This window comes from Chrysemys picta, chromosome 2 (genome assembly GCF_011386835.1).
Source record: "Chrysemys picta bellii isolate R12L10 chromosome 2, ASM1138683v2, whole genome shotgun sequence".
In the NCBI taxonomy this organism is placed as follows: Eukaryota; Metazoa; Chordata; order Testudines; family Emydidae; genus Chrysemys; species Chrysemys picta.
In genome coordinates this window covers 281,402,392-281,690,749 of record NC_088792.1, presented here as the reverse complement: position 1 = coordinate 281,690,749, position 288,358 = coordinate 281,402,392, and the positions used below count along the sequence as shown (strand labels likewise).

General features: G+C 44.4%; 2 protein-coding genes and 1 long non-coding RNA gene across 9 annotated transcripts; 2 read left to right on the top strand and 1 right to left on the bottom strand.

The window, feature by feature from the left end:
* The first annotated feature begins 58,859 nt into the window (after positions 1 to 58,859).
* Positions 58,860 to 187,970, top strand: SLC45A4 (solute carrier family 45 member 4). 5 transcript variants are annotated; one of them, XM_065586276.1, is made up of 9 exons: positions 87,673 to 87,826; positions 88,179 to 88,340; positions 144,089 to 144,697; positions 171,802 to 171,990; positions 175,579 to 175,758; positions 177,388 to 178,460; positions 178,548 to 178,647; positions 180,027 to 180,238; positions 181,222 to 187,970. In XM_065586276.1, the coding sequence occupies exons 3-9, from the start codon at positions 144,454 to 144,456 to the stop codon at positions 181,582 to 181,584; spliced, it is 2,361 nt and encodes a 786-aa protein (XP_065442348.1). In that variant the 5' UTR covers positions 87,673 to 87,826; positions 88,179 to 88,340; positions 144,089 to 144,453; the 3' UTR covers positions 181,585 to 187,970. The 5 variants fall into 5 exon arrangements, with proteins under 5 accessions (XP_065442349.1, XP_065442348.1, XP_008163349.2 ...); XM_042860953.2 differs by lacking the exons at positions 87,673 to 87,826; positions 88,179 to 88,340 and adding exons at positions 98,902 to 99,143; positions 137,245 to 137,340; XM_065586277.1 differs by lacking the exons at positions 87,673 to 87,826; positions 88,179 to 88,340 and adding an exon at positions 58,860 to 58,881.
* A 13,906-nt stretch (positions 187,971 to 201,876) lies between these two features.
* Positions 201,877 to 288,067, bottom strand: DENND3 (DENN domain containing 3). Of its 3 annotated transcripts, none has more exons than XM_005291054.5 (23): positions 287,835 to 288,067; positions 270,427 to 270,703; positions 269,567 to 269,682; positions 268,879 to 269,018; positions 258,589 to 258,700; positions 257,224 to 257,343; positions 254,825 to 255,043; positions 251,236 to 251,357; positions 250,010 to 250,165; positions 246,101 to 246,197; positions 242,865 to 242,968; positions 235,279 to 235,460; positions 230,631 to 231,152; positions 228,407 to 228,666; positions 227,610 to 227,780; positions 219,621 to 219,750; positions 219,189 to 219,296; positions 212,461 to 212,600; positions 208,341 to 208,501; positions 207,379 to 207,512; positions 206,030 to 206,148; positions 205,763 to 205,900; positions 201,877 to 204,188 (listed from the first exon to the last, which is right to left on the bottom strand). In XM_005291054.5, the coding sequence occupies exons 1-23, from the start codon at positions 287,916 to 287,918 to the stop codon at positions 203,988 to 203,990; spliced, it is 3,813 nt and encodes a 1,270-aa protein (XP_005291111.3). In that variant the 5' UTR covers positions 287,919 to 288,067; the 3' UTR covers positions 201,877 to 203,987. The 3 variants fall into 3 exon arrangements, with proteins under 3 accessions (XP_005291111.3, XP_008163350.3, XP_065442346.1); XM_008165128.4 differs by having other exon boundaries at positions 287,853 to 288,051; XM_065586274.1 differs by lacking the exon at positions 268,879 to 269,018 and having other exon boundaries at positions 287,853 to 288,036.
* LOC112059107 (uncharacterized) lies at positions 236,362 to 243,127 on the top strand. Its single transcript, XR_002888333.3, has 3 exons — positions 236,362 to 236,499; positions 237,071 to 237,177; positions 240,131 to 243,127. It is a non-coding gene; the product is annotated as an uncharacterized LOC112059107 (long non-coding RNA).
* Positions 288,068 to 288,358: the final 291 nt, after the last annotated feature.

Sequence of the window (288,358 nt, the reverse complement as noted above, 5' to 3'; positions counted from 1 at the left end):
CTTTGAAAATATTTCAAGCTGTGATGACCCACCCCATCTCATACCATGCCACCCTTACTTCTGCGCTGCTGCTGGCAGCGGTACTGCCTTCAGAGCTGAGCACCTTGCCAGCAGAGGCTGCTCTCAAAACCCCCCTACAATAGTCTTGTGACCCCCTTTTGGGTCAGGACCCCCTAGTTTGAGACACACTGAACTTATCTTCACATTTCTAAGAGGGAATTTCTTACTGAAAAACCTTTGGGGGTGGGCTTGAAGATCCCAGCAACCAGCCAACCCACCCTTCCCTTTTCCCAGCGCCATTTACTGCAGTTCAGATCACTGCCTGAGGCCATTAGCTGCATGTTTCTGCTAAAATGATGGTCATTTCAATAGCTAACAACATTGACTTTTAAATATTCACAGTTGGGCTTCTGAGAGGCCTCCCCTTGAAGTGTTTTCTCTCAACACTATTGTTTCAGGTCTTCTGCAGCCTCCGGCAGCCATGACAGCGTCGGGGACATTTGAAGGTGCTCTTCGTAACCGTGGTAGCCGGAAACCGTGTCTCTAAAGCTCGGGATCCACTGAACAACTCTGCAGCAAGGGATGATTTCTGTGACTGCAGATTCACAGGCTGCGGCTGGAGCTGCCTGTGACTTTTCAAGCCATGGCCAGAGACGGCAGTGTTAACCCTGAAACAAAAACCAGCCTAGCTCTTTCGCTCGCACTGGGGGAAGTTATACAAAGCTTGGGAGACTGAATTAGCAAGTTTAAGGAAAAGGAGAGATGAGGGTACATTTAAGGAGCTGCTCTGACTTCTCCTGTCCCATCTCCCACTGTGCTCTGCTCCCCAGCGCAGACCTGCCATGCAGCACGACCTCCGCTTCCACGTGTCCCCTATACAGTGCTCCTGTGTTCTCCTGCTTTTTTCCTCCCATTACTAGTCCTATTTCAGAGATAGAAGGGCCTGATTCTCCACTGTCTTGCACCCTAGGTACTCATTTAGGGCAGTTTCTGATAGCCTTACTCATGCTGAGTAGAGCCTTACTTCAGGAGTAGCATTATTGACGTCAGAAGGGTTACTTGGCGAGCTGAGTAAGGGCATATGAATCCGACGCTAAGACATGGGCCAAATGGGTGAAAACTAGGTGTAAGTGGCAACCACATCTGAATAGCAATCTCCTCCCCCCGTCTCCCATTTTGCACTCCCTGGCCCAGATCCTCTGAGGGCCAGCGTCTCCTCGCCTCCTGATTTTACACAGGCCTCCACTCAAGTCAACATAGTTCTCTTGGCGTCCCCCAACACGAATGAGATGAGTATCAGGCTGGGGGAGGGAACAGCTCAGGAGGAAGGCTGCAGACTTGGCCTCTGTGCTCCCCTCGCAGTCCTCAGGCTGCTCTGAGCGGGCCCACGCCCCAGCTGTACTTAAAGCAATTAGAAGTTACGCCAAGTGCCATCAGCCCAAGAGGCCAATATGGCAACCAGGGACTGGCAAGACATAGGCAAGACCCCGCCGTGCCCTGCTTCTCACAGCTACACTCCCAATTCCAGTAGCCAGAGGGGAGATTGCCAGAGAAGCTACCATGAGAGCTCTCAGCCAACTCAAAGTCCCCCTACTCTGAGGTGCTCCGCGTATGCTACCTTTATGGAATGGCGCAAAGCAGCCAGGATGCAAGGCCAGGGAGAACATGACTAGCCAGTGTCCCTTTAGAGGTTCTTTTTTCCAGTGTCTCTTCCCTTCCCCGGGTAATGGGATGCCCAGAAGATGGAATGCCCTTCAGTATTGCTTGCACACACGAGCAGAGCTTGTTAAATATATTGTTTGGTGCAGTTTTATAAACACGGCTAACGTGTCTCAATTTCTCTTCATTTAAACACTTGCAGTTAACTAAACACCAGGAGTATTCAAATCCAGCAGTAAATCACCCATTTTACACCATATCAGCCAATCGTAATTTGTTCCAGATGTTGGCACTTTTTATTTAAGAAGCCATTAGGGAAACATTTGTTGACGCTTTGCTGACCCAGCATAGCAGCTGTGTTGAAGCACTGCAGAGAATGAGAATATAATTGAGATTTGTGTTGTCTCCTCCTAATGCCGAATAACATAACACACTGTAGAGATTTCAGCCTACACTAAAAATAAAGAGAAAGCTTTAAGGCAAAATTTTTATGAGAAAGGAAATAGCTCACTGGCTTGGAGAAAATGGAGGTGCGGTAGGATTGAGTCAGGCATACTGATCTCCCATCTCCCTCTGCTGGACAGAATTAGAATCAGTAGTGCCCAACTTTGTGTCATAGGACAAGCTGGTCAGAAAATTTCAGCTAAAACTAAGCTGTGCTTGCAGGGTGGGGGGAACATTCCCAGACTTTCAAACTTTTTATTTCTGAGTAGGTGGAGTGATATGGCTAATAATATTCCCCTTCAGTGTAAGCGTTAGTGTCCTGTGTTCCTGGAGCAAGAGTTTCTGAGTTCTACCCTGCTGTGGGATGGATGTTATCATAGAATATCAGGGTTGGAAGAGACCTCAGGAGGTCATCTAGTCCAACCCCCTGCTCAACGCAGGACCAATCCCCAACTAAATCAATATACTATATTATAGTCCAGAGAGATTTTTTAGCAAAGAGAGTGACAGCCGTTGAGGTTTACTGCTAACAACCAACCATGCTTTATTTTCACTTGCACATCGATCTCCGTTAGGGGTTCTGCTACCATACTACAAAAGGTAATTTCCTGTACAAAGTATAATCAGAACGACCCCTAGATGGCATTCAAATAAACATGCCCCTATTCCTACATTCCAGCGGGGGAGGAGATGGAAACTGGACCAAGGCACATATATTTAACAATGAAGGGAATTAACCGTTGGAATAACTTCCTAGGCGGCTGTGGATTCTCCATCACTTGAAGTCTTTAAACTGTTGGATATCTTTGTATGCAGTGTTAGTCCCAGGATATTAGAGAGACAAGGTGAATGAATGGTCCCTTGAAATATGTGGTAACTACTTATGCTAAATGATCTGTTCCACCTTGTATTTAGCTGTGACACTCTGAGTATGTTTCCCAGACCTAAAGAAGAGCTCTGTGTAAGATTCAAAGCTTGTCTCTCACATCAAGACAAGTTGGTCCAATAAATTATGTTACCTCGCCCACCGTGGATAACTTTGTAACAGATACTCTCCAGCTAGCCCACAAGCCATGGGTGGTGTGTAGGAATCACTAGATGAACTTCTCTGGCCAGTGTTATGCAGGGGATCGGACTAGCTCACCATAATGTCCCTTTCTCGCCTTAGAATCTATTAATCTTCTGATTGACCCAGCCTGGGTTCCAGTCTTCTAACCACATGGCACAGAGCCCAGAGCAGCCGAGTGTCACCAACTCACTGAGAATCAGACTCCTTTGGTGCGAGGCTGACAAGGCCTCATGGAAACCAGTGGCCCCAGCCCCAAGTGACTCTTCTTAGAAATTCTAAAAAACATTTCTTGCTCTGAGCTCCTCAGCCAGCTGCAAGCCTAAGGTGACACTTGGCAGGTGCATGGCTCTGGGAGATGACACTTCCTCCCCGTATTCACTGCTTTGCTCAGCGTGCCCATTCTGAAGTCACGGGCGTCTGAGCTCAGGGTGCACGGCTCATTGGCAACGGCTCCACCATTGTCTTCCTGTCACAGCGCGCAGTGTTGGCTTACTTCCCTGACAGGCTTGCCACCGACCGCACTGCAGGGTGTCGCTTTGAGTGCTGTGATGCACCAGTCAGGCCCCTGAGATGGCTGGTAGTATGCTCTGTGTATCCCAATCTCAGGGGCAGGCACTACAGGCACTGCAAGCACTAGGGTCTGGAGTCCGTAGCCCTGGATGGGGTCCCATACACACTCACAGATTCCCAGGAAAGAACACAGGATTTCTTTGCTAAGGCTGCCGGAAACAAAGGGTGCAATTACCCTCAGCATGATTGGTTACAACACAGAGATCCAAACAACCGTTCCCAATCCAGCCCTTATGGTCCATTCCAGGGGCATGAAGGTAACAGAGTACCAGGGTAATCACGCCACACTATCCTCCCTTCTGCAGCCCCCATCTTCCTGCTTGTGGCTACTCCTGGCCCCCTGCCAGAAACAAGCATGTCTCTGTGCAGCTCTCAGGCCCTCCAACCCTCCCAGGCTGGCTGCTCTCCAGCCTGCTGGTCCTACGCTCTCACAGCCTCTGGCTCCCTCCAGAGCCTGGTCCTGCCTGAGCTCTGGTGGTATTTCCCTTTCCGTTAAGGAGTTCTCCGCTGGCTGGGGGTTAACACTGCCCAGGAGTGAGCCAGGCTGACGTACCCATCTGTAAAGAGTGGGCATCCCCTGGTGATCCTCATTCAAACTGGAGTAGGAACTGGGGCTTGCTCTGGCCGTAAGATTCCTCCTCGGCCCCGTGCATTTCTTTGGGCTAGGCCCTTTCTCAGCTCCATCCTCAGGCCCTTCTGAGTGGAGACATGGCTGGGGCTCTCTCCCGGCTCACCAGCCCTCTATATTGGGCAGGGGGGGATCTTCTCTCCACCTTCAGGCTCCCTCGAGGCTGAGTTGCCCTTCTAGGAATGCAGAAGCTGTCTCACGCAGCCTCGTCTCTGTGCCTTCCACTGTTGGGGGTTGGGAGGGTTTTTCTAGGGCTGTCGATTAATCACAGTTAACTCACACAATGAACTCAAAAAAATTTTATCGCTATTAAAAAAATTAATTGCGATTAATCGCACTGTTAAACGATAAAATACCAATTGAAATGTATTAAATATTTTTGGCTGTTTTTCTACATTTTCAAACATAGATTTCTATTACACACAGAATACAGTACTCACTTTATATTATTTTTATTACAAGTATTTTCACTGTAAAAATGATAAAAGAAATTGTATTTTTCAAGTCACCTTATACAAGTACCCTAGTGCAACCTCTTTATCCTGAAAGTGTAATTTACAAATGTAGATTTTTCTTTTGTTACATAACTGCACTCAAAAACAAAACAATGTAAAACTTTAGAGCCTACAAGTCCACTCAGTCCTACTTCTTGTTCAGCCAATCACTAAGATAAATAAGTTTGTTTACATTTATGGGAGATACTGCTGCCTGCTTCTTATTTACAATGTCACCTGAAAATGAGAACAGGCATTCGCATGGCACTTTTGTAGCTGGCGGTGCAAGGTATTTACGTGCCAGATATGCTAAACATTTGTATGCCCCTTCATGCTTTGGCCACCATTCCAGAAGATATGCTTCCATGCTGATGATGATCGTTAAAAAAAAATGTGTTAATTAAATTTGTGACTGAATTCCTTGGGAGAGAATTGTATGTGTTCTGTTCTGTTTTACCCACATTCTGCCATATATTTCATGTTTTAGCAGTCTCGGATGATGATCCAGCACATGTTCATTTTAAGAACACTTTCACAGCAGATTTGACAAAATGCAAAGAAGGTACCAATGTGAGATTTCCAAAAATTGCTACAGCACTCGACCCAAGGTTTAATAATCTGAAGTGCATCCAAAATCTGAGAGGAAGAAGGTGTGGAGCATGCTTTCAGAAGTCTTAAAAGAGCAACACTCAGATGCAGAAATACAGAACCGAAAACACTAAAAAAGAAAAATCAACTTTCTGCTGGTGGCATCTGACTCAGATGATGAAAATGAACATGCATCGGTGTGCACTGCTTTGGATCGTTATCAAGCAGAACCTGTCATCAGCATGGACGCATGTCCTCTGGAATCGTGTTGAAGCATGAAGGTATATATGAATCTTTAGTGCATCTGGCACATAAATATCTTGCGACACCGGCTACAACAGTGCCATGCGAATACCAGTTCTCACTTTCAAATGACATTGCAAACAAGAAGCGGGCAGCATTGTCTCCTGCAAATTGTAACCAAACTGAACAAGAAGTAGGACTGAGTGGACTTGTAGGCTCTAAAGTTTCACAATGTTTTATTTTTGAATGCAATTATTTTTTGTACATAATTCCACATTTGTAAGTTCAACTTTCATGATAAAGAGATTGCACTACAGTACTTGTATTAAGTGGATTGAAAAATACTATTTCTTTTGTTTTTTACAGTGCAAATATTTGTAATCAAAAATAAATATAAAGTGAGCACTGCAGACTTTGTATTCTATGTTGTAATTGAAATCAATATACTTGAAAATGTAGAAAACATCCAAAAATATTTAAATAAATGGTATTCTATTATTGTTTAACAGTGCGATTAATCATGATTAATTTTTTCAATCGTGCGATTAATAGCGATTAATTTTTTTAATCACTTGGCAGCCCTAGTTTTCACTTGCGGGGCTGATGCTGCCTTTAAGGATGGTGTTAGTTTCCATTTGCTTCTTCGGAGAGGCCCAGCGTGAGCTCCAGTAAACCCTTGAACAGGTAAGTGCTGTCCTGCTCTTGGGGCAAATCCAGTGTATTCTTCCTGCAAATCAAAGAGACTGAATCTCTGCTTTGAGTGCAAAACCCAACTCAGCCTTAACCATAGAGTCACGACCAACACCTCCATAGCTGCTTGTATTAACTGCCATTCAGAGGCCCCAGCTGAAATCAGGGCCCCATTGTGCTAAGCGCTGTACTTGGACATAATAAGAGAGAGTCCTGGTCCTGAAGCATTCACAGTCTAAACAAAGAGAGGAAGGAAAGATTATCCCCCATTTTACAGATGGAAAACTGAAGTACGGAGAAATTAAGACCCGTCACCTCAAAAGTATCTAGTCTTCTAGCACCCATTGATTTCAATAGGAATTCGGAGCCTTCGAGTAGCTGGGCCAAAGTGACTTGCAACAGGCAGCCCAGGAAATCTGTGCAGAGCTAGAAATTGAAGGCAAGTCTGCTGTGTCCAAGATTAGTCGTGTTAACCACTGGACCATCCTTTGTCCTAGAGCACCTCACTTCTAGGCTAGTTCCTTATCTCTACACCCATCCTGTTTCTCTGGGCTGGTTTTGTTTCTAAGAGCTAGGGTGACCAGACATCAAGTGTGAAAAATCGGGACGGGGGTGGGGGGTAATAGGCACCTATAAGAGAAAAATCCCCAAATTTCGGGACTGTCCCTATAAAATAGGGACATCTGGTCACCCTACTAAGAGCACTGATTCCATCGCACTTTGAGGAGAGGCAGACAACTCCTCCCCTCCATCTGTTGCTTAGTGAGTTCAGTCTGGTGGTTAGACAGAGGCATGGCCATTAGGGTACCTGAATTCTATTGCCAGCTCCTCCACTGTGACTCATCGTGTGACTGGCCCGAGTCCCTTACGCCCCACTTCCCCTCAGACCAGATCTCCCTTTCCACTCTGTGTAATAACACTCACCACCCGCATGAGGCTGATGGGAGGTTTAATTCAGAAATGTGTGTGAGGTGCTCTGAAATCCCTAGCTGGAAAGTGCCAGAGACGTGCGTTGGGTTGCCAACTTTCTAATCGCATAAAACTGAACACCCTTCCCCGAGGCCCCACCCCTTCTCCGAGGCTCTGTCCCCACTCACTTCATCCCCCCTCCCTCCGCCGCTCGCTCTCCCCCACCCTCACTCACTTTCACTGGGCTGGGGCAGGGGGTTGAGGTGCAGGAGGGGGAGAGGGCTCTGGCTGGCAGTGCGGGCTCTGGGGTAGGGCCAGAAATGAGGGGTTCAGGGTGCAGAAGGAGGCTCCAGGCTAGGGCAGGAGGTTGGGGTGGGGGAGGGGACGAGGGGTGCGGGCTCAGGGCTGGGACTGGGGGGGTTGGGGTGCAGACGCTGGGAGGGAGTTAGGTTGCGAGAGGGGATTCCAACCTGGGTCTGGGGGTTGGGGTGCAGGACGGCATGTCCAGCTCCTCCTAGGTGGAGAGGCCAGGGGGCTCTTCATGCTGCCCATGCACGCAGGCATTGCCCCTGCAGCTCCCATTGGCCATGGTTCCCGGCCAATGGGAGCTGCGGAGCCAGCACTGGGGAGAGCAGGGGTAGCATGCAGAGCTTCCCTGATTGCCCCTCCACCTAGGGGCCGCAGGGACATGCCGGCCATTTCCAGGAGCTGTGCAGAGCCAGGACAGGCAGGGATCCTGCCTGCCTTAGCTCCTCTGCGCCGCCACCGGACTTTTAACGGCCTCGTCAGTGGTGCTGACCAAAGCCACCAGGGTTCCTTTTCGACCGGGCGTTCCAGTCGAAAACCAGACGCCTGGCAACCCTCCGTGTGTGCTATTTATTGTCGCTGTAGGAAACGTTGGAGCCGAGCTGAAAAACAAGGCAGAGGAGCGATTGAACTGCAGAGTCTGCGGGTGGACAGACTTGCTTTCAACATGTTCTGAGCCCCGGCCTGAGATGCTTCTCGTAAATCACCTCCCAGGCGGTTTGATATGCCAGAGAAATTGGATTGGAGTTCCGTCTTGTCTGCATGTATTAAATATAATCAAAGTGAAGGCTCTCATATATTGCGCATGGGAGAGGGCTTGATATGTCCTTTTTGGAATGGGATTGAATTAGATATAGTCAAGATGGCTAAGACACAGGGCCAAATTCAGCCCTGGTTTAAATGGGTTGGGCTTCCATTGGCCCTGTTTAGGCCAGTCCCAAATTTGACACATAGGATTGGATCCCCAATTGGCATTGTCCCATTGACTGGAACGTATATACACTTATATACAGTAGCTGAAGATCTGGCCCGTTTTTTTCTTTGACGCTGGTGAGAAGCCCGTCGCGGACTGAGAGCCTCCCAATTCCTCTGCGAAATAGCAAGACTAATGTCTTTAACATCTGTTCCCCAGGCAGAGGGGTGAATATTCTGCCCCCTACTGTATGGCTGCAGAAACACTTGCTGCTGTGTTGTGACCTCCATCTAGGGTGACCAGATGTCCTGATTTTATAGGGACAGTCCTGATATTTGGGGCTTTTTCTTATATAGGCTCTTATTACCCACCACCCCCTGTCCCGGTTTTTCGCACTTGCTGTCTGGTCAGCCTACCTCCATCCCAGAACAAAGCAGCCGTCAGAAATGACAATAATAAAAGGAAGATCCTAGATTGTATCAGCTAAGCGTGTGGCGAGATAAATGATGAGCACCTGGAAAAAATGATAAGCACCTGGTTTGCCAGCTCTCCTGGCTAATTCTAGACTTTCTTACAGGACTTTTGTATCTCATTTTTAGCTAACTGCTTTTTCCGTTTACATTTTAAAAATTTTAAAAGATTCAGTCAGTGAAGGAGTTAACAGTTTACTACACCTCATCCTGGGCATCTCAGTATTCAAAGGCTTTCAACAAGCTGAAGGGCATGAAAAATAATTACATCGCATTAGAAGTGTGCTTTGGTGGTTAACGCACATGATTAGGTGCCTGGTGAACTGACTTCTGTTCCCAGCCCTGCCACCCATGTGCAGTGTAACCTTGTGTGAGTTACTTAATGCCTTTGAGCTGCAGTTTTCCCAGCTACAAGATGGTAATAAGTTTGGCTACGTTTATGTCACGGAGGTCACAGTGTCCATGACCTCGAGACCTCTGTGCCATTCTCCACTTCAGCCCCAGAAGCTGCCAGACTCTGGAGCTGACAGCCAGGGGGCCCTGGCAGGGTTCCAGCGACAGGTGATAGGGGGCCCCCTGCAAGGTTCCAGCGACAGGTGACAGACTCCCGAGGGGGCCCTCCTCAGGGTTCCAGCAACAGGCGGGAGTCTTGCAAGGGGGGAGGGAGGGGACGCCTCGGGCGAGCAGCTGGGGGTGTCCCGTTTTCTCTTTGGGAAATATGGTCACCCTGCAGTTCCCAGCCGCCATGGGCTGAGGGGGGCCCCTGCAGCTTCCAGCTGCCACGCGCAAAGGGGGAACCCCACAGCGCCCAGCTACCACGGTGACGGGGGAAACCATGAGCCGCAGCAGCAAAAGTCACAGACAGGTCACGGCTTCTGTGAATTTTTGTTTATTGCCCGTGACCTGTCCTTTTACTAAAAATAACCATGACAAAATCTTAGCCTTAGTAATAAGAGCTGTTTCACAGAAGTGGAGTGAGACTTCACTGAGTTATAACCATTAAGATCCTTGGACAGAATTAAATGTGAGAGTGTGGTAATAAACTGGCTAGTGTGCATGTGTACCACTGCCTTCTACTGGATGGAGTCAGAATTGTTCAATTCTGTGCCATAGCCTCTCCCCGCCCCCACCCCAACTGCCAATAGCTAAGTGTGCTTCTCCTGTAGCTAAAAACATGTAGAAAGTTCTGCTTTTAATAAGGATGAGCTGAATTCTACCCCTGCTGCTTCCATGAGGTCCCAAACAGCCATCGTCTGCCTTTTAACAACACCTGTAAAATCCTTGGAACCCCGAGAATGTAGGGGGAGGCCATGGCAGGAAGAAATTGGGTCTCCTTCCATGCCAGGGTCCCAACTTGTCCTGCCTCCCGACAGACACAATCCCTCCCTCACGAGTGGGTCTCAAAAACCCTTCAAATGAGCCAGTTCCTGGTGATATATGGCTGGGAATTAGTCAGTTTCCTAAGATCCTGAAAAGACTGAGTTATGAAAGGAGATTAAAAGAATTAGTGGTAACATCTGTTAGACTGTAGAATAGTCTCCCAGTGGAAGACCCCAAAACTCAAGTCATTCAAAACTGCATTGGATAAAGCCCCAGTGATGAGATTGCATGTAGGCCTAATGTCAATGAAATTCAAGTTAGAACAAATATGCAGTGTTGTGGTAGATATGTTGGTCCAACGATATTGGAGAGACAAGGTGGGTGAGGTCAGATCTTTTGTTGGCCCAGCTTCAGAAGCACGAATGCACGAAAGCTTGTCTCTCTCACCAACAGCAGTTGTTATTGGACCAACTTGTTGATGAGAGAGACAAGCTTTCGCGCTTATACAGAATCTTCTTCTGAAGTTGGTCTAATAAAAGATATGACCTCACCCACCTTGTCTCTCTAATATCGTTGGAACAACACGGCTACAACAACACTGTGTACTGTTCCAATTTGAGTATGACCTCATCCACCTTGTCTCCCTAAACTGGCACAGTGTAGCCAGCTGAACCCTTCCGGGAAACATTTCAGCTCGCTGCAAGTGTAACTTCCTCCATGAGTTCACTAGATGGAGCTCACACAAAAGGTTAGAGCACTTTCACGGGGCTTCAGCTCAGGCAGCAGCAGCCCTCGGTGTTACACTCAGTCGTTGCAACACCGATTCACTTAAACACGCTCTTCCCCCAAAGCGTTACCACTGAACTTGACCAGCACAATTCAAGCATTAGTGCATTGGCAAGCCGCAACAACTGCATTCCGAACGGCGAATTAATCAATGTTGTGCACTCTCCTCATATTACAGTAAAGCCAGCAGCTTGGGGCATGACATGTGCCTCAACTGGTTTTATAAGAACCCTATATCCGGGACTACGTGGTTACGCACGGGTTATTGTTGTGGAGTGCATTGGGAAATGAGTTCTGATGTAACTAAGATAATGGGCCAGATCCTCTGCCCAGCTTTGCCCTCTGAGTGTCACTCCAATGGCAGAAAGGGGAGGGAAAATACCCTGAACTGAGAACTGACAGTAATCCTGTAACATTCTCTCTAGTTCACATTCACGTGTACTGGACATGTAGCCTGTCTGTGACTCTCTTAGGGCAAATTGCCACAAATCCTCCCCCAAGGAAGAGCTTTTGAAACTGGACTGTCATGACTTTCTACTGGGAGTGGTTGGGTCATTCCAAAACCTAAACTTAATTTCCCCAATACTAATTTCTCTCCCTACTGTTACTCACACCTTCTTGTCAATTGTCTGTAACGGACACTCTTTTACCACTTCAAAAGTTATTTTTCCTCCCTTGGTATCCTGCTGTTAATTGATTTATCTCATTAGACTGACCTAACACCCCCATCCTTTCATGTATTTATACCTGCTCCTGTATTTTTTACTTCATACATCTGATGAAGTGGGTTCTAGCCCACGAAAGCTTATGCCCAAATAAATTTGTTAGTCTCTAAGGTGCCACAAGGACTCCTCTTTTTTTTTTTTCCACTGCAGAGAAAGCAACAGCAGCTGCGTAACACATTGTGAGCAAATGGTGCCATAGGGATTCATGCAAACCCGAAATGGGGCAAACCCACTGGCCCTCTGACATAACCGGCCTCTTTTGTAACCCAGTCTACGGGGGGCTGGGATTTTCTGTCTCAGCGTGTCTGAAGTCTGTTTTGGTATGTAGAGTCTTGGAATTTTTCCTCTTGAGCGTCAGCACTGTTGTTCTCTAAACTCCACCCAATTTGTCAGATTCTGGTTGGTAAACTCTTGAGATTGGGAGGTAGGAGCCTGGGATCCTGAGAGCAGGCTAGGCCATAATTGCCTATTGCAGGGCTCTTTGCACCTTCTTCTGAAGCATCTGGTGCTGGCCAATGACAGAGACAGGCCACTGGACTAGATGGATGCTATTCTGATCCAGTCTGGCAATTCCTGTGTTTTTATTCCTGTACCACAGCTTAGTACAATACTACCAAGGTGAGCTCACCAGAGCAGAACGGACTGCTCCCTTTCTGCTCCATGCTGCGATGCCACCACATGGGCAGCTCTGCACTGCTCTCTTGGCTTCTCTTTTGCTGATGTACTGTAGCAATGAACACGCATGTTTTATTTGTGCTCCTGCATATCACGTTTCACCTTTACTAGCAAACCCTAGAAAATGAGTACGCCTAATTTCCCCTCCCCCTCCTCAAGCCCCAGTTCTCAGACAAGACGTTCCAGTTCCTCAAAGGCAGGGCCGGCTCCAGGCACCAGCTTGGAAAGCAGATGCTTGGGGCGGCCACTTCGGAGAGGGGCGGCAGGTCCAGCTATTCAGCGGCAATTCGGCGGACGGTCCCTCACTCCCGCTCGGAGAAGGACCTTCCGACGAATTGCCGCCGCAGATCGCGGCTTTTGTTTGGGCGGGGGGCTGCTTGGGGCGGCCAAAACCCTGGAGCTGGCCCTGCTCAAAGGTATTTAGGATCCTAACTTTCATTGAAAGCATCGAGGATCTGGGCCATGGCAAATCCCAAAAGGATTTGGCCTCTGCATATCATGTGCCACCTGGATTGATCTCTGGCAAGGTGTTGAACGTGAACTGGTTATATTTTCAGTTTATGTCCATCCCTGAAGATCTTGTCACACCCCCAAAGCTTCTGACACCCACGTGATCGCCAGTTGCGTAGCAGCATTCCTTGGTGCAGACCTTTTAGAATTAGTTGGTTTTCCAGCACACGGAAGACATGTCAGCCCCAAAAGATACTATCAGATCACTAGCAAACAGATGCTCACTTACTTAGATATCAGCACTTGGATGGCCTTCAGTTCAGCAAGGGAACAACATAGAGATCGGTTGTCTTCAAATATTTCTGGTCTCCCTCTCTCTATCCTGGCTACACAAAGACCTTGCCTCCTCCCACTTCTTTGAGCACAATTTGCTGCTAGGACCTGGGGCCTCTGTCTCCAGGGAGCCTTCTTTCGCATTCCTTTTCTAATCCTTTTGAACTCTAACAATTTGACAGGTCAGGCAAACCTAACAGGTTTTGCCACCAGCTGGCTCAGCGGAGCTGGCCTTGAGCACATGCTGGCTCACCCATCTTTAATTAGCACCTGAAAGAGCAAAAGGCCCTCACAGAGAGCCTCTCTGAGCCTGTGAAATATACAAGCAGTTCAGGGAGGCCAGGATTAATTGGTTAATGTCTGTGCGGTGCTATCAAGGTGCTAAGTAGACCTGGTCCCCAGCATGTCCATTACGCAAATTTAGACTCCTTCTAGGCGTCCTTAATCTCACCTGCGTTTACCAACATGTAACCTACTAACCCCTCTTGCACATCACCCTGCATTCGGCACACAAGTGTAAATTGGTGGCAGTCACGCTGGCCAAAAGGAGTGTAAGAAAAGCACCAGGATGTGGTCAGGGTGTGTTAAGGTAGGAAACAGCCTACTCAAAGGTATACCCTCTTCTGGTCCCTTACCATGTCAGTGATGCATGTGCATAGATAGAAGTGGAAGGGTAAGGGGTCCCTTTATTAAAGAGTTCTACCTCACCCTGTGCATGTGGAGGATAAAACAAGAGTCCAGCTTACGGCCCAGAGGATGAACCTCAGCCAAAGGTTGTTTTAGTTCCCCCCCACAGCCAAAGCAATAGTTGTTTAACCAGCAAGGGTGTCTAAGGCTGTCACTACTGTATCTTTTGCTCTTTACACACCAGTTCACCCTGTGAAGAAACCAGACTAGCACAGCAGGGTGTCAAATGACTGTGTTTAGTAACCAACACAAACACACAATGCCTAGCTATACCCCTACTTCTGCTTTAACTTGTTTCTGGCAGCTGCCAAAGCACAGAATACTGTGAGCACCAGTAGAGGGCTCACAGACTATTTAAAGCAGATGTGGGCAAACTACGGCCCGCAGGCCACATCCGGCCCATGGGACCATCCTGCCTGGCCCTTGAGCTCCCAGCCGGGGAGGCTAGCCCCCCGGCCCCACCCCTGCTGTCCCTCCTTCCCTGCAGCTACGCCGCCACACGGGCAGCGCTCTGGGCAGCGCAGTGGCGTGTCTGGCTCCGGCCGAGCGGCACGGCTGCCAGACATGCTGCTCTGAGCGGCATGGTTAGGGGGCCGGGGCCACAGGGTTGGATAAGGGGCAGGAGGTCCCGGGGGGCAGTCAGGGGACAGGGAATGGGGGGGTTGGATGGGGCAGAGGTTCTGGGGGGGGCGGTCAGGGGATGGAGAACGGGGGGGTTGGGTAGACGTGGGAGTCCCTGGGGGCCTGTCAGGGAGCGGGGGTGTGGATAGGGGTTGGGTTAGTCAGGGGACAGGGAGCAGTGGGGAGTTGGATAAGGGGCGGGCTCCTGGGGGGATGGTTAGGGTCGGGGGTCCCGGGAGGGGGCAGTCAGGGGACAAGGAGCAGGCGGGTTGGATGGGTTAGGGGTTTTGAGGGGGACAGTCAGGAGATGGGAAGTGGGAAGGGGCAGGGGCCAGGCTGTTTGGGGAGGCACAGCCTTCCCTACCCAGCCCTCCATACAGTTTTGCAACCCCGATGTAGCCCTCAGGCCAAAAAGTTTGCCCACCGCTCATTTAAAGGGAAACTACCCTGTTACTATGCTCTCACAAACTATGATTGGGCATTTAGACAAGATTTCTTGTCTATGCCTATGCTTGGAAAGTCAGATGGATTTTTATTCTCCAAAGGCTCAAGGCTAATCTACATTCTTGTAAACGTTTTGTCTTCAGCAGAGACTTTGTTGCATTACATCTCACACGGGTCATGTTATTTCCGAGAAGCCTTTGTGTGTGTGTGTGTCTGACTTCCATGCATTCGCCTCATCGGCGAGCATTATTCCCTCCATGAATCTCTCCTTATATAGCAATACATTATGTTATTGGGCCTCGGCGGCTATAGCTCAGTTGACGTTCTGGTTCTGGGATGCAGTTCAAATGCACCCCAGGCTGTAACTGATCAATGCAGTCAGTGTGATGGCCTCTGCTAAGTTAACTTCAAAGTGCTTTAGGAGAGGCCAGTTCCATCTATACATAATGTAGTGTGACTGGCAGTTCTGTTCAGGGCTGAGCATAGAAAGTGAGTAGCATTTCACCTTTGGAGAGCTTTTGCCCCTCTGCCCATGGCTGATTGAGAACAAACTACGGTTCCACAGACAGATGGGAAGGGCTATGAATAAACAATTCCTGCTCAGTGCTGCAGAGGAAGGAGAGCCATCTGAAATATACTGGCCAATGGCGTGAGATCAGGGCTCCCTCTAATGCAGTGGTTCCCAAACTTTAAACAGCCCGCGAACCCCTTTCATTAACTGTGAAATCTCGTGAACCCCCTCCTAAAAATGAATATTTTCAGGGATTTAAATTTAAATTTCCTCAGTGTGATGGATCCCCCAACTGCCCGGCCCCTCTCTTCCTGGGGCTCGGGCTGCCAGTCCCGCGCCAAGCGCTGGGGTTCATGCTACCGGCTCCCCCGCTGACGGGGGCAGGGCTCAGGCTGCCGGCCCCAACTGCCCAGCCCCGCTCTCCCTGGGGCTTGGGCGGTCTACCCCGCACTGGGGTTTGGGCTGCCAGCTTCCCTGCTGACGGGGGCAGGGCTCAGGCTGCCAGCACTGCATGTCAGCCCCAGGTGGAGCACTGGGGTTAGGGTGACCAGATGTCCCGATTTTATAGGGACAGTCCCGATATTTGAGGCTTTTTCTTATATAGAAGCCTATTACCCCCCACCCCCGTCCCGATTTTTCACAGTTGCTGTCTGGTCACCCTAACTGGGGTTCGGGCTGCCAGCTTCCCTGCTGACCGCCGGGATTTGGGCTGCCAGCCCCAACTGCCCGGCCCCGTTCTCCCTGGGGCTCGGGGTGTCTGGCCTGCAACCGGGTCCCACCTGCTGTCTCCAATGCCCAGGATCCTCTGTCCGCATTAGTGAAATTTTTCTGGCGAACCCCCTGTAACGTTCTGCGAACCCCCAGGGGTTCGCAAACCCCAGTTTGGGAACCACTGCTCTAATGAATTGTCAGTCGCTACACAGCCTATCAACAGCTAAAGGAGCTCTCCCTTTAGTTCCAGTGGCAGAGACCTGTGTTTCTGCTGCTGAAGTCTCTGGGTTCAAACCCTGCATGACTACCATGTTACCTGTATATATGTGGCCATAGTTTGTTATACGGGCACAGCTGCTACCGATATGCCCTGGGGAAAATCCCTTCCTGTCTCCAAACCTGGCAACCAGGTAATCTTTGTGCCTGCTATATTAAGAAGCCTTACTTTTTTTCTCTCAAACCATTAAACACTCTGGCTACAGCAATCCATAAACCATCTTGATAAAGCTTAATTTTATCAGCAAAGGAAAACCACAGCTCTAATATGATGTCCCGTGACTGGGGGTGTTTTGTGTGTGAGCACTAATCGGTTAACCTCCCGCTTGTTATGTGTGTAGCAAATGGCTGTCATCACAACAAATGTATCCTGGTAGAAGCAACTAGGAAGGCATTTGTTTTCCAGTTTCTCCTAATCCTTTTAGGCCAGATTAGCTATGCCAGAAAATGCAAGATTCTATTTCTTATTATGAAACTTTGCAGAAGGGCAGTGCTGGCAGCTCTACCAACATTGATAAGTTATGAAAGCTGTAAAAGCAACATGACACTAAGGTCCTTGTGCTTTATGGCCAGCAGGATGATTTGAATGCAGAATCAAAACCCACAAGGCACATAATGCTAAGTGACACTAGCCCCAATTACCCTCTTTAGAGGCATAACTCATCTAAACTGACACTTGAATTGGGCAAATTTGAGATAATGCTCCCTTAAAAGTGATACTAGGCAAATGTATAAGATGGGTGGACTGTACAACAGAAGGATGGCCTTGAGGTTCTGACAAAGGGATAGTTCTGTGTATTCATAGCCCAGTTGCAAACATCCTCCAGGGCTTTGGCCCAGGGGGTCTCTCCTCTCTGTTTGTCAGTGTCTCCCTCTGTAAAACAGGAGTGGTAGGATCTTAATGCTTTACTCATGGCTGTTTCTAAAAAGCTTTGGGGTCTTTAGATAAAAGGCACTAGAGAAATGCCACTTTCTAATCATTAACCAATGCACAATGTCCCTCTGGAATTACAGGCACGTGTTGTTTGGAATTTCCTCTCCCTCCTGTGGGATAACTCCACCATCTGCACTGTCTCACAAGGTTGCATGATGCTGACATGGTTCTCTGTCTCCTTCCCCTCCCACACTCATACCGTCATCAGTTCCTGCCACTTCTTTCTCTACAGCAACTTCCAAATCCATCCTGGCTGCTAACCCTGGGGCCATACCCTAGTCATCTCTGATTTTACTTGTGACTATATAACACATATTGTGGTAGCTCTGATAAGCCTCAACCAAGTCAAGTTTCATTGTGCTAGGTGCTGTACAAACACATAGCAAGTGACAGTCCCCTGCTCCAAAGAAGATACAGTCTAAAAGACAAGACATAGCAGATAGATGAAACAAATACGCAGGGTCAGAGAGGACGACAGGGTAACAGAAATAATAGGATGTTTTAGCACACACTAGCTGTGTGTACAGTTCTTAGCCAATCTGTAGCAGCAATCACAGCTCACCACCTGCCTAGCCACTTTCAGGTGGCCATTATTCACCAAAAGAGGTGAATTTTAAGGACAGACCTGAAGGAAGAGAATGAACTAGTATAAACGTCTTGTCTAGACTCACCCACTCACTCATCACTCCCCTCAAGTCACTAAAACATGCTGCAGCTAAAATCTTCCCAGCCCATAACTCTGAGCACTAGGGACTCAATTTGGACAGGATACCTGTTCCAAAAATTCTAAGCCCTAATTTCTCCATACAAGCCAAGCGGAGGCATCTGGGTTGTCGAAATAAAGGCATTCAGAACCTTTCGTAAACATCGCCACCTGGCCAACCTCAGTGTCATCATCTTGGAATGTATCTATTATATGTATCATAATTATTGGGTCTCTACCATGTAGCACGAGAATAAAACATCTGGTTCATATTGGGTGAGCAACCACTACATCACTCTTCTAGGGTCTCCCTACTTCAGGAGGTTATCTTAATGGTAGCCATTAAGTTGGCATTGTATCTAGATGCTTTCTTGATCAATTACTTAGCTACATTACTATGGGGTTAAGTCGATCTAAGTTACGCAACTCCAGCTACGTGACTAATTGCAGTCTCTACACCATGCTGGGTCAACAGGAGAAACTCTCTTGTCAACTTACCTTATGCTTCTCGTTCCAGTGGAGTACTGGAGTTGACAGGAGAGCAATCTGCAGTTGATTTAGCGGGTCTTCACTAGACCTGCTAAATCGACCCCCGGTGGATCAATCACCATAGCATCAATCCACAGTAAGTGTAGACATGCCATTGGATCAGTGCATGCTAGCAATTTATTAGCCAAGCTTTCCATGTGTAAAACTGGAATGATATACCTAGATGAAGTTTAATCAACTAGTATTTGTAAAGCAATCTGATGTCCTCAAATGAAAGATGCTATATGCCATTGTGACAAAGTTCCTCCTCTATCTTGGTGGGTCCTGCGCTTATTGGTGGATTTTCTTGCCTCAGAAATTCACCATGGGGGTTAGGGAACAGTCCAGAGACCTTCCCCTCTTGAAGAACCCACAGTCCAGGTCAATTGGGAGGTTTGGGGGGAACCCGGGCCCACCCTCTACTCCAGGTTCCAACCCAGGGCCCTGTGGACTGCAGCTGTCTATAGTGCCTCCTGTAACAGCTGCATGACAGCTACAACTCCCTGGGCTGCTTCCCCATGGCCTCCTCCAAACACCTTCCTTATTCTCACCACAGGACCTTCCTCCTGGTGTCTGATAACGCTTGTGCTCCTCAGTCCTCCAGCAGCATACCCTCTCAGCTCCTTGCACCTCTTGCTCCTAGCTCCTCGCACTCACACCACAAACTGAAGTGAGCTCCTTTTAAAACCCAGGTGCCCTGATTAGCCAGCCTTAATTGATTCTAGCAGCTTCTTCTTAATTGGCTCCAGGTATCCTAATTAGCCTGCCAGCCTTAACTGGTTCTAGCAGGTTCCTGATTACTCTAATACAGCCCCTGCTCTGGTCACTTCGGGAACAGAAAACTACTCATCCAGTGACCAGTATATTTGCCCTCTACCAGACTCCTGTACCCCACTGGTCTGGGTCTGTCACACCATTTAGACTGTAAGGGAAGATCCTCAGCTAGGGTAAATTGGCATCGTTTCACCAATGTCAATGAAGCTATGGGTGATTTAAAGCCATCAAGATCAGGCCCTTTTGGGTCTTGTACATATTGTCAGAACTTAACAAATGATATCCAATAATAATAATAATATCTAACTGCATGAGGCTGTTATCCTACCTGCATGGTTGTGCAGTCATGTATTTCAGTAATGACACAATAACAATATGATTTTCTTTGTGCTTTTTATCCATAAAAGACACTCTGAAGTCCCCTCCCATCCAAAAACAAATGTGGTAGGATTAAACCTTTAGTCCCACAAATTATACTGAGGTCAACAGAGACAGCAAACAAAGTGTTCGTTTTGCCTGCTGTGTCATTTGAAAAGGAGTAACATGAAAGACTCTGTCATGGCAACTCACCGTCCCTAGCAGACGAGCTGTCTCCAAGTCTCCCCAATTACATCCTTGGAGCTATGATTCACATCCTGCACCTATCAATGGTAAGGTCAATAGGAACAAAAACAATGGGGAGCAACTAAGAACTTCCTTCTTGTTCACATGCTACAAACCACACTTGGTGTGCTGCAGTGACCAAAAATAACATCCCGATTGCCCAGAAAGGCCTGGAAAATATTGCACCGCATTTCAAATGGGCTCTGGATTATGGATGACTTCCTTTCCTGAGGTTTAAGGGGGTATTCCTTCCCAACCAGTACTGTTCTACCAGGAATAGCCTACAGATTCATTCCTCTTTTGAACCCTACAAAAATAACATCTCTATAGCCTCTGATCCCTTCCCTAGGAAGTCAAGAGATGTCTCTCCCCCATGGATTAATTTCTGCTTTAACTTGATAACTCTCCCATCCCTTTCTTTTTTCTTTCCACCATCCTCAGATTAAGCTTCTTATTACATAAACTCCGGCTAATACTGGTTAAACTGAATAAACTCTAGCTAATCCTCAGTGGCTGCCCTTAAAGGTGAACTGCAAAGTTGCTTGTGCCCTCTGTTGCGCCTTTAAGATAAATATAGGCGACCTCATAAAGCCTAAGGGGTTGTTTCCTGTTTACTTTTACATTAGAGGAATGAGAAGATGTGACAAGAGTTTTAGCTCTTACAAGATTGTACCATGTGGCACAAATGCTCATCAACTCAATCTCTAGAAGGCGCTCAGATGCCACAGTGATGGGTGCTGCATAAGGACCCGGATGGAAGAGGGATTTCCCATCCTGACATCCTTCTGAGGACTTTGGCAACTGGAAAATTGGATTTACCCCCAATTCCAGCAACTGGTAGCCAGCTCCTGATGCAGCTACCATTTTACAAATCCCAAATGTGGACAAGGGAAGCCACCATTTGGTTTCAGTAGGGAAAACTCCACTGTGGCAAACTGTGGCTTTGCTTGTTGTGCTTAGCGTTTACACTGGTTCAGCTACATCAGGCGCTACCCATCCGCTGCTGGGATCAGGGTAAACCCTCAGCGTAAACAAGACCATACACAAGACAACCCTGGGACAAAAAAGTCCTATTCCCTGCCCACTCCACTGGGCTAGGAGAGCCTCAGCCTGCACTGATGTAATGATCTCAGTCCTGTAAAAACTGCCAGAGTCCTGCAAGATCAAAGAATGCAGCAAGGCCCTGAGATTTCTAACGGACAAAAAGAAAACATTTCTTAAAGCCCCCAACTTCTAAATCCACTTCTGGAACACTGGGCAGGGGAAAAGTTCTTCCTCCTTGCACACAAAAAGCATTAGAAAAGTTATTTCTCCTCAGAAGCCCCAAATTTACTGGTCTTTCCACCCAGTTTGACTATTTCTCCTTCCTCAGTGTCTCTCTCTTGGTGCAAACTGTGGTGATTAATAACAGGTTATCTGCATGAGACAGGAATGGTGTACAAAGATGTATATTACCCTGATGCTCTGCTAATACATTTTTTCAGCGTAGACCAAAAAAGCAGAGGTGGTGGTGGATGCCACATGGGACTAGAAATGGGATGTGGAGCCTTTCACCTCTGTCTCACCAGCTCAGTTCAAATCCAGCCTAGGCCAGAAATGATTCCAGGTCTTTAGCTTCAGAAGTCTGTTCAGTAAGCTACGGGAAGGTGGTTTCTGGCCAGTTCCTTGTGAATGAATAGCCACATCACAAAAGCCATCACCAGGGCTGCCACTAGCTCATGCCCTGTTGGTAATCTCAGCAAAGAGGCCGAAAACAAGCCATCACTTGCTATGTGTTCAGAAAGCTCACTGTGTTTGGAAAGTGGACCCATTGTAACTAGTACAGTAAATTCCAGAGACCCCAACCAAAATCAGGGCCTGCTTGTGCCAAGCTCTGTACAAACACATGCTGAGAGACAGTCCCTGCCCTGCAGGGATTACAATCTAAATAGGCAGCTGAGAGTGAATAGGGAGGAAAAGTGATTTTCCCAGAGTCACAAATTAGGGCCAAGGATGAAACCCAGGGTTCATTCATAGAACCATTGAATATCAGGTTGGAAGGGACCTCAGGAGGTCATCTAGTCCAACCCCCTGCTCAAAGCAGGACTAATCCCCAGACAGATTTTTGCCCCAGATCTCTAAGTAGCCCCCTCAAGGGTTGAACTCACAACCCTGGGTTTAGCAGGCCAATATTCAAACCACTGAGTTATCCCTCCCCCCCAGAAAGGGAGATCTGGTCTGAGGGGAAGTGGGGGGTAAGGAACTCGGGCCAGTCACACGATGCGTCACAGCGGAGGAGCTGGCAATAGAATTCAGGTACCCTAATGGCCATGCCTCTGCTCTAACCACTAGACTGAACTCCCTAAGCAACAGGTGGAGGGGAGGCGTTGTCTGTCTCTCCTCACAGTGCGATGGAATCAGTGCTCTTAGAAACAAAACCAGCCCAGAGAAACAGGATGGGTGTACAGATAAGGTACTGCAAGAGGTACTGATAGCAAACAGCTTCTTCCCACTGTCCTGAGCTTGTGTTACAGGCACCAAGGCAGAGAGAGGGAAATAAACCAAAGGGTCGGCAATGAGCAGAAATGACCCCTGCACCTTTAGACTGAACAAGGCTTCTATGGCCAGTGTACAACAGGAATAAAGGGTTCTCAGCCAGTGTACATGGGTGTAGGCCCCCTTGGCTTCAGTGGAACTATGCCGATGTACAGCCGCTGAGAAGCAGGCTCAGAAACTGCCCTGACTCCAGGCAAACACTCTTGGCCTGAAAGGCAGAAGCTCTCTGGTTGCCGTGCTTGACTTTATATTTGGTGCTGAGCACTCACGGCTTTCACGCGCTGGAGCGCTGCCGTTCCGTTGTGGTTTGTCCTCTTTCCTGACACGCTCATGCTGATACGGGTTGAGCAACCAAGCACAGTGGTCTCCAAAATGGCTTCGAATGGATGCAAGGACTGAGGGCGTTGTCTCTAAAAGGAAAGTGGCCAGAGTTTATGTCTGCTGCACCAAGGAGTTATAAATTGTGCAGCGTGCTCAGTGCCAGGGCCGGCTTTAGGCCGATTCAGCCGATTCGGCTGAATTGGGCCCCGCGCCAAGAGGGCCCCGCGCTGCAGCTCTCCACCCCGTTCCCGCAGGCCCCAGCGGCTCTGGCCCGGCTTGGCTTCCCCGCGGCGCGGCTCGGGTCTCCCCCGTGTCCCCCGGCGCGGCTCGGGTCTCCCCCGTGTCCCCCGGCGCGGCATGGCTCGGGTCTCCCCCGTGTCCCCCATCCCGGCGCGGCTCGGGTCTCCCCCCCCCCCCCCCGGCGCGGCCCCCGCGACGCGGCTCCGGGTTGGACCGAAGCCCGGCAACCCCGGCCCGAGCGCGGCTCGATTCCTGGGGGCGGGGCTTGCAGCAAGCCCCGCCCCCAGGAATCGGGCCCCGCTCTTGCTAAAGCCGGCCCTGCTCAGTGCAGCCTCGAACGGCAAATCAAAAAGCTCCAAAGGCTGCCTTCTGTCTCCGAGAGGGATAGCTCAGTGGTTTGCACATTGGCCTGCTAAACCCAGGGTTGTGAGTTCAATCCTTGAGGGGGCCATTTAGGGATTGCAGGCAAAAAATCTGTCTGGGGATTGGTCCTGCTTTGAGCAGGGGGTTGGACTAGATGACCTCCTGAGGTCCCTTCCAACCCTGATATTCTATGAATACCTTCTATGCAGATACCCAGCCAAGCCGTGGAGTTTGGGTTCAATCAGGAGGTTGAACCTCTTGGCCCAGATTTGATCAAACTGAGAGCCCAAAGCGAGGCTCCTCGATACACTAGGCTCCCACAGGGATTAGCGTGGTATAAAAGCCATAGCTAGATAGGTGCAACCCAGGAGGCTGGATTTCGGGCCTCGTGACGATGAAGCATTTCACATGCTAATATTTCGCTCTCTTCTTTCCCAAGTCAAATGGAAGTCTCAATCTCTTTAGCCCTACTATTTCCATGAGCAATAGTGGAAAGAAACCAATCTCTTTCTGTTAGAAGTTATGTCAAGGAGCAGGACAAGATGATCTATGTAGGCAGGAATTTTTAGTTAGGCTCCCACGGGGCTCAAGAGCTGTGTTCTTTTTCAAACCTGATTAATTCTGCCTCACTCGGGCAAATTTCATCTACCATTTTCCTGAGCCCCACAGCGTATTCCCTGGGCCACAGCTGCTGCTGCTGCTTGCTAGTTCTGGGATGATAACATCTGACAGGCACAGCATCACGGCGGAGGAAATTTCACAAACGACTCCAAGGCAATTTTATACACAGCTAAGGGAGCGAAACAGGAGATCCTCACAGATGCAAATGAATGAGGCACTCGCCTACAAAGGATTTCTGCGGGTTTCGCATCCTTCCAGTTCTACAGGCACTTCATTCTATGGCACCACTTTTCAGCTACAAACACATAGGTCGTAGGCACCAACTCCGTGGGTGCTCCGGGGCTGGAGCAGCCACAGGGAAAAAATGCTGAGCACCCACCGGCAACCCCCTTATCCGCCCCACCCCCTCCCCCAGCACCTCCCACCCGCCGGCGGGCTTTGCCGATCAGCACCTCCCTCTCCCTCCCCATGCCTCCTGCCCGCCATGATCAGCTGTTTTGCAGTGTGCAGGAGGCTCTGGGGCGGAGAGGGGAGGAGCAAGGACGTGGCGTGCTCGGGAGAGAGGCAGAATGGGGCGGGAAGAGGCAGGGCAAGGGTGGGGCAGGGGTAGGAAGAGGCAGAGTAGGATGGGGACTTGGGGAAAGGGGAGGAGTGGGGGCAGGGCCTGGGGATCGAGCACCCCCCAGCACCTTGGAAAGTCGGCATCTGTGACATAAGTGATGACACATTTGCCAGTGTGAGCAACGTGGCCTTCTTGTGTGAATGCATCATGGGGCCGTAACAGACTCTTAATGACAGGAGGAAAAGTGCTGGTATAAAGGACCCACACACACACACACACACAAAGAGAGATCATAGGCCATTAGCAGGGATTGAACTCTGGCCTTCCACCACTACAGCTAAAGAATTAAGGCTCCTAACATCCACTGATTTCAATGCTAGGAGCCAGCATACCTTTGAGGCTCTGGGCCTAACTAACTCCATTAGCTAGTAGCAGCAATAGGCTTTTATCCTCTTATGCTGCTCCACCACTGACTGGAGGTAATACACCCTGAATCAGTGGGCTACACTGCTACGGAGCTTCAGCCAAGTGAAAAATACAGGTACCTACTGTGGTGCCCAGTCAACATTTGTCAGTCACATTGGTGTGAATCCATAATAATTCCACTGGAGTCAAACCTATTCATTTTGTTTTCCCTTTAAATCAAAATGCCTTCTCTTAACCCAGGAGATAGGCAGCCCAACTGGCAAACAAACGTATGCTAAGTGCACCGACTGGGATGTTGACGTTTTGTTCTTGGGCGATCTATTGCACATATGGGTAGTATAGCCTGTAGTTCACCGTGTGCAATTTGAGAAGACCTGTGTGCGTGAAATCACTGGAGGGTGTGTGCACGGGATTAGTGATCCGGAGAAGCCAAGCTTGCCGGGGTTAATTTTAAAACACAAAGTAGGTGTGTTGGGCTTATGTGCTCCCCACAGGTAATGAAAGAGTTAACAGGAGACAGAGAGAAATTAGTGCTCTGGTTGCACCTGGAGGGTGGGCCAGACCCAACTGAAGATGAAGTCCAGCTGGGAGAGGAGCTGGGTTATGAGCATAAAAGGAGGAAGCCCAGAGTAGGAGGAGGCTTCAGAGAGAGTGAGGAAGAACTTTCTAGTTGCCTTCAGCTTGCCTAAGGGTGGGGCAAAGACCTAGGAGAGGCAGATGTACAGCCCAGGTAAGGGGGACGAGTAGGGTTACCAACTTTCTACTCACACAAAACTGAACACCCTTGCCCTACTCCCAGCCCCACCCTTCCTCTGAGGCCCTGCCCATGCCTTGCCCCTTTTCCAAGGCTCTGCCCCCCACTCACTTCATTCCCCCCCCCCGTTGCTCGCTCTCCCCACCCTCAGTCACTTGCTCATTTTCACCGGGTTGGCTCAGGGGCTGGGGTGTGGACTCTGAGGTGGGGCCAGAAGTGAGGACTTCAGAGTGTGGGAGGGGGCTCCAGGCTGAGGCAGGGGGTTGGGGTGTGGGAGGAGGTATGGGTTCTGGGCTGGGGGTGTGGACTCTGAGGTGGGGCCAGAAGTGAGGACTTCAGAGTGTGGGAGGGGTCTCCAGGCTGAGGCAGGGGGTTGAGGTGTGGGAGGAGGTATGGGTTCTGGGCTGGGGGTGTGGGCTCTGATGTGGGGCAAAGGATGAGGGATTTGAGGCCTGAAATGAGGGGTTCAGGGTGAGGGAGGGGGCACTGGGCTGGGGCTGAGGGGTTGGAGGGTTGGGGTGTGGGAGGGCTCTGGCTGTGGGTGCAGACTCTGGGTGAGGCTGCAGATGAGCGGTTTGGGGTGCAGGAGGGGGCTCTGGGCTGGGACTGAGGGGTTTGGAGGGCAGGAGGGAGATTGGGGATGGGGCAGGGGGTTGGGGCTTGGAGGGGTGCAGGCTTCAGGTGGCACTTACCTCAAGCAGCTTCCAAAACCAGCAGCATAGCCCCTCTCCGGCTCCTATGTGGAGGTGCAGCCAGGCGACTCTGCACGCTGCCCTGTTCACAGGTGCCATCCCCGCAGCTCCCATTGGCAGTGGTTCCCAGCCAATGGGAGCTGTGGGGGGGGGGCGCGCTTGGGGCGGGGGGCAGCGTGCGAAGTCCCTGGCTGCTCCTACACGTAGAAGCCGGAGAGGGGACATGCCGGCTGCTTCCTGGGAGCTGTGCGACACGGAGGCTAGCAGGGAGCCTGCCAGCCCCAATGCGCGGCACTGCCAACCAGACAGTCAACGGCCCAGTCAGCAGTGGACTGGAAATAAGACTGGAAATAGGCATAAATCTTTAATGGTAAGAGCAATTAACCATTGCAGCTATTTACCATGGGTCATGGTGGATTCTCCGTCGATACTTTTTTTTTTAAATCAAGAATGAATTTTTTTTTTCTAAAAGATCTTCTGTAGGAATTGTGGGGAAGCTCTCTGGCCTGTGTTACACAGGAGATCAGACTAGATTATGATGATGGTGCCTTGTGGCCTTGAAATCTAGGAAAAATTTAAGCAGCCCTGCAGACAGCTAGGTACCAGTCCAGTCCCATCAGTGTGCACTGGGGTATGTAACCACTCCAAGAAGGGTCCCTAAATTCTGCCCAGCAAAGGTCACATGGACAGCCTGCACACGATTTGCATGAGATGGAACAGATTGTTGCTGAAACCTTGGATTGAATGCAGACTAAAAGTCCCCTTGCTGATCTGACCTGCCTCTGGTCCCAGCAGTGATCCACTAGACTCCTCCCACCAGCATAGCACTTCGCCGTTTATCATTAGCCGTTGTTTACGCTGCTGTAGTCAGCGCTCGCTCCCTGCAACAATGTTCATATCCCAGCCGGGCTGAACTAATTCTGAGAGACACGAATCAATCTGTCATTATCTTCTAGTTCTGTGACAATTCCCTGCCTGGTCTCGTGTGCTACAATCCTTAGCATGGTGGGGATGAGTTTGTTGCTAGCAAATTGTATCACGTTGCGTCTGGTCTGCTGAAAAAACTACAAGATCAAATCCAAGAACAGTTGTGTGGCTTCAAAGCCGATAGTATTCTGAGGCGCTTCTCCTCTCTGAACCCCAGAGAGCAGGAAATTAGATGTTACATTGGATACAAGCTTCAGGGCTTGATGTTGTGGAGGTTAATGAATTTAGTGCTGGCGTAAAATACCAGACGAACTAATGTCCTTTCTTCTGCACAACACAGACAGTGTGATCTCACCCCACGCCACATCCAGGCAATCCCCTCAGCCTGTCTTGGAAGCAGGGCCGGCTCCAGGCACCAGCTGACCAAGCACATGCTTGGGGCGGCACCTTGGAGCGGGGCGGCGCTAGGATTTTTTTTATTTATTTATTTAATTATTTTGGTTCGGCGGCGGGGCGCTTGGGGGGGTGGGGGCTTGGCGCGGCGCTCAGAGGGGGGGTAGGGGCTTGGCACGGTGCGTCGCTCGGAGGGGGCGGGGGCGCGGCGCTTGGAGGGGGGGCTTTGGGCAGTGCGGGGGGGCTTGGCACGGTGCTCGGGGGGTGGGGGCTTGGCGTGGCGCTGGGGGCTTGGCACAGTGCTCGGAGGGGGGCAGGGGCTTGGCATGGCACGTTGCTCAGAGGGGGCGGGGGCTTGCGCGGCGCTCGGGGGCGGGGCTTCGGGCGGCGTGGTGCTGGGGGGGGCGGGATTTCGGCAGCGCTGGTGGGGGCGGGTTCAGTTGTGCGTCGCTCGCGGGGAAGAGGGGTACGTCGGGGCGGCGCTCTTCTTTTTTACCTGGGGCGGCAAAAAAGTTAGAGCCGGCCCTGCTTGGAAGCCAGGACAATACTATAGCTGAACTGGCTTTCAATTGCCTACTCATGGCTTGGCCTCTCAGCTGAAAGTGTGCACAAGGGCCCCAGCTCATGCTAACTGCAATGCAGCATTTGTCAGCTAGGAACCAAACAAAGTCCACACTCCTCTCCCGTGGGATCCCCTCTGGTCTCCTGATGGTAACAACTTTTACCGACCTGGGCTGAATTTTGATGATCAACAGTTGCAAGGTTTTCTCACATACTTAAAAGTCCCCTGAGCCATCCTGTTCCTGCAGCTGTGGGATTTCATTAGAACGGGAGAAGCAGTCTGATTTTTCCACAGGAAGTTTCCTTCTCCACAACACCTCTGTTTGGTGAAAGTCTCCCCAAAAGGCTCTATGTGAAAGTAAGCTGTGTTCTGCTGCTGCAAAGCCAGCTGCCTTCATGCTGTGCGAATCTGGATTAACATCTTGTGCTATTAAGTGGATCCGATTCTTCTCAGGGAGAAATTGAACCCACTAGCTCAAAATGTGTTCATTTCTCAGGGCTGGGGTGTACGTTCTACTAATGAAAGCTGCTTCGGAGAAGACCTGCACTGAAATGCCCCATTCACCTAAGCAGCTGCAGGCACCAACAGAGATTTTGTGGGTAATCTAGCAAGCCATCTTGCTCGGTACCTAGCAAAGGGCAGAGTAGGTGTGTGGGGCCTGACACTATTATTCGAAGATCCCTGTTTAGTTACTTACACTGGGGTTTTTCCTCCTTCACGTTCATCAGGCACCGCTGTTATGGCATAAAAGGCAACTCTGCAAAAACACAGGGAGCATTTGAGAGCCAGCTTCTTAATTCTAAGAGGGACATAGAGTATTTCCATTATTGGTATTGCGGCAACAGTTAGAGGCTCCAGCTGAGATCTGGGTGTGCTGCGCTAGGTGCTGCACAAACACACCGTAAAAGACAATCCCTGCCCTCAACAGGGTACAGTCTAAAGTGATAAAACGCAATAAGGATATGAGAGAGGAATTATTCTCCTTCTGTTACAAATGGGGAACTGACCCTCCAAGATTGTCACTTTCCCAAGGTGAAAGGTACAGCTGGGAAGAGAACCCAGAGCACATTTGCTCACTCTCTACTCTCATGCTCCTGCCTGAAGGCCCAATGCGCTCTCTCCTAATGCCCCAGGCCTGGGAGAATGGGGTTTGAGGAGGGATTGCACTTGGTGCATGGGAAGAGGGAAGCTGTTGCTTGTGCATTTCAGTGCTGAGGGGGTGAGACCCCAGTGAAGTCTGTAAAGCACTGCAGGATCCCTAGGTAGTGGTGGTAGATAGAACAACAACATCCTACCTGCCTACTATCCGTAAATAATGTAAGAACAGCTAATAGCAACGCTGAATGTCACATCTGTCACTTTGTTATACAGACCATGTCTCAAAGCCACCAAATCTAACAAGTGGTTCCCAAAGTTTTTGGGAACTTTAATAGAGAGTTTTATGTTGTGTTCCATTGACAGTGATGTGTTTAACGCGGATTGCCCCTCCTCACACCTCCTACTTTGGCACTTTGTTTGAAATACCAGATTGTTTAAAGGCTTAGCTCTAACCAGCAAGCCCAGACAAGCCGGAAGAGGCCTTTCAGGTGAAAAGCTTAGCATATCTGGCGGGTCAGAGCCAGGCAACATCTTAATCCTGTACAAGGAGGGAGAATGCATGCACCCAACACACCAGACCTGTAACCTTAGTGTTCTCTTTGGGCCCTCTCCATACTACAATTTCTATCCAACTTGATAGCCAGTTATCGGCCTGGCTGGCTCTAAACATGGTTTGTGTCTACACATTAAGTTTGTTTCTTTTTTTTTTTAAGTAATCAAGCCAGCTCACAGCATTTCACCCCTGCCAGTCAATGGTATAGGGTGACACAATGGCTGTCTTCCTTTAACTGGTTTGACACCATGAATTCTGAGCTCCTAACCATGGATGGAACCACACTGGTGGCTGTCCTTCCTCCTAGCGCTCTGTGGGTGTGTTTTTAGTTGGGTCCTGCAGGGGTCAGTTCTAGCCCCTTTGCTACTTCACATTTTTATCAATAACCCAAAGAAAACAAAATCATCACTAATAAAGTTTGCAGATGACGCCCAAATTGGGGGAGTGGTAAATAATGAAGAGGACAAGTCACTAATACAGGGGGGGAGTGGTAAATAATGAAGAGGACAAGTCACTAATACAGAGCAATCTGGATCACTCGGTAAGCTGGACACCACCAAACAATATGCATTTTAATGTGGCTAAATGTATACATCTAGCAACAAAGAATGTAGGTCATATTTACAAAATTGGGGACTCTCTGCTGGGAAGCAGTGATTCTGAAAAAGATCTTGGGGTTGTGGTGGATAATCGGCGGCACCTGAGCTCCCAGTGTGACAGTGTGGTCAAAAGGGCTAATGTATTCCTTGGAGGCATAAACAGGAGAATCTCGAATAGGAGTAGAGGTTATTTTACATCTGTATTTAGCACTGGTGAGACTCCTGCTGGATTACTGTGTCCAGTTCTGATGTCCACAATTCAGGAAAGATGTTGATAAATTGGAGAGGTTCAGATAAGAACAGTGATTAAAGATTAAAAAAACCATGCCTTTATAGTCATAGACTCAAAGAGCTTGATCTCTTTAGCTTAACACAGAAAAGGTTAAGAGGTGACTTCGGAACATAAGAATGGCCATACTGGGTCAAATCATTGGTCCATCTAGCCCAGTATTCTGTGTTCCAACAGTGACCAGTGCAAGGTGCCTCAGAGGGAATGAACAAGGCAATTATTGAGTGATCCATCTCTTGCTCAGTCCCAGCTTCTGACAGCCAGAGCTTTGGGGACAGAGCATGGGTATGCATCCCTGACCATCTTGGCTAATGGTTATTGATGGACCTATCCTCCATGAACTTATCTAATTCTTTTGAACCGAGTTATACTTCTGGCCTGCACAACATCCCCTGGCAACAAGTTCCACAGGTTGTGCATTGTGTGAAGTACTTCCTTATGTTTGTTTTAAACCTGCTGCCTATTAATTTCATTGGGTGACCTTGGTTCTTGTGTTATGGGAAAGGGTAAATAAAACTTCCCTATTCATGTATGCAGTGTTGTTGTAGCCATGGTCATCCCAGGATATTAGAGAGACAAGGTGGGTGTGATATCTTTTATTAGACCAACTTCTGTGGGTGAGAGAGGCAAGCTTTTGAGCTACACAGAGCTTTTCTTCAGGTCTGGGAATTGTATTCAGAGGGTCACAGTTAAATACAAGATCAAACAGATAGTTAGCATAAGTAGCTAGCACATATTGCAAGGGACCGTTCAAGACCAAGCAGCCCATTAACACCCCTGTAGTCATAGGACAAAAAGGAGGGTTAGTGGGTTACAGATTGTTGTAATAAGCCATAAAGCCACTGGTCCCTTGTGACTAAATCAAGAATTGCCTCTCCCCTTGTGGGTTCTAGGAGTAGCTGCCTCAAGAAGCAGTCATTAATGGTGTCTCAAAATTTTATCTCTGCATCCTGTCCTGAGGTGACCTGTACCCAGTCAATATGGGAATAGTTGAAATCCCCCATTTTTATTGACATTCCTATTTTTGGAGCCTCTCTAATCTCCCTGAGCATTTCAGTCATTGTCACCATCCTGGTCAGGTGGTCGTTAGTATATTCCTATTGTTGTGTTCTTATTAATCAAGCATGGAATTGCTATCCATAGATTGTATGGTACTGTTTGATTCATTTCAGATTTTTACTATATTTGATCCTATGCTTTCTTTGACGTACAGTGCCACCCCACCCACAGCACAACCTACTATGTCATTCCTATATATTTTATATCCTGGTATTACCATATCCCATTGATTATCATAATTTCACCAATTTTCTGAGACCCCTATTGTATCACTAGCCTCATTTAATACAAGGCACTTAAGTTCACCCATCTTAGTATTTAGACTTCTAGACTTGACTGCAGTCTATGTAAGCAGAGACTGAATGAGCTCTCACGTGACATCTAGTGGTGAGCTGTGGAAAAGGACTTCAGGAGCTGATCCTGTTTGCATGGGCACACCCACCCGGCCTAGGTGCTCAGCATGATGGGAGTGCTTGCCCAAATGGTCACTTTTGGCTGGTGTGGAATCCCTAGTCTCCTTGTTATTGGGGCAGGAGTAATAAAGGGTTGTTATCCTTGTTGTGTGAACCAAGGGCAGCAGAACTGTACTTGGCATTTCCTGATTGAGGACTCACCCTCAACTAAGTGACACTCACCAGGCAGGGGACATGGGTTCCAAAGTCCAGGGAGTTGAGAGAGGGTGGGCCTTGCCTAAGGACCCCAGACACCACTGGACCCTTCTGCTCTCTACTGTGTACTAACAAGTCTAGTTTAGACTTAACTGAGAGTCTTGTTACATGCTGTAGAGCTAAAATCACTGATACCTAGGTCTAAGTATTTGACCTGCTTTGGGATAGTGTCTCTGATGCAAGAGACTGCCCAGTGTGCGCCTGCAGTGAGGCTCCCCCTCTAACAACTGAAATCACTGAGAGCTGTGTTAAGTGGGGGGCTCTGAAGATATCTTGGCATGGCTCATGGAGAGGTGCAGCAAGCGGCCAGTGGGATGGCTGGTGGAGAGGCGTGGCCAGAAGGGTGGCTGGTGGAGACTGCCAGAGCAGAGCCCTGCAGAGAGGGGTGGTGAGTGAGTGCCTGAGCAGTGGAGCGAGTAAGGTGCCTCCTTACCACCCCCATCCCCTCCATCCACACATGGTGGGAGGTGAATTCTGCAGATGCACCTCTGAACTCTGGGTCTGCACTGTTCAAGGACAGCAACTGTGAGTGGGGTACAGAGAAGGGATGGGTACATTAAAGGGACTTTTGGGTTGCTGGATTTAAGGGGAAAAGGACACTGCCCAACTTACGTGGTGGTGGGTCTTTTGATCATGGTTTACGATTATAAACCCTGTTTGCGGTGTTTCCCCAAATGAATGCTGCATTATTTTCCTCCTTTTATTAAAAGTTTTTTGCTCCACTCAGACTCTGTGCTTGCAAGAGGGGAAGTATTGCCTCTGAGAGGCGCCCAGGGGGTGGTGTGTAATTGTTCCAGATCACTGGGAGGGGGAATTGAGCTGGTTTGTGGTGTTGAAAAGGAACCCCTAGATACTGAGCCCCGCCCTTCTTGCTGCTGGCTCCACCTGGCACAAGGGTTACATCTATCAGTACCTATATGGACAACAATTGGCTCTTCAGTCTATCAGAGAAAGATATAACCTGATCCAGTGGCTGGAAGCTGAGGCTAGACAAATTCAGACTGGAAATAAGACATAAATTAATAATGAGAGCAATTAAACACTGGAAGAACTTACCAAGAGTCACAATAGATTCTCAATCACTGACAATTTTTAAATCCAGATTGTTTGTTTTTCTAAAAGATCTGTTTTAGGCATGATTCTGGGGCCATTCTAGGGCCTGTATTATACAGGAGGTCAAACTAAATGATCACAGTGGTCCCTTCTGGCTGTGAAATCTGTTCCGCTTTAAAATCTGGCTCCTTTGTGAATGAAGATGAAGGATCAGGCTTCTAAAATATAGGCCACTGTCCCCTTTACCTAGCACCTGTCCCATAGCTTGAGCCTGGGCTAAACCATTAGCAGGCACCAGCACTCACTTGCGAGCTTGTTACAGCTTCATAACCTTTATATGCCCAGACACACTATTGTACAAAACAGCAATGGATAAAACCAAACCATTTTCTTTTGGAGAGATTTTTCCCCTTTAAAGATCCCCCACTTTCACCTTATCCCTCCATCCCACCAATCACGCTCATCTCAATACCCTTGGTGTTACTTAGTCAGCGCTCTCCCCACCCACAGCTCTCGGTGAGCATGCTCCAACTGTCTAACTTTCAACACAGGCTCTTCAGGTGGCCTGGTTTCTACAGGAAATCCTGTAGGCTGAATCTGTAAATGGAGGATACCACCCTTGCGGATCATCCAAGAAATTCCAAGTTAAACCTTTGCAGTGGGGTAAGAAAATTCTTCCTGCTGTTGGATTCTGCTGGCCTCTTTTGGGGGACACTGCTGATCTTTTTTCCCCCACAGGGAAGGAAACTATTGTCTTGTGAATTAATGTAGGGAAAATGAGGAGTTAAGGCCTTGTATTTTTCCCCAGAACAGGATGCAGACTGGGAATCCTAGATGCGGAATGAGCATGACCATTCTCATTCCTTTTAGTAAAAATACAAGGAAATCCTCCAAGATGTGCTTTGTCCTGGAAATCTCACATAGACATATGTGAACATGTTTCCAGTTCTTTCCAATGTTTGCCCTTTGCAAAGAATCCAGTCAGAGACATGAGCACGGTAGAGCCCACACAGACAAGTGCATTAGCAATAGAGATAGGCAGGGTAGAAGAAATGGCTGTATCCTAATGGAGAGGTATTTCACCTTGAGATTAGTTTAGCATAACTTTGAATTCCTGATTCTTGCTATCTTCCCAGCTCTACTCACGTGTTGCCAGGGCCGGCTCCAGGCACCAGCTGAGCAAACTGGTGCTTGGGGCGGCAGACTGTTCAAGGTGGCATTCTGCCCAATCCTAGGGCGGCACAGCCGCTTTTTTGCTTGGGGCGGCCAAAAAGCCAGAGCCGGCCCTGCGTGTTGCCCCTCCCATTTTCCCTCCTGTAAAATGGGGGTGAATAATAGCTTGCTACCTCACCGCACTGTTGGGGAGGAGATTCATTATTTGATACTCTGTGTTCTGCAAGTATTGGATGAAAGATGAAGGAGAAGTGCAGAGGATGATATGTGTAGTGATAGCTGCTGAAGTGGGTTTGATCAGGCTGCAAAGCACCCTTAATAATCTTTAGATACAAAATACTATTTTGCAGATGTAATGAAGAGGGCATTGTCTTCTGGGTGCTGCAGATTGTGTGTACGTCACATACTACATGCCCATCAAAGCATAATCCTTCACTTGTCTAGAACTAGAGTTCCTAATCTGGGATTATGAACTAGCTTTCAAGGAGCTGCAAAAACCTTCCTTTTTATAACTATGCATCTGAAGAAGTGGGCTGTAGTCCACGAAAGCTTATGCTCTAATAAATTTGTTAGTCTCTAAGATGCCACAAGTACTCCTGTTCGTTTTTTTTTTTTTTTTTTTTATAACTAGTTGGTAGTCCCCAAACTTAGGAGATGGAGGACCTGAACCTAATTTCTATTATACCCTGATCCAAAGGTATGGAAAAGGTTGAGGGCCACTGCATTAAAGGTTTTTTTAAAAAGAAGAAGGAAAAAAAACCCAGCATGCTATGAACTAGCATAGCTTCCCAATTTAATAAAAAAAAAAAAGCAAACATTTCTCTGTTCTGAATATTTTCGGATGACCGAGCTAGTGCGGGACTGAAAATACACTGAACAGTTTGGGGCGGAGAGGCGTAAGAAGACAAGAAGTTTTAATTAGAAAAACACAATCCTAGTGAGATTCAGGCTCTATTCCCTTGAAATATAAAGTCTCAGATTGATTCGCCAGTGCCCTGCACCTTGAATAACACTGGTCTACAATTTTTTAGAAGTCGTCTGCTTCAGAGATAAAATATGCTATTATGTATTTTGATGTGCTGAATTCAAATATGACAATTAAAACAACTGGCTACTGTTTCTAAGATATTTTAAGTTTTTATATTTTATGTCTATGTATATTGTGTAGATACAATTTGTGATTAAAACTCTAAACCTAGATCTTTTCATGTGTTTATGGTTGCTTTACATGATAATATTTCACCTGTCCTGTTTATGTAACACTTTAAAAATCAGCAAAAGGGTTATATAAAAATAGTTTAGTACTATTCACAGTCCACTTTTTCTTCTTTGACACACCTTTCCCAACTGAAGGCACCATGCAGAAGTAACAATTGCTGGTATGATCTGTTGGCTCTCTCCAAATCATTGGCACTGCAAAAGGCATAGATTTCCTTTTCCTGTTCAACCATTGGCGAAGATTTGTTGCACAAGTGTTCCAGTATATGTGTGGGGTCCACCTCTTGTCCTGATCTCCAATTTTGCAGCCAAAATAAAGGTGATAGGCTTTCTTAACTATAGAGGTTACACTGCGCTTTTGTGATGCAAAAGTCACTTCACCACAAACATAGCAGAAGTTATCTGCATTGTTCACACAAGTACGAGGCATCTCTGCTCACTTTGGCTAAACAGAAATGTGTCCCTTTGCAAAATCAAACACTGACAAATAAGAGAGCAGGACACTGTATGATTTCTAGAGCGGATATAGGGCAATTTGTTCAGCAGAGTGATGTAAGCTTCGTTATGATTGCATTATCCATGACTTCTAGGAATAACATGATGCAATTCATATCATGTATGATGCAATACCAGCTTCAGATTGCATCATTCATATGTTAGATGGAATATACGGTTTCACTTAGCTATCAATAAGATGTTTTTAAAATACTGAAGTGAATCATGTGTAGAAGCTCAGCAATGGTTGATAACGGTAGCCAAGGCTATCATCAGAGATGGTTTTAACCAGCAGCTACCTTTGGAAATAAAGAAAATCATCTACGAGGACGCCAATGATTTTGAGAAAATACATCACCAATGGTGGCAATTATTGACGTTCACTTACTTCCAGCACAACGATACGATCATGGCCTTGATTCTTACTTTAAAATCAGCTAATCAAGAAACCATATATCCTCTTGTTGCTTTGGGGATATATGCTAACTAGTCCCTACAGAAGAACATAAATGGGTACATGTTAACGCTAATAATTCGTATGTCCCTATAAATCTGCAAGCATGCGTCTATCAACCCAACTTGGGATATACCTGCACTACCCAAGTGTGGGAGGAGGATTCCACGTGCCTAGACCCTGTAGAGGGAACGTGCTCTTATGAAGTGTTTCACCATTCCCTCAGTAAAGCCTCTGCCATAGTACAAGTGAATTCTGGTTGTTTTTGTATCCGAAGTTTATGTCCATATTTCTTAGTTAATAATTTGTATAAAGTTAATAATTCAGGAATAGGAAATTTATGTATCTGTAAGGTCATACAGTTAACGGGTTGTGATATCAATGTATCCGTACATAATGTATATATCAAAGATGTGTTCGATGAATATAAATTGTACAATACGTTAACACCCATCCATGTTGGAGCAAATCTGGAGGTTATTCGAAAGTTGTTACACCATGAAAAATTGGCTCAGTATTTAAATAATTTAATTTAAAATTGGAAGGAAGTAAAACTATTCTCACTGTGCAACATTCTATCTCCAAGATTAGACAAATTAGAAAAAAGATTAAGGATGAAACCACCTCTGCCCATTGGTGGGAATCTATCCTGTATACCGACATGGGAAGTATAAGATCAATGTGGTATATTCTTCTACATCCAGTTGTGGTTGTTTTAATTATTCAATTTATTCTGATTGTGTACATGGTTATGTTAACTGTGTTAATATGTAAACATAAGAAAGCAAGGAGAAAGTATAAACAAGTTCCTTTCAATATTTCTGGTTGGAATGCTCTGTAAATATTTATCATATGCATTGTTGTAATTAATGTTTGATGTTGTATTAAATTGTTTGGAACCTTTTGTCCATAGTTAAGGAAAAAGGTCCCAAGGAGGGGATATGTTAGATGGAATATACTGTTTCACTTAGCTATCAATAAGATGTTTTTAAAATACTGAAGTAAATCACTGACTTTAAAACTGAAATTCAAAATGGAGTACATGAACTCTAACTTTGAACTCCATCTTTGAGGGGACTTATTTTGCTACACAGACTCTAGCTTAAACCAGTCAGAACCGGTTTTTCCCGCCAAGTCCAACCCTCAGTGTTCCATCACCTCAGAAGCGTTCCATCACCTCAGAACTCTTCCCGCCAAAAAGGCTGTATAAGGTCTTGTTCAGCGCCTGCGCGGGGCTGTTCATTCCAGCGACAGTTTGTACACGGTCGGGTCTTCGCAGAGCTCCAGAGCTGAGTTCGAAGAACAACATCTATCCCGTAGTGTGTTTGAGGAAGAGGAGTCCTGTCATCGTCATTCCTATATCCTGCATCTCCTGGTGTCCATCATCCCAGAGGGTCTCCTCGCCAGCGACGAGAACCATCAGTCGTCTGGACTCCCCAGTGTTCCTCCTCAAGGACTCTAAATCAGTCCAAGAGTTGTAGGTCCTGGGCATCACGCCTGTACATGACATCTGCTGCATCAGAGCAATAGGAGAGAGGTTTCCGTGTTGGGGTATTGTTTATTGTTTTGTAAAATCCCACGGGAGGGTGTATGGGCCTGAGCTCCAAGCTCTCAGAGTCAGTCACTGATCCACTATTTTACTGACTTATGGTTTTGCTGTTTCACTGTGTTATTCTTGTATTTCTCCCCCCATTTTCCCTAGTTTTTCTGTACCTTTTATCCCTAATACACTTACCTTTATTTGCACCATATTATCTTGTCTTTTCTTAATTTTATTATATTTTATGGGTAGCTAAATCCACCGGTGACAGACACGGAAGGGAGCCGAGTCTGCAGCTTCTGAGAAAAGGGGCTTTCCCTGTTATATCTTCCCTCTACCATCTCTCTAGTATTTCCTTTGAAGCGTTACCTTCTTCCCCTTGAGGTAACACATTGTTTTGCCTAAAAAGCAAGTACTGTCCAAACCCAGTCATAGATTTAGTCATAGATCCAGTCAAAGATGTATTTTAGTCATTTCTGGTTTAAATTGAGATCCCTTCCCTTTATAACTCACTTATCCTCCGCCATTCCCAAGTCAAGGGTCCTATATACTGACCCAATAGCATATCTTGAAAACTAGAGCCAATCAACAATTTTAAGCATCATTTTCATTCTCAGTGACCCAGAATTAGTAAAGTTTGACTACATTTATTTCAGAAGCATTTTGGCTGTAGAGCAGTGCAATCAGTTACACCTGTGCAAAGTGAGTGTGATGTGGATGTCTAATGGTACTGCTTCAGTATGGTAGCATTTTAAACCCACTGTGTACAGCGTAAATAACTACACCAAGTGCAGGGCAATAGACATGCTGGGCCAGGCACTTCAATCAGTGGGATCAATAGACTTCATCTCCAAGGTAATTTAAAGATGGCCACCAGAGGGAGTGCACATTGGTCAGTGACAACATTAGACGTAACTAAAAATGACAAGGAAACTACTTTGAAAAATTGAGGGAGTAAGTACTATAGAGTTTAAACCAAGATCTTTCATAGCAAGACCTCCCTTATGCAAATTTAAATGACAGTTCTAGCAGGGCTGCTGTGTTTTTCTTGTTGAAGGGGGGAAAGGAAACCGCCGTAGGATTTTCCTAAACTTGGACAACAGCCTTCTCTATCTCTGTGAGACAGTAAAGAAGTTACACCTGTACAAAATACACGTGCAAAATACAGTTTGTGTTTGGGATTATGTGGGAAATAGCAGCAATTTCTTACGTGCTAGAGATAGTCACATTCTGGTTCTAATTTGGCTTTGAGTTTGCTGCCCCAACACTTTAACCCTGTAACATTAATTTCTCAACTTTTAAGGGAGGACAAGATAGCCATCCCTTGGTACTGTGTAAATTTGCCCTATTTAAATCCTTTCACCCAAGAAAACACATGCAGATCATTGATCAGTAACATAATTTGGCATGTTAATGATAGAAGTATAACCCTGCCTTCCCACTGATTGATTACTACAAACTCAGCTCTCATGATTAATCAAAGGCTTTTAATAAATCAGTATCCACCATCACTGTGGTGGGGAAACAAACCTAAATATTAAACCTGCCTTGAAAAGTTCTGAGGCTGGCCAATGCAATTCAATTGGAGTAACTTTCTTACAGATGATAGTGCACTGATCCTGGCTTAATCCAATGTTTCATAAATGTCTTAAAAGATTAAGGCATCAATTGCTGCCCAAATGGGAAGGGAGATTCACGTCTCCTGCCAGAGTTTCTACTGTGCAATCTTGCATAAGATCCAATGATATTGCTAAAACTTTCCTCCCCACCTCCTTACAAGGGCAATTACATAATCATAGGGCTTCATTTATCAGAAGCAATCCTTTTTCATTAAATGAGATGCCCTGATGTAAATGAACAAACATACATCAGATGGGGAGATAGGGAAGAGAGCTGAGATTGCATTGCCTAACTGGCCTGCAAAGGTGGACGTTAACCTTTCATGTAACTTTACTGCTCGCTTATTTCTGTTTACTTTTTTTGGCTGTAGTTTGAGGAGCATGTCACTTCAGCTTAGGTTGTACCCAAAATACAATAAGATGGCTAATTAACTTTAGACTTATTATCATATGCATTATAGTAGCACCCGGGGCCTTATTGTGCAAGGCGCTATCTATACAGTGTAGGAGACAGATGTAGCTGAAAGATTGTACCTTTATATGGACTAAAGCTATTTCACTGCCTTTCTAGAGGAATTGTCTATTCTTTTTTGGCTAAGACTTTCTTCCTGTGTGTCCATTCACACAGCTGGAGCACTTACCTGGGCTGTGGGTTCAAGTCCCCGCTCCAAATCAGACAGAGCAGGGATCTGAACTTTTGGGTATTACATCCTGAGTGTTCTGACCAGTGGGGTATTGGCTATCCTGGGAGTACCCTGGCTTTCCACAAGAACAGGCTGACCTGGCTTAGACACCGAATTCCAGGGATACCATATTTTAACATTCAAAAAATAGGACACTCCACAGGGAGGGAGGGTGGCCCCACCCTGCCACCATCCACTCCCTCCGACTGCCCCCCACAGAAACCCCAACCCATCCAACCCCCCCCCTGCTCCCTGATCACCCCCTCCTGGGACCCCTGCCCCTAACTGCCCCCCCAGGTCCCCACCCCCTATCTAAGCCCCACTGGTCCTTGTCCCCTGATTGCCCCCTCCCAGGACCCCACCCTCTAGCTAAGCCTCTCTTCTCCTTGTCCGCAACTGCCCCCTCCTGAGACCCTCCCAACTTCCCCCATAGGACCCCACCCCCTACCTGTCCCCTGACAAACCCCCAGCACTCCCATGCCTATCCAAACACTGCCTGTCCCCTGACTGCCCCCCCCCCGAACTCCGCCTCATCCAACCCCCCAACCTCCTTACCGTGCCACTCAGACCAGCGTGTCTGGCTCCGTGCAGTGCCAGAAACACTACTGCATACATGCTGTTGTGCTCCCCCGCGGAGCCACAGCCCCCCCAGCACCTGCCTTCCAGATTTGAACACCTCAAAATTCAGGAGTGCTCAAGCTCAGTTTGGGCGGCTGTTACTTCATTTCTCCCAAATCAAATATACTGATCCACTGTAACTTGCTGTAGAAAAAGTAGGATAAAATTGAGCAAGAAATGCTTCCCGGTGGTTATTAGGACTGGAATTGCTATTGTCAACAGCCATTGCCTTTTTTTGTTTGTTTGTTTAAAAGGAAGACAGTGATATTGCATTGGCAAATTCCCCATAGAAAGAAAGAGTGGAACAAAAGAATAATAAAGGCACCTCAACTTTTCCTCATTTATGTAGGACAGTCTTATAACATGCATCCAGATATCCTCCAATCACACAAGCTAAAAATTGTTCCACTTTACTGCAGTTCTGTAACCATATGGGAACCAATCCTGTCTGTGTTCTGTGCACACCCAAAATTCCTGCTGAATGACCTGCCGTGGGATTGAGTTACCAGTGACCCAGGGCTGCGGCGGAAGGAGGGTGCAGGTGAGGGGGAGAAGAGAGCCCAGGGCTGGGTGGAAGGAGGTGTCGGGGAGGGGGGGAATGAGAGAGCCCAGAACTGGGGTGGCAGGGGGTGTGGGTGGGGGGAGAGAGCCCAGGACTGGGGCAGCAGGGGGTGCGGCGAGGAGCCCAGGACTGGGACGGGGGGGGTGGGCAAAAATTTTTTTGCTTGGGGCGGCAAAAAACCTAGAGCCAGCCCTGGGTGCCAGGCCCCCCACTAACCTTCCAGGCCACCCTGGACCCCGTGTCCCAAAGCACGGGGGCCCCCAAAGCGCAGGGCCCAGGGCAGTTGCCCCGGTCCTTCCTATGGACTAATTCTGATTCTAGGCTGTATTTCATCAGGCCCCGATGACTTGAAAACATCTAACTTGTCTAAGTAATTTTTACCTTGTTCTTTCCCTGTTTTACCTCTGATCCTACCTCCTTTTCACTAGCATTCACTGTGTTAGATGTCCAAATGCTACTACACTTTGTGGTGAAAACTGAAACAAAAAAAAGTCATTTAGCACTTCCGCCATTTCCACATTTTCTGTTAAAGTTGTGTTTCCCCCCCCCACACACACACACACGAGTAAGAGGCCTACCCTGTCCTTGGTCTTCCTCTTCCTTGTGCTAGCTCTCTAAAAATAGCTGTCTAGGGCAGCACTTTGAAGTTGAAGCTCGGGCTCTGAAGCCCACCCCCTTCCCTACGCTTCAGAGCCTCAACTGCAACTTCATATCTCTGCCGCTATATTTAGAGCACTGGCACAAGTCCCACTAGCCCGAGTCTGTCGACCCAAGCGGAGAGGCTTGCTTCTGCTTGCTCCAGAACCCTGTGTAGACATATGTGCCCATGTCCCCATTGTGAAATGAGGCTATTTAACCACTTTTGTAAAACCCTCTGCTATCCTCAGAGAGGAGGTGCTATCGAAAAGCATTGCATTGGTCATCCCCATCCATACTTGTTATGCGGATAGAATGAATGGCTTCCTCTGAGGCCAGCTATTAGTGAGGCTACACTAGGGTGACCAGATGTCCCGATTTTATAGGGACAGTCCCGATTTTGGGGGCTTTTTCTTATATAGGCTCCTATTAACCCCCCTCCCCCGTCCTGATTTTTTACACTTGCTATCTGGTCACCTTAGGCTGCACAAATCAGCTGTGGTAGGGTTGTGAAAGCATATTGTGGCCCTCATGCTTCCCATCCCTCCTGCCCTCATTTCCAAAACAAAGAGCTTCCCTTCAGTTATACGATCCCTCGCTCTTTACCACTCTAGAAAGCAGAACAGGTGATGCTCCTGGCCAATCAGATCCCCAGCCCATCCAATGTCTGTCACTTCTTGCTGCTGTTTGCTGAATTCAGAATACACCGTACCAGGCACTGCCATGGGGATGCCCTGGGAGATGTTTGTGCCACGCTCCATTGCAGCACTATTTCCCATTCATTTCAGTGATGCAGGATTCTAAGTGATCGCAGAGAGGAGCCCCTGTGCTGGTGGCGATAGGTAGCCTGCTGTCCGTCCATCTTTCTCTGCTAGCAAGATCTATTCTGAGAATAGGCCTCCTGCCTCCTTTCACTGACCGCCAGATATCTCGCTGCACAAGCGGCAACAACGCTCTGTTTTGTTTTGCGGAGGTTTTAATCAGTCACAGAAATTTGGATTTGTGGTGTGAACTAAAAGTTCATCGTTCCACTCTGATTTCATTGGTTACTTAGCTGTGCCCAGATGAATAGATTCCCTTGTCTCTGTTCTACGTCTGCCAAGCAAAACTGGTTAGGAGCAAAACTAGGGGAAATAAACAACAAATGATGTATTGCGGTTTGGGGGATAAATTAACCATTAAATCATTAAGGACATTTTTTTTCTTGCCCCCTAGCAGCAGTCAGTGTCAATTTTTAATTACTCCCTTGCTCCCACAACCTCCTTTGGCAAGTGGGTCCATTGTCTGTTTGAACTCGCTGTGAAAAGGGCTTCCTCTTATTTATCTAGTAGCAAGAACGGTGGGCTGTGAGCCAGGACTCCTGGCTTCTGTTCCTAAGTCTGCCACTGACTTTCTCAGGGACTCTGGACAACTCACTTTGGCCCTGATCCTGCAAAGTGCTTTTTGCCGTTAGCATCCCTGGACTTGGACAGCCGAGTCTGTATGACTGCCTGGTTTCTGCCTTGCTTATCACTGTGGCAGTGGTTTATAGAGCGCTTGTCACTGTGGCAGTATAATGCTTACTTGCTTTATCGACATGCCATGCAGATTAGCTGATGTTTGCTCAGTGTGAAGTGGTCCTGAGAGGACAGATGCTAGAGATGTGCAAAATCCTATCACTAACCTGTCCTTCCTGTACAAATTCACTTCTCTCCATAGACTTGTTTTCTATTTCTTGTGGACTATAAGGTAGATAGAAAGCTGGCTAGATCATTGGGCTCAACGGGTAGTGATCAACGGCTCCATGTCTAGTTGGCAGCCGGTTTCAAGTGGAGTGCCCCAGGGGTCGGTCCTGGGGCCGGTTTTGTTCAATATCTTAATTAATGATCTGGAGGTGGCGTGGACTGCACTCTCAGCAAGTTTGCAGATGACACTAAACTGGGAGGAGTGGTAGATACGCTGGAGGGTAGGGACAGGATAATTAGAGGATTGGGCCAAAAGAAACCTGATGAGGTTCAACAAGGACAAGTGCAGAGTCCTGCACTTAGGACAGAAGAATCCCATGCACTGTTACAGACTAGGGACCGAATGGCTAGGAAGCAGTTCTGCAGAAAAGGACCTAGGGGTTACAGTGGACGAGAAACTGGATATGAGTCAACAGTGTGCCCTTATTGCCAAGAAGGCTAACAGCATTTTGGGCTGTATAAGTAGGGGCATTGCCAACAGATAGAGGAATGTGATCATTCCCCTCTATTCAACATTGGTGAGGCCTCATCTGGAGTACTGTGTCCAGTTTTGGGCCCCACACCACAAGAAGGATGAGGAAAAATTGGAAAGAGTCCAGCAGAGGGCAACAAAAATGATTAGGGGGCTGGAGCACATGACTTATGAGGAGAGGCTGAGGGAACTAGGATTGTTTAGTCTGCAGAAGAGAAGAATGAGGGGGCATTTGATAGCTGCTTTCAACTACCTGAAAGGGGGTTCCAAAGAGGATGGATCTAGACTGTTCTCAGTGGTACCTGATGACAGAACAAGGAGTAATGGTCTCAAGTTGCAGTGGGGGAGGTTTAGGTTGGATATTAGGAAAAACTTTTTCACTAGGAGGGTGGTGAAGCACTGGAATGGGTTACCTAGGGAGGTGGTGGAATCTCCTTCCTTAGAGGATTTTAAGGTCAGGCTTGACAAAGCCCTGGCTGGGATGATTTTGTTGGGAATTGGTCCTGCTTTGAGCAGGGGGTTGGACTAGATGACCTCCTGAGGTCCCTACCAACCCTGATATTCTATGATTCAAGCCCTTCTAGCATTTCCATCGCTCTCCCTTGAATTCTCTCCGATTTATTCCATACTACTTCTGAGAAATTGAGGCCTACCCACCAAATATGGTTTTTCCAGCCCAGCATAGAGGGGAAGCTGGGTGGAAACTGATCATTTTGATTCACATGGGCTCTTACCAGTTCTGGCCCCCTTATGTTCACACCCATGGAGTTTACCTTTCAGATTAAGTTCAAAGAAACTAAAAATCTACCTTGCTTCCATCTTGTCCCTAGCCTGCCTTGATTCTCAGCCCTGGGATTTGGATATGTAAAGAGTTTCCTACAACTCTAAGAATTACTTTCCGCCAGGTGCTACGCTCATGGGTTAAAGCAGGGAGGACGGTGCTTCGCTTGGCTTGGGGCCTAGGGAATGTGTTGCAAAAGCAAAGGTCATGACATTGAAACATAGCTGTCACCCTGCAAACCCCACAAATGAGTGTGCTTCATTTCCTAATAATCTAACTTCATGCCTACATGTATTATCTCTCTGCATACATTGCAATCAGGGGTGCTGGAAAAATCTGCATAGTGGAGGTGCTGAGAGCCATTGTGCCAAACTGTAAATCCTGCATATGATGGAAACCCTAACCCCAGCACCCCTCGTTCCAGTACCTATGATTGCAATACCTGTGCCCTTTGCATACACCATCACATTGCAGGCTCGTCACATTTCCATGTATTGTCTCCCACTCACATTCCTTCCTTCTTGTATTTTGTCGTGTATTCTTCTCCCCAATAAACCACCTCTGCATTTCTCCTTGTTAACGCTCTTTTTGTAGCACATTGCCTAGTTAGATTACGCACTGTTAAAGTCAACTTTCATTATGCCAGATAGCCACAATAACAGTGGCATCTTTCTGCGTTCCCTCAGGGTCACAATCGCTGGAGTGGCAAATGCTGAGTCTTTAATGAGACCCACAGTGTGTGTGGGGGAAAGAGAGAATGCGAAGCACAACAATGGAGACCTCCAAAATAAGTCAGGTTACAGCTGTCAAAAGTTCCCTCCCGTTTCCAGCTCAGAAAGCTAACCACTATCAACAATATTTGGTTTAATGCAAGTCTTAAAATACATACACCTTTAAAAAGAATCCCTCCGTTTATATCTAGAGAAATTTCACAAGCAAGTAGGCCCAAATCATTTAGCATTTTTTAATTTTATTCTCTAAAAAAAAAAAACAGAAGTATTCCACTAATATGGACATTATAGCGATATATAAAAACTTCATTCCCTTGTTAAGAACTAACATAAGGTAGTGAGACTAATGTTCATAACCACTTTCAGGCATTAGATCACAGTAGAATCCCTATTTTATGAACTATTGGGAATTAAGAAATAATAACAGCAAAAAATTCATAAAATTGAACATTTAAAAATGACAGTGGGTACGGTGTTTAAGTTGCAGTATGGTGCACGGCATTGCTTTCTTCTTGTCCTTCAAATCACTGTAAGTGATTTCCAATGCACTAAGGGCATCAGACTGTGAAGGGATGTTGAGCTTGTCCTTCATCAACATCACTTTCATTATGCTTTTTGGTTTCTTTCCCAGTCAACAAAAATGGTATGTATAATTGGTTGTTCATAAGATTGGTGTTCATAACAATTGAGAATCTACTGTTCTGGGCAAACAATCTGTGTAGCGATCTGCAGGGATGAGCATAGGTTGCAGGAGGGAAGAGTTTGAAGATGGCACAAGGAGGTCAGTCAATATGCACATGGCTTGCTGCTACTTCGGCTTCTCTGAGGCTTGGTCTACACTAAACCCCCAAATCGAAGTAAGGTACGCAACTTCAGGTACGTGAATAACGTAGCTGAAGTCGACGTACCTTACTTCGAACTTACCGCGGTCCACACCCGGCAGGCAGGCTCCCCCGTCGACTCCGTGTACTCCTCGCGACGAGCAGGATTACCGGAGTCGACGGGGAGCACTTCTGAGTTCGATTTATCGCGTCCAGACAAGACGCGATAAATCGAACCCAGAAGTTCGATTGCCTGCCGCCGAACCAGCGCGGTAAGTATAGACAAGCCCTGAGAAGCTCTGAATGAAGAACAATGTTCGTTTTACAAGCATGGATTCCTCTCATGTTATTACCAAGCGTGCAGTTCACGAAACAATCTGTATGGTGAAAAGCTTGACCCTTCAGTCTTTTCTCAGGCAAGGTTACTATTGATACCAACGGTAGCCTGGCTGTGAGTAAGGACTTTAGTGTTGGACTCCAAGGAGGATATATGCAACGGGCCAAGTGCCTCCAAATCTTGCACATGTTACTAACACACTTCCTTTTTTTCCTTTGAAACCACCGTGAAGAAGAAAACCCCGCTCATTGTTTCAGATGATCCACCAATCACAACAGCGTGACTTTGACACGTCAGAAAAACTCGCTACGGCTCATGTGCTGGTTTTAGGAAGAAAAGAATTTTAGAAATGCAGCACAGTGTACAGATGAGTATTGTTAACTAGCGTTTGGAGCGGTTGCCATGGTGGCACAAAGTATGAACATTCCTCAACTGATTAGGATTAAACATTGTTTCCTAAAGAGTAACTCATTTGTGCTTCATGGCTCCATCTGCACTTGGACTGGGCTTGTGCAACAGGCAGGGAGCTTTCTGGAGAAGTGGAGAAAGGAAATGTTCAGGGCATGGCTGCTGTAGCCAGTACTGAAAGTGGCAGCCATTGCTGATGAGCGTCTCACGGAGGAATAGACAGGAAACCCAGCGGAAAATAGGCAGACGTTATTAGGATTTAGACATTCTAGAAACCAGTCTCACTTACATCACCAGTGATCTCCACCTGGACAAATAGAATAGTCTGTTCTATCATCCTCCCTATTTACCTGCCACTTTTGGCAGAGTGGATCATGTCTTGGCCTCTTTCTTTTTCTTTTTTTTTTTTTTCCTCCACTTACCTTATAGATTCACTGATTTTTAGGGCGAAAAGGACCACTGTTAGCGGTGACTCTGCCAAAGATTTGTGGGTCGTAGTGGATAATCAGCTGAACATGAGCTCCCATTGTAATGCTGTGGCCAAAATGTAGACAGTAGTAGAGAGGTTATTTTATCTCTGTATTTGGCACTGGTGCAACTGTAACGCCGACAGACTCTGGTCGTCAGTGGGCAGGATTGAACCAGGGACCTCAGTGCATGGGCCTCTACCACATGAGCTAAAAAACCAACTGGCTGTTAGCTAAGGCTGTAGAGCAGAGAGAGAGAGCGCTCTCTCTCTCTCTCTCTCTCTCTTCCCTCTCCCCCCCCCCCCCCCCCATGGGACAGAACATCACACCCAGGAGGTGTATGTGTTACACAACCACTGCTGAGCTATTGTGTCCAGTTCTGGTGTCCACAATTCAAGAAGGATGTTGATAAATTGGAGAGGTTTCAGAGAAGAGCCACAAGAACTATTAAAAGATTAGAAAACCTGCCTTATTGTGACAGACTCAAAGAGCTCAATCTATTTAGCTTAACAAAGAGAAGGTTCAGCATGACTTGAATACAGTCTGAGAATCTGCACGAGGAACAAATATTTGATACTTGGCTCTTCAATCTAGCTGATAAAGATCTAAGATGATCCAATGGCTGGAAGTTGAAGCTAGACAAATTCAGACTGGAAATCGGGCATGAATTTTTAACAGTGAGATAATTAACCACTGAAACAATTTACCAAAGAGCATGGTGGAGTCTCCCTCACTGACAATTTTTAAATCAAGACTGGAGCTTTTGCTAAAAGATCTGATCTAGGAATTATTTTGGGGAAGTTCTATGGCCTGTGTGATACAGGAATCTAGTCTAGATGATCACGATGGTCCCTGGTGGCCTTGGAATCTATGAATCTTTGCTGGCCTTTGTGTTATGCAGAGGCTACAGGAGTACACCCCAAAGCCAGAGAGATTCACCTCACTGAATGCCCTGATGGTATTTTTTTCTGTCGGTCTGCGAGGGTTCCAATGTGCTCCGTCTGAGCTCATGTGTATTTTAGTTCCAGCCTGCAAACTGACAGAGGTCAGTGCTGCTCAGTGCAAAATCTCTCCCCGTGTAAATGCAGTGTTCGGGCAGAGGTGAATGCAGAGGGGCCTGAACTGCAACTCCCGTGAAGCACTGCAGTGGCATCTCCAAATCGGCATTTGTTTGTTTTATCTGTGTTCGGGCAAAAAATTGGAGACTATTCCTTTTTGTGTATTCATGAACAGAACTGTCTACTAAATTCCAGTTACACCTCTGCAAACTCACGGAAGGCAAGGGGGTGCATGGATGTCCCAGAAGGCATCATCTGATGACTTTCTCTCTCTCAGGGGCTTGACTGGCTGGTTCTTGCTCACATGTTGCACATGGGGCTAACTGATCACCATATGTGGGGTTGGGAAGGAACTCTTCCCCCCCCCCCCCCCCCGATCAGATTGGCAGTTACCTTGGGGGAGGAGGGGCTTCACCCTCCTCTGCAGCATGTGGGTGTCGGTCCCTTGCCAGAATTATCTGAGTATATCTCACTTAATCATTACCCTGCCAGTGCAGGGGCCTCTTGCATTGGGGCACCTAAATCCCTCCTAATCTCTGCCTGTAGCACGTCATAATCTAGTCTCCTGTGGGCTGTAACACTTTGGTCTCCTTTTGGTGTTGGGTTTAGTGTGTGGGTGCCGGGTGGTGTTGGTGGCCTGTGATACGCAGGAGGTCAGACTAAATAATCGGGTGGTCCCTTCTGCTCATAAACTCTGACTCTGAGTGTGGGGTTGTACAGGTGCTCCTGAGACCCTGTGGCTGGCAGTCTGAATTGCTGGTGAGAGTGATGTGAGAAGGAAATAATCCAATCCAGTCCAACTCTGGGATCACTGCTTGAGTTTGCAGGGCCAGCAGCTTGCAATGTAAAACTAAGCACATCTGATCTGGAAAACACAGAGAATAAACATAGGACCCCACAATTTCATCTTAACTGTCAGCTTTCCAAGCAGAATTGCACTTTCAGGCCAAATACACAGCTTTTTGCTGGGGGGAGGAGGAAGAACCCTGTGGCTATGTTATATAAGCAGCCATGCCTGCTCCAACTAATAGTCTCCCTCTTCAAGCACTTCACTATCTCAGCAGTCTGTGGGCAGCTCAAAGCCAGCTTTCTGCAGAGGTAAGGACAGCTCTGTCATCTTCTGTTTTAAATTCACTGCACATTTATTCAAGCTAGAAACACAGATTCTGTTAAGTGATACATGGCAGCACCTGGATCATAATGGAATTATCAGCACTGACTTCTCAAGTGACTCTCAGATAAACAGAGAATGGTAACCAGCTGCAGTTATTTTAAGGCCAGAAGGAACCACTGCGATTGTCTAATCTGACCTCCTGTATAACACAGGCCAGAAAACCTCACCCTATAACTCCTGCATTAAACCCATAACTTCTGTTTGAGCTGTAGCATATCTTTTAGATATCTAGTCTTGATTTATCAGACTTCAAGTGGTGGAGAATCCACCAGACCCTGAGGGCTTGTCTACACTGCGACGTTGTCAACAAAACTTTTGTCTTTCACGGGGACTTAAAAAAGCCCCTCCCATGAAAGACAAAAGTTTTGCTGATGCAAGTGGCAGTGTAAGGAGCACTCTCCTGCCAACAAAGCTAACACCGCTTGCGGGGCTGGAAGTATTTTGTCAGCAAAAGTGCAGACAAAATACTGACCGAGCGTTCACACACGCTGACGTTTGGCGACAAGGCAGTGTTGACAGGGCAGTGTAGACAAGCCCTGAGAGAAATTGTTCCAATTGTTAATTACTCTCACTGTTAAAATCTTGTGCTTGATTTCTAGTCTGAATTTGTCTGGCTTCAGTTCCTAATCATTCTATCTTGTTATGCCTTTTTCTGCTAGATTAAAGAACCATGTTCTACCAGAAATCTCTATTCCATGTAGGTACTTGTAGACCACAATCAAGTCACTCCTCAACCCTCTTTTGTGTTTCCTAGCTAACGATAGTTGGAGGGAACAGCTGTCTTTGTCTCTGTATTTTCTATTTCCTGATATACTGGCCTTATTGAGAGTAATTCTGCTCTTTCACTTTGGTGTAATAGATCTGGGTGAAATTTTTATGGTGAACAGTAAATTGGCCCCCAAAAAAGCATTTTGGGGGCACCAAAACTATTCACGAATTCAGGTCGAATTTGTCAAATAGTTTCCACCAAAAAAAAAAAAACCCTGGAAAAAAAAGACAGTGTCAAAATATTTTGTCTCAATATTTTCTAAATGAACCATTTTGGCATTTCATGTCAAAACAACATTTTTGTTTTCATTTGAAAAAAAAAAAGTGAGCAACCAATTTTTTCTGGCAACCAAAACCTGAGCACTTTTCAGTTTTTCAATGGAGGCCTGAATATTTTCATCAAAACCAAAACTTTTCACGGTGTCATTTTCGACGACACCTTGTTTTTCAACAAAAATTGTCAAAAACCTGTTGAGCAGCTCTAGTCACAGTATGTCTAGAAAATCCAAGGAATACAGACATCTGCTCTGACACTCAGTATAACACATCACCAGGGAATTGTATCTACTGCATGGTAGAGACAACAAAGATCATCGGACCCGGGGTGAACTGGAAAGATGGTAACCTCAGCCTTTTGCAGCAGGGTAAGTGCCATTTGATCTTTCTCATATATTGGCATCACCGGGGGTGGGGAGGTGTTTGGCCCTTTGCCTGCTCTTGGGTGCCTCAGTCGGCTTGCACTATAATATACAGGAGGCAGTTTGCCACCATGTTAAATACTTGCTAGGAGCTGGAGGAGCAGAAGTTCACCCTTCTTTTTGACAATGTGTTTGGTTCAGTTTCATATGGACCCACTGTATTTGCCAAAACTCTTTATCTATGGACTGAAGAGAGTTTCAAGACACTCGGGTTTGATAGCCGGCGTGACTCTCCCTATGTGGGAGTACTGCAAACATTGGCACATTTCCCCAGCCGGGGGTCTCTACTGAAGACACTCCAATAATCTGGGGCATTAGCGTACTCACTCTGTATTGAAGAAGCCACTAAATTCCAGCCAATTCAAGGGACCTGGTAAGAACCCTGTCGTCTCCTGACTTAGTTACAATGTAATTATAAGGCGTTCGCTCAGTGATGGACCCATCTGTGTGCAAATTGTAATCATCTTGGAAACAGGTGTTCTAACTTGGCTTGCCCAGCATCGCACAGGAAGGCTGTGTCAGAACACATCAGATAAGTCCAGTTCCCTGGGCTCATAGTCATCTGCCACAAAACCATCCCCTGCCTCGCTCATTACACATCTTCCAACTTACACATCTTCCTACAGACAACAGCCTCCTTTACTACATAACCTTGGTTAATTCTCTGAGCACCATCCATTCTGTGGAGGGGAAATAATGTGTGATCGTGTAATTAAAGATTGTCTCACAATATGTACACACAGGGGCCGAATTAAGGTTGCATTAGATAGGAAATACTAGAATTTAAGATTAATTTCTGATTCACTTGACTTTGGAGTCTTAATAACCTTCTTGTAATGTCATTTTTTGACTGTAACAGCTGATACAGCTAAGGTCAATGTAACAGTGCCCCGCCTTTATTTTCACCCCATGAAACATGCTAACCTGTTTTATTATTTGTCAACACTGCGGTTAGCACTGTACATGACACAAAACAAAGGCAGTCCTACCCCCAGAGAACTTGCCCTTTAAGACTTTCCATTGGAGTTGGGTGCTACACTCCCTTGGGCACTTTTGAACACCCTACCGGAAGAGACTTAATGAGGCTGAGGCACAGTGGGAAATCCAGATCAAGAACTGACTTTGAAAATGTCAATTTTTGCTGCTTTTTTTTTTTTTTTTAAATGCCTTTCTTGTGGGCATCCTAGAAGAGAGTTTGTGGGAGGGACTTGACTGCAGACAGACAACTTGGCAAACTGGAAAGGGGAGGACATTCCATGCAAAGACTCATTGCTTGGCTAACTGACGGACTGTTAGTGGACATGCCATTTAGTGTGCTCTAGTTCTAGAGTGAAGCACTATAACTAAGCTAGCTGGCTGGCACGTACATCAACCCTAAAGAAATACCCAGAGGCACCCCTGTCCTCACGATACCCTTACACCCCCCTGCATTTTAATTTAAAAAGGATTAGAGCAGCGTGGTAGTGACAGGATTAGTTATGGCTGGGATCAGGAGGTGCTTTAATAATGTGTGCGGTGTCCTGTGGGTGGTGCTAAGTAACAATCGGTCGTTTGCTTGTAGTGCTACATTTGCTAACGCTATGGCAGGCATAATCCGTGACCTAATAAACACTTTCATCTGCTTTTACCATTGCAATGCTGCCTCTTTGTTAAAAGCTGCAGAAAAAGGATAACCCAGGGCAGGCTTAGGAAAGGTATTTAACCAGGGCAGTGCTACGTAATTTTATCATCACAACGACTGTAACAAATCTGGCTGCCTGAGCATCTCCCCATTGCTTCTACGCTCCACGTGATAGGTAATGGAACTTCCTGTTGACAGGAGCTCTGATCCTGTGGTCCAAAAGCACAGGCCCTACCACTTGAGCTGAGAGAAAATCTTCCTTCAGTGTTAGCAGCATGGGGTCTATGATGCAGTTCTCATTCTATCCGCTAGATGGTGGTCCTACATATAAACAGCCAGTTCATGACAATAATGCATATGGATGTGTGTTGAACAAGGAGCTCTTCCTTGCCTGGAAGAATTAATCTGACTGTGGGTCGGGATCCAATGGGGTCACCAAGGCTGACTTAGACTTGCTGGGACCCGGGCGAGAGCCGAAGCCTGAGCCCCCCTGCTAAGGGCCGAAGCCTGAGGGCTTCAGCCCTGGGCAACGAGGCTCAGGTTACAGGCCCACTGCCTGGGGTTGAAGCCCTTGGCCTTCGGTGTTGACCTACTCACCCAGGGTGGTGGAGCTCGGGCTTTGGCTTTGCTCCCACCCCCACACACACACCTGTGGGACTCAGGCAGGCTCAGATTTCGGTCCCCACTCCTGGGGTCGTGTAGTAATTTTTGTTGTCAGAAGGGGGTTGCGGTGCAATGAAGTTTAAGAACTCCTGAGAAAGGTCTGAATGAGTAGAGGGCAGAATAGATGCAGGTGTAGTATGGTGGTCATAAGGGAATAGGTGAGGGGTTTTTTTCCCTGATGTAATTACCACAGTCTCTTAAGTGAGGTTCTTTCCTGCAGAGCAATTCTGTTGCAATAGCAGTGTGGGGTTCCAGCCTTATCTCAACTCTCCTGCCTCAGTTTGCCAGCAGAAAGAGAAGGTTTTGTCAGCCTTGCAGACTCACCCTGGGATCTGAAACGTAAGCTGTGTTCTTTCTGGCTCATGCACCTGTAACCGTGCAGAGCTGGCAGTGGAATTCTGGTAACTAGTCTGTCGGTGATGCACGAGGCAGCCAAGTTTCCCAGCTTGTTCCACCAGAGCCGTGGTTGGCTCTGCAAGGAAAAGAGGGGTAAAAACTAACTGTAGTCAGTTAAATCCTCCTAATAGGAAGAATCTCACCCTAAGTGAACAGATCTGATTCTGCATATGCACAGAGAGCAGATTGGCTGGCTAAGAAAGTGCCATTTCTATGCAGTCGCTCCTCAGAGCAACACTAAGTTCCAGGTGTCTCTGCCCAAGGGCCTCTGGGAGCCTAAACAAACATAAACAACACCCGTGATTTAGAATGAACAGGCAACGTGCCTGGATAAACCTCACCCAGAGAGCGATGTTGAGGGGGAGGGAAAGGGGGAAATGAAACCTCTGAATTATAGAACCACAAAACAAACAACTGGCACCAACAGCAAAAGAAACAGTCATGTGCCTGGCTGCCCAGGACGCCGCTGCTGACCTAACGTGGTGGGAAAGAGGATTATACCATCACAGGCTGCATAGGAGAAGACACTGCCCCACTCTCTCAGCACTATAACGGAGTATTCAGTCCTTTGGACCACATTGCAATCAACTGCCATAATGGGAAGAGCCCCTCAAGTAAAGAGGGCCTGTATTTATGGCTTTAAATACTAAGGACCTGATCCTCCGCCCACTGACCTCACTGTCATCCCAGAGTAACTCCACTGCCTTCAATGGGGTTCCAAGAGTGGAAAAACCCACGTCCGGGGGATCTGACTCCTGGTTGTTATAATTTATTTGCATTGCAATGCTGCCTCGAGGCCCCGGTCATGGAGCAAGGCCCCATTGTGGTGGGCACTGTACAAACATAACAAAGAGACGGCCCCTGCCTTGAATTGTGTGCAACGCACGACGCGTAGCACCATGTAACAAGCAGCCAGTGCAACTAGCCCTAAGCACCACCAGTCTCAACAACCCTCCCCCTTCCTAAGGGTCTGTGGGGTGTTTTGCTTTCAGTGTCAGCCCTAGTCTCAACCTCGACAATCCAGACGAGAGAGTGGTATTCATCAGGTAACATGCCGGCATTCTTGGAAATCTCCGATGAATACCCCTTGGGCTTCTGACTATTTATTTGAAATCTTGTTTTCTGCCCACCCCCATTGATCGCGCTTTCCTGGAGGAGTTAAATGGCTCCTCCTATTATGATCTGTGTGCAGCACGTCTCCCAGGAGCAGGGAAATCCTATTCAGTTACTCAGAGTGGCTTATGCCCTGGCACCCGTTTCTTTGGTCACATGTGAGATAGTTCAAACCCTTCGGATAAGGTAACTTGGTGGATCTGAATAATTGCTAGTGTTTCCGAATAAACCAATCCCTTTTTCCACATGAACTCAGGAATTTCTCTCCATCTGTTGCCCTACGTTCTCATCTATCTACCTGCCAGTAAGAGACTGATTCATCTTAGTGTGCCTCCATTCAACCCACCCAGCCTGCTGGTGAACTGACAGTCATATGACTTAGCAATTACACAGCATCTTAAATCTTCAAAGCGCTTTACAAATATTAGCTTATTAATCCATGCAACACCTCTCTGAGGAAGGTAAGTGTTATCACCAGCTTGCCAATGGTTAAGAGACTCACCCAGGGCCACACTGTGAGTCAGTGTCAGAGAAGGGACTAAAATCAGAATTCAAAGGAGACTGACTATTCCCCCTTATGGTAGTTGTAGGAGCTGTGGGACCCACTGCATGGAGGACCTGTATGGCACCATCCCTCCCCACAACAATACCTACAGAGAACCCCCATGTGAGACGCACAGAGTGTGGGTTTGGAGGGGCTGGTTCAGAGTAGGAAGGGAGAACTGGTGTCTAAGTTGGGATGGGGGACAGTTGCGTTGTCCACTCAGATACCAGGGCAAATGCTGATAGGAATTTAATGAAGCCCTAGCTACAAATCCAAGGGAGCTCTTGTTCTCAGGAAGGCAGGAGCAGAGGACCCTACATCTGGCATGGGGAGACTCTGTGCTGATGGCTTTGGTGTCATAAGCAGAGTGGGCCCTGGCCAATAGCAAACCCATTTTGTAGGTCTTTCCCCGAGCCTGTACTAACCCAGGGCTCTAGCTGGCAAGAGGGGGCACTATGCTGCTGGAGGGGCCATTTTCATAGATGCTGCAAGTGAAAACTATCAAGCCTTTTTGTGTGCCATTGATAACAGGTCCATGCTTCACACCCATAGAGCAATGTCATGAGGAGAACAGTATTATAGACTTGCTTTGTTTCTGTAAATAGATTCCATGTTGCTTCCAGATTTGGTGATGGAGGCGACTATATGCAGCGCTGGCTTTCTGAATTTTTGCATCCACTTCGTGGAAGATTGAAAACTTTGGGTGTGTTTAGTCTGGAGAAGAGAAGACTGAGGGGGGACATGATAACAGTTTTCAAGTAAGTAAATAAAAGTTGTTACAAGGAGGAGGGAGAAAAATTGTTCCCCTTAACTTCTGAAGACTGGACGAGAAGCAATGGGCTTAAATTGCAGCAAGGGAGGTTTAGGGTAGTTAAGCACTGGAACAAATTGCCTAGGGAGGTTGTGGAATCTCTGTCATTGGAGATTTTTAAGAGCAGGTTTGACAAACACCTGTCAGGGATGATCTAAATAATACTTAATCCTGCCTTGAGTGCAGAGGACTGGACTAGATGACCTCTCAAGGTCCCTTCCAGTCCTATGATTCTATGACTGACGAATCTCTCTGTGCCTTGATAAAGGGGTTCGCTCTTTTATTATCAAGTCATGGAGGGGATTAACTTTACTAGCCACTGACCTTGCACTGTACAGCGCGAAGAGAAGAACCAGATCCTTGTTCCCAGCCACTGTGTGCTCCTGAGAATTGCTACAAGATGAAACCCAAGGAAGAGATTAAACTTTGCAACCTTAGTTTGTCAGTGTTGCACCAACTAGTATGTGATGGCATATTCCTCCTTGCCTTTTCTCTGCTTGCCTGTGACCAGGGACAGAGAGACCCAGCCCCCTGTGATGTTCCTCCCAGCATGCAGCAATACTGTTTGATCCCTTAGCTACCCTGAGCTATTGTATTTACAGAAAGTGTTTTTTAACAATTTCCCCCCCTAGAAGACAGACATCACAGATAAGGCAATCTTTAGGCTTTAAATATCCTGGTCATCAAAGGGGTGCAGCTGCCACATCTGGGTGCCAAAATAAGGACCTCTAGGGCCGGTAATGCTTCCTCAGCTTACCAGTCACCCAGTGCTTCAGTGCTCCTAGGTGTAATGGCTACCCTGGAGGACTGAGCCAAGGCAGGCAACGTGGCCTTGGGAGCACTTTACAGGAAGGACGTGGCAGTCAGAAGAAAGGCACCTCACAAGCCCAAGGGCTCAACAAAGGGATCCTATGCAAGAGTGAATCAGAGCAATGTCCCGCACAGGACAGCGGAGTCCTAGTACCTCCGTGTAAAGCATGCAGGATCAACAGCAACTAAGCGCTGGCTTGAGTCACCGGCACACACTTCCAGCACCAGACATCAGCTCGCGGGTTGTAAAAACATATCAGTCATCTCTTATGGCGCCCTTCACATGTCCTCCATCCTAAGACGCCTGAGGACAAGGCTTCTACTTCTTCTCGGGGATATACCATTAGCTTTACTTCTTAATATACACCTCAGGACACCAAGGAAAGCAGAGAGATACAGGCATGGTCTCCTCTTTTGAAATCTGTGTTAATTAAGACCACAGAAAAGACAGAATTGTAAAATACGTAGCATTTTGGTCCTAAACCATCATGTACATTACCAGGCCATTTTTATCCTAATATGTGCTGATCTCATTCATCTGGGGGAAAGCACAGGGTGTTCTCATCCATGCTTATACCTGGCAAGCTGCATACAATGTGACAGTCGGAGAGAACTTCTGAGCTCTGCAGTGGCTGCTTGGGTTTTGTGGTTTATTTCACAGGAAAGAGACTGACTTTTCCCCCTGGAATTCTTGAGAGAGATGAAAGGTAAGTCAGCAAATCAGCTTGATGCATTGTAAACATTCTCGACTTCCAGCCATGGGAGGAGCAGAACTAGCTCAGTTCTGAGTCTGCTTTTAGCTGAGATGGAAACATCTGCAGGGGCCTTTTTTGTTTCTTCCCCAGGAAAAAAAAAATGTGTAAGGAGAAAGCAGGCAAATGCTTTTAACACACGGTAGCAAGTCAGGTTACAGGAAATCCAGCTATTCTGCCTGGCTGGCACTGTTGGGTAAATCAACGGAGAACATTCTTGATTATATTTTTATAACACCTACAGAAAACGCTGGCTAGCAACAGTGAAATGAATTAGATGAGAGAGCATGTGATTTGTCTGCATAAAACATAGCAATGAGAGATGCATCATCTGTGTACATATATTCCGGAGATCCTACACACACACAGCGGGAAGGACTGTTTACACTGATGTGTAGGTTTGTTTGCCTTTTTTTTTTTTTCTTTTTCCAAATTTACTTACTAAATAAAAGGTAGCTTTGATATGTCAGCTGGCAAGCCAGGCTCTGGATACGCTCTGCCACACATGATGCATGTCAATTTCAGCAAGGTGGAAAAATTCTCTGATCCTCTTGCAAGAGGTTAAAACCCCCATCATGGTTAAGCCATTCTAAGGGACGCATTCTGCTGCCAGAGTGAGTGCTCTGCTCTTTTTAATGCTAGGGGAAGTTGCATGTATGCCTCAAGGGGAGAAAGCACCCCAAGCTGTGTAACTGATGATAAACACCCCTTGTCTGCCAGGACTACCCTGTATTGCTTGTGTGGGCTGGAATGTAAATAAGGCATTTTGTCGCTCTGCTGTATACAGTGGGTGCTATTAAAATCTGCACATCTCCCAACCCCTGAGGCTAAAGATCATGAATACTGCAGATTTTGGTACAGCAGAAGCTGTCCAATGTTTTAAATGTCTGTTGTTTTGAATGGAAACAACAATCGGGTGGATGCAGTTGTATCTCATTTTGGTCGGGTTGAATTAGGGTTAGGATATTTGCTGTGATTAGCTAAATCTTGGGGGGGAGGGGAAGATGATGCTGAATGGTGCCCTTAAACTATATAACTCTCCCAAAGCAGGGGAGCATATATCTACGTGACTTACTTTGTAAAATACTTTTTAAAGGGCTAGTCCTGTTTTGTTAAACAAAGACTTGCATAAACCCCTCTATGTAGAGCCTAGATAATGTTTTCACCCCTCAACTCATAGAGTGCTTCAGAAATATTTAGGGACAGGATGGAACACCATGCATAGATGGAAGATCTCATCCATGCAAGTCTGCTTCCTCTTGGAGAAAATGTATATTCATTGGAGTTTTCTTGCTCTGTGCGTGTGCACGTGTGTATGGGGGGGCGGGGGGAGAGTGGAGAAAGATGTGGACAAAAGATATCGAGTCTCATTCTGCAACCAGTCTAACAAAGCATTTTTCATTATGGTTTCAGTAAAGCTATGCCGATAACATAGAGGGCCGTATTTTGAAAGCCCAGCCCTGTCTGGTTTTAATACGGATTTCTGATTTTTTCCAGCATCAGTGTTTTACACCCGTCATAAAAGTGACTGGTCCCTTTCCAAAGAGCTTACAGTCAAAGGGCCCAATACCCTTACACAGTTGTGCAGCAAAGTCTAACCCAATGGATATGATGGACAAGTGAGGTGGTTACATCCACCAGGAAGGGGAAGCCAAGGGAGAGCTCCGGTTAGGGATACATGAGCGTATTGTCTCAGTTTGTATGTTTTTATGTCTTGGTGGTCCAGGTTCTCTTTGCCTGCATGCAAACATCCCCCGTTTTGGTAAGTGAGGCTGCAGGGGGAAGTTTTCAGGTTTGTCCTGAAGGAGGTGAAGGAGGGGCCTTGCCAAATAGATTGTGTATGGTTATCCCACGCCCAAGGTGTGGCATGGAAGAAGATACAGAGATGCCTGTGAGAACAGGAGACAAAGGAAATATCGAGACTGGTGTCTGGGGTGGTGCTGGAAGGGCAGAAGGATGTGAAAGGAGGGTAGGTCAGAGAAGAAGGCAGGTGCTGGATGATATAGGGCCATGTAGGCAAGAACAAGAAGTTTGACGTTGATGCACATAGCAATGGGGAGCCAGGCAAGTGATTCGGAATAAGGTGATGGGGTGGAGGGGCCAGACAGGACAGATGATTTTGGGAACAGCATTTTTGGATGGATTGGAGAAGGGAAAGGAAGGTTACGATCAGTGAGACACCAGAGAAAATGATTAGGGAGCACAGGAGTGACTTGGCATCTGGATTGGAAAGGAAAAGGCAGATTGATTTTTTGTTTGTTTGTTTGTTTGTTTGTTTGTTTGTTTGTTTTTTTAATGGTGTGGACAAGGAAGCAAGAGGATTTGGCCATGTGTGGGGGTGGGGGGATATTACGCACACTGACACACATAGGTACGTGCCTATTGGGTAATGGTTCCCCATGTTACCTCATCAATCTGTGCTTGGAAAGGCAAAGTACATACTTGCAAACCAGTGCATATCCTAATGTCGTATATATTCACAAAAAGGGATCCTCACATTGTTCTCATTTGTCTATTTAAAACGCCGGGATTGCCTTATCTGTCATGTCTGTCTTCTAGGAGGGAAAATTTTAACAAACTTACTCTAAATACAGTAGCACAAGAAACTTAAAACAAGTTTTCCGTGGTTGGATCTCTGGAGGAATTTTAATCTCCTCCAAATTCCCGGTGACTGATTAGTAAACTATTGTAACACAAAATTACTCTAGCAGTCTAACTGCATCTCCAGTGAAACAGTAACACTATTTCTCCGTATTCCCATTTAGATTCCTTTTCATTTTTCTTGCTAAATTTATGGGCTGGATTATGTTTCAATTACTGTGCTGCACAAAGGACCCTGTGTACTGAGTACACACATTTTAATATAGTTATTAAACCTAACCCCACAAAACCTAGGAGAATGAATACTATAGGCTTTTCATAGTAGTGATTCTGATATTTCTACTCTTTAAGACTGTAGGTATACTAGGTAGGGCAAGGCTGTTATTGTCAAAAACTTTTGAGCTTTGATGGGAGGAGAACAAGAACTTTATGTGCAGGAAGACGGTTACAGACAACAAGCTTGCTGTTAACTTGTTCTGGAACTTTTTGTTTTATTTTGTTGAGAGGGGGTGTTAGCTTTTACCTCGGGGCTTCATTTGAAATGGATGAGGGCATTTCAAAAAAATGTAGGGCTTGAAAATAATACATGGGGCAAATGGAATCATCCAATTCTGTGGTGGTTTGGCAAGCCCTGGATGCAGTGGGAGGCTGGTAGATAACAATCTTACATTCCTACAATTCCTTTCATTTAAGGAGGTTCCTGGAGCACTTAACAGATTCACAAATTAGATTGACAGGAATCATTTCACGCATCACTAAAATGTAGCCACTTCCACGGGTGGGGGGAGGGAACCAATGCTGCATGGCACTGAGGCTGGTGTGACATTTTAACCCTGAACACCAGGAAAACCTCCCCACAACCACTGTTATTTTATATAGGAGTAATGTAGCACCTAGAGGCCTCAGCTGAGACCAGGGCCCCTTGTCCTCTGCAGACACATTGCAGGAGGCAGTCCCTGCCCTGGAGAGTTTGCAATCTAACAAGATAAGACAGTAAAAGGGCAGGGGACGGGAAGGATCATTGTCCCCATGGAAACCTGAGCCATGAAGATTCAGGCCGAGATCCCCTAAATACTGTAACTTTGAGAATGTGGGCCTCATCAGTGACTTGCCTAAGGTCACACTGCAAGTCTGCAGCAGAGCTGAGAACAGAGCCCAGGTCTCCCAACTCCCACCCCAGCACCTTTGCCTCAAGACCATCCTTTCTGCACCCCACCCACAACCAGTGTGCATGATACTCCATTTAACTTCTTCATAAGAGTTGCTACCAGAACTTGAAGCTCTGGTTTGCCGAGTGCATTCAAAATATGGCACTTAGACCACAGGCCACCAAGACGATATGAATTACCTGGTTGCCAGTAGGACACTCTCCATATATGACACGAATAAAGGGGATGGTACTATGACGGGTTGGATTACAGAAACCCCCCGGGGAGCTGCCACCCGATGTGCAAAGACTACCCTTGCTTCTGTTTTCCCTGCCAGCTCAGGACTCCAGCACCCTGTCTTGCTGAGCCAGACACTCCTGTCTGGCTCTAACACAGATCCAGGGTCTGAATCACTTGTCCCAAAGCTGCAGGTTTACCTGAAAACAGCTCACAGAAGTGTGCTTGTCTTTAGCACTCAGATGCCCAACTCCCAATGGGGTCTAAACCCAGATAAATCCGTTTTACCCTGCATAAAGCTTATGCAGGGCAAACTCATAAATTGTTCGCCCTCCATAACACTGATAGAGAGATATGCGCAGTTGTTTGCTCCCTCAGGTATTAATACATACTCTGAGTAAATTACTAAATAGAAAGTGATTTTATTAAATACAGACAGTAGGATTTAAGTGGTTTAAAGTAGTAACAGACAGAACAAAGTAAGTCACCAAGCAAAATAAAATAAAATGCGCAAATCTATGCCTAATCAAACTAAATACAGATAATCTCATCCTCAGAGATGCTTTAGTAAGTTTTTTCTCAGACTGGACACCTTCCAGGCTCAGGCACAATTCTTTCCCCTGGTACAGCTCTTGTTGCAGCTCAGGTGATAGCTAGGGGATTCTTCATGATGGCTCCTCTCTCTCTCTGTTCTCTTTCACCCCTTTATATATTTTTTGCATAAGGCGGGAACCCTTTGTCCCTCTGGGTTTCCACCCCCCCTCACTGGAAAAGCACCAGGTTAAAGATGGATTTCAGTTTAGGTGACATGATCACATGTCACTGCAAGACTTCATTACTCACTTGCCAGCACACACATATACAGGAGAACTCACAGGTAAATACGGCCATCTGCAGACAATGGGAGTCATCAAGATTCCAAACCATCCTTAATGGCCCACACTTAACATAATTACAATAGGCCCTTAGAGTTATATTTCATATTTTTAGTTTTAGATACAAGAGTGGTACATATATACAAATAGCATGATCACACTCAGTAGATTATAAACTTTGTAATGATACCTAACAAGAGACCTTTTGCATGAAGCATATTCCAGTTACATTATATTTACTTATCATATTTTTATAAAACCATATAAACTGCACAACGTCACAGGTAAAATGCTGGACTGAGGTAGGGTGAGTACTCCACTCCAGAAGGGGACAGAGACTGACCGTAAAGGAAGAATCTCATAAGCTCTAGGACACTGCGGTAGCTGGGGCATGTATTGCATATGAAACAAACACATTCCCACCAGTTGCACATATACATCAAAGCAGCCATGTACGCAACAGCTAAGATATGAAAACAGTGACCTGAATTCCAGCCAGAGACTATTTTATGAGAATGAACTGTTCTTGAGCAATTTCTCCAGTACTTCCCACACAGACAGGCTTCCCTTGAACACCACACCAGGAATGCTTGCCATCTCATGCCAGATGTTTGATTTGTTTTATTCGATTCGATTTTATATTTAAGGGGGAGGTGGGAGGGCTTTCATCTACCGTGTGGCTTCCTCATCACAGCCTAATGCAACTGCTGCTTGGCTATGACTCTGTGACTCATCTCCTATAGGAGGGACTGTTCTGGGCCTGAAACCCAGAGCCCGAACTCTATGGGATCCAAAGGCCTGATTCTGACCATGTTTAACATGAGTGATTCAAATGAAGCCCACAGAGCTCCCACTAGTCCAGGGGTTCTCAAACTGGGGGTTGGGACCCCTCAGGGGGTCGCGAGCTGTCAACCTCCACCCCAAACCCCGCTTTGCCTCCAGCATTTATAATGGTGTTAAATATATAAAAAAGTGTTTTTAAATTATAAGGGGGAGGCTTGCTATGTGAAAGGGGTCACCACTAAAACAGTTTGAGAGCCATTGCACTAGTCGAAGGGAAATCACAATCCAGCCTCACATCTTGAATCTTGCAGGCACAACTTGTTCTTCCTTTTTCATCGCTCTCCTTACTGCAAGGGCTACTCCGGCCGGGCCGGGCATTACAGTTGGCCCTCTGGCAGGAGTGGCCATCAGCTTTCATACAGGAGCCAGCACTGCAGAAACATTCTTCATGGCTAGATTTCTTCCCGATCAGTAGCGATCAGCAGAGGGTACTAAAATAGCAATATGAAGCTAAGGGTCATACAGTGCCCACAAGCCGTGCATGTGACTTCTGTTCTTGTCAGCGGGAACTGCATGTGCAAACTGAGGGCAATCTATGGCTGTAGTATTTGTTGAAAGAAAGGGAGGTTGGTAGTTCCTGCTGTCTTAGTTTCCCCGTCTGTAAAATGGGAACATGTGCCTACCTCACTGGGGATTTGTAAGGATAAATGTCTGGAGTGCTTTGAAGAATAGGGCTAAGAACTTACTGTGAGAACAAAGTATCAAAGGGGTAGCCGTGTTAGTCTGGATCTGTAAAAGCAGCAAAGAGTCCTGTGGCACCTTATAGACTAACAGACATATAGGAGTATGAGCTTTCATGGGTGAATACCCACTTCTTCGGATGCATGTAGTGGCACTCATGCCACTACATGACTATTCACTCACGAAAGCTCATGCTCCTATATGTCTGTTAGTCTATAAGGTGCCACAGGACTCCTTGCTGTGAGAACAAAGTCACTCCAGCGATGCCAGATGTCAGAGCTCATGGCATGTACTGTTTTACAAAGACATATTAAGCGTGGAAAGCTATTAGGAACCTAAATACATACAGTGATTTCTGATTAACTGTCAGTGACGGACACATGTCAGTTGTGGCTAATTTCTTCACATTTCATAAGAGGTAAGTGCTGGCTAGATTTCAACAGTAACACATCCCCAGCAAGGCAGTCATTTCACTTTGAGTGCAGTTTGAAATCACATGGGCCCAGGTTCTCCTGTCTGCTGGAGGGGTAGCAAACCCACGATCAAAGCTGGGGAGGCTGCAAAGAAGGGGAATACTCCTGCCCATGATGTCCCCTCCCAGGACCTGCATAGCAGCCTCACTCTTATGCAAAATATTTTTAACTGCATGGAAACATTTGGGCTCGGACAAGAAACCCACATAAAGATTGTATGGAAATTGGAAACACACTTAAACAAAAGTCAGGTTTTCAGCTGCCCAGCTTTGCCAATGTCTCTCTCTTTTTTTTTTTTTTTTTTTTTTTTAATGTTCATGATTAAGGAGGCCTGATATTTATTGATATGATGGCTGCATTCCATGTCACTTTCACTGTTCTTATCATTGACAGATTGTTCTGATCTGCAGAGCAGAGGACCGGTATTTTGGGTGATTTATTTACATAGGAGCTCAAGGAAACTTCCCTTGAGTTGTCTCACTCGCTAGAAATGTGACATTCAGATTATCCTTGGATCTAATTCAATCATTCTGAAGATTCCTTTAATTTCAAACCTACCAACGGGGCTGTTTTGTTTGAAGCTTACTTTGCCTGGGAGTCCTTTACTATCTGTATTAGATCTTTAGTTTCTTTGGCCATGACTAAGTCTTTGGCTTTTGGCCATTCCTAATTAATCTAAAAGCCTGAGAGTGACTCTAAAATGTATCTGTGAAGATGTAATTTTATTTACAAGTGCAACATTAGATAATGCTCAGAAATGTAATTTAAGGTGGAAACTATGAGAAGGAAAAACTTAAACCAATAGGAAAAATGTCCTAATAGTGAGGCTTTCCTAGATTATCGAGTATAGTCTTTGAAGAGAAATGGTGGTTCACGCAAAGCGGGCCTGGACAATATTTCTCCAATACAATAGTATGGAAAACAGTTCTTCAGTGCTGGGGACAGACTAGGTAGCCTAATGGGTCTTTGTCCTCTCTTATTTCAGGCCTTGGTTCAGCAAGGGATTTAAGCACGTGCTTAACTTTAAGCACAGGAGTACACCAATTGCTGAGATTGGAGCCTCAGTTATTGGAGGATCTCCTGGGGATTTACATGAACGTAAAATACCTAATTATTTTAAAATCACAACCTGAGCAGGTTTTATGGTCACTTTCCATCTCTAACTTCTGGGGGAACGGATCGTCTTTGCCTTGCCAGGCAGGACTGGTCCCTGCAGTGCATTGCTAGCATTTTATCCAGTCTTGTCCGAAATGTCCCAAGCAATGGCATTTCCATCTTTTTCCTTAGGAAGCCTAATACATCTTCCTGATAGGAGACTATTCTACAGACTTTTTCCCCATATCCAACCTAATAGTTTCTAGAAAGCAGTAACTTTTGAGTGCCGGGCTGCTGCTGGCATTAGACAGGTTTATCATGCAGATAATTCTGCGGTCCTTCATAGGATCCTGTGCTCCCTCCAGCCCTGCTGAGTACAGCTGAGCAGGCAATGTCCTTAACTGGGGCTGTGCAACAGAGAAATGTGGTTCTCCCCACTCCATGCACCCACCCAGTGTCACTGCCTCAGTCCTTGCTGTGCAGAAAAAGGGGGCAAGGACAAGGAATGACAGGGCAGCCAATCTGCATGTTGTCCCACACAACCCAGGGCAGAATAAAGTCTGTGAAGACAAATCCAGATGAACTATTGCTGCCGACATTCAGATGCCTGCAATTTTTTTTCTAGTTCATCAGTCGAAAGCTGCCTTTATTCAGAAGCAACTCTTACTACTATGGCAGCCGCTCTCCCCGCCACCCAGTGCGTGCTTCGTTCCTGGCCACAAGTAACTCTGACTATCTTCCCAGTCATTGGCAAAGAGCAGCGCTGTCAAATACTGAGACAGTGCAGATGGAAACCCTGCTTGGGGCCCATCATTTAACTGCCCTTGTTTTTAGTGTTCAGGTGTCCCGCTCCTCAGCAGCTAGGGAGACCAGCAGGGTAGTTCTGGGAAGTGGCTGAAGTAGATTGAAACAGGATGGGGCATTCTCACTGCACCTGGTGGTGGAGTGGGGGGTGCATTGTTTACCCATGCCAGGGAGAGAAGAAGAGAGGGAGCTGCATTTCCCCACCACACTGCACACCACAGCTGCTCTCCCTTCCCCTTGGACAAACAGGAACAGAGAGAGGAGCCCAGGAGTGCTCAGACCAGCCATGATGAGTAATAATATACTACACTCCTAGCCAGCCACGTATGTCCATGCTCCGACCGTAGAACCACTCAGTGCTCCAGTAGCTGTTGCTGGGTATTACTGTGCTAAGAGGGGTTGGCTTTTTCTCTTATTTTGACTACTTTTTTACTAAAACAAAACAAACCACGTCTTCTTGAGTTTCCCCTTTTTCTGCAGCTTGGCCAAGCGCACCCCACTTCCTCGCTCTCTCCCAAGTCATTTTTAGGTCATTCCAAACCACATACTTTAAAAAAGAGGAAAAACTGCTTGATAGCCATGTCTTCCCGGCCTCCTCGTCCTTTGTTTGCAAAGCCAGCTGGCTATTACACAAAGACTTTCACTGAGAGAGATAACCTGAAGTGCTGGATCAGCCAAAAGGGACTATCCTTCTCCAGACAACCTGATACTCTCTGCCTCGTCTGAGAGACCAGAAATTTCACTTTCCTTGTTTCTACATGACTGCTCGATTGAAACACATCAACGGAACGCCATGCCTTTGTATGGTAGGTTTGTGCCTCCTTCTAGCAGGCACAGCCCATTTCACGTGGCACATCTCGAAAAAGCATTAGTAATCATGGATACCTTCAAAACAGTGACCTAATCTAGGGCAGCTTCTGTTACATCAACAAGTTTGCAAGCTCTCAGACTAGTTTGTTTGGCTCCTAAAAAAGGCACAATCTTTTGGATTTCAAAAGTTAATTACAAAAATCCTATTTACCTAACTTCCTCTTTTCTAGTGCAGCCCATCACCTTAGTATCTAGGATTCACTAGCTATCCCTTCTCCACTCTAGTGTTTTATTTCCCTATATGAGAAGCAAGGGGGCAGGGAAACCGTGGCACGGTTAAAAATAAACTCAAGCCCCAACCATTTTTGCCCTCTATGAACTCAAAACCAGATCTGCACTAGAGGCTTTGGAATGTTAGGTTAAGTTCTGTACCTCTCCTTTTTAATGTATGGGAACAGGATCTAGGCCACAGGAGTGCATTGGTAAATGCAGAGGGGCTCTCGACTTGAGTTGTGTGAAAGGATAAGGCAAGGGGGTGTCTGGAGCCAGGTCAGGCAGGAGGGAGCAGATGATTTTGGGGGGCAGGAGGAGGGAAATTGATCTCTCTGGAGCCAGCAGTACAGGCCTGGTGCTGGTCCTGCAATACAGTTAGGTACCAGAATGCCATTCCTGACCACTCCAGCAGCTCTGCAGGTGCTCATCTCATCTGGTGCTTCCCTAATCGACACTCAACAAAGACATCAGCTCTCCTGGAGGGAAGTCAAAGCGTGTAAAAATGTCTGGAACACTTTAAAACATCCAAGATTTTTAAGAACTCCTGGGTTTTTGATTAGGCTGGTTTTAGCCATCTGTGCTTTCTGCGTGCTGATGCCTGCCAGGGGTTCCCTGCTTTCCTATATCAAGCAGAGGAGACCCAAGAGAAGGCAGGCAGAGGATCTATAGATGGTTTAAGATAGGCCATGTAGTAAACTCCACCAGCTGAATGTTTGGCTCCTCCATCTCCAGTACTGTCTGCAGCTCCTTGTAATCTCTGGAGCTGATCTAGGTTAATTTTCAAACTCTGCTGCAACGAAAGTGGTGATTCTGGTTGTGCTGGCCTCTAGCAAACTAGGGGCGGAATTTAGTAGCTGTCTATGAAATGTACTAGGGTCAGAAGAATTTTCAACTGTGTTAAAACTTGTTGCTTCACCCAGGAAGCAGTTTATATGTAAACTAAGAGAGAAAATTAATCCCCTATAGTAAGAAGCTTTGCAAAGTCTTTATATCGGGGTGGCCAATCTGTGGCTCCGGAGCCCCATGCGGCCCTTCAGAAGTTAATATGCGGCTCCTTGTATAGGCACCGACTCCAGGGCTGGAGCTACAGGTGCCAACTTTCCAATGTGCCGGGGATGCTCACTGCTCAACCCCTGGCTCTGCTACAGGCCCTGCCCCCACTCCACCCCTTCCCGCCCCCTCCCCTGAGCCTGCAGTGCCCTTGCTCCTCCCCACAGAGCCTCCTGCACACCATGAAACAGCTGATTGGGAGGTGCGGGGAGGGAGGGGGAGGCGCTGATCGGCGGGGCTGCCGGTGGGTGGGAGGCGCTGGGAGCGACGGGGTGGGAGAGCTGATGGGGGTCTGCTGACTTATTACTGTGGCTCTTTGGCAATGTACATTGGTAAATTCTGGCTCCTTCTCAGGCTCACGTTGGCCACCCTGATCTATATTATAAGCAGAGCTGGTAGCACCACTTAGAATTCAAGTTGCCCAACACTTCCCCCTATAAGACCCTCGACTTTTAACCACTCAGCTGGAAATTTTCCATGCTGAGTGTCTGTCTCAGCATGAATTGTTCTGGAAAGTTTGAACCAAAATGGTTTCGCCACTTCCAAGATCGCAATGAATGTTGCCCCTGTTTAAAATAAAAAACAAAAACAAACTTACAGCCATTTCATTGAGACCCTTGAGTGATGCTTTGGAACAAGGACTTGACATTTGGCAAGGAGAGTCCTGGTGTCAGTGATGTCCCTACTACTGTTCCCTTGGGGAAAAAACCAACTCCCAAATCTGGCCAAATTATGAGCCTTGGAAAAATCTCAGTTCACACATGCTCAGTAGAAACTCGTGTAGAGTTTGGAAGCTAAATTCTCCAAAGATTCCGTCCACACTGAGCATGCTCCAGCCCAAGGCTGCAAGGCTTTCCCTACTGTGGGCCGGTGTAGCACAGGGCATCAGGAAGCTGTCTCTCCTGTGCTCTTAGTGTCTCTGTGCTGGCATCCAGGGAGCATAGGGGAGAAGGCAGTCTGACTAGGCTGCAGGGGACAAGCACCAGAGCTGGGGGGGTCACAGAAGGGGCACACTGGAACAAGGTTACTACAAGTGGGAGAGCCTGGGACTGGGAACTGGTGGGTAGATGAAGGAGACTATGACTGACTGGATAAGGAGACCGGAACAAAAAGCCCATGGGACTGGAAGTAGTAAAGGGAGAGGGAATCTGGTAGACAGGGACAAGGAGCCAGAGAAGAGGAAGAGACAGGACTGGGACAGAAACTGGCCGGGAAGAGAGACAAGGGCAAAAGGGGTCAGGCGAGTGGGGAATTGGGCATTCAGGCCTTTGCTAGACCACTGCTATTTTGTAAATCTCACAGCGATACGAGGCTGCGTTCGCCTTACACCGTTCTTCTTCCTGTTTCTAAAGCCTTGTTTGCACTAGGACCTCTTGGACAACTCTTTTCAAAAGAGTTCAGCACTCAGCAACCTCCACTGAGACAAGGAGATATTTGGATATTGAGCCTTTTTGAAAACCTGTCTCCAATTCCCAGTGGGTGCTGCTGTATTGGTGGAAGCTGAGGGGTAGGCAAGACCTCAGCTGAGCTCAGGGATTTTTACCCTCATGTTGTGCAACCTGGCCAATAGTTCTCTGACGTATTATGACCCCAGACAGACTTAAGGTATGTCCACACTGCATTTTAAAACCCGTGGCAGTGAGTCTCCGATCCCTTGTTGACAGGCTCTGGGTTGTGGCGCTCATGCTCCAGCACAAAATCTAGCTGTGTAGGAGGGGGCTCACTAAGGGAACATCTACAGAGCTGGTTTTAGCACTGTAGTGCAAGCCCGATTCTGTCAGCCTGGACTCTGAGACTCGCTGCCGAGGGTTTCAAAACACAGTGCAGATGGTCCCTTACTGAGACCCACGCCTTCCTTTTCCTAATGAATACAATAACAGTGGGGCCTGGCTACATATATTTGATCAAAAAGGTGACTAAACAGGGGAAATGCTTTTTGGGAAAGACTGATTTGCCCTTTACATGTTCCTTTTGATGCAAATGTGTGAAATTATACCTGAATTGTGAGACTCAAGTGTTGTCATGGTAACATGTTGATCGAACAGTTACATAAGGATGTGAAAAGCCATGTAACTTTCTGGCTAGTGAGACTGAGTTGCCTAGGGACAGAACTAAATGTACTGCCTGCCCACGTCCCACCACATTCAATTTCCATTTTTGTGCACAAAATAATTTCAGATTTTTGCATTAGAATTGTCTCGACAGGGCTGAATCAACAATTAGAGGCTTTTAACAGATCACTCAGCATTAACTTGAATTAAAAGCCTGTGTAACAGTCAGTGCAGTGTTTGGAACATCAAGGACACCCCTCGACCATGGCATACTGTGGAGTCCGGTGACATGTGAAAGTGGATAGGCAATGCTGACATATAAATATGCTGTGAGTCTGAAAACACTGAATAGGTTTCACTGCCCACAAATAGGCTATTCTGTTCTTAAACTTTTTTTTTTTTTTTTTTTGCATGGACTAATTCTATATTGAGCCATAGATTTTAAGGCAGAAGGTATCAGTGTGATCATCTAGTTTGACCTCCTGCATAACCAGGCTACAGAACTTCATGCAGTAATTCCTACATCAAGTCCAAAAGCTTGTAGTTGAACTTTCTTTTTCTCTAGCAATAGGGACTAGGAAGAGGAGACAATGATGTTTACTGAGGCTGCACAAGAAGTGACCCAAGGAGGAGAGGAGGAAAGAAGATGGTCAGATGCAGAAGCTGCGGGATGTACATCATTCTTGAGAGGGTATCTGATGTAAGCTACTTATGCATGAAATGTTGCCTGATAGAGATCATGGCAGAGAAGATCTAAGGATTGGAGATAATGCTAGAATTCAAATGGGGATTTCAGGGTATAATTCAGGAGAGAAAAGAGGAGGTGGTACAGACAACTTAAGATTTGCAGACACCTGCTGAACAAAAGGACCTGGAGGGCAGACTGCCAGAAGGGGAAGGTGATTCATGGAAGAACATGACCATGAGGACAAGTCAGAGGAAGAGACTGGCTAGTGGTGGTGAAATTAAGTTGAGTAACAGGTTTGCTACACTGGGGAATGAGGAGAAGAAACATGTAAGATGGAGTGATGAAGAAGAAAAGCAGGGAAGATAGTCCATACAGAAGAGAGGATGACAATGGAGATAGCCAGGCACTGGAGCCCAAGCAAAAATGAGGATGATATACAGGGGACTATGACAGAGAACATAAGACCGATTCATATCAACACCAGGAAGAGATAGGTTTATGTGATCAGGGACTCGATACTTGGAAGAATCAACAGGCCTGTCATCTGAACAGAATAGTGTGCTGTCTGCCAAGAGCAAGGATATGAGATGTGGATGTGGGGCTGAAAAGGATTTTGATGGGAGCAGGGAAAAATCCACTGATCGTGCTGCATCTCAGGATAAATGACCCTGCTGGATTCCCACTGGAATGGAGCAAAGACAACTACACTCGGATGAGTAAGATGCTTGAAGTGGAAGCTCAGGTGATCTTCAGCAAAATACTTCCAGTCCCTAGAGAAGGAGGGTGAAGGTGTGACAAGATAATGAAGATCCACAGGTGGCTCAAAGATTGGTGCTACAAGGAAGGTTAGGGATGATTGACTATTGGGAGGCATTCACAGAAAGTAGAATCTTCTTGACTGATGGACTCCACTTGAATACCTGGGGTATTAACCTTCTCGGATTAAAGCTGGCATGAACGGTAAGGGCTTTAAACTAGGAGATGTTGGGAAATGGTTGGGAGAGACTCCTGAAATTTCCACACCTGGATTCAATACAGAGGAGGAGAAAAATCAGCTAAATGAAGATATAGTAAGGGGCAGTGGTACAAAGTACAAGAAAGTACTGTACAAATATTGATTGGAGTAGTATGTAATAGTTAGTGAAAGGACTATCCCCGGTCTGGCTAGGAAACTGGGTGAAGTCTGAGGGAAACAACTGAGATGCTGGAACACAAATGCAAGGAGTCTGGGCAATAAAAGGGAGAAACTAGAACTGTTGGTGCAGGAGGTCAAAGCAGACATTTTAGGGATTACAGAAACATGGTGGAATAGTATTCATGGGTGGAATACAAGTATTGAAGGGTATGTGCTGTTTGAGAGAAATAAAGGCAAAGGTGGTGGGGTAGCATTGTACATCCATGATGCGGTAAACTGTAGAGAAATATGAAGTGATAGTATGGTCAAAACAGAATCTGTTCGGGTCAAAATCACTTTGGGGAAGGATTATAAAAGAGGTTCTATTGGAATAGTGTTAGGGGTCCATTATTGAGTCCCCAGGGCCAACTCTGATATGGCTACTCTTTAAATCCTACTGGGAACTGTCATAACTTCTCAGATACAGACTGGAGAATGAATGCTAGTAATACTGGTAGGGCCCAGTTATTCCCATGTGTGCCAGATGACAGTTTTCTTCATCAAATTATCACCGAACCAACAAGAGGTGATGCAATGTTTAGACTTGGGGAGGGGGGGGGGCGTGTGTTAAGTTGTGAGGACATTTTAGAAGAGCTAGTCATAGGAAATTACCTTGGGTCGAGTGATCATTCATGAGTTGATTCAATTCAAATTAAATGAAAGGATAATCAAAACGAGGTCATCAGCTATGGTTTATTATTGTAAAAGGGCAGTCTTCAGGAAATTAAAGATATTGGTTAAAGAAATCAACTGAACTGAAGAGCTCACAGACTTAAATGTGGAGGAGGCTTGGAATTTCTTTAAAACAACTATACAAAAACTATCTGAAATTTGCATCCCAAGCAAAAGGAAAAAATTCATAGGGAAAGGCTCCAGACCCAAATGACCTCAAAAATGTTGTTAGGAGTAAACAGAGAGCCTATAAGGAATGGAAAAGGGGATTGATAAGCAAAGAATGCTACATCTTAGAGGTTAGGAAATGTAGGAATAAACTGAGAATAGCTAAAACTCAAGCTGAATTAGCTCTCGTCAAGGATGAGATGTCTTTTAATGATATAAATAAAAAGAGAATAAGGATGGATGAGGTTGAACAGTGCAGATAGGGAGGAGGTTAAAGATACTATAGGTGTGGCCCAAAAACTAAATGAATACTTTGCCTCAGTTTTCAGTGAGGTTGATAATGTGGACCATCAGCATGAAGGCAGGACGGCTGAGGGAAATTAGTGTATAGAAATGGAAGTTAACACATCTGAGATGGAACAAAAATTTAACTAACTTAATGCACTCAAATCGGTTGGATCAGATAATTTCCATACTATGATACTGAAAGAACTGTTATATGATATTGTTAGTCTGGTAGCAAGGATTTTCAATAAACTATCTATTTGGGAGCAATACTATATGACTAGAGAATAGTTAATATTGTACCTATATTTAAGAAAGGGAAAAAAATTATCTGGGCAATTACAGACTTACTGCTTGTCTGATCTCTGTAGTATGCAGGGCTTTAGCACCAATTGTGAAGAAAAGAGTAATTAAATTCATAAAGGAAAGCAGAAAAGGGGATGTAATGCAACATGGGTTTACAAAGGTAGATTGTCAGACTCTCCTGATTTCCTTCTTTGAGAAAATAACTAATATTTTAGATAAAGGAACTCTGTAGATCTCATATACTTGGACTTCGATAAAGCATGTGACACAGCATCACATGGGAAATTATTAGTTAAATTAGGAAAGTTGGGGATCAGTACAAGAATTTACAGTGGATAAGCAACTAGTTAAACAGGAGAAAGCCATAGGTTGTGCTGAAAGGTGAGCTATCAGACCGGAAAAAGGTTATGAGTGCTGTTCCTCAAGGATCTGTCTTGGGAACTGTTGTATTAATTTAGATGGAATAAATGGGCCAACATGACCCAGTCACTATCCAACATTAAACAGTGTTAAAAAAGATTCAGGGTTTGGTATACAGAGACCTCTGCCTGCTTAGCACCAAGGCTAGTCATTTTAACCTTTTATTAAAGATACAGAAAAGAAAGGAAAACAGTTAGAGCATTTGAAATGTAAAGTATTAAGTAAGGCTTCTATTTTAACAACAACAAAGAGTCCTGTGGCACGTCCCTTGTTCCCTTTCCCTTTAGCTGGAGAGAGCTTTTAGAAGGAAAAACCCCTGTCTGATTTTTTAGATGAAAAACCCCTCTCTTGGCTGGATCAAAGATGGTAATAACCATCCTTTTAAGGAAAACAGAAGAAGTTAGTTGAAATGGGCTGGAGATCTTATTGCTGTTGTTGTTAAAAATCCAAACCCATTTAATCCCAAGTGTGTTTGGGATTCAGCTGAACCCAGCAGAGATAGTGATGTTATCTGGGCCCCTCACTCAGTCAGGACCTGGTTTTAGGATTAGGACAAAGACGGTCCCGGGTCCCAGGAGACTTGGGGTGGCAGCTATGATGGTGAAGCTTGCTTCAGTAGCCTCCATCTCTTCTTCTATATTCTCCCCCAAAAGTCTCTTTGTTTAAGGACCCACAAAGGGAGTGATGGGTGGAATAGCCCATCCCCTTATTATTCTGTCCATCAATTAGACCTAATATCTGACCCCCCCAATTTTGGTTCATTAATTGCCAGTTTCACATCTTCTGTTTTTACCACTAAGCATGATTTCAGCATTGTCCTTGAATTATAGCAATGTGACCTTTTTTTTTTTTTTTTTTACTGGACTAATTTAGTCTCTCTGTCTGGTTCTCTTACACCTGTCTATAACATTCATTATTGAAAGCAACTTGACCTATTTTCCATCAACATTTGTGATTATAGGTTATTGTAGCATCTTATTAACTTTTTACAATTGACCTCAATATTAGTGTAAATTTGTAGGCTCAATTATCACAACATGACCACTCTTATTCAATAAATTTGCAGATGATACAAAACTACTCAAGATAGTTAAATCCAAAGCAGAGTGTGAAGAGTTACAAAGGGATCTCACAAAACTGGGTGACTGGGCAACAAAATGGCAGATGAAATTTAATGTTGATAAATGCAAAGTAATGGACATTGGAAAACATAATCCTGACTATATATATACAATGATGGGGTCTAAAATAGCTGTTACCATTCAAGAAAGAGCTCTTGGAGTCATTGCGGATAGTTCTCTGAAATCATCCACTCAATATGCAGTGGCAGTCAAAAAAGCAAACAGAATGTTGGGAATCATCAAGAAAGGGATAAATAATAGGACAGAAAATATCATATTGCCTCTATATAAATCCATGGTATGCCCACACCTTGAATACTGCGTACAGACGTGGTCGCCCCATCTCAAAAAAGATATATTGGAATTGGAAAAGGTTCAGAAAAGGGCAACAAAAATGATTAGTGGTATAGAACGGCTTCCATATGAGGAGAGATTAATAAGACTGGGACTTTTCACCTTGGAAAAGAGGTGACTAAGGGGGAATATGATAGAGGTCTATAAAATCATGAGTGGTGTGGAGAAAGTAAATAAGGAAGTTTTATTTACTCCTTCTCATAATACAAGAACAAGGGGCCACCAAATGAAATTAATAGGTAGCAGGTTGAAAACAAACACAAGAAAGTATTTTTTCACACAACGCACTGTCAACCTCTGGAACTCCTTGCCAGAGGGTGTTGTGAAGGCCAATACTATAACGGGGTTCAAAAGGGAGCTAGATAGATTCATGGAAGATAGGTCCATCAATGGCTATTAGCCAAGATGGGCAGGAATGGTGTCCCTAGCCTCTGTTTGCCAGAAGCTGGGATTGGGTGACAGGGCATGGATCACTTGATGATAACCTGTCTGTTCATTCCCTTTGGGGCACCTGCCATTGGCCACTGTCAGAGGACAGGATACTGGGCTTGATGGACCTTTGGTCTTACCCAGTATGGCCGTTCTTATGTAATATTTTTATTCATGACCTTGGCATAAAAAATGGGAGGGTGCTAATGAAATTTGCTGATGCTACAAAGCTAGAAGGCATTGTCAATACAGAGGAGGAGCGGAATATTATACAGGAAGATCTGGATGACCTTGAAGACGGGAGTGACAGAAATGGAATGAAATTCAATAGGACAAAGTATCAGGCCATTCACTTAAAGTCTAATCATAAGAATTTCTGCTACAAGATGGGGGCCGTAAAAGGTGGAAGTGACAGAGGGGGCATAGACTTGAGTGTGGGGGTCATTCACAGGTTGACTGTGAGCCACGAATGTGATGTGGCTGCAAAAAAAGCAAATGCAATCCTAGGATGTATCAAGTGAGGCATCTCCAATAGACATAGAGAAGTATTAATGTCATTGTACAAAGCATTAACAAGACCTTATTTGGAATACTGTGTACAGTTCTGGTCACCCATGTTCAAGCAAGGTTCATTCAAACTTTAAATGGTGCAGAAAAGAGCTACTCAGATGGTCAGGGGAATGGAGGGACTGTCTTATGAGAGGAGACTGAAAGTGCTTGGCTTGCTTAGCATAGCAAAAAGAAGGCTGAGAGGGGATGTGATTGGTCTCTATAAATACACCAGGGGGGTAAACACCAGGGAGAGTGAAGAGCTATTTAAGCTAAAAGACAATGTTTGCACAAGAGCAAATGGGTGTAAACTGGCTGCGAATAAATTCAGGCTGGAAACTAGAAGGTTTCTAACCACCAGAGGTGGGATGTTCTGGAACAGCCTCCAAATAGGAGTTGTGGGGGCAAATAACTTAATTAGTTTTTAAAAAGAGCTGGACAAATTTATTAGTGAGATTGAATGACATGTTGTTTGTGATGGTGGGGGCAGGGCTCAGCCGCCATGAGGGTCCTTTCCAGTTTAAGTCTTATGTTCCTGAAAGCTCATGCTTCAGGACTTGAGGCTGTCACCTGCAGGGGTCAGGAAGGGATATTTTTGTTTATTTGTTTGGTTTTGTTTATTTGTTTGGGGGGGGGGGTTGTTTGGTTTTTAGTCCTCTTTCTCTGAAGCATCGGGGTGGCCATGACTGGAGATGGGACATTAGGTGGGTGGACTGTTGCTCTAAGGTGGCACTGAGCACTCTCTCTCTGCTATGCTTAGTTGGCTGGTTTTTGCTCATATGTTACTCAGGGTCTACCTTATCTTCATAGGTGGGGTCACAGGAATTTCCCCTCAGGTTAGATTAGCAGTGATGTTGGGGGAGGTTGCTTTCCTCTGCAGCATGAAGTGTGGGCCACTAGCCAGGATTATCTGCTGTGTCTTACTTAATCATTTCTCTGCCATTGTGGGGCAGCAGGTATTGGTGCATCTTGGTCCCTCCTAATCTTTGCCTGTGGCACACAATAGTTTAGTCTCCTGAGCAGGGCTGCCCAGACGGGGGGGCAAGTCAGGCAATTTGCCTGAGGCCCCAGGCCTCACAGGGGCCCCCACGAGTATGTCGGAGGCTCCCCCCGTCTCCGTCTTCTCCCATCCCCCGGCATCTAAGCTGATAAGGGGGAAGGGCTGCGAGCTGCGGCCGAGCGGCGGGAACTCAGGCCCCACTGGAGACACCAAGCCGCTGCAGCGCTGTCCGGGGCCGCTCCTGGATGCGGCGCGCTGAGGCTCCGGGAGAGGGGGTAAGCGGTATAGTAAGGGGCCGGGGCCAGGCACTTCCCGGACCCCATCCCGCCCACAGCCCTGACCCCAAGCTCTGAGCTCAGCTCCTCTGAGCCGGACACCCCCCTGACCCCATCCCCCCCCCCAGCCCTGACCCCCAGCTCCGAGCCCAGCCCCTCTGAGACAGGGTGAGACCTGTGAGCCGGGTACTCCCCAACCCAGAGCCCAGCTCCCCACCCAGCCCTGGGTAACAGCAGCACCATTCCCAGGCAGCGACAGCCCATTGGCACCAACCATCGCCATCACCCAGCAACAGCCCATTATGTAATTGCAAATGCATAGATACCATTAAAGCATTTAATGTTTTTAAATAATGTATTTAGTGTAATTTCAAATTATTACCAATTAATTTTTGAATGTATTTCACTGGTTATTTTTTACATTTCCAAATACATGTTACTATAGTATTGCAACTTTTTTTTGTGGAAGGGGCCCCCGAAATTGCTTTGCCCCAGGCCCCCTGAATCCTCTGGGCGGCCCTGCTCCTGAGGGCTGCAATTCTTTGGCCAAATTTCAGTTGATGGGTTAAGTGTGTGGGTGCTGGGTGGTGTTGGTGGCCTGTGATACATAGGAGGTCAAACTAGAGTATCTGATGGTCCCTTCTGGCCTTAAACTCTATGGAGCGAAAAAACCCACTAGTGCATAGCTCTGAAAAAGACACCGAACCTTGAATAAAAGATTTCAAGTGATGACTTCCCTGAATAAGTTGTTCCAGTGGTTAATTGCCTTTTGCCCCTTATTTCCAGTTTGAACGTCTCTATCTTCAGCTTCTAGCCACTGAACCTTACTATGCTTTTCTGCTAGGTTAAAGAGTGCTCTAGTATCAAATATCTTCTTTCTGTGTAGGTATTTATACAGTGTGAACATCTCACATCTTAACTTTCTCTTCAGTAAGTTAAACGTATTTAGCTCATTAAATATTTCATTGTAAGGTGCGTTTTCCAGACCATGAATCATACTTATAGTTCTTCTTCGAACCCCCTCCAGTGTTTGAGTATCCTTCCCACAAAGTGTGGACACCAGAACTGGATCTTATTCCAGTAGCAATTTCACTACAGCTGTATACAGAGATCTATAGACACGCACTTACTCTCCTCTGAGCTCTCGAGCAAGATACTTAACTTCTCTGCCTTGTTTCCGCCACCTGTAACATGGGTATATAGTAAAAATGGTTAAAATTTTTTGCTGCAACATTTTTGATGAAAAATGGCTTTTCAACCCAAAAAAAAAATCATTTTGGTCAAAATATTCCAACTTTTCTCTAAAAAAAGAACAGGAGTACTTGTGGCACCTTAGAGACTAACAAATGTATTAGAGCATAAGCTTTCGTGGACTACAGCCCACTTCTTCGGATGCATACAGTGGGCTGTAGTCCACGAAAGCTTATGCTCTAATAAATTTGTTAGTCTCTAAGGTGCCACAAGTACTCCTGTTCTTTTTGCGGATACAGACTAACACGGCTGCTACTCTGAAACCAACTTTTCTCTGACATCATAAATCTATAATTGTTCAATACACATTTTTGGCGTTTTTTAATGAAAAATTGCAATTTCTCATTAAAAAAGCTGATGTTTTCACAGGAAAATTTTTAAACATTCAAAATTTCTCTTAAATAAATGTGTTGTTTTTCAAACACCTCGAATGTATATGTATGTGTGCATGCATGTACACACAGAAACTTATCTTGCATGGCTGTTGAAGAGAAAATAGATAATTGTTATATAACTTTAGGAATATGAAAAGCAGTGCTTAACTGCTAAATATTATTAAAATACAAATTATTCTCTCAGAGAAAAGCTGTTCTTTGCTTGAGAAAACAGAACAGGCCCTATAAAGTGGAGAGATTGGATAAGGCAAAGCTAATAGCTGAATCTTTGAGGCAGACGCCTTATTCTCGATATTACATTATCCCTTTGTAGTCCTTTGAATTCTGAAACTGGAGCACCGTGGAAATGCTAACAGGCGTGTTAGAAGGAGCAGCATCGCATCGATTTTTATTGCTGAGTTAATACTGGGGGTAGGGGATCACACACACACACACACACACACACACACACACACACGCTCTCGCTCTCTCTCCAGAAGAGTTGGCAAGAAAATTTCCTGTTCCCTAAAGAAATGACATGTTAACCACAGTATATTACATGTTTTCAAGCCTGCCTAGATCTGACCACTTGAAAGGCAAGGGGATGGGCAGAATAATAAATGTTTGAAAGCAGATTCTGTATCCAACTAGAGGAGAGCGTGTTCTCTTAGACTAATACATTTATCTATGTTTATTTCTGGTGAAGTACGGGTCTCATCTCATGGGAGACTCCCTGACTCATGGAGTGTCAGAATAAGACTCAACCTTCCAAAATAGATTTTTTTTTTGTGGGGGAGGGGTTGATGCATAAGTAACTGGTTTATTTAGTTTGGGTTTTGCCTTTTAATGATCCACCCTGAATGCTTTATGCACAGGGACTGACATCCTGCTTGCTACTGTGATTCTACCCGATCTCACAAGCGATGCATTGTCACATTGGATGAGAATCCTTCTTGCCTCTGTCCTGTCCAGATATTGTGGTCTGTGTGGCTGCTTTGCTGGGGCGGGAGACCATGCACACCACAGTGGACATGTGCAAAAAATTAAGGCACAACCATCCAATAAAATCAAATAGTGTTTTAGCAGCGGTTTATAATTTGGACCGATCCAAATGGATTTTCACCAGGACAGCAAAATGCACCTCCCTGGCCCAGGTCTATCCTTCTGCGAAATGTCACATTTCTGTTCCAAACTCCTGAGATTCTAGAGCTCTTCCATTGAAAGTGCTCAGACAATTTTAACATTGGCAAAACTGCTTCTCTTTCCTTTTGAAAAATGGCTGCACTGTGTTTGCTGTAACTTTCCAAAACAAGTAGTCAATCAACGTGCGGCAGACAGCAATTATGGAAAATTACAGCCTGAATGGTTAACATTTGGCCAAACTGTAAGCAATTGGAAATATGACGATATAAAGGGAAAGTGTTTGGCAAGCTCAGTCTAATGCTTGGGGACTGAAGGTGCTGTATAAATGTCAGATTATTTTTATGAAGAGAGCTATCCTTTCTGAAATGTTACTTGTATTTGGTGCCACCAGACTTCTCGTTGTTTTTACTTGTATTTAGTATTATCCCTTGAAAATGCAATAAAAATCCCTCTTTTTTTCAACTGCCGTCAGCTGAATGCAGATAAAGTGTAATACATTCTCGGCGTACCCTAGGATTTTGTATAGAAAGTTAACTAAAAGGAAACTTGCTATTTCCTGTATCATCCTTCTAGGGATCTTGAAAGAGTTCATAAAAACCACTTCAGCTGACTTTGTAGCTGGATAGCGGAAGGAAAGGAAACTGTGAACAAGCACAAACACTCAATTCCAAGAGACAAGAGAGACACATATAGGTCATTAAAGAGTAAGCAAAGCCAATGAATGCAATGTGAAAAAAATCACCTAGTTCTAGTCCAAAAATAATGCAAGGCTCCCTATTCTGCATCATCATAATACTCTGTATTTACCTAGCACCTTTCATCCCAGGATGTCCATACTTTCTAGAAAGATTAAATCCCATAAAGCCCCTGTGGGGAAGGTGGTGATATATTTATTTAGGAAAATGAGACACACATAGGATAAGTGACTTGACAAAGTTCACACAGTAAGTCAGTGGCAGAGTTGGGAATAGGTATGGATCACCTGCCTGCCTTGTGCTCCAGCCACTAAACAGCACTTCCTCTCATTAACAGCACCGTCAGTTGTCAAGAGTCTGTCAGATTAATGTCCATTGTAAGCTTTTGATTAGAGCTAAATCTAAGACACAGCCAGAGATCTGAGCACCTGTAAACTTTCCTGAACCTGGGTCATCTGGAATTCACAAATGGCTTTGAGCAAACCAAACCCTGCAATCCAAACACTTCCCCTCCCTCCCTAAACTTTGGGGATGATTGGAATCTAGATCCAAATTCTCCAGCTTGAACCCATCTCTATTTTTAGTTGTATGAGTTCACACACTAGCCTCTTACTGCTGGAGAGTGAAGTTCAAACAACAACTTAGGACAAAAGTGAACACGGGTTTGATCTTCTCCTTGTTCCCACTTCTGCATAGAACACACATCCACCACAAAATGCAGTCATCCCTGTCAGAAGACCCAGGAGATGAACACCAGGGTGACTGCAGGTCAATACGCACCGAAACACTGGTCACAGAGCTCCTGGGGCTAGCCAGTCTGACTCTGGTAATTCTCAGGACTATCCACCAGTGAGACAAAACCAAAAAGCTTTAACTCAGATTAGTACCTCAAAGCTCCTCTGAACTACTCCAAACACCTTTGGTCAAGTAATCAGGCTGGGAATCTTGTGAGGAACAGGCTCTCTTGACAGATGGACAATAACACAAAAATTCACAAAGGCCAACCCCATACATTTGCACCCTTGTTAGGAGTCTCAGCAGTGAGGCCAAGGGCTAAATGAGCTATGGAGACTGAACTACCCTTTCTCCAGCTCAGGACTGAATCATGAGGGGAGAGCCTAGAGAAAAGTGCTGTTGTCATTGCCTATGCTGTACCTGTTACGTTGCTACTAGGGCTGTAAAGCAATTTTAAAAATTAATCGCAATTAAAATAATTAATCGCTGTTAAACAATAATAGAATATTTTTGGATGTTTTCTACATTTTCAAATATATTGATTTCAATTACAGCACGGAATACAAAGTGTACAGTGCTCACTTTATATTTATTTTTATTACAAATATTTGCACTGTAAAAATGATAAACAAAAGAAATTGTATTTTTCAAATCACCTCATAAAAGTACTGTAGTGCATGAAAGTGCAAGTTACAAATGTAGAATTATGTAAAAAAAAACTTACAATCAAAAATAAAACAATGTAAAACTTTAGAGCCTACAAGTCCAATCAGTCCTACTTCTTGTTCAGCCAATCGCTCAGACAAACAAGTTTGTTTACATTTACAGAAGATAATGCTGCCTGCTTCTTGTTTACAATGTCACCTGAAAGTGAGAACAGGCGTTTGCATGGCACTGTTGTAGCCAGCGTTGCAAGATATTTACATGCCAGATGCACTAAAGATTCATATGTTGCTTGATGCTTCAACCACCATTCCAGAGGACATGCATCCATGCTAATGATGGGTTCTGATCGATAACGTTCCAAAGCAATGCGGACCGACGCATGTTCATTTTCATCATCTGAGTCAGATGCCACCAGCAGAAGGTTGATTTTCTTCTTTGGTGGTTTTGGTTCTATAGGTTTCAGAGTAGCAGCCGTGTTAGTCTGTATCCGCAAAAAGAAGAACAGGAGTACTTGTGGCTGAGCCATTACAAACATTGAATCTATCTCCCCTTGTAAGTATTCTCACACTTCTTATCAAACTGTCTGTACTGGGCTAGCTTGATTATCACTTCAAAAGTTTTTTTTCTCTTAATTAATTGGCCTCTCAGAGTTGGTAAGAAAACTCCCACCTGTTTATGCTCTCTGTATGTGTGTATATATATCTCCTCAATATATGTTCCATTCTATATGCATCCGAAGAAGTGGGCTGTAGTCCACGAAAGCTTATGCTCTAATAAATTTGTTAGTCTCTAAGGTGCCACAAGTACTCCTGTTCTTCTTTTTTTGGTTCTATAGTTTCCGCATCAGGGTGTTGCTTTTTTTAAGACTTCTGAAAGCATGCTCCATACCTCATACCTCTGAGATTTTGGAAGGCACTTCAGATTCTTAAATCTTGGGTTGAGTGCTGTAGCTAACTTTAGAAATTTCACATTGGTATCTTCTTTGCATTTTGTCAAATTTGCAGTGAAAGTGTTCTTAAAACGAACATGTGTTGTATCATCATCTGAGACTGTTATAACATGAAATATATGTCAGAATGTGGGTAAAACACAGCAGGTGACATACAGTTCTCCCCCAAGGAGTTCATTCACAAATTTAATTAATGCATTATTTTTTTAACGAGCATCATCAGCATGGAAGCATGTCCTCTGGAACAATGGCCAAAGCATGAAGAGGCATATGAATCTTTAGTGCATCTGGCACGTAAATATCTTGCGACGCCAGCTACAACTGTGCCATGCGAACACCTGTTCTTACTTTCTGGTGACATTGTAAATAAGTGGGCAGCATTATCTCCCGTAAATGTAAACAAACTTGTTTCTCTGAGGATTGGCTGAACAAGAAGTAAGACTGAGTGGACTTGTAGGCTCTAAAGTTTTACATTGTTTTGTTTTTGAGTGCATATATGTAACAAAAAAATTTACAATTGTAAGTTGCACTTGCATGATAAAGAGATTGCACTACAGTACTTGTATGAGGTGACTTGAAAAATACTATTTCTTTTGTTTATCATTTTTACAGTGCAAATATTTGTATTCAAAAATAATATAACATGAGCACTGTAGACTTTGTATTCTGGGTTGCAATTTAAACTGATATATCTGAAAATGTAGAAAAACATGCAAAATATTTAATACATTTCAATTAGTATTCTATTGTTTAATAGTGCATTTAATCATGATTAGTTTTTTAAATCACAATTAATTTTTTTGAGTTAAATGCATGAGTTAACTGAGATTAATTGAGAACCCTAGTTGCTACATAAAAGGGTGTCAACTGGAAAATTTTCAAGCACACTTGAGGAAAATATCTATTGAGAAAATAACATTTCTGGCAGGCTTTTGTGTCTTCTGTTTTTGGTCTGACCAAAACCAGTAACTGAAAAAGAGGGAGGAAAGTGCATGAAACTTTCTTCAACTATAAAAAACAAAGATTGAGTGTTCCGTCTGGTAAATTCCTGTGTCAATGGGACCAGTTTTTGCTCCCCTGCAACCCACTCTGTAATTATCAGGGAGAAAAAGCCTTAAATCTCTTAAAAACAGTTAATCTAATCTGTTGCTGACTCTTTACAGTGATGGTGTTTCCAACACCTCCCCAGGGAACTTATTAAACTTCCCAAAGAATCTTATTGATAAGAACCTTCTCTAGCCTAAGCTTTCCCTTTCTTTTTCGAGGCCATTAGTGTCTTACCAGCTTCTGAGACTGAATAATTCCCTTCCTGCTTTAAAATTTGATACCTTTTGATCTGCTGTCCCTCCCGCATCGCTACTCCCCAAATTTTCTCTCGGGAGCTGGGAGAGCAGTCAACTGCATGTGTCGGAGCTTTCATAGTCTGTCTGCGCTGTGGCTCGGAGTAATGCTAGAAGCTACTTGTTTTCATAAGCAGCAAGCTACGTCCAAAGAAAATAATATAAAAGCCCAAAAATAATGGCTTGAAACCCAACCAGGGAAAGGGGCCTTAAATTTCCAGTATGAAGTGCCCCTGAATGCAATCCTATTAGCTTTAATTTCTGCTTCATTAACTATGGGCAACAAAATCAGAATTATGAAGAATTTTAGTGACCTAAAACTCCCTTTATAATACCAAGGGCCTGATTTTTCAAAACTGTGCACATGCAGTTGGTGCTATTGTGCATGTTGATTGCATATCTAAATGAGTAACTGGCCTGCCTGCGTGTATATGGCAATACCTAATATGCATATGCAATTGCAATAACTGCACAAACAATTGCATGCACACACAGCTTTGACAGGCAGGCATGAAAGGTCTGTATGCACTAGAAAACTGTACCGGAGCTAATTGAACCAGTGGGACCGCACAGCTGTTAATAGGAACACAGTACTCAGTGGTTTGATCACAATCACAACCACAACCACACACTCGCAAGGCAGAGCATACTGGAGTCTTGAGTTACCGAAGTTGTTAGATATATTTAAGATTCAGAGATGAGACAGGAGCCAAGAATTTCACAACTGGAAGCTCCGGGGCTGCAAAACTTGGCCAAATTTATGATTCTAACACCACTATATTATCTTAATTCCTGGATTCTTTAAATACTAATTTTTCATTCTCTTGCCAATAAATGTCAATCCAGTTTGCTTTTCAGTTACTCAGCTGAGTGTTACTCATCTACTCAGGGGAGTATAAAAAAGCACCTGAAACTTGTCAACACAACAGCTTCCACCATTACTGTGGTAACCCACATGCTTTATACAGCAGCATTTGACTTTGCATTTCCCTGGGCTGGGGAGAGAACAGTGAAGAGGAGACAGGATTTTAGTTGGATATTCTGTGTTTCTGCACACATGCAGAAAGCAATGCACCTCAGCTAGAAAGACCCAGAAATTTCCAGAACAGGGTGTGGCAGTAACCTGATATGCTAAGAAGCTGTTTCTGAAGCTGTAAAAGAAGTTTTCATTGTGTGAGCAACCTGCCTGGCTGGTCAGACACTTGTCACCCTCTGAGAAATGAGCCAATCAGAGCACAAGGGGAAAAGATTATAATTACAGGAATGACAGAAAGACCTGTGGATTCAGTGACTGATCTACCCAGGACCAAGAGATGTTTGTGCTGTGAGGGCTAGGTCCCAATCCCTGTATTACTTTGGCTACAGGTCAGTGCTATTCCATCTTTACTAGGGAAGCCCTCCGTTAGGATGTTTGGTCCATCCCAGTGTGTTTTATGGACCTATAGGGAGAACTGGGGGAGCTTTTATTATCCCTAGAGGCTACAAAGGCTGTGTAATTTACATTGAGCTATCAGCTAAGTGCTTTAGACTGGCATGCTGTCTCCATTAAAGAGAACAAATGGGGCAGCATTTAGTGAGGCGAGGGTTTGTGAACTCTTGCCTGACTTCACTGGGTGTATGGGGAGAAGTTGGTGCCTTTATAGAGCAAGAACCTGATAGAGGGCTGGAAAATGGATATTTTATATGCTGATCCCAGTCCCTGTACCACTCTGTACAGGCTCCAGACTTGTGTCACGAGCAACTGAGAGGACCAGTCAGTTATCAACCCACGGGCTGGAATGCTGCTAGCTGTGGAGATCCCCGGACAGTTTGCTGACCAGGTTCTGAAGTGTTTGAAAGGACTGAGGTGCTGCCATTTCTCAAGATCTTAAGAGTCCAGGTGACCCACATGACATACTATGGTCCCCCTATAAAGAGTGAGGAAATCATCTCTGAGAGAAGATCAGAGGTGATGTGTTTAGATGTATGTGTACTAAAGTATAGATAATGTTATGCTGAAACCTTCTATCTGAAGGTTTGTAACAGAAACAAAAGGGGGAAAGGCTGAATAAGGAGCACTGCTAGCTTTACTGTCTAACAGTGTGATGTTTCCTGGGGGTACCCAGGTTTGTGAGGCACCTTGCTACCACCTGTCCCTGTCTGGGCCTTCCAGTAGTCTGTTCCCTAGCTCTGCCAGCCATAGGCTCTACCAGCCCGCCCCTCTCAGCCTATGCAGACTCCGCTGTCTCTCTGCATGTTAGTGATGTGAACACATCAACCCCCAAGCTCTCTGTGTTCAGCCCCTGGTTGGCTGGACACACCCAGTATTCACAGAGAAGTTGTTCCCAAAGGAAGAGTAAACCTCAGCTTACCAGCTACTCCTTGAAACACAGACCGCTCTGCTTAATACACAGCACTTAGATTTGTTTATAGTGGACAAAAAAGAATGTTTAGTTAACGAAGAACAGAGATTCAGGTAATAGCAAGTAGATAGAAGTATTAGAAACAGCTGGATACATGTAAATTAAACCATAACGTGTTTTCTAGAATCTAGCCTTGCTTAACTGGTTATTGTCGTCTCCTAATAGAGCAAAAGGTCACCCAAAATCCTTCCAGCATATCCCAGCTTTCATGAGACAAGACACATTGTCCTCTTGCCTTCTCAGTGGAAAGATCTAGTGGAAAGATCTTTTTACTTCCAGTTATAGTTCAAACATTCAATTGTCTGTTTGCAAATAGGACACTCCCTGCTGTTTGTGTGTGTGTGCGGGGGGGAAGAGGGTGTCTGCAGAAAATCAGCCTTTGCAAACTTTTGATTATTTACAGGCTGAGCAAATGCTAGACAGCCATTGTGAAGCACATGGTTTCAGAGTAGCAGCCTTGTTAGTCTGTATCCACAAAAAGAACAAGAGTACTTGTGGCACCTTAGAGACTAACGAATATATTTGAGCATAAGCTTCCGTAGGCTACAGCCCACTTCATTGGATGCATAGACTGGAACATACAGCAAGAAGATATTTATACATACAGAGAACGTGATTTTTTTTCTCCTGCTGATTATAGCTCATCTCAATTGATTGGCCTCTTACAGTTGATATGGCTACTTCCACCTTTTCATGTTCTCTGTATGTATAAATATCTTCTTGCTGTGTGTTCCAGTCTATGCATCCGATGAAGCGGGCTGTAGCCCATGAAAGCTTTATGTGCAAATAAATTTTAGTCTCTAAGGTGCCACAAGTACTCCTGTTCTTATTGTGAAGCACATAATACTCAATGTACATATAGCCAGCCAGCCAGATAAAAACAACTCTTGCCTGAAAGGGATTGCTTTATCAGCTTCTGGTGACTAGTCCCAACTCACAGACCTTAAGAACACAATGTATGTATACATGTAATGCCAACAAACCCCAGTTGTTGGCAGGCAGGATTGAACCTGGGATTTCTGAAGCTTAGGATATGAGTTAACAGTGCTTAGTCAAGGCTGTAGCAGACTCATCAATCTGTAGTTTGGCTAGGTGCCACTATAGGAGGGCAGAGCACCATGCCAAGCAGGCATGGGTTACATACTTCCCCTAGCTGAGGAAGCATGTCCCAAGATTCAGAGACTTCCCAGTTGATATCCTGGACGAGCCCCCACTTGTAGCACCAACAGATCCCCGGTTGTCGGCAGGCAGGATCAAATTTGGGACCTCTGAAGCTTAGTATATGAGCCTCTACTGCATGAGCTAAATGCCACTTGGCTAAGGCCCTGCCTAATTCACAGCCATGACAAACAAGTCACAGACCATGAAATCTGGTGTGTTGTGTGCTTTTACCCTATACTATACAGATTCCACAGGGGAGACTAGTGTTTCTCAAATTGGGGGCCTAATGCAAAAGGCAGTCGCAGGGGAGTCACAAGGTTATTTTAAGGAGGGGGGGTCGCAGTATTGCCACCCTTACTTCTGCACTGCCTTCAGGTCTGGGTGGCTGGAGAGCGGCGGCTGTTAGCTGGTCACCGAGCTCTGAAGGCAGGACCCCGCCTGCAGCAGCACAGAAGTAAGGGTGACAATACCATACCAGGCCATCCTTACTTTTGCACTGCTGCTGGCGGCGGTTCTGCCTTCAGAGCTGGGCTCCTGGCCAGCAGCTGCCACTCTCCAGCTGCCCAGCTCTGAAGGCAGGGCCGACGCCAGCAGCAGCGCAGAAGTAAGGGTAGCAGTACCGCAACCTCCCCTACAATAACCTGGTGACCCCCTCACAACTCCTTTCTGGTCAGGACCCCTAAAATGACAACGCCATGAAATTTCAGATTTAAATAGCTGAAATCATGAAATTTACAATTTTTAAAATCCTGTGACCGTGAAACTGACTAACATGGACTGTGAATTTGGTAGGGCCCTACACATGGCTCTTAGCCAAGGCTGTAGCAGACTCATCAATCTCTAGTTGGGCTAAGTGCCATTAGAGGGGGACAGAGCTCTACACCAAGCAGGCATGAGTTACATACATAATTCCTTATGTATTAGCTGTACATACGTCTTGCAATGATTACGATGACCAGTGTGACACAGGCTTTCAGTAAAGATGTTACATTTGCACCCTTTGGCAAAGCAGTATGTAGACCTAGTAACCCTTCTGCATCCCTGTGCCCTCTGCTTGTCAGCACCAAAAGGATCCTGGGCCACAAACCGCTTTTGTTGAAAAGTTATTCATAGTATTCCAAAGACTGTTTATAATATTTATACTACTTACAATGGGCTCTGCCTGCATTAAATCTTTGTTTTACTCAGAAAGTGAATGGTGCTAACTCTTTGAAATTTCCTGTGGACTATTACCATCCATTTTATGAGATGGTAATAGTTGAGTTGTTTTACCATACAATTGCCCTGATGTTTAACCCTGTGTAATGTTTTCTGAAACGTCCTGAAAAGATAGAACTCTGGCCTGTGCTTTAGCAAAGAGTTACCTGAGGTGCAGGACAGGGAATGTGTAGTAGTTATACAGGGTATTGCCCGAGATCCCCATCCCCAATTTCCACACACACACACACACACCTCTGCCCGGTAGACTGTCATCAGTGGAGTAGCGCTGGTGGTGAATTACAGCTACGACCGCTAGCTGAGATGCAGCTTCAAACTCTACACACCAAGCAGTTTTCCAGGCCTTGTCTAAACTAGAGACTGTTACACCGGTTTTCCAGCTGCAGGATTTCATGACTGTGCTAAAAATGCCTGAGCCCTGTCTGTGTTAGCTCCTATAATGTTACCAGTAGTGATGCAACTACACCATTGATGGAAAACAGACCGTTTTCTACTGTAGACTTGGCACTGTTTAGGCAAGGGGATACAGATCAGTTAAGGCTTGATGCGTGGTAGTAACGCAATGTCAGAACAAAGAAGAAAGCACTTCCTCCAAGAAAGACACTATAATAATCTAAATGATCAAAACAACTATGTCTAATAATACTGAGACCTGGTCTACATTGGAGAGGGTGATCAATCTAAGTTACGCCACTTCAGCTATGCGAATAACTGTCTAATTTGAATTCATAAATAATGTTAGGCCCCGAAAAATGCATTTTTTTCAATTAAAAAATAAATTAGTCAAAAAAATTTACCGAGCTCTACTCAGGATTTCATGTGGGAACAGAATTAATATTCAGAAGTTCTGGGGCCTGATTGTCTTCTCCCTTTCACAAATGCAAATCAGGTGTAATTCCAGTGAAGTTGCACCAGTTTAAAACTTCTACAAATGAGATCAGTGCTAGCAATCTTGTAGACACTGGCTAGTAGTTTAGGCTTAAAATTTAGATTTTTTTTTTCAGTGTTTTACAAAACCCAATATGAATAGAATGTTTTTATTTTTATGTTGCTTTCAATAAACCTTAATGATCAGAGTTTAAATATACCTGTTCAATACAGCAAATGCAAACAGCAGCCAAGAGCAACCATGTGACCACCAGCAAGTGAAATCAACTAATCTAGTTGCATTGTACAGGCTGAGAGAAATCAAAGTAAACAAACAGCATAAATGGAGGGGGAAAGCAGACTTTTAGAAATTCGGATCCTCTTGACAATGTTCTTTGAAGAGCAGAATGACTATATTAAACATTGACTTCAGTTCTCCTAGTGTGTGTTTTAGTATTTTAATTGCTGGGAATTGGTCCTGCTTTGAGCAGGGGGTTGGACTAGATGACCTCTTGAGGTCCCTTCCAACTCTGATATTCTATGATTCTATGAATTGCTCTTAGCACATAGCTATCCATTGAGTTACTTTCAGGTCTACCAAATCATCCCTTGTTAACTGTAAACTGCATATTAACTTAATTCCTTGATGTTTTACAGTGAAGTTAATCATATAGTGAGACTGTAATTTAAAAGGGCAGGATAATTTTATGATGGCTAACATAATTTTTAACAGTGCAAACCAGGAAAATAATTATAGGCAAATCTCATTCTTCAGGGCATAAACTCATGGATGGCAGTGACAGCAGCATATGTCCATTACATCACCTCATGGACTATGTCAGCAGCTGGCAGACCTGCCCAGTTGGAGCTAAAGAATTTGCCCCTTGGCCTTCGGTGATTCTTGAGGGAATCCTTTAAGTTCCATCTCATAATTTGGCCCCTAAGTGGGAAACAGAGGGAGACACACACTCATTCTCGCTCTCTCCTGCTGTACAAGGTCTTGTTATGACTTGTCTATCTAAACAAAACATCTTTTGTTGGTTTACCCTGAGACTATATCCTGTATCTCAATTAAGAAAAATCTAGAATTTTCCCAAATGCTCTTTAGGAAAAATACTGTGACATAAAGAGCTATAGGCCTTTTTACACAGATAACCATTAGGTTCAGTAATTGAAGTGCTAATCTAATGACTGCATATTGGCAGCAAAAACACTAGAGTAAAAAAACCATTTTCAGTCTCCAGCCCAGGATGTTGTGTTCCCTCCAATAACAAGAATCTGAAGCTTTTTACAAGAGATTCCTGTGGAAGAAGGGCCACATTTTCAAAAGTGGCCACTAATTGTGGATGTTCCCATTTTTTGGGTGCCCAATTTGAGACACCTGAATTGGAGTTGTGGGTGCTCAGCTCTTAAACTTCTTAAAATCAAGCTCCAGTTGTTTTTAAAATGGCGTCATCTAAATTACAAGCCACTTTGAAAAGTGATCCGTGTCAGAAGACAATACTTTAAAAAAAAAAAAAAACTGCCATGATACTTTCCTCCCTAGTGTTTGCCAGACAAAACAATCCATGGGATTTAGCCCATTCTGTTGATTAATTAGTCTTTTAAAAGCCAGGGCTTTTAAGGGACTGAGCAGTGGAGGCAAGTAAGGTTAAAATAATCTAGGTATGCCATCATCTCATGCAAGCGATTCACACCAGATCTGAACACTGGAGAATAATCATCTAAATAATCCATTATCTCATGATAATGGTAAAACTTTTAATTAATTACTAACCAACTGTCTCCTCTTTTCTGTCCCTTTCCTCATACAACATTTATTTAACTGTTTGGGGGTGGGGTTCATAAGCAGCCTTGCAAAACCCTGTCACCCCACTAGCCTGGGGCGAGTTATTTCTTTTGATGTGCAAGTAAAATTGCATTATGCTTTTTGTTTTACCTCCTAATAATCGTGGAAAAGGGTAGGCAAGTAGATGTTGGGTCCTGGCTAGTAAATTTTCATGACCGTTTTACAAGTTACAGTGAAAATACCCATGTAGTGGAGCATGGTAACTGGTGGCTGTTTGACAACAGACCTACATTCAGCTTAATTAAAGCATTCCTGAACAAGGAGACAGCAGTTCCATTTTGTGTGTCTAGATGGAAGATGTCACATAGACAGCTGACAGCATCCTGGACCAGGCTAGAGATCTCCTGGTTTCTGGTGTGTATACAGACTTGCCATTTTCCCCACACTGTGATCCATGAAATGCATAATACCACAGTGGCTTTTTTTTTGGTCAGAGTTTAATATGTTTCCTCCCCTTTGCATGACTGCAACTCTTTGAACTTGTATACACTTAATTTGATTTCAAGCTGGTAATCACTGAGCAAGAGGAGATTTGACCAATTAGATTACAATTTACTTTAACTTGCACAGTGCTGCTAGGAACAAATTTTGTCCCCTCCCTATTCCCTTCCTCCATGGGCATGTGGAGGATCCCTCCCCACCCCCCAAAACTGATTCCATTGCATGATGGGAAGAGGAGAGGGATTTCAGGAGGCTGCACAGGTAGGGTTACCATATCTAATAAATAAAAAAAGAGGACCCTCCATGGGCCCTGGCCCTGCCCATTTCCCCACCCCTAGCCCCGCCCCAACTCCGTCCCTTCCCCGCCCTAACTCCGCCGCCTCCTCCTCCCTCCCACTCCCAGCCACGGGGAAAGGGCTGCCCCAGCACTACTGGCTTCACGGTTTGCCGGGCAGCCCCCAGACCCTGCGCCCCCAGCCGGCGCTTCCCCAGCGCAGCTGGAGCCCGGAAGGGGAAGCGCCCAGCCGGGAGCACAGGGTCTGGAGGCTGCCCGGCAAACCGTGAAGCTGGTAGCGCTCGGGCTTTGGGCAGCCCCTATGGTTACCATACGTCCTCTTTTTCCCGGACATGTCCGGCTTTTCGGCAGTCAAACCCCCGTCCGGGGGGAATTGCCAAAAAGCCGAACATGTCCGGGAAAATGGCGGCTCTGCTCCTCCCCGACTCTTCGGCTCTGTTTAAGAGCCGGGCTGCCTGAGCGCTACCGGCTTCGGGCAGTCCCCGTGCCTCCAGACCCTGCGCCCCCCGCCGGGCACTTCCCCTCCAGGGCTCCCGCGGCGCAGGGTCTGGAGGCACGGGGACTGCCCGAAGCCGGTAGCGCTCGGGCAGCCCGGCTCTTAAACAGAGCCGAAGAGTCGGGGAGGAGCAGAGCCGCCATTTTCCCGGACATGTTCGGCTTTTTGGCAATTCCCTCCGGACGGGGGTTTGACTGCCGAAAAGCCGGACATGTCCGGGAAAAAGAGGACGTATGGTAACCCTAGCACTGGGAGTGTGCATCTAGGAATGCAACTCCATTGCAGCTCGCTGTGCAGAAGCTGTTTTGGAGCAAGACAGATAAGCAGTGGAATCAATGCATTTGCTGTTGCACAGATCCGTGTACTATGGACCACATGGAACAGGGTCACAAGAGCTACAGAGGTTACTGCAGTCATGAAGCTGGAGTAACAACCATGGAAGAGTTCCTCGGCTGCACTATAGGTTGAGAGAAGGGAGGATTCTTTACTTCTTCCATGTAGAGACCCCAGCAGCAGCTCAGTTACTAAAGACTACAAATTTGGGGCTGGATTGGGGTCTCCCTGTCTAGGGTGGGGATTTTTTTTAATGTCACTTCATAACACTGTGAATGCTTGAAACTAAAATGTTTTCTTTATGGAAGTGTCTTCCCTGGCATTTGGCTTATCCACTGGTCATAAAATACATGAGGAGGCCGCAACAAAGGTTATGCAAACTAATAGGGAAAGAACGTTTAGCTATCTTAGATATATTTAAGGCATCTGTCTCCATGGTGACTAGGTGCCAGAACCTCTTGATAGCCTAATCTAAATCAAAAAGGAAAAATAAATGTGTTACGGTGAAGTTTGCTAAATGAATTTCAAGAGCACGGATGAATATATAAACTTGATCCTTTCATTTGTATTAGGGTCTCATCCAGCTTCCACTGATGTCAATGGGTGTGTCTTTCCTTAACCTCCAACCCAAGGGCCTAAAGTCCAATAGGAGCTGGAACCTAAATCCTTATCTCTCTTTAACATTATACATTTGGATACTCTAATACCAGTATATATTACTTTATCTGTAGTGTCATATTTGCTGTCTCATTAAGACATGAACAGTTCCTGTTGTAATAAAATGGATGTTGTTTTATTATTTAGGACAATTGTTTATATCTATAATTTGCATGGTAGCTTTGCCTCTCTCTTGTGATATTTCTCCATAGAGGTATATAAAATTGTTTCGCTCAGTTTAAAAACAAAAACAAAAAAACAAATCAAAACAAAAAAAAACCTAATAATTTGGATGTTTTTAAAGTATGGCAATAGGTGCTATAAAACTGTTAGAATAAATATACTTTAAATCAAGGCTACCTGAGTCTATTTGATTTTTGTGGATTGTGCATGGTTGAGTTAGATATTAAAATTCTTATATACAGTTTTGAGAGAAAGATATATGACAAAATATTTTGTTCCTTTAGATTTTGTAGTTTTTGTGTTAGAGGCAGTATGAAGATTGTTTGGATTCTTGTAACTACAGATTTTTTTTTTTTGTTTAATAGTATGTACACGTGTAATTGTTTAATTTTACTTCTGCAGTTTTCAATTTAAAAAAAAATATGTTCAATGGTCTGTCTATTCTTGAATATACTGAGCAATCTTCAGAGTAACTTAACAAAGATTTTGATTTGGAATATATATTAATAGCATGTATAGTCATAGGAATAATAATACAATGGTGCAACATACTCTTAAAATAAGCAAATACCATATACAGTATATTTTGCCCATCCCTAGTTTAATTGATTAAAGAAAATTAAATTTCATGCTAACCTGCCCAATGCTGTAAGCACACTGTTTGGATCTAGGAAATATGGCTAATTGGCCACACTTTTAGTTCCACACATAGGGAAAATATTTGTGTAACAATAGATATCCACTTTACAGTATATGTGCATGATGTAGCAGACTTCTGGTTGCTGTCAGAACCTAAGTTTCTGAATTTCCTGAGGGTTTTTGTGCATTATATAATTTATATAATTTAGTTAACATTTGTACGGCAGTATTTACAACCCACCCTGTTAAAATATGTTGATCTTGCTGAGAAAGGGGTAAGTGGGTTTTACTGACTCACTGAGGCAGGCACCTCCACCTGGATGTAAAGAAGTGAGAGTGGCTTTGTAGGGTGTTGGTGGAGCAGACCTAAGCAAGGAACCTTAAGAGCAGCCAACTCTGGGGAGAAGGTTTGGGTTGAGCTTTAAGGTATTGTTGTTTTCTCAGTTAGTAAAACCAAACATCAGGAAGGGAGTGAGTTTGGACTTGCAATGTGTGGACTGTGTTTGTAGATCAGCAGGTTGGGAAAGGTGCCTGCTCATCAAGTCTGTAAAGGATGATGATATAAACGCTAAATATACAATATGTAAGAGTCATTTATAGTTACTCTTCAGGTGGTATTATTTTCACGTAGTACATTAAATGTGGAAGGCTTGTATTTAACTTGGGTTACAGCACTCTTTCCTTCTCGAAACAGTTAAATCATGTCTCTTCTATAAATACTGGATATATTTCTAAAAGATATGCCGTAGCTAAAACAGAAGTTAGGAGCTTGAAGCCAATTTCTGGGTGAGGTTCAGTGGTCTGTTATGCAGGAGGTCAGGTTAGATAATCATAATTGTCCCTTCCTGCCTTAAAACGTGCCTGTCATTTACCCCAAGTTCTGTGGGATTCTCCTGATCATACCAGGGTTGGAAAACTGAAAACTATGCCCTGCTGTCCCAAAGGCAGCAGTCTCCATGGTTGTATCCGTATTTCTTTCTTATCTCTGTTAAGACAATACCTTCAGTGGCAGCACTGCCCTGCGCTGATGCTGCACTGTGAAGCAGATGAGTTTGTTCACCGAGAGGTGGCAACGCTGCCACTAAATCTGACTTTGGCTTCTCAGCATTTGTTTTTCAAGGATTCTAGTGATGATCTTGTTATAAATAGCTCCTATCATTACTAAACTGGGCCCTTATTGATACCCTTGTACGAATTAGGGTGAGATATTAAAATTATTGTATAGAGTTTTGAGAGAAAGCTATATGACAAAATATTTGGTTCCTTTAGATTTTGTAGTTGTTGCGTTTTTGTTAGAGGCAGAATTGGCATGTGGTGCCTCGGCCACCATTCGCCCCGCTCAGTCTGGGACATCCTCCTCCCCCCAAATACCCAGGCTAGGATCCCCTGTCATCTAGTGTTTAATCTGACTCTCCCACCAGTCCTCGTGCCCAGGAGGGACCCCCTTCCCCATTAATGTTGCCCAAAATGGGACCCCCTTCTCCTTATAGGTGCCCCTCCCTCCTGCTTCATCTCCCCTTTATCGTGGGGCCTCCTCCTTTTCCCTTCTCCTTCCCCTCCCTTGAGTGATGCCCAGGCGGGGACCCGCCTTCCTTTTTGTGCTACCCCCTATGGCAGCCCCTTCCTGCTTGCCAAGCTGGGCCCCCTCTGTCCCTACCCCCACTCGCTAGGGCCCCTAGCCTAGGGGTACCCAGGTTACCATAACAACCCCATCCCAGTGACCCAGCCTTGGCCTCCCGCTCTTCCCTCAGTGATGCCCTGGCTGGCGCGCCCCCCCGCCCCGCCGGAGAGCGGGGTAGCCAATGAGGCGGGCAGGATCCCTCCGGGCGCCCCCTCCCGCATTGGCTGCGCGCCTGCTCTCGAGCCCCGCCCCTCTCTGCATATTAATGAGCCCAGAGGAGGGGGCGGAAGCGGAAGCGTTGCAGGGAGACGGTTTCCGAGGAGCCCGGTATAAAGCGGCCGCTGCTGCCCGCACCCGTCCGCTCAGCCCGCGCCGGCCCGATCCGACTCGCGCTGACCCGCCCCCGGGGAGCAGCCGGGCCCCAGCCGCCCCGTCCTGACCGACCCAGCGGCCGGAGCCAGCCACCCCCTCCGCGGCCACAGGGGCCAGGTACCGGGCAGAGGGGGAGACCCGGCGGCAGGTAAAGGAGGCACAAGGGGAGCTGGGGACCGGGGCGGGGAGGGGAGGGTATTGGGGCCGGTGAGGGGGACGGGACCGGGACCGGGTGAGGCGCCGGGGGTATTGGGACAGGTGGCGGGGGCGGCTGGGTGAGGGACCGGGACAGGTGTGGGGGCGGGATTGGAAGAGGGGGACGGCACCGGGGGCGGCTGGGTGAGAGACTGGGACAGGTAGGGGTGGGACGGGACGGCACCGGGTGAGGCACTGAGGAGGGGAGTTTGGATTGGGACAGGTGGCTGGGGTGAGGGGGGATGGGACTGGCAGCATTGGGGTGGCTGGGTGAGGGGATGTGATCGGGCGAGGTACTAGGGGCTTTGGGACTGGGGTGAGGTGCTGGGGGGAGATTGGAAGAGGGGGACAGGACTGGGTGAGGTGCTGCAGGGGGGATTGGATTGGGACAGGTGGCTGGGGTGAGGGGGGATGGGACTGGCGGCATTGGAGTGGCTGGGTGAGGGGATGTGATTGGGTGAGGTACTAGGGGCTTTGGGACAGGTGCTGGGGGGAGATTGGAAGAGGGGGACAGGACTGGGTGAGGTGCTGCAGGGGGGATTGGATGGGGACAGGTGGCTGGGGTGAGGGGGGATGGGACTGGCGGCATTGGAGTGGCTGGGTGAGGGGATGTGATCGGGTGAGGTACTAGGGGCTTTGGGACAGGTGCTGGGGGGAGATTAGAAGAGGGGGACAGGACTGGGTGAGGTGCTGCAGGGGGGATTGGATGGGGACAGGTGGCTGGGGTGAGGGGCTGGGACAGGTGGGGGGGATGGAATGGGACTGGATGAGATGCAGGGGGGTGTGTGGATTGGGACAGGACTGGGTGAGGGAATGGGGCATTGGGACGGGGGTGGTGGCTGGGTGACGGGATGGATCAGGTGAGGCATCGGGGGCATTGGGACTGGGTGAGGTGCTGGAGGGGGGTTGGAAGAGGGGGACAGGACCGGGTGAGGTGCTGCAGGGGGGATTGGATTGGGACAGGTGGCTGGGGTGAGGGGCTGGGGACATTGGGATGGGGTGGTGGCTGGGTGAGGGGATGGGATCAAGTGAGGCACCATGGGCATTGGGACAGGTGGCTGGGTGAGGGACTGGAACAGGTAGGGGGGTGGGATGGGACCGGATGAGGTGCTGGGGGGTGGATTGGGATGGGGCGTGGAGGGTGATGGATAGTTGGCAGGTGGAGGTGGGCTGGGGAAGTGTGGACAGAACAGGTGGAGGGAGGAAGGTAAATGGATGAGGGGGGCTGGCTGACAGGTGGGGGGGTGGCTGGATGAGGGGCTTGGGAGGAAGGTGAGGGAGTTTTGCTGGATTAGGACACACACTGGGAAAGCCAAGCAGGTGAGGTGCTGGGTGGAGGGGATAAATGGGGGGTGAGGTGCTGGGGGTATGGGACACGTAAAAGCGAATGGGGGCTCTTGGTAGAGGGGCAACAAGGGAGGGGAAAAGGGCTGAGGAATGACAGGTGGAAGGGGAGGTCTTACCCTATACTAGGCCCCTGTGGGGGTAAGGCTTGTAGTTTTGGGGATGATAATGGGTAAAATGAGGAGGTGGAAGGTGAGTTGGACATGCGGCTGAGTGGTGAGAGGGTCAAGGAGATGGGGCTGACTATTGAGGAGGACGATAACAGTTGAACAGCAAGTTGTCAAGGGCTGGATGACAGGGAGGGTGAGGAGTAGGAAACAAGTGGTGGTTACTGGGGTAAGGCAGATAGAATAAAGTGTGGGTGTGGAGGGGGGGGGGGGTGAATAGCAGCAGCAGGAGGGAGATGGAAAGGGGAAGATGAACAGGAGCCAGAAGAGACAAGTACTGTAGATGGGAGGCCCCAGTGCTGTTTTTGGTTGGTATGGGAGATGAGTTGCTTTGCAGGGTTCTGAGGGTGTGGATTTGTTCTTGAGCAGCCAGGCTATGAGACCTGGAGTTGCTCTCTTTTTCCTGTTAAATGTTTGCATGCTTTAACTATAACCAGATTTAATCCTCTTATTTTCATGAGAGCAGATTTCTGCTTAACTTATCACCATTCTGGTGGAGGGTAAAGGGAACTGCTAGTTGCTGAATCCAGTAAGAGGTTACAGTAATAGAATATTTTCCCTTCACTTCCACTTGATAGGTTGAAATTTGAACTGAGTTGTATCAATTTGTAAAAAGAAGTTCTTAAGGTGGCTAATGATGGGTGTGGTGCTTTTGGAGAAACATCTTAATGGAAGGTGAAAAATGTGCTGCTGACCTTGAGATTGTCCCAGAAGAGGCAGAGTGTGCTCTTTGTTGCAATAGAAACAAAATAGAAAGCTACAGGACTTACTGAATTATCTGTTGGGAGAGTGCCTCTGCTAGTGTCTTTCATTAGTGGGTTGAGAGAATGAAGATTTGGCTGTGACTCAAGTCTGGAGGCAGAGAGGGGGAAGTCTAGTGTTGCTGCTAGTGACTAGTAGGAGGGGTCAGGAAAGAAACTTAATAAAGATATTTCAAGTTGTCTGTCATGCAAGTTAGACAATATTGAATAGTTTGATTCTGCCCACAAAGAAGGGATGTGCCCAGCTCAGAAGTGGACCTGACATGAAATGGATTGTAGGGAGTAGGGTAGAAAAACAATCTAGAATTGAAAATATCCATTAGGAGTACTAGTGGCTGAAGAGAGCTCACTGTTACAAGTGTGTATGGTCACAGTAACTTGTCTAAATGTTATCTGCTCCACATTCATTGCCTGGCTCAGACAGTGCTGCTAAAATATTTAATGTTTGCAGTGTTGTAGCCATTATGATCCTGGGGTATGAGATGAGGTGAGTGAGGTAATATCTTCTAGCTTTTGAGCTACACAGAGATCTTCAGGTCATCTGTGTAGCTCAAAAGCTTGTCTATTACAACAGAAGTTAGTCTAATAGAACAATTTAGTGATCGCTTCTTTTAAAGTGTGAATTGGTGGATTATTTACCTTTTTTTTTTTTTTTTTTTTTTTGCTTTGCAACCTGCAAAATATCTTAAATAAACATACCTGATTGAAATGTGAGGGAAAGAGTCACTTTAAGCTGTAGTATGTGTTCTCTAGCATCTGCAGTGGACCTTAAGGTAGTACTGCATAGTGCAGTATTTTTGCAGGGGGCAGTACCTACAAAAGACAAGGTCTGCTTGTTCTGGTTTAATTATTGTACTAGAAATCAATGAACACACCATCTCCTGGGATCTGTTTTAAATTGCACTGGTAAAGTATGAACAGAAAGTTTTGAAACTACTTGTTTAAATATGTTTACATTTAATAAGACCATTTTTAACAATCTTTTTTTATAGAAAAAAAGATACTGTTGGCTTATAGTCTTGAGATTGACTCATCAACCTTCACAACAAAGGAACCTACCTTGTTCAAGCTTAAAAAAAGCAAATCCAGGGATCTTTACATTAAGTAGGCTGCCAAAAGACAAATGAGGGAATAGATATGAAAATTACTATAATGGTACTGTCTGCTGTTGTCTTAAAAATAATACACTGGAACCCTCAAATCCATATCTTTAATCTATAGTGTATCGGTTTTAGTAAGTTGGTGGGTTTTTTTAAATGTAATTATTCAAGGGAGACTTCATTACAGTAATGAGTAATTGCATGACCTAATGGATAGTTGCATTAATTTGGTAATTGATATTTCTTAGTTAGGTACTTGGATTATTGGAGGCGAATCTACATTCAGGTCAGTTCAGGTGTCCTTGAATAAAGAGGCTACAATTTTCTTGTCTACGTATAGGTGGAAGACAGTATGTAGACAATTAAAGGGCCTTAAGTCAGGTGAAAGAGTTTGCTGTTTTGTGTACAGCCTTTTCCTGAGTTGTGTGAAGTGTGCATTCTCTATTTTCTATTAAACTCCTGTAGGGACACTTTGTATGTTTGCAGGTGTTTACATTTGTTTAAACACTGAACTCTGGTGATATGAGCTAGAGCTGCGAATTGTTTATTTGGTGAATGAGTCTTCAATTGTCGCACTGATCATAATTAAAATAATTTAATGGGTTATCTTTTGAAGCTGAAATTTGTTTTCATTAGCAGTTGGCTGACTTATAACTGAATTAGATCATCTTGTGTATATACTTGCTTTAGCTTGATAGAAAATCTAACACATGAAACAGGCTTTAAGGCTAAATATGCAAGTATAGCATTTTAAAGACTGTTTGCCTTGTGTTATAGCACCATAAATGATGGAAACAGAAATTTTTAATCCAGGTCTATGTAGCTTCTGATCCTTGGTTTATTTCTCTTATCTTGATTAATGAAAATAAACCACCCAGTTTCACTTCCACTTCCTAGTTCTCATGTATCAACACAATGATGCAACACGTGGGTTACTAACAGTGGAAAAGAACACTTGCTTCCCATTGGAATTTATGTAAATTATGGTAATGATATTGATTTTTGAGGCTTTTTGTGTGGCTAGGAAAAATATGCAAGCTTCCTGGCATATACAATTTTCTTTAACATTTTTGATCTTAATGTTTTGCTTGCCCTCTTGTATTTTGTTTATACCCTTATTCCAAAAGGCAAATGTCACATACCCATGTCTAGGAGTGGGAATTGTTTAGTTGTAGGGTTGCTGTTGAGTACATGGTAGCTGTGACTCTTTAAAATAAATCTACTTTTTTTTGGGTGCTCACCCCCCAGACAATTGGAATTTACATGACCTTTGTAAGAGATTAGACTAAAAAAAGCTTGAACATGGACTTAGACTTGATGACACTACCATGATTATTAGCTTACTAGTTGTGACCTTGGAAAATGTAAAATTACTTTTTGGGTAGACTTCACTGTCTTAAACTTGCTAACACTTATGGGAAATATTCAACTTACAATGTCATTAAATATCAACTACAGTATTTCTTACTGAAAATGCATATGGATCAGCTGACACTACAAAAGGTAAAAATGTATATAACCTTGATGCCAGGGTACTTCTGAATATTGACTATAAATAGATGTTTCCAGAAAGTTCTGATACAGAATTTTACATTGAAGGTTAATGCAAATCTACACAGATTTTTTTATTTTCTATTTTTTTAGAAAGTAAAAGATGGAAACTTCTCAAGTTTCCACTTCCTCAGTGTCCAAGTTCCCATGACTCTAAAGAGACTGACTTTTAATACAGGCTTTCTAATATCTAGTTAGCCACTTGCTCTATTTTAACTTGGAACATCTGTATTGTACTCAAAACACTGCCTTTCACAAACTTGCATCATTGACTGAATTAAATGGCAAATTTTTTATCAGCGGTATGAATAAATGCCTGTGGGCAGTACAAGAATAAGATTTTGTTCCATGTTCCAAAAAGGCAATTGAGATCTTAGGTACCACCATCTCTAAACTGATTCTGTACTACCAGGCATCTTAACAGTCACATTGATGTAAACAACTACTCCAAATGGTTGAAGACTTCACAACCATTTATCTTCCATGATCACTGAGGCAGAGGCAACTAGAAGCTGTCCCCTGCAATATACTTGCAACCATGGTTTAGAGCAGGGGTTCTCAAACTGGGGGTTGGGACCCCTCAGGGGGTTGCAAGATTACTATCAGCCTCCACCCCAAAGCCTGCTTTGCCCCCAGCGTTTATAAAGGTGTTAAATACATTAAGTGTTTTTAATTTATAAGGGGGGTTGTTGCACTCAGAGGCCTGCTATGTGAAAGGGGTCACCAGTATAAAAGTTTGCGAACCATTCGTTTAGAGGCAGAGAGACTAATAGTTTAAATGGTCAAGGGGGAGTTAGTCTGAGCATGCTTGCTTTGCATCAAAGAATTTTTGCGTGCCTGTGTTGTGCTTGTGGCCTTGCTGAATGGAACGGTCTTCTTCTTGTTCATAACACCTCTAAAATCCAGGCCTGTGAAAACTCAACCAAATGATAGGCAGTTTGATTAATCCATACTACTTTGTCTTAGTTACAGTTCAGTGTGCCTGGCTGTGTGAGATTGTCCTTTATTTTGCAGACAAGATCAATCAAATCTGAACCGACTTGACAACATTCCTTTGGGGTTCTCCATCCTTCAATACCCAGCATATTCTGCAAGTCCTTACATATTGCAACTGAAATTCCACTCCACACTCAAGCATGCAAGTGCAATTCAGGAGAATAGTTAAAATTTATTTAGTGGAGATTGTGAACATAAACATAACTTGAGAATGGCCCTATTGGGTCAAACCAAAGGTCCATCTAGCACAGTAGTCTATCCTCTGACAGTGGCCAGTACCAGGTGCCCCAGAGGGAATGAACAGAACAGGTAATCACCAATTGATCCATCCCCTGTCACCCATGCCCAGCTTCTGGCAAACAGAGGCTAGGGACACCATTCATGCCCGTCCTGGCGAATAGCCATTGATGGACCTATCCTCCATGAAGGTATCTAGTTATTTTTTTGAACCCTGTTATGGTCTTGGCCTTCACAACATCCTCTGGCAAGGAGTTCCACAGGCTGACTGTGTGTTTGTATTAAACCTGCTGCCTATTAATTTCATTTGGTGACCCCTAGCTCTTGTGTTATGAGAAGTAGTAAACAACACTTTCTCTACATCAGTTATGATTTTATAGACTTCAATCATATCTCTTCTTAGCCATCTCTTTTCTAAGCTGAAAACTTGTGCACATACAAGTGGAGTGACAGTGTCAGTGAAGCATCTGCCAGTGTTTCATTTCTTGGTATAACTTCATACATGAAGTATCTGGTTTTGTTTGTGGGTTTTTGGGACCCCCTATCAAATATAACTCACTGGTCCTGTAAAGAGTTTGATAGACTAATTAACTATATACCTTCCAATTTGATGACACATGCTGAGGTACCATAGCTGTGTCAATTTGTAAAGAGCTTTGTGATTTTTTTTTTCCCCACTACAATATATTTTCAGATAATCACTTCTGCTCAAACTCTTCTGAGTCACACTGACAAACATGCCAAATTTTAGTCTGAAAGCTAAGTCTGATAAAGTTGACCCTCCTAGGATGAAAACACTGAAGTAACCTAAATTGGTATTGCTGTGCACTCTGTCTATAATAAAACTTTGCTCTAAGCAGTGTCTTTGCACTATGAGATCTACTTAGATTTTAAAATCAACCCTGGACAGCTGCTGCAGCTGCTTCTCTTCACTTTAGAGCTTGTAAGTTAACCACACATCTGTAGGTTCCAGTTGTACTGCTAGAATTGTGCTGTGGTTAGGAGTGTGCGCAAGGACCACCCAGAGACTTCAGCTGATGAAGCATATGGCTTCCTACTTCCTGTATAGAGTGGACTTCTGAGTACTAATACTAGTGCTCAAGTCTCTGCAATAGCGCTCTTTCCAGGGGTTGGTGAGTCTCTGAAATCATGAATTGTCTGGGACTTAGGGAGGAACTAATTTTCAATGTACATTGAAATATATATGTGTACAACACTTCCAGGACCAGCTGCAGAGACTTGTTATCTGAGGATCTCTGCATCTGAAACTGGCTGTATTGGCATATTGCCAGTTTGGCGGCTTCAGGGCATAACTTAAGGCTCTCTTTAGTTTTAACAATGATTTGGTTTAGCTTAATGTGCAGTTCCAATTTATTTGTTTTGGTTTGTGGGTTGGCTTTTTGTATTAACATGCCCTGCTAGGGAATGATGCTGTCCTATGGTAATGGCACTAAGACTATTAACTTAGGCCCTTAAAATGTAGTTTTATTATGTGCACTTGTGATAGGTGATGGAAAATTAAATACCACTTAAATATGGGTAGGTTCACTTTCCCAGACCTTATCCACTTGTCTTGTCAATGGGCACTAGCCATTAAACACAGCAGTGTTAATTGCATGATAAGTGGTATGAATTAAGTTAAATAGCTGCATTAACATCATTTACTAGCCTTTAGCTGCACACTAACACTTTATATTGTGGTAGAGCCTAGAGGTCAACCAGGTTGGAGTCCCATTGTGCTAGGTGCTGTACAAACATAGGAAAATCATAGTCCCTGCTCTGAAGAGCTTGCAATCTAAAAGACCTAACAGGTAGACGAGACGACAAACACGTGAATTGGGGTGGAATGGGGAGGTAAGGAGGCAGAACAGGTAACAAAAATAGGATATGGGAAGTTCTTAGCCAAGAAGAAACAGAATGGAAGATCATCTGATCAAATAAGGATTGGTAGTAATGTGTTTTTTGTTTTTGTTTTTTTTTAAAGTAGAACTGTAAATAAGTACATAAATGCTAATTGTGTTAAGATTTTATAAATAGCAGAACCTTTTAATAACTTATTTTATTAACTAAGCTTTTAAGTTAATGTTGCTGGGAAATTGACTGGAGTCCTTAGCTGGGTTTTCTTCTTTAACTCAGTTTCTTCGTTTTGTTTTAAATAAGGGCTCTGTTTTTGTAGCTGAATATGAAACCAGTGTTTTGCTGACACTGCATATTCTTTCTCCTCCGTTGGCCAGCCTGGGTTACTTCTGCATGCAGTACTAGCTCATTTATTTTGAGAAGCTCAAAAACAAATCCATTATCACCCTTGAGTGCCAAATAAATGACCTAGCTGGGGGCTGAACCCAGAGTGCTGTTTGGTTTTTTACAAAACGTTACTGCTATGCTCACACTTGAGTTATTTTTCTTGTTCTTTGTCCTTGAATAGGTGATCAGATTGTCTGGACCATATCCAGAAAGCAGTGGTTGGGTCACTTGATGTCTTACTGCAGAACAGTAAAACAGACTTCTGTGCCAGTTAACTTCCTATTCCTTCTAATAGTATTTTTATACACAAGCAGCATTATTGTGAAAAATACTTCATCTTTAAGCCTGTTTAACACCTGCTTTTTTCCTTGGTGACTTACAGAAGGAATTAATAGTCTCAAAGTGCTGGATCTTCATTTTCAGACCATAATGGCCTTTGTAGATTCTCAGGCCAGAAGGAACCATTCTGATCTAGTCTGTCCTCTTGTATGACACAAGCCGTACAACTTCCCCAAAATAATTCCTAGAGCATCTCTTAGAAAACCCACCCAATCTTGACATTAAAATCATCAGTGATGGAGAATCAACAACCACCTTTGGCAAGTTGTGCCCTTTATTAAATATTTTCCCCCATGTAGAACTCAGACTAATCAAATCACCCTTTAACCTTTATTACTAATGTTCAACCTAAACCGCCATGGCTGCAATTAAAGCCCATTGCTGCTTATCTTCTCAGAGGTTGAGAACAATTTTTCTCCTTCCTCCTTGTAACAACCTTTTATGTGCTTTAAAACTCTTATCATATCCCCCTTCAGTCTAGTCTTCTCGAGACAAAACAAACCCAATTTTTTCAATCTTTCCTCATAGGTCATGTTTTCTAGACCTTTATCATTTTGTATCAACATAGTTTTTGAATTATGGACACCAGAACAGGACACCAGATTCCAGCAGCTATCGCACTAGTGCTAAATAAAGAGGTAAAGTAATCTCTACTCCTTATCAAGATTCTCCTCTTTATGCATCCAAGAATCGTATAGCTCAGGTTCACACTGAGCACACTGGGAGCTCAGGTTCAGCCTACTGTCCCCACAACCCCCAGATCTTTTTCAGAGTCACTGCTTCCCAGGATAGAATTCCCTATCCTGTCTGTAAAGCCTGCATTCTTTGTTCCTAGGTGTATACATTTAGCCATATTAAAACACATGGTTTGCTTCTGAGGACAAAGTACTACATAACCCCGGATGGGGGGAACCTGAGCCCTGCCGTCCCAGGTAGTGGGGCCAAAGTCCAACCCCTGCTGTCCCGGGGGGGGGAGGGGGGAGAGAGGGTGTCAAAGCCCCTGGTCTTCATCCTGAGGTGGGGGGTCTGTAACCTGAGCCTTGCTGCCCAGGGCTGAAGCCCTTGGACTTCAACTCCAGGTGGTGAAGCTAGGGCTTTGGCCCTGGGCCCCAGCAAGTCTCAGCCAACCCTGGTGACGCCCATTAAAATGGGATTGTGACCCACTTTGGGGTCCTGACCCACAGTTTGAGAACATCTGGTGTAGACCAAACCTTGGCTTTCAGTATAAAGCAAGAATATCTAAGTATTTCTTCTAGATTCCAGGCGTGACTGTTTGGTAGCATTGCAGATAACTTAACAGCAATGCTCCCTTTTTGATAGGGGAGGACTGGTGTAATTTTGAGGGTAATAAGTAGGGGCACCTGAAGGGAAGTGAGCACGAGGCTGTCCGAAAACAACATGGCGAAGAGCTGTGGAAGTTGATCTGAAAAACCTGGGGCACAGCTGGGGAACCATTGAAAGACTTGCCAGAAATGGACAGGAAGGGAGGAGCTTCGTTGCTGCTGTAAATGCCAGTGGCATAATGGGAACATGATGAAGTAGGGGCAGTCAACCTGTGGATAGAATAAAATGTTAATGCCTTTTCAGTAGCCTAAAGGGATAAGGGTGTGGTCTGATTCACTACTTGTAGTCTGTGAATTTATGGAAAGGTCTTTGCTACTTGGATGCTTTCAATCTGCAGAACAAAAGCCCAAGTAAGAGTCTACCTCTGTCTTTCAGTACTCCTTTCTCTTAAGAACTGACTAGGTAGCCTTGCTCCTTCCATCAAAAACAAGGAAAGATTCCCTTTCTTTTGTTAAAATGTGAAATGACTGAAAACTAAATCCACTCCCCTTCTTAGTCTCCTCTGAAGTAAAAGGCATTGGGGAGAAAGACTACTTGTCTGTCAATCCAATGTAAACATGGCAATGCTGGCCTCGTTTTCTGAATATGCCTTCAAGGCACACTTGCCTCATCCAGGAGAAAGTAGTTCAGATATTAACAGACAGTAACATAGTGATGTGTTAAGAGGCACTTCCACTGTGAAAGTGATGTGAGCATCACATATGTTGCTGTTCACCTACTGGGGAAAGTAGTATTCTTTTGGCCAAATTAGACAAACTTAGTTCTACACACGCACTTATTCCAATAGCACTTATGTAAAGTGTTAAACTTGTGACTTCATAAAATGGACATTCAGTTTAAAATGTAGGGCTGGATGTTTTAGAACTTCCATTAGATAATCTGATTCTAATACCAGTTTTCAATACATTAAAATAATCCATATGTCTTGGTTTCCATCCTATGCTGTCACAGGCCCAGCGGGTGAGCTTGCCTCTAACACTTTCTCTGGGAAACTACAAAAGTTTAACTTTTAATTTTAGTGCCCTTTTGGGGGAGCGGGGGAGGAGTGCTTCACCGTTCTCTCTTGCTGTTGCTCCTTCAACAGGAGTTCAAGTTCTTTTGGACTTACTGGGCACTTTACCCCTTTAGACTCTATGCAATCAGTGTATATTCGTACCAACACAGGACAGCCTTTTTGAAACAAACCAGCATTTATTAGTCACTGGCATGCAATATTTTAGGGTTCTTTGCTTAGAATGGAAAAGCAAAGCTTATATGTCCATTCCAGCAGCATAACCTGCCTCTGTCCAAAACGTTCAAGATTCAATCTTTTCCACCAGCACAGGGCAGCAGAGGGTTTTTTATTATTATTCCAATGTCCTGACACCTCAGTTCTGTTTTCAGGCTCTAGGCACCATTCTCTCTCATGTTCTGCCTCCTTCCACCTGCAGTCGCTAAAAGTTAGTGTCCTGGTTCTTCCATTGTATCTCCAAGGTAATTGTAGTCATATGTTGACAGGTCTTGATAGCTCATTTATATCCGCCTAGGCATACCTGTGTGACCACACCCATCTTATTCCTCGTCCCTGGACAGAAATAACAATACAGAAGTGGGGTGGAGGGCGGTGTCATACATATTTTTCATAAATTTAGAAATGTCCCATATTCTCAGCATATGCTATTTTACAGCTATTGAAGCTAATTACAATAGAGTTGGAGCAGAGGGCACAGGGTTGCTATATAATGTAGTTCACATGAGTTCTTAATACTTGTTCTTGGTATGAAACCAGTCATACAAAATTGCAATATCCTGAAATAATATGTATGTTTACTTATCAGAATAGTCTGGAAGGGTTTGTAGGTTATCAAGACAACTGCACCATTCACTTCATTTCCCACTTAAAAACTGCAGCTTTAGCAGTCTTCACTTCCTAACTAGCTATACTGCCAAACAAATGTTTATCCTGTAAAATATCTTGAAATCTACAGTCCTGGCTTAATTCAAACAGTTTATTAATCTTTTGAATGAAAGTCATTGTTACATTGATAAACTGGGGCATTATTTACAGCAATAGTTGCATTGTGTTCTGAACTCCCAACCTTTCATTCAGCTTTTTTGTGTGTGTGTGTGTCAGCAGATCAATTGTTTGGGTCCTTTTAAAGATTTTATCCACGTGAGTTTTTAAATCATGTTTTGTTGGCAGGAGCTTAGAGTGGAGTGAGAATGAGGCCCGGTGACCAGGCAGATGTTGTATATGTAGCTCATTAAATATCTACAGCGTAATCTACTTGGTTAGCAGGTGTAGATGTATGTACATGTTGGCAAAGTACTCTGACATTAAAACCCAGCTAAAATAGTCAGTTTATTAGTTGAGTGACTCACTTGAATTTTTAAATAAAAGCTAGAGTATTTATACTACATAAAATTGGAAGTAGAGGAAGGGGAAGGATATTGAAATGGCTTTTTGAAAGAGAAAAAAAAAGCTGGTTCAATTTCTTAGTGACTAGATTTTTGCTTAATCCGTGAATTTATCCATCTCTTGCTAAAACCCACTGCGGCCTGTCCATCAACTGTAGGAGCATTTACCTCCCTTCTCCTTTCCTGGCCCTTCTCACCTTACTCGAAACCAGAAATCTGCTGCTAGTTTTCCTTTTATGCCAGTCTTCAAATTCCTTTGCCTTCTACACCACCACCACCGCCTTTTAGGAACTCTTAAAATTCTGCTCCATCTATATATATCTATCTATATCTATATATAATTTTTTGCTCTCCTCTTCCTGCTCATCTCCTAACAATCCCCCTTTATTTTTCCCAATCTTCATACCCTTTACAACTTCATCTCATTACAACTTCATCTCATTACCATCTTCTAGTCCATCTTTCAAACACTATTTTCATCAGGCCTTTTAATTATCTCCAAATACTGGATGCCATACAGTTTAAAAAGAAAAGAGGCTGTATTACTTGCTGAATTAATTGTAAACTCAGGATAGAGACTTTGTCCATGTATATCATGCTGAATGCAGTATTGGCACTCCTATATAGTGCTGGTTTTTGACCCTTATATTCTGCCCTAGTTCTGGTTAGTACGAGCATTGGGCTGATATGGCTTAAAGTAGTTTCAGAAGTCTTCAGACTTACTGCTGAAATACTCATGTCTATGTAGATTTCTCAGATGTTTTCTGTCAAACTGTAACAAGGACAAAACTCTCAAATATACATGACAGATCTCTGTACTGCTCCACATATGTAGGCATAAGCTGTAGCTTTATTTGAGGTCCAGTACACAGATGAGAACAGATTAGTTCCCAATATAAACAACCCATTCCATATAGTTCTCATTTACTTGCTCTAATAAAATGACTTGATACACCTCTTTTCTAACACTTTTTTAAATACAGATGACAAGCATGTCCTATTAAATAAAATTTCCTTTGCAGAACAGTTGTAAATCATAACCAGTTTTTCTAAATACACTAGCATCCTATTGCTTAGGTCAGTTTAAATAGCACGCTAGCTGTCAACACTTCCTTCTGACATGATGGTACTTTGAAACATTCAGGCAGAACTTATTCTCCTCAGCGGCAGCCAAGTATTTCAGGTTTGAATACTGTCAGAGTAGAGGTGCCTTGTAATAAAAATGTAACCAATATCAGTTTATCTTTGGGGCTTGTGCATTCAAGCTTGTTAGTATTGCATCCGTTTCTAAGTGGAATGTAGTGTAGTTGGCAATCTGAAAAATAACCAGCAAGGTGGTTCCTTAATACTTGAGGGAGAGCGACACTTCTAATTTGGTCTTCCAACAATGCCAGTGCCAGATGCTTCAGAAAGAATGAACAGAACAGGGCAATTGTTGAGTGAGCCATTCCTCACTTCTGGCAGTTGGAGATTCAGGGACACCCAGAGCATGAGGTTGTATCCCCGACTGTCTTGCCTAATAGCCATTGATGGACCCATCTAATTCTTTTGAAACCAGTTATACTTTTTTGGCCTTCACAACATCCCTCTGGCAATGAGTTCCACAGGTGGACTATTCTGTGAAGTAGTTTTTTGACTTGTCTTAAACCTGCCTATTTCCTGGGGTGGTCCCTGGTTCTTGTGTTTATGTAAAAGGGAAGTATTTACCCCATTCATTTTCACACCACCATTCATTATCTTAAACTTCTATCATATCCCCATTTAGTCATCTTTTCTAAAGGCAAATCTACACTACAAAATTAAGTGGACTTAAGTTATGTCAGCATATAGCCACTGCAGTAATTAAATCGATTTCTTATGTCCACATTACCCTCCTTCTGTCAGCAGCGCACATCCTCACCAGGAGTGCTTCTGCCACTTTTAACTGACATTGTGGGGCACTGACTGCATTTTGTCTGTATAGCTGGGATTGTTTTCCAATGTGCATTACATTGAATTTCATCTGCCATTTTGTTGCCCAGTCATCCAGTTTAGAGAGATCCCTTTGTAACTCTTCAGTCAGTTTTGGCCTTAACTATCTTGAGTAATTGCCTGCAAACTTGCCAACTCACTGTTGACCTCCGTTTCTAGATAACTTCTGAATGCTGAACAGCACTAGTGCCAGTACAGATCCTTGGGGAACCCTGCTATTTACCACTCTCCGCTGTGAAAACTGACCCTTTATTCCTACCCTTTAGTTTCCTATATTTTGACCAGTTACTGTTCCATGAGAGGATCTTCCCTGTTATCTCATTACTGCTTATTTTGCCTAAGAGCCTTTGGTATGGAACCTTGTCAAAGCCTTTCAGAAAGTCAAAGTACGTTGGATCTACTGGATCAACCATGTCCACATGCTTGTTGATACTGTCACAGAATTCTAATAGACTGAGGCATGATTTCCATTTACAAAAGCTTTGTCTCTTCCCAATATGTTGTGTTAATCTGCGTCTAATAATTCTGTTCTTTACTATAGTCAACCAATTTGATTGGTACTGAAGTTATGCTTACTGGTTTGTAATGACCAGGATTGCCTCTGGAACCTTTTTTTAAAAATCCAGTATTAAATTAGCTATTCTCCAGTCATCTGGTACAGAGGCTGATTTTAAGCAATAGGTTACATGTTCCAGTTTGTAATTCTGCTATTTCTTTGAGTTCCTTCAGAACTCTGGAGTGAGCACTATCTGGTCCTGGTAACAACTCTTTAATCATTCTGTACCAGAACCTCCTTTTCCAGCACTGATATATCAAAACACTTATCATAAAGCTTCATACTTCTAACTTTTTTTGTTTTTGAAGATTGCTCTGAACTGGCCACGGCTAGAGGATTTTTCGAGCCCAATCCCACCTTCTTGGTGAATCTGTTAAAGGGAAAACAGCAAAATTCAAATTTGGCTTGTGCACAATTTCATGTGGACTCTTGGCACCATTAGCGAAAGTTCCTTTTTTTTTTTTTTTTTTAAAGTGGATCCATAGGGCAAGGACTAAAATTGCAGTATAGCTTCTCAAGAGTTGGTCTCAAAATAAGGAAGACTGATAGTTCTAGTGATAAAGGAAACATCAAAATGTTTTTCCCCAAAAACTAGAGGCATTAACACACAATGGTATTAATATGGAGTTATGGCAGCAATCGTCAACCTTTTGGCACACAGCCTGTCAGGGAAATCTGCTGGCAGGCCAGAAAGGTTTGTTTACCTGCAGCGTCCGCAGGTTTGGCAAATCGCAGCTCCTACTGGCCGCAGTCAGCCATTCCAGGCCAATGGGGGCTGCGGGAAGTGGCAGCCAGCATGTCCCTCGGGCCATGCTGCTTCCCGCAGCCCTTGTTGGCCTGGAATTAAATGTAAACATGGAATTTAAATGTTAAACTCTGTCGTCTTCGGCACAGGTTTTGTGAATTCCTGCCGCTGCCTTTGATTGTGGTTGTTCAATTTTAACAAGTAACTGTTTTATGCATATGGATAAGGTTTCTTGATTGTCTGAATCAAGGGTGCCATTTACAATTTACTATGAGCACCAAAACTTGTAGGAAAAAATGTTTAACTGGCTATTAATACATAGACATGCTGCTGTACTGAGCTCTGACAAGGTAGATGCTTGTTTCCATTTTACTTTGTGGTTTAAAGTTACTGTAGTCTAATTGTCTTGTATTAACTCCTGGCTAAAACAGTTATAGTAACTCTTTTTTGCAGTCTCTGCAAAAGGCAACTTCTTAACTAGGAAGATGTGAGGCTAGATTTACTGACTCACTTTGCTTCTATTTTGGAGAATGTAATTAGAGACTTGGTGTTTCCATGGTAGTGTCACCTTCATTCTGACTTAAGTTATGCTAATTATCCGTCTTGCAACACTTTAAAACACCATTTCACTATGTAAAAATACACTACTCCTTAATCCTACCAATAACTACCATTAGAGAAAACATCAAGGACAAAGATTGACTTTCCCTTGCCTGTTGTCACAACATTTCTATATCTTCCCTGACAAGTATCCGTTCAGATTAGGTATTGTAGTTTTTCTTTTTAAGTTCAGAATGGCCTAGTTGAAATTTTTTGCTCTGAGTTTTCCTGTCTCTAATTCAAGACCCAAGATCATTGTAAGTATGATTTCCTGTGCCTTAATTTTTTACAAGTTTTATCATATTTATTGGTTGAACTATTAAGTGCTACGTAATGCAGATAATTGTGGGCCAGGATATTGTGCTCAGTGCTTTACAAATACATAATAAAAAGATGGTTCCTGCCCAAAGTGAGTCCTTCCCATTTAACTTTATTTCCCTGCTTCATTAACCTTCCCGCCCCTCCTTCCAGAAAAGATTTGGTGTGGATCAAAGTATTGCCTTCCAACATGACCTTTGCATATTTATCAAGTAGTATTTATGTATGCCAAAACACATTACATATAGGAAATGCTTCAGCCACCAGTAAGATTCAGATAGCTGTGGTGAAAGCAAAGCAGCATGATTTAGGACAAGATATGAAGAGGGAGAAATAACATTGTTTCTATTTTATTTCAATAGACCAATTGAGAGGATGGTGGAAGAAAATAAAAAGTGACCTGATGCTCCCCACTTGAGCTTATGACCGAAGAAAAGGAATAATGGTTAAAATATAGCTACAGCAGTATTTACATACACATTTTGTTCCTGTATGTATACATTCTACAGGCTTCCTGCCTGTGTAATGTATACAAGTAAGCATATATTGCATCCGTATGGTTGTTTGAATGCACGCTCAGTTCGGATTACATTTATTGCCATCTATTTTGGCAGTTGCTATACAAGTCCTATAACATGTTTATCACAGTAAAGTAGTGCTGTCACTGAAATGAATGCGAGGATGACTGTTCTTCCTGAACAGGCTTGCCAAAATAAAACTTAGTCCAGAAGGATAGACTTTTTTCATTAAAAATGAGCTTTTCCATCATCTGTCAAAACGTCTCTCATAAGTGTTTCCTCCCATTCTTTCTCTGGCTTATGACAACAAAACTGAAGTTTAGAATGCGCATAATCCTTATGTGCATTTCTCTTCCCCAGTGGTTATAGTATTAATAGTTTTTACACTTCAGCTGGGGTTAAGGAATCTTGCAAACATTTTTCTAGTGTAAACTTTTCAACAGTTAAGACTCAATTCCTAAAGAGTGAAACATTTATAATCCAGAACCTCAGCAATATTTTCAATTCTATGGGTACTAAGTAAAGTGTAATGCTACAGCCAGGGGCGGCTCTAGGCACCAGCGCAGCAAGCGCGTGCCTGGGGCGGCAAGCCGCAGGGGGCGGCCTGCTGGTCCCTGTGAGGGCGGCAGGCGGGCAGCTTTTGGCAACGTCCCTGCGGGAGGTCCGTCGGTCCTGCGGCTTCGGCGGCAATTCGGTGGCGGGGACGCTGATGGCTCGGCACCGGCAGATCTCCCGCAGGCATGCCGCCAAATCCGCATGACCAGCAGACCCCCCGCAGGCGCACCGCCAAAAGCCGCCTGCCTGCCATGCTTGGCGCGGCAAAAAACATAGTCGCCCCTGGCTACAGCATCTTTAGGCATACACTGTTGGTGCTTACATATGTATTTTAGTGTTGTGCAAGGCAGCCCTACCCTAGGGATTTCACAATTCAGAAGATGCATTGTGGGGAGAGGAAGGAGTTGCCTTAGACTTTCGACTTATTCATTCAAGCCCTTACTACTCTCAAGATCTTAAGGTTCTGACAAACTAGGAAATTTTCTGTGCATAAGGGGAAAAATGAAAGAAGACACGAGTGTGAGAAGGGACAAAGTGGGTGATGAGGCTGATTCCAAATGGAGGGAATAACAGGTAGCTGGAGGTCAGGTCAGCGCCAAAGGCAATACTGCAGACAAGTGGCAGCCAGCAGAACAACCCAAAGATGGGATGGATGTGGCCTGAGCAGGCGAGGAAGCTCACTTTGGTTGTGGTGATTTGGTTAGATTGGAAGGGATTGGTGTGCGGATTGAGAAGCTAGATGAGAGGAGGTTGCAGTAATGCAAGGCAAGAGGTAACAAGGATATGAACAAGTTAATCTAGCCATCAGGATATCATTTTTGTGTTTTGTTTTGTTTTTGTTTTTAATCTTGTGGAGAAAGAAACACCAAGAACCTACAAGCAGTCTGGATGTGCATTAAATAGTAAAATAACACTGATCTTGCAAGCCTAAGAGATTAATAGAATGGGAGAGAGCTCAAAAACAAGAGGTAATAGGATACCGTGGGAGTGGGAGGGAGTAAATAAATCATCCTGTCCTGGCTGTGTTGATTTCTAAGAAGCAAGAGATTTCAAAACCTGAGACTGAATAAAGGGGATGGTGCAGGAGTGAACCAATAATGAGGCAGCATAAACGCTTTGGAAACTAGTGGAGCCGAGGAGGTTGTCTAGAGACTCAGGAAAATGAAGAAAAAAACCAATCCTGTGGGCCTATTCACACAGAAGAGGAAAAGAATAGGAACTTGGTTCTACCGCTCCAACAGCATTTTCAAAGTCTCTGATGCGACCAGAAGAATCATATGGTGTCATAGCTAACATAGTTCAGGGAAGGTGAGGTTCCTATGCGGCAGAACTCTGCCTTCTGTCATCTTATGCTGCATCTATACTGGGAGCTATGCTGGCCATAGGTTCAGTAGATACTCCTGGGGGAATTCTGGCTTACTGTGAAGCTTAACTACAGAGCAAAACACTGATGCAATTGTGCCTGCAATGTGACTGGCAAACCTCATAATAACAATATGACACTTTAGCCTTAGCATATTTAAAAGTATGGTTCACTGAGTGGTTGACTGTTTTAAGCTATGCTAAGGCTTGCATATATGTAGAATCTTTACGAGAGACTAAACCGGATTCACCTGTTAGCATTCTTCTGTTGTCAGAGATCATACATCAGGCTAAAAGCAGCTAAATATAAGCAAGGAGTGAAAACCTTGAGCTTGAAGCCATTTAAATGAATGTTGGCATTTGTACTGTGTACAGTACCTGCACATGGCATGCTAGGGTCACTGACAAATGACTGCACTGTGGAAGAGTAAAATTTCTCTGCACATCCATAAAGATCTAGGTGTATCCCTAAGTATTTGACAGTGGAGAATAATAATGGCAGCTTGATGTACTGGTTGGTTGGTTGGTTGTTAGTTCCAGAAGGCAAGCAAGAGAACTTTATTTCCATTTTATATTAGGAAGCTAGGAATAGTTCAAGCTCTATCCAAATGTCACAAGACGGAAAATTCCCTTTAGCCAAACTTATGTAGAATTTGGGCTTGATCTGGTTTTGGATAGCTGAGGTTAGACAGTTGGGTTAAATTGTAAGAATCTTTGCAATGTTTCCATTAAATCTAATCTTCCAAGCCTAATTATAGTACTGTATGCATAAAACACCAATTTCACTGTGTGCGCGCACGCACACAGACAAATATTTGCAGTGATTTAAAATTTACAGATAAAGTAAGAGAGGCTGCTTGAGAACTTGCCAGTTTGATTTAAGGATATTTATCAACACCGCGTGTCAAAATATACAATGTTTTGACAGTTAAAGATTTATAACTTTTTAAAATCTGCATCTACTGTAAATAATTCTGATCCCCATAGCTTTCCACAAGGTTTTAAACTATGATGAGATGCATTGTTATGGGAAAATTTTACATGAGTAAGTCAACTTTAAAAATTGACAATACTAACCGCCTCAAAGAGAAACTGACTTAATCTACTTGAATTGTACAAGCAGAGATCACTATTTATAAGACTGATTACAGTACTTTTAAATACCTGTATGTAAAGGTGAAGAGAAAATTAGTATACAATTTAAGGAATAGCATGTATTCATTAAAGTGTTGTAATACATGCAAGGGAACAACTAAGGCTATGCATCCTTGACTAGTCAATTTTTGACTTGATTTTTTTTATGGTATGTATTTTAATCTATGCAAAACCTAAAATTCTCCATGACTTGAAAGCATAGTTCATACTGGAGAGCAATTAACCAGCTATTGCAATGTTGGTATAAACTCTTCTCCCATACCGTGCAACCCTTTGAAAGCTCTTGGCGAAATACTTAGCAAGTATGGAGCCAGAGTAGCACTGATTTTATATGGATTCACTTGAATAGCTATTGTCAATTGACCTTTGGTGGCTTATTCTTTGCCTCTTCCCAGTAGCAAGGATGATGAGGTTGCTCCAGTGCATCCAGGTGGCAATATCCTTAAGTGATCATGAAGGTTCTCTTCTTTTGTGTCCCTGTTTATTGAAGGATCCCGTTCAGAGACAGAGTTTTTTAGTAATATGGTTTACCTGCGCTGTGTCCTTATCACCTGCTGAACTCCCAAGAGCACCCCATAACTAAATTAGTTGAATTCCATTTTAGCAGAAATCTTGTCAGTTGCAGCTTATTCACAATGCAGCAGCACATTTTTGCTCACTGACTTGAGCATCCTCAGTCCTATTACTTTCTAAATTTTCAGGTTGCTCCTACAAATGGTGGATGGGTTTTAAACAGTCGCTGGGTATTTTTTGTTTTTAAAGCCCTTAACAGTTTATACCTGGCTATGCAAAATGACACTCATGCACCTCATCCTGATATTGGACAGCACCTGCTATTTGGAGACCCCAGTGCCATAAGTCAACAGGAGCTTATGCCTTTCTGTTGGTTTATAGAAGAGAATTAATTAATTTCACTCAATGTCCATACTTCTCCACTTCACTTACTTTTTTTTTTTTATTCCAAAGGACTTATCTAGTTATGACCAGCAATGGTCATTTCTATTGTAATCTCCTTTTCACGTTCCCATTCCTCCCCCCTCCCCTCCCCCGATCAATGACACACATTTAAAGTGGTAGTGTGTACAAATATCGTTGGATTTTGTTAATTAACATTAATACAGTGCAAACTAGTGTTGTGTTGTGGAGTGTAGTCAAAATGAAGACTGCTGTGGGTGGCAGTAGCTAATCAATCAGCCAAATTTTTTACATTACTTATTTCCAAAACAGTCGTACTTCAAACTATATGTGGTCATATATCTGGTACTTAGGCCCATTTAGCCACAAATCTGCTTTTAAGAAACCAGAAGTTGTGTTTAGCAATAAACCAAAGTAGTTTAATCAGGGTTTGCTATCTCATCGTCTTTGTTCCCCTCCCCCCCCCTTTTTTTAAGGAAAAAATGTGATCGACTGTTAGTGACCGCCATTGCAGAGCATCTTTTACATTGTAGAATTTTTTTTAAAAAAAAGAAGTCTTCCCAGTAGTGTTTCAGAACTCTATCAAGGATGATAAAAGAACCCACTTACCTACCTATTAACTCCTAATGGGCTGGCTTGCAGAGGAGAGTGAGGAGGTAGTGCTTCTTAAATGACACTTCTGTCCAGTGACCCCATGGAAGCCTTCCATGCCTATTGTGTACAGTTGGGTTCTGTCTTTAGGGGATGAAGAAATATGTGTGTGGGCAGAAAATGGGCCAACCAGAGAAACAGTTGCTGTACATAGCAGGCTGCTGTCAGTTACCAGCAGGATTCCCTTTGGTAAATCTGCATAATTTAATACTGTTTGCATCAGCAATTGTAAGTTAATGAACTGTCCTTTCCTAGTAGAATAAGATGAGGGAGAGAACAGTGGCAGCATGACTCATGGGGAGGTTACTGCTTTCCACAACAGCACAGCCAGGATACCTCATGGAGGATCTGATAGTCACCACCAAGTAGCCTACATTTCATGTAGTTAAAACCTTGTGCTCTGGTGGGGGATTAATATCTTTTCCTATGGAGGTTGGAGTAGATTCCTCAAGGTGACAGTTTCCTTCATAGCTTCCTCTATTCCTGGGGTAAACCCACAGGAGAACATGACCCAGACTTTGGGCCAGCCTGGTCACCTGGTTGTAGTGCTCCACGTTGTTTTGGAAGGGATCATGGTTTTCCATATTTTTCACTCCAAGCCTGCACTGTCAGGAAAATAGCAGAAGCAGCATGTCTGCCTCCGGGGGTAGGAGTACAAGCCTTGGGTTATTTAACAGCCATGCCTCTGACCTTAAGGAGTAGTGTGGATGACTTGTACAAGAGACCTTGCTGACCTCAAGAATTGGGCATGTGATGCAGAGGATATAAAAAGTCACCCATAGATTAGTGGATGAAGACTCCTGGAGGTAGATGTCTTCAATTTCTTTCCTCCTGGAAGGGGAGGAAACAACTAACATTTTACAAACTGACATGAGTACACCAGTCATCCTGGCAAAAATGAGTGTCTTGATGAAGAACCATTTTCATAAAGACATAAACTAGTTTCTGGATGCACTGTAAAATTATGCATTTTGCTCTTTTAATCTTATTTCTTTGGACTCTGTTACTTAGACATTGTACATCGACTTCTATTTTGAAATTGGGTCAGTTATGTGGTACTGCAGTGTTTTTACGCACTGCAGTTGTCAGTGAAACTGACACTGGAACACTCATTTTCCTTTACAGACTTTTTCTTTAAAGAAATATCAACTATTGGCTACAAACCGTCTTGTGTAGAAATGTTATTTATGACTTAGTGTCAAACGTTTAGGAGCCACTAGCCATCTAATACTCAGAACAAAACATTTTTATGATTTTTTTTTATCACCTGAGGACTACAGATTAAATGTTAGGACCTGATGTTTTAGAACGTAGTCTTGTTATGCAAGCATATTAAATACAGTTCTCATTGTACCCTTCTACCAGTGATCAAGTATCAGGGGGTAGCCGTGTTAGTCTGTATCTATAAAAACAACAAGGAGTCTGGTGGCACCTTAAAGACTAACAGATTTATTTGGGCATAAGCTTTCGTGAGTAAAAACCTCACTTCTTTGGATGAAACTTGTTGTTTCTACCAGTGATGGTTTTCATATGCCTTATTAACAAATAAGTGGGACAGCATTTTAACCTGTTTTGTATCTGCAGTCAGATTAAATGTAACTGGATTTTGTTTTTTTTTTGATTGCAGAGCTGGACCACAAACTAAATATTCCCATTTCCTTTTCTCTGAGATTATATGGAACAGTGCCACTCAGATGAGACCCTCGCTAAGTGGTGATAGGAGAGAATGACCTCTCATTTTAATAAGAAACCCTGGACCAGCAATAGCTTCCCCCTTATATGGGGAGTGGGGGGGGGGGAGAAGAGGGAGTATTGGGGGGGGGGGGGGAAAATGAGAGCAAGCTAAAAGTCCTCTATTCATACTGCTGGGGCAAATGTGGGCTGGGGGGTGGCATGGGCTTTAGTTTTGTAAGACTAAGGGTGGTGTTTTTTTAAGCTGACTTCATCACTGTAGTAAATAGTAGGCAGTAATTGTGCCTGGGCTATAAATAGGGCCCTACCAAATTCACTGCCATGAAAAACACATCACAGACCGTGAAATCTGGTCTCTTGTATGCTTTTACTGTGCAAATTTCATGGGGGGAGACCAGCATTTCTCAAATTGGAGGTCCTGACCCAAAATGCAATTGAAGGAGGTCACAAAAGGTTATTTTAGGGGGGTTGTGGTATTGCCACCCTTACTTCTGCACTGCCTTCAGAGTTGGGGGAGGAGAGGGGGAGGCTGGAGAGCGGTGACTGTTGGCTGGGCACCCAGCTCTGAAGGCAGCGTCCTGCCAGCAGCAGTGCAGAAGTAAGGGTGGCAATACCATACCATGCCATCCATACTTCTGTTTAGCTCCTGGTGGCGGCTCTGCCTTCAGAGCTGGGCTCCCAGCCAGCAGCTGCCATTCTCCAGCTACCCTGCTCCAAAGGCAGCGCTGCTACCAGCAGCAGCACAGAAGTAAGAGTAGCCGTACCACGACACCCCCTTGCACCCACAATACCTTGCGGACCCCTCAACTTTTTTCAGTCAGGAACCCCTACAATTACACAACCATGACATTTCAGATTTAAATAGCTGAAATCATGAAATTTACTATTTTAAAAAATCCTATGCCTGTGAAATTGACCAAAATGGACCGTGAATTTGGAAGGGCCTGAGCTATAAATTTCTCACAACACACTTGTAAGAGTGACTTTGAATTCAGTCTAGAGGCTGGGAGGGTACAAGTGGTTTTGCTCTCAGACTGTGGTGGAGATTGGGGATGCTACTAGAAGGAGTATTTGTGTGGATAGGGGTAAATTGTGCTGCGGCCAGAAAATCCTGGAGACTTAACATTCAGCAGCTGTAGCAGATTTTTTAGAAAGCTTTGGTGCAGTGAATTCCGCAAGAACTTGAAGGGTTTAACATGTCCCTTAGGCTATGAAAATGATGTACAGTAGAGGCTTAACGTTGTAGTTGTGTTCCTGAAAAATGCGACTTCAAGCGAAACTGTGTTAAGCGAATCCAATTTCCCCATAAGAATTAATGTAAATGAGGGGGTTAGGATCCAGGGAAATTTTTTTCACCAGACAAGACTCTCTCTATATAGATATAAATATATCTATATAAAGTTTTAAACAAACTATTTAATACTGGTACACAGTGATGATTGTGAAGCTTGGTTGAGGTGGAGGAGTCAGGTGGGATATTTCCTTTACTGCTAAATGATGAACTAGCAATTGGCTGAGCCCTCAAGGGTTAACTCTCTCACTCTACAAGGCAACAGGAATGGAGGGAGATATGCGCATTTCCCCTTTAAGTACACAGCCTTGTTAATTAGATCAGCTTGCTGAGACCACAGCTGCTGCAAGCTCTCTCTGTCCTGAGCCCTGGTGTGTCCCCCCCCGCTCTATGGAAGATGGGGTAAGCAGGGTGCAGGAGCAGGGGGGACAGGGACACCCTGACATTAGCCCCCCTCTTCCTTCCCTCCCCCTGCACAGCAAGCACGAGGCTCCTGGGAGCAGCTCCAAGGCAGAGGGCAGGAGCAGCACATGGCAGTGAGGGGAGGGACAGCTGCAATTGCTAGCCTGCTGGGCGGCTGCTGGTCCACCCTGGTTCCAAGCTCCCACCAGCTAGCTGCAACAGGCTGCTCTTCCTGCAAGCAGTAGACCAAGCAGGCAGCTGCCAAACAGCATTAGAAGGGAGCATTACACAACTTTAAACGAGCATGTTCCCTAATTGATCAGCAACGTAACAACGTTAACCGGGACGACTTTAAGTGAGGAGTTACTGTACTGTTACTTAGAAATTTCTGTCCTCTAATACAGTTTCTCAAACTGGGGTGTGCGGACCCCGGAGGGGTCCACGAGGGTACTCCAGGGGGTGTCTGAGCCCCACTGATCAACTCAGGGCTGGTGCTACCATTTAGGCCAAGTAGGCGGTTGCCTAGGGCACCAAGATTTGGGGGTGCCAAAAAGTGGCGCCCCAATTTTTTTTTTTTTTTTTTTTACAGCGGCCAATGTGCTGGGAGGGAGAAGGAATCTGAGCCACCGGCAGGCAGCCCAGGGGTCTCCCGGGTCAGAGCTGCCGCATGGCTCCCTGGGTTGGGGGGGATGGGAGATGCCATGGGGGGGCGTGCCTCAGGGTGGGGGGGGGGGCGGGGAGCTGCCACAGGGCTGGGGGGGGGGGGCGCAAGGTGCACTGGCCTTGGATCAACTCTTCCCCCTCCCTCCTAGAGCCACCTCCATGCCAGGGAACAGTTAGGAGGGGGAGGAGCAGGGAGGGGGCAGAAAGAGGAGGGGTGGGGGTGGGACCTTGGGGGAAGGGGTGGAGTGGGGGCTGAGTAGGGGTCTTGGCGGCCCATGAAAATTTTTAAATCGGGTCCTCCGCTTGCTAAAATTTGAGACCTGCTGCTCTAATGCATGCAGCCATCTGCTGGGGGGTGGCGGGAAGAGAAGCAATGCATGTCTGTTCTGTTTGTTATCCAAGTTACTTTAGCTAAGGTGACCTGTAATATCCCATACTTAACTGACAGACTCCGTTAAATGGAAGAGGAGACCCATCCTTCTGCTGGGTAGTCTCCTGAATCTGATGGTTACAAACCAATAAAACCCACCAGCCTGGTTGAACTAGGAGGCTCAAGTACATACGTTGAAAATGCAAATATCTAGTAAACAGCATTACTTTGCAGTACCTTTTTAATTAGATTGGCATAACGGCACCTGGTGCTGTATTGTTGGCTCTGTATTTTTAAAAAGTTTCCTACAAAAAGACTTTACCTACCTAACTCAAAATTCTCAGGTGAGGTATAGGAAGAAATGGAGGCCTGGACACAGTTGTCGTCATCACTTATAGTGGGGGGAGAGGACTTGAATGAAGAGTCTTTAATCTTCTAATCCTTCAGCTCCTGTACTTCCTACCACATCCTTCTTTAGACCCTCCCCCTTAAATTTACAACACTTACTTTGTGTACTGAGTGACTTTCCTGAGAATTTACAAGTAAATCTATTAGAATTAAAATTAAAAACTGCATCCCTTTTATAAATTTAGCATGCCAGCCTTTGCACCAAATGATTTTAGTAGCAGAATAATCTCTTCAAACTTTCCTTATAAAGAACATTAATTGAAATCTTGTTTGGCTATGTTTTGAATAAATTAGGTCGCAGCTAACCTGTTTTATCCCTATCCCTGACAGGCTCAAGTAAACAGCTCAGATTACTCTTGAGTGGGGTCATTGCGACTTCAAAAATAACTCAAGGGATCACCATCCTTTTAAAGCTAATTTGTATGCGAAAGTTCTGTTGGTAGTAATGTGCCCTATGAGATCTCTTGGTAGATTACATGGCCTAGCTCTCACTACTCTTCAAAGGTTTCATGGTCACAATTTGAGCATCAGTGCTTCACCGGCCCTGTGGCATTACTGTCTTGCCTCCATTGTACACTGAGGGCATCTCTACACTGCAAAGTTGTCAATTCAAGTTGACCTCCAACCACTGCATTGATTAAGTCAGTCAGTGCGATCTCACTATCAATACTTGCATGGATGCACAGAGAAGTGCACTCTGGGTAGCTAGCCCACAGTGCAACTAGCTGCAGGGGGTTTTGAGATGGGCTTGCAATGCCTCATGGGACCAAAACATTGTTGCAGCGGGGAATGGGAACATGGCTTCGACCTCCAATGATGTAGTTTCCTCCCTCCCTTGAGATCAATGGCAAACACCAAAAAAAATTTTTCCCCACCTTTTTTTTTTTGACACCCTGGCTTACCCATGCATATGCTATAGCCCAGGAAGCATGGACCCTGCTCAGCTGTGCACTATTGTGAGCTGGGATGGTGCCTCTAACCTCTGTTTGCCAGAAGCTGGGAATGGGCGACAGAGGATGGTTCACTTGATTACCTGTTCTGTTCATTCTTTCTGGGGCACCTGGCATTGGCCACTATCAGAGGACAGGATACTGGGCTAGATGGACCTTTGGTCTGACACAATATGGCTGTTCTTACTACAAACGCTTCGTGCCTTATCCTGCAGTATTTCCAGACCTGAGACAGGAGCCACCATGCAGAACATTGCAATGTCACTCAAGCAGTCCTGCTGTAAGCCATGGAATGAAACAATTCCCAGTTGCTGCTGGCAGTTGTGCAGCAACTGGAGATGGTGGAGCCCTGTTTCTGGTCCTGGGAAACCAGCACTGAGTGGTGGGATCGCATCATTATGCAATTATGAGATGACGAGCAGTGGCTGCAGAACTTCTGAATGTGGAAGGCCAATTTCCAGGAACTTTGTGCACAGCTTTCCCCAGGCCTGAAGCACAGCAACAGTAAAATGAGTCCTGCTCTGATAGTGGAGAAGCAAGCGGCGATCACGCTCTGGAAGCTTGCAATGCCAGACTGCTACCAGTCTGTGGGGAATCAATTTGGAGTTTGTAAATGCACCATAGGAGCTGTTGTTGTGATCCAAGTGTGGAGGGCCATTAATCAACTTCCCCTAAGAAGGGTAGTGACTCTGGGCAACACGCAGGACATAGTGGATGATTTTTGTCACGCTGCGGTTCCCTAACTTCCGCGGGGCGATAGATGGCATGCATATCCCTATCTTGGTACCAGACCACCTTGCCAAAGTGTACATAAATAGTGACTGATACTTTTCAATGGTGTTGCAGGAGCTGGTAGATCACAGGGCATCAACGTAGGATGGTCAAGAAAGGTGCATGACGCGCACATCTTTAGGAACACAGGTCTGTTCAGAAAGCAGAATCGGGGACTTTCTTTCCAGATGGTAAAATAACCATTGATGTTGAAATGCCAGTAGTGATCCTGGGAGACCCAGCCAACCCCTGTCTCCCATGGCTCAGGAAGCTATACACCAGCCACCTGAACAGCAGTAGGGAGCAGTTCAACAGTAGGCTGAGCAAGTGCAGAATGGTGGTGAAATGCCCCTTTGGACATTTCAAGGGTTGCTGGTGCAGGTTGCTTACTAGGTTAGACCTCAGTGAAAGCAATCTTCATTGTTCTCACTGCCTGCTGCATGTGCCATAATATCTGAGACAAAGGGAAAAGTTTCTGCAGGCATGGGGCAAGAAAGCAGATAGGTTGGCAGTTAGTTTTGAGCGGCTAGATACCAGGGCAATAAGAAGAGCCCAGCAAGGAGCTCTGCATTTCTGGGAGGCTTCAGTAATGAGCTGCAGTAATGTGTGCCACTTATCTGCATTGTGCCTTCCCATACCATCCCCTCTGTTACCTCAGTTTCCTTGTACCTCCCCTTCCCGCAAGCCCTCATGCTTGGAATAAATAGAACATTTCATTCTCACAATGTTGACTTTTATTACACAAACATAAAGAACAGGAAAATAATTGAATTTAACCTTGGGCCAACAGTGTGAGAGAACTGGGAGGGGAGAAACAGTCAGCTTGTCTATGAAAGCATAGAAGTCTTGTCCATCAAAGGTTTTTGAATAGCTGCCTTTTGTTTTGTACCCGCCTCCTGGAACATCTGGGGAAGGGAAATTGGGAACAGGGTGATTTGCAGGCCGTTATGTAGGGACTGCAGAGGGAGACTAGCCTCAAGCTGTTTTTCTTGAAGTTCAACCAGATGCTTCAATGTGTCTGGTCCATCATGATCCCACAGCATCTCATCCTTCGTGGCCCGCTCAAGCTCCTGAGAGCAGGAGAGCATCACCATGTCCAGTTTTTCTGAAAACAAAATCCTCCAGTCATCTGTCCCGGAGGCATTCATGATCTCATTGAAGATGTCATCACGTGTTCTATTTCTGCCTTCTAATCTGCTGTAGCCTCTCTGCCGGTGCAGAGGATGTGCTGACGGCCAAGCTTTCCACTGTAAGGCATGCAAAGCACAAGGCGATCTTTGTCAGTGCATACCCTGGGTCTAGTGCAAGGTTGCTATTTAACGCAAGTGCAGGCCAGAACATAATCAGAATCCTTAGCTAGTCAACTAACTGGTTTGCTGTTCCAGCCATGGTGAGTATGGCCTAGCAGCATGGGCAACAGGCCCTGTGCTGCAACTTGTGGGGAAACCTGCGTCAGGAGCACAAGTGAGCAGGTGGACAATGCCCCCTCCCCTTAGCAACATGGATGTTGCTTTGAGACCAGTGACCAGTGTTAAACCTCCCAAATTACAGTCTTTGTCCGAGGCAGTTCGGGGGGGGGGGGGGGGGAGTGTGGTGTTGCGGCCATGAAAGAACACAGGAAGCCCACCCACCCCTTCCCTTAATGGTGCTGGTAGCAGTCACCCTGGGCATGCAGATTCTGAGGTCCACGCCAACCCCTGTCACCCAAATCATCAGCATGTTGGGGAAAGTGTAGTTGAGGTACCCAAAAATCACCTTAATTCTGATCTCTAGTGTTCTCACAGGGGGAAAATGAAGGTGGGAGGGGAGATCCTTTCAAAGTCAGTTTTCAGTAATGCTGAACACACATTTTAATGTGCTCTTAATATGGTTATTGCATGGCATTGCTACAGTGCAGAATTAAGGTTGTTTGGGTGCCTAACTGTATTTCCATATTTTAACATGTTTTGAGTTTTTCAGGTTTAAACTTAGCTCTGAATTTCCTGTGTTTGTAGTGCTTGGTTTTGGGATAACCTGGCTGTGAAAAATATTTTTACCTTTTTAGGTTATTGATCTGTGCTCACCATTAATTTTAGTTTAATGTGTGTCTCGAATTTACTTTGGAGAATCATGTGCTGGAGTCTTGGTGAAATTTTTCTTTTATAAAGTGGTTTTCCCAATGAACTACCTAGAGAACCACTGCCTAAGAAAGAGCTTTGAGTTTTTGATGGAGTTAACATAAGACGGCCATACTGGGTCAGACCAATGGTCCGTCTAGCCCAGTATCCAGTCTTCTGACAATGGCCAATGCCACATGCTTCAGAGGGAACAAACACAACAGGCAATCATCAATCCATCCCGTCGTCCACTATCCGCTTCTGGCAAACAGTGACCAAGGACACTTAAAGCATGGTGTTGTATCCCTGACCCTTCTGCCTCATAGCCATTGATGGACCAATTCTCCATTAACTTATCTTCTTTTTTTTTTTAATCCTTTTTATGGTTTTGGCCTTCAGTGAGTTAAGAACAGAACACTACCTCCTCTCTATTGTTCCTTATAATAAAAGGAAGGAAGAGGCTGCTCTGAAAAATGTACCTTCTTGGCCTTAAAGGCCGTGAAAGAGGAGGTCCTTTCAAATAGTGCTCTATATGCAGTAATAGTTTTCTGGTGCCCTCCTTCAAGAGCCACAGAAGTCTACTGATCTGATATCTGAGCAAAGCTTTGATCCCAAGAGTGCTTCCCATGCTCGCAGACTCCAGCTAGGCTTTGGGAGTATTGAACAAAAATTCTTGAGTCCCTAGGCTTTCTCCTAGAGATTTTTGGATAGCTGTCTTTTTTTGGAGAAGGGAACTCATAGACTTTAAGGTCAGAAGGGACCATTATGATCTTCTAGTCTGACCTCCCGCATGATGCAGGCCACAAAGCCGTCCCAACCCTTTCCCTTGACTCTGCTGTTGAAGTCCCCAAATCCTGTGGTTTAGAGACTTCAAGTAGCAGAGAATCCTCCAGCTAGCGACCCCTGCCCCATGCTGCGGAGGAAGGTGAAAAACCTCCAACATAGCACCTCCCACCGAGAACATGGGAAAGAGGAGTAGAGAAATACTGTTGAACAAATTCAGAGTCACAAAACTGCATCAGGATGTCCTAATAGTGCTTTCTTCTCACTGGGATTTTTCATTGCATGATGCATGGAAACATTAAGTCAAGAAGATAGAATGTCACAACAAGCAGACGATGTCAGCCTTGGAATGATATTGTGGCTCTGTGATGTCATTGGTTGAAATAGATCTTCAGTTTTGAGGTGTCACTGACATACAGTACGCCAATGCTTAAAGATAAACTTCTTCAGCACCACAATTCGGTCTGTGCTAATTTGCACAATAAGGAACTTCGCACTTTCAGTTCATTATTCAAAACGTAACCAAGGTTATGAATGGCTAACTGGAAAGCGCATACTTTCACCTTAAAATATAAGCCCAAAGAGTCTCCTGTAAGACACTTTAGTCTTTTTTTTCTGCCCATGCAGTGGGAAAAGTAGACAATACAGTAATACAAATGTATTTGGTATATCTAGGAGTCTAGTCATCGATCAAGAACCTATTATGCCAGGTGCTGTACAAATGCAGAATAAAGACCGCCCTTGGTGGAGTATGAAAGATGTGACCCCAGAGAAATGATTACAAAGTCCTGGAAAGGTTCTTCACTAATCACTCATTCTATGTGCAGCTAGAACAATCAAAACAGACAGACCAGCCCCTCAGCAGAACTAATGTCACTAATACACAAGTTCCCGGTCGTTAAACTTTAAAATGGATGTGAACTCCTGTGCTGATGTAGCCATTTTGTTACTCTTTTCTGTCTGTCAAATCTCTTAAGAAATGTTTGTGCCACTTAATGTGAGGCTTTTCAAAGTGGTGGGGCGGGAGAAGCGTTGTCATAATTAGATCATCTGAAAATCTTCATTAAAATCAAGCGAGTGTGGATTTGTTCACTGCAGTGGCATTCCACCAACTTAACAATGGAAGAGCCACTTCAAAAATCCAATAGAGTGCAGAGCCACAAAACTTAACAAATCTAAAATAGAAAAATGCATGCACTAAGAAATTAATCTTTTTACCTCTCCGTACTGCTGTTCCTGCATTGTAAAATGGGGATGATGATCCTGAACTTCTTTTTAAAGCATTTCGAGATTGGCAGATGAAAAGCACTAGATAAGAGTTAGGTATTGCTGGTATTTATTACTTTTTATCTACAACCTTATTACTTTAATAGCTTACTGAGTATCAGGAAATGCATAAGTTCTCATAATAACACTAACCCACACTTGCGTTGCCTATCAAAGTTAAGTTGTTGCTAGTGGCCGGTTTACATTTAAAAACAAGTAGTATGGTATAGAGTACTGGGAAGTTCTGAGATCCTGACTCCCTGCAGCTGATGCGTTTACATTATGGCCTCAGAACATCACAGTAACAGTCTGGTGGTGGGGAAGGAAGAGAGCGTAATGATCCAGCCCACCATGTGTGCATGCCAAGATTCTCTTCAAGCTGTCTCATCTACCTTATGGGGAACATCCAAATTCCTCCTTTCTTAGATTGCCTGTTCATCCTAGCTATCCTGCTTCACACTGCAGGATATCTCTGTTCCTACTCCCAGGTTGGCTACCTCCCTTCCCTTTTAGACAGCATGCCTCTGCCTAATATACAAGCACCAACCTCGTTGGAAGCTACATGCATGATTTAATCAGCGCTAAGAACCATGAGTATTTTTTAACTATATAAGGAGCGAAAGGATATTGGTCCATTACTAAATGATAGGATTAGCAATAATGCAGACAAGGCAGATGTGTTTAATAAATACTTTTTGTTCTATATTTGGGAGGAGAAGCTAGATGAGGTGTTGATGAAACACTTTCCATCCATAATATCTTAGGATGTTGAACAGTAGCTACGAAAGCTAGACATTATTAAAGCAGCAAGTCTGGTTAACTTGCATTCCAAGAGTTTTAAAAGATGGAAGAGGAGCTTGCTGGGCCAGTAATGTTAGGATTTTTAGCAAGACTTGGAACACTGGAAGAAAGCTAATGTTGTGCCGCTATTTAAAAAGGGTAAATGGGACAACCTAGGTACTTTAAGCCTGTGAGCCTCGCATCAGTCCTGGACAAAAAACTAACAATTGATATGGTACTCAGTTAAATATAGAATTAAGGGGGAGTAATATATCCAGTTAGTTTGACAAGATCTAGTTTCCATAAACCCATGTTGGTTAGCAATTATCTTGTTTTGAGATTACAGGTCTGATAAAGGTAAACCTCCTATATTACCTTCAAGGCATTTGACTTGGTACCACATGACATTAAAAACAAAACAAAACAACACTAGAATGGTCTCAGTATACCATGTTGACTTGGTATGTCAGCCAGTTTTTAAGCCATTTAATAGGTAACTATAAACAGGGAACCATCATCAAGCAGGTGTTTTCCAGTGTGGTTCTGTAGCATAGTGCCAGGAATTGATTCTTGGCCCTATTTGATAAAAATGTTAATGACCTAGAAGAAAATATAAAATCATCACTGCTAATGTTTGCAGATGACCCAACGATCCGAGTGTGGTAAATAATGAAGAGGACAGGTCAGTGGTGCAGTGTTCTGGATTGCTTGGTAAACTGGGTGCAAATAAACTCTATAGTCTTCAATATGACCAAATCTAAAGTATGCATCTAGAAACTAAAAATGCAGGCCATACTTACAGGATGGAAATCAGTGACTTAAAAGGACACAAGGTCATGGCAGATAATTGGCTTAATATAAACTCCCAGCATGAAGCTGTTCTTGGATGTATAATGAGAGGAATCTTCAGTCAAAGTAAGTAGGCTATATTACCTCTGTATTTGGTGCTGGTGCCACCGCTGCTGGAATACTGTCCAGTTCTGCTGTCAACAATTAAAGAAGGATGTTAATAAATTGGAGAATCTTCAGAGAAGAGCCACACAAATGATTATTGGGCTGGAAAACATGCCTTATAGTGATTTGAGCTCCTTGAGTCTATCTGTTTAGTTTGTCAAAGAAAAAGTCGAGGGGTGGCTTGATCACAGTTCATAAATACCTACATAGGGAATAATAGAAATTGGTTAACCGGACTCTACAGTGACAAAGGTATAACAAGACCCAATGTCTGGAACTAAAGCTAGACAAATTCAGATGGGGAGATGAGGTAAATTTTTAACTGGTGAGGATAATGAACCATTGGAACAATTTATCAAGGGGCTGTGATTGGTAATCCATCACTGGAAACTTTTTTTTTTTTTAATCAAGGCTAGATATTTGGGGGGGGGGGCGGGGAGGAAGATGCTTTAGTTCAAATAATTCAAGGAAGTCCTATGGCCTATGTTACACAGATACATCAGGCTTGATGATCACAATCGTGCCTTCTGATCTTATCTAAGAATCCGGAATCTGGGATGCCCAAATCTGCCTTTTGGGGCTACAGAGAATATTGACTGATGGAAAAGGGTAGGATAACTCCCCCTGCCCCAGCAGAAGTTCCTCTTCCCTCCACCCAAAGAATTAAACCTGTCAAGAGTAACCAGCCTAGTTGAGAGAACTGGAGGAAGTTCTTAATATCATGATTGTTGCAGAGGAGTCATGGTTAAGTGTCTGTCTTCGCTCCCTAACACAACCGTAGAACTGTCGTGCTGCTGTTCCACTTGTATTCTAATGGCCCCGTTTTTCTGTTTTATATTGAATATTTGGTTTTGGAAATCAGGGTGGGTGAGGAATTCACAAATAGACCAGTGAGCTTAAAGGCTCTTTAGGAAAGTTATTGAGCTAACTATAGCATCACATTAGATCTCAGGGAATATTTTGGGGTGATCCTATTTTTCCTATGGCTAGAACTTGTATCTTTCGGAGAGCCTCTTCCTTGCAACTAGGTATACTTGTTTATATTCTCTAGGTATCTGTTACTATACAGGATTCTTTTTGTGAGTTTCCATATTTTTAACCTTAAGTGTTGCTTTTAAAATAGAGAATAACAAATCTCTAATAGAGGAAGGAATTGGCACTTGAATAGTCCTAATAATTGTATCCACAGCATTGATCTGTAGTACTATTCGTGCTTAGCAAATATATGATAAACATGTTTTCATTAGCTGGGGTTTACTGTATTAGCAAAGTCACATGTTTTGGCATCCCTTACCCTTAAATTTCAAACAGGACAATAGAGGAAGTTGTTGACTTCAACAATTGTATTTTGCTTCTCCCCTTGTGTTTGCAAATCATAACAATATTGTCCCTGAATGGTCAGAAACACCCAGCAATATATCCCGAAAGCACAACACCTCTCTGGCTAAGGAGTTCAGGCATGCAGTTTAGCGAACATGTCACTTTATAAAATAAGTTACTTTGGGTACCATTGGATGAGGGGTTATTTAAAACATTTTATTAAACTTCTGCAGAATTTCTGCATTGCATTTAAGCAATGAACTTTAAGTTAGACCATTTACCAGTTCACTTGTGTACTTAAGTAGTCTGGAAGTTTAAATACTCAGAATTGTGGAAGGAAGTCCAGATTATCTCCATTTTTTCCCCTCTTAAATGGAGAGAAGCAATAGATATTCTATGACTTCCTTTTACAAAGGAGCACTTGTCAAGCTATCCAATGTCCTTACTTATTATAATCTACAATGTTAGTTAATCTTTAAAATACTCAGTTTGAATAGTTTACTTACCCTCTCACTTAATTTGGCTAATGAAAACATACTAGCAGTCTCACTCTTGCACAGAATAATGCAGCAATGTTGGACTGTAAACAGTCCAAGCAAATACTTAATCCAATCGGGAAAATAATTTGAAAATAAGTTTTTATTAGATTTTGTAAGACTGCTTTTTAAAAAATGCAGTCTGAATTTTTAGACTGTGCTAAAGTTTAGCCTCTTTGGAAGCCAACTATACAAAGCATCAATGGAGAGAGTTTCCTGCATTACAAGGAAAGGACAGTTCCTCAGCAGACTGTGGCTGGATCTGCAAAGCCCAGTTACTTTATTTAATAAATAAAATTAAAAAAAAAAAAGTTGGAATCTCCTCAACTCTGGAGGATGACTATTAGCCCTAATCATGGGGATGATTGTTAGTATTCTCTGAGACTGTTTGTTTGTAGAACAATCAATTTTCTACATCCCATCATTGTTTTTTGCTTACAGAGAACAAATTCTAACTATTTATGCTCCCCTAAATTCACCAATTTGGGGTTGATGTGATGCACTCTGGTCTCTTTAATGAGAGCGTCACAGATGCAGAAGTGTAATATTTGGCTACCTCTCTCAAAAAGCATAATATAGGAGTGGCCAACCTGTGGCTCCAGAGCCACGTGCGGCTCTTCAGAAGTTAATATGCGGCTTCTTGTGTAGGCACCGACTCCAGGGCTGGAGCTACAGGCACCAACTTTCCAATGTGCCAGGGCGTGCTCACTGCTCAACCCCTGGCTGTGCCACAGGCCCTGCCCCCCACTCACCTCTTCCTGCCCTCTCCCCTGAGCCTGCTGTATCCTTGCTCATCTCCCTTCCCTCCCCCCACAGAGCCTCCTGCACACCAGGAAACAGCTGATAGGGAGGGGGAGGCGCTGATTGGCAGAGCTGCTGGTGGGTGGGGGAGCTGATGGGGGTGGGGGGGGGAGGGGGAGGCCTGCTGATGTATTACTGTGGCTCTTTGGCAATGTACATTGGTAAATTCTGGCTCCTTCTCAGGCTCAGGTTGGCCACCCCTGGCATAATGCATGCTGTGAAGCATGAGGGTTCATAGGCAATTGCCTGATTCATACTCATGTGTCATTGTTTGAGCATTTTACACTTCTCTAACATCTAATACTAGCCATTGGAGAAAATCCACCAGATTGGCTGGACCTTCAGTCTGATCCAATATAACTATTCCTCTTCCTTGCCACCTCCCTCAACTTCCAGTTATTTTCCCTACTGCTTATAGACCTTCACCATCTCCCTAATCATTCATTGGGCAGCATCAAAAGATATGGTAAATGCTTGACCAGAAAGCTGTGAAAGATAGAAAAAAATTTTCACAAATAATGGTTCACTTTTTTTTTTTTTTTGTCTACCCAAAACCTTGACACTAAATTATAAGATTACCACCCTTCTAGAGTTCTTGTGTTTCTCAGGATATCTGTGAAAAAACTTAGCACAGATGAACTTGCACTAGAATGTTATAAAATAATGCTCACTTAATATTCCTGTTGAAATATTAACTAAACTTATAGTTGTCACTGTCTTTATTTGGCTAAAGGTCAAGGTAAAATACTAGTATGCATAGAAATCCGTGTTGGAGAAGAACTGTTATGTAAGCAGTCCATCCTCCCCAGTACACATCTTACCACTTTAGATTTGTTCGTATCTAAATTATCTTGTATAAAGGTTGAGTAAAAAGCCACATGCTTATTAAGATTATCTCTAGGTAGGCAGTAGATAAATGTAGAGAACTGTTCATACTATTTTATGGAACACGCTGAGATACTACAGTGCTGGGTCTGATACAAAAACAGTGATAGAAAGCTTAGTGAACTTGTATGGCCGGGTGGAGGAATAGTTTAGTTTTCATGAGTCAGATGTTTTACAAAGTTAGCATAATGTGCTGACTCTGTCCTCCTTTACGTTTAAGATGCCATGTGGCTTGTTTATAACATTATAGTTTTCCACAGGGACCTTCACTGCCATCTATTTACTATGCCTCTCTGCTTGCACTGCTTGAGGAAGGGAAGCCAGCTGTTTTAATGCCTAAACTGCTTGAATGCCAGGTAAAATGTAAACCAAACTCATTGGTTCTAAAAGTATAACTGAGATTTAATATTGAACCGAACTGGAACAAAGTAATTCTAACATTGAAATTTGACCTGTGCTACTTATTGGTATATTTAAAATAAAATGAATAGACTGCTTTGTTAAATGGAAGCTGCATGAAATGTAAGAGTTTTGGAGCCCTAGACACTAGTAAAAGGATTTTCATAATACAGTAGAAGCTCCGTTACAAAACTCAGTTTCATAATACAGTAGAAGCTCGGGAATGGAAGTTCATAACTGTGAACAAAATGTTATGGTTGTTTCAAAAGTTTACAATTGACCATTGACTTACTACAACTTTGCAACTTTACAGTGCAGAAGAAAAATGTTGCCTTTAGCCATCTTAATTTAAATGAAACAAGCACAAACAGTTTCCTTACCTTGTCAAATCTTTTTTAAACTTTCCCTTTTTTCAGTAGTTTACGGTAAACACAGTACTGAATTTGCTTTTTTGTTTCTGCTGCCTGATTGCATATGTCCAGTTCCAAATGAGGTATGTGTAATTGACCAGTCAGTTAATAACTCTGATGTTTTGTAACTGAGGCTTTACTGTATTAAAAATGGCCACAAACGCTCTCTTTCAAATAACTAACTAATTCTGAAGTGATACCACTATAGTAACTCTTCTCAGCTATGAAGTTTTATGATGATTCTAGATAATTTTGCTACTTTCCCCATTGTTTGCTGGCCCTAGAGTTGCCAGGCATCCGGTTTTTGACCAGAACACCCGGTCAAAAAGGGACTCTGGTGGCCTGCCCTGGTTCCGCACAGTTCCCGGAAGCGGCTGGCATGTTCGGCTCCTAGGCGCAGGGGCTAGGGAGCCTCCCTTTGGTGCCCCCATCCTGAGCACTGACTCCGCAGCACCCATTGTCTGGGAACCACAGCCAGTGGGAGCTGCGGAGCGGCGCCTGCCACCCTGGGCAGCACGCAGAGCCCATTGGACCCGGCACGTCTGTGCTGGCCACTTCTGGGAGCCTGCCTTAGCCCCACTGTGCTGCTGACTGGGAGCCACCTGAGGTAAGTGCTGCCTGGCCAGAGCACACACCCTGAACCCCCTCTCCTGGACTCCTGTCCCTGGTCGGAACCCCCTCCTGCACCCCAAACCCCTCATCCCTAGCCCCAGCTCTGAGCCCCCTCCTGCACCCAGAGTCCACACCCCCAGCCTGAGCCCTCACTCCCTTCTGCACCCCAGCCTACTGCCCCAGCCCAAAAGTGACTGAGGGTGGGGGAGAGCGAGTGAGGCGGGATGGAGGGAGTCAGGAGTGGGGTCTCAGGGCAGGGGACATGGCAAGGGTGTTCAGTTTGGTTTCGATTGGAAAGTTGGCAACCCTAGCTGGCCCCAAAGCCAAGAAACTAACTTACTTGGTATTCCTGTTTTCTGATTTCCACATGCCATGGGGCGGGGAGAAGAGCAGAGCGTGATGCAGAGGAATTGATCTCTCCCTACAGCCTTCAGATCCAGTAAAATGAAACCAGTGATTCTCTAAGACCTGTTATAACCTGGAATCTTTGTAAGGAAGAACCCACTGCTCCTGAAATTCCCCCATGGTTCTGTAAATGAGCATTAACCTCTTGTCCTGGCAAACTTTATTCCTGTATTAATCTTTGTGTCACTGCAAAGTTAATTGTGGGGGAGAGGAGGAAGCAGGATTATTATAAAATAAACTAGTTGTGTTTATACATCTTAAATCTTGCAAAAGACCTCACTATGAAGATAGTATTTTTGCGTTAGATTTGCATTTGGAGTTGAATTGCTGTAGTGAGGGAAGGCTATTGTAATCCTTCACCATCAAGCAGATGTTGTTGGGTTTTTAGTCATCCTTTCTTGTTCCAGTGGATAAAACCTGTCCATGCCCAGGTCACTTGTCTGGATTACCGTAACTACTTTCTCTGTGGCCTCAAACTCTGATACCCAGATTGGACTGGAAAGAGACAAGGAAAAATGCAGCTGTTAACATTTTCTTTGTTGCTCAACAGAGATCCTAGAAATCTATTTGCTGTGGAAAAACATGGAATTTACATTTTGACAGAAAACCACTTAGTTTTTACACTTTGTGAAAAAATAGAAACATACAGTAAAATCCAGTTTATCCAGCTCTCCATATTAAACAACCCGGTGCTGAGCCTAGTACATAGAAGTATTTGGTATATGTAAGAAATACAAACTGCAATTGTATTTAATTTTATTATGATTGATGGCACTGGTAGGCTTTGAGCTTGCTTAAAAATTGTAAATCTATCAATAAAACATTGTGTTCCAGTGATATAATCTAGAGAGCGCACGCTTTAGGGAAACTCAAGTTCTGCATTTCATTTTAATCGCAGAAAAACACGGATTTTTCTGGGGAGGGGGGTTATTGGATAATTTGGGGGCGGAAGAGGGATTATCACAGAAAGCCAGGATCCCTTATCAATCATAGCCTGTCACTCCACTCTTTGAATCTGACTCCCCCTTGCCATCCATATCAAGTTGAATCATCTTAGTTTCACCTTCAGGGTCTTGCTCAACTGTATCTTGGCCTAACTCTCTGATCTCATCTTCTCATCCCTTTCACTCTGCCAATGATACCAGCCCCCACCCTCATCCTTCTCCCTAATCCTGCCCAATGCATGGGAAAACGTTCTAATCTGATAAACTAAGCACCACTCGGGTTTCATTCAGATACTTTCTAAATATCTTCAGAGAGAATCCCATGACTATTACAAAGGTGTGTCTATGCTGCAAAGAAAAACCCATGGTACAGAGTCTGCACCCAGATCAATTGATTTGCATTTACGGGGCTTGGACTGCAGGGCTAAAAAGAGCAGTGTTGACATTTGGCCTTGGGCTGGAGCCTGGGCTTTGAAACCCAGTGATGGGGAGCATCTTGGAGCCCCAAGAGCCCAAGTCAATTTTCCTGGGCTTGGAGATTCACTATCATGAGGTTTTTTGCAGTGTAGGCATATTAAAACCCAAGTCAAATCCCCCTTCCAACTCAACATTACATTATTGAAGAGTAAAATGAGAGGAAACAAAGCAGAAACTCAAGTCTGCACTTTCCTATAGTGGTGAGTCTTAAACTATAAGTTCCTTGGAGCAGAGAATATCTTCATATTTGTTTCCTCCACAGTGCCAAACAACACAATGTTGGTATTTTAGCAAATACTGGTGTTTTAATACTATTTACTCAGGCTGCTGAGTGACCGGTCCTAAAACACATTTCAAACTATTTTTAGTAGTGTTTTAAATTGATATTTGGATGTATTTAAAGGGTATTTGTCTATTCTAGCATCTGTTACGAGTTTGCAGCTGGTTTTTTTTGTTCATAAAAATATAATGTCCCTCTTAATATTTGCATTTACCATAAATATGCAAGTACAAATAACACTGCTCCTTATCCGGTTGAATAGTCAACAGGTGCACACATCGAATACTAAAACCATAATAACAATTACACCCCTCACCTGACCTCAGCCCGCCGCTTACCCTCCCCCACAAAGGAAGTAATGTCTACAGACTATGCAGGCAGATCAAGGTTGGAAACCAATTCCAAAACTGAGGGGTCTTTGTGGAGGATTTCCAGCCAGCAGCTCCCTGTGCTTTATAAATCCTAATCCCAAGCTAAGCATCTCTGCTGCAGTAGTACTGCTGTGCGGGAGAGATGATCTCTCAGGTAGGGTTGCCAACTTTCTAATCCCACAAAACTGAACACCCTAGCCCCGCCCCTTCCCCAAGGCCCTGCTCACTACATTTCCCCCTCCCTCGGTGGCTCACTCTTTCCCCCACCCTCACTTACTTTCACTGGGCTGGGGCAGGGGATGGGATGTGGGAGGGGGTGAGGGCTCTGAGGTGGGGCCAGAAATGAGGGGTTCAGGGTGTGGAAGGGGGCTCTGGGCTGGGGATGAGGGGTTTGGGGTGCAGGCTTACTTGCAGCAGCTCCCAGTCAGCGGCACAGTAGGGGGACTAAGACATGCTTCCTGCCTGTCCTGGCACCGCGAACTGCGCTACACCCCAGAAGCGGCCAGCAGGTTCGGGTCCTAGGCGGAGGCGCGGTAGGCAGCTTCACGCTGTGCTGCTCTCGCCCGCAGGCACGGCCCACCCCTCGCTCCCATTGGCCACGGTTCCTGGCTAATGGGAGTGTGGAGCCAGTGCTCAGGGTGGGGGCAGCGCACAGATACACATTCCACCCCCACCACCATCTAGAAGCCAGACCTGCTGGCAGCTTCCGGGACGCAATGTAGTCCACAGTGCCAGGACAGGTAGGGGCTGGTCTGCCTTAGCTCCACAACACTGCTGACCAGACTCTTTAACAACCTGGTCGGCGGTGCTGTCCAGAGCTGCTAGGGTCCTTTTTCGACCGGGTGTTCCAGTAAAAAAAAACACACACCTGGTCACCCTACTCTCCAGTAACCCTGTTCAAAACTGTTTAGGGCTCTCTAGGTTAAACAGACACTTGGCACTCCTAAAGCACAAGTGCTCTCAGCATGATAAACAAGCTGCTGCATTCTAGCACAGGCTTAATATCTCCAAGTGATCAAGAGCTAGCCACATATGGAGCACATTATAGTAGTTAAGGTTTGTTATCAAATGATTACATTAAAGAGCTCCTGTAATTTTAATAGTTTAGAAGAAAAAGTCACTTTGTGGGGTTTCTAGTGCAGTTGTTAAAACCCTGGGATGTTAGTCTGACCAAAATACTCAGCTGCCTTGCAGTCTGGATGAACTTGGTAACCTTTGTGCCATGGAAAAATACTTCCTATGAGGGCTCATTGCCTCCTTTTATCTGGCTGTGACAACATATACTGGGTAAGGCAATACAAATAGCGCTATAGTTTTATAGTGCTGTAAAGCAATGGCAGACAGTATGCTGGAGCAGCAGGACCAAAAGACTGGTAAAAGACCGGACTAAAATGCCAGTCTCCTAGGGTGAAACTCGTCCTGGGGCAGAGGGCAGACAGGGCCCTGTGCATCTCATAAACTGTGTTAAGGTTTTCTGCATCACTCACTCTTTTGTGGGGCCCTTTGTGCTGGGGTGAAAATTCAGTTGCAGGGTGAGTGTGGTGGGGTTTTTGTTTTATTAAAAAAATAAAATAAAATAAACCTCAACATATTGCAACTTTGATCTTGAATTTTGAGATTAACTCTTCAATATGATACCACTATAATTTTTTTAACAAGATTGAGCTAATCTCCATGGTTTTCCTTAAATCGGCCCCCTTGTCAGAATTATGCTTTTGGGAGATAATGCTTGTCCAGATGAGAAACCTATAGGAGTAGATGATCTAGAGTCGATGATAAACAGGAAGGGAATGTGCCTTGGTTATGGGTCAAGAGACTGCTCAGACCTTTCTCAAAGAGAACCTAGCATGGGGGTAACTTACAAAATAACATTGTGGACCTGAAGAAAGACTCTGAGCTTGAAAGCTTCTGACCAGTGGAAGTTGGTCCAACAAAAGACATTACCTCACCCACGTTGTTTCTTTCAGTAGAATCAAATACATTTTGTGCTTGGGTTAGACTTTCATACACATCTCTCTGAAACAAACATGGAAATTAATATGTCAAATCTGACTCCTTGGAAATTAACAGTTGCATTTACTGCAAAATGCTTATCCTTCTCGCTAAAAATATAGCGTTATGGCTAGTTCTACGTAAGGTTTCCTGTGGCTCAGTGATGCTTCTCTCTGCCCTGCTGTATGGGAGACATGAGAAGTCCCTAGGCAGAACGTAGTCTCGGAATACTGTGCAGGCCGGAGAGCATTGCATCACTCCACTGTGATCAACTTTAGAATCAGCAGTATTGACCGGCTTTGAAAGATAGGGGCTGTGATTGGATGTCTTGGTGTTGCAGGGAGAAGAGGTAAGCATTAGGGACATGACCTATTCAGAAGTTCAATATTGAAGTATTGGACTTCAAAAGTTTCTTCCCAGCTGTGTGACTTTTTTACACTTCTGCTTAAATTTGTTACAGGAAAGACCATGATAATCAAGTTTTTCCTATCAGAATGCTCCACACTTAAAAAAAACAACTCTTGGGTATTCAGGTTTTTAAAGTAAACCACGGAAGTCAACCTCTACCAACCTGTACAATAGGTCATGCATTCAAGTATTATGGAGATCTGGGGAGGAAACCGTGGGATAATGGGTATTACTGTGTGCTTAATGTAAATGACAATTGTGGAGCTCTCAGGTATTTAAAGTATAGTACTTTCTATCCTTGAGATCTCGGAGGGCTATTGTAGGTGTTTCAGAAAGTGGTATTTGGTGAGTCAGTACATGGTGGTCTCACCTGTCAGCACTGAACCTGTGTCCTGGAGAGCAGTGTTGGCGTATGCTGTGACATCTCTTAAATGGAACCTAAAGCTGAGTTCACGAAAGAACTTGTGAATTACTGAGTCTTCTACGTAGTACTCTGGCCAAAGCCTAAATATAGTAATTACACTTTGCTTAGATTTTTCTCCTGCAAATCATCTAACTTAAATAACCTTCACCTCATGCCCTAAACTGTAGAGTAGTGTTTCAGTACAGTTAAACAGCTGCATTTTAATATGTGATGTGAAGCTTGTTCACTCTTTTTAAGTGCTTTGGGATAAAGGCCCTATATTGGGCAGGGGTGCTGATAGTGAAGAAAACGTTTGTTTAGTGTATACATTCAGAAGGGTGATTGCAGTTTGCAATCTATTGCTTGGATATCTAATGGTTTGCACTTTATTGCTTTGTTGCAGATTAATCAGCCACTCGATGGGGATTAACAGTGGAGCACCTTTTTGTGTCGCCTTTCCACCTCTGTGTAGCAAGAATAACAACTTCAGCACCTTGTCAATAATAATTATGAAACTGGTATTAACTGAATGGCAATTATGGATTTTTAACTCTAATTCACAGTAAACATAGCAAGCCATATGTTGAAATTCCTACTAAGTAGCTTCCTGTTCTTTGTTTCATACCTACCTGAGAAGTTGTGAAATACCTATCTGTACAAGAGGAATATAAGCATTACTTGCACCAGGAACACAACAGAAGCTGAAAGAGAAGACATCTTAGAGATATGATAGTATTATTTATAGAGCTATAATAAATATATATTTTTATGGTAATGAAAATGGCTCCCCAGAATGCTGACTCGGAATCTATGCAAGTTCAAGAGCTCCCTGTGACAGATCTTCAGAAACCAGCAAACAAAGAGAATGAGAGCAGGGAGGAGACTATTAGCGAAGGATCCATAAACCGGATACCAGTACGCCTGTGGGTGATGCATGGTGCCGTGATGTTTGGCAGGGAATTCTGTTATGCCATGGAGACAGCATTGGTAACCCCAGTATTGTTGCAAATTGGTAAGTACACTTTTTTTTCCATGTCTAATATACTGCTTTAAACATAAAGCCATTGCTTGTTCTTAATGTTTTGTTTTTTTGGCTAATGCCATGGGAAGAAGTGGTTTTGTTACAGCTAGAGCAGTGGGCTGCAAATTGGAACATCTGAGTTCTATTCTTGACTCTGCTACTGACTAATTGTGTGATCTTTTACAAAATGTTAAACACCTTGAACTTGCATATACCATCTGTATAATGGTTTTGCTTGTTATTTCATAGGGTTAGCTCTTATAGGAGATTTGAGGAAAAAGCACCAAGTATTTTTTGCTAATATTCTAAGTTGTCAGTACAAATATATAAAACCTATGTATTTTCAAATGTGTTAAGTTTTTAAAAATGCATTGAAAACAAATCATGTCCAATTATATCCATTTTAACATATTGGACAAATATTTAGTCCAGCAGACTTCAGGTACAAACTTGTTTTCACTAGTCTTGACACAAGAACTGGGAAATTTAATCAGGTTAATTTGCCCAAGAAAATGCTGAGAATATTGTATGGTTTGGCTTTGACAATAACTGTTGATCTATATAATATTGTATGTTCTATTTTGAGCTTCTAGCGAATCTTATCTTGTGTGTAATTCAGTAAAGCTCTTGCTTGGTATCTCTTTTTATATGTTTAACGATACAAAGAGATATTGTGCCAAGAACTTGCCCATATTATGCAATAGGCAACTGGCACATGAGGAAAAGGAGAGAGTACTTATACCCAGTTAAACCTCTCACTTACATAGTTTAACATTCAGCATGACCTACAATATTTCAACTTTTTATGCTTAAGGGTCTGAAAAATCTCAAATGAAGATAGCATGGATTCATGGTCAACTTGAAGCTGTGTAGCTCTGAAGTAATATGCCACGGCTAAACATCTAAAAGTTTTTGTTTGCTCAAATAAAGTTGCCCGTCTAAACTATTGGCATGTTTTAAAACTAGATTGCAATTTAGCTGCCAACAACTCTATCTCTTAATTAGGTCAGGGTTATTGGTACAGGATGTCTATAAGATTACCTGTTGGCCATCTTGGTAACAAGAAATCCATTAATGGAGAGAACAACTTTGGGCATCCTTGCTGCAGTACACAGTGCATTGTGTAATAGAAATAAAATGAGGATTAAAATGAGTGTAGACTGTTCTGCTTCTTGCATATTCAGGAAGTGCCTTTGCCAGTTTCCCAAATAATTGCTGGGCTCATTAAAGGACATGACACTCCAGACTTTCTAACTAAAGGTGAGGGCCAGGTATTAAGTGTGTTCCGTATCACTTGCTGCAGCAAGTGGTGAATGGGAAGAGGGCAGAATTTGAGCAGGTTTAGTGGTCTCTGAATTATTGTATGTACTATCTATGCTTTAAAATACAGCTTAAAACAGTATTGCTTCATTACCTGATACTGCCAAATTTGATCAAGTCCTACTTTGACCTTTCTATGTGGTTTGGAAACTTGAAGATTGGTTTGTGGAATCGATGTCAGGCTAATGAGGTTATAATTTTGTGGATCATAGCATATACTCTCTTTAAATATTGGCACACTAGTTTTTTTTTCCCCAGTCCTGCATGAATGTATTAGATGTTTAATTCCCCCTCCCTCACAACTTCAAACCATCTTTTTTTTCCTAGGCTTGCCCCAACAGGTAATCTATATGGTAATCTGATATGGTTGTACAATAATAGAAGATGTGAGTCAGTAACACTCAGTGTGTTTTTTTCATGTATCTTAATTTTATATATTTCAACATTTTATGATTAAAAGATACAACTGAACTATTGAGGTATGTGCACATGCCGAAACTGAGTGACCATGTTATATCAACAGTAAACAATCCGTCGCTGAAGGAGAACCATGGCCTTGTATGGGCGGGGGAGGAGTAGGGTGTAGCTTGCATTCAGTTGACACTTGCTGTTTGCACTATACAGAAGCCATACCGTTAGCATGCACACAGGACGGCTCTGGCCTCTTTCAGTTTGCATCATGTACATGCAGCATACTAAGCGCATGGCAATCTGGGAAGGTAGTCCACAATCCTTTGCGTCCCTGCTGAGCATTGTGTACTCTGGGATTTTTCTCACACATTGTCAGATGCATAGCAGAAACCTGTGGAATTCTGGGACTTGAGGCCAAACTCTCAAAAAATCTGATTCCATTCTCTCCATTCCATGCTTCCTCTTTTTCTGGGCAGGCTAGTAACATTTTTAATGGTTGGCTGCATTGCTATGCTCGCGACCACAAATGTTGTAGTTATGTTCCTGAAAAATGCGACTTTAAGCACAACGATGTTACAAAAATCCAATTTCCCCATAAGAATTAATGTAAATGAGGGGGTTAAGTTCCAGGGAATTTTTTTCACCAGACAAGACTATATATGTATTTTGTGTGTGTGTGTGTGCGCGCGCACACACACTATAAGTTTTTAAACAAACAATTTAATACTGGTACACAGTAATGATTGTGATGCTTAGTTGAGGTGGAGGAGTCAGAGGGTGGGATATTTCCCAGGGAATGTCTTACTGCTAAATGATGAACTAGCAATTGGCTGAGCCCTCAGGGGTTAACTCCCTCCATTCCTGCTGCCTTGCAGAGTGAGAGAGATGCACATTTCCCTTAAGTACACAGCCTTGTTAATTAGATCAGCTTGCTGAGACCCCAGCTGCTGCAAGTTCCCTCCATCCTGAGCCCTGCTCTGTGGAAGATGGGGGTAAGTGGGGTGCAGGAGCAGGGGGGGAAGGGGGACACCCTGACAGCCCCCCCTCTTCCTTCCTTCCCCCCGCCACAGCAAGCAGGAGTCTCAGGGGAGCAGCTCCAAGGCAGAGGGCAGGAGCAGCACATGGCAGTGGGGGGAGGGACACAGCTGAACTGCTGCACAGGGAACTCTAGAGGAGCGGGGAGCTGATAGGGGGGCTGCCGGTCCACCCTGGATCCAGGCCCCCACCAGCTAGCTGCAAGGGGCTGCTCTTCCTGCAAGCAGTAGACCAAGCAGGCGGCTGCCAAACGACGTTAGAAGGGAACATTACACAACTTTAAACGAGCATGTTCCTTACGTTAACCAGGATGACTTTAAGTGAGGAGTTACTACTGTACAGAGGCTGCTTGGGCTTTATTTGACCTCTTTAAGCTGAGTAGCTTCAGTTTGGACTTTGCCTGCTGCACCACCAAGCCGATGGCGTAGCAGCAGCAGCTCCTGCAGCAGTGACAAGAAGGGTGATGAGGAAGAAGAGGATGACACCAAGCAACTGCTACAACAGAGCTGTTCCTGGAACAGCTTCATGTGGTGCCATTGCAGGACTTGGGAAGCCAGCATCTATGGGTGGAAAATGATCATTCTATACATCTGGGATGACCAAGTAAGTGGTGAGAGAATATCAGCATGGTGAAAGCAACCTTTCTTGGATATCTGTACTGAACTAGCTCCAGAGCTGCAACAGCAGCAGACCAACAGAGTGCCCCACTCACCACTGCCATCTAGAAGCGAGCCACCCCTGAATGCTACCAGTCCATAGCCAACTAATTCAGCATAAGGGAGATCAACTGCTGGAGCTATTGTCATGCAGGTGTTTGATGCTATCCATAAAGTACTGCTGCAGTAGGTTATAAAGCTTGGTAATGCTCAGGAGATTGATGGCTTTGCACACATGGGGTTCCCAAACTGTATTGGGGCAATTGATGGAACCTACGTGCCTACAGTCTGCCCCGCACAAGGCCTCAGTTTCTAAACAAAGGGGTATTTCTCCATGGTGCTTAATGATTTGGTTGACCACCATGGTAGATCTACAAACACAAATGCAGGATGGTCTGTAAAGGCCATGATGCTAGGATCTTTTGGAACTCAGCCCTATTTACCTTAATGAACAGTTTGCCCCTAGGCTCACTATGGGCATTAACGGTGTGGAGATGGCTCAGATTATCCAGGGAGACCTGGCTTATCCTCTGCTTCCCTGGCTAGTGAAGTCATTCACAGGCTGCTTGGATAGAAGGAAGGAACTATTTAACTGTCACATCCCTAGTTGTAGAATGACCGTGGAGTGTGCATTTGGCCATCTGAAAGGAAGGTGGCACTGTTAATGGGCTAGGTTGGAAGTGGCAGGGGAAAAAAGCCTGAGATGATAGCTGCATGTTGTATTTTGCACAATATTGGTGAAAGCTGGGGTGGGGGGGAGCCTTGCCAGTGGGTGGGTAGCTGAGGTGCAGAGACTTGCTCAGCAGTTTAAGCAGCCAGCCAGGCACCCACTAGAAAATGGCAAGACCCAGGTCAGTACTGTCAGAGATATGGATTGCGGTTACATTGAATTTCAGGCCTGAAAATGTACAGCTGTACATCCATCTGTTTCCTCTGCTGCCTCTTGTTCTTCTGTCTCCCTGTGAGGAATGTCAGGGCTCAGTCACCAGGGATGTTAGATGACTTGTAAGAGCTGGGCTCCCAGGTACAATTGTTCTCCCTGCCCTGACCTTGGCCCAGGAGGGAATAGTATTTGGAAGCACTACTGTAGGGGCATAGCAGGGAACATGTGCCAGTGTTCCTAGTACCCTTTGTCCAGAGGCTACAGAACATGGCTGTGTCCTGGTTGAGGACACTGAATTGTCTGGGCATACTCTACCAGCAAATGCTGTACCAGAGCATTCTGCTTCTGTATTGCCTCAATGTGTTGTCTCTGCATGTCCCTGTCTCTCACTACAGTGTCTCTTGCCATGACAGTGTGGTCTCTGGCCACTTAATCTCTCACTCGCACTCTCTTGATAGTTCCTTGTCTTTCCTCTCTGATCTCCAACAAGTGGTTTGCACATTGGCCTGCTAAACCCAAGGTTGTGAGTTCAGTCCTTGAGGGAGCCATTTAGGGATCTGGGGCAAAAATCTGCCCAGGGATTAGTCCTACTTTGAGCAGGGGGTTGGATTAGATGACTTCTGGAGGTCCCTTCCAACCCTGATATTCTATGAAACCAGCTCTCCCTTATTTTTTCAGGTTTTTGGGAGCGTATGCAGTGAGTTCTTCTAACACTTCATCTCCAGTTTTTCATTTCTCCCCTCTCAGTTTAGCCAGCCACTCAACCATTGATAAAGGCCCTGTCCTTGAGGGTCAGGTAGGGTGACCAGATCACCCAAGTCAAATATCGGGACGCGGGGGGGTGGCGGGTGGCGGGGCCAAAAAAAAAAAAAACCTTCCTCCGCAAGCGCTGGAGGGAGGCCCGGGAGACTCAGGGGAAGCGAGACTCAGGGGAAGCGCGGGGCCGGGGTGAGTAAGAGTCCGGCCTGGTCCCGAGCAGGCAGGACTCAGTCGGGTGGTAGGGAGAGGAGGGGGGTGGCCCACGGGGCCAGGCAGTGGCTGTTCTCACCCCCAGGCAGCGGGACTCGGGAGCAGCCGCTGCTGCAGCTCCCACTGCCGCGAGGGGAGGAAGCGGCCATGGCGCTTGGCGGCTGCGGCTCTGGCGCCCCCAAACCCCCCGAGCCGGGGCCTGCTGCGGGGATCCAGTAGCGCGCACGGTGCGCCCAGCCCAGCCCCTGGCCAGTCGCGTCTGGGCTGCTGCCCAGCTGGTGCTATCGCGCGGCGGCCCCGGAGTGGGGGCAGCAGGCCCCAGCACCCCTGTCCCGCTCGGGTCCCTCAGGGGAACGAACGGGGCTGGGCTGCCGATGCCTCCACCCCGGGGCTGCCGCGCGATAGCACCAGCTGGGCAGCAGCCCAGACGCTGGCCAGGGGCTGGGCGCAGCGTACGCGCTGCTGGGTCCCTGCAGCAGGCCCGGGGGGTTCGGGGGCGCCAGAGCCGCAGCCACTGAGCGCCATGGCCGCTTCCTCCCCCCGCGGCAGTGGGAGCTGCAGCAGCGGCTGCTCCCGAGTCCCGCTGCCTGGGGGTGAGAACAGCCGCCGCCTGGCCCCGCGGGCCGCCCCCCTCCTCTCCCAACCACCCAACTGGGTCCTGCCTGCTCGGGACCAGGCCGGACTCTCATTCACCCCGGCCCTGCGCCTCCCGGGCCTCCCTCCAGCGCTTGCGGAGGGAGGAGGAATGGTGAGCCCGGGGAAGAGGTGGGGATTCGGAGAGGGAGCCAATCGGGGGAGGAGAGGGCGGGGCGCGAGCACTTCCGGGCTCCAGGTTCCGGCGCATTTCCTTGTTTGTCCAGTGTCCCGACCGCACGTTGGTCGGGACCCGGGACAAACAAGGAAATATCGGGACAGTCCCGATAAAATCGGGACGTCTGGTCACACCTAGGGTCAGGCAGCTACAGGTGCTGTGGTTAGGGAAGTAGGAATCACTTGTGGGTTTTTGACAATCTTTTTTTAATATGTATTTACCCCTTTCTGAGATTGTTTCCCCCCCAAAATGGAAACAATCAGTTGATAAGTGGGGGTGAATGAGGAGGGCTAGGTGGGGATTTTTGGATAGCATTATGTTCCCCCTTCAATACTGCAGTCTATGCTGTGCCTTGGAGGCACTTGTATGGTGTCCAGAGGGTTTAGCACAGAGGTGGGCAAACTACGGCCTGTGGGCCGCATCTGGCCCACAGGAGCGTCTTGCCCGCCCTCTGAGCTCCTGGCCAGGGAGACTAGCCCCCGGCCCCTCCCCCGCTGTCCTTCCCCCCCCCTCCCCCCCTTCCACGCAGGCCGCACTCTGGCCTGCCACTCCTGCTGGGCAGCGTAACTGGCTCTGGCCTGGTGTCGTGGCTGCAAGCTCCTGCTGCTGGTAAGGGGGCGGGGAGCGGGGGGGTTGGGTAAGGGCGAGGGGAGTCCTGGGGGGCAGTTAGGGAGGAGGGGGCGGTTGGATGGGGCGACGGTTCTGGGGGGGGCGGTCAGTGGATGGGGAACAGGGGGGGTTGGGAGTGCAAGTCCTGGGGGGCCTGTCAGGGGGTGGGTATGTGGGTTGGGTGGGGAGGGCAGTCAGGGCACTGGGAGCAGGGGGGCTGGGTAAGGAGGTGGGATCTTGGATGGCAGTTAGGGGCAGGGGGTCCTGGGAGGGGGTGGTCAGGGGATGAAGAGCAGAGGGCGGTTGGATATGGGGTGGGAGTCCCGGGGGGGCTGTCAGGAGGTGGGGGTGTGGATAGGGGTCGGGAGGGCAGTCAGGGGACAGTGAGCATGGGAGTTGGGGGTGGGGGTCCTGGGAGGGGGCAGGCAGGGGACAAGGATGGCTTTTGCTGCTTGTCCTTGTGTAGAGTGCCCAGGGTCCCCAGCTTGCTTAGGGGAGAGGGTGGTGGTGTAAATGCTCAAAGCTGTCAGTGCCTCAAAAAATTGACAGGTTACATTTCCACAGCTTGATTGTTCCTGGCTTTAATGCAAGTTCTTCTAAGCGGTTTTCTCTTTATCCATTACTGGGCGGCATCCCACCTGCGACCCTCCCACCCCCATGGGAATCTGAATAGCGATGTCCATAAACACTCCTTTATCCTGGTGGGTGGCCCCAAGAGCTTGCTGCGCTGATGCTTCTCTCCATATGGCAAGGAGATCTTGGATCTTAGCGTGGTGCCAAGCAGCTGCTCAAGTCAAGTTGTAAAGACTCTTGGAGTAATATCACTGTAATGCCATTATATTATAATCCAGGAGCAAATGGGCTGATCCTGGCACCGTGCCAGATTTTACAGAGTGGAGCGGGTCACTTGATTCCAAGTAGTGGAGGGCACAAAAGTCAACAGATAGTTTGGTCACAGAGGCCCCCAAAGCAGTTGGGATAGCAGTGGAAAGACGACCAAAGGAGCGTGTGGCAGCATTGCATGTATGAGAATACTAGACCGCACTAACTAGGGTGACCAGACAGCAAGGGTGAAAAATCGGGACGGGGGTGGGGGGTAATAGGAGCCTATATAAGAAAAAGACCCAAAAATCGGGACTGTCCCTATAAAATCGGGACATCTGGTCACCCTAGCACTAACTAAACTAGCGTTGAATTTAGTACACTTCAAAAGAAGACTGCAGAAGTAAATGCAGAGTTGGTGGATTTCCATGAAGTGTGTGTGTGTGTGTGTGTGTGTGTACACAAGTATTTTTCAGACTATGCTAACTACGAGTGGGTCCAGACAAAATGCCCCATCTAGACAAGCCCTAAGGTTCTCTACCATTGTTTACAAATGATGTCGTTTCATTATTAACGCTCTTCCAACATTTAACCCTATATGGTATAAATTTTCCTTCAGTTGAAACAGTTCCTACCGTGTATCTACCACACCACTGAAATGATTTGAAAGGAATAAAACAGGGTTAGCAGTTTTGATGTTGCTTTGCTATAACTTACTAAGTTTTTGATGTTTTTTTTAAAACGAGAAAGTAATTGGTTCATAATACCAGAAAAAAGATAAATCATTAGACTGTTAGTGTGCATGACCTCTGTTACCAACACTTTTCACATCCTTAGAAAATAGGGAAATGTATGCATAATGTGGCCAACAGACATAAATGCTTGCTGGGTTTGTTAATTCATGTAAATCTACTCACCATTTTCTTAAAAGGTAAAACTTTTGTATGCCCAGGAAATCAGGAAGATTCCAAAGGCCTTCCAGTATAAGAAATCTCTCTTGTAACTGTTACTGTATTATATTTTTAATGTGAAAAGTTTATAACCTTGCAATTGAGTAATGGTGTTTCAGCAGTGTCTATAAAATTTGAAGTTTATAACAGTCACAACTGTACCATAGTTTTTTATAGTTAATATGGTAAATGATTCACTAAGCCTTTATTGTATTTCAAAGGCTTTTCCCCATGTCATTGAGTATTCTATGAATAGTTAATAAGCACAGAACTGATTGTCAGCAACAGAAATGTTCCACTCTCCCTCTTTCTAAAACAGCATACGTGATTAAATGTATTACTCTTCACTTATTTCCCTTTTCTAAAAGGAACTCTTACTTAAGGTTCAAGTGAACATTTTTAACACTATCCCATCTACCCTTTGTGTGACTTAGAAATGTAAGAATGTTTCCCAATAAAAGAGAGAAGGCTCTAGGCCCTCTTTCTCTAATGTGATGAATAAGGGGTATCCATTTCAGGTGACGCTGCCCCATTGGTCTTTGATATATTTCAAGTTTTGAAATTCATGCTTTATTACAACAGTACCGCTAACTTTTTTTTAATGTATCGTTTCATATTCAAGTGGATGTCTGATGGCATTACATTGTAATGTGGGAATAAATGGCCACTTATTGTAAACATTCGCCATTTGCACATTAAATATTCATTGTTTCAGGCTTACCTCTGAATATAATGTTTTTTCAGGCAGTGACGCTAAGCAATAGTATTTCAGGAAACGAATACTTTGATTCTAATAGGCTCTAATGAAAAGGTGGAACCAACTCAAGCAGAATACAATAGATTATTTTTGTCTGAATTTTCTCATCATATACTATAGAATCAAGAAAGCACTTCACTTATTTCACTGATTTTACATGTAGAGTAGCCTTTTTGTCCTCTGGTCAGTCTGTCTGTCAACTTAGGCATGATGAGATAGTGCTAATAGCATGCTGGGTACTTCACAAACCTAAGGATCTGTGATCCATGCTCAAATGATCTTTAGCCCACGTGCAGGCAAAACTGTTCAAATTAAAATGATGCACTGGGCAATAGTACAAGCTTGTGGTTGGAGAAATGGTGCAGTCATCCTGCATGAAAAGGCCATCCCTGTCCCAAATCTAACATTGAAACAATCAAAGTGATAATGACAAAATAGTAAGGAAAGATGAAGGGAAAACCAAGAGCCATTTGAAGTTCTTGGGCCTGAGCCAAAGCCCATTGAAATCAATGGGCATCTTTCTATTGCCTTTAGTGTGGTTTAGATAATAGGTGCACAGACTTGAGAAAGATGTCTTCAAGTTATGGCTCTGGCCTGCTCCCCACCTCTCCAGTCCATCAGCTGCTCATGGTAACCTGGGCTCCTTAATGCGTTGTTTTTTCTTCTTCTTCTTCAAATACAGATGGTGAATTAGGCTCTTATTACTGTCCTGAGTAAAAATTCTTCATGCAAAATAGAGATTTGGGAGCTAGCAAAAAAAATTTGTATTTAAAAAATTTAAGATCTTTGGTAAGATGGGCAGTCCAGAATGGAAAGACTTCTTTTAACTGAATAAAACCTCTAAAATAGATTTAGGCATATAGCCATATCCCAAGAACCTAAAGGATGTGGTGATTTATTCCATTAATACGTGCCTCAGGTGGTGAACCTATAATACCGTAAACAGTGCACCTGAGGCAAATGTTAATAACATCTTAAAACATCCCCACCCATCACTTTTTTTTAATAATTGACTAATTCATGCCCCCTGAGGTGTCTCACAATTAATAGATGTTGCTGTGCATTCTGCCAAGGATCAAATTAGTTGTGTTCTTACTGTGAATGTAACTTTCAAGTCAAGGTAATAAGAGGACTTGAGCTGGCTTCATGTTCTTGAAGCTGTATAACTTGAATTAATCCTTTAAAATATTTTTTTAAATGGAGGCTGAATTTCAAGCAGTCAGGGATGTAGGCATATTTTTCACTACGATTAATGAAACTTACCTGAATCCCCTAGACGGATTTGAAAATCTCAATCAGGAAACAGATGAATTATTTTCCTTGTTCTAATTTGTCAGTATATATGCACATGAGAATGCACTCTGCTCTCCAGTGAGAGATGAAGAGTTTAGTTGGGGAGCTAAATCTCATGGGCTATATAAGAAGCCTGGTCAGATCTAGGACATGCATGTGACATGACCTTTTACTTGGACATAAGATCTTAAAGAGCAAATTGCTAAAGCATGTCTATTCCATGCACACGTCTATGCCAAATGCAATTAGTTAACAGTTAAGAAGCTGACTTGAGGAAAATTATTGCCCAACCACTGTTTCTTCATCTCTCTTTGTGGATGAAGAGGAAGACGTTCAAGCAAGTTTCATTTTGTTTGTGGTGATTTCTGTTGTTCTGTCAGTGGTAGTATGAAACCAGACCAGCAGTGAGGGCTGGGTTAGAGAGGTGTAGCTTCAGAAGTAGACATAGACATGCTAGGCCTGGACAGCCTGCCCAATTTAGGATTGCCAATTTTGGTTGGACATATTCCTGGAGGTTTCATCACATGACATAATCTTTAATTCCTGGAGACTCCGGGACAATCCTGCAGGGTTGGCAACCCTAATGCCCATGCCCAAATATGCATTGGTCTTGGACAGATAAGAGTGTGTGTGTGTGTGTGTGTGTGTGAGAGAGAGAGAGAGAGAGAGAGAGAGAGAGAGGTTTGGCTACTGGGTATGAGCTTGGAGCAGGAGAAAGGAGGAACAGCTTCTGGGTTAATCTCTGCAGGGTAGAGGAGAAAACTCAGTTTTGCATCTGCCACATGGCTGAGCCAATCAAAAGTGCCTAGTTCACAGGGGGTAAGGGAGAGAAAACACTGGCCAGGGAGAGAAGTCAATCACTGGCTCATGCAATTACCAGCCACAAGCAGTGTCCAGCACAGAGCGACGGAGACCCAGACTCTGTATCCGGAGGAAGACGATCCACTTCTAGTCTCACCTGTTAGGTCTCCTTGCTTCAGAAGCTAAAGAAAGGGAAATGTTTGGTGTAATCCTGGGACCTGGTCCACCCAGACAGAGATCTGTCCGTGTCACAGTGCAATGCCACAGTAGTGTGCACAACTATCACGTGAAAGCTGCAGATGAACTCTGGAGTTCCCTCTATTTGCTCTGTGTATCATGTGAGATTTTGTGTAATGCTTAGTTACTAGAAGGTGGAAAAAATATAAAGAAATCTGGTTTGGGGTTTTTTTTTTTTGGGGGGGGGGGGGGGATTGTATGAATACTTTATGTACCTCTGTTTACCTGCATGAAATATTCTGCTCCACTGCTTGGAGTTAAAACAAAGGAGACTGGTAGGGAGAAGCAAACAGGAAAGGAGACACCAGCAAAGAGAAGATATCTCCAGGAACAATACTGAGGGTCTTTAAGAGAACAATGAGTGAGCTATAAATTGGAACATGCCTACCTGCCTGTCTCCAGTCAGTTTAACAGGCTTATTTTTCCAAGGCCAGCGCTTAATATCAAAAGAACACTACATCTTTAACCCCTGCCTGGGGTGGGGGAGGGTGAGAGGGCAGCAGCTGGTTGGACAGGTGGGGCAGAGAACTGCAGGAGGGTGGTCTCTGTTGCAGCCCAGAGATGGAGGTAGCTGGGCTAAATGGAGTTTACCAAAACTTGCAAGTTTTGGTAAAGTTTAGGTGAGACCATCTGCATAGAAACTTCTATTGCGTTCATCCTTTCTTCTGCTTCCTATGTACACCTCTACCTCGATATAACGCTGTCCTCGGGAGCCAAAAAATCCTACCGCATTATATTGAACTTACTTTGATCCATCGGAGTGTGCAGCCCCCCCCCCCCCCCCCGTCCCGGAACACTGCTTTACCGCGTTATATCAGAATTCGTGTTTATATCGGGTTGCGTTATATCAAGGTAGCGGTGTACCTTTTGGAATCCTAAACAATGTTTGTTTTGAAAAAACTGGCTTGAGGTCACTTTAATGAACAGCTCTCAGGCTCCCAGAGGGCTGTTTTCTTGCAGATGCTCAATATGGTTGGAAAAATGGGACTGCAACCCATTTTCAGTTTCTGATACCAGCAGCGTGTTTGCTGCCAAAATGCCAGATCCCCCCTATTTGTTTTAATGTTACAGAAGAATTGTCAAGGTTGATTTCACTTGCATCTCCTTTTAGCCTGTTCACTTCTGTGTCCCTTAAATGGCTCCTATGTTTTTCAGTTTGAGCCTTTTCTGAGGCAGTTATATATAATATAAAATTGTACTTCCACTTACTAATTGGAGGTGCAGAAAACCGTTTTCCCCCTTTTTTTACTTTAGAGTTCTAATTATATTTATAACACAGCTCTAGGCTTTAAGATGGGGGGGGGGTGGTTCTCAAACTGAGGGTCGGGACCCCTCGGAGGGGGGGTCGCGAGGTTATTACGGGGGGGGGGAGGTCGCGAGCTGCCAACCTCCACCCAACCCCGCTTTGCTCCAGCATTTATAATAGTGTTAAATATATTAAGTGGTTTTAATTGATAAGGGGGGGGTCACACTCAGAGGCTTGCTATGTAAAAGGGGTCACCAGTAAAAAAGTTTGAGAGCCATTGCTTTAAGATGAACAGTACAAAATGCCTTTGCTATGCAGAAATCAGATTGTTTATGATGGGCAAAAGTTAGTTGCACTGGATAGATTGTGGAGTTCGCTCTGTTTTGTTTCCTCATTTGGAAAGTCATGCATAGCGGTTCCTCATTTGGAAAGTCATGCATAGCAGTCATGCACAGCCAGACATTTTTGGCAAAGAATAGTAATGACAAGCATACCTGCTCTGTCTTACATGGGTCTCATGGTGTGACTAAAATATAGTTACTTATATTGCACTCTGCAGATTGGACAACATTTAAGAATACGCCATTTAAAGTGCCTGAATCTGAGTCTCAAATACAGATTTCCTTTTGTTTTGCGTTGAACTTTGGTACAGAACAGAATTGTACAGTACGAAGTCCAGTAGACCATTTAGTTGTCTTGATTCCTGCAGTGCTTGTTTTCTTTGACTCCATCCAGTAGCCGAAGAGTTAAGATTTCTTTGGTCACTAAAGTTCAGTTGCAGAGTCAGTTTATTCTCCCAAGTGTTGGCTGTTCTTTCCTTTTTTGTTCAGAATAAGCACACTTAGTAAAATGCAGTTTGAACAAAGTTTTCTGCAGTTCTGTTGCCACCAAGCAGAGAATTGATGACTTAATGCCGAGGCGTCCCAGCATGAAGGTATGCATAGCTTGCTTGACTTATACTGACTTTGAAATTAGAGAGATTAGGTGCCCTGCTACTGTTCAGTATAAAACCTAAATGCAAAAAAAGTTCAATGGCAAATAGCGTACACTACAATAAACACACCTGCTAACACCCCCAGTTTGGCTGGGACCGTCCTGAGTTTTAATACATTTTTAAAACTGCGGTACTTTTTAATGCACTTCTAAGTTTAGGAAACTAGCTCCCCTCTTGATTTCCTTACTAAGGGCTGGTCCACACTAAGCCCCCAGTTCGAACTAAGATACACAACTTCAGCTACGTGAATAACGTAGCTGACGTCGAAGTATCTTCGTTCAAACTTAAAGGTACTTACCGCGGGTCCACACGCGGCAGGCAGGCTCCCCCCGTCGACTCCGCCTACGCCTCTCGCGGAGCAGGATTACTGGCGTCGACAGCGAGCACTTATGGGATCGATTTATCACATCTAGACAAGACGCGATAAATCGATTCCAGAAGATTGATTGCTTGCTGCCGAACCAGCAGGTAAGTATAGACGTACCCTTAGGTGAGTAGGCTTAGTGACTAAATAAGATGGGACTCATGCAGATAAGGATTACTCATTTAAGAGTTGCAGAATTAGGCATTTTGCCACATTTATGCCTTGTGCCAAATTGTAGATCTTAATTATTGGCACAATCTGGCCAAAAAAGTTACTTTCAAGATGTATACTTCACTAAGATAACATCCAAGTTAACTAACACACAATATTGCTTAACTTTCTCCATTGATAACCAAAAACAGATTAATGGGGAAAACTGACTTTTTTTCCTAGTAAATTGCACCACTTCTGAAAATAAGGTACCACAGGACTCTTTGTCGCGTATAGACTAACAGACGTATTGGAGCATACGCTTTCGTGGGTGAATACCCACTTCATCACACACATCTTCGTCTAACGAAGTGGGTATTCCCCCACGAAAGCGTATGCTCCAATACATCGGTTAGCCTATAAGGTGCCACAGGACTCTTTGTTGCTTTTTCCAGATCCAGACTAACATGGCTATCCCTCTGATACTTCTGAAATGTTTGTTTTAGAACCTCTTAGTTCTATCTATATTCTTCTTCGGAAAGACCATTCTTGGAATATATTTCAGTTGACTTAGTGTTGCTCTCACACCGCCTGTCACATGCTCCTTCAAACTTTCCAAAAAACTGCCTTACAAGACCTTCATTTTTTGGTTTGAACTCTGCCTCTTTAATCAGCCTCCTTACTATGCTTTAACATGGATTCTACCTCCCAAGGGCAAGAAGGCAGCTGAGGGACTGTTGCTGAATATGCTTGGTAGCTTTAGAGAGGAAGAACTGTTTGCAAAAGACAGACAAAACAAAAGCTATTTATCTGTTGAATTTAAATGCTACACATGATGGCCCTTTTACCACCATTAGTGCATATAGCAGTCCATTCATATGACATTTCAATTAACAACCAATGTACTGTAGTGCTTTCCTGGAGCGATTGTCTAAGTATTAAACCATGCATCCAAACTAAAACTCACAGTTCATTTGCCTAAGATAATAGGAAAAGCAATAATAGAATTTGTGCACCCCTCAATGTAGCTATATGGGGTGTTAACTGCAATAAAGGCAACGACATAGAAAGATGTACTTCCTTTTTAGGAGCTTAGTATACATTATTTTAGAATTTTCTTTCTTTTTTTTTTTTTTTTTTTTTTTTTTTTAAATCCACATTGAATAGTGGGCTAAAAGGATTAATGCATCTGTTGGAATGTCTAAATCAGCCCCCACCCCCAAATAGCAAATTTAGAAACGAGTTTTTTGTTTGGTGCTTTTCGTCAGTAGAACATCCTGACAGCACAATTGGGACAGAAAATGATTGGGCCAATGGCAGTGTTTATCCCTATTATAAACAGCTCAATAGTCCGTGCTAAAGCCTTTAGAAAAGAGAGGAGGTTGTTGCTGCAGCATGATGACAATTCACAATAAAGTCCTCAAATGTATATTACGGTAGCAATTGCTGTTTGGGAGGTTGAGGTTTTGAATCCATGCAGAATCAACTCAGCCTTTAATCCTTCTAAGGTCACTCTTTGTATCAAGCTAAGGAAAAAGGTGGGATGATTCTAGTCTAAGATCTCTGGAATGGATTTAAAAATGATGCCCTTGAAACACAAGGGGGAGGAGACAGGGAGCACACTGAACCCCAGTTCTCAGAAGTGGGGGTGCCTAGGAGAAGCTAGGCTTATTTAAGCTTTAGGTAAAGATGTCTGTGTAAACATTATTTTAAAAAAAAAAACTTTTTGTTGTGCTTTGTTCCTACTATAGGATGTATAGTGTACTTTGTTTTAAAAGTCAGGTTTGGTTCACTCTGTTCACCTGCTGGTCACCGTTCCCAAAAGTGTTTTCTGGCTGTGGAACCCAGTTGGGACTGCTGAGCAACACAGCTGGTTGGTAGCCTCAGGGGCTACTGGATTTGAGTGGGAGAATTGTGGGATCCCACTCCAGGACAGGAGCAGATGAGAGGGGCCTGACATTTGAAAGGGTTTACTTGGTGAAACTGGAAACCAGCTCATAGGTGCAGCTAATCCTGAACTGTGTCACTGAAGTTCCCCATGAATTTCACTGATTCCATATCAAACTTGCTCATCTTGCAGATGAAAATATTTTCTAGCTGCCAGCCTTTCAGATTTGTTCTGGGCTGAGTCTCCAGCTGGGTTCTTCCTTCTCATGTGTCTTCACCAATAACAAAAATGCCTAAATTAGGCCGTTAGCTACACCTGTGAAACTCATAATGGCTTTTATAATACCTGTGCACTGCCATGGCCTTCAGTGAGATTGCACAAGTGTGACCAATTTGAATTTAGTAAACAATTCTGGTAATACCTAAGAAAAACCCATCTCACTCCTTCTTAGCTATGTTGGCTCTAAAACAAACAGTACTCTAAATACACAGAGGAAAAAGATACTCAGTAAAAAGGTCAGAGACAAGTTGGGTGAGGTAATATCTTTTATTGGACCAACTGCTGTTGGTATATGAGAGAGAGAAGCTTTCGAGTTTATGCAGAACTAGAGAGAGTACCTCTCCCACCTTGTCTTTCTCTAGTATCCTGGGCTAAAACAACACTACATTCAGTAAGAAAGTGGCATTTTACAATTGTTCAACCAGGATTCTAAATATGATTTCCAACTCCAGAAAAAAGTGTGGGTACGTTTTTGTATGTCCTTCCTTCAAAAACTGGCTGCTGATGTGATCTGGCATTTTTGTATCCTAGATGCCTAGTCTCACCAACGCATACAACCTGAGGTTGAAAATAAAAATTGGTCTTTTTGTTTCCTTTTAAATATGAAGTAAGAAAAGGAATAAATAACATGCCTACCTGTGCCTTTGCTAAACTGTTGCCTTAGGCTCCACGCAGGCCAGGTCTATGCTACAAAATACTGGTATAACTATCACTTGGGGGGTGTGGATTTTTCACACCCCTGAGCGACGTAATTATACTGACCTAACCCCTGGTGTAGGTAGAGCTAGGTCAATGGGAAAGTGTCTCCCATCAACACAGCTACCACCTAACTATGGTGCCCCGCGGAAGAAGCTCGCCCATCTGCCTAGTAGCATCTTCAATAAAGCAATGCAGCAGCACCGATGCAGCTTTTTAAATGTAGACCTGCCCTCAGTCTGCTCTACCTCTTCAGCCTTGGGCAATGTATATTGTTTGGTCAGTGTATCCAAGACAAAGTGCAGGCGAGTAGCTTGCTTGGCAGGCAGTAAGTGGTTGTATGTCATGTTGAGATTGGAATCTTGTTTGTCCTAACCCTCCTGGCTTTGTGCATGGGTCTGTCAGATGAGATCTGGCGGGGGGGGGGAAGGAGGTCATAATTGCCCTGTAGTGAGATATCTTCATAGGATTAGTTTTCCCCTGGTGTCCTTGGCCAAAATATCCCCTTCACTCTACCCCCACTTCCTTCTATGCTGGGTTGTTGCCATCCATTCAAACAGTGTCTGCGTTAGTGTTAGTTATTCCGTTGTGTGTGCAGTTTACAAATTTGGGGATCCTTTGGAAAGGAAGACCGTCTGTAAATGTGAGAGAATGTTATACCTAACTAATAAATTAACACTTCATGTAACTGAAGATCCAGATGTTGCCTACTCGTATTCTTAAGACCAGTCAGAATCAAACTGCAGAGGCTTTGACAAACCTAAAAGCTGCAAGCAGTGTCCTCATTGGTCTGCGCTAGGTTCCTAAACCTTCTAACCTGATGAGCAATCATTGGCTTTCATTCTTCACGATGATCTAATTTGACCTCTCAAGCAAATTTAGTATTTCTAGTTGTGTACAGTTTAAAGTCCTTAATGCAAAAAGGTAGCTATATTGCAGAGATGAGTTGGCTTTAAAATTTTCTCCAATGAAAAGTGTATAATCCTATTCAGGGACAATAATATGTTAATCAATGCAGCAAAAAAGATATCTTGTAAATAAGAGTTCATGTTATTGGGCAGTAGTGTAAGCTTTTAAATTATAAATAAGATTTCCTTGTGTTGGTCCAGTTTATTAAATTAACTGAAACACTCCTGTTTCTAAATGCAATTGTGACGAAAAACACTATTGAGCTTTGGGTAAACTGGGATGCTGCATATCTGCAGGCAACACATGTCATTGTAATTGTCTAATCTTGCAGTGAGAGAGAGTGGCTAAATACTGCAGTCTTACATAAGGCATGTGGAGTATAAGTGGGGCATCATGCGCAGCTTATGCATTTTAATTCCATCCCTTACAAGAGAGAGAGATTACAGTGCAGAAAAGTAACTGACTGACTGCTGCATTCCCCTAAACATAGGTGCAGCCTAGCAGTTATAAACCAATGTGCACTGCATACTCCTTGTACTGTTTGTGACCTTAAAGTCCTTGGGTATCTGTAGCTTTTCTGAACTGCCCGTAACAGGCAGTTTCCTGTGCCTAGGTTATGCACTTAATCTTGAGGGGCTGGTTAGGTGTAACTTTTATTTTCATAAAAAGAACAGGAGTACTTGTGGCACCTTAGAGACTAACAAATTTATTAGAGCATAAGCTTTCGTGGACTACAGCCCACTTCTTCGGATGCATATGCATCCGAAGAAGTACTCCTGTTCTTTTTGCGGATACAGACTAACACGGCTGCTGCTCTGAAACTTGTATATTCATGGAGCATATAACCTACATCTCTCAGATGAGGGGGAGGTCTGTCAGCTTTCAGGGATTCTTGTTTAAAGTGTTTTGTATCTGGAGTTAATCTTCTTTAGATCCTCTTGCTGAAAGGTCAAAAGGCACTTGTCAATCACTACTGGTTTAACAAGCTAGAGGGTTGAATTAAATTTAATTTCTAGTCTTTTTCAGCTCATTAGGCATCAGGATGCAAACTGATTTACTGTCAGAGCTACCGATTTGAGTCTTTGCTGATTTGGGGGCGAGGGGGCTGGACATGCACAAGTCCATGGGTCCGGATCGAATGCATCAGAGGTGCTGAGGGAGTTGGCTGATGTGACTGCAGAGCCATAGGCCATCATCTTTGAAAACTCATGGCGCTTGGGGAAGGTCCCGGATGATTAGAAAAAGGCAAATATAGTACCCATTTTAAAAAAAAAGAGACTAAGGAGAATGCGGGGAACTACAGACCAGTCAGCCTCACCTCAGTAGTGATCTCTGAGTAGAACGGGTGGTAGGCTGGTTGAAGAATGCTATGCCCTCTGCCTGGCTCCAAGCCAGTCCTCTTGCTACTAGTAGTGATGTCATGTTCACAGACCAAAGTGATTTTCAGACATGGAGCAGCTCCCTTCATGGAGAGAAAGGAGAATCAGTTGTGGGACATGCCAGTAGAGTAGCGCAGAATGAATCAGATAAGTGGGACTGTCATTGGGGGTGGGGGGTTAAGAGAGCAGAATCAATAGGAAAATTAGAGAGGAATTGGAAGAATTCTTTATGGGGAGGATAGGAATCTGGGGTAAATAATGGGGAAGACAACCTCTGAAGTTTCCAGGAGAGGTGGGAACAGGACTGCATCCCTCCCCTGCAACCCACCATGGGAGAGGACTTCTCCAGGTGAAGGGAACTTGCTAGGTAGTTCAGAGTCTATTTTGAACCCTAAACCTTCTGAGATTGAACCATCTGATTTGCAGGAATGTTATAGGGAAGCTTTGTACAAAGAGTAGAGAGGTATAATCCGTTTTAATGTTTCTGATAAAGATTCATAGTGAAAATAATGCTCACCAAGGTGAGCATGCAATCTTCTGGCAGCCTCCAGGCAGCCTCCATGTTCCCACTTTCTTTGGGGAAATAATGAATGAGTGGCAACTTACCATTAAAAATATTTGCCTAATTCAAAGGGAAGGAATATAAAAACATTAATGTAAAATTGCATTCTTCTCTCAGAAGCCCCATTCTTTATCCAAACCCTCTGAAAGAGGAAGACATTAACAAAGCTGACACTGCTCTATAAAATTCTCTTCTAATGAGAATATGTGCAGACATTGAGGGCTTTTACACTTATTTACAGGCTCTTGAAAAATATTTTTGTGGTGAGGTTATGACAAATATTTATTGATTTTTGTCCTAGTACTGTTTGTTACAATAACAAAATACAAGGTCTGTAACAAGTGGTCTGGAAAACTTAACGAGGTAAAGGATTGTTACCAATATTGAGCAAAATTCAATATTTTAATTAAGGGATAGTAGTGCAGAATGCATAGTATTTGCAAAACACAATGGCTTTTTATGTTACGTGCACATATACTTGTCTGATTTTTATTTCTCTTTGGTTCTGATTTTTGGTTTGTCAAGAATACAAGCAAATCTCTAAGTGGTGATGATGATGATTTGACAGGTGAAAATAGAAGCTAAATTCCTATTCCCATGTCCAATCTTTTGTTTTATACTTGCAAGGAACTATTCCCCCTCCTCTACCCCCACCCAGAACTTTATCAGAAAGAGGTTTTGAATAGAAACTGCTGCATGTGACTTGTGACCTCATACAGCCCTCAGACTAGTGGTGACACAGTAAGCATTTCCTGTGAACCAGGAGCAGTGCTGGTCCCACTATTGTTGGGGAAGAAACAAAAACTTATTTACTAGAAGCCAGTGTCCTGTTTGTTTATAGCTTGCTGGGAAATGCCATGTTGCAAGGGTCTCAGTGGCAGTGGTAGCTGCTAATAGAAATGAAATTGTTGTTTTCATTGAGTTGTGTAGGACTTCTAACCTTCTCCACAATGTCAGCTCATGGGGCCAGTACTAGAGCTTGTTTATCCAGGGTATTTTTTTCCTCTTCAATATTTGTGTGTTTTCACTGCTAAATAACAGTACTTGAATTACTTTTTGCACCCCAAGAGGTCAACAGAAAAATAAAAAACAATTACAAGTGTTGCCTAACAGTCAGTGCATGACTGTTAATGGTCACAAAGCATAAAGTTTGGATCCTATTCCCTGACAGGACAAACACAATAGTGGAAAATTGCAGGCAAAAGGATTATAATAAAGGGACAGCACCAGACAGCTCATGGGATTGGTAACAGGATGCAGGTGCTTTCACCTCTAGGTTCCCCAATTCAAGCCTCATCTGACTATAAAAATGCTTACTGTCTGATAGCTCATTTGGCCCATATCGGCTCAATCACGAACTTATTACAGTCCAGTTACCAGCTGAATATAGCAATTGACAGAAATTGTCACCTTAGCAAGACTCAGCTGAAAGGACCAGTGACTGGATGGGAATAGATGAGTTCCACACTGTAAAAGATTAGTTCATTCCAAGTTCAGTCAAAATGTCTGCCACGGTGTACCTGTTCTGAGCGCAGAGAACTGGAATCTACAGGGCTAATAATCTGACACATTTCACCTGAATGAAATTCACTTTTAAAATGCCATGTGGCTGCCTTTTTTACCACTAGATGGTGGTAATGAATATTCCCCAGCACAACACAGTAGGGGATTTGTCAGTGCCAAAATCTTAAAGAAGGTACTCCCTTCATCTTTTCTCCTTATGGCTGGACATGTTCAACATGCCATCTCCCTCCCCTTATTTAATCCTGCCTGTAAAGGGGAGGGAAGAATGCAAAAAATGGAACTATGGGGATGCACATGTGCCTTCATAAGTATCTGTAATATCATTTTCACCCTTCTTACTCCCTCTGTGATGTTTGATCCTTACTTTGTGGGGAGGGATAGCTCAGTGGCTTGAGCATTGGCCTGCTAAACCCAGGGTTGTGAGTTCAATCCTTGAGGGGGCCACTTAGGGATCTGGGGTAAAATCAGTACTTGGTCCTGCTAGTGAAGGCAGGGGCTGAACTCAATGACCTTTCAAGGTCCCCTCCAGTTCTAGGAGATAGGATATATATCTCCATTTATTTATGCAGTGTCTAAATGTTTTTTGGGGCACTTCAGCTTCATCCTTTCAAATTCCCTCTGTTTATTTTCTCCTAATGGTATGTGTGTGTGCACACGTGAAAATACTGTGACAGACTGGCTTTCTATTAGTAACTCAAATGCTAGGATAGAAGTAGAAACAGACTCTTGTCAAGAACTACTCCAAAAGTGTCTTTAGTCTTTTGTCTTTTGACTGTAACACAAAATGCCTATTGCTATACAAAACCTAGCACTACCGGAGTGACCAAGATGCTATTTTTGAAAGTATCCCCCTCCCCCAACTGTGCTCCTCTCTGTTCCTCAAAAACTAAAATCCCTTAGGCATGCAGATAGTTAGGGCTTTATGAAGAACATCTAGGAGAGATGTCTTGAGGAGTCTCACCGCTGAGGCTTGTTGAGATTACGAACACTGAATTGGCAAGATAGGTCTATACTACATCTGGGATTGAGCCTCACAACCTGGGGCAACAGTCTTGTGTTTGTGGGACTTGTACTAGCGTGCTAAAAATCATAGTCTGGACATTGCTGTGATGATGGAGCTCGGGCACCCAAACCCATCCCCTCCCTCTGCATGCTTGAGATCCCAAGCTGCAAAGTCCATGTTGCTATTTTTAATGCACTAGTGTGAGCCCTGCCAACACCACCCTGTCAGTCCAGTCTGGGAGGTGCCCTCCCAGTGTAGGCATACTTTCAATGTTTGGAGAAGCCAGACATGCCTTTCTCTGTCCACTGTGAATCTTGGTGGGAAGAGGTGTGCTGTTGCAAACTTCTGACCTGCAAACAGCAGGGTGGACGCAAGGTTCACATGTGGCAGCTGAACTATAATGGCAGAGAGCGGTAGTGTTAGTCAGCCAAGATAAGGTGCAGCTGCAGCCAATACTCAAATGTCAAAAGTTTCCCTTCTTCCGACCACTAAATGAATGTACAATGGTCAAATCACTGTAGAAGCCATTTCTACAAAGTTACCTCTGACCCATTCAAGTTTAGGTGCCTTGACAGCTCTGCAGAAAAACAGGAGGTGTTGTACTTCTTAATTTTTCTCTTGCTTGTGGCTCAAGTTTTGCACAAGCCTTTATAATACGTTTCTAAAGAAGAATATTCTGGATACTAAAAAGTAGTTTGCTGAAAAATTTCAAAGTTGGATATCTAAAACCATATTTACTTTAGGTGTCTAAATGGCCTATTCTCTCTCTTCCCCCTTCCCCCCCCCCCCCCGAAGTACTAAGCCCCTTCTGAAACTATTGCAAATTAAAGTTTTCAGTGCCTCTTATATGTGGATTTAGGAGCCTAGCTTTTTGGCAACTAAGATTGTAAACTTTCATCACAGCAATTTGGCTTAGCCTGACTTTTGACTATTCTGTAATTTACATAATGTCCAGAAACAAGCTGACCTTGCAAGTAGTAAACAGAAAGAAGTAACGCTAGCAATAAAATCATTGGTTTTAAAAAAAGATCTTGTGACTTTTGTGCAACAGTTCAGTAACCTTTCTTTGCAATTCATTAACCTTGCTTCAAAGCATGCAAATTCAGTCCCCTGTCTGTAGAATTTAGAGAAGTGCAACTTCTATTGCAGCTGACAGAAAAGGTTTAAAAGTGGGTTTTAATTTTGTACCTGAGTGATCAGTTCAAATCGGAAAAGATTGATATACAAGCTAATGCTGTATCAAGTTCCTTTCTCTTAACTGAAGGATGGAATACCAGAGGAAAGTCTGAATTTTTATGTACTGTTTTGTACCTACATGTCTGGTACATTTCTTTGACTTCAAATAGATTGATATTGTCAGTGTAAGTAATTGAAACTTCGCTAGCTTTGGATGTCTTCAGCTGTGTTTATTTGGTGAAGCTGTATGGTTAGCATGCAACACCTTCTCTTTGGCTTAAATAGATTAAGCCTTTCTGAGTTGAGCTAAGGTGTTAATAAATGTCCCAAAACAAAAATTACCCAGTTTTGAAGCTCAAAATTTAAACTCTTCCCAGCATACACATGTTCAAAAAGTGGCATTTGACTTGTTTCATGTCATGGTGACTTCTGCACAGACCAGTTATGTTAATGAAACTGTAATTACTGGATGTCTTTTAAGGTAGTACTTGTTATAACAAGCTGCATCACATGACATGAACCACTGATGCAGGGCTAACCTGACGAAAGGGGATTTCTGGGGAGTAAAACAGTGCTGGGCGTTTCCTTCTCCTCTTATGTCTTGCAGGTATGTAGTGGGTGCAAAAAGTCATCCAACCATAAGTGACTTAAAAACCTGTCTGGCTTTGAGCTTTGTACATTGTTGTGCTGAAAAATTTCCTCCTCCCTGAGCTTGGTTTCTGCATTGAACTAGCTCCAGCCTGTGCAATAGCTGAGGCATGCATAAGTGTTAACATCTGATATGGTCTGGCTTGGTACATGTTAAACATCCAGGGCCTGATTCTGCTCTCATACTGGAGTAAACTAGTGAAGCCAAAGGAATGAACACTGGTATAAAACCAGTGTGCAAGCAGAGGCTGGTCCCCAGGTCGGACTGTATCCTAAGACCTACTCCTGTGTGAGTGCGCCCCTGCTGGCTGACTGTGTGCAGTGCTCTACCAGTAATCGGCTCAGCGAGGGGAGCTGGCTGGTGTAGATGCAAGCTAGAGCTGTAGTCTGAGCAGAGATTGAGGAAAGTCAAGATCAGAGCTGTTAACTTCTAATTGTCCCTGAAAGCTGGGAGGTAAACTTCACATGTCCCACAAGATCTTGGTGCTCCCTTCTAGGTGTAGGTCAACTCAAAGCCTTCCCACCCATGGCCAATATCCAAGACTTCATCAGCCTGTCAGAAAAGCTAATCAGGAGCCAGCAGGTGGCCGCCTGAGCCATGGTGTGAACACTTGGTCTCACAGCCCCATCGATTTGTAGTTCCCTTGGCACGTCTCTCTGAGCTCTGTCCCGTAGGCCACTGGTAGTTATCTCCTAGCTAGCACCGAAGGAGAACACAACTGCAAGCTAACTTAAGCCATATGAGTGGGATCTAGATCAAGGAGAAACTAGATCCTCTTCTAGTGGAGGATGTTGGAGGTGGATCTCTGCCAGTCAGTTGAACAGGACGCTGCTGGTCTTCAGCTTCAACCAAGAAAGGACTATTATCAAAGAGTGCCTGCTCCATCTACTGGGAAGAAAGCTTCTTTATGCCTTTCCACGAGTAGCAGAAGTCCTGACAAAGCTCCAAGTACGGTCTGATGAACTTAATAGCCCAATATTGGACCGAGCAGCTGTGGTGGTGAACATGTTACAGTTGGCAAAAGCTGGTCCCATCACACACAGGTTCTTGGCTTAAGAACATCATTCGGAGTCTTTAGGTTGAAATACCCTTCTTTAGTAAGCAACAACTAAATTCTGTGTCTATAGCTTATTTACTGTACCACATACTGTTTCCTGCTATCTTGGGAAATCAAGTTCTCCTAGAACAAGTCATCATATTAGTCAAGATTTTGATACTTTAAATAGCAATGAGATTAGACTTTCCTGAACAACCATATGGGTTTTTCTGAATGATTGTCATAATCCCACTAGATAACTAATATCCACAGGATGAAAACATGAAGTGCAGCTTGACCTCAGTGGTAAAGATCAAACAGTTGTGATCACTACCTATGGTTTTGAATTGAGTATTTTTCTTTAGCAGTAGAATATTGACATTTTTAGGCTCTATGCTACTTAAACAATAAACAATCGACTATTTTGCCCATATTGCTTTGTTGCAAATTGTATCAAAAGGGTATATGAGGTAGTGCTGTATTAAAGAAGGAAAACACTTCTGAACATACATTCAGTCAGAGTAACACCTGCTCTGAAGCACTCCAGCCATCTATAGGCTGCAGGACAGTATTACTCACACTAAATGTGGGTAGTAGGCTTTTTTTTCCCTTTGTGGTTGGTTTGGTGTTTGTTTTGTGTTTTTGTTGGTCTCCTTCCTTCTGTTCACTTGTCTTTCTCCAGATGTTATTCATCACTTGCACTAGCTTTTTCCCAGGTAAACCCATTTCACTTCCCCCCCCCCTCAGTCCTGAACACAGAACTCAATTTTTTGGGGGGGAGGAGGAGAAAGGCAAAACAAAAAACCCTTTTGGTTTTAGAGAGAAACAACCTATTTATCCATTCTGAGGGCTATCAAATAATTGCTTTTTGTCCATTGTTCAACTTTATCCGGAGTAAACACTTTGGTACAAAATTATAAGCACAGCAATGAGTAGGGCACTGGTTTCATTTTAACACGTTAAGATATTTATATACAAGTCCAATTTTCAAAAACTGAGCACCGGGAATATATACTGCTTGGTGAAGGTTATATGGGAAACAGAACACTTATATGGCTGTAAAACTGTGCATAGGTCTCAAGATATTAAAGCTTTATTAGCCCTGAATGTTGCTTTTCTCAGACTTGCATCAGTTGGTTATCAATAGTTCTGCAAGAAGGGGAAATACCAGATGCAGTGGCCTACAGGGAATTCTTCAAGCATGTCAAAAGGCTCACTGCTGTTTTTATATGTCCGTGTACACGTATAGTCCAAAAATCATCCTGCTAAACTCCTACACAGCTGACACGGACTCCTCTATTTTGCTCTCCCTACAGGGTCAAATCAGTGTATATACACACACTAACAGAATAGCCTTTTTTGGATGGCATTGACTAATGACCTCTCCCCACCGACTCCTAAATAATGCTACTCATTTTATAACCTTTATTTCAGCCATTCAGATATGTTAACTGTAATCTCCATGCTGCATGTGGTTTTAAATTGAAACTATAACTTGTCTAACTCCTGTGAGTTCTCTGCCAGTTAGGGAAGCTAATGCAGTTGTGTATTCAGGAGAGTGATTACTAGAGACAGACGTATTGTTGTTCATGTATTATACCTTTCATAAACCTAGAAAATCCAGTTAGGTCTAAAATGTTCATTGCCCACCATGTAATCTGTGAACCCTCTTTGTCTTTGTTTTAGGTCTTCCTGAACAATACTACAGCCTCACTTGGTTCCTTAGCCCGATCCTGGGCCTGATCTTCACTCCACTCATAGGTTCGGCTAGTGACCGCTGCACGCTGAGCTGGGGCCGCCGGCGGCCTTTTATTCTTGCTCTCTGCGTTGGTGTCCTCTTTGGTGTTGCACTTTTCCTTAATGGCTCTGTTATAGGTAAATAATGGGGAAATCACCTGCATTCCTCTTTTGCTACAGTCTTGGATCTAAAATATTTATATAAGAAACAGATGACATGCGATTGATTTATATGATATTTAGTACTAAATTTATATATAGTCTTGAGATTTCTAACATGTGAACTATCCCAAACTTTGTTTCTTCTTTCAAAAATTACAGTCCTGTGCTAAATACTAGAGTAGATGTATTGCAAGCCTAGCTGTAACTGGTAATACCTAGTCATTAATAGTGGTTGCCAGCATATTTGCAGACGCTAAGATGAATTCGGCCAGTTCTTGACATGGGAAAACTGTAGCAACCTGTTCACAGGGAAATGTTTCCTGTTGTGCTCCATTTTCCCTTTAATGCATATCTGGCAACACATCCTGTTTCCAGCATTATTTCAAAAATTATCTTTTCACTTTTTCTTGTTCTTTTCTTAGTCCTGGTATTGAAAATGTCCAGAACACTGTTAATATTTGTTTATCAGAAACTGTATGTGGGAAAATAATTTTTCCCGAGTCCCCATCAAAGTTGTTAAAAATAAATTGTTTGCTTAGAACATAGTCTACTACAAGATTTAATCTAGGATCTGAGAATCTTTGTGAAATTTAGTATGGGACTGGCAGCAGCAAGTAAATTTGGGCAAACATTTACATCACCTTTGGATTGATACAATAGCAAGGAACCGAGTCATAACTCTTTTTTGCTCTTATTTGTGTGGTAGACGCAGCTCTATTTTTAACAGAAATCTTAATATTTCAGGAAGCGAACTGAGCATTGGGTCAGCATTTTACCTTTCCAAAGCCTGACTGACCTACCATGTGACGTTTTTAACTTCCTACAGTTTGCCCGGGATAAAAACTGTTCCTGTTAATAAACAGATCATGTCTACTTATTAGACATCAGCAACTTCCATTGCTTTGCTCTACCAGTTTTCTTAGACTTAGTCCCTGCAAGAAAATGTTAATGCTTGGAGGAATGGGTAATATATGATGTGGTGGTTGCTTTGTCCACTAGTTGTCTCTCTGCTCCTGCTATTCCTTTTCCCCCTGCAAATTTGTGAAAGCCATCTGACTGCAGGCCTCCTAATAGATTTATCTAGATAAAGAGGAAGCTCCTTCTGATTTAAGTTACCTCTGCATGTTAGTTTAGGTCTGCATCTGTTGATATTGGCAAACATAGCTTAATGCATCAGCTAAAACTTTTACTTGGCAACATTTCATCTTCTGGTGATTGATTTAGTAAAAATGTAATCCAGTGTTCTGTGTTCTCAGACTTTTAGAACACTTTTTTAAAAGTAATTACTTAATTGCAGTTAACTCAGGCAATTAACTCAAATTCATTGCGATTTTAAAAATTAATTAATTGCAGTTTTAATCACTTTTAAACAATGAAATACCAATTGAAATGTATTAAATATTTTTGGATGTTTTTCTACACTTTCAAATATATAGATTTCTATTACAACACAGAATACCAAGTGTACAATGCTCACTTTATATTTTGATTACAAATATTTGCACTGTAAAAATGATAAAAGAAATAGTATTTTTCAATTCACCTCATACAAGTACCGTAGTGCAATCTTTGTTGTGAAAGTGCAACTTACAAATGTCTTTTTTATATATTTTTGTTACATAACTGCACTCCAAAACAAAACAATGCAAAACTTTAGAGCCTACAAGTCCACTCAGTCCTCCTACTTATTCAGCCAATCGCTAAGACAAACACGTTTGTTTACATTGATGGGAGATGCTGCTGCCCACTTCTTATTTACAGTGTCACCAGAAAGTGAGAACAGGCGTTCACATGGGACTTTTGTAGCCGGCATTGCAAGGTATTTGCATGCCAGATATGCCAAACATTTGTAGCCCCTTCGTGCTTTGGCCACCATTCCAGAAGACATGCTTTCCATGCTGATGACACTTGTTTAAAAAAAAAAAAAAAAAGTATTAATTAAATTTGTGACTGAACTCCTTGGGGTAGAATTGTATGTCTCCTGCTCCGTTTTACCCACATTTTGCCATATATTTCATGTTATAGCAGTCTCGGATGATGACTCAGCACATGTTGTTCATTTTAAGAACACTTCCGCTGCAGTTTTGACAAAACGCAAAGAAGGTAGCAATGTGAGATTTCTAAAGATAGTTACAGCACTTGACCCAAGGTTTAAGAATCTGAAGTGCCTTTTGAAATTTGAGAGGGGCGATGTGTGGAGCATGCTTTCAGAAGTCTTAAAAGAGGCACACTCCGATACAGAAACTACAGAACCCAAACCACCAAAAAAGAATGAAACAGATGATGAAAATGAACACGCATGAGTCCGCATTGCTTTGGATTGTTATCGAGCAGAACCTGCCATCAGCATGGACGCATGTCCTCTGGAATGGGGGTTGAAGCGTGAAGGGACATGAATCTTTAGCACATCTGGCATGTAAATATCTTGCAATGCCAGCTACAACAGTGCCATGCGAATGCCTGTTCTCACTTTCAGGTGACATTGTAAACAAGAAGCGGGCAGCATTATCTCCTGCCCATCGCTCAGACAGACAAATAAGTTTGTTTACATTTGCAGAACAAGAAATAAGACTGAGTGGACTTGTAGGCTCTAAAGTTTTGCATTGTTTTTGAATAGTTATTTTGTGTACATGAACTTACAAATGTAGAATTCTTTCATGATCGAGATTGCACTATAATACGTGAAAAATACAATTTCTTTTCTTTTTTAAAGTGCTAATATTTGTAATTATTTGTAAATAAAGTGAGCACTGTACCATTTGTATTCTGTTGTAATTGAAATTGTAGAAAACTCCCAACATATTTAAATAAATGGTATTATATTATTATTTAATAGTGCAATTAATCGCGATTAATTTTTTTAATCGCTTGACAGCCCTAGTTTATTACCCTTTTGTCACTATGGCGGGGCCGTTGCAGTATTGCCGAGGGGATAGAGATGCATGTAATAGCATCATGCTCAGTATGTTCCGTAGGATTCTTTTTAAAACACAGACGCAATTGCAGGCCTTTGAGAAATGGGCAGTATTGTTTGAGTGGCCTCTGCACATTTCCACTTTTGGAATGCACCATTAGCCTAGCGTACACCGGCGGAACCATCTAGGAGTGCTCTATATTGAAGGGTGCAATCTATAACATTGAATGGGGAAAAATGAAACTCGTATAACTGCATTTATAACCAGTATTTTGACCAGTTATGTAATTTTGTGGGTGCTGACCTCTCTACCCTGGCTACCTTTCACAAAAACTGCCTTTGGAATTTGGAGGATCACATGTGTGAGAAATGAAAAATAGTAACTGATACTTTCTGAGGTGCTTAAAACAGATAAACTCTTGAGAAACAAGTGTCATTCTCATAAATGTAAAAATTTATCTTCTGCCCCAGACCATGCAAGAAGCTGTGCCAAAGAACTGAAATGGCCATTTTATTCAGTAAAGGAATGTTTCCAGTAAGTGCGTTGGCTGCCTTTCTCTTAAGGAGATTAACCTTGCTTTTGAGCAGTTTGCCCCTTTTGGATAAAATGCTTAAAGATTTTTTTTTCCCCCTTGTGTTTTCCCCCACAGGTCTGGCCATTGGAGATGTCCCAGACAAGCAGCCCATTGGCATAGTTCTCACAGTGCTTGGGGTGGTGGTATTGGATTTTTGTGCTGATGCAACAGAGGGGCCAATTCGGGCCTATTTACTAGATGTGGTGGACAGTGAAGAACAAGACATGGCACTCAATATCCATGCCTTTTCAGCTGGTATGCGGTTAACTTGTATCTCTCCTGCAATTTTTGTATCTGCATGAAGTTGACAAGTCATTATTTGTCTGACTTTCATTGAAAGATTAGCTGTAGATGTTCACTGAACTTCCTCCTCATGTCCATACTGCATCCTAGCCATCCCAGTGTGGAGGGTCTTGATACTTTTTATATGAAGAACCCTGGCTATGGCAAAATAACACTTGCAAGTGGAGACAGGATAAAGCATCATATGATTACAGGCAGTCCTCGGACTAATGACACAATTGGTTCCTGTAAATTGCATCATAAGTCGAAACATCGTAACTCGGAACCGCAATACACTCCATTGCGGGACCAAGCATCGTAAAGTCGAAACCAGTGGTCGTAAGTTGCATCAGGGTGTCAATTCAGAAATGTCATAAGTGCCGTTTGTCATAAGTCAAATGTCGTGAAGTCTAGGACTGCCTGTATTTGTATTACCAAAGCACTTAGAGGAGGACTCAGTCAAGATTAAGGGCCCTGTTGCACTGGGTGCTCTGCAAACATGTAGTAAGACATTCTCTTCCCTGAAGTACTTCCGATTTAAATAGAAAAGACGGACAAAAAATAATAAATTGGCCCAAGTTTCACCGTTATGGTGTTGTCAGTGAGTTATTCCACTAAAATAAATCTGGAGGTACATCAGTGTAACTGAAAGGAAAATTGGGTGTGGTGTATATTTAAAATGTATGGTAACATACCAAATGGATATTTGTTTCAGTTCACTCAAAGACATTAATATTAAAACTCTGGTTTTCCCATAGTTGTAAATGAACCAAATCATTAGAAATATGTGGGTTTAGGGCAGGGGTCCCCAACATGGTGCCCATGGGCACCGCAGTGCCCGCTGGGGCATCCATATGCACCCGCCTACTGGCCGCTGGACAAGCAGCCGCTGAAATGCTGCCAAGAAGCATTACCGACGAAATGCCGTCGATTTCGGCAGAGACGCCTCTTGATGACGCTGCTTCACGGCGGCATTTCGGCGGATGCTTGTCCGGCGACCACGGTCCTCGGCGGCTAGTCGTCCGGCGCCTGCCCCACGGAAAAGGTTGGGGACCACTGGTTTAGGGCAGTATTGAAATTATGTACTCTGTCAATTGCATCAGCTTGTTATCATGTGATAACATTGGATTAACCGATCACATATGGTCTCGGAGTTTTATCTAAAGCTGTAGACTTAAAAAATGAATTTTCCATTTTGTGAGAGTTTGCCTGACCGCTTTTTATTTCTTCAACCTCTTCCCATTGCCAGACTGAGAGTTGACTGGAAATATATATTAAATTAAAGCTGGGAAATCCAGAATTCCAGTGCACTACCACTTAAAACAACTCATGGCAGTCTCAAAAATATTTTGCCTGTAATCAGAGACTCCTACTTCCCAGGAAACAAGAAATTGTCTTAAACTTAGTAGTGGAAACTTCTACATGTCTCACTTTCTGTTTGTGTATTTCTGGATCACCTTTGAGTGCTTTAGATGAGATGGTATTTCAAGGGAAACTTAAGTTTGAGATCCGACTGGAGGGTCAGACTGAATGTAACCTCTTTATTTTCATGCAGCAAAATAGTAACTGGTTTTTTTTTTTTTTTTTTTTTCCCTTCCTCAGGTCTTGGAGGAGCCATTGGCTATATGTTAGGAGGGCTGGACTGGATGCAGACCTTCTTGGGTGACCTTTTTAAATCTCAAGAACAAGTACTTTTCTTTTTTGCAGCCATTATTTTCTCTGTCTCTGTTGCTCTTCACCTTTTTAGCATTGAAGAAGAGCAGTATAACCCTCAACAAGACAGAATTGAAGATGAAGCAGATACACTTTCTAGTGTTAAGCTGAGTGGCAGCCTTCCACCTCTGAATCGACTGAATGTAATTAGCGAGGAAGATCCCTATGGGACCTCTGTGTACCCAGAGGAGGTTCAGTCAGAGCAGGACCTTGATCTGGAGTTCCTTGAGGTGGACATTGTAAGGAGTAAGAGCGATTCTGTTCTGCACATGCCAGATGCTACTCTGGAAATTGAATCAGAGCTGCTTTTTCTACATGACATTGAGCCCTCCATTTTTCAGGACCCTTCATACCCAAACACTCCCCTCAGCACCAGCCAGGAACTTCTGAAGTGCAAATTTAACCGCCTGTCTGCTTTCCTCAGGGAAAATGAAAAAGAGGAGATGTTGCTTGATAATCACTTGAATGAAGCCAAAGTCCCAAATGACAATGGCTCCCTACCAAAAGATCTCCTCAATGGACATGCTCGGATTGGCATGAAGCAATCTAGTACTTCAAACTCCATGCGCAGGCGACGGCACATGTTCTATCGTCAGCCATCTTACACCTTCTCCTACTATGGCAAAATAGGTTCTCACCGCTATCGTTTCCGACGGGCCAATGCCATTGTCTTGATCAAGTCCTCCCGCAGCATGAATGATATCTATGACATGCAGAAGAGACAGCGGCAGAGGTACAGGCACAGGAATCCGAGTGGCACCACGAATTCTAGTGGAGACACTGAGAGTGAAGAAGGGGAAACTGAAACCACTGTCAGACTTCTGTGGCTGTCTATGCTAAAAATGCCCAATGAGCTCCTGAGGCTTTGCCTCTGTCACCTCTTAACCTGGTTTTCCATCATTGCTGAAGCAGTGTTTTATACGGATTTCATGGGACAGGTCATCTTTAAAGGAGATCCCAAGGTGAGCAAAGAGCCTATGTAGCCAATGCAGAACTGCTTGTAATTATCCTGTTTTGATTATACGCTAGTAAATCTTTGTTTCCTGCAGGGCCCTTCGAATTCTACTGAACTGCATGCCTACAATGCCGGAGTTCAGATGGGCTGCAGGGGCTTGGTCATTTATGCTGCGACTGCTGCTGTTTGCTCAGGTAAGAGACTCCATGCCGACAAGCAATGAAGTATTTCTCACTAATCATGTGAGTGGGATACTGCTGGGACAGTATGTTAAATATTTTTTTCAATGTAAAAATATAATTTTGTCTAGACTCCAGAGTGCACCTTCCAATCAGTTCTTGCAAGATTGAGGGAGGGGCATGAGAAAACTTGCAAAAAGCATTTCACATGTTATAATTAGGATATCTCCATTAATTTAATTTATCTGCTAGAACTGGAAGGGACCTTGAAAGGTCATCGAGTCCAGCCCCCTGCCTTCAGTAGCAGGACCAAGTACTGATTTTTGCCCCAGATCCCTAAGTGGCCCCCTCAAGGTTTGAACTCACAACCCTGGGTTTAGCAGGCCAATACTCAATCCACTGAGCTATCCCTCCCCCTAATGGGAGTCTTAAGGCAGCTCCTCAAGTGTCTGTATGGCAAAGTACCTCAAATGCAGAAATACGAGCAGCTCCTTTCTAATCACTTAAAACCTAAAACCACTTCTGAGGACATTTGTGACTTTTAGGAAGCCAGCCATCAGAAAACTAAAACTATGCCTATCAAAAATGTTAAGTGTGTGTGTGTGTGTAAACTTAACACCAGATTCATGTCTTAGAATGGTGTGTACACACACACACACACACACACACACACACACACACCATTCTAAGACATGAATCTGATGTTAAGTTTCTGGCAGATAAGCACCCTATAAACTTTAGAGCTACCATTTGCACTTGAAATATACTGTAATATAGAGCTTTAGACCTACTTTAAATCTGCCTTTTGCAGCCCACACATGGGTGCATATGCACATCTGAATTACAATTTAATATCCTTGGGACCATCTCATTATTCAGGCATGTCCAGCCAGATGTCTCATTCTAAAATACAAAAGGAAGTCTGGCTCTGGGGCTGGATTATTTATGTAATTATCAAAAGCATGTAATTTAGTAAATATCTCTGAGTTAGGAACTGAATCTATCCTCTGCTCAAAATATCTGGACACTTTTTTTTTTTCCTTTAACAGAAAATGTTAGTTAATACCATTGATCACATATAGTGGTACCATGATAGCACTGAATTGGAATCCTGCAACACCTGAATTCTAGTCCCAGCTCTGCCACAGGCTTGAATTGTGGCCTTGGGCAAGTCACTTAACCTGTGTCTGTTCCCCCTTATTTGAAATGGGGATAACATGTTCCTACCTCCTAGGTAGGCGGTGAAGATTAATAGTGCTTGTTCAACACTCTGAACATATAAAAAGTGCCATGTAATCCTTAAATGTTATGTCAGACTGAAGGACTGAGTATTGTAAAACATAATTCAATAGACTGATGATGTGTATTTGATTTTTGTTTTTAATTCTCTGCAGCTTTACTACAAAAATACCTGGACAACTACGACCTTAGTATAAAGGTGATCTACATTCTGGGCACACTGGGTTTTGCTATTGGAACTGCAGTGATGGCTATGTTCCCCAATGTGTACGTTGCTATGATAATGATCAGCACTATGGGAATAGTCTCTATGAGCATATCCTACTGTCCTTATGCGCTTTTAGGACAATACCATGATATTAAAGAGGTATGTGAAATATATAATCACAGCAGTTCACTTGCACCTCTCTGTTTAGATTGCGTGAGTGACGAAATAGATCTGCCACACCCACTTGCTTGGGATATATGCATTGTTGGGGCATCTCCCAGAGAAAAGATTATGATAGTGAACAGCAATGACTGCTACTTAATCAGGCCACAATTAGCATAAACTCTGGTCAGGGGGGACACGTGAGCTTGATGCCAAGTTGCTAAGTGATGATGTAAAAGGGGTTAAATGCATATGAAATATGAGCGCAGGCCTTTTAATGAAAAAGGAGTGGTCAAGTGATGATGAAAAAGTGACACAATGAATGCAGTCATTGCACTCATTCATTGCTATGTCTTAAATCTTGGCCAACCTTTTTGTTTAAAGGACCTGTCTCCTTAATTGGGAGGATAGGCTGTCTACAGAGCTGTCCCATTTAAGCACCATCTGCTGTACTGTAAACCTGTTAGAGGTTCTGATAATAGTCTGGAGATACGATACCTGGGGTTGTAAGTGCAACGATTCTGCTGGAAATGAGTCAGGACAACAGAAGTGCAGTCAACTTCACTTTCAGATTCTTAGTACTGCTGTGTTTGGATTCCAACCTGTAAGAGTACTTCTTGGACACATCTGTTTTCATCGACATTGTCTAAAATCATTGAAGTTTCTACTGGTCAAGTCATTTAAAAAATGACCTCTTATAAAATTTAATTTTGAGCCAACTGTGATGGCAAAGGCCCTTAAACTGGAGTGATAGACCTTAATAGGAGCTGTGTGGATATTTTTATTGCCTCCATGTACCATTTAATCTTCAAGCAGAAGCGAAAGTGTTGCCTGTTTAACCATTCAGCATTCTTTCTCCCCCCCCCCCCCCCTCTTGGGTAGAGAGATGGTGTGTCCAGGAGGGGATGTGGTTCAGGAAGTCTGGGAAAATTGTTTACACTTAGATGCCTGACTTCTAATGTATATTCCTTGTCTTTCAGTATATTCACCACAGCCCTGGAAACTCAAAGCGAGGATTTGGCATAGACTGTGCTATCCTGTCATGCCAGGTTTACATCTCCCAGATCCTGGTGGCCTCCGCACTTGGTGGAGTGGTGGATGTAGTAGGCACAGTCCAGGTTATTCCAATGGTGGCATCAGTAGGATCCTTCCTGGGCTTTTTAACCGCTACATTTTTGGTGATTTATCCTGATGTCACAGAGGACCCAAAGGAAGAACAGAAAGGACTGAGCCCTCCAGAGACCACCGAAAGCAATGGTGTGGATGCAGAGAAACCAACTGCTATAAAGCTCTCGCGTAAAGGGGCAGCCTCATCAGAATTGGAAAGCGAGTCAATAGTTTGAACTGGTCATTGTTGTTTATACACATTCCAAGCAGTTCAGGTGCATGAATGCAGATGCATGAATGAGGACATTCTTAAGGAAAAAAATTGACTCTCTTCAATAGTTACTTTTTGCTTAAATTGCAGCAAAAAAATGGCTCTTTCATGCGAAAACGTAGATGAAATTCTGTAGTCCTAGGATAGGTTGAACAGATAGCTATTATGCTGATTGCTTTCTCTACCATTTAGAAATTGTCACTTCTGAACACTTTTTAAATTAAGAACACACATTTCAAATATATAAATCTGCAGGTACATTGTTCGTTCTTGCATGTTTTTGAAAATGTCATGACTGATTCACAGTGTATACAATTATCAGTTTAGAAAAATGAAGGTTGCTTGCAATTTTTAGACTGTAATTGAAAACAAAAGCTATTTTGACCCTAGGCTTCGCTAATTTTTTTTGTCTGAACATTTCAGATCTTGCTAATGTAATAGGTGAATCAAATGCATAGACGCCTTTCTATTTTTTCTTTTTCCTGTACACCCAATATTTGGTTTGACAGCTACAATTTTTTAACATTTTGTTTGGATTTCATCCTATTTTAGTGGGTGCAATTACTACCAAGTATTTTTCTTTGCAATTACTTGTTTTAAAAAAGCAATTACTACAGTTTAAGAGAACTGCTGTCAATTTTTATTCAAACCGTTCAACAAATCTGTTCCCAAGTACTGCTGCTTGTCAGAAATTGATGGTATTGGGTGTATGGTTTAGCTGCTGATGGAAGTAACAGCAGCTGGGAAGGTGATCAGCATTTGCAGTGAGTGCAGAATTTAACAAGCGGCATTGGAACATGCTGTGACAATTTTAGCAGGGAGCTTTGTGTGTTGAACTTACTAGGGTTAATTTTTCTCTTGGTATTTAAAGCTGATCATCTCATTTTGATGAAACTGCCATGGAGAAGGGAATTTCATTCAGTTGCCTTCATGGAATTGATGTGAGAATTCTCTTTAGAGGGGAAGGAGGTTGTTGATTGCACTTTTAGGATCCTTTAACCCTCTGGTTGGGAATCACAGTAGTATAGTCTGTGTCAGTACAACAAGGTAAACCGAAGGCCTACCTCTATAACTTTATGCCATAGTCTGGTTATATAAAAATCTGTGTCAGAAAGAGTTTTGGTCCTTAAAATCCAATCCAGGAGCATGTAATTCAGTTCCTGTCCCTACATAGGAGTTGTATGCTGGAGCTCTTTTGAGCTGCTGTCCTGATGTATAATTCCGGATTCAGGACATAGCTGCAGTGCAAAGAAACTTTCAGTGACGAGTGATAGGAAAGATACTATTTTAATTTAAATGCTTAACTGAATTTTTAGCAATGCCCAAAACCATGGGTAGACGTAACTCAGACGCAGCAGCCTTTTAAAGTGTCTTTATAAACAAAACCACCAAACTTCCAGTCCTTTCTTTATAAGAAGTGTTTGTAACTCTATTTACTCATTTCCACATGGAATAGAAGAGACTACAGCGAGTTCACAGGTTCAATCAGGCAAATCCCGACCACTGTTGTAATATTTCTGCTGCCTCAAATTCATTAAATTGTTGCAGTACTTTAGAATGCATGTCTGAATCATGCTGCAGTAGTCCTTCAAAAGCAAAGTTATATATATTTCAAAAGGACAAGCCGTTTTTAATTACTTGAATCGTACGTGTATTTAAGAGAAGATCTATATTCTGGTGTAGTTGAAGCTAACTGGCCGTCTTGCCAATGTCGTTGATAAATTACTGATGGCATCATATGTTTACTTCTTAGCTGAAGGATTTTAGGCAGTACTCAGGTCTCTGACGGGAGTGAATATACTGTTTTTACATTGAGTGCTATGAAATTCCACCACGTATACAGAATTGCACAGGACTCTTGTTTGAAGTGTGTTAAGGAAAAGAAATCTTTTTTTTTTTCCTTCCTGTGACTATTTTTTATTAGAACACTTCTGAATTTTGTGTTCAGACAGGAGAATAATACTACTGAAGCATTTAAGACCTTATTGAAGAAATCAGTTAGAAATATTTCTCACTGAACTCTTGGAGTGAGTTTTATCATCTCTGTATATAGTCTAGTAGGGTTCACATATAACAGAATTGCAGTGCTGTTTCACCTAAAATTGGCATTCCTGTGAAATACAAACCTAATTAGACAGTTTTAAAGTTTGGCATCAATATTTTATTGTAAAATACTCTAAGAATTCTGCTGCTTTGTTAAACTGACACAATCAGTAGTTCTTAGTAACTTACACATAGAAACAAGTTTTAAAGTTACCGTTGCATGTGAGATTTGTCTATCAATTTAATCTGTAATACCAATCTGGTCCTTTTTTCCTCTTGACAAATGTTTCACTGGATGTTATTTAAATTAGCATTACCCAGCATAGCGCTTTCTTGAGCCAAAATGTGCACTGGCATCACCAACTGGTGACAATTTAGCCTTGGAAAGAGCAGTTGGCTGCCTCTCGCTACATAGCGAATAGAGGGATCATAAAACTTTGCTTTTTGGAGCTGGGCGCATGCACACTTCCTCTCTCCCCTCTTCTCCCCCCCCCCCCGACCCCCCAATAGGAAGGTGAAGGTTTGGTTGAGGGGTGGAGTCAATTTCAGATCCAGAGGATTTCAATCAGGTCAGATGGAATTTTGTGCTGACCAGCCTTTACCAAGCCTCTTTCCTAAGAATTGGAGACTAGAATGTGCATATTTTGGGCTGGGAAAGCATTGTTTAGATTATCCCATTCAAATGTAAACTAGCTATGTTGCTCTGTAGCACAATGTTTTACTGCGCTGCAGCAAAGTGAAGGTCCCAGGGAAACAGTCATTCAGTGTAAACACGTTTGCGTCCTGCTGGCAATACTTCGTGTTTGGGTAGCCCTGCTTAGGCCTTCAATGAATTGTAACCGAAGTAGCTAGTTCTCTAATTTCGTCAGGCTCCATAACCTGGCTAGGCTAAAGATGCTTTTCAGCTTTGAACTTGGACAGGTTGCTTCCTAGTGATGATTATCGGAGATTTTTAATTCTAGAGCTCTTTGATTTTGAGAGATTCGCTTTGTAGCCCAGGCTTTTCCTTGGGGTAGGTAACGTATCCTATCCCTTATCTTCACCTGCAAAGAGATTATTACTTTGATGGGTTTGACTAGTTCAACCTTAAAGTGTAATCACCTTATTTCTTGTTGTGGAATTGACGGGAGGAAAAAAGCTGAGGGGAGCTGTTTAACTTCCTGGTGACTCTACGTAGTGTTCAGGTTTGCCACTATTGCTACTTAGTCCACTTCATCTTCTGTATGCTAGCAAATAAGATGCATACTTCAGCAGGTTTAAGTTTTGGTAGGTTAATTCTTCCTGTGTTTCTCTGTACCATATAGTACGTTACATCCACTCATTAAAAATCTTTGTTGATAACACTTGACAGCTTTAGGTTCATGTTCTTAAAAGGTTAAATTAGTTAAGTCTCTTTGCGTGAGAGATCCAGTTGCTAGGCATCAAGTCTAGCATTATGCTGCATAAAGTCAGAGAGGCTTGAACATAACCATTTTTGGAAATTATAAAATGGAATTGGCTGCCTTGGTTTATCATAGTCAAATCGTATTTGAACCAAGCAGCTCAGTAAGGATTTCAAAAAATAGAAGCAATAATTTCTTAGGAATGTTTTCTTCCAATTACTCAAATTATTTTCATGGAGATTTATTACCTAAATAACCTTTAAATAATTTTAAGCTGATTTATCTCTGATCCACTCTGTCAACAGTCAGTTCAGGACAACTGTTGGTGAGGAAAGACGCATGCCTTTCACAACAAGGTGCAAACAAGCATTTGGAGGAGAAACAACAAATCCGGTGCAAATTACAACTCTCTGAATCTCCTGTGTCCTTGTTGGCCTATCGTAGGTGGGCCTGTTTGTAAAATATGGAACATTCCCCACCTCAGAAGTCTGACCAGCAGGGACACTCTGAACGTAGACTCCTGCTCCTGGGAATCAGAATTTTCCCATCATTAGCCACAGTTCTATGAGTGACTTTCACTATGGAAAATCTGGCTTACCAATTCAGTTGTCAAACATGCCAAACATTCCCCAGAAAGCTAATTTTTTTTATAAAAAGGGCATGGATACTAGGGCAAGGGGAGTCTCACTCGAGGAGGAATGCCTCTTGTCTCAGAGCATTTGAATAACTACATGGCAGAGGTGGCAGTATTGGGAAGTAGGTCGTTTAAGGCTAAGTAGTCTCACTAGAACCCATATCACTAATCTTGGGTTTTGGTGATGTAGGACTTGCTTCAAAGCCCAGGGAAGTCAATGGAAGGACTTTCATTCACTCCAGTGGGCCTTGGATTGGGTCCTTATTACCCATTTGCAGTTCTCTGGAATAAGACTAAATTTACAAATGGCGGGAGGAGAAAGTTAAATAGCTTCGCTGGAGACAACAGAAGCACAGCTGGTGGGCTCCCTCCTTGAAACCTATTTTGATAGTCAAGATTATTTTTCTTCAACATTTCCATATTTTTCCTAACTGCGATTTAATGTGATTTGGTTGCGTGACAGTACCTAGTTTTACCTCTAGTTTATATATAGAATTTAAAACTTTCAGTGACTGAGCTAGAGGTAAAACTAGGTACTGAACTATATAGTTTGGGCCAAAATATCCTTGGTGGTGTAGGCTCTTCCTAAATTGTACTAAGTAATGTTGTTTTTTCACTTGAGTTCTTCCCATTTTCCCCATTTCTTAGTCTGCTGCAAGATGAACTAAGCTATAAAATATATATCCTGTTTCAAGAACACCTGCATGAAATTCCAAGCATCTGAAATATCTGTTGTGGAAGAGTGATTGTTTCTATTTGCAACTGCCTTTTCCTTGTTTTCTGTTGATAGGCCAAATAAATGTAATGCACGCCAAATGTTGCACATGAATGGTATTGATGACTGTGTAAGAAATACCAAATTTTATTTTTCCTTAAGGTGATTTTTATGGCTATATATAGTCCTTGAGCTTAAGCCGCCACACTGCAAGTTTGTAAATTTTGCATTGAAAAGGGTCATTCTGAAAGGATAAGCTACCCAGAGTTATCTATTTCTCATGTTGCATCCAGAATAAGCATATTGCAAATGCATCTTCTACTAACTCAAATGTTAAACTCTGTTTTTATTTGAAGGGATTTTTCACTTCAGCAAGGGGAAATTGGATCCGAGAAGGACTGCATTCTCTTTTCACAATGTCACTAATGCGTGACTTCAGCCAGTCAGGGTAGTAGAAAGGTACTGCCATTAAGATGCTTGGTTTTGCCCTGCTTAAATGGAAGATAATTTCCTGTAAGATTGATATGAATTTCTAGACCTGAACAACCTTCAAATTTGTCTTGCTTTTAACCTGGCCTTTCCAGTCTGCAACAGTTGCTTTGGACCTCTGGAGAGACAAATAGCTTTGTCTGATGCGCAGGGGACTGAAAACCTGTTGCATCAGACAGCATCCTGATTAACCCAATGACAATAGGAGCTGTCATTTCTGATGCCAGCAGTAAACAGACTTCTTGTAGTGCTGTAGCTGCTGTCAATGTAACACAACTGCAACAATTTTTTCCCCCCAGCAAATATTGCACCCTAATACAAGCGTATAGACCTCCAGTGCAAACTTCCGGAAGAGAGAACCCACCGCAGGAGTCCACGTTTGAACTCTGGCTCTTTTTATTCAAATTTTAAAATCCCATTTAAAGATCTAGGAATGTACCCCTAAAACACTATTAGCTTTATTGATTTAATACCCACCAGTGCCAGCTTTATTTCCAAGTTGTATTTAGTAGAACAAACCCCAGGTGGCATTAACTCTGAACAAATTGGTGGTTCCTAATTTTTCTTTCTGATGTAACATGGACCCCAAACCCTTTTGGTAGCCAAATGACTAGCTTATTTAAAATGCCTCATATTAATAGAAAGCTGCATATAGGCATCTCATAATGAAAAAAATATTTGGTTCCATTGTGAACTGGCCATATGACAACTACTTTTTTATCAACTTATTAAGTTGGGGCAGTATAATAGCTCTTGCTGAGTTTAGCAATGTTTATAAGCGTGTGTTAAACACATACTAAGTTTTATGAGGAAAAAGGGATAAAGAAAAGCAATGTCACAGATGAATGTGTTTGAGTAGACAGCATACTTTTTTTTATTTCTACACTGTTAAGCTTATTTTCTGTTTTTAAGGTCAAACTTTATTGCATGAGAAACTTTTACTGTGTTCTGCACTTTCTCTTTTTTGTATAACCTTGATTTTTCATTTATGCATAGAAAAAAATGGTTTTAGAAATACTCTACTCCACATTGCATTGTGTTCCAATCTGTTGTTCTACAATTCAATCTTAATAAACATTTAAATAAGAGTTTGTGTGATGTCTGAATCCTAAGTACAAGGGCCGGTACTGTTTTTGAAAATGCATGTCTGGTGCATATCTCAACCAAGTGTTCTGGAGAGTACGAGTCACTAGTGAATGAGGTGTGACTTGGTTTTAAGAGTGAGTCAAGAACTCTTGCCCTCTAATATTCACTTTCTGTGCTGTCTCTGGCCAGTCATTTAACCGCTCTTCTTTGCATTCCTCAACTGTCAAATGAAAATAATATTCCTCAACCTTTCAAAGTTTGAGTGTCTTAATTACCTTGTGTTGTGTAAACATTTAAATACGAAGTGTTACAGTTTGGGCCTCGACCGTGCTCCAAACACGTTACACCCTTCACATATTTGACTAACCCTTGTGACATGGTCATGACATAGCGAGAAATATTAGAACATACCATCTGTCAAACACCAAAACCAGCCTGGAATGTAGTAAACCTACGTAAGCGCAGAATGGCTTGGGTCTTCTCCTTTGGATTGAACCATTCCTGTGTGTAATGAAGCTGTCATTTACGTTTTTGATAACTCAGTAAGTCTGTAACTAACCATTAAAAGGCACTTGAGATCATTTATCATTTTCAATAGCAAGTCTATAAAATAATAAAACCCAAGTCTGACACTAGTATACTGACCTTGGGTTGTACTATTATACCTTGATTTTTGCATACCATACTTTGTAGTCTGTGCCTTGTAGAGTCTGCTTGGCTGCAAACCCCTGTTTAGTCTCTGTGAACTGGCTGAGGTACCTTGTGTTGCAGACTGCTATTGGGGACTTTAATTCCTAGCACGTTTACAGACTTCATGCTCTGGAAACTGGTCTGCTCCAGTGAAGAGGCAGTGGTTCTGCATCCATAGATCGTTACCTAAGATGGTACAGTGATCCACCTATCACTAGGCAATAACTTTGCCTATATTTCTGACACACTCAGGATCCATGTTGCTGGGAGGCACGTTTGAATCCACAGTCACTTTTTTTAATCTGGAGGAAAGCAACCCCAGCTTGGCTTTGAAACCAGTGTTTGTCTGCCTTTGTCCAAAGAAACCAGTTCAAATTGACCGTCCACTTCGGTTGTATTGGTAAATTGGCAGGACTGAAGCCTGAAGGAGTCTTGAAGGCTTCTGCAGACACATCAGTAATCAGACTAGCCCTACCAGCTGACATTTGCAAACTTGCAACATGAAGCGCTCTCAATATTGTCTCACTTCTAACCTCCAATGCTATTAGTTTGTTGGAAGGTTTTTATTCTGAACCCTTTCTCATGGGGACAACTCACAACTGGTCTAAGTAGGTGCAATTTCATGGAAGTCAATGGAGTTGCACCCGTTACGCCAGCTCAGCATTTAGCTCACTTTGTCTAGTTGGAGACTGGATGCATTTCAGTCTTATCCCGATCTACCCACATAACCTGTGTTTCCTAGCATTGGTTTTAAAATAAGCTATGTCTACACTTTAAACGGTACAGCGGCACTGTTGTAGCACTGCAGTGTTTGATGATAGATGCTCACTACAGTGACTGGAGGGGTTCTCTCATCTCTAGCTACTCCAGCTCCCCAGAGGCTGTTTACGTCAATGGAAGAATTCTTCCATCAACTTAGCGCTGTCAATACTAGGGGTTAGGTCACCTTAACTGCATCACTGAGGGGTGTGGTTTTTTTCACACCCCTGAGCAAACTTATCTGGGTCAACTTCACTTTCGGGCGTAAACCAGCCCTAACTTTATTACCCACCTCCCAAGAGCTTTATTCTTCAGCCAACAGAATAATGCTCATGGATTTGCGGAACGTTTTCTTCCACATGGGAGTGGGTTCAAACTACTGCTCAGGTTACGGCATAGGCAAAAACTTATCATAGCAATAAATCTGACCTTTGGCATGGTGTGCTTGCCTCAGGCGAGGCCTGTTGGCAGTGCCTGAAGGGAAAAAAACTTCAAGTAATGGAGCTGACAGCTTATTGTGTTGCAAGGCAGAAGTTGCCCAACTTAGAATGATCCTGCTATAAATACCTCAGAAGACTCCCCTCAAAGTCTCTCTTCTGTTCTTTAGTAAAACCACCCCCTTTGGTCCAGGCGAACATTCCCAGAACATTGGGCTACCAGGGCTTTATGCTGCAGGCTGCGAGTGATGCTGCCAACCCCTCACGCTCATGCCAAGAAACCCCCCATCACGCTGGAAGGAAGAGAAGTGTGCAGTGTTCTGTTGGCATTCACAGGACCTCTCGTGCTATGAAACACGAGTTGAGTGAAGTAACCTGTCACAGTCGCACAGGATTTTCATCATCCATGCTGAATGTTAAAAGGGTGCAGAGATCCGAGACCAGCCAAGCTATAAAACCAAAGTGCTAGGGGGTAAGGAGTGTGATAGAAAGGAAAACCTAACACAGAACTAGTCTTAAGCCCCCCGGCAATTGGTCTGCTCGGTGGTGCCTGTGAATGTGCCCCATTAAGAGTATAGTCTACAGATTGTAGCCTTCCTCTCCGATACGGCAGTGGGCTCGGGCAGCTTGCTTAAAGAAAAGACCCTCACCCTCATAATAGCTCCATTTACTCAGTTGAGCATCTTCCCACATTCTGTGCTTCAAGAGAAGGGAGGCAGAAGCCCATGGGGCCATCAACAAGCTGCTTCGCTTCGAATTCCTCGGGCAGGGCCCTGTTACACATGTACCCAAACTCTGACGCCACAAAGATTCTGCTGACCACAGTTACGCAGCCGGGGTGTGGAGATGATCATCCTGGTCAACCTTTGTGCTGCTGCGTCCTGCTTGAAGTGACTCTGGGGGAAGAGTGTCCCTCTGGAAAGAAAGGGGCTGAGCCGGGGAGAACCCCTCAGAGGAAAACCTTTCTGAAGTGGGGAGAAGAAAGATGTGCCTTACTGCTGGCAGTAGAAGGGAGGGGTATGCTGCAGGGTGTGCTAAATCCTATGGGAGAGGAAAGTGTCCTGAATTAATCAGGATCCAGAAAGAACCACAAGCCCTAGTACTAATCCCTGCATCAGAGGATACAACCAGCACCCCCTGAGAATATTGCAAAGGGAGGAGAAAATGCCCATTGTATAGCTCAGGAAAAATGACTAATACCCCTGCTCACCGCTTGGCTCTCTGTGTCAGGCTCTGCCCTGTGTGCTGGATGACATGATCTCCCCACAGAATAGGGTTCCTCAAAAAGCACCCATGAATCAACCCCTTGCGAGAGCAGCCTTGCCCAGTGGTGGTGTACATCATGTTTATTGCTAGAGGATCGGGAACAGCTAATGATGTAAGGACGTTACGGGTCAGGGAGGGGGTGGTTTTGACATCTTTGGAAAAGTGCCATTGAAGGCGTGAGAGAAGGGAGGGTTCCATCACCCAGGCTATTGTCTGTATTCAGTGTTTGTTATGCCACACCATAGACTGGCCCGGTAACATTAGAATTGTATCCGAGCTGTTTTTAAAGCGATAGACCCACCCTAGACTCCAGGACTAAAATCTGTTCCATGAGGTGACAAGCCAGAGAAGAGTTTTCACTGCGAATTGTACCAGACACACGATCTCATCCTGCAATGCTGCTGCTCCTCCCAAGCTGGTAACGACCACTTACTGGTGTCTAGATCTGGGACTCCGAATAAAATACCTGGTTTTTACCTTGCCAATAAGACTTTTTTTTGTGGTTATAGTACAAAGCGTAAGGAGATCTTATAAATATAGTCCAACAGTTTGAAGCTAAATGATCACAGGATGGTTACAGAACTGAACATAACGACTCCTGGTCTGGTAACATGTCTCCGACGGGCTGGACAATGGTGCAAGAAGGGAAAGTTTTTTTTCCTAAGCCCCTCAGTTATAGGTTGATCTATGACCCGAAGCATGACCGTTTCAATCTCTTCCGAACGTCTTTAAAGCTCTGGATGTTCTTATCTAAATAAATATCTAATCCTTTTTATGAATCCTGCTAAGCTCTTCATGATATCTCTGTGGTATCTTTTGGCAATGACTTCCACTGGCAAATTTTGCATTGTATAAGTATTTCCTTTTTAAATCTGCTGTCTTAATTTAATTGATTTATTGTCCTTTTGTTCACACATTCAGTACAAGACGGTGGGCTGGGATCCCATTCTACTTCGTATAGAGCATGTATTATTTTGCATATCTTTATCATGTCCCCTTATTCACCGTGTCTCAGTCTAAAGCAAACAGTTCAGCTCGTTGCAATCTCCATCTAGGGAAGTCTTTTTATGCCTCTGGTTTGTCACTGGCTTGTTGCCTCCTCCTGGGGAGGGACTTGGGTTGTGAACTTTCATTTAATGGTGGTATTACTTATTTGTCTAGGAGTCATGGCCCAGGATCCCATTATGGGAGGTGCTGTACAAACAGAGCAATAATATTTTGCATGCTTGTAGAGCCCTTGCTAACACATGGTGTGCTGCTTTGTTCACCGCGCTCTACATAGTATTTTATGAGTAGGGCTGCCTGGTGGAACAGAAAATTGGATTCCAATAGTTGAAGTTTCCAGAAAAATTATCCCACCATGAGATGAAAAGCTAAAAACTTGAAAATGTTGGTGGAACTAAAATCCCATCATTTGTTGTAGGAAACACTGAAACGTGCTCTGTTTTCCCGGGGGCAGCGAGAGCCCCTGGCTGAAACTGCACGCCCCTCCCTCTTGCCATGGCACGTCTGCTGTGAGGGGACTGATGGAAGGCTAGCAAAGCTGTGTGCAGACAGACGCATGCTCTGCACGCCGGGCCTGTCTGAACGCTGCCAGGAAATTCTCTGACACTGATGAGAAACATCCCTCAAGGCCAGAGTTTATTTGTAGGGCAAAAATTACACTGGGTCTGCCTGCACCGGCTGCAGTAAAGCATGTTTGGCTGTGGTGCAGCTGGAGGGAAAGGTCATGCTGGTCTTTGCCGAGTTAATGGGCGTGGGGGGGCTTGTCAGACTGTGCCACTGTGGAAGCCCTTAGCTGACCAGAAAAAATCAGAGACTTAATCCTGGCTGAGAGAGGCAAAGCTAAACCCCTGCTGTCCTTATCTGTCCCCTGGAAGGGCAAAGCCAGCTGCTGGCTTGGACAGAAGGGCCCTCACGGTTCATGCCTGAGGGAGAACCTGCTCCCAGCTGAGCAGCCCCCAGGGGCATGCCCTGAGCAGCTCCTGTGCCCAGTGGACCGGCTGATGTAGGACTCGGGGGGGAGGCATTGCTGCCTCCTTTAGTGAGGTGGGGGCATGAGTCGTTCCTGCAATAACCCCCCCACACCCACTCCTGTTGTCCCCCTGCTCTGCTCACACCCTGTTGGAGAAATGGGGCGGTGCAGGGGCTGGGGGTGTCTGACTTCAGCCACCACAACAAAAGGGCTCCTCAGGCAGTAGCCTTGCATCGCCTAGCTCTACCCTTAGCTACGGGCCTTGGACATGGGGCAGCCTAACACCTGATTTATTTCTTCTTCTCCTTCCCCCTCCCCCCCAACGCTCCCTCATTTCCGTGGCATCCAACCCGCCCAGCCTACCACCGCCTGAGAGCTGCACAAGCTTTACCGTACTTATCCTCGCAACACCCTGGGAGCTGGGGCAGTGCTATGGTCCTCACTGTACACCTGGGAACACAGCGCAACTGATCTGCCCATGGTCACAGAGCAGGGACTTGATTAGATCCTGTAGCCGGAGGCTGAGGCTAACCCCCTAACGCTGGGCCGGCCTTGAGCTTTGGGCAGGTGGCTGATGTCAGAAAGGCCCAGAGGAGCAATCCGTGCTTTAGGGCAGCTGCTCTGTCCTGTTCCACTCAGCCAAAGGGAGTGAACTGCAGCGGGAGTGGGGGGCCCCCAGCAGATACAGAGCGAGCTGCTGCACCCCCCCCCTCCCCACAGGTGGTTGGGGCACAGAAGGGTGTGTTGAGGGGGGGGGGGTAGAGTAGAGGCTGGCTAGGGTTGGGGGCTGGCTCTCCTTAGCCAGACCACCCAACTCAGCGTAGCCCCTGGAGCAGAGACCCCTGTGTGACTAAAGGAGAGGAAGCCAACCGTGGCTACGTGTGCCCAAGACTCAGCCAGAGCTGGGCACGTTACCTGTGTGGGCTCTCAGGGCCGGGCCAGGTTTACGGGCTCAATGCCCCCTCGAGGTCCCTAAGCGCCTAACGTGGCAAGCAATGGAGCAGCTTGTGCCTCCTTCCCCTGCGATACAGCAGGCAGCCAGCGGGGGGAGCTGCTGAGTAGCTGCTTGGTGCACTCCTGGCTCACCCCCCCATGTAATCACCTCATAACCCCCTGAGGGGTCCCTACCCCCACTTTGAGCACCCCCGCTTTAAAGGAACCAGCAACCCTTAGTGTTGCTCTGAAGGGTCCAGGAGCGGGCTGGACATTGTTGAGCACCTAGTGTTGGGGAAATTCAGGGCAGGAGAAGGGGGGCAGGGGGTGGGGGACATCTTGCCAAGTGTAACCAAGGCTGGTGGAGGCCCAGGGCAGTGCTGCTGGACTGACCTGCTGAGTCAGCGCACGGGGGGAGGGGGGTGTACGCTGGCTGGGAGGGCCCAGATAAGCCAGCTGCAGAACATGTTGTGGCCCTCAGGAGTACAGGGCAGGCAGTGGCACTACCCATCACTAGGCCGGCTGGCCCCCCAGAAAATGACAGCCAGCAAGGGGGTGGAACCCGTCACATGGCCCCTAGTGGGCACATGCAAAGGCGGCCTGGGGAGCTGTGCGTATCAGCCCATCCTCCCCCTGAATTAAGTGGCACCAAGGCTTAGTGCCCTGGGCACAACAGTGAATATCACCCACGCTGACAGCAGCACTGGCCCCTTGCTCCGCCCCCCCCCACCCAAAATACAGGCTAACAGCCCAGCCGCATCCGCCCGCCTCACGTAACGTGCTGGCTGGGAGCAAACAGTTGTTGGTCAGCAGGGCCGGCTCCAGGGTGTTGGCTGCCCCAAGCAGCCAAAAAAAAAAAAGGCCGCGATCGCGCTCGGCAGCGGCACTTTGGCGGGAGGTCCTTTGCTCCCAGCGGGACTGAGGGACCGTCCGCCGAATTGCCGCCGCATACCTGGACGTGCCGCCCCCTCTCCGGAGCAGCCGCCCCAAGCACCTGCTTGCCAGGCTGGTGCCTGGAGCCGGCCCTGTTGGTCAGGCCGCTGCTGCTGTGGCCACAGCTGTCACCGTTAGCCCCTGCCCACCACACGCAGCCGCCCAGGAGCAGACGAAGCAGGCCCAGCCCCAGCTATTTGCCTGGTAGGGAAAGGCCAGGCCGGCCCATGTGACACTCTGAGGGGGGAGGGCGGGCGGGCACCGCCCGAGGAGGCAGCAGCGGTGCATATTTCCCCAGGCGGGCCCAGAAGCAGTGAGCACAGTGGCCTAGGCTGTGATGCACACCTGCTCTCCCCCCTTTCGAGCCCTGGGAGGGCCCATGAGGTCAGCGGGGGGGCTAGCAGAGCATCCCATGGCACTGCAACCTCTTGTAACACCGACAGCAGACCCCAGTCGTTGGCAGGCGGGAGCCAACCAGGGACCTCTGGAGCTTAGTGCATGAGCCGCTACAGCGTGAACTAAAAGGCACCTGGCTGTTAGAGAAAGCAATTAATGCATTTGTGCTACAGCCTTAGCTCCCAGTGCCACTAGATGGGCCAGAACACCACACCCAGGGGGAGTGTGGGTTACACAAGTGCTTTACAGCCAGCAAGAATGGCGGCATTATAATTCTTGACGTCTGCTTTGTGTCCATTTATTCTTTTTGCGGATCCAGACTAACACGGGTACCACTCTGAAACCTTTCTCTGAGCCGTGAGCTGACTGGACCCTCACAGGAAGCCCAGCTGAGAGGCAAGAAGGTGCCACTTTGACACAACGGTACTTGTGACTGTAATTGCCCTTTGGGCCAAGTTCATTGCTGGTGTAAATCCCCAGGCTTCTATGGAGCCCAGCAGAAATAAATGAGGCACTTTGACTGACCTCCTGGGGGAAGTGAAAAGCAGCAAATGGTGCTGAAGTGAACAGACATGCTGGGTTCCCAGAAGGAGCTACTGTGGATGGAGCTAGAGCAACTCCTATTTCCTCTGCTGCTGATAGTTATGCCTGGGAGAATTAGCTGCCAATGCCAATGCAAGATTGGCGCAGAAATTATGCTCAGAATTTCTTTTTCCTCCTGCAGAAATGGGCTGCAGCGCTGCTGGCTGCTACTAGGGGGCGCTGGACCCAGCAGAGCCCAGCTTGCAAATAGAAGACAGTGCTGAGGGGAGGCGGAGGGAGCTGGAGGGTTCCCAAGAGCTCCAGCACCCAGCACGCCCTGAGGAAAGGAAACTGGGCCGGAAACTCCATACCCGCGGGACCCAGCTTCAGGCTGTTTTGCCTTCTGGATGCTGGGTTTTGGGGGGATGGGGTGTGAGTGTCTGGGCTCGGGGGTGCCCCACAGCTGGGCTTGGGGGGAGGTAGGGGGCATGGGTGTCTGGGATGGAGGGGTGCCCCACGGCTGGGCTCTGGGGGAGGTAGGGGGCGTGGATGTCTGGGATGGGGGGGTGCCCCACAGCTGGGCTCTGGGGCAGGTAGGGGGCATGGATGTCTGGGATGGGGGGGTGCCCCACAGCTGGGCTTGGGGGGAGGTAGGGGGCATGGATGTCTGGGATGGAGGGGTGCCTCATGGCTAGGCTCTGGGGGAGGTAGGGGGCATGGATGTCTGGGATGGGGCGGTGCCCCACAGCTGGGCTCTGGGGGAGGTAGGGGGTGCATGCAAGTATCTGGGCTGGGGAGGTGCCCCACAGTTGGGCTCTGGGGGGAGGGGGCAGAGAAACAGGAACTGGATTGTCATAGGGGTTTCCTTACCTCTCTACTGCTGGGGGAATTTTTGTGTCTGTCTGTATTGTTTCCAACCTAGTTGCTGAGAGATATTTTGAAATAAATTATAAAATAACTGAAACTGACATGATTATATAGCGTTATTTTGACAAAATATACATATTTTTTCAGAATTTTAAAATATTGTGCACAGAGTTTTTAACTTTTTGGTGCAGAACTCCCGCGGCAGTATGGTATTTCAGCAAAGCCCAGGAGCTTCTATAGCTGATTGGGTTTGCTCCTGGGCTACCGGAGGGGCCCTTACTCGAGCAGACCTGGGAATCTGCAGTCCATCACGAATGACTTGAACATCATCTTGCCCAGTGTGTGTCCCAGTAGTGAAAATGAATTACTTTGGCCTAGATTCACCTCCCCAGTCAAGAACGGTTTCTGCTGGCTCCTACTTCCCGGAATGAATCATTTTAAAATGTAGCATGTGATGCACCTGCTTACCTAAAACAGCTGCCTACCCTCAAAGGGCCCTGTCTTTATATTTTTGTATAGTGAGCGTTGCTCTAAATTAATCCGGCTTTTATGGGTGCAAATGATGAATGCAAAATGCTACCACATTAGAATGGTCCGTTTACACTGACTTTGCAAGGCAGGCCCTTGTTATCCAGTTCTGCACGTTATCTGGTAGGAACATTTATGCCCTGTTTTTTCCATTGGACTTGTACCTTTTGTTGCACTTACTTTGCACATGAGTAAGTGCAACAAAAGGTACAAGTCAATGGAAAAATCAGGGCATAAATGTTCCCACCAGCTAGCTTGCAGAACTCCTGGGTAGCAGGGGCCTACCTGTCAATCTGATCTTGAGCGTTGGGTCCTTGCAAAAGGCTTTGAATTTTCTCTCCCAGCGTTGAGTTCTATTTAGTTAAGTCAATGGTGCCCTCTGCTGTCTGTGTCGAGAAATGAATCGTAGTTTTTTTAGACAAAGAAAATTAGTGTCTTATAGACTGGAGCCAAATGAGACATGAAATTTCATTTTCCCTGCATCTGTCACTTGCTCTTAAGTACCCGCTGCTTAAAAACACGGCATTAAGCAGCAGCTCAGTATTTTTCCCTTAGCACTGATACTTCTGAATGCAATGGTTTTTAGAATCACTTTTGAAACGGGTACACTCAGCTCAGACAAATTCACTGATTCCCAGCATAGAGCTACCCAAGAAGCCAGCAGACCAGAGTGTCACTAAGCTCTTATGTGATGGCCTACATGTTAGCTGACACACCAGGCACTGACGGGGGATTCTCCAGAGCTGTGAGCATGAGCTGTTACAGCCTGCGCTAAAATACCATGTCTCTGCAGCTCTGGACTTTAACAGACTCGTGGCCTCTGCAGATTGGGCACAGAAGGATCCAGTGACACTTACATATATCCTCTGCTCACAGGAAGTTCATCCCAAGCATCTGAGATCCACACCAGTTTGAATCCAAGATGAGCCCACCTACCCACTTATGCAGCTGCGATCTTGGCATTTTGTGTAACACACTCACCAGTCGGTTACAAGAGCATGAAGCGCCGCAAGGAAAACAGAAAGTTAACTACGTGTGCTAAACAATCTGTTCCACCCTTGTTTTTAGCTGTGACACGCTGATTGAGTTTCCCAGACCTGAAGAAGAGCTCTGTGTAAGCTCAAAAGCTTGTTTCTCTCACCAAGAGAAGTTGGTCCAGTAAAAGCTATGACCTCCCCCACCTTGTCACACTAATATCTGGGACTGACACAGCAACAACACTGCATACGTTAAATAACTACAGGTATGTAAGAGATCCCCCAAGCGCTGGGCTTGCATTGCCCTAGGTGCACAAAGCAAGATACTATTAGAATGTCACTGGAACAAGAAAACAAAAAAGTAGTCAGATACTGAGAAATATATCCAGGCTAAGACTGTGAAATTCAGGTGAGAGTGCTAAAGACCTAGCTGTAGAGGGACCACTGGCCTTTCAAGCTGAGAGCACCTGATGGACGGTGAGATCACAAACGGAAAAACAACCTGGTTCTTAAAAGGGCCGAGTGCCTGCAGCTTCCACGGACTTCTATAGGAGTGTGCTCCATTCAGAATCAGGCCGGACAGTCCTGTTTTTGAGGCAGAAGGAAGAAAGAAAAAGGGAGCTCGGGGAATTAAAATGCAGTCTAACCTCCCTTCCTGGAAACCAGCAAGAGCTGAGAAAGCAGTGACCTTGGGAGCACCTGAAGGCCAATGGGACAATGAACCACCACCAAGGTGGCAGCACCCAATAGAAGCTAAAAGTTCCTGGGTTGGCATATATTGGTTTTTACCTCAATAGACCTGCACCAATTTACATCAGCTGAGGATCTGGACCAAGTTATTTTTTTCAAAGGGATAAAAGAGCACCGAAGAGGCAATGCTGCTGCCTTCAAGGAAGCATTCGACATCGTTCCACAAACAGCATCAGTGGAGAATGAACCTGGGTACTACCAGGATTGAATCTACCATACGTGTAGCCACAGAAGTCAGTCAGACGTCCAGCGACAGTACAGGTGATTGCAGGATGGTGGAGGTGGGTAGTTTCTGATGTGCTTACTCAACCTATATATGTGGTAGAATGGAGACACGGGGCTGGACTAGAGTGTAAATATTCCTGATTAGTGTCAAGTTGAGTAGAGGTATCAGGAGGAGGAAGGGGGGATTGGTTCCTGGGTCCAGTGCTATTCCTCATCCTCACTGGAGGCTGAAAGGAAACTATAATAATGCAAGTTGTGGCTGTCCTGAAGCTAAGAGAGATTGTAAATGGTTTAAAGAACACACGATTAAAATACAATTCACTCTGGTAAGTTTCAGAAGCGAGCTGAAATCTGCTGAAGTAGATCCAGCATGACTTTTATGCAGGAAGGACTGAAATGACACACAATACAGGCTGCACAGGGACGGATCTGGGGGTGAGCGTGATAATACTGAAGAAGAGTCAATACTATAGCAAAATAAAGGCATGTTATATTGGGTCATATTAATAAGAGTCACATGGATGCTCCAATAAGCAAGGGAATTATCCACCCCTATTTGCCTTTCGTTAGTTTCTCGATCCCTGGAACACTGCACTCAGTTTTCAACACCATGGGCCAGATCCTCACCTGATAGAAATCAGCCTAGCTCCACTGATTGCCTTCGGCACGATCTTGATTTACACCAGTTGAGGATCTGGGTCCAGGTTATTAAAAAAGAGAAAAAGTAGTGAGTAACCTCAAAGGCAGACAAGCAAAACTGAGGAAAGGTTGGAGGAAAAAGGACCTAATAGGAAAGATCAAGAGAACTGGGTATTAACATTATCAGGGGACATTAATGGGAGACATGGCTATACACAGAAATACAGATCTTATAAAGGAGACTAGATCAATAAACTCGGTATTAGTCATGGAGGGCAGGTGATCATGTTGTCATACTGGCTTAGAGAACATACTTAATACTACTACAGAGGAAGTATGTATGAGCACAGGATTGGGACCTAGGAATTCCTGAGTATTATGGCAGGTGGCACTAGGCTGCACTGTTACATTCCCTGTTAAAGTTCTTTTTTGTGACGTGTGAGCAAGTTTCCACTCTTGGGAAGATATGTTGTGGTGTTGTTAGTTTTGAGTTATGCAAAGTTGTGTGTAGAGGAAGCTTTATGAGACAGGGCACTGAGAAAGCAGCAGGAGAGTCTGCACTCTCTCTCTGGGGCGCTGCTTAGAGTCAGTTCTTGAGGCAGGTTTGCCCCCGGGAAACCACACATTGGCGCTGAGCTGAGATTCGTGGCAGAAGGATTGCCCCACCTGCTGTTTGACCATTTTCATTTCAGGACTGTTGTGTGTCTGTGTGCAAATAAAGCAAGTTGCACTTAGAGTATACCCAGACTCTCTCACTAATGTCTCCTTCCCTGGAGAGCAGAACTGCAAGGCCCAGAACATCTGCTGCTTCTCTGTAGTGGGGCCACACTGGTGTCAGAAGGGGAACTGTACTGTTCTGCCCATTTTATACTTGGGGAACAGAGGCAAACACTTGCCCAACATCACAGAGGGCATCACTGCCAGGATGAGAGCTCATTCCTGGTGCACTGAAAGCCCACTGTTAAGGCAAGCTAATTATAAAATGCTTTGTGAGAGTGACAACAAAGGCAGTTATGAACGGATGACCAGATGAAGTAACGTGGTTGAGCAGTACAGTAGCTAACTTTTCATTGCCAGCTCTTCGCTCAGACGTCTCTGCTGACATCATAGGTCCTGGCTCTCTAGAGTGAGGGGAAAGCATAGCAGGTGTCACACTGGTGTTCATATACCATGCTGATGGACGTGGTTTTAAAGCAAAGATAGAACAGAGCAGGTCATATAAAACTTGGGGCCTAGTGGCTAGGGAGCTATTGGATCCTCCAACTTAGAACTTCCATGGGATGGGAGAATCCCCAGATAAGATAAAGCCAGGATAGCCAGCTCCTTCACAACATGTTTTAGTCCCTGGCATAGGAGGCACGTCAGGGATAAGGTAAGCTTAGCAGTTATAGTCAACCATAGCCAGCCAGCGGAGAGTAAAGCAGCCTTCAGCCTGGAATAGAACCAAGCAGACAGGGCCGGCTCCAGGAACCAGCCCACCAAGCATGTGCTTGGGGCGGCACCTGGAGGGGGGCGGCGCTCCGGCCCGCGAGCGGGGCCGCGACTGGGCTCGCCGCCCTCCCCGCAGCGCTCTGTCCGCCGGGGAGAGAGCGGAGCCCTGGCTGGCTCGCCACCCTCCCACCAGTGCTCCGGCCGGCCGGGCAGAGCGGGGCCACGGCCGGGCTCTCCACCCTCCCCCCGGCGCTCCGGCCGCCGAGGAGAGCGGAGCCGCGGCGGGCTCTCCCCCCTCCCCCCCGCGCTCCGGCCGCCGGGGAGAGTGGAGGCCCAGCCGGGCTCTCCGCCCTCCCCCCAGCGCTCTGGAGGGGGCGCGCGTGGCTTTTTTTTTTTGCCTGGGGCGGCAAAAAAGCCAGAGCCGGCCCTGCAAGCAGAACATTGTATAGAGACAGTCCTAGTATCCGACAGCCGCAGCCTTATCTCTGCTACATCCAGCAGATGCTGGCCATGACTGTAAATGTAGGTCCTTGTGGTGTGTTGAATTACATGGAAATAAAAACAAGTTACAAAGAGAGGCTAGAATTGCAATAGTGTTTAATATTCTGTTTCTCATATTCGTTTTTTCAGTGACTGAACAAATGACAAGAGAGAAGTTCAGCTATCCTCAAATACCCAGACTGAAAGACTTAACACAGAGATTATCAATAGTTTCTATAACAGTATTTCTATTAGCCCTGCACTACTATAGGTTATATATGTTAACAAAAAAAGTAGCAGCTGATTTTCTATTTACAGTATTTTATAGAAATGATATATTCCACTTTATCCTGCATTGATACAGACAACTCTTCTGCACATATGTATAGTTCTCCAACTCTCACATATTTCCTGAAAGGAAATGACTAGGAAGCATAAGCCAAATGGAACACCAGACCACAGTACAATGGCATTTACTTTCAATTATTTTGAATGATCTACGTGATAGCATATGGTGCCTTCATGCAACTTAAAATTAAGTTGAATTATTTTCTTATTATGTTCTGAGCTAAATAACGGCAGTCTTTTTTATGTTTTATTTCTCTATTTATATTTTATTGAACTTGTCGCCCCCTCTCCCCTCCCAAAATAAGGGGGGGGGCAACAAAAGCAAAAAGACAAAAAGAACAAAAAAGGTAAAGGAGTGGAAGGGGAGGGAAAGGAAAGGCAGGACGGGGGCAGGGATTGGAAAGAAGAACAACCGCTCAGTTTCCATCGGGTTTCTAAAAAGTCAGACCAAATCTTTTCAAATTTGTCTGAGGTCCCTCCTCTCCAAAACATTACCCGCTCATTAGCTGCCAGGTCAGCAAAGTCTGTGTGCCAAGCTGCTCCCCCTGGATGCAGTCTGCTCTTCCAGCGGAGCAGCATCAGTCATTTGTCTACAAGCAGTGCTCTGGAGAGCCAAGCATTCTGTGAAGCTGGGATGTTTCCAAGATAATGGGCTATATCCCAAAACACAGCTCTTGGAAGTAATTTTTATGGAGGTATCCAATATCATATTAATCCTCCGGCCTTCTTGTAGCCAAAAGCATTGTATCCTGGGACAGTCCCAAAACATGTTAGCCTCTATGGCTCTGGGAGACAACTATGGACAAAATATATATTTTTTCTGCCAAATCAGCCTTAATTGTAGATCAACAGTAGATTTTTTTTATGATTTGCAAGGCACTTCCCCATTGGCTAGAGTTCAAGGACATACACAAATCTAAATTATGGAGGGTCTTTTGGGCCAAGAAGTCATAACAGTCTAAGCTATCTGGGCAGTCCAAGTTAATGGCATGATATTGGGGTGAAGTTTGTTTGCATAGCTCCAACCAATGGTGCTGCCACTAGCAAGCATATAATATATTGAAATTAAATTTGCCAAAGACAGAACTACCACAGCAATGGTTCCATTCCTAAGAACTTGGCAGATCCCAAATATTCGACGCTTGTTTTTTAAAGGAATGCTTACTTCTTCAAGTTGCCGTAACTGGAAATATCCAAGTCTCTTGGCACACCAGCAGACTACAAGTGCCATTAGGGAAAGTCAGCATTTTAAATAATGCACCATAAATATAGATACAGCGGGAATGGAAAGTCATCCTTGTGTTAATCGGGCTGCCAGTTTAGAAAGATACTTTGAATTGATAGTAATTCTATCACCCATGATGAATCAGTCACATTTAATATTTTTCCAAATGAACATTTCCAGCTGTCAAGATATCAAAATTATTATTTTGTAGGATGATACTTATATGTATCTTTAAGAACTAGCTCAAACTGAATTATTGAGCAATACTCTCTGCTGGTTCAGCTTCATTGAAGTCAATTTACCCTAGCAAAGAACTTGGCCCATAATCCTGACCTTTCATGACAATGTTTGTAAAATGTAATCGCCGAGGTTTAAAAATCTAGTGATTTCTCTACTCAGTCTTCCAGTTCTTCACTGAGTGTGCAGGTGGCGGCTGATCATGACAGAGTGCAAACAGAAATTCCCTTTTGTTTCTATATACTACAATAATGTAGTTACCACTGAAATAATTATACTAATAAATTAAAAATAACACTGATGCATTGTTAACGACATCTGAAGGGTGAAGTTGGAGTAACAAAATCCAAACTGGTAAGTTTTCCAACAATGGTATTTGCACACACTTGGAAAAGTTAAATCTATTCAACTTTCCAAATAGCAATCTTCCCTTCTTCCCTTCCAGAACCACTAAGAACATATCTGTCCTCTGCAGAGCACAGTGCCTTCACTGTATCAGCATGGCCCACCAACTCCTTCTCCACAGTTTTCTTTTCAGCATCTATCACGTAGATCTTTCCCCTGGTTTTGCCCTGGGATATTCCTCTGCTGCCAATCCAGATCTGAAAGTCAGAATCAATTTTTAATGCATTACATTCCACTTCTGTTCGAAGATACAGCGCAAGCGGTTTCAGCAAAGGAGTTGTTTTATGTGCCCCCAAAGATACAATCAGTGGTACTCTGGTCAGGTTTGAAAACGGTAATACCCAAGATCTCTCAAAGCTACTTGTTCGAGCCAATGGTTTGTAGGTTTCTATACAGGATGTATAGCCACTATTACGTTTTCAATAAGGGTTGGTAACTAGAAAGAAGCATATTTAAGAATGACAAAATGGGCAAAACTCTTTGTTTTTGCTTCCTTGCTAAAATAAGGAAATCATATAGTAAATGGTCTGATTTTAATTAAATGAATTTAGAAGTAAGCCTGTAGCAGACAGCTGTCACACTATCATCTTCCGTCGTTGCCAGGCAGCCACTCCAGTCTGGCCCAGCCTGGCAACTCCAGTAAATGCTGTTTCGTTTTTACAGCAGGGATATGTGGGTATTATAGCTCTGACCACTGGCTCCGTCCTATCCTAGGGGAGAAAGAGCCAAGTTGCTGCATCGCTGGCCGGCTTAAAGACAGGAGTATTGAATGTTCAAACTGAGGAGGTGGGAAGCTCAGGAACGTTTGCTGATTTTTCCTTTTTTGTATACGGGAGTTGGACAATAATGTTACGTACAGTGTTACTGGGCTTTGAATGAGTGGAGGGGAAGAGGGATGATGCTGCAGATGGAGCAGAAGAGGACTCTGGGTTTCTGAGTAATCCTTTAATTTACAGGCTGGTTGGGGGTATCCCAGAGCTTGTGGGGTTCTGTTTCTATGGCACCTTTCTCTGTTTTCCCGTTAGGTCCTGGCTCACCAACCTAGCCCCAGTGGCAGAGTAGCTTCCCAACTCCACAGGGAGTGGATTCTGAAGTGATTGTACATTTCGGGGGAGACGGGCTGGGGAGTCCGACTGGGATTATTTCAGAAGGGTCTGGAGTTACTGTCAGCATCTCATTGTGGAATATTTTTGCTGTTATTTATGGAAATGACCTTTGCCCCGGACCAAATGGTGCCCTCAGTTGCAGCAGCCGCAGACCTCTGAAAGTGACTGGTATATTGTGACTGAGAGGGCTGAGTGACACTCCCAGAAGATGGTGACAGGGGAACTGCTTGGATCCTTTAACCCTGTTGGGGTGGGCACATGATGATTAGATAGGAAGAGACCATCTTCCAGACACAGGCCAGCTAATCAGCATTTATTATTTTTCCACCAGTCTTTTCTTGGGCTTTATCATTGGAGCATAAGGCATTAAATGTCAGGGGACCTAATCTTTAGTTCATACTATTTAGTGAAAAGGTCAGTGACTAATAAAGTCATCATGCACTTAATCATGGATGAGGCTTCTGGCCTTGCTTGTATGTTTGAATACTAGATGGCCAATTAGGTTGGGCTGCTATTAGCTTAGGGCTACTCATGTCTCAGACCAATGTGCGTGGCAAGCCCACAATAAAACAACTCAACTGATGACAGTGCTGTAAACACAAACTGCATTACACCTAGGAAATGGGCAACAAATAAAAATATTAAATTAACAGAATGTATTCTACCTGATTTTTTACTTTTATCATACAGGTAATCTCAGAACAGTCTTGAAGATGAATCTTTTGAGGCGTTCTGGAGAGATCTGTTGCATTCCAAATAGACAGGTCACTACTTCCTGAACATGACGTCCATACTTGGTCCCCCTAAAGCACAGAAAGAATCTGACCAATCTTACCAGTGTACTCACACACATAGCCTAAGAAATAATTGTACAGCACTGTTTATAAAGCAGAGACTTCCTACAAGACAAATTACCAGCCTAAATTTAATACCTCAGGAAACAGCTGGAAACAGCGAAAATACGAACAAACATCCTTCGGATTCTCTTCAATTTTCATTTCTTGCCGAGGAGACCCATTAGTTGTCGCTACGAGTATACCACTTCCAGTACCTTCAATAGTAAAAATATGAGGTTAATAGTCGAAGTACTGACGTTTTATTTCCCAACAAAACCGTGGAAAGTTAGGCAGGAGTAAATGTGTACATGCAGAACTATGGGGTCACCAGTAGTATCTTTCCTAAAACCCACAGAGAAAACTATACATGGTATTCTCTATTCACAATTGACTTCTCACAGTGTACATTCTTATATCTATTCTGCAATTACAAGCATGCCTGTTGGTACTCTAGGTGCTAACAAAAGAGGAAAAGAGAACGTGCTTAAATTTTCATATACTATTTGGTTCTCAGCGTGCATAAGTATTTGCTGCTATAGATCTAGGACAGAGATTTTCTGTACTACAGAAGTTGTAGGGTGGATTTCTGGCCCCAATGAAAATAATGGGAGTGTTACTACTGACCGCACATCGGGCCAGGATTTTACCCATAGTCTTTAGTAACTTTTTCGTCACTCGATGTGCATACTTGATATACAGTGGATCCTAGGTCTCTGGTAGCATTGAGCATTAAAGCAATGTTGGGTGGATAAGCCTTAGGTTTCTTGAACCAACCTGTACTTGGAAAAGATGCCTTATTGATGACCTTTTATTCTGGCACTGAAACCTTAGCATATCCTATTCAGCTCCTACACATAGGATGGCAGAACACTTGGAAGTAGTTAAAGGTTACAGCTGAGACTATCAAGTTGGACCTGTGCCATAACAGGTGGCTCAAACACAGATCCACAACTTCCGATACTATTACCTCTAGACCCCATAGACTTAAAAGAACTTCTCTTTTAAGAGTTCCCATGCCAATTTACAGGCATCTTTGGGTGAGACCAGACAAAGCCTGATGCTTCTAGATGTCACATCCTGCAGTGAATGCAACATCCCTGTTCAATCAGATGATACATGGCCATCCAAAGGCAGCTCACATCCTCCCATGCAGTAACCCAGCAATTTTGTCCTATGTGGTTCTGCTTGCTATCACAAGAGAATATCTGTAAGACCCTGACCAGGCAAAATGTTTAATTTAAAGCACAACAACAATCCAAACAAACTCAATAGGCTTACTCTATGCTATTTAAACAGCCTGAATGGAGATGGCTGGATGAAGAGAACTGGTTAATCATACAAAAATAAAAAGTGGCATGAAATTGTACTGTTCTTTACATTAAAGTGACATAACATGCAAAAACTTATTTAAAAAAATTCCAATATCTGAGGCATGAAGAACTTACAGCACCAAAGACGGTTGTCATGGAGTTTGACAGAAAAAAGATCTTTGCAGGGCAGTTGAACTCTACGGTTTACTTTCAAAGTGCTAATGTTCCAAGCAATCACTGTCCCATCTAAACTGCATGAATATGCTTCGCTGTTGACGTAAAAAAGCAAAATGAAAAATAGCATGTTGTTATAGATCTCCCACCACAACAAACGTTAATGCCAAGTCAAAGCCGAGATCTTTACTTCCAAGAGTAGTAGAAATATTAGATTAAAATACATCAATGAGCCACAACGGAGTGTGCATTAAAGTCTATAGGACAGTAACACAGGAGTAGTTCCCAAGCGCCAGGGCAGCACGCTGGAAGGGAATCACAGCAGGTGGCAGGAAGAGGGTGGCTTTGGCAGCAGAAGTGAGGTTTGGCATGTGCACTTCTGCACTGTTAATTTTAAAAAGAATCATACGATGTATTTGAACTTATTTTTCTTGTTCCGTTCACTTTTGTACAAAGAAAAATAAACCCAGAACTGGGTTGTAAAAGTATGATAATCTATTGTGTGGACAAAGCAAAAATGGAATGTTCTTTAAGAGGCTTCGGTGTGCAATTTATCATTGGTTGCCTGCAACTCCCCTTTGGTCTCATCTCTGTCTCAGGAAAGCAGAACTATTTTGGAAATAAGGTGTCATTGTGAAACTGATCACATCAGCTACATTGGGCTGCCTATATAGAAGGTTAAACATAGTATCTTGTAGTTGACTGTTTTATATGGACCCTTACATATAATTGCATGATTTCTCTTAAGGTTAAATTTAGTCTAGATGTTGATTAGCGATTAAAGGAAATAAAACACATTATCTTGTTTAAAATTCTCTCTAATATTACACATTTGTCCAGCTTCAGAAGCTCTCGTACCAAGAATGCCTCCCACGTTCGCTGGTATGTATATTTAAAAAATGGAACTTTGTAATCAAATTTACCTGGATACACTGTTCCTGTTCTCTACAATGATGTCCATAACATGAGAGCGGTGGTCATTTAGTTGCTTATTGCAAGACATACTATGGGTGTTGATTATGTAAATAATGGCATCTTGAGAACCGATCCATACTTGGCTCTGCTCTACCATTACCATACAAGTCTAGAAGGAAAAAAAGTGCAAGATTTCTTTTAAAAGTTCAGTACAGAAGGTTATCACTCTTGAAAGAAGTACACAAACATGTTATACCAGTGGTTCTCAACCTTTCCAGACTACTGTACCCCCTTCAAGAGTCTGATTTGTCTTGCATATCCCCAAATTTCACCTCACTTAAAAACTACTTGCTTACAAAATCAGACATAAAAATACAGAAGTGTCACAGCACACTATTACTGAAAAATTGCTGACTGTCATTTTTACCATAATTATAAAATAAATGACTTGGAATATAAATATTGTACTTACATTTCAGTCTATAGTATATAGAACAATATAAACAATCCATTGTCTGTAGGAAATTTTAGTTTGTACTGACTTTGCTAGTGCTTTTTATGTAGCCTGTTGTAAAACTAGGCAAATAACTAGATGAGTTGATGTACCCCTGGAAGACCTCTGTGTATCCCCAGAGGTACACGTACCCCTGGTTGTGAGCCACCGTATTATACAAAGAGTTTTTCTAGTGGCTAAAGTCAGAGCAAGAATCAAGATTCCTCAGTTCTTTCTTGGCTCTGTCACTACAAGGCTGTATGACTGAAGAGAAGTGATGTCATCGCTATGGCTCAGTTTATCCTTCAAAGAAGTAGGCTTAATAATACTTACTGATACCTATCTCAAAGGAGTGGTTTGGGGCTTAAAATATAATGTAAAACTCTATGAGATCTTCAGATGAAAAACACTACAGAAGCTCAAAGTATTACACATTTCTTTCCTACATAACAGAGACACTCTTCCATTTGTAGAAAATGTATTTCTCTCTTCAATTAGAAGAAGTGAAACATTCATTTAATTTTTGAACTAGAAATAGCAGCAGCAGTATTTTAAACACAGGATGTTCTGAAATAATGTACTTCTTATTTCCCACATTAATACCCACTCCATCTCTCAAAAGATCTCAGCCATTCACAACCTCTTAATAACTTGCTCCCTCCAGCTCCTGGATCCCTTCATCAGACACTGCCTCTGCAGCTGTCCTTTCTGAGGGAGGCCTCTCCTCTTTTCACACACACCATCCTTGGTCAGACTGCGGTGTGTTTCTCCTCTCCCATTCTTGCAGGTTTCGGCCCCTTCCACCTCCCCATTCCCAGGCTTTCCTTTCTTTTGAACAGCAATGCATCTGCACCTTCTCTGCCCGCTTCACGCTGCTGTCATTTACCATTCACCCAACTCCTCGCATCATCCTTCCTTTCGATTCAGTTTCCTGACGCTCTCTCTTCCTCTCCTTGCTACCTCCCACTCATCCTTGGTGATGTCAAATTCCATGCTGATGACTCACATGACCTCTTAGCTGTACCTCACCTCTTCCTTTGATCGGCAGTTCTGAATCAACTCTCCCAGTCACAAGGGCTCTTCGCTTGACTTGGTCTTCATCAAGCAATGCACTCTCTAGTCTCTCTATTGAGGAGTTCCCCCTCTCAGACCATCGCCTGGCTTCTTTCCACATCGCCCATCAGCTCCCCAGGCAGCCTTTCTGTGTCTTGCAGCCCGTCAGCATTGATGACTTCTTGTCTGCTCTCAGCCCTCTCTTACTTTAGTTCCAGTGATAGTTGTTGACTCCCTCCAAGCTTCATTCTCCTCCAGTTTCAACTCTTTTGCCCTCTCCCATCTCCCACCCTGCCAACACCCCAGCCCTGGCTTCTCCTCAACATCTGCTTCCTCTGCTCCTGGTCTTGCACTGCGGAGCGTCTCTGATGGAAATCCCATGACCTGGCTGCCTTCCTCAACTCTATATTTGTTCTCTTCTCCTTCACTTCTCCCATCTTCCTAGTTCAGTGGTTTTCAACCTTTTTTCATTTGAAGACCCCTACAAATCTTGAATAGAGGCACAGACCCCTTTGGAAATCTTAGGCATAGTTTGCGGACCTCCAGGGGTCTGCAGACGATGGGTTGAAAACCATTGTTACAGTTAAACAGCTCTACTTCTACAACTTAACTGAGTACCATGCCTGCAAGCTCAGCTGTCTTTTTGCCATGTTTGACTCACTCCTCAAACCCACTCCACCTCTTGCCTCCACTTCTCTCTCCACCTACTCTCTTCCCATCCCTTACTCTTCTCCTTAACCTTGCGTTAGCCTCTGGCTCTTTCCCCTCACAATACAAGCAATGATCTAGTCTCTATTATTTTAAAAAGCCCACTGTATCTCCCTTCTTCCTTTCATCTGTAAGATTGCTGAATGCACTGTTTATAATCTGGAGTTCCTCTCCTCCAATTCCATCCTAGACCCTCTCCAATCAGGGTTCTGCCCTTTGCACACCACTGAACCTGCTTGCCAAAGTCTCTAATAATCTTTTCCAAGACAAAGCTCAGAACTAGAATGCCATCCTCAGGTTTCAGAGTAGCAGCCGTGTTAGTCTGTATCCGCAAAAAGAACAGGAGTACTTGTGGCACTTTAGAGACTAACAAATTTATTAGCGCATAAGCTTTCATGGGCTACAGCCCACTTCTTCGGATGCATATCATATGCATCCGAAGAAGTGGGCTGTAGCCCATGAAAGCTTATGCGCTAATAAGTTTGTTAGTCTCTAAAATGCCATCCTCATCCTCCTTGGCCTGTCAGCCACCTTTGACACAATCAACCATGCTCCTCCTCTTGAAATCTTGTCCTTCCTTGGCTTCCATGACACTCTCCTCACCTCTCAACACGCTCCTTCAGCGTGTCCTTCTAATGATTCTCATCACCCCCTCCCCCTTTCTGTCCTTGGTCCTCTTCTCTTCTCCCTCTGTACCTTATCTCGCGGTAACCTCATCCAGAAACTCAAATTCAACTACTGACTTTATGCTGATGATTTACACATCTACCTCTTTACCCCAGACCTGTCTCCTTCTTTCCAATCTAAAATCTTGACCCGTCTCGCTGACATCTCCTCATGGATGTCTAGCCAACAGCTCAAGATCAACATGACTCAAAACAGAGCTCCTAATCTTCTCCTCCCCACCCCTTTCTCAATCACTGCGAACACCCCCTCCCCTCCCTTTCCTTCCGCCAACCTGCCTGTCACACAGGCTCGTAGCCAGGGTGTCTTCTTCAACTCTGACTTCTCTCTAGGTCCTCATGCCCAGGCTATGTCTAAATCCTGACGTCTCCTTCTGCAATAACATCTCTAAGACACAGCCTTTCCTAACCATGCACACAGCTAAAACGCTCATCCAGGCTCTCAATATCTCACATCTATATTACTTCAACTTCCTTCTCTCTGGACTTGACCATGCAGTCTTGCTCCACTCAGACCCATTCAGAATGCTGCTGTGAAGATCATTCTCCTAGCTTGTCGCTTTGACCATGTTCTCTCTCTTACTGCTCCCTCCACTGGCTCCCTCTTCTCTATCACCTCATACATAAGCTGTTTGTCTTCTCTTTCAAGGCCCTTCCCAGCCTATCCCTACCCATCACCTCTCATTCACTATCATAGATTCAGAGTATCAGGGTTGGAAGGGACCTCAGGAGGTTAATTCCCACTTCCAATCAGCCCACAATACCAGCCTCCATTGCCCACTTTTTAAATATCCAAACAAACATATTTGTGCTTTTGCTCGTGCTGCCCCTCACTTGAGAGAAGCTCCCTGTAAACCTCCACAAAGCTACCTCATTATCCACCTTCAAACCCCTCCTTAAAAGTCTCCTTTGCCATAATGCCTTTACTGGTAGGCTGCTGGTGTACTGAGACTACTGCCTATCACGCTGACCAATACTGTCCCATTGTTTCCTTGTACTCCCCCCATCTGTCTGTATCTATCTGTTGTAGCTTGTTTTATACTTTGATTGTAAGCTCTTTGGGGCAGGGACCATCTTTTTGCTCTGTATTTGTACAATGTCTGGCACAGTAGGGTCCCTGATACATGATCAGGGCTCCTAAGCACTATGGTAATATAAATAATTAACAACAACAAGGCTAGTCTCACTCACCAGTTTAGAGCTGCCCACTTTAAAACAGTGTTGCTGAATAGTCCAGGTAGATGCATCAAACACAATCACCTTGCCCTCACCTAAAGCACACCATAACTTTGGACGGGCATCTTCAATTCTATCTCCTGCATCGAGGTGCCCTATTATTGGGGGGGAAAGAAAAATAAACAGCACTCTTAGCTACATTTGGAGACGTTATTAAGCAGTATATCTTCCTGGTGGAACATGATATCAGCGCTCCAGAACCTACATTAGGTAGCTACCGAGTTGCAACCACTTCATATCATGCTGATTATAATCATCCCACTGTACCTTGTGCTCCTCCATGTCTGTTTATTGAATCCATCTGTTGTTTTGCAGCTCAGACTTGTAAGATCTTCAGAGCATGAATCATCTTTTTGCTGTATATTTGTAACATGCCTAGCATGCTAGAGCCCTGATCCCCAACTGGGGCATCTGGGTGCTACTGCAGTATATTTAACAGATAACACACTGGCTGGCTATTGGGTTTTGGGTAAAATGTAAGGTGTTATGTTTTGACCTACAAACCTCTAAAAGGACTGGGAGCCACCGACTTGCAAGAATGCTTCTTTCCTTGCACTGGACTGCCACATCTGCAGGCAAAAGCAGCTCCAGCTGGAACCCCCTCAGTATAAAACAGAGGGTGCCCTTAACTTCGGAACTTATTCTCCCTTCTGGTTTCAAACAGCCTGAGTTTGCTGACTCTCAGGACATGCTGCAAGGCCCATGAACCAGACTTTAGGGGCTGTGCGCTTCACAGAGGCTAGGATTCGTGGGAAAGGTGGAATATAACCTGGATATGAATTCATCTTTGATTGAGTTGTTTTCTGGGTTTCGTTCATCAAGCATGAGAAGAAAGTGCTGATTTAGTCTTTTAGGAGGACTGTATTTTTAAATGTATGGCTATTGTGTGTAGAGGTGGGGGGATAGGTACTTTTTTATTATACGCAGAGCTGGTTGCACCACCTATTATTAAGGTTACTTGACCCTTCCTATTACAAAACACTCTCTCAGTTGCTCATAACTTTGCCAAACTGTTTGGGCTGAAATTTGCCGTGCTGGGTGCCTGCCTCAGGCTGAATGTTTCTGAAAAAAATTCAGCCAAAATGGTACAGCCATTTCCAAGAATGAGGTTAAGGAAAAATCTGTTTTATCCATGCTTAAAAATTCTGGTGACCTTTTCTTTGAAAAGCTCTACTCCCTCCATGCTTTGGAGCAGTAAGTTGAAATTTGGCAAGAGGTGGCCTTTCAGTCTAGGATGTGCCTTTTGCTTCCCATGAGAATTCATCCAAATTTGGCCAAGTTATAAAATATGCTCAGTAAGACTTAAAATGTTAGCAGTTAAATTCCATGACTATGCTGTCCTGACTGGGCAGGTCCTGTCCGGGGCTGAGCAGGACTCTTCCTGCAATTACAGCTGTGAACAGCTGCAGGCAGTGTTGGGTCTGAGCACCAGAACTAAGAAAAGACGACAGTCTCTCCTGCGTTCCCACTGACCCCTCTGCTGGGCTCAATAAGCCTAGAGGAAGAAGATGCCTGATCTGAATACAGAAAGGACAAGAGGCAGACCTGTAGGGAGAGGTAAACTGGGATTGGGAGTGGAGGAGGACAATGGGAGTAGGGTGGGGTGCCCAAGACTGGAACTATGAACCAGAGGATGGAGAGAAAGGCTGAGGCTATGTGACTAAGAGTGTCTGGATAGTAATGCAAACCAAAGTGCTGCGATGTAACTCCCTGTGTGGATGCAAACTAAAAGGTTCCTAGTTCGTGTTAACATATTCCTGTTTGAAGAGGATAACTAGGAAACTTTGAGTTCACACCCATATGACCCACACAGGAGTTACAGCACAGCACTTTGGTTTGCCCTGCTAGTCACACTGTGGGGAAGGGCAAACAAGCCCTGAGATTGGATGAGGAGCTGGGGGAGTTTGGGACTGGCTGTGCAAAGAGACTAGGAGAGCGAGCCAGAGGGGAGGTGGGTGTGGGATAGTGAGATTGGATTAGGACACCAGGGAGGGGGGCCACTGGGGGCCACAGTGGGGAAGAGAGAGACAAATTGGAAGAGGAGCTGGGAAGAGGGAACTGGGACTGGGGCAAGGAGGAGACTGGGGCGGTCTACATGAGAAGAATGGGACTGGGACAAGGTGCCAGGGGAGGGGAGAGGAGTGGGACAATTTGGAGGAGACATGGCAGAAGGGTTCATACTTCAGAAGAGTCTGGGCCCTCAAACACACTTCCCTGCTCCAGAGACAGGATTGGAACCCAAGATTCCTGAGTCTTACCATGCCTCTGCTGTCAGCCAATATTTGTGAAATCCACTGGCAAAATGTTGCTCATCCCCCTCTAGTGCTGGTCCATATGGAGAATGACAACTTACTACTGTTATCAGTTACTCTATTAGCTCAAGTGGCAGAAATTTGGGTGGGGAAACTAAAGGTCCCAACCCTTCTGATGACCAACGTAGGTGTCAATATGATGCCATATGATGGGATTTCGGGTTTTTTCAGTTTGCTTTTTTTTAAAAAAGCAAGAAATTGTATATAAAAAACTACATTAAAATGTTATTAAGGTTACAACATTAAGCACTCAACAGTTAGTACACGCCAGAATTAAGGCTGCCAGTTGCTGTCCCACTTGTACATAATGATACAGTCTTTAATTATAAGATCAGATACTATTTTTCCCCCCACAAGACTCTGGCCTCCTTCAATGCACAAACAGACCTGTTCTGGGGATGAATAAGGCTTATATAGCGGTCTGTAGAACTTCTGTTGCATTTGTTGCAGAAGTTGGAAGGTGTGTAGTGAACAAGGCAGGGGATTGCAGGAAGAGAATGAATGGCCTCATGTCTCAGGCAGTTGAATAGTGCACTGGCGTATGGGTTTCTATCCCTGACTCACCACAGGGTTGTGTGCGATGCTAGTCAAGTCATTTAAACCAAACTTTTCATTGGTGATCACGAACTGTGTGTTACTCATTTTCTGTAGGCCTGACTTGAGACACTGGGATCTGATGGGATATTAATTGGTGTCCACTACATTCCACCAACTCATACCATATGTATACATCTGTCTATAATGCATAGGGGAAAAATCTGCATGATCATGGGGGACTTTGATTTGAGTGACATATACTGGAGGTCTCATGCTGCCAGTACTAAAATATCATGGGAATTTCTACATATTATAGGTGACCATTTCCTAACTCAAAGTGTGCCAACACAGAGGAATTCGATATTAGACTCATCATGGCAGATAAAGAGGAACTAAATACAGAACTAAAAAAAATCAATGGTAGTGTAGGTATATGATCATGACTTGATCGCATTTATAATGTGCAAACAGAATAAAATCCAGACCAATAATATATATATTTGGTGCTTTAATAGGACCAATTTCACAAAACTGAAAACATTTATGAGCCAAATCAGCTGAGAGAAAGAATTTATATCAGAAAAAAGCATGAATGATATTGTGACAAATGGCCGACGCTAATGTGGTGGGTCCCACGCTTTTTCTTAGTGTGGTGGGTCAGAGTGCCAACCATTGCCCCTATTCTTGGGCGTTGTGGGCTCCGCTCGTGCCCCGGTGTTGGAGGGAGAGGAGCGGGGAAGGGAAGGGACTCCAGTCCACCTCCTACTCTGGGTCCCAGCCCCTTCAGCTTTGCAGGCTGCTTACCCTCTTTCTCCTTGGGTAGCGTTTCCCTCGGTCCTCTGTGCCGGTACCCTTCCCCTGGTACTGTGGTCTTCTGGTTAACAGCAGTACTCCTCCAACTCTAGTCAACTCTCCTTCCCCTCCTCCCTGTCTGACTGAAGCAGGGGGGGGTTATTAGATCTCTGGCGGGGCCTTAATTGGCCCCAGGTGCGCCAATTAACCTATAGTAACCTTTCCCCAGTCCACAGGGAATAAGGCCTTAATCATCCTGGGGCTTATATACCTCCCATCTACCACTCTCCTGCCATCTACAACACCAGGGAGAGGATGTTGGCGGGGGAAGGGGGAGCTGCTACTGTGGGGCCGGTTTTCGTTCTTTCATCCATTCACGTATCCGGGCACAGTTCCTTTGCGCGGCGTCCGCTGGCTCCTTGGACGCTTTTGAGGAGCAGTGGGCGCTGTCCGAGATTCTCTGCTCGGTGTCCCCTTCCGGTTCCCTAGTTATGGCCCTTTGACCCCCACACCCATCCGTTTTTTTCCTTCGTTGTCCCATGACTTTAGTTGAGGTCTGGGCTCAGTAGCTCCTCTGCAGGCTGGGGGAGGGGCCTTTAGCTGTGGGCAGGCTTCTGCCCGCCCACTTCCCAGTACCCAATAGAACCACTCTCCTGCCATCTACAACACTAGGGAAAGGATGCTGGCTGAAGGGGTTCTTTGAGACAGTGGGGCCTATTTCCAGTCCTCCCTCCATTCACGCATCTGGGCGGAGTTCCTCTGGGTGGCATCCGCTGGCTCCCTTAACACCTTTGAGGAGCAGTGGGCGCTGTTCGGGGTTCTCTGCTCAGTGTCCCCTTCAGGTTCCCTTCGTTTGATCCTTTGACAACACCTGCCCCTGTTACATTTTTGGTTGTCCCTCGTAATTATTTGAGTTCCTGGACCTTGTGGATCCTCCCCGAAGGCCGAGAGAAGAGTCCTTTAGCAACGGGCGGGCGCACCCAGAACCCAAGAGAACCACTTCCCTGCTGCTCTCTGGCCCTTCTGTCTCACAATATATGGAAATCGTTTAAGAACACTTTACTAGATACCCAAAAAGCCACAGTCCCACAATTGAGGAAGAAGATCTTCCTGGTTTAAAACAAGAAAAAGAAGAAGAAAAAAAACACCTGGCTTTGAGGAGAAGTGAAACCCTCTATTAAAAAATTCTCTCTCTCAGGAGGATGTTAAGTTAGACATTTCTAAATCTGCAGGTCCAGAGTTTTAAAAAGAGCTATCTGAGAAGCTTGCTAAACCGTTAACATTGATTTTAAATGTCTTGGAACACTGGGGAAATTCCAGAAACCTGGAAAAAAGCAAATGTTGTGGGTAATATAAATAACGCCAATCAACCTGGGTTTACGGAAAATAGATCCTGTCAAATTAACTTGATATCTTTTTTTTTTTAAATAAGATTACAGTTTGGTTGATACAAATAATAGTGGTGATGTACTAGATTTAGATTTCTGTAGGGCATTTTACTTCGTTCTGCATGACAGTTTGATTAAAAAACCAAAACGACATCGTTAACATGGCACACATTAAATGGATTAAAAACTGGTTAACTGATAGGTTTTAAAATGTAATTGTAAATGGGGAATCGTTATTGACTAGGTGGGTTCCTAATGGGGTCCTGCAGGGATCAGTTCTTGGCCCTACACTATTTAACATTTTTGTCAATGACCTGGAACAAACATAAAATCATCACTAATAAAAGTTTGCAGATGACAAAAACTGGGGGAAGTGAGGAATAAGGAAGAGGACACGACACGGCTAGAGAGTGATCTGGATTGCTTGATAACATAGGCGCAAACAAACAATATGCATTTTAACATGGCCAAATGTAAATATACACATCTAGGAATGAAGAATGTAGGTCATATTTACAGGAAGGGAAACTCTATCCTGGGAAGCAGTGACTCTGAAAAAATATAGGTGAATTAACTGAACATGAGCTCCCAGAGCAATGCTGTGGCCAAAAGGGCTAATGCAATCCTTTGATGCATAAACAGGGGAATCTCAAGTAGGAGCAGAGAGTTTATTTTACCTCTATTTGGCACTGGCATGACTATTGCTGGAATACTGTGTCCATTTCTGATGTTCACAAGTCAAGAAGGATGTTGATAAATTGGAGAAGGTTCAAAGAATAGCCATGAGAATGGATTAGACAGAGGATTACAAAACGTGCCTTATGACAGACTCAAGCTCAATCTATTTAGTTTAGAAAAGGTTAAGGGGTGACTTGATTACAGTCTATAAGTGTCTACCTGGGGATAAAATACTTAATAATGGGCTCTTCTATCTAGCAGAGACAGGTATAACATGCTCCAATGACTGGAAGTTGAAGTTATACTAATAGTTAATACTCTGAAAAATCAGTTTATAGGTGTCTCAAATTAGGCACCCAAAATTAGTGGATACTTTTATCCTCAATATCTCCGTCAGTTCACCATCTGTAAAATGGGGATAATAATACCCTCTCATCTTATGTTATGAAAGTAAAATCATTAATATCTGTGAAGCATTTAGATTGTATAGTGATGAGCATCGTAGAAAAACCCAATGAGGAAATTAATAATTCTGTCTTCAGAGCAGGTTTTAAGTAGTGCAGTAAATAAGTTTATACATTGAACAAAGAGGATAAAACAAAAAATTGAATAGCTCTAATTAAGTGAGCACCATCCACCATCCTGTGCATTCAGTCAGATAGGAATGCTATGGAAAAAGTAGTATGTGATCATGTAATTAAAGACTATATCATATGCATATCCACAACGGGGGTAAATTAAGGTTTCACAGGCAACCTTAATTTTGGCATGTCCTAACTTTTGAGTACTTGATCTTCCAACCTTAATAATATTCTTTTAACATGTTTTTTTGTGTGCAATATTTTATATACACAAAACACGCCATAACAGCAGCAACATCAGGCTACTTCCTCCACAAATTATAGCAGCAGGTGATTTTAAGCTTTGCATCTAATTTAAAGTGGATGAATTTCAAGAATAAACTATATCACGGTACCTGGTGTATAGAGCAAGACGTCTACTGCTTGTGGAAAAGTCTCGCCAATTGAGGGATTAATCTTGTGCTTTAGTGTTTCTGATGTAGTTTTTGGGACCATCATGGGCACTGAAACACAAAGATATTGTACAATTTACAAAACTGTAAAAATTTAAACCTCAAATTATATAAAACTCATGAATTTTAGAATAAACCTGTACCGTTTATTCAGATTATGAGATTAAAGTGTTAACATTTTTTATTTAAATTTAAAACAATGCCTTGTGAGAAAATACTCTATAAATGACGTGAAAGAACGCATCTGGGCCAACAACTTGCATAGTATATAAAATTTCAGCTTCTTAGACACAACCCTTTGAACTCAGGATTTAGAAAAAGTTGAAGCAGACTTAATTATAATGGCAAGTGCACCCTGAAGCATATATAACTGACCTTCATTTTTCATCTTGTCAAAGTAAGATAGTTTGGAAGCAGCATAAATGGTTTTGGAGGAATGCAGTGCACCAACTACAGCATCCATCAGGAGGACATTGGTCAGGGCTTGTTGAATATATTGAGGATCCTAAAAATGAAAAACCTGATTTTAGCTCATCTAGTAATCATTTTTCTTACACAGTCCCATTTTCTATACTCACAACAGGGCTTTCTCAATATTATTAGAAGCACCCCTACGCCTATAGCAGCATCTGCTGTCTAAGCCACATCAGTTCTAGCAAACTACTGCCCAGTGTCAACCATTCTGTTCCTGAGCAAGCTCATAGAGAAGCTACCCAAAAGGCCAAATTCAAACTCATTGAATTGCAGCTGTTGTTCTATACCTGACCCAATCTGGATTCAGGTGAGGACATGGATCTAAAACTGTTTTAGTGGCACTGATGGATGGTCACCTGCTATCAGTGGAGAGAGGACAGACATCCACTCTTATCCTTTGGGCGCTCCCCTGCAGCTTTCAACACCGTTGACCGTAAGATTCTGCTGTCTCACCCGAGAGAGGTGGCAGGGGTCCAAGGTAATGTGCTAAAATGGTTTGAAAATCCTTCCTGGAGGGATGGACCCAAGAGTAGTGACAGGAGAGTGCTCCACCATAAGCCAACTCATTTGTGGAGTCCCACAAGGATCAATTCTCTCTCCAGTCCTATTCAACATCTCCATGCAGCCACTAGGTGAACTGGTCAGCTGACATGGACTCAAGTGGCAACAATATGCAGATGACACACAGCTCCATTAATCCTTCACCAGATATGACCATACCACTATCCTCATGATAGGCCAGTACTTGGGCAAGATCAGCTCATGGATCAAGAACAGCTGGCTGAAGCTGTACCCAAGCAAGACAGAGGTGATGCTGGTGGATAGAAGAAAGCATTTTGAAGAGTTAGCAGCCATTGTACAGTCTCATTTGGTTGAAGGTACATACCTGCAATTGGTCTGTTTACACCATAATTTAGGAGTACTCTTGGATTCCTCACTGAGTCCAAGCTCTCACATGCCAGCATCTGAAAGTAACATTTTCTACCATCTCCATTTGATTAAGACCCCCCATCCTGGCGAACAATGACCATGCTTCAGTTTTTCACAGCTTAGTCATCTCCCAGCTGGAGAACCACAAGCAAAGCAATATACCTGGTCTTGAAGCCTTTAGAGCTTAGAAAACTAACTGGTACAGAACGCTGCAACACATCTCTTCAGCAACACTGACTACCACAAGCTCATCACACCCATCCTCAGTTCCCTACACTGGTATCCCACAGAATAAGTTCAAGGCACTCAGTGCTTCAGTGGCCTGAGCCAGGAGAGCTAAAAGAGTGACTATAGCTCCAAGACAGAATCCGTGGTCAACAACTTCGTTCCTCTGGCACAATGTAATGTTCTACAAACGTGTCTGAACGAGCAGAGCTTTCTCAGGGGCTGGCCCAAGATCGTGGAATGAACTTGCACAAACCTTCCGTAACAAACAAACACACACACGTTGTGTGTGCGCGCGCGCATGCATACAGGACAGATGTTTATGTGGCTTTAGGCACCATTGGAAAGTGCTCGTATACTACAGTAATGAGGGCAGTATAGGAACCTATATAAACTTGAATAAACCCATCCCAGAAGAACAATTGCAGAGCTGCACAGACACTGATTTCCACTGTTAAAATTAGATAAAAACAACTTTGAAATCTAACCTAACCTTACCAGATACTAAATTGTATTGTAATGTAGATTGTGCCATGTGTAACATACTTTACCTGAGCTGATAATAGCTAGAGCCAGCAGTGCATTAAAGAATCTTATGAAAGACACATTTTCTGCATCTCTCTCTCTCGTTTTCAATAAAGGAAAATCTGCAGCCAGTCCATATCTAGTACAAGAGCCTGACCTGCTAGTAGCAGCCCTTCAACCTACCATGTACAAGAGGTACATGACGCCCCATCACGTATTTTTAGGCAGGAATTGGACCAGCGTCCAAGGCCTGGTCTACACTAGGAGGTTATGTCGAATTTAGCAGCTTTAAATCTAATTAACCCTGCACCCGTCCACACAACGAAGCTATTTAGTTCGACATAGAGGTCTCTTTAAATCGATTTCTCTACTCCTTCCCGACGAGGGGAGTAGCGCTAAATTCGACATGGCCATGTCGAATTAGGGTAGGTGTGGATGGAATTCGACGCTAATAGCTCCGGGAGCTATCCCACAGTGCACCACTCTGTTGACGCTCTGGACAGTAGTCCGAGCTCAGATGCTCTGACCAGCCACACAGGAAAAGCCCCGGGAAAATTTGAATTCCTTTTCCTGTCTGGGCAGTTTGAATCTCATTTCCTGTTTGGACATTGTGGCGAGCTCAGCAGCACTGGCAACGATGCAGAGCTCTCCAGCAGAGGTGACCATGCAATCGCAGAATAGAAAGAGGGCCCCAGCATGGACTGATCGGGAAGTCTTGGATCTGATCGCTGTATGGGGCGATGAGCCCATGCTTTTGGAGCTGCAATCGAAAAAACGGAATGCGAAGATCTACGAGAAGATCTCCAAAGCCATGACAGAGAGAGGATATAGCCGGGATGCAACGCAGTGCCGCGTGAAAATCAAGGAGCTGAGACAAGGCTACCAGAAGACCAAAGCGGCAAACGGACACTCCGGATCCCAGCCCCAGACATGCCATTTCTATGAGGCACTGCATTCCATTCTAGGTGCGGCCGCCACCACTACCCCGCCACTGACCATGGACTCTGACGATGGGGTATTGTCGACGGCCGCTTCCTCGGAGATGTTCGCGGACGGGGAAGATGAGGAAGGAGATGAGGAGGACGAGGCATTCGACAGCGCATACAACGCTGATTTCCCCGACAGCCAGGATCTCTTCATCACCCTCACGAAGATCCCTTACCAACCCTCCCAAGGCGTTAACCCTGACCCTGAATCAGGGGAAGGATCAGTCAGTAAGTGTTTTAAACATGTAAACATTTATTTTGATCAGAACAGGAATGGAATATTAACAATGGGTTTTGCATGATTACTTTGCCCTAGGCGCTCTACTTTTTAGTCCTTGCCAGTGCAGCTACTGGAAAATTCTCTCAACATGTCCGGGGATAGAGCAGAAATCCTCCTGGGACATCTCCAGGAAGCTCTCCTGGAGGTATTGTGAAAGCCTTTGCATTAGGTTCCTGGGGAGAGCAGCCTTATTGCGTCCTCCGTGGTATGAAACTTTACCGCGCCAGGCTAGCAGCAAGTACTCCGGGATCAGTGCCTCGCATAGCATGGCCGCGTACGGCCCTGGTTTTTGCTAGCATTCATGCAGCATGCGGTCTTTCTCTGGGTCCGAAATCCTCATCAGAGTGATATCACTCATGTTGACCTGGTTTAAATTAGGGGAATGTTAGTATTGGGACTGATTGCCTGTTCCTTTACATAACTGTAATCGGCAGTTTAAGCCACACGGTGGAGGCGAGACAGGGGCAGCATACAGTGATCTTTCCCGGGGACAGCCGCGAGGGGGGTGGGACAGGGACAGAGTTCATGCTGGCCGGATTGCCAGCAGCAGGAACTGGCCAACGCTAGGGGCATTGCTTTGAACGTGAAAGGAGGGCATGGCTATAAATTAAACTTTCAGCAGCCAAAAGTCTACGGCTTACCATGTCTGCCTGCTAACCGAATTCCGCTGCCCTGCCCCTCTTGTGTGATCTGTACTCCAAGACCCCAGGCACTGAATGGGAAGGCCGAAAATTTGACCTTGTCCTGAGTGCGCATGTGATAGGTGCTGTGCATGGTCTTGTTCACAGAGAAAGACTATGTTCATTGTTCACAAAAATGTATCTTTGTGAGGAATTCACCCCTTTTTCCCATCCCACAGCTGCAAGTGTCTCCCGACCTACCCCGGCATCCCCCTCCCAGAGGCTGGCGCAGATTATGCGCCCAAAGAGAAGGACACAGGACGAGATGTTCTCTGAACTTATGGGCTGCTCCCGAGCCGAGGCGGCACAGCAGACCCAGTGGAGGGAGAACATGTCGCTATACCAGCGATCACACAGCGAACGGGAGGACAGGTAGCGGCAGGAAGACCAGCAGGCGACAAACGCCTTGGACTAATGAGGGAGCAAACGGACATGCTCCGGCGCCTTGTAGATGTTCTGCAGGGCCGGAGGCAGGAGGACAGAGCCCCGCTGCAGTCTATCTCTAATCGCCCTCCCCTGCCACAAAGTCCCATCCCCGCCTCACCCAAAGTCCCAAGAAGGAGGGGCGGCAGGGGCCGTGAAAACAGTCACTCCACCCCTGCAGACTGCTCAAGTATCAGATGACTCTCATTCTCAAAGTTTTGAAAAGTCCTTTCCTTCACTCCAAAAGCATCTTACCCAAGCCCCCGTCCCAGTTTCATCCCCTAACTGTGTAGTTGTTAATAAAAAATACGTTTCTGTTAATTACTGTTTCCGTCAGGTTCTTTTAGAGGAGAGTGTGTTTGAAGGGGGGAAAGGGGATTGGTAATTGGAGAGGACAGTCACCTTTACCAGGGTACAGACATGGGGGCAGGTTCAGCAGCAGGTCACACACACATTGCAGTCACTAGGCACCCTGGTCAGTCTGGGAGGTAGTTTTCATGTTCTGTGTGGGGGGCTATGTGAGTTTTTGGCGGGGGAGGGCGGTTACAGATCTTATGCAGCGGTCCTTAGCCTGGATGACAGAGCCACGCAGCAGGGGATCTGTAACCGTCCTCCCCCGCCACAAAGTCACATAGCCCCCACACACAGAGTCCCGAAAAGGAGGGGTTGCAGGCTCCGTTGAAACAACCAGTCCACCACTGCAGACCGCTCTAGGAGCAGGAGCCTGTCATTCCTCGAGTTTAGAAGCATCCTTTCCATCACTACACCCGCTCCCCACCACAGTCTGCGTCCCAGTTTCAACACTTTACCACGAAACCCTTAATAAAGAAACGGTGTTAATGAACAAAGTTCCATTTATTTTATTTTTAAAGGTGTGTTGGAAGGGGGGCAACGGGGTGAGGGGGGTATGTAACTGGAGAGGATAGTCAACGGTAAGTTGGTAAAGAAACGGGGGCAGGTTCAGCTTCTCTTTAAACAAACTTAACAGTCACAGGTTACCCTGCTCACTGTGGAACCTAGCTTTCAAAGCCTCCCGGATGCACAGTGCGTCCCGCTTGGCTCTTCTAATAGCCCGGCTGTCTGGCTGGGCGTAATCAGCAGCCAGGCGATGTGCCTCAACCTCCCACCCAGCCATAAAAGTCTCCCCCTTGCTCTCACATAGATTGTGGAGCACACAGCAAGCTGCAATAACAATGGGGATATTGGTTTCGCTGAGATCAGAGCGAGTCAGTAAGCTTCTCCATCTCCCCTTGAGACGTCCAAAAGCACACTCCACCACCATTCTGCACTTGCTCAGACGGTAGTTGAAGAGTTCTTTTTCACTGTCCAGGGCGCCTGTATAGGGCTTCATGAGCCAGGGCATTAGCGGGTAGGCAGGGTTCCCGAGGATCACTATAGGCATCTCCACATCCCCAACAGTTATTTTGTGGTCCGTGAAGTAAATACCTTCCTGCAGCCATCTAAACAGACCAGAGTTCCTGAAAACACGAGCGTCATGAACCTTGCCCGGCCATCCGACGTTGATGTTGGTAAAACGTCCCCTATGGTCCACCAGTGCTTGCAGCACCATTGAAAAGTAGCCCTTTCTGTTAATGTACTGGCTGGCCTGGTGCTCCGGTCCCAGGATAGGGATGTGAGTTCCATCTATAGTCCCACCGCAGTTTGGGAATCCCATCGCGGCGAAGCCATCTATGATGACCTGCACGTTTCCCAGGGTCACTATCTTTGAGAGCAGTAGCTCAACGATTGTGTTGGCTACTTGCATCACAGCAACCCCCACGGTAGATTTGCCCACGCCAAAGTGGTTCGCCACTGACTGGTAGCTTCTGGCGTTGCAAGCTTCCAGAGCGCTATGGCCACTTGCTTCTGGACAGTCAGGGCTGCTCGCATCCGGATGCCCTTGCGCTTCAGGGCAGGGGACAGCAACTCAAAGTTCCAGGAAAGTTCCCTTCCGCATCCGAAAGTTTCGCAGCCACTGTGATTCATCCCAGACCTGCAGCACTAAGCGGTCCCACCAATCCGTGCTTGTTTCCCGGGCCCAGAATCGCCGTTCCACAACATCAACATGACCCATTGCCACCATGATGTCCATGGTGCGGGGTCCCATGCTTTGCAAGAGGTCTGTGCCACTCTCAGACTTAATGTCCTCACTGCGCTGCCGTAGCCTCCTCGCCCGATTTCTCAGCATCTGCCTCTGAAAAAGGTGGATGATAAGGTGCGAGGTGTTGACAACGGCCATAACTGCAGCGATGGTCGCAGCGGGCTCCATGCTCGCAGTGCTGTGGCGTCCGCGCTGTCACTCACCAGAAAAGTGCGCCAACTGATTGCTCGCCGGTGCTTTCAGGGAGGGAGGGCGGGAGTGACGGCTGAATGACGACAGTTACCCAAAACCACCCTTGACACATTTTTTTCCCCAGCAGGCATTGGGGGCTCGACCCAGAATTCCAATGGGCAGCGGGGACTGTGGGAACTGTGGGATAGCTGCCCACAGTGCGCCACTTCCAATGTCGACGCTTGCCCCGTTAGTGTGGACTCACAAAGTCGAATTACTGTTCTTAGTGTGGATATACACGTTCGACTTTGTAATTTCGGTTCCAGTAATTCGATTTAAGTAAAATCGAACTACTCTCGTAGTGTAGACATACTCCAAGACTTCTAAGAAAGGAAAATCAGTAGGTATGGTAAAATAACATTTCCCATTCTCAGCCCCCAGCGTGCTAGATGGTGCACAGGACTGTGCCTTTGTCAGCAGTAAAATAAAGCAAGTAAATAGACAGAGTAAATACTTGGGGGAAATATTTATGAATTTTGGCATGTTAGTATGTGTGGCTCATTTACTACAGTATACAAGATCCTTCTGCTGAAGGCAGTATCAACTGAAGCCACAAGGTCCGGCCTGCAGTGCTATGATGAATGTATAAAGTTTAGACCAAGTGACCACTTTGCATATGTCTTCATAATAGATTCAAGTTCTTTCTGCCCAGAATATGGACATCTTTCTAGAAGAGTGCAATATGAACTTACATTGCAAGGCTTTCTAGCTAGCTTTACAGCTACTGTGGAATTGACATTTATTTCAATTCTGGATAAAAACACTAAACAGATATTCAGAAATAAAGATACAGGACTGCTCTTGAGATGCCCAGTTTCTTTGGGACTACAAAGAATATTAAATGTGTCGTGTAATCATTCTCGGTCCTGTAGCTTCTCTAGTTCTCCAACATAGATAAGTGATCTATTTGTTCCTGGATTACCCTCAACGTCTTTGGATTGGATGAATAGTCTGTTTATATAAACCTTCTCCGTGGGGTCTCTGTGGTGCAGGAATCTGTGTTAGCCCATCTACTCACAGGATTCAGGACCACATGTCCAGGCATGGTAAAATCCTCTCGCTATGTGACCTTTCATAATAATGTGCCAAGCAAAACGAGGGAAATTTTCTATTAAGGCCTCCATTTCACACTTTACTGAGTTGGTTTTTTTGTAATTAAAACAGATGTGGGCAGAAATGTCAGCCTTTTGGTTTTTTGTTTGTGACCTATGACAAAAACTTACTTTGCACATTTATTTTGGCAACCAGATTTTAAATGATTTCTTCTTAAATTGTAGTACTTCAAGCTGTACTATAGTACTAAACAGAATCATGTTTTAGTAAATCTTCATTTTTTTTTTTTTTTGCCATATGAGACCCCCCTGTGCTTTTTCATTCACTCTTTGCTGAAAAGTGGAAAATACATTTTTTTTAATACAGGGTTTTATGTGCATTCCCAAGTACATGAGGAACAGAAACATTTATAAATAGTGATTACAAATAGCTCAACTAGAAAAGTAATATTTATACCTTGTGATCATCTGCCATTTTCTTCCCAGCCCACATCTCTTTCACCATCAAGTGCCAAAGATCACACTCTGTCTTAAGGTTAGCTTCAAAGACTTCCTTTTTGGACAGGGACTTAATCCTCAGAGTGGGTATTCTCAGAAGAAGGAAAGCTACAGTAGTACTTTTAACATCCTGTAAATGCAGAGAAACAAAGAAACCAGTGAAGCACAATCACAGAGAAGGTGCAGTATTCATTAAGCACGACAACGTCTAACATTCCTAGCCACAACTAATTCTCTTGTGTTGACATACACAAACACCCAGACAGGGTCTCTGATCAGCGTTTATGAGAACTAAATGTTCAAAGGACAATTTATGTTTAGGTATATTGCTAAACAGGGGGTGAGCGAAGACTACTTCTGATTGTACAAAACGTGCTCATTTTACTGTTACCCCCCTCCAGTCTCACTCCCTAGCCCCAATTTGTTTTTTCAGACACTTATAGTCTAGATTTATGAAAAGACACAAGCTCTTTGGGCGACTGCCTTTTTTCTATAGGTCTATACAGCACCTATCCTATTGGGCACTGATCCATTAGCAGGGCCAGTCGGCACTGAGAAATACCTCAAACTTTGGTTGTAGCCATGGCTAGAATTAGTGATTTTTTAAAGATCTATTCCCTGCCATCATAGTTCTTTCTCTTGTATAACATTCATGAAATGTCTCAGTTTGCGAGAGAGGCTGTGCTACCAGGATGGAGTCTGGCATAGTCTTGCTCACAATCATGTACCAGATCGCAACAATTACTTCATGCTCACCTCTATATTCCTGAAAGTTGTGATCTCAACATAGCCAGGCCTTCCTTCAGTCAAAAGGAACAAGCGCTTCTGGGTCATTGCTATTTTTCCTACTCCATAAGTAGTTTTAACTGAGCAGGATAACTTGTAGACACATTCATTTGTATCTAAATGCTCTAGTACAGTGCGTGGCAAATTAACCTCTTGAGCCTCTGCTTCTGTTTCCTTCCAGTAGTTGTAGAAATCTTTGAATGTTTCAGGGTCAATTTGTTTCTGGTGTCCTTAAAAGTTTTTAAAAGTTATTTATTATTTGAAGCCATTATATGAATTTAAAATAAAATATATTTTGAGGATACTAAGGGTTAGATTGTGCTCAAGCCCTGAGCAAGGGTTGGTGTATAAGCTGCCAGGAGTAACCCCGGGAGACATTTCAAAGTGAGAATTCCTCCCCTGCTTTCTCTTTGTCCCTAGCGGGGGAAGGAGTACTTTGCTGCTAGCTTATACCCTGGGCCTCCATCCATCCATTTGGGTCTCTCCCCACCTGCTCCAGGGAGGAAGTAAACAGCTGCACAGCCTCTCTTACTTCCACAAGCCCAAGCAGCCCATATAAAGGAATTCTTACTCCTCTGCTAAATTTGATACTCTTCATTAGGATTTTCTAGTTCTTTATTCTCTTGGACATTATTAAATCATATTTACTGGATAGTGGATAAGAATAGAATTGATAATAATAATCATTAATCTGCAGACCAAAAGTTTATATATAACCCATATACATCCCAAAAATCACTTTAAACTGTAGTTTAATAAAACTAGCTGCTTTTGATCTCCAGATATTCCAACTCAAACAGATAATTATAAATTATATGCTACCTATTGTTTTAAATATAGAATTTCTTGCTATTTTGGTCAATATTTAATACACAGTGACCAGATTATGTGACAACTAAGCTCCAGTTATTACACACAGCAAATTGCAAATGGTGTGGCCTTTATTACCTTGGAGAACCAGAGCACAAAATTCATGTTTCAGATTTAGGAGGTAAAGAAATTATCCTGGAAACATCATCCTGAACTTTTCTTTTACAATCCATGATACTTATTCAGGCTCTAATGGTAGCTTCATGAAAAATGTAGCCCTTGTTATTCAAATTCCAGAGCTTTCTTGAACAGATTGCTAGTCTGCGATACTGTCTAGTGATTTTATCATATGGACATATCTGCTGGGGATTAGGATATGACTATATTTTATCTGTAATCTAAGTCAAGATAGAGCTGTCATATCACTGGACAATTAAATGCTAATACAAAAAAAAAAAAAGACTGAAATCTTCACTCACTGACTATGGTGAACACCACCACAGACACCATTTAGCACCTAGTGTAGAATGAGTCAAATGTACTGCACTAAATAAAATCTCCTGCAATTATCCCAATTAAAAATTGCCAATAAGGTGGAGTTTCATTTTCTGTTAAATTTCACAACCAAAATGATGAGGATGTAGCACAAAGGCCCCAATTCAGCGAGATACCTAAACACAGTGTTTCTCAAACAGGGGTCACTGCTTGTGTAGGGAAAGCCCCTGGCGGGCCGGGCCAGGCTGTTTACCTGCCCCGTCTGCAGGTCCGGCCGATCGCGATTCCCACTGGCTGCGGATCGCTGCTCCGGGCCAATGGGAGCTGCTGGAAGCGGCAGCTAGTAAGTCCCTCATCCGTGCCGCTTCCAGCAGCTCCCATTGGCCAGGAGCAGCGATCCGCAGCCAGTGGGAATTGCGATCGGCCAGATCTGCAGACGGGGCAGGTAAACAGCCCGGCCCGGCCCGCCAGGGACTTTCCCCACACAAGCGGCGACCCCTGTTTGAGAAACCCTGCCTAAGCACATGCTTAACTTTAAGCACATGAATAGCACCATTTATTACTTTGCTGAGTTTGGGTCTACGTGCATAACTGAGGAATGTAATGGAAATAATAGACTGTGGTAACAATGCTTGTGTGTTTACAAAAAGTACAAAAACATTTTACTGTGAATTTAAAAGTTCTGTGCTACATGGACACACACACACATTCAGCACACACACACACACACACACACACACACACACACGCTTACTGCATTGAGAAACATTTGAAAATATTTTCCTGAAGGCCAGAGAAAAAAAAATAGACTCTACACAGCAACTTACATCACTTATCAATAAAAGTATAAAAAATAGATGTTAATTAACACAACATATTTTCTACTTACCTACTGTTAAGGCATCAAATAGCCGGTGTATTGTGTCTATATCTTTGACAATCCCAGATTCTTGGATTCGCTTCACAAAATCATCCAACTGCATGTGTGTTTTTGGTAATTTAAAATTTTTTACATGGTCATCTACTTTTGTAACTTCTCTTTGTTTTTCCATCACTTGATGGATCAACCTCTTCAACTCGGGTTTGCGCTCCGCTAGGGAACGTTCAGAAGGAGGCATAGTTTCCACCATCTTCCTCACAAGATCAGTAGGGAAAATTCTTATGTCTGTTTTATATAGATTCTGAAAGTCTGAAAGCGCATCCAGTAGTTTCCCTTGCATCAAACCAATAAGTCCACGAAGGTAGAAATATCTTGCCAGCAGTGCTGAGTTATCATGTTGTAAAATATTTATAGCTCTGGTGAGATGATTGATAAAATCTGTATAGTAGGTGTGAACACACTGATTCAACAGAGGAAAGTGAATTTCTGGGATCCTGAACGTACTAATTGATTTAGATGACAATTTTACAGCTAAAAAAAGAAAAGTAAAATGCTCGATATAAAAAAGTGAAGAATGAAAGCTTACAAGCATCTTCAAACAAGGAATTAAAAAATAAAAAATTAAAAATATATCCTGCATAACCTAAAATGTGACAGGCTCCCCCAGTAATGCAGTATTATGCCTGTGAGACAAAAAAATTTGTTCACCACACACTCCTTGATGCCAGCACAGACCCTGATTCAGTAGTCCATCGCTATTCAGCAAAATACTTAAGCGCATACTTTACTTCTGGTACATGTTTAAACCCCATTGACTTTGCTGAACAGAGATGAGCTTAAGCACCTGCTTAAATGTATTTCTGAACTGAGCCCTAGGGGGGAAACAGGGGCGGCACGTGCTTGGGGCAGCCCATTTGCAGGGGCGGCAGGGATCCAGCATGGGAACTGAGAACCAACAGGGGGCCCTGGGAGCTGTAGTTCCTTGGTTAGATCCCTGCCTATTGAGCCAGCCCTGGAGCAGGGAAAGAACTACATTTCCCAGCATTCCCTTGGCCACTACCAACTGGAAAGAGGGGGAGGGAATGAGGAAGCTGAGACCTCATGCTGCAGCCTGCTTTGAATGGAGAGCTGTGCTGTGAGTAGGGATTCCAAAAAATAGGACACTCCGGGGGGGGGATAGCCCCACCCTGCCCCCATCACTCCCTCCGACTGCCCCCCACAGAAACCCCAACCCAACCAACCCCCCTGCTCCCTGATCACCCCCTCCCGGGACCCCTGCCCCAACTGCCCCCCAGGACCCCACCCCCTATCTAAGCTCCACTGGTCCTTGTCCCGATTGCTCCCTCCCAGGACCCCACCCGCTATCTAAGCCTCCCTTCTCCTTGTCCCCAACTGCCCCCTCCTGAGATCCCCCCCCAATTTCCCCCCTAGGACCCCACCCCCTAACTGTCCCCTGACAAACCCCTGGGACTCCCATGCCTATTCAACTGCTGCCTGTCCCCTGACTGCCCCCCCGAACCCCTGACCCATCTAACCCCCCTTCTCCCTGTCCCTTGACTGCCCCCCCGGAACCTCCTACCCCTTCTCCCAGCCCCCTTACCGTGCCACTCAGACCAGCGTGTCTGGCTTCGCGCAGCGCCAGACACGCTGCTGCATACATGCTGCCGTGCTCCCCTGCGGAGCCACAGCCCCCCCGCCCCCAGCACCTGCCTTCCAGATTTGAACACCTCAAAATTCAGGAGTGCTCAAGCTCAGTTTGGGCGGCTGTTACTTCATTTCTCCCAAATCAAATATACTGATCCACTGTAACTTGCTGTAGAAAAGTAGGATAAAATTGAGCAAGAAATGCTTCTCAGTGGTTATTAGGACTGGAATTGCTATTTTCAACAGCCATTGCCTTTTGTTTGTTTGTTTAAAAGGAAGACAGTGATATTGCATTGGCAAATTCCCCATAGAAAAAAAGAGTGGAACAAAAGAATAATAAAGGCACCTCAACTTTTCCTCATTTATGTAGGACAGTCTTATAATATGCATCCAGATATCCTCCAATCAAACAAGCTGAAAATTGTTCCACTTTACTGCAGTTCTGTAACCATATGGGAACCAATCCTGTCTGTGTTCTGTGCACACCCAAAATCCCTGCTGAATGACCCGCCCTGGGAGCGAGTTACCAGTGACCCAGGGCTGTGGCGGAAGGAGGGTGCAGGGCGGGGGGGGGGGGGGGGGGGGGGGGGGGGGGGGGGAAGAGCCCAGGGCTGGGGCCGCAGGAGGTGTGGGGGGGGGCAATGGTGGGGGGGGTAGGGGGAGCCCAGGGCTGGGGCGGCAGGGGGGTGCGGGTGGGGGGGGTGAGAGCCCAGAGCTGGGGCAGCAGGGGGGTGTGGGTCGGGGGGTAAGAGCCCAGGGTTGGGGCGGCAGGGTGGGCAGCGAGGAGACTAGGGCTGGGACGGGGGGCAGCCAAAAATTTTTTTGCATGGGGCGGCAAAAAACCTAGAGCCGGCCCTGGTGGGAAAGGATAAATGGACACAGTAACTGGTCCAGGAAGCAGCCCCACAATGACAACACTCAGTAGGTGTTCAGTCCCTTGTGGTGGTTACAGGATAGCACAATTCTGAGCACAGAGCAGCCAAAGGTTCAGGATGATGCAAGTCACAACTTCATGCACGATTTTGTTACCACCTCCTGACTTCCGCTGTGTTTACATGGTCAGTGTGATACTGTATAGAAAGGAAGGTGACCATCTACACTAATACGGTCCTGTTGCAAAATTGTGATAAATTTTGTATTAAGTACAAGACATTGCATGTGAGGTTATGAAATTTTTATGTGTGTTTGTATCTTAAACATGTTGTGGTTCTGAGAAACACCCACAGGTTAGCTCAGGGGTCTCAAACTCACGGCCCGCTGGGTTATTTTCTGCAGCCCGCAAGCTCCTCGCAGCCCCCCGGCCCCTCCCAGCGTTTACCTAGAGTGGCTCCGGCACGACGCGCACTGGGGGCAGGGCAGGCTCCCTGCCTGCCTGCCCTGCCCTGCCCCCGCGCCACTCCAGTAAGCGGCCGGAACCTGGGGGAGGCGGGGCACCGGGGTCTGTGTGTTGCTCTTGCTTCAGGCACCGCCCCCAGCAGCTCCCATTGGCTGCGCCTCCCGAACACCCCCTGCAGCCAAACCCCCTGCCACACCCCAACCCCCTGCCACACTCTGCACCCTCTTGCCCCCCAACCCCGTGCCCTGAGCCCCCTGCCGCACCCCGACCTCCTGCCACACCCTGCACCCCTCTTGCACCTCAACCCCCTGCCGCATCCCAACCCCCTGCCCTGAGCCCCCTGCCACAGGGCACAACCCTCCTGCATCCCAACCACCTGCCCTGAGCCCCCTGCTGCACCCCGACCCCCTGCCCTGAGTCCCCTGCCGCACTCCGCATGCCTTCTGCAGCCCAACCCCCTGCCCTACCCTGCAACCTGACCCGGCCACACCCCTCACCCCTCCTGCACCCCACACCCCACCTCCCTGCCTTGAGCCCCCGCCACACCCCACATCCCTCCTGCTGCCCCTGGGGGCAGGGAGAGGGCGGAGTTGGGGTGGGGATTTCGAGGAAGGGGTTGGAATGGGGTCAGGGAAGGGGTGGGAAGAGGCGGGGTGGGGTGGGGCCTCATGGAAGGGGTGGAGTGGGGGCAGGGCCAAGGCTGGCGGGGGAGAAGTGTCAGTAAAGCAGCCCTCGGGCCAATGTACTAGTCCTCATGTGGCCCTCGTGGTCATTTGAGTTTAAGACCCCTGGGTTAACTCTTTAGAAATAACAAAGGAGTTGTAAACTAAGGTGTCTGCATGTTGTCCCTGAAGATAGCTCACATGGCACTTTGGCAAAGGTGCAAGCTAGAATCTGCAATTCAGATGAAGGATGGATGACAGAGCACTGTACGCCATGAAGCTACCTGTAATATGTAACACAGCCAGGATTTTTCCAGCTAAAAGGGGTCAAGATATAAAAGGAGTGGACAAAAGCCCGTAGCCTCCTCTTTCCTACCACATCTCTGGAATGTTGAATTTTAACAAAGGGAAATTTTGAACAACAGGACTGAGGTCCCCAATCTATCTGGGCAACCCAGAGAGACTCATAGAAAACTAGCAGATTTAACATCCCTGATATTATTTTGCACTATATACTCTGATCCAACTGTAATGTATTTTATCTGCTTTAAATATTTAATAACTCATTTCTTTTTCTTAGTTAATAAATCTTAGTTAGTTTACTAAGGATTGGCTACAGTGTTGTTTTTGGTGTGTGATTTGAAGTACCGATTGACCTGGGTAAGTGACTTGCCCCAGAGGGCTGGAAGAACCTGATGTGTGGTGAATTTGGTTTAAATAACCTTTCATCATAAAGTCCAGTTTGTGAGAGTGGTACTATAGGCTGGAGTGTCTACGGTGACTGTCTATGGCTCTATGGTAAAACTAGTTTGGTGCTTCAGGAATCCACATTCATGGCTGGCTTGGTGAAATCTAATTGTAGAATATACCACCACTTCGGGTGTCTGCCCTGTTTTCTGACAGTCTGACCAGAGATTGGCGCACTAAACTGTGAGCCACACCAGGCGAGTGAGCACCCAAATACCTGGTCCATGATATCACAAGATAATGTACTTGTTAGATACATTTTTCTTACCATGCTCTGTCTCTGATCTTCGGAGTGATGAAGTCCTAGCAGGACTATCATGAGGCTTAATATCTTGTAGATTAGGCATACTTATTACCATACGTTTACTAATCATATACTGAGGGTTAAATCTTTTAGAAGCCATTTTCTCCACAGTCAGTCTTCTTGGGCTATCAAGCATTGAATTTAGTCTGAAGAAAACAATTTTTAATTACATTTTACACATATTATACTATGCAGCAGCATAAATGAAGATAAATTGTAATTTATTATTATTGCTCTTTTTTGTATTATAGTAACACCTACCAACTCACAGCACTCCGACTATCGCCAATTTACTGCAAAGGATGTGACAAAAGTTTCATAAAAGATGGCGCATCAATTACCTAGAAAGACAAAGCTACTCACCTTGTATGGTAACTGAGGTTCTTCGAGATGGTTGTCCCTGTGGGTGCTCCACTTTAAATGTCTTGGCACCCTGTGCTTGTAATTGGAGATTTGTAGTAGCAGTGCCCAGTTGGGCCGCACACACACTGTAGCAGTCTCGCACTGCTCTGAGCGGTTACATAGCGGTGTGCAGCCAACCATCCCCCAGTTCCTTCTCTACCCCAGAGAATCGGCTGGAAACTCCAAAATAGAGGGGAGGAGGGAGGGTAGTGGAGCACCCACATGGACAACCATCTCGAAGAACCTCAGTTACTGCACAAGGTGAGTAATCCTCTCCTTCGAGGAGTGTTCCTGTGGGTGCTCCACTTTAGGTGACTATTGAGCAGTGCCCCTCAGTGGAGGGTAGGGGCTTTGGAGTTGGTTTATTGATGGTGGATATACCATAAGTCCAAACTGAGCCTCTGCTGATGATTGTTGTTCTAACACACATTGTTTAGTGAAAGTATGGGCTGATGTCCAGATACTTGCTTTGCAAAAGTCAATGATAGGTACATTATTTAGAAAGGCCACAGATGCTACTAACGCTCTGGTGAAGCGTGCACAGACTCCCAGTGGGAGTTGCAGATTATTGTTTCGGTAGCACAAATGGATACATCCAGATACCCATTTGGATAGTCTGTTTTAAGATGGTTTGGCCCCTCAAGCATTCGGTTATGGAAACGAATAGTCTAGGTGATTTTCTGGATGTTTTTGCTCTTTTTATGTAGAAAGCTAATGCTCTGCAAACATCTAGCATGTGGAATGGCCTCCCTCCCATCAGCATGTGGCTTAGGAAAAATACAGGTAAGTAAATGGGCTGATTTAAATGAAAAGGGGAGGCAACCTTGGGTATGAACTTGGGGTGCGATCGTAGGATTATTGAAGAATATTTGTATAAGATGGATGTGCCATTAGGGCACCTAATTCTCCCGTCCGTCTTGCGGACGTGATAGCAATGAGGAAAGACACCTTCACAGAGAAGTGCAACAAGGAGCAAGTTGCAAGGGGCTCAAACGGTTTTCCTGTAAGACCGCAAAGAACAAGGCTGAGGTCCCACATGGATGTAGGGTTTCTTAGGGTGGGATAAGTGTTTTCTATGCCTTTAAGGAAGCGTTTAATCGTCGGGTGAGCAAATATAGTGACTCCGTCCACCTTGTCATGGAAAGGGGTGATGGCAGCCAAGTGTACTCCGATGGAGCTCATGGATAGCCCTGATTTTTTAAGCCCCAGTATATAGTTGAGGATTCTTGGTAGTGGGGCAGACTGGACAGAACTGTTTGCCCTGGCACCAAGTGCAGAATTGTTTCCACTTATGGATATGTGTCTTTCTTGTGCTTAGTCTCTGACTGCTCAGTAGTATATTTCACTTCCTCAGAACAGTCTTTCTCGACCCCCCATCAGCCATGGAGTAAGTAACCAGGCCTTGAGGTGGAGTACTGCGAAGTTGGGGTGACAGACGCATCCCGCATCTTGTGATAGAAGGTGAGGCACTAAGGGAAGGGTATGAGGTGGTTTCACTGCCATCTAACACAGGTATGGGAACCACATTTGTCTGGGCCACGTGGGTACAATGAGAATGATCCTGGATTTGTCCTGCCTGATCTGGTCAATGACTTGGCTTAAGAGGAGTTGGGGGAAATGCATACATCAGTTGCACTTCCCAGTTTAGGAGTGTGTCGCCTAGGGAGTGGTGTCCCAATCTGGCCCGGGAGCAATATTCAGGCACTTGGCGTTCTGAGCTGTTGCAAACAGATTTATAGTGGGGAACCCCTACAGTTTTAATATGGCTTTGAGAATTCCGGGATCCATCTCCCACTCGTGGGTTTGTGAAAAATCCTTGCTTAGTTGATCCTCTGTTGTAGTCTGAAATCCCAGCACATAGGATGCCGATATCTCTGTGTTGTTCGTGATGCACCAATTCCAAAGGCATATTGCCTCTGTACATAAGGGGTATGATCCTGTTTCCCCTTGGCGATTTATATAGAATATGCATGCTATATTTTCCATAAGGATCTTGATGGCATTGTTTTTGATTAAAGGGAGAAAGTGCTTTTATGCATTTCAGAATGCCCTTAGCTCCAATAAGTTTATGTGCAAGTTGGACTCCGCTGGGGACCAGCAGTGTTAGATTGTATTGTCGCTAGATGTGCCCCCCAACCAAGTAAGGAAGCGTCTGTCGTGATTGTCATGGTTGGAACTTTTTGTTGGAAAGGAACTCCTGAGCAGACGTTGTCTGTCCACCGTGTTAGCAAGTCTTTTACCCTGCATGGCATCGTGAGGCATGTGTTGAGTATACACTGTTCGAAGCCATGCCTGTAAGGATCTCATGTGGAGTCCGGCATATTTTAGAACAAAGGTTGTTGCAGACATGTGCCCCAAGAGTTGTAAGCATGTTCTGGCAGATGTTTGTGGGCTGTCCATCACCATTGAAATTAGGTTGACAAGAGTGAGGAAGTGTTGTCGGGGTAATGTTGCTGTGAGACAATCGAGGTAGGCCCCTGTGAATTCCAACTTTTGGACAGGAACTAATGTGGACTTTTGTACATTTATTTGCAACCCTAGGTCAGTGAACAGGGTTATCATGGTCTGCGTGGCGTTTATTGCTCCTTGCTGCGTTGGTGCCCTTAGCAGGCAGTCGTCTAAGTATGGAAAGATCATCACTCCTTGTCTGCAGAGGTGAACTGCAATGACACCAAGAACCTTGGAAAAAACTCTTAGGGCAGTGGACAGGCCGAAGGGTAGTACTTGGTATTGGAAATGCTGATTCCCTAGGGTGAATTTCAGGAATCTTCTGTGTGATGGGTGAATAGTAATATGAAAATAGCATCCTGGAGGTCAAGGGCTGAGAGCCAATCTCCTTTCTCTAATGCCTGAATTATTGTGGTTAGTTTCATCATTTTGAATCATCATGTTCTCACGAATTTGTTGAGTTTTTGTAAATCCAAAATGGGTCTCCACCTGCCATTCTCTTTCCGAGTTAGAAAGTAATGGAAATAAAAATCTCTCCCAGTGTTGGGATGGTATGGGTACCATGGCACCTAATTGTACGAGGTGGTTTATTTCCTGTTATAACAGGTCCTCGTGAGAGGGGTTCCTTGAAGAGGGACGGGGAAGAGGGTTGGGTAGGCGAGACAGAAATAAAGAGGATGGAGTAGTCCTTCTGGATAATCTCTAGAACCCATTTGTCTGTCGGGATGGTGTTCCAGACTGCGTAGGATGGTGACAGACGGTCTCCGAATGGGTGGGGGACCGTATCTGGTTCTGGAACTAGAGAGTGTGAAGGTCTCGTGCCCTTGACCACACCTTTAAAATGATTGTCTGGAGGTGGATGATTGAGACATTGAAGATTGATCTTGGTTCTGCCGACATCCGTTCTGGTTTTGTTTATGCTGTTGGTTGTACTGTCTTTTGGGCTGAAAGTATGGTGTAAATCAGGCCTGCACAACTCGTAAAGTGGCGAGGGCCATATTACTCCAAAGAAAACAGCTGAGGGCCGAACCCCCCCCCCCCGGCCTTGCCGAACCCCCCCCCCCAGCGCTACCAAGCCCCCCTGAAACACAACACCCCCCCACAGTGCCGCTCGCCCCGCGGAAACAAACCCTCCTTCCCCAGCACCACTGGGGAAGGGGGGAAGGGATAGCTCAGTGGTTTGAGCATTGGCCTGCTAAACCCAGGGTTGTGAGCTCAATCTTTGAGGGGGCCACTTAGGGATCTGGGACAAAAATCAGTCCTTGGTCACGCTAGTGAAGACAGGGGGCTGGACTCAATGACCTTTCAAGGTCCCTTCCAGTTCTAGGAGATAGGATATCTCCATTAATTTAAAAAACAGCAGTATTGAACCTTTGTAATATGTTATAGCGGGCTCCTAAGGTAGTATAATTAAGGTAAAAGAAAAATGTCTTTTTGCTAGAAGTAGAATAAGATCTTCCCCTCACTTTGTAATCAATTGCCCTGTTGAATGAATGACGTGTGAATGAGGAAGGCATGGAAGGCAGCACCTACAGACAGCTGCAACCCTTGGAGAGGGAATGGGAGCCAGACCAGATCAGTAGACCAGGTCAGCCATCAAGTCACTGCTTGCCTCCTCAACCTCCCTCCCCCACCGCCGGCTCACCTGCACCCCCGCCACTGCCTGCCCGCTCGCCTCCTCAGTCCCCACCCCCTCGGCTCGCCTACTCACCCCCCGCCACTGCCCACTCGCCTCCTTGGCCCCCCTCCCTCACCCGCCGCTTGCCTACTCACCCCCCGCCGGCCGCACAGTGAGCCCACCTACTCACCCCACGCGGGCCGCACAGTGAGCCCACACGGGCCGCATGCGGCCCCCGCACCGCATGTTGTGCAGGCCTGGTGTAAACTGAAATAGTCTTTGTGGCTGGAAGTATGGTGTAGACCGGAATCTCTGGTTGTAAAACCTGTTCTCTCTTTTTATTTGCAGGTATGTATATGCCCAGGGTTTTTAAGTTCACCCTTGAGTCCTTAAGGTGCGTAGAGAGACATCGGTTTTGTCTGCGAATAATTTTTACCCTTCAAAAGGATAAGTCTTCAACAGTGGCTTGGATCTCCCTTGGGAAGGTGGGAACCCGGAAAGGTGGAGCCAGAATGCACGGCACATGACCATGGATGTTGCAATGGACCATGCTGCCCTGTCTGCAGAGTCAAGAGAGGCCCGTAGGGCCGTCCTGGTGAAGAGACGCCCTTCAGAAACATTTGCCTTATATTGCTCTTTTATGTCATCAGGTAAACTTTCAACAAATTCTGACATTTTCACAAACAGATTGTGTGCTTATTTTGCCAGTAGGGCCGCATAATTGGATATGCAGAACTGGAGTGTCGCGGAGGAGTAGGTTTTCCATCCGAAGAAATCTAGCCTTTTCCAGTCCTTATCATATGGGGTCATTCTGGACTGGTGTTGTTTTCCCCTTTGGTTGATCGCATCCACCACGAGAGAGTTTGGTGTGGGGTGGATGAATAAAAATTCAGCTCCTTTTGCTGGCACGTAATACTTTTTGTAAGATCTCTTACACAAGAGAGGCTGTAGTGGGTGTCTGCCAGATTATTTTTGCAGGCTCCATGATAGCATCATTAATTGGCAGAGGTATCTTTGCCACTGAGGATACCTGGAGTATGTCCATGAGCTTGTGTTGGGTCTCTGGTAGTTGTGCTAGTGAAATGTCCAGGGAGATTCAGCTACCCTTCTGAAGAGGTCTTGAAAAGATTTGAAATCATCCCCCATAGTGGGGGAAGCGGGGGGGCATTATCGTTTCATCCAGTGACAAAGATGAGATGTGAGTGGGCTGCAGAGTGTCACCTTCAGCTGTGTCCTCAGGCTCCAAGGTCTCTTCCTCTTGTGTCTCTGAGGGCGCTGGGACAGTTGGAGAAGGGGACAGTGTTGTTCTGAACCTAAGCAGGTTCGGAGGCCTGAGATTTTGGACCCTCTACATTGCCCATGGATCCCAGTATGGCCAGCTGGATGGGAATGGTATAGGGCAGTGGTCTCCAAACTTTTTTGATCATGCACCCGTCAGTAAAATATTTTTGAGCACGCACCCCCTGCCGCGCCACAGGGCCGGCTCTATCATTTTTGCCACCCCAAGCAGACTCCTGCCCGAACTGCCAAAGCGACACTGCTCCGGCGGCACTCCTCTTTGGAGACCACTGGTATAGGGGGCAGTGCCCATGGTTGATCATACCAGCCCCACATGTCTGTAGATGTTTGGTGATGAGAAAGTCCAGGTTTAGACAAGGAATGTATATTACTGCCTCATCCTCTTCTTCCTCATCACTGGAGATAGGAGGTGCTGATCCACAGGGAATGGTTACCAGGCTTGGTCCCAGTCTAGACGGGGTACTGTCAGTACCGAGTAGAGGAGATTCAGGCATTGAAGCCGCTATCAGGTCCACGTGCCTCATGAAATACTGCGGGACCGTGAAGCTTGGTGCCGGGAAGGCATCGTGCACTGACCACAAATTAAGAGTTGAAGCTCAGTGCCGACGACTTAGAGCTGTGGTACATAGGTACAGCAGGTGGCGCCATTGTACTGCTCGGTGCCGAGGTTTTCTTCAGCTCAGACTTTTCTACGTGCACCTGCATCAGAGCTTGCCCACATACGGCCTTTAGCTTCTCGGGAAGTTTCGGCACCGGACGTTCCCAGTGCCTCGCGGTCCAGCACTCTCGGTGCCATCGGTACCGGGGCAGATTTTTCATTTGGAGATCACTTTCTTTTAGGTGATTCTCAGTGTGGGGATGTTTGGGGCCACTTTTTGGTAGCCTTTCTAGAAGCAGGCTCCTTAGCAGTCGTTGTTGAATCAGATCCCCTGTCAAACGCTGCCGCTGGCAACTGTTGGCCAGGAGGCGTCCTGGACTCAAGGTCAGAGGCTGGTCTGAGGGATTTCTCCATCATAAGGAGCTTCAATTGGAGATCCCTGGCCTTCCTTGTCCTTCCTGTCAGTTTTCAACAGTGTGGACATTTTTGGGTAATGTGCGTCTTGCCAAGGCAGTTGACATACTGTGCGTGGCCATCAGACCCTGGTATGGAGAGTCTGCAAGTTGGGCAGTGTTTAAGGCCTGGTGAGCTAGGCTTGCCTGAAAGAGAAAGTCCTTTGGAGAAAGAACAGGGATAAACCCTGTTTTTCTTTCTTTTTCTTTTTTTTTTTTCTTCAAGGCAAGAGCTGAGTACCTGCCAGGGAGGCAGGAATAAAAGAGGGAAGGGAATTATATATATATATTTTTAAGAAAAATTAAGTAAAACATAAAATATAAAGGACAAGGGGATAGGGTAACTACAACTAAGCTAACACTATCGGGAACAGCTATGAACTGTTAATTTATCTAAAGTAAGAGAGGGTACTGCTGTCACTCCAACTCAAGGCACAGGCAGTAGAGAAGGAACTGGGGGACAGTTGGCTGCGCACCGCCATGTAACTGCTCGGAGTTGCGCGAGACAGCTACGGCACGTGTGCGGCCCAAGCAAGCACTGCTACTACAAATCTCCAATTACAAGCGCAGGGCGCCAAGACACCCAAAGTGGAGCACCCCCAGAGACACTCCTTGAAGAACTTATGTATATATAGGACATGATCCTACATCACTATCATTCTAAGACTTTTTTGCATTGATTTCAATGGAAGGAAAATCAAGTCTGTGGTAAACTGTAGTGAGAAAATTTTACCTATCTTCTTCAGACTGAGTGCTCAACTCAAGACGAGCAAAAGCATCCATCTTTCTGTTCAGACGAGCTTTAAGAAACGAGTGAAATATATGGGTCTCTAACACCTGCAATACACAACAGCAAACTGATATTAATTGTTGATCATATACAAGTATACATTTTTTATTAATAGCCTTCATCCATTTTATTGACCTAATAGAATTAAATGCAAAAGCCTATAGGAATGCAATGTTAACATTGCACAATTAAAAAAAAAAAAAAAATCACAAAAGTCAAGAAAAGCAAAACTTAAAAATTCCAACAGCAACATCAGGTCAACCTCTTTACACACCCTGTATAATTTTATGGTATACATTTTAATGACAGACAGTTATATATTAAACTACAAATTTAACAAGAAAAAACAAACTAAATTTTATATTTTCTAATACTTTTGATTGTAACTGGGCAACTTTAAACTTCATTCATGATGTGAAGGAAGAGGCTCCTCACAGCTCCATGTTAAAAAATTCTACCGCCAAACTGAGGAGAAAATTGACTAAAAGAAGAACAGGAGTACTTGTGGCACCTTAGAGACTAACAAATTTATTAGAGCATAAGCTTTCGTGGACTACAGCCCACTTCAAGTACTCCTGTTCTTCTTTTTGAGGATACAGACTAACACGGCTGCTACTCTGAAAGAAAATTGACTGAATATTCCCTCGTGAGAGCCATTAAATTATCCCTCCTTAAGGTGACTTATCGCTGAGACTCTTAGAAACACATCTAAAGTCAAAAATATTACACACATATCCAAACTCTCCCTAAAGGTCTCCCTTCTTCCCTTACCACTTCAAATGACAGAAAATGACCACCAACATATGTAACCAATAATTTGTATCATTTCTAGAAACACAGGATAAACATTTCTAGCACAGGGCTCTTAAAATTGTTCACCAATGCACCAAACTACCCGATTCAGCAAAGCATTTAAGCACATGTTTAAGTCTCATTGATGTTGTCTCCCTACTATCCATCTAGGTTTTCATACTACACCTATGCCTGTGATACCTGACCTCCTTACAAATTTACTAAGGTTAACGCAAGATGGTATCTATATCTTTGGTTGTAGTTATGAAAAAGAGCTTTCTTTAAATGGGAAAACAAATAAACTGATTGTCCACTACTTTGCCTGGGGCATAAGCTCCATGTCTTGGAAGAGGTATCACAGGCAAAGGGCCATGGGGAATTATGTTCACAGGGCTTCAGTGAATTTGAATAATATATTTATGTATTTAAAAAATAAGAAAGGAAAAAAGAAACCGTATATATAAGAAGTTCTGCTACAATGCAGTGGGGCAGGACTAAAATTACCAGGTGGTCCATTCCAATTAAAAATACATTGACAAGCGCATTAGAAATACTGTATATAGATCAAAGTGGCATCTAAGCAGCAATTCTGGGATTTTTATTTCTATATATTTGTAACTTTATTTTCCCACTAGATGGCATGCTATACTGACAATTGGGTTTATTAAGATAACAGGTAGCAGCAACTGAACCAATTGCCCTTTTAATATAATGCTTGGTATTATTGGCCACTTTATTAAATGCGGTCCAATTTGATTGTGTTGTAAATGAACGTATCATTAGGCTATTTAGCATTTAAGAAAATAAGGTCATTTGATTTTATTTTGGTAAATTTTGAGGACTTAGATGGCACAAATCCTCAAAGCAACTTGAAGAGGTAAAGCATTATATACATGTCAATTTTAGTTCTTAACTTACTAATATTCCGTTTACAATGAAGTGTTAGAAACTATTATACAAATTGTGCTTTTAACAAATAATTCATTGTATGCAACATTTTTTATGGCTTTGAAATGTCTTTATAAACATTTTAAGCTGTCTTGAGGAAATATTCCTGCGTAGAAATATTAGTGGATTGTTTCGTGATTTGTACATTTTTTCCTTGTTCTGTTTGCCATACATATTTTGCACAATAAAAATCTTGGCAAAATAAAAATTATCCTACCATAAATTTGGCAGTTTGTCCTATTAGATCTGCATGAACATTAGTATAGTCTACAGAACAGATTTAAGTAAAATGAGTTAGTGTTTTGACCCATTTCCTTCGAACTTGGGCATCTTCTAGAAATAGGTCATTCAAAAATATTCTACTTGTTGTTTGGAGAAGCAAACTCAAAAAGCTTCATTATCTAGTCGAGGCGAAAACTAATTATTACAATCTATTAGTGGTAGTGATCGGATTTCTTTGCCAGATTCAGAGCACGGCTCCTGGAGAACCAATTGTCTAAGTAGCAATATCATTACAAATGAAGCTTTTGTAAATTTTATAAGTGCACTTGCAATCTTACTCCTTCTGAGGAGTGAATCGGAAATGGCAGATAGGATTTTGGATGCTCCCACTCCCTCAAACTCTCCTACTTTGTCCCATAGGCATTCAACACTTCTTAAAGTGACATTACTGTCAAAATGAGTAGATTAAAAATAATGTAAACCCTATATTCCTTTGCTTTTGTCATCTTAAATAGGAATTGCCATAATGGGTCAGATCAGGGGTCCACCTAATGCAGAATCCTGTCTCCAGCAGCGGTCAGAACCAGCTCCTTCAGAGGAACATGCAACAAACTCCGATGTAGACAGTTATGGAATAACCTGCCCATCGAGAAACCATCTTTTCAACCCTCAGTAGTTTGACGTTGACTTACACCCTGAAACATGAGGGTTTATATTTCTTCCAAACTTCGGGTTTGCTTGTTTTAAAATCTAATCCCTAAAATTTAAAAATGCATCTTCCAGAGGTTTAGCTGCAAAATTGACTTTACCATCCATATAAACCATGGTGTGTAAAACCCTTGAATGTAAGGATTAATTTTCCTGGATGGTAAATTTCTGTGGCTCACTTAAGGCAAAATTTACCCCTTTTGAGCACAAGACCTATGCCCACTTGAGTCCTATTTTGAAGCCTTAACTGTGACTTCAGTCTCATGCCGGCCATTTGCAAAAGAAAAATTTCACTTTGAAAAAATATGTTTCATTTGCACCCGAGGAAGAGACACAAAATAATTTCAGAGAACAATATGCTATCATATTTGCCTAGTCAATGTGTTATGAAAACTAATAGCTTATAAAATATAGTCCAAATTTCAATAGTTTCATTTGAGGTGTTTTGTAATAATAATAATAAAATAATAAGCTAACAGGTGATTAGAACACACCAAGGATGTAATTACCTTTTTGTAAAATGGCTGATCCCCTGGTGCCCTTGTTTTCAGAAACTCTTCGCTATTAAACACTCTGTGTTCATAATTTAGATGGTCCTTTACCTCCCTGTTAATAAAGAGCATGTTATAAGTCTGGAGATTTCTTAAAGAAATGCATTTTTGTAGTGAACCACTGGTACTAATAGAAACATAATGTATTACAAGAAGGCAGGCTCTGTTTTCTGAACAATTTTTAATCCCCTATTTAAAGAAAATAAATGTAGAATCTTATCAATAGAAGTAAGACAGGCTACCTGCTATCACTGACATTTTCCATCAGAAAATCCATTGAGATATACTGGGGTCAACTTCAATATCTGAGTTACCATGCAGTACCATCTGCTTATTAATGTAATTACTTAGGCCCCAATCCTGCAATTATATCTGTGTGGACAGACCCATGAAGCCATCACGAACCCCACTCTGGGACACCATACAGACAAAAAGATCTGCCTGTGCAGATCTAACTGCAGAATCGGGGCCTCATTTTGTGCCATTACATTGCAATTTGTAATGTTTTGTGTGCACACCCAGGTGCAATGTCCCCTAAGTCCAGCCATAAAGCCAGCTTTACTGATAACCATGTTAAGCAAAAGAGATTTAATACAGAAAAAGGAGACAGGAAAAAAGGGAAAAAAACAACAAGGAGTCTGGTGGCACCTTAAAGACTAACAGATTTATTTGGGCATAAGCTTTCGTGGGTAAAAACCTCACTTCTTCAGATGCAACAAGGACAATAACAGAACACCACTGGCCATCACATACAGCCCCCAGCTAAAACCTCTCCAGCGCATTATCCACGATCTACAACCTATCCTGGAAAATGATCCCTCACTCTCACAGACCTTGGGAGGCAGGCCAGTCCTCGCTTACAGACAACCCCCCAACCTGAAGCAAATACTCACCAGCAACTACACACCACACCACAGAAACACCAACCCAGGAACCAATCCCTGTAGCAAACCTCATTGCCTACTCTCTCCCCATATCTACTCTGGCGACACCATCAGAGGACCCAACCACATCAGCCACACCATCAAGGGCTCATTCACTAGCACATCCACTAATGTTATATATGCCATCATGTGCCAGCAATGCCCCTCTGCCATGCACACTGGCCAAACAGGACAGTCCCTTCGCAAAAGAATAAATGGACACAAATCGGACATCAGGAATGGTAACATACATAAGCCTGTAAGTGAACACTTCAATCTCCCTGGTCATTCTATTTCAGATTTAAAAGTCACTATCATTGAACAAAAAAACTTCAGAAACAGACTTCAAAGAGAAACAGCAGAACTAAAATTCATTTGCAAATTTAACACCATTAATCTGGGCTTGAATAGGGACTGGGAGTGGCTGGCTCATTACAGAAGCAGCTTTTCCTCTCCTGGAATTGACACCTCCTCATCTATTATTGGGAGTGGACTACATCCACCCTGATTGAATTGGCCTTGTCAACACTGGTTCTCCACTTGCGAAGTAACTCCCTGCTCTCCATGTGTCAGTATAGAATGCCGGCATCTGTAACTGTCACTCTATGCATCTGAAGAAGTGAGGTTTTTTACCCACAAAAGCTTATGCCCAAATAAATCTGTTAGTCTTTAAGGTGCCACCAGACTCTTGTTGTTTCAGTTCTGTGTACTGTCCATGGGACCACACTGCCTCCGCTTGAGTCATAAATCACTGACTGATGGCATTATCTTAATATGAATATTTAAGCTGCTGTAATACAGTTAATTTAGAAAAATAGTGGTTAATAAAAGGATATAAAAAAACACCCTAAATAATATAGGTTTAAGTATAAAACCTCTGCATACAGAAATACAAGACACTTTATTGAGGAGAACAAAAACAGACAGCTTGAGCTGGAAACAGAAATTTCATCAACAAAGATTTACTTTCCTTCATTCCTGGACTCTGGTAGATAGAGCATTAGAAGACAGAAGAGACACTGCTGGAAAAAAGAACAAAAGAAGAGACAGTTTGAAGGAAGAAAAGAAGAAAGATGGCAACCCCATTTGGAGAATGCTAACAGATTTTAATTCTAGATATTATCTATTTAGAGAGACGAAGCATCTATTCATTTTTGTAGCCAAGTATTCAACGTAATTTTAAGAGTTATACTGACAAGTTTATTTCACCTAATCTTTATTTCGAGTATATACCAGTCAATAGTAAAAGCTCAGCAAATCTCACGCTGGCAGCATATCAGATTCCTCAGACTCGTGAGAAAAACATTTTTTCCTTCTCCAGACTATGTCAGTATCTACTAAGTGGCAATCGAGTACCAGCAAGCCAGCTCCCTCGAATTGAACAAATGCCCTAGGGGTGAGCTCAAATAGTCTTAACATGTCAATTTACATGTATTACTGGGATGGAGCTATATGCGGACACTTCCCTGATGACTGTACTGTTCCATTTATCTCACAATAGGCTACATTAGCCACCATCACAAATATATCATTTGAATTTAACGCACTCAGTCACTGGAGCCTACAGAATAATCATCAGACCTTCAGTATTTTTATTCCTTTGTATTAAGCTAAAATATCATCATGATAAATCCACCAGCAAACCATGGAGCTCTCCCACTGGTAAATCTAGATTTACCGAAACTCTGTTCTTTCTCTGTGCGGTCCTCTATTTTCTTGTAGGACCTGGGCACTAGAAGTAACACCTCTCCAAACACACACAAACGTACAGACGTCCCACATGAATGGGAGGTTCAGTAAATGCTCTGAGCATGCTGAGGTACTATATGAATATTAGTGTATTCGGTTAGGGTCTCAGAACCAGTAGAGCTGGAGCAGTTGGGCAAATACCTTAGAGGAAAAGAAAAATGTGACTCTGGTCCAAGTGATTAAGATACTCAGAGAATCTGGGAGAGGACCTTACAAGTACATTTTACGAATATTGAAATAATTTGTTTCTGCTCAAACCTACACAACCTTGCATTAATAAAGTAAGATCTCAGGGAACTAAGGGGAAATTTGAGATTTTCCAGAAATGTAAAGGCAAATTACAATAGATTTCTGGGGGAAAGATTTATGAAAGTGACTGAAACCAATAAGAAAAATCAAAGCCAAGTTGACTGTTCTTTCATCTGCTTATGAGAAAATGAATTAAACATATTGGTACTTTGACTGCCACAATATGGCTGATGCCATCTATAACCACAGACTACAAAGCACTTTAATAACTTTCCATTTCCTGTTTGAGTTCTTATGCTTTAAATTTCACATGGTTGGGAGAGCAGACTCATGACACAGAACAGACAATAGGAAGCGTCAATGGGCTGCAAAGATCAGTCACTGCATCCGAACTCATGTGCACAATGGAAGAGTCATACAGAGCTAAAGGGTCACAGAAACAAGAAGAAGAATCAGTTCTGCATTGTGTCCACTGGCTATGCCTATACAATCCCTTTTCCCTAAGCATATTTTTATTCCTTCTTATGACCCTTGCAGAGTTTGCAGGCCTAGAAGACACTGGCACTACTTGTGTGACTATTAGTGCTATTTATACCGAACCAAATCTGAGACTTTTGGGCTACACCTCTCTCTTCCTGATGTTTTCACATGCAATGGCAGGGAGTTTAAAACAAGAATTTTAATTTCTCAGGATATAACAAAATACCATGAACTCTTTATCTAAAGTTATAGATAACATAATGAAACTATACCCAAATATGTGAACTGCTACACTGGCCACTATACTAAGCTAGCAACAAAATTCTTATCACAGTCCTTCAACAGATCGAGAGATTTTTCACAGTATCTAAAAAGAAAAATAGCAACAGAATATTCCCAGACAGAGTAGGTGTGGATGTTAACTGGTACTAGGGTTTTATGACATGCAATCATTATCGTCACCCACCTGAAGATGTTGACAATTAACTGCAAAGTAATTTGCTGAATTTCAGCATTCAGTTTTTGCTGCCAAGCCCTCCTGCGCATTTGTAGTTCAATAAAGTCTGTATTGGAGCTGAGGTGACAGAGTTCTAGATCATAATGCAATTGAAGGCTCTCAACTCTAGAAAAGAGAAAATTAATGAGTTATCCCTTAAAAACCAAGGGTTTTTTGTTTGTGTTTTTTAAAAATAAAGAGAAACTTGTATCTTACTTTCAACTAAAGAAATTACAAGATTTTAATCGCAAGTGTTGCTATAAAGCCAACAGCATTTCTTGTGAAGCCTACTCGTAATAAATCATGGAACTTTGGACGTCTCCAGTGTACATACTCCCTGGAAACATTCTTGTGTGGTATGGGCAATATTTGCCTTCTAATAAGTCAGCAATGACTGCATTACACCTTAAATGGGGTGGCCATCATCTGGCTTACCAGGGGAAGGGGTATACCACTTTAAGGGCTAGGGGGCGTAGAGAGGCACAGATGCTGCTGCAGAAGCAGAACAGGTCAGCAAGGCAACACAGACTCATGCCCCAGGAACTTGAAGGGCAGGGACTTGATAAAGGGCAAGCCCTCCCTGCACCAGGAAGAGGTGTTTGTTAAAGGAGCAGAACAAGAGGGGTTCAGGACGCCTATGACCAGCTCAGCAGCGAGCCAACCCCCTCCCTTTATAGCCCACCTTAACCCTCATTTGGGGGGGGTAGGGGAGAAAGGATGTTAAGGTCCCAGCAGCAGGTTGGCTAGGGACCAAAATCGAAAAGGCGGGGCTGGGGGGGGCGGGGGGGAGAAGGGTCTGACGAAAGCCCTCAGGTAGATATTGAAAGAATTAAGGAGTTACCTGCACTGTACGCGTTTATGTGCTGGGTACTCCCAGACATCTAAATGATAAAATTTGTGGCCTAATTAAACCATATCCAGAGTCTATCCTTCTTCCAGTATAGACTGATCACGATTATGGAATACCAACATTAGTAACCATAAGGAAAGAAGCATTACATTGATCAGATAATAAAGAAGGGATACTGGGGTTGTGTTTATGACTGTAACTGTATAAAGCTACCTGTACAAAAAGTCCAATTTACCCTTGCCCAGTCTGGTATTTTTATTTATGTGAAGTAAACAAAATCTGTCATAAAGAGTTTTCCATAGGACTTATCCTACTTACAGCACGAACCACTCAGGTTTCTTTTTACCTTTTTATAAATATTTCTGCTGCTTCTGAAGGGACATCTGGAATTACCGCCTCATCTACAGATGATTTTGAATGTGTAATGTCTCCATTATCAATGTTGATTAGAATTAAATCTTCAGCTTCCTTTTTAAAAACAAACATGTTAATGATTAAATACAGTAACTCCTCGCTTAACGTTGTAGTTATGTTCCTGAAAAATGCTACTTTAAGTGAAACAATGTTAAGCGAATCCAATTTCCCCATAAGAATTAATGTAAAGGGCGGGTTAGGTTCCAGGGGAATTTTTTTCGCCAGACAAAAGACTATCTCTATCTATATATCTATACATACATGTATGCATACATACATACATATACACACACACAGTACAAGTTTTAAACAATTTAATACTGTACACAACAATGATGATTGTGAAGCTTGGTTGAGGTGGAGGAGTCAAAGGGTAGGATATTTTCCAGGGAATGCCTTACTGCTAAATGATGAACTAGTAATAGGCTGAGCCCTCAAGGGGTAACACGTTGTTGTTAATGCAGCCTCACACTCTACAAGGCAGCACTAATGGAGGGAGGGGAGACAGCATGGCAGAGGGAGACACATACTGTGTGTGTGTGTGTGTGTGAGAGAGAGATGTGCATTGCCCCTTTAAGTATGCTGACCCACTCTAAGTACACTGCCTTTTTAAGTAGATCAGCAGCTGCTGTCTCAACTTGCTGCCAGCAAGCTCCCTCTGTCCTGAGCCCTGTCGTGTGTCCCCCCAACCCCCCCGCTCTGTGGAGATGATATGATGGGGTAAAGGAGCAGGGGGGAGGGGGCAACCTGACATTAGCACCCCTCTTCCCCTCCCTCTTGCACAGCAAGAGGAGGCTCCCAGGAGCGGCTCCAAAGCAGAGGGCAGCAGCTGCACATGGGAGCAGGGGGAGGGACAGCTGAACTGCCCGGCAATTGATAGCCTGCTGGGCGGCTGCCGCACAGGGAACTTAGGGGAGTGGGGAGCTGATGGGGGGCTGCCGGTCCATCCTGGCTGCAAGCCCCCACCAGCTAGCTCTAACGGGCTGCTCTTCCTGCAGTGGACAAAGCAGGCGGCTGCCAAACAACTTTATAAGGGAGCATTGCAAAACTTTAAACGAGCATATTCTCTGATAGATCAGCAATGTAACAACATTAACCAGGACGACTTTAAGTGAGGAGTTACCGTATAAATAATGTTGATAAAATATTTATTTCTTCTTGATGTAGCCTGCAGACACTTAAATATAAAGTGAGTTTTTCCAGCACAGTGATTGCTCTTAACTTGTTAGGTATGTATTGTAATTTATAATCAGAAAGGGATGGTCCTGTTCTAACTTGGCCTTTTGGAAGACTGAGACAGCTACACAATTATTTTCAATATAAATGAAGTCTCACATTAATTTATTAGGATTTCAAAGACAAAATACACAGATTTAGAGATCTAATATTCTCTCTATGTAGTGGATAAGTCCATAAATCCTCCACACATCAACATATATGTACAAGCTGTGACATGTCGCTGGAAGTTTCCTGCGTATCAGGGTCAAACCTTTCTGAATTAAGTTAAATCTTACTGAAATTAAGTTTAATACCTTTGGGGTCCATTGTATTAAAAATGCATTTGTTTATGTATTATTGTGAGACTGTATGTAACTTCTCTTGAAGGAAGGGGGATTTGGGAGTAATGGAAAATTACTAAAAGGCAGAACAAAAGGACTCTATAAAGGGATTCGTGTGGGGAACTAGGGGAGAGTGACAACTTGTCCCAGAGTAAGATGAGGGAAGCTGCTGCATGGGCAGGATAGGCAAGGGGGTGAAAGACCCTGCTTTCCTGCCTGATGGAACACAGATAATCCCCCAAGGACTCCCAAGGGAAAGGTGAGCTAGTGAGGGACATTGCCTTTAGGATGTAAATATTCCCAGACTGGGGCACATGCATACCACTCATGGGGAATTCATATAGGGACAAATACTAGGTCTGTGCCCTGTGAGTGGCCATAGGGACCCTGCGACTGGGGCTGTGGCTGGACTCTGCTCAGATTCCAGAAGCTTACCACCCCCTGGGACTCCAGAGCAGCAGAATTTTAGATTCCCTTCAAATAAATCCTAGTGGGTGGCCAGGAAGGGACACTCAATGGGATCTGTGAGACAAGCTATAGGTACTTTTTTTTTTTTTTTAAATCGTCTCAGAATAGTCCTTATTCAGTTTTCATACTTAAAATAACTGGAGAAATAAATTAATATGTATAAAGTTCTGAATTCATAAATCTATTTGCAAGATCAAGGATTATATAATTCAGATTATAATACAGTGTACATACAAAAACTTCAAAGCGACACTGAGATAAGAATAATATTTTTAACCGTACCTGTGTTAGTTGCACCAATCTACATTATGCAGACTAAAAATATTTTTACTACAATTTACTTTCACAGGTTAGGATGTTTGTTTTTGCATTTTACCGATCCTGGACAAGACTAGACTGATTAATTTGGTTTATAGTCATATTCATTAATCTTATATCTACTAGCACAATGCTGTTGTGTTTGGGTTTCCAACGCTGCAAAGGAATGTCTCTCTCAGGCTTGGTGTACACTGGCACTTCATCAGCAAAACTTTTGTCATTCAGGAGTGTTAAAAAAAAAAACACCCACTCCCAAATGACAAAAGTTTTACCGAGGAAAAGCACTGGCGAGAACAGCGCTTTGTCGGCAGGAGAGCTCTACTCTCCTGCTGACAAACAGCAGCTACACTGCGCGCCTTTTAGCGGCACAGCTGTAGCGGCACAGCCATGTCGTTAAAAACCTTGTAGTGTAGCCATCCCCTCACAAACCCTCAAACAAATGTAAATCTCTAAAGTTTGGGCCCAAACCATCTGACAGTGTCACTTTGAGCAGTTGAAGTTTTATTTTTCACTGAAAATGGTCTTTATATATCAACCCACAAAACACTTGTTAAAATAATATTAAAATTCAAAGAGAAGAAGAAACTGTGAATCCAATTCTGAAACTCCGTTCTAAAAACTCACCTTTATATTGCTAAAGTTAAAGTGTTAAAAATGCTAATCTGGAAATCCATCATGACAAAGAATTAGGAATTTGAGGCCCATGTATTGCACAAAAATATTATTAAGCATTTTCAAAGCTGTGCTTGGTGCCGCAGAGAAACAAGCAAAGATATGAGCCCTCCCTGAAAAATTTACACAATGTGAGGGCCTGATACTGCAATCACATACGTGCATGCAAAACATTATCAACAGGAAAAATCCCACTGGCTTCAATGGGACTACTCATGTGCATAAATTACATCTGAGCATACATTTGCAGGATTGGGACCCAAATCTGACATCACATAAACAAGGATCATAGACCATGTTGGGGAAGGAGAGGAAAGACAAGAGTTATAAGAATAAAAATCACTTGATAACTAAATGATGGTTCTGTTGATGTTAAAAATTCTTTTTCTAAGAAATCTGGCAAAAATTTGTTTTAAAGAGGGACTGAATTGAGGAAAGGGCGGTGGCTTACTAAACAGACCTAGGGAAAAGGGGCAGCCAGAGTGGGAATGTTCTATGACAAACCTGGCTAACTTCTTCAAAATGATCAATGTGACATCCCATAAGAAAAGACGTTGGGGCCATTACAAAATCCAGCATCTGACGAGATAGAATAGGTACAAAAGTGTGTTGCCATTGAATAGGATGAAGGTACAACATGAAGCATTCAGCTATGAGTGTTAGCAGGGCCCAGTCAGAAGAAAAGAAAACAATCCTTTGCTCCGTTAAGATGCAAGTTATAATCTGGGAACAATAATGAAAATAACTAATATTAGTAGTAATATTTGTTACATAGAGCAAATTCTATTAAAAGCATCTCCAAGCACTTTACCATTTACAAATTGAGGTTCACCTTCAGGAGATCAGTGTTACAGTAATACACATTTTGCACATTGATAAACTGAGGCAAATACAAGTTAAAGGATTCTTACACAGCCGGAGTACTAGGAATAAAAACCGGGGTGAGATACTGGCCCCACTGAAGTCAATGAAAGTTTTGCCATTACTTCAGTGGAACTAGGATTTCTCCTCAGGAGTCCGGGCTATCAGTCCACTGGCTCTAGCCACAAGACTACAATGTAAGAGGCCTGTATAGCACCAAAATTAAGGGATAAAAAGCCAAACCAGACACTGATGAAACACACAAATGGACCACATAAATTTTAGGGAAAAGGGCCACAAATTGTTACGCTTGTATGGGCACAATTACCCAAATGCACATGCATCCAGATGCACTAGAAGGAGGTGATCATGCACAACATTTTCAGATGGGAAGGCTGGTTGTGCACCAAATGCATGCAGACAAATACGTGAGATTGTGGGCATGGCTAAAAAAACAAGCCAACACTACCTATTTTCAGAACTGAGATGGATTAGATCAGGGGTCGGCAACCTATGGCACGCGTGCCAAAGACGGCACGTGAGCCGATTTTTAATGGCACACTGCTGCCTGCCGGGGTCCTGCTCAGCCCACTGCCGAACCCTGGCAGCAGGCTGAGCCGGACCCCAGCAGGCAGCGGCATGCCATTAAAAATCCTGCCCGACCCAGCCCGCTCTTCTCCGTTCCCCTGCTCTCTCTGGCGGGTGCAGGGGGCAGAAGCAAGCTTGCTCCTGCCGGCTGCTGCTGTACAACAGGCTCTGCTGGCAGCCAAGCTTCCCCCTCCCCCGCCGTGCTGCATGGAGCCCCGCCTCCTCTCCCTCCCTGCCGCCGATGGAGCGAAGAGCAGCCCCAGCGTCCTCGCTGCTCAGACCAGCAAGGAGGCGGGGAAGAGGGGTAGGAGCAGGGCCTTGGGGAAGGGGGGTAGGAGCGGGGTGTAACCCTCCAGTCCCTTGCCGTGAGCCACTCAGGGCAGGGGGTTGGGAGCACCCCCCTGATCCCAACCCACCCCCCTGAGCCCTCTGCCCTGACCCCTGCACTCTCCCCTTGCACCCCTGCATCCCCCCATGACCCCATCCCTGATTCCTGAACCCTCCACACATACCCAGCCCCCTCACACCCCATGCTAACTCCTGCACCCCCTCACATGCCCCCAGCCCTCTGTCCTGACCCCTGCACCCCCCTTGCACCCCAGCTCCCTGCATCCCCCCCACGACCCCATCCTTGACTCCTGCACCTCCACACATACCCAGCCCCCCACACCCCATGCCCTGACTCCTGCATCCCCTTACATGCCCCCAGCCCTCTGCCCTCACTCCTGCACCCTCCACACATACCCAGCCCTCCCACACACCCCTGCCCTGACTCCTGCACCTCCACACATACCCAGCCCCCTCACACCCCCCTGCCCTGACTCCTGCACTCCCCACACATACCTAGCCCCCCCACACCCCATGCCTTGACTCTTGCACCCCCCACATCCCCACCCCCCACCCTGAGCACCAGGTTGACAGCAGGCTGAGCAGGGCTGGCGGCTGGGACCCCAGCTGGCAAGAGGCCGACAGCCAGAACCCCAGACTGGCAGCGGGCTGAGCGGGGCCGGCAGCCGGGACCCTGGCTGGCAGGAGCCAGCGGACGGAACCCCAGACCGCCGTGGGCTGAGCCACTCGGCCCGCCGCCGGTCTGGGGTCCCGGCCCCGCTCAGCCCGCCGCCGGTCTGGGGTTCTGGCTGACGGCCCCTTGCCAGCTGGGGTCCCAGCCACCGCCCCACTCAGCCCGCTACCAAGCTGGGGTTCTGGCTGCCGGCCCCTTGCCAGCCGGGGTTCCGGCCGCAGGCCCCGCTCAGCCCGCTGCCAGCCTAGGTGAATGGAACAGATTTGGGGATAATTACATCTCTCTAATGTATTTAACCCTAAATTACTGATATGTACTCCCAAGCTGAACTCCATCTTGCAGATTTTTTTCTGGGGACAAAAAACAAAGGAATCAAGGTAACAAGCAAAAAATGTGACACTTTACAGAATCTTTAAAGTTTGTTTTTTATTACCTGTAGCACATGTTCTGGTTTGAAACATAGTAATGGAAGATGAAGATTCAAGTCAATAATTGGGCTGTCTGGATCCTCCCGTGATGGAAAGACTATCTGTAGTGGTTTCATATTAAATATCTGTAGTAACACATGTTTTTCAATTAATTTTTAATGAAGAAATGGTCCCATAGAAATTTTAAATCCTAATTCTAACAAAATATTACAGTTATCTGACAGAAAATTATATATATATATATATATATATATATATATATATATATATATAAATATAAAAAAGCACAGAACCTAAAATGTAGCTTTATATACAAAAGATAATTGCAGTACTGGAAGTATTAAACTCAATAATAACTATCTCCATAAAGATTTATAAAGCATTTTGTGTTTCTTTTCAGTCTAGTAAGAGATTTTAGATACTGAAACAGATATTAAAATTGAAGAAATGAAATACCTTTTTTACAAAAATTATAAAATGTATTTGATATAATCATAATAAAAACATCTTTAAGGGACTCTTGTCAATTATGTCTATTGTAAGTTTAGTCTAACTGCATTCTGTCTTTCTAGGCTACCTCTGCCTTTATCAGAGCAATAGGTCTGGATTCACCTGCTTTATTATCTAATATTTTTTCTCCAATTCTAACTGAGAAACTTTACCAAAACATAATTTGTAATTTCACTGCTTGCTGATTACAACTTAAAATGTAGACCAGCTTATAATAATTGATTTGATATAAATAAGGTTAATAATGAAGAGCTGAATCATGCATTTAGACACAACCCACAGAAGGAACTGTGGAGAGCTGCACCATTCCAAAAGCAGTTTCTTGAAGCTCTCAGGTGCACAAAGGGAGAATATACCCCTTTTTACAGTGCACCTATATATAGTCCCCATTATTGTAGTATCGGAGAGCCTCACAATCTTTAATGTATTTATTCTCCCAACACCCCTGTAACATAGGGAAGTATTGTCCTCATTTTGCAGATGGGGAATTGAAGCTAAGTGACTTGCCCAAAGACACACAAAACATCTGTAGCAGAGCAGGGAATTGAAACCACATCTCCCAAGTACTAGACTAGCACTAACCACTCAACAACCCTTCCTCTCCTCACTACCCTATCTGCTGTGCAGAAAGGGCAGAGCAATGGCCCCACCTTCTCCCCACCTCTTTGGTGTCCCATGTGTCCATTAGAAAACAGGGTAAAAGCAGTCTATCCCCCAAAGCACAGGTACGGACTTCAGTGGCATCACACTGGCATTAAAACTGGTGTTACAGAATATGCCCCATTTTACACAAACAACATACTTAGTATTTTATAGCAGGTAATGTTAAAATAATTATGAAATTGAGCTTCACTAATTACCAAGTGGAGTGTTCCTGGTGGAGGAGTAGGTATTAAAGATAATTTTGCTGCAAATTCTTTTATACGATCATCAACGTCTAAATCCTTGAGAGGTCTCAGATGTACCAGTAAGCTGAAATTAAAGTATGCCAAATATTTTTTTTAAATGTAACATGCAAAGAGGCTAAAAAATAAACTCTTCCTTGATACCTTAAAACTCAAAAAATTGTTGGGATGGATAAAAATATTATTACAACTATTTAACCTCTGGTTTATTAGATAATTTAGAGGCTCCAAGTGATTTTAACATTGCTGCTGTATATGAAGCTGCTCTTTCATATCTTTCACACACAACTTTATTTATTCTTCATGTGTGCAAGTCTGTCAAATGTTTCTATTTTGGGAGTTTAACTTCTTAGCCATTTCAAAACCACAGAAGGCTAGAGCTTATTGGAAATTAGCCTGTTTCTTGCAGGCTTACACGCACTATTCAGTTATAAATTAAAAATACACAATCCAAAAAAAGAATTACGACTGCAGCATTACAATTGAGAAATTAAATGCACGTCAAACTCAAAAGTTTAATTTCCTAAAGTATCATTGCACAAATATAGAGTAATGCAATAAATGACCATTAAAATGTGTGATTCAATGTGCATGCATTTTTTGTAGCATTTGTAGCAAATTTTGTAGCAAAATAAATAACTATAAGACGTTAGAACTTTGAAAATTTATATGCACAAAAGTCAGGAAATTCAATTTTAAATTACATTATCAGATTTTTTTTTAAAAATGCTTTGGTTAATTTTTTGTACACAAATATGTTATTATGTTTGCCTGTGAAAATAAGTTCAGACACTGTTGTCAGCTCCAATTCATACCACAATATTATCATATTTTCAGTGCAATAGTTGTTGTGATTGTGTCTAACTTGGGGTTTAAGCTCCATGTGGAAGTGACCATTTCTTTCCCTATGTTTGTACACTGCCTAGCAAAGAGACAGAGCTCCACAGAGCACAACAACGAACTGGAGACTACCAATTGTTCCCCACAATCAGAGAATGTGGATCCTGATCAACCACTAGGAGACAAAGACAAATACGGAAGAGTTTATTCCAGCCAATAACTGGAGGAGTCACATCATAGAGAGGTTCTACTTTCAGTGCTGGAAGTCCTTTCCGACAAACTACAAGGTTATGAAATGACAGTCTAAAACACAAGATATAATCAGACTTTACCTTTCTTAGCAATGAGCCAGCCATTCAGGAGTCATACAACCATCTAATTTTTCAAAAGTGACTAGTAATTTTGGGTACATTTTTGGTTGTCCAACACCACCACTCCAGAAGGTGGGGTTCCATGTTTTCTGAAACGCATACCTCTTCAAGGTATCTCAAGTCTGCCACTTAAAAGTAAGTTACCCAAAATTACTAGTCACACTTGAAAAGTTAGACCAATGTCCTCTCCTGAACAGAAATCTATATAGATTATCTGGCCAATAGTTTCAAAATTCACTCCTAGTTTGGCCCCTCCTTTCAGATGATGACAACTCTTCCCTATCAAAGCCACAGTGATCCAATTCCCGCCCCCATGATTTTGCCATCTCTTCTCCTCACCTCAACCTCCAACCCCACTTGCTGGCCCCATCCCTTCGGCCAAGCAAGCCTAAGGGCTTGTCTACACTGGCACTTGACAGCGCTGCAACTTTCTCGCTCAGGGGTGTGAAAAAACACACCCGAGCACAGCAAGTTTCAGCGCTGTAAAGCGCCAGTGTAAACAGTGCGCCAGCGCTGGGGGCTAGCTATGCCCCTCATGGAGGTGGGTTTTTTTTTTTAAGAGCGCTGGGAGAGCCCTCTCCCAGTGCTCTGCCGCGACTATACAAGCCACATTAAAGCACTGCCACAGCAGCACTTTAGCATTGCCAGTGTAGACTAGCCCTAAGCTTGATTCTTTAGAACCAGTCACCACTGCTCCTTAATTAACCAAGGGGAGGATGGTTTTGAGCAACAAAAGGTGCTTCCTCCTACACCACACTGCATGCACTGCTTCTGTAGAACTCCCAGACCCTGAAGCTCAGGGAACAAGATCCTGGGAAAAGATATCAAATCCAGGTCTCTTGTACAGCAGTGCAGACCACTATACCAGCTAAACAATGCAGTGCTCTCTCCCTTGCTGGAGTTTTGAGAAAACACTCTGGCCCAATGTACCTGAAAGAGATACTCTATTCAACAGTGACCAGTTCCAACTACCTCTGCATAATAGAATATGGGCTTCTGCAGCACCCCTCCCCAGACTTCCTGTCCCCAAAACTAAGCAGCTTAAGGTACAGTTCCCAATACCTCACTTGCCACAGACCTCTTCCTTTTTCAATGACTTGATCTACCTACCCTATCCTAAGGGAAACTCGAGTTGTCTGCTGCCTTTCCCACCAGAAAATTCAGCAGGAATGCTTTGGGTGTCTAAGTGTAACTAACTAATACTAGAACCTGATTCAGCCACTAAGACCAAAGTCACTAGTGATTTGGGGTGGGGGTCAACTTTTGGGTGGTCAATTTGAGACACATCCAAGAGGTCTGATTTTCAGAAAGTGCTGAGCACCCACACACTGAAAATTGGGCCCCCTTAGGATCCATACTCTGAAAATTGGGACCCTTTAAGGAATTGCAAGTTAAGTACCCCAAAATTAATACTCTCCTAACTCATTGGTCACTTTTGAAAACCTTAACCTAAACTTCTTGCTTCTCCAGCACAGGTAACAGAAAAATTAAAATAAACCAAGGTAACAGTTTCAGAGAGCCACCTAGCAATAAAGCTGTCCTCAGAACAGAATACCTGCAGCTATCCTAGTCCGTCAGTGTGACGTATAGCAAAACTCCTTAATGGTGTAGCATTTCAACCAGGAGGACTGTCCTCTGTCTTCCAAACATTTGAAAATGTGGGCAGGGAGACCTGATTTTCAGCTTTCTGATATTTTGAGCAAAAGTAAAATTGTACCCCAATTAAGTCTTACAAAAGGTGCTCAGTTATAAAGATTGAAAAGCTCTCTACAATCCTCCAAGCAGAGCTTTGGTCCAGCAGAAAGTGTTCAGTGTTAGAATCATAGAATATCAGGGTTGGAAGGGACCTCAGGAGGTCATCTAGTCCAACCCCCTGCTCAAAGAAGGATCAATCCCCAGACAGATTTTTACCCCAGTTCCCTAAGTGGCCCCCTCAAGGATTGAACTCACAACCCTGGGTTTAGCAGGCCAATGCTCAAAACACTGAGCTATCCCTCCCCCCTCTAGTAGAGAAAAATTAATTCTGAAAAAAATAATGGTTCAGAGGTTATAAAGCCAGAAGGGACCATAGTGACCACCTGTATAATACAGGTCATAGGACTTCCCTAAATATATTCCCGTTTGAATTTACTAGAGCACATCTTTTAGAAAAACATCCAATCTGGATTTTAAACATTTCAGCAATGGAAAATCCATCACAATTCTTGGTAAACTGTTCCCATGGTTAATTACCCTCATGGTTAAAAATTTGCGCCTCATTTTTAATCTGAGTTTGTCTAGTTTCAATTTACAGTCTATTACATTGAAGAGAGCCCTCTTATCAAATTTCTGTTCCCCATATAGATATGTAGGCTCCTTCCATTATGGGGGCTTCTGGGCCTTGCCAGAGGTGTTTTAATTAGGCTTCTTTGTACTGTACATTGGTTCCAAAAAACTACAACTACTTCCAATTGAATTGTAGCGGCTAGGCACTGTAAGGACTACAAATCCTACGATGCAGTATTTGGCATCTTCTGGGACACTTTGAACTTGTCTTTGCAATCCTGTATTTGGGCAGAAGTGGAAAGTCAGGAGATCCTACAGGGGCTGTACTGATAGGCTGGGAAACTGGGTAACTGGAAAAGAGGAAGCTGACAAAAAAAGATCATGGCCTGAAAAAGTGTGGAGGTGCTGATGGTGAATGTTCTTGTGGACGTTTAACGGGTTTGTTTTTTAAAGCAAGTCTGTTGCAGTGAGTAGCGATTAAGTTTACTTAAATGTTTATAAGTCACAACCATTAGCTGCCACCTATTATCTTATCACAGTTGCTACAGTAGGTACCTATTTTATTCTGTTGCACTGTCATTGTATTTTGCTATATTACTTTGAAGTAAAGCGGCCTGTGGATCCAACTTGCCTATTGCATCGTTTAGGCCAGAGTTGTTCCTGGAAGCTACCAAGGTACCCTACCAGAGTTATACAGTGCATATTCAGATGGAGGCACAGCCAACTGTCATTCTTTCTATAAGTATAAAGCTGCTGCAGATAGGTGGACTGAAGATTCCCACCTACCCAACACCGCTGCTAGGACCTCCCCAGGATTTTCAGCATCCTGAAGAATATCAGATGCACAAGCAAAACATGAGCACTTGCCAGCTTCCAGGTGATCCACGAGGGAAGAGAAGGATACAGCTACTTGTAGACTGTGATCAAGTCACCCCTTAACTATCTCTTTGTTAAACTGAACAGACTAAGCTCCTTGAGACTTTCACTAGTATATGCCTATTAGGCTATGCAACAGACATTACCAGCACAGTGAGAAGGCCGGTCAGTGTTCTGAGGCATAAACAGGATCTTAGCACACCCACTAAATCATATGCCACAATTAGTTGGTTAAATCCTGACATTTGCATCAACAAAAAGGGAAAGTGTACAAAAGGAAAGAGACAGACAACTTTAAACAGAACTGTGCCTATTTATGTACAAACGCTCCCCGACTTACGCAAGCATTCCATTCCGGAACGCCTCGCGTAAGTCGAATGTTGCGTAAGTTGGGAACGTATACCCGACAATTATGCGCAAAAAAAAAAAAAAAGCTTACGGAACTTTTTCCCTAAGTCCGGATTTGCGTAAATCGGGTTTGCTTAACTGGGGGAGTGTCTGTACTACTATAGTATCGGATAGTGATGCCTTGGAAAAGCCTGCCCGACAGAAATGAGCTGTGGGAACAAAAAATATACTTCAAGCAAAGAGATTACAAAGGAGTGTACAGGTTCTCTAACACTATTAACTGTGCATGATTTACTTTAGAAATTTTTCAGAAAGGAAGGCCTTCTAACAGCATCTTTGGGCTGGCTCACAAATGACTCATAACCTTCTGTAGAGCAGACTTAGGGACATGTTAAGAGAGAGACAGAGAAAGAGAGAATGTTCATCCATCCAAGATGGGGATTCACCCAGAAATGGGTGGTTGCCACCAACTAAAAGATGCTTTTTTTCAGTTTAGCTAGAAAGTAGGAGAACTTGTGGCCTAGGGACAAGCGTACTAGACTAGGCCTCACGAGACCTGGTTTCTATTCCTGCTTCTGTGTGCCTCAGTTTCACCAACTGTAAAATGGAGATAATGACACTGATTTTTGTAAAGCACTTGAGATTTACTGATGAAAAGTGTTATATTAGAGGGCGAAGGGATAGCTCAGTGGTTTGAGCATTGGCCTGCTAAACCCAGGGTTGTGAGTTTAATCCTTGAGAGGGCCATTTAGGGACCTGGGGCAAAAATCTGTTTGGGGATTGGTCCTGCTTTAAGCAGGGGGTTGGACTAGATGATCTCCTGAGGTCCCTTCCAACCCTGATATTCTAGGATTATTGATGTGTCAGGACATGGATAGCATAACAAACACACTGGAATGGAAATACCTGTTCAAAAACCCTTAACTTTTTGAAAAGAGCTATACTCCTGTAGATTAATCCAACAGCAACAATGTTTGGTAATGGTCTGGACTCTCAGTTGTTTGACTTGGAGACAGAGTCACACACTCCCCTGTCTCCCTTTCAGTTTGTTCTGGCACTAGAATCACCAGCACTGCCCATTTGTAATGCAACAAGTATTTATAAAATTAAGATGAATGGTACAGAACATAAAGATCTTGATTGTTCTGAAGGAAATTTCCAAGTCAGTAATGTGACTCAAGGTACCCACCAGGATTTAATGTATCCAATTACAAAATATGAACATGTCTCAGATTAAAAAAAAAATAACTATGACAAGAGCAAGTTGTAACTTCTACTATTGGCTTCCCTTTGACTTATGTTAGGAACTTGAGCTGAATGCCCAAAAAGATTAAAAAAAATAACTCGGAGATATCATGTATGAATAAAAATATCAATCCCATTTAGGGCCAAATCCTGTTCACTGGAGGTGCTGGAGCATGTGAACTGTGCACAGGAGTGTTCTGGGAGAACTAGAATCTCACACACACACACACACACACACACACACACACACACCTTCAGAGCGGAATAAGTAGCAGCAAAAGACACCTTCCTGCCCCCAGAACTATTCTCATTCCAACTTTCAAAGTCCTATTCAAGTCAGTGTGTTAGAGCTAAAGTTGGAAAAAATTGTTAGGTGACCTTAAGATATAGAGGAACAGTATTATCCTCTAACAATGACAGTCAGATCTCAGTGGTTCAGGAGCCAAATTGGTGATCAGCGTTACTCAAAAAAGCCACCAGTGTATGAGTTTCATTTACTATTTTTATTTATATATTATTCTCACTGCAAAATGACTGACGAAGTGTTATTACTACATCAACTACAATTGGTTAAGAACATAGTAATAGCATCCTAATTGATTAATAATTAAATCGCACAGTATTTTAATATCACGTGCTGCAAAGAGCTGCAGGAGACCCATTAAAGAGCCACTTGCAGCTCACAAGCCTCAGTCGGAGTATCACTGTCTATAACAACAGAAGGCCCACAAGAGAGTCTGCATTCTTTGTATACTGCAACCTATGCTTTGTGGGGATTTTTGCTGGTCTAGCGTTCTTGAAGAATGGGAGGAGCCTGGATGGTGGATCTGCAGCCACATGGATCCATCAGCCAAACCGCTCCCTGCAATAGGAGTTAGGGAAATCACTGGAAATAGAGGCTGCTGCATTCCTGCCGCATGAAACTTAACATAGCCAAATGAGTAACCAACTGCTAAAAAAATCACCAGCTGAAGGCTGAAGTTAGAGATTGCGAATATCCCATCTACACGGAGCATGCTCCCCAGCTCTTTGCTTCAACCTGCCACACAGAATTAAGCTTTCAGTTTCAACGCAGATAAAATGGACAGAGGTGAATGCTTTCCTCACACGAAAATATTCTCTTTCCTTGTGGAGAATGCAGAGAGCTAAAAGCCAGGAGAATGCAAGATCTAAACTTATCTACTAACAAGTGTTTCATGACGAAACTGGTGTGATCATATTTAGAGCTGGGTGAAACTTTCTTTACTTCTGCTACATTGCACAGATGGGCCAGTGATAGTCTTTTGTTGATCGTATCCTAGGTCTTGGAAAGGTTCTGTTTTATCAGAATGGGTGTTTGTCCTTTGCTCCATATTTATAAGGAGACTGTCCACTAGAGAAGCCAGTCTCTGCTCTGTCCCTTCTGAAGCATAAGTAAGAGGGGTTTAAGATTATTAACATGCAAAACCATGCTCTGAAGTGTCCCTAGCCTCTGTTTGCCAGAAGCTGGGAATGGGAGACAGGGATGGATCTCTTGATGATTATATGTTCATTTCCTCTGAAGCACCTGGCATTGGTCATGTCGGAAGTCAGGACACTGGGCTAGATGGACTATTGGTCTGACCCAGTATGGCCGTTCTTATGTTCTGTCTTTATGAAGGACTATAAATTAGCATTATGATTGACAATGAATAATCACTGGGCCAGGGAAAGTGAGTGAGTGACTATATAGTCTGGTGGTTAGGGTATTCACCTAGCGTGTGGAAGATACAGGTTCAAGTCCCTCCTTCAATGACTAATTATTTATAAATGGAACAGCTTCAACAGGAGAGATTGACAGACCCCTGTTCCACAATATCCCACATAACCCAATGGTTAGGACACTGGCTTGCAATGTGGAAGACCCAAGTTCAGACCCATTCTCCACATCAGGCAGAGGGGTTAACTGAACCTGGTGACCCACATCCTGGGTGAGTTTTCTAACCACTGGCTTAAAGCTTATAAGGGATTCCTACACAACCTTTTTTTGGGGTGGAGGGGAGAACTATTCAGCAAATTCATGAATAGGTTCCTTGCATTTTTGAGACTTAGCACTGGTTGAAAAAACAATAGCAGAAACTCTTGTTTTTTCATATAGATTATTACAGCAGGCCTACAACCGCAGGTTATTCAGCATTGTACAGATGTAAGAAGACAGAGTACCTGCCCTAAGGAGCTTACAATCCACTTCAGACACAGGCATATACATATTAAACTGGTTGAAGGTGAAAATGTGAAAACTTGAGATAGTAGCCCCCACAATAAATTGAGGCTACAATAGTCAAAACAGTTTCCCAAGTTCCATCCCATCTCTTGACCCACCTTTAAAGTTCAAGTATTTTAAGAAGTTTTAGAATGTAGATTATTAGTCTCGCTGTTAAGCCTTCAAAACAGTGCAATTTGGGAACTAAAAGCCCTAAGATACAACCGAATTTGCTCCAACCTCTCAGACAGAGACAAACACCTACAAGATCTTTATCAAGCATTCGTAAAACTACAATACCCACCTGGGGAAGTGAGGAAACAGATTGACAGAGCAAGATGGGTACCCAGAAATCACCTGCTACAGGACAGGCCCAACAAGGACAACAACAGAACACCACTGGCCATCACATACAGCCCCCAGCTAAAACCTCTCCAGCGCATTATCCACGATCTACAACCTATCGTGGAAAATGATCCCTCACTCTCACAGACCTTGGGAGGCAGGCCAGTCCTCGCTTAATGACAACCTGAAGCAAATACTCACCAGCAACTACACACCACACCACAGAAACACCAACCCAGGAACCAATCCCTGTAGCAAACCTCGTTGCCTACTCTGTCCCCATATCTACTCTGGCGACACCATCAGAGGACCCAACCACATCAGCCACACCATCAAGGGCTCATTCACCTGCACATCCACTAATGTTATATATGCCATCATGTGCCAGCAATGCCCCTCTGCCATGTACATTGGCCAAACCGGACAGTCCCTCCGCAAAAGAATAAATGGACACAAATCGGACATCAGGAACGGTAACATACATAAGCCAGTAAGTGAACACTTCAATCTCCCTGGTCATTCTATTACAGATTTAAAAGTCACTATCATTGAACAAAAAAACTTCAGAAACAGACTTCAAAGAGAAACAGCAGAACTAAAATTCATTTTCAAATTTAACACCATTAATCTGGGCTTGAATAGGGACTGGGAGTGGCTGGCTCATTACAGAAGCAGCTTTTCCTCTCCTGGAATTGACACCTCCTCATCTATTATTGGGAGTGGACTACATCCACCCTGATTGAATTGGCCCTGTCAACACTGGTTCTCCACTTGCGAAGTAACTCCCTGCTCTCCATGTGTCAGTATATAATGCCGGCATCTGTAACTTTCACTCTATGCATCTGAAGAAGTGAGGTTTTTACCCACGAAAGCTTATGCCCAAATAAATCTGCTAGTCTTTAAGGTGCCAGCAGACTCCTTGTTTTTGTGAACCAAAAGATTCTCTCCTCCTAATTTTCCTATGGACTATCAGAATCCAAGTAATCATGTATTCCTTCACATAGGCTAGGTCTACACTACCCGCCTGAATCGGCGGGTAGAAATCGACCTCTTGGGGATCGATTTATCGCGTCCCATCGGGACGCGACAATCGATCCCCGAATCGACGCTCTTACTCCACCAGCGGAGGTGGGAGTAAGCGCCGCCGACAGAAAGCCGCAGAAGTCGATTTTGCCGCCGTCCTCACAGCGGGGTAAGTCGGCTGCGAAACTATTCACGTAGCTGAATTTGCGTATCTTAAATCGACTCCCCCCTGTAGTGTAGATGTACCCATAGAGTGGCTAGGTCACCTTATTCCACAGTGTGTCTAACCAGTTACAGACAAGTTTACTTATGCTCTTTGTGAAACTTATTCTGTTCACAGTGAAGTGTTTTAAAATTATTTTCCCCAAATAGAGAGACCTGTAGAGTTTGAGATCTTCCAGGGAGAACCTAGATAAATCTATATTAGAAATCAGTTCCCTGCAGATATTAATTTTGCACAGCCAGATAAAATCTCAAAGAACACCAACACGTCTTTGAAACTGCATTTCTATTTTGTTACTATCCAGGTGGCTTTTGTTTTAATTTTGTTCTGTCCTCTGTCTCATGCCATAATCACTTATAACCAACTCCAGTTTTATTGTCACTCAAACATTCCCACTACATTGTCAAATTTTGACAATTCATACATAAAGGACTGACTTGTAAATGTATTTGCAGCACAGGCATAAATGATATAACAGTAATACTTACCAAGACAGACAGTCCTTAAGGGCATTAAAATATGGATATCTGGATATGACACAAATAGCAAATGGTACGAAGCAGCCAAAAGCTTTAGCAGTCTGCACAGATTCCCTGTGGGCCTGCCCATTTGAAGAGATATAACCATCCTACAAGAAAGCTACATATTAATGTTGTGATGTTACTCATGAAATTACGGTTGGTATTTTTGAGAGAATCTAAGCAAGTTAGACACCCAACTCCCATTGAGATTTGAACATCTAACTCCCTTAGACTCCTTTAAAAAAAAAATCTATCTATCTATCTATAGATATCTATCTATCTATCTCAGTTTGGAAAGGTTAGATCCCCCTGCTAAAAGCAAGTTATTTGCGCTATGAACATCTACCAAGAACATGGAGTATATAACTCACAAACATTAAAGCACCTAAAAATATGCTTAAGGCCAAATTTTGCTCTCAGATACTCCAGCACCATTCCCACTGAATTCTATGGGAACTGTGCTTGAGTATATGGGCACAATATTGTATTAAGTGAGGAGTACTTCTCTTAAAGTAAGAGTTGTTCCATATTGGTATTAAAATATACAAATATCCAATAACTTATGTGAAGCATCAAATTAAACAGGTATTATTATCAAAATGTATTACCTAATATTTAAGTAAGTTTTATTAAAAGTGTAAGGTTAAAAACATACTTGCATAGGTTGGTAATACTGAGCAACAACACCATACGTTCTGTTACCACAGACATCTGTGAAGACCAGAAAATGAATGTGATCCTCTTTTGATTCAGAAGTTATGTAAAGTCCTCCTGCAAGTAAGACAAGTACTTTTCAAAACATACATTACTGAAAAATAGTTTGTTTTAATAGCGCAGCTTGCATTGCTATAGTTACAGCAAGTATTGCTACTTTACTTCCATTGGAATGCTTTATTTTAAAAAGGGATTATAGCACCCCTCCATAATTCACTTGATCTGAAATTGTTATATAACATCTTAAGCCATACACAAATTTCACTGAACAAGTGAAAACACTACCCAGCTCATTTTGTATTTGTGATATGCCAAAAACATATCACAAAGTCCATCTGATGGATTTTTGCCTTTTTTTTTTTTTAAAGAGGCTTATGGGAAATGGTCTCTACTTTAGGGACATCCTAATATATATAGTATTGGAGTGGGAAAGGGTATTCATTCGTATTTAGAAGAAAAATATTTTCTTCAACCTAAAGGCAGAGAAGAGGTGAGGTGAGAAGACAGCCTTAAAAATACCATAAAATATAGGAAAGTAGAGAAATTTGATTATAAGCTCTCTTGGGCAGGGACCGTCTCTTTGTTCTGTACTTGTACAGTCCCTGGCACAATGGAACCCTGCTCCATGAGTAGGGCTGCGTGGTATTATGAAAATACAAATAAAAAAATTAACTTGTCAATATCCATAAACAGCCACAATAAGGGAAGAGGTCTGTGACTGTATTATTATTATAGGTCACCAAACAGATCGAGTGTTTATAAACATTTCTTAACTAACAGTTAAATAAAACCACATAATACCTGGAAAGCATAGTTGTGGCAAGCCAATAAGATCAATATCTTTTGGAACACTAATATCTTCAGTATCAGGTGCTTTCTGTTCCCCATTTGGATTTTTCACGTTTTCAACCTTAGGTCTCTCTCTCTTTTTTCTGAAAGAACGTCTTTTTGTTTTATTGAAGTTACTACTATTTATATTAGTCGCTTGAATCTCCTCTTTGCTGATAAACGGAGGCACAAAAACTGACAGAACTTCTGGATCAAGGGGAGGAGAGTTTCTCTCTTTTTTCTGAGCAATCTAAAAACAAAATAAGTAGACATATTTATTATTGTTCTTTTTAATGTATTTAACCATATTTTCCATTCTGCCCTCGTGATTGTAAGTGTGACAAGAATATATTTTTCTTCTTTCCAGTTTCTTCATTTTCCCTTCCAAGACCTCATCCTAAGCCCATTGAATTCAATGGAAAGACTCCATTTGTCTTCAACGGTCACAGCATGTGTCTTCAACGGTCCCTAATCTTAATCTATTCATGATTCAAGCCTTACTAAATCAATGATTTCTCTTTGGCAAGCAATGCTTCCAAAACTAACATCAGCACATACCAAAAAGATACTTTTTCCTCCTTTCACGTGTTCTATTCTTCTTACAGTTTTCTCAGAAATAAACAAGAACAAAAAGGAAAATATGTGCACACCCTCTCAAGTGTATCCTTGGTTTCATACAAATTACATTTTTATTTCTTATACCATTTTCAAAAAAGACCATACTTCTACATTACCACACAATTTTATACCACAGTTAAAAACTGCATGCTACCAACACTATCACCCCAAAAAATTAAAAAAAAATTAAAAAAATGGTAAGAGGCATTTTAAGCACTAAGGGTGTAATACGGTATCTATGGCCCTTAATGAGGGTTTTCCCTCTGACTTACATAGGTACATGGCCAGACACTGTAAGATTGTGTGGCAAACTGCAATGCTTTCTGGTAAGTAGCTTTGTAAAAAATACTGTAGTTCTACAAACTCTTGCTCTCTCTTTTTGTAACAACTTTCCCTGGAAGATTTCAGAAGATGGGCAAGGGGGCTGCTGCTCCCTTACATGCCTGTGACTGAGTGGTGGGGCCAGATCTGAATAGTCGCATCTCTAACTCCTCGGCTGCAGAAACAGATTAATTCTACAGCCTCAAAATTGCAAGAGCAAATTTTGTGTGTCCTAAGGGTGTGTGGAAACTGGGAAGCTAGACCTCACCGTGACAGAATACATGTCTCTCCATCTTCAAATCTTTGCTTTAAGGCTAAGGGACGGATGAATCAGACCTATGGCTATTTACTTTCAACTTCAAACATAATATAGTATGTATATGAAAAATATTCCCAAAGGCACAATTCTGCCCTTTCCCTCCTGTACATATTGCCACTATTTTGAACAGCTCAACAATCAATCGATGCTGCATTGCTTCATTTAAAAACAGACCTTTTCATATCAAAAGTTTTGGAATTAAGAAAAGTTTTTAAATGACTTACCTCTGTGGCCTGGTCCACACTAACCCCGCACTTCGAACTAAGGTACGCAAATTCAGCTACATTAATAACGTAGCTGAATTCGAAGTACCTTAGTTCGAACTTACCGCGGTTCCAGACGCGGCAGGCAGGCTCCCCCGTCGATGCTGAGTACTCCTCTCGCCGAGCTGGAGTACTGGCGTCGACGGCGAGCACTTCCGGGATCGATTTATCGCGTCTAGACAAGACGCGATAAATCGATCCCAGAAGATCGATTGCTTACTGCCGGACTCGGAGGTAAGTGTAGACCTACCCTGTGTTAATGGGTGAGTCAAACCAGCGATTTCCTCCAGACTGGAGTGTACATACAAAAATATCTTTGAAATTATATATTCCTTCTAATTTTTCTGTATCTTATACTATTGCAGTATACTTAGCACATTTCAAATAAATTAAGGGTGAAAAAATCACCCTTCTACAAAACACAATTAAAGACCTTGTCTCTGCCACAAGGACTTTACAATCTGAGACAAAGGTTAGATAAGTATCCACTGGGAGATCCAGAGGATGGCAATTAACTTAAAAACATATTCATGTAATAAATTGGGCTGGTGACTGACATATTACTGACATGGTAAGAGTCTGAAGCTTCATTTTTCTCTTAATTGGCAGGTGTTTTCTAATTTCTAATGAAGTAAACAAGAAACGAGACATTTCTGATTTGATCACTATTAAAACATGCTACTAAACATTTTAGTGGGAAATCAAGGAATTATCCCTTAGCCCTGAAACTGTTATACAAGAAAAACAAGGAGTCTACAAAAGAATTACCAAATTCGCTTATCAGTCACCTAATAATTCACTTGTACTGAGGGCTATGACACTTCTTTGCTACAGAGTTCTGGATTATGTCCAGGGATTTAATAGCCTCACAGTGTGACATCTTCTGGGGGTGGCAGTTCCTTTATGTCACTGTCTTCAGCAGCAGCATTAAATCCAATCTCTCTTTACTGCACTGTCAGTTCTGACACAGTGACCTTATTGTCAGGATCAAAGTCAGCTGATGTTAAATTTTCTACCCAAAGTCTCATCTTTTAACCTGCTATATATTTATCACACTCTTCCACTGTTATCCAATAATATCCTAGAAATTAGTGATGGAAAAGATTACCTACTTAGTTACCTCACCCACATCCCCATAATGTGCTAGGTCATGTACAGGGGACAGACCCTGCTCCAAACGTCCTACCATTCCAGAGAAAGAAAAAGAAGACAGGATAAGATGCACTGGAAGACCCAGAGGAGAGTGCAATCTTAGATATATTTGTTTTGTTTTCCTGATCTCATTCTCTTCTCATCTAACATTGGAATAAAGAAGGTTTCATGGACAGTATTTGTGGAGGCCATGGAAGAAGTGCCTCTTGGGGGGGTGGGGAGAGGCAGGAGGGAGTTAAAGAAGAAGAGGATTAGAACATGCCCATTGGGACGGAGAAGTCCTCCCATTCAGAGAGGACAGCACAGAGAAGGCAAGAAGATAGGAGTGAGAAAAAAATGAACAGGGCGTAAAGGCAGATGTGCAGAGGCTGAGCATGGTGCAGGGTGGAGTTTTGAGGGAGACAAGCAATTTAAACTTTATATGGTGGGTAAATGGTAAGGGATGAAGAGGCCTAATCAACAAGCAAAGGAGATATCAATTTAGCATCTCACTTTGTATGGGCAGGAGAACGATGCAGGCAGGCAACCAGAAAGGAAGGCAGGAGAAGATCAAAATATGTAGAAATTGAGACAAAGGAAAGGTTGATTTGTTTTTTTAAACAAAAGGGAGAAATGGCAAGAATTGCTGACGATTTGGATATGTGGAGAGGAGAGGGAAGAATTATAAAAGACTTTAATAGCTAAAACAACAGAGATTAAATCCCTGCTTTAAGTGCAAAAGACTCAACTCAGCTTTAACTATGGAGCTACAGCCAGCCCCTCACTAACAAACAGAGAACACAAAATAAATTATGTCATTTTGTATTTAATTCAGTAAAACCTTCCATTCTTAAACATTTACATGGAGCAAACCCAGAATTTCCAATCTGCCAAACCACTGTGCTGCAGAAACCAGGGGGCTGGCTACAGACTTTGTATGATGATAACACTGTGACAGGGACCAGCATTTCTCCCTTAATGTTTTCATTTTACCTCATTTCAGTTGCCAGACACCATTGCTAATAAATAAGAAATGATCATTATTAGAGTAGTTTAACTGTACACAATTTTAAGAACTGATGCAGTGGGGGGGGAGCAAAAAGCATAAATATAAAAGTCAAGAGTCATATCTTTTAAAAGTAACATGACTTATTTTCTCATGTTATTGCAAATACTGTGCTTCTCCTAATTCTTAAAAAGTTTTTTTTTTTTTTAAATGGGTTGTCCCCCCCACCACCATCTTGAGGAAGAAATTCCACTCATAGAAGAATTAAAGCCATAGCTGAGAGTTTACTGGGCTGGTCCTTTATTTCTCAGCAACATCACTGATGAGCTCCTGCTCTCTAACAGCCTCCCACGCAGTCCATAGATTCATTTGGCAGGTCTCAAGAATTAATGTTACAAATTTTTCCATGTTTTAATATCATTTGAAGACTTAACTTAGTTAAACCTATGGGTTTAATCACAATTAGCTGATATAATGCTGGACGTGATTTATCCTGGACTGTGCAGGATTCTTCACAACCGTGTTCAGATATGGTAAAACTATGTAGTGTAGATGAGCCCTAAGGGAAACTGGTTCACCCATTTACCATTACAACCATGAAAAAAACTCTTCATGTCAACAGTCATCAATATTTACAAAAAATAAAATGAAAAATTACAGAATTTGACTCCAGTAACAAACCTACAAAAATGCAACAAAAGGCCCTACTACAATCTTCAAGCTCTTGTACTGAACTCTACTGCCGACTAAAATCTTATATCATTCAAAGTGGGTGAGAGTATCAAAGAGGTCATTTGAACCCACAAATGTGTGAGATAAAATTGCTATTGAAAGAAAGCACAAAGTAAAGTTGAATGAATGATGTAAACAGAGTATCTATGAAAGAAACGAGATTTTCAAAACCAGCTTGTGAGGGTTTTACATAGACCAGGAAGCCTTCAATCATCTTGATTTCCACTATCATATCTCTAGGGTTGCGCTTATGAAATCCTTAACTTCCCCTCACTTCTAGTAGACTTTTTTGGTTAATATAAAACACATCCACTACTAAATGTCTGCCTAGAAAAAGATCATTAGACAGTTGTTTTGATTGGTCAGTTCTGATCAGACAACACTGTCACCTTTGACGTACTGTTTTTCTGAGGAGCACTTGGCAACTTGCTTATATGCAACACAAAGAAGTAACCATCATGGTCACCATCTCCACAACAAGCCAGGACATCAGGATTTGCCATCCATGGTTCGGGCTCTTTTAGCCAACCACAAAAAAGTCAGACAGAATCATGATGATCATCTAGTCTGACCACCTGCATAACAGGCTATAGAACATCCCCAAAATAATTCATATTTAAACTAGAGAAGATGCTCTGACCTGACCAGATGGGGGAAAGGAATCAGTTAACAATACCATCTGCACTGCTGTACCCTGCACAACTCTAAGACATGAAGCTACATTTCCTATTACTCACTCCTGAGTGGGTCGGTTTCCTCTTCTGCTTTTTTCTATCTATCTTTCTCTTTCTGTCTAGTAAGAGTCAGTTTAGACAGCCAAGGGAAATCTCTATTTGAAACGCTTTGCTGCATTCCTTTTGACAAGCTAAAAGTGATAACTAGCAGCCTGATCTGAAGTGACAGGTATGCTAGTCACAGACATGCAAAAGGAAAATGCCATATATACTTGTTCATAAGCCGAATTTTTTTAGTTAAAAAGGGAAGCATCAGAGAAGGGGGTTGGCTTATGAACGTGTATAGAGAGGGGAAGAGGTGGGACACAGCCCCCCGTGCCCCAAACAGAAGGGGCAAGGAGGGGCAGCACAGCCAGCAGAGCAAAAAGGGAAGAGGCGGGGCCAGAGTCTCTCCATTCTGGCCACACTGCTCTCCCCCCAGCCTCCGAAGCAGCTGCAACTCTGGGGCTGGCAGGCTGCGTCTGCGCCGCCCAGCCCGGCCCGCCGGAGCAGGCTGTGGCCAGGCCAGAGACATCCTCCCCTGCCCTGCCCCAGCTAAGGTGAGTAGGGATGGGATGGGGAGAGTATGGGGGTCACAGGCTAGGGGTGGGGTCATGTGGGGGGTGGTCACAGGGTTTATTCCCCTGACCCCCAGCTTCTCTTCTCCCCACCCCCCAGATTTCTCTGCCAGTTGTTCCCTGCCAGTTGCTGTCCCGGCCCGTCAGGGTAAGCAGCTGGCGCGCCGGGATACATGGACAAGGGGGATCCAGTGGACATAGCGTACTTAGATTTCCAGAAAGCCTCTGATAAGGTCCCTCACCAAAGGCTCTTACATAAATTAAGTTGTCATGGGATAAGAGGGAAGATCCTTTCATGGACTGAGAACTGGTTTAAAGACAGGGAACAAAGGGTAGGAATAAATGGTAAATTTTCAGAATGGAGAGGGGTAACTAGTGGTGTTCCCCAAGGGTCCGTTCTAGGACCAATCCTATTCAACTTATTCATAAATGATCTGGAAAAAGGGGTAAACAGCGAGGTGGCAAAGATTGCAGATGATTCTAAACTGCTCAAGATTGTTAAGACCAAAGCAGACTGTGAAGAATTTCAAAAAGATCTCACAAAACTAAGTGATTGGGCAACAAAATGGCAAATGAAATTTAATGTGGATAAATGTAAAGTAATGCACATTGGAAAAAATGTTCTCTGAAGATGTCCACGCAGTGTGCAGTGGCAGTCAAAAAAGCAAACAGGACGTTAGGAATCATTAAAAAAGGGATAGAGAATAAGACGGAGAATATCTTATTGCCCTTGCATAAATCCATGGTACGCCCTCATCTTGAATACTGCGCACATATGTGGTCTCCTCATCTCAAAAAAAGATATACTGGCATTAGAAAAAGTTCAGAAAAAGGCAACTAAAATGATTAGGGGTTTGGAACAGGTCCCATATGAGGAGAGATTAAAGAGGCTAGGATTTTTCATCTTGGAAAAGAGGAGACTAAGGGGGGATACGATAGAGGGATATAAAATCATGAGCCGTGTGAAGAAAGTGAATAAGGAAAAGTTATTTACTTGTTCCCATAATATAAGAACTAGGGGCCACCAAATGAAATTAATGGGCAGCAGGTTTAAAACAAATAAAAGGAAGTTCTTCTTCACACAGCGCACAGTCAACCTGTGGAACTCCTTGCCTGAGGAGGTGATGAAGGCTAGCACTATAACAGAATTTACAAGAGAACTAGATAAATTCATGGAGGTTAAGTCCATTAATGGCTATTAGCCAGGATGGGTAAGGAATGGTGTCCCTAGTCTCTGTTTGTCAGAGGGTGGAGATGGATGGCAGGAGAGAGATCACTTGATCATTAACTGTTAGGTTCACTCCCTCTGGGGCACCTGGCATTGGCCACTGTTGGCAGAAAGGATACTGGGCTGGATGGACCTTTGGTCTGACCCAGTACGGCCGTTCTTATGACAATTTGTTTACTTAGGTTTACCTCTGTGCCTGCAGACACTTGAGATAAACAAACCATCTCAGCCTGCCAGCGGCTTATCCTGATGGCCCGGAAGCCAAAGTTTGCAGACCCCTGAACCGACTTATGATTGAGTATATTGTATTAGATTGTTCTTACCGTATATTTTTCAGGTCTAGTGGAGTAAAACTAGGCTCCAAGAATGGATAACTGGGTTATGCCACATGGCCTTCCAGCGATAGAACTGTAAGCATCAGAGACAGACACTACATTCAGTACAGGGATTACCATGGCACCAGTGGCTCCATGGCGCTGGGCCCACACTCAGAAGGGGCCTATAACGCTCACTTCCTCCCCTCTCAGTGAGAGAAGCAGCACACTGGTTACTGTGGCGCCCTGCCTCCAGCCCCAGAGAACACCTTACCCCCCAACCCCGCAGGCTCCCCACCCCGCCCCGGGATATGATACACTGTATCAGGGCCCTGATACAGTGTATCCCCCCTGCCATGACCAGAGACAGGCAACAATGTTCCAGACCAGCTCTCACCCTCTGCCTGCAGGGATCTAGCCTAGGAGCTGAGAGCTCAAGGTACCCCAGGAGCTGTCGTTCCTTGGCCGGCTCCCTGCCTGGAAAGCTGCCCTGAAGCAGGAAAGGAACTACATCTCCCAGCATTCCTTTGGCTGCTATCAATCAGAAAGGGAGGGGAAGCTGCCAGGGCTGTTGAGACGCGATGCACAGAGCTTGCTGTGAATGGGGAGCTGGCTACGAGAAGGGGGTAATGCTGTGAATGGGGAACATGTCGGCACAAGGAGTAAAAGACTTCCCCAGATTGGATTAGGAATGCTAGTGGCTTCAGCGGTCAGCCCCCAAAGAAGGAATTGCGTGGAATGAATGGACAACGTGCCTCTATCTGAAGCCTAGCAAGGATCAGAGGTATGTGAACCCCACCAGGAGAAGTTAAAATGATAAGTAAGGAAGGGAATGCTCTACCAGAGGGCCTGGGCAGCTTTAGATACCAGGCAGGCAGGAGGATGTGATTCAGTTTCCACTTCTGAGCCATGGAAGCAGAAATTGGCTTTTCCTGTCCAGATTTATCTAACATTCAAACCGGGAATCTAGCACCTGCCTTCCAGATTTACACCCTCAAAGTTCAGGAGTGCTCAAGTTCAATTTTGGCCACTCTGTTACTTCATTTCTGCCAAGTCCAATACTGATCCACTGTAATTTTCTGTAGAAAAAGTAGGATAAAAATGAGCAACAAATGTTGGCATCTTCCCAATGCTAACAAGGACCAGAATTGCTATTTTCAACAACCATTACCCATTTGTTTAGTTTTGTTTCCTGTAAAAACATAAAAAGATAACAAGTTCTCCACAGAAACTAAGATTGCAACAAACAGCAAAGGCACCTCAACTTTTCCTCATTAAGTGGGACAGTATTACAATATGGATCTAGATATCCTCCAATCACACAAACTGAAAATTGTTCCACTTTACTGCCGTTCTGTAACCATGCAGGAACCAGTCCTGTGTTCTGTGCACATCCCAAATTCCTACTAAATTCAGAAGTGCCCTGCTTTTGTAACCATACGACCGGCTATTTTCAGACCTTGTAAGCTAAGCAGGTTTACATTTAGTAGTGGAGTGGGAGACCTCTCAGAAAAAGCTACGTGTTGCAGGAGGTGTTGATTATTCAGTAGGTAATGCGAGACCCTCCTGTTTACAATAGTAAACCAGTGCAGCAGCGTTTCAGAATGCACTGTGCTCCTAGAACAGAGGTGGGCAAACTATGGCCCGCGAGCCGCTCCTGCCCAGCCCCTGAGCTCCTGGCCGCGGAGGCCCCCTGCAGTTCCCCCTCCCCCGCAGCCTCAGCTCACTCCACCACCCGCACAATGCTCTGGGCGGCGGGGCTGCAAGCTCCTGAGGCAGCGCAGCTGCAGAGCCCGGCCTGACACGGTGCTCTGAGCTGTGCGGTGATGACAGCATGGCTGCCTCCGGCGCCACCAGCCACCAGTGCTCCAGGCAGCAGGGTAAGGGGGCAGGGAGCAAGTGGGGTTGGATACAGGGCAGGGGGTGGGGCGGTCAGAGAGCAGGGAACAGGGGGGTTGAATGGGGGCAGGGGGTCCCGGGGGGGCAGTCAGGAAGGAGGAGGGTTAGATGGGGCGGCGGGAGGCAGTCAGGGGCAGAGGTTCCAGAGGAAGTTAGGGGACAGGGAGAAGGGATGGTTGGATAGGGCAGAGGTCCCGGGAGGGGGCAGTCAGGAAGGGGGGGGTTGGATGGGCCGGCGGGGGGCAGTCAGGACAGAGAGAAGGGGTGGTTGGATATGGCAGAGGTCCCTGGGGGGCCGTCAGGAATGAAAGGAGGGGTTGGATGGGGCAGCAAGGGGCAGTCAGGGGCAGGGGTTCCAGGGGGGTCAGGAGACAGGGAGCTGCAGCAACCTGGGCCAGAGAAGCAGCCCAGGGAGCCGGATGCAGAGCAGCAGCGGCAGGGCTGAGGCAGGGCTGAGGTAGTGGAGCTGGAGCAGTCCAAAGCCAGGTGCAGTGAGTAGCTGGGGAGAGCGAGGGGGGACCCTGGGCAGTGGGCCCAGAGCAGGGAGATGCCCCCAGCCAAGAGGCCTTGCAGGCCAGACTTGGAGGGTGATTGTAACCCTGACGGGGCAGGGGCGATATTGGGAAGAAGAGTCCTGCCACCTAAAGCCTGAGGGCATGTGGCCACCGCCAGAGCAAGTGTCCGACCCGCAGCGTCCCTGCAGCACAGCCCGGGTATGAGAAGGAGGCGGCCTGTGACTTGTGAGGAACAGACTGAATTTCCCTTACATTCCAGAGACGCTGGTTGTGATGTCCCCGTGCCACAGAGTGCGGTGACGGGTTTTCCTTTAACCTTTCCTGTTTTTTCCTTTTTTCCTTTTTTTAATTGATGGCTGTTTAATAAATTGTATTTGCTTTGAATTGTATGTAATGATTAGTGGGTCAGAGAAGTGTCCAGAGCGCAGAAAGCACCCCGGAGTGGGGACACCCTAGCCCCTGTCCTAAGTGACCACGACAAGGTTGGGGGTCAAGCCCCCCAGGAATCCTGAGTCCAGCCTTGTTGGGGTTACGAGGACTCTGCCACACAGGAGAGTGAAAGGGGAGCCCTTGAGATCAGGCAGGGGAAATGGGAGTGAGGACTCAGATCCTTTCGCTAGCCTATCTCACCGGGGCTGTGGATAAGCCAGGAAAGTTCCCCACAATGGCGGGACCATTCACCCACTTACACATAGCCGGGACTCCCTGGAGTAGGGAAGCACCTAACTACACAGTCTGCAGCTGCCTAGGGCCAGCCCTGAGGATTGAGAGTCTCTAGTGCTGCCGTTGCAAAGTTCAAGCATGCTCAGCCTTGGCATTGCCACCCCTCCTGCGGCTAGTTGCTGCAGCTGTCTAAGGCTGGCCTTCGGCAATTGGACGCATGGCTGTAGCCAGAGAAGCTACATGTGGCTCTGTGACTACCAGGGGACATTAAGCTAGGAGCAGACAGAAAAACTGGAGTTAACCTCAAGGAACAGAGGTCACCAGTGTGAAAGGAATGTCAACCGAGCAGGGAAAGAGGAAGCAGGTCAGGCTTGCGGGGAGAGAATAGGACCAGCTGGCTGTGGCGCATGTCCTAGATAGAAGGGAAACAAGCCTGGGGAGAGGTGGTGGTGACCACGTAGTGGAATAGCATGTAGATGGGAGCAGAGGGAGAAAGCCCCTGGGAACCTGAAGTCACCAGCCTAAGTGCTCACTGAGCCAGGGTTGGGAGAATGTTGTTTGCAGGTGGCTTGCTCAAATGGCAGGATGGGGGCTGGGGGAGGGGTTTGTCAGATCGGATCAGGTATCTGCTGGCTGTGGAACTTTGTTGAGCTGAGGCCAGGACCACATACAGTGACTGGTGAAATAGGGTGGTACTGGACACATGTCTACCAAACTTCTGAATGAAGAAGGAGATAAATCTGTGGAGAGTTTCCCCTGATCACTATGAAAGTTCTGCTCACTGTGGACACTGGTAAACCCACATGGGTACAGTTCAATGAGAAAAACTGGGGCCTGAGGTAACTGTGTTTGGCAATACAAATAGTCTTGCAGAGGTGTGTGATCAAAATGAAAAATGTCTGAGATTCAGTACTGAGTTTACTATGGTGCCAATAGCACCACCACACCAGCCCCAAGCTCAGAAGGGGCCCATAACGACTACATGGGGGCCCACAAATATATTTGGTGCTGGGCCCACAAAAGATTAAGCTGGCCCTACCTTTTGCTATTATTTTCTCTCTTCCCTTTTGATCATGTTTTGTCGTAAGAAGAAACAGGTTTAGACTTTTAACAACCAAATGTGAGATCCACCATTTGAAAGTGACAACTCCTGTCAAAAATGACATTTGATGCCCTCTGGCAGACCATCAAGGGTTTTTCAAAAATGTAATAAATAAAGTAACCTGTGATAACATCCTAGAAGTTTTATTTAATCCTTGCAACAAACCCCAGCTTCATGTTGCCGTAACCACACTACTAAAGAAGCCTGAATCTAGTGCCCTCTGGCGTCAGATGCTCCTGCATCAGTCACAGGGTAACTGCTTTACAAATGTATTCTATCTTAAGTACTTACCAGGACAGTTCAGGGCAACTGCATCTATGTTTTCCTCTCCTGGGTCAGTATTGGTACCCATTCTCAGGCTTCCAGCTCTGAGCTGTTGCCTTTCTTGGGTGGAGACCCTGGTCAGAAGGGAAGAGAGACACAGGTATCTCCAGCCTGGACAGTTCCCTGTCTTCAGTGTGTTATTCTCAGCAAAAGTGAGTCTACATAAATAGGCCGCCTTACTTCTCCTCTCAGACACCACACACAGTGTAATTGCCCTTAGTTATCAGCTACCACACCGTTCTTCCTAAGCAAACATATTTTATTCTTAAGGTAAAAGCACTACAGAGAAAACATAACAATAAAAAAACCTACATGTATGCTAATAAGCTTACCAGAGATCATAAATGGGTCAGTGTCAGTCCTTCCAACTCTTCCCTAAGGATTGGGGCCCTCTGTGGACTGGAGGTCCTGTCCATTTGCTGGATCATAACAGAAAGCCCTGAGCCTGTTTAAAATTTAAAAATCTTCTCTTTGTCTAATGGTCACAGTATATGCAAACCTCCATTGGGGGTGTCTTCAAAGGGCTGATAACCAGAGGAATTATATTAGCACACCCCATCCTCCTACATGAATTACATATAATCTCACAATAACACATAAGCAACTGCATTTTAATACATTGGACCTCAAACATATTAAACTCAATTCAATCAGGTTTGTCCAGGATATTGCCATCTGTCACACTTACATGACTCCTTTTACCACAAAAGATATCTAAGCACCTCACAATCTTTTGTGTATTTATCCTCATAACAAATATTACACAATACTACTTCCCTAACTCCATTTTACAAATGGGGAAATTGAGGCACAGATCAACCAAGTAACTTCCCCGCGGTCATACAGGAAAGGCTGTGGGGGTTGTAAATAATTGAACCCAGGGTCTCCAAAATCTGGGCTAGTTCTCTAGCTAATGGATCATCCCTTGTGTGTTCTTCAGCTATACTCTCAGTTTCTGCCTCCACAGGAGTGGGACACGGAGCCCAGTTCCCAAACTGACCCTCTATGAAGTGAACTATTGTATGCTACAAGAGTATCATCCTTCAACATTATTTTAACAGTACATATGGGTTTAATTTCAAATGTTTATACCAGAATACACATTATAAACTGAACAATACTCCTGTTTACATTATTACTGTGTCACTGCTTCCACACTGGACACTCAGCTCATTTCAATCCAGTACAGTAAAAGGAACTATGAGGATTCTTCTATTGACATGCCATTAATATAAGACAACGCCATTCCAATAACAATGTGCCAGATCTGATGACCTGTGAGCAGCAAAGTCACAACTACCAATATTTTGCCAGACCATATTCTATGTAATTGAATAAATTGATAAAATGTTTATCTAAGTCACATTATCTCACTTGCCAGGTGCTGAACAATGTTTTGGAAATAGCATACTCAGCCCCTGGGAAGAGAAAGTGCCTCTTGTTGCTCAACAGTTCACTCTCCAGACAACTCAGAAACACTAGCATCTTACTTCAGCAAAATAAATGCCAGAACTTCAAAGATGAGTAATAGGAAGCAGAAAGGGGATTCCTGAGGGCTTCAGCAAAGATACACAGACCCTTGTGGGAAGAGGATAGGGTATGTGAGCTCTTCCTAGGAGAGGGATAGCTCAGTGGTTGTGAGTTCAATCCTTGAGGGGGTCACTTAGGGATCTGGGGCAAAATCAGTACTTGGTCCTGCTAGTGAAGGCAGGGGGCTGGACTCAATGACCTTCCCTTCCAGTTCTAGGAGATGGGATCTCTCTATTTATTTATTTACAATTACTGTACAGTAAGTTAATTGCTTTCTCAAAATTTCATTTCTCTCTCAAAAATCAGTTTAGAAAAAAAAATCTTGTGTGTTTTTTGGAGAAAGTTTTTGTAGATTTGTAGATTTTGATAAGCATTACAGAAAATGTGGCTGTTTTTAGTTGTTCTGTTATAAATAAAATATTAATATAGAAAAGTTTAAATATACTTGACCCTAGATCAGAAAGAATTCTACCTCTTCAACTTCTGCTATCCATTTCTGTGGCTTTATCTTATGAAATCCATAACTTCCCCCTACTTCTAGTGGATTTTCTTTTCGTAAAACATGCCCAGTACTACATGCTTGCATAGCAAAACTTAAAATTTTAACACACAGTACTGTCCCATAACGTGCAACACCAGTAGAAGTGCAAAGTATTGCACTACTTTCACTAAATGCATGAAAATTCAAGAGGACATCACTTAAATTCACTGAGAGCCTATAAAATTGTATTAAATAAATGAACCTGGAGAAGAGCTCTGTGCAAGCACAACAGCTTGTCTCCTTCACCAACAAAAGTTGGTCCAATAAAAGGTATCACCTCATCCACCTCGTCTTGTAAACAAACATGCCATATAAAAACAAAAGCATAACAATGGGAAAAATTAGCATATCCTCAAGTTATGGTTTTCCAGTGTGCTCTGTCATCTATAGGTCTATCTTTTATGTCCCCGTCATCATTGAAATCGGCTTGGGGATTGGGGCCTCATATTGGAATCTTTTGTGGGAGGACACGTTTTTACCTTGCATGTTTTGTTTAGCACTGAATATACACGTTCCCATAACAAATAGTAAGACATCACAAGCTCCAATATCACATTTAATTAAAACAGTTACAATTCTCCTTGCCATATATACTACATTTAAATCTATTCCATCACTGAAAGTAAAAGCAAAAGAATTGTTTTTTTTAATTTGTTCTGGATCTTACCCTGTAACCTATACTGGTGCTTTTATTGCTGTACAACATTTGTGACAGTTTTCTGTCTCCTCAGGCAGATAACGTATAACATACATTGGCCCATCTGGCTTTGGCTGCAGCATCTATTTTCTCACATTGGTATACATTTGATTTGGAATCCAATAAATATTACACAAAATGAAAAAAAATGTCAGGTAAAATTTTCAAGTGCATAAGCGAATTAGGAGCTGAGGGACAGGTCTACATTACAGATTTCTGCTGGCACAGCTATGGTGGTCAGGGATGTGAAGAAGAATGATCCCTGACGAACATAACTGTGCCAGCATGAGTCCCTACTGTAGATGCAGCTATACTAGCAAAGTTGTACTCTCACCAGTATAGCTTGTTTTGCTGGTATAGCTGTCTCCATACTAGGAATGCTTTGCCATTATAATATACCAGTAAAGTGTTCCTAGTGTAGATAAAGCATAAATCTCACTGAAAAAAAAATTATATATATATATATATATATATCAATGGAACTTGGGTCCTGATCCTGCAAACACCTATGTACATGCTTAACTTTAGTACCACAAGTAGTCCCACTGACATCATTAACTTTACTACTAATACTCGTAATAGTTAAGCATGTGCATAAGTGTTAGCAGGATAAATAACCTTTTTTTTTTTTTAGAAGATGTACTCTTCTTTAGTATAAATACACAAAAATGATTAAGGTTGCAAAGTTAAGTAAATGAAATCATTTAATTCAAGACACACAAGTGGGCTTAATTAAGTTTGCACAGGCAACCTTACACACTGGGTAAAGGAAGCGGTGCAAGTCTAAAAACTGCTCAGCCAATTAAGTTGTCTACTAACGTGACCAAAATCACAGGTCTACCATGGCAACAGCATCCAATGTTACCATTTGTAATATATACCTTCTCAGCAAGCTACCCCTAATACAGCTTCCTTCCTGCCCACCCGCCTCCCTTTTTGACATCCTGTGGAGGGACAAGATTCAGAACAGGAGGAGCAGAACACTACAGTTGGTTCAGTTCCCACTTTGGCCAATTTTCCTTCAATCTTTCAAAACAGACCTCTTAATTACATGTTAAATCCACATTCTGTAATTCAAAATAATCTAGCAGCAATATTTGTGACACCACTATTTCCCTAATTTTGAAGTGTGTATGTTTATTAGCCTTAAACAAGGTTCCAAAATTTGAACCTTTCATTGATATCAGCTAAATAATAAACTGAAACCAACAAAAGATGCCCCATAAAAAGTGGCAACAAATTTAACAATAACCCTTTTATGTGGTGCCATTAATGAGCACAAACAATTTCAAGTTCAAGCCATAGGACTGGAAGGGACCTCAAGAGGTCTTCTAGTCTAGTCCCCTGCACTCAAGGTAGGACTAAGTATTATCTAAACCAGGGATGGGCAAACTTTTTGGCCCAAGGGCCACATCTGGGAATAGAAACTGTATGGTGGGCCATGAATGCTCACAAAATTGGGGTTGGGGTTCAGGAGGGGGTTTAGGCTCTGGTTGGGGGTGTGGGATCCAAGGTGGGGCCAGAAATGAGGAGTTCAGGGTGTGGGAGGAGGCTCCAGGCTGGGGCCGAGGGTTAGGAGGGCAGGAGGGGGATCAGGCTGGAGCAGGTGGTTGGGGTGCGGGCTCTGGGGTGGGGCTGCGGATGAGGGGTTTAGGGTGCAGGAGGTGCTCCGGGCTGGGACCGAGGGATTAGGAGGGTGGGAGGGGGATCAGGGTTGGGGCAGGGGGTTGGGACACTGGGGGAGGCTCAGGGGTTTGCCCATCCCTGGTTTAGATAATACTTAGTCCTGCCTTGAGTGCAGGGGATTAGATTAGAAGACCTCTCGAGGTCCCTTCCAGTCCTATGATTCTACATCGCAAACCCTGACAGTGGCATGTCTGGATTCCACACATCACTTTGTAGGCACCCATCAAGTTGTGACGTGATGCTGCTGCACAAAGCCTTTTTGAGGCAGCATGCTGAAGTTATTCCATTGCACCAAAACATACCAGTGCAATGTCATGAGTCAGTAACAGCCAGGGCCGCCCAGAGGGGGAGGCGCAAGTGGGGTAATTTGCCCCGGGCCCCGCGAGCCCTGGCCCGGCGGCAGTCCGGGTCTTCGGCATTTTTCGGCGGCGGGGGGGGGGGGGGGGTGTCCTTCAGGACATGGAGCGACTGAAGGGCCCCCCGCCGCCGAAATGCCGCCAAAGACCCGGACCGCCACCGGGAGAGTACAAGCACCGCAGCTCCCCCGCTTTGCCCCAGACCCCCTGAATCCTCTGGGCGACCCTGGTAACAGACAATCTTGGGCAAAGCACCCTCCCTATATCTCTCCTGCCCATCATGCTAGAAAGACCGTGTATTTCGCAAGGACAAGCTATACCTCAAATTCAGTTAACTGCCAAAAAAACAGTCTCAGATTTCTCGCTTCCTAACGCATGATTAATGATGCTTAACTCTTTCTGACGTTCACTCTGGGGTTACACTGTCTGAACAGAGGCAGGGGAGGAAGTTGGAAAGCAGATGGCCACATTTCGGCTCTCATTGACAAGGAAGCCGGTTTTCATTGCTAGACTGGACACACCGGTCTGTCAGTCCGGCCAATGCTTTCTAACCTGTTGTCCAGCGGGCAGCAATTCGGTTGCACCGGGGCAGCCCGGGTCTGGGGCTGTGCTGGCGCGCAGGGCAAACAGGCTCCCCCAGCCTGTCGCTGCCAGCACAGCTAGGGTGATCAGACAGCAAATGTGAAAAATCAGGACAAGGGGTGGGGGGGTAATAGGAGCCTATATAAGAAAAAGACCCCAAAATCGGGGCTATCCCTATAAAATCGGGACATCTGGTCACCCTACAGCACGGCACAGCACAGCTGTGTGGGGCAGGCGAGCCAGCCAGCCAGCCTGGGAGTTACCTGGGAAGCGTCTCTCACCCTCTCCCCGGAGACTCCCACCAGCACGCAGATCTCCAGCAAGCCCGAGGGCAGCACCTCCTCCATGGCACCGGCGGGGAGCCGAGACGAGCGCTGCTCCGCGCGGAGCCGCCCTCAGCCTCTCCTCCTTCCCCAGGCGGGGGCGGGCACCTGCTCCCCCTCAGCCCGCGCCGCGTCCCCGCACAGCAGCGCACCCCCTCCCCCGCCGCTCTACTGGGAGCGGGAGAGACTCTACGGAGCAACCAGCCTCTGATTGGCTGTCTGCCCCATTCCTCGGGACGTGTAGCCAATCGGAGCCGCCTGCACATGTGGAGCCCGAGGGGCTTCTTCCTCCCTCAGGCGCGGCAGCCAGACCGCCCCTCCCGCCCCACCTGTACACACGGAGCGGGAGGGGAGGGGCTCTGCGGCTGCCCCCTCCCCGGACGGGGGGAGTAGGGTGGAGAGGGGAGGGATGTGAAGAGGGACTGGGGATCAAGGCGGGCCGAAAGGGACCTGTAACCCAGTTA

Coding starts and splice junctions, on each gene's coding strand:
- SLC45A4 (XM_065586277.1), top strand. CDS start 144,454: ATGGTAATGAAAATGGCTCCCCAGAATGCTGACTCGGAATCTATGCAA. Junction 144,698..171,801: donor CCCAGTATTGTTGCAAATTG/GTAAGTACACTT, acceptor TCTTTGTTTTAG/GTCTTCCTGAACAATACTAC. Junction 178,648..180,026: donor GACTGCTGCTGTTTGCTCAG/GTAAGAGACTCC, acceptor AATTCTCTGCAG/CTTTACTACAAAAATACCTG.
- DENND3 (XM_005291054.5), bottom strand. CDS start 287,918: ATGGAGGAGGTGCTGCCCTCGGGCTTGCTGGAGATCTGCGTGCTGGTG. Junction 269,683..270,426: donor GCCACAACTATGCTTTCCAG/GTATTATGTGGT, acceptor TCTTACTTGCAG/GAGGACTTTACATAACTTCT. Junction 228,667..230,630: donor ATTTGATGCCTTAACAGTAG/GTAAGTAGAAAA, acceptor AAAACTTTTAAG/GACACCAGAAACAAATTGAC.